Here is a 268384-nt window from a genome sequence, read left to right as displayed (position 1 = left end):
ATTTTCGCAAAGGAAAAAGTTGTTTCAAATCACCTCCCGAACCACCCCTTTCAAGGAACTCCAACATTTTTGGGACACCCTGTATATATTACCCCAAACAAAATAATTGAAACACGAAGGTAAAAATGTTTAGCAAACCAACAAGCGTGGTCTCGTTGAAGCAAAGGGATTGCAGATGCCCTCAGAGACCCAGATGAATCGATAAAATCGATACGCGTGGGCACACTGGCTCATTATCAATAATCCTAACTCTTGGTATTCCGGATCGACCGGTGCCCCGTGTTATTGTCTCGAAACGCATACGCGCGAGAACGTCTGCAGTTAGACATCGCACAAAAGCGTCAAGGGGTCGGTACGACCCCTATTGTACGCACAGATCCAAACGAAATGGGGGACAGCTGGGTGCAGACCGTTATTTAAAAGTGTGCGACCAAGCACGCGTCTGGTCAGATTGCTCGGTGAAATTTAAATTTCCGAAGAGACTTTACGACGGAAGTTTTCGTCACGTGTCACAGCGTACCGTTTAGCGTTTCCAATTAGAAGCAACCGATTATTAATTTTAAAGTAAAGCTGTTGAGCGATCTAACATTTTGATAGACTATTTGAATAACATTTATTGTTCGTACTGTAATTCCCCAAATGTTAGCCTGTTATTTTTTCTTTTCTGCAATTACAAAAGGAGAATTTTTTATAACAAGTTGTATGAAATTGTGGGCCCCGTAAAATGTCATCACGAGTGGAAAGTGTGTATAATCGAGCTAGACAGCTGGCAACACGCTGTACACCCAGTCGCGATAACGATATTGACAAACTTTTATAATGCAACGCGCTCTCGAGTGAATTTAACGCCCAAGTAACTTGATATCCGTGTACAGATAGACAAGAGGAAGTATTATGTAATTTTAACGCGTAGTACTCTCAATCATAAATATTGTATCTAGTACAATTTAAAAAAAATTGCTTTCAACTTTGAATACATATAACATATGCGCCACTTTATGGAAACTACGATCTGAATATTTTTTAAATATTTCTAATGAATATCAATTTTCGAATAAAAATTACTGTTTGGATTGTAGACTAAAGAAAAAATGAATTGTTAAATCAAATTAACATATATGTTTTGCAAAAAATCAGACAAAACTGATGAATGTATTATCAAACAAATTTCTAATATACCATTCTAATTCTATACAATGTTTTTAAAAATATGTCTTCTAATTTTGCTAAAAAGAAACATTCATATTTCAATTCATCTCGTTATATCTTTCACGAACCTTAAAAGGTATTAAATTCGGAATCGTGCGTCGAAGTCATGCGCCATCTACAGTTACTCATCGTAAAAGAATATTCTCGGTGGTTTCCATTGTACCTCGATTATGAGTGGGCACTTTCTTTTCCCCAGGATCTCCCTGATTCGTCTCGTATAGTTGGCATCGTTCTCAACAGCCAATCAGAAATGTTTACAACGGAAAACACATAGAACAGAATACGCTTGAAGTTTCAAGTAGAAGCGCCATCTTGAGAACGATAATTCCTTGTAATTGTGCTTTCCTGTGGAGTTGAAGTAAAGTTATTCCATTATAAATTGATCGATCGTTTCAACAGTGATTCAAAATGGTAATTAATCGATTTTAATATTCTCGTGTTTATAGTAAAATGATATTACCGCGGTACCATCAGAAATTAGTATAGCATGCGAAATTGGTATATATTTCACTGCCCGGTTTCGTATACGAAGGCGTGACAAATGGCGCACGTGTGTCAATTAAATGGTTTTTATATTAGTAACTTAATATCAATGTCCTCGTTCAAAATCATATCATCAAATCATGTTTCTGCAACCTAAATAAATTTGCTAGCGTATAAATTTCTTGTATATTAATCACTGCATCGAACGAGCATTTCCAGCATTACGTTGCGCTATTAAACAATACAAAGAAGGAAATGCAATCAATGAAATATTTTAATGCGATTAGTATATACGACAAATTCTTACCATGATTGCTGGGAGCCCAAATTACAGGAATTTAAATATGAATTTGTAGGTTTCCTTGAATCCTGTTAGGATCTTCAAGAATGAAGCGGAAGAAGAAAAGGCAGAAATTGCCAGGCTAAGTTTATTTGTAGGAGCAATAGCCATTGGTGATTTAGTCAAGTCCACTCTTGGACCAAAAGGTATGGATAAGTTATTGGTGGCTCATGGTCGGTCCGCGGGACAGGTTCAAGTGACCAATGATGGAGCAACTATTCTGAAAAGCGTTGGTGTGGACAATCCTGCTGCTAAAATTTTGGTAGATATGTCTCGCGTGCAAGATGATGAAGTTGGAGATGGCACTACTTCTGTAACTGTCCTTGGTTTGTATATTTTAATTCAACAAATATCTATGATACTTTTAATATAAATTTCACATTTTTATCAACTACAATATAGCCAATTATTGACATCTAATATCAAATGAAGCATTTAAAAATATTATTTTCTGTTCTAGCTGCTGAATTATTAAGAGAAGCAGAGAAATTAATTGAGCAAAAGATTCATCCACAAACTATAATTGCTGGTTGGAGGAAAGCAACTGAAGTGGCACGAGAGGCCTTAAGAAATGCTGCAATCGATAACTCTGCAGATCAGCAGCAGTTCCAGGAGGATCTATTAAATATCGCATGTACAACTTTGAGCTCAAAAATTTTGTCCCAATATAAAGAACACTTTAGTAAGCTTGCTGTGGATGCTGTATTACGTCTTAAAGGATCTGGCAATTTGTCAGCTATTCAAGTGATAAAAAAACGTGGAGGAACTTTGAACTCTTCTTTCCTTGATGATGGATTTTTGCTGGACAAGAAACCTGGTGTAAATCAGCCGGAAGTAATGCGCGATGCTCGCATACTCATAGCTAACACTCCTATGGATACAGATAAAATTAAAGTAATGAAATTACACCGGACGAATTTACGATAACAATACTTATATTCAACAATAATCACATATACAATGATTTGCAGGTATTTGGATCTAGAGTTCGAGTTGATTCAATGGCGAAAATTGCAGAATTAGAAGCAGCTGAAAAAGAGAAGATGAAGGTAATTATGTAAATTGTTATTATGAATGATAAACTCTATGCTTGATTTCCTACATATATTTAATAATTATATTCTATTCAGGATAAAGTTGAAAAGATCATAAAACACGGCTGCAACGTTTTTATCAACAGACAGTTAATTTATAATTATCCAGAACAATTGTTTGCTGATGCTAATATTATGGCCATCGAGCATGCCGATTTCGATGGTATCGAAAGACTTGCTCTTGTCACTGGTGGAGACATAGTTAGCACTTTCGACGACCCTAGCTCTGTAAAACTTGGCAAATGTGATCTCATCAAATCGGTATGTTTTTAAATTTAACTAAAATTATGTATTGTTTTCACAAAACAATGTTTCTACAGGTAATGATAGGCGAAGACAAGCTGTTGAAATTCTGTGGAGTTCCTTTAGGAGAAGCTTGCACAATAGTAATCAGAGGAGCCACGCAACAAATCCTTGACGAAGCAGAAAGATCTTTGCATGATGCTCTTTGCGTATTGGCAGCTACAGTACGCGAATCTAAAATTGTTTATGGTGGTGGCTGCAGTGAGATGATAATGGCTTGTGCTGTCATGCGTGCAGCGGCAGCTACTCCTGGGAAAGAAGCAGTAGCGATGGAATCTTTTGCTCGAGCTCTGCAGCAATTACCTATCGTTATTGCTGATAATGCTGGTTACGATTCAGCTCAGCTCATCAGTGAACTACGAGCTGCACACAATTCGGGCGCGAATACAATGGGTCTTGGTACGTTCGTAAATTATAAATATAATTAGTACTTTAATATTAAATCGTAAATAATATTTCGATTGTTATTTTAATAGATATGGAGGAAGGAAAAGTGGGATGCATGAAAGAATTGCGTATAACAGAGTCCTGGGTTGTAAAGAGGCAAGTTTTAGTTAGCGCGGCAGAAGCAGCAGAAATGATTTTACGCGTGGATAATATCCTGCGAGCGGCTCCCAGGAAGCGCGTGAAGGATCGTGGACGTTGTTAATTACGACCATTACGGCTCTTTCATTGCTTTACTTTTGTTTGCACTGCTTTCTTCGTAATACAAATTAATTAGATTATCAACAACTTTGCTTCGAGAATCAACGGTTTTGTTAATAAATATAAATATTAATTGGTATCAATACATACTGTCATTTTGTACTACAAATCTTACATCAACTGAAAGGGAAGTATGGAAGGAATTTGTAAAACAATCGGAACAACTTGTGATCATTTTTTTATAACAATACAATAGGTTTAACATCAATAAATGCTTTTAACCTGTATACTGTTTCTCACTAAAGCTCTGCACTGGCGATGTATTTTATAAAAAATTAAAAAATTTAATTAAAAACAATTAACAACCGCATTTATAAGAAATACAGAATTATAAAATATTACTGTTTCTACTCTGTAATGAATAATTATTTTCATATGAACAACTAAATATTACCTTTTTTTTTTTATATTAACTTGAATGTTAATTACAAGTTAAACATTTTGTTAACAAATTTTAGTAACCGAAATGAATACTAATGTTTTCATAAGTGCTACACTTATTATGTAACTGGTACTGCACATATAGAAGTTTCAAACTGCCGCTGCATGTCTAGTACATAATTTATACAAATAAAATTATAAAATGCTGTCTTTACGAAGAGGTTCACGTGTTGTTATTTAACGAGAGATTATACTATCAAAATGAATCCATCCTACAATTTCAGCGCAACAAGAAATTGTTATTTTAATATGCAAATCGTAATTTTTGATCGTATCCAAGTTTATCGAGGTTAGGATTACAAGCGAAATTAATCATCGGCGGTGGACCGCACATAAGAACGATTGTATCAGGTGATGGAGGAAACATATGCTTCTCTATCATTTCTGCATTTATGTGACCTGTACTGTAAGGCCAATTTTCACCACTGGTGTCTACTGTATACCAAACTTTCAATTTGTTAGGATGAGTCTTGGCAATATTATCTATTTCGTCGCGAAGTAGTATGTCTTTTTCCGTTTGGTTAGCGAAAAGTAAAGAACATTGAGTTTCATCCTTGGCATCCTTTACCATAGCGCGAATTAATTGTAGCATTGGCGTAATTCCTGTACCACCAGCTATCATTACAACCTATGTTAACATAAAAAATATACCTATATTTTGCATTTTAATGAAATAATTGAAGGTTATTAACTGTTTGTAAAATACAATTACAAACATAGATTGACGCTATAAATACCTTTTTAACATTATATTCTGCAGGTGGGTCTTTCCTTAAAATTTTTATAGAAAACTTTCCTTGACCTTTATAAATTAGTCGACCAGATGGCCCTCTAAAATCAACGGTATCTCCAATATTCAAATTTTCTAAATATTGAGATAATTTTCCTCCCTCAGGGAACTTTGGATGTACATTTTTGAAATATACCTTAAACACAAATTTTTAATTTTAATTTCCATGCAATGATATAGATTTATTACTTTATGCTACTTTGTCTACTTACTTTAATAACCAAATCTACATGACCGTGATCATCGTCGCTTGAAACAGGTGTGTAAGATCGTATAACAACTTCTCCATCAATCTTAGCTGTTAAATGTACATGTTGACCAACTGGTAATCCCAGGACATGCTCTGGTGTTGGTAAACCAAATGTGAACCTTCTTGTATCATGGCTTATTACTTCCTTTTCAATTAAGGGCAAACTATATTTAACAACTGGGTCAGCTAGTAAAACTGGAGATTTCTTTTTCTTATCGCAACACCAAGATTTATAAATTTTTATTGTTAATCCTATTACAACAACAGTTCCCACAGCAGCCAGCACTGGTAAAACCTGAGAAAAAAAATTAATAATTTGATTAATTTACATTCAAAATTAATCCGGTATAAAATGATGTGTAATATTTATGTCTTATAACTATCTTTTTGATCTGTTGACCTATGATATCGAATGTGACTATTAATAAAAGTTGAATAAACGATAACAAAGGGACCAAAACTTGACAGTTTTCTGAAAAATTTAGCATTCAGAAAAGGTTCATAAATCGTAAAATTAAATGAGGCATACATGTCGGCTTATGAAATAATACTACGATCTCTGTTACAACTACTCCTGCAAGATTTAGTAAAATTTCTATACGATGTAAAATAATAATTCATAGCGTATGAGAATTCTCGAGGAGGTTATTCATCAACCCCTAGCAGACGACAATCCCTCGAGATCGAAAGGGTTAATTTAAGAAATCTAGCGTCGTTGGAAAATTTTCTTTACCATTTAAACGGACTTACCAGTGAACGTAAGGTTGGCATCGTAACTTAAATCGCACGTGGTTAGGACCTTCGCGAAAGAATGGATAGAACGAGGCTAAGGTCGTAACCGTACGGCGAAACAGTGGGGGTAAATGAAAAAGAAATATTTTGCAGGAAGAACGGGTACCAATCCCAAGACTGCGCACTTATTGAAATCCCTTCGACTTGTTATTGATGTAGAGAAAATTTTTATGTTCACGCCTCGAGATATCACCGGCTTCTACATGGGGTCAGATACGGGGCGCTACCCTTTAAAATAGATCTTGCTTCCCTCGGTCTAAGAACAGTCTACTATTCGGACGTATTTATAGCTATATTACCGGAGGTATTACATACACGGGATAAATGAGTTCTACGCACAAATAATACAATGAAATCACACAAAGAACTTTGCACATTTATCCGGGATCATTGTATACCTATAAAACATATTACCACTCGCTTAATCATTTGTACACTGCATAGTCGTATTACTTATATGTAGATAAGCATACATCTAATCCTCTATTTACATGATAATTTTTTACAAGATTTACAAAATAATGAATTTCTAAAAATTAAACTGCCAAAAACGAACATTTATGCTGCAAATGTATTTCTCCAAACATTTTTTAGCATCGTTCGTTTGTTAACACTGATATTGAATCTAAAGAAGTGAATTCCCCCTCTTCTTTGTACATTTTTATTTAATATTTATGTATACACTATTTATATATAATAATTTTAATCAATAGTGATTAATAATTATCATTGCACGAAATTAACACTTCCATTGTAGCAATAAAAATGCCACTTCCGTTGACCACAACGATTAGTGTATACTCGTTGAATCACATACCTCTTTTAAATAGTCATGAGATCATTCACCAAAAGAAAGGATTAAATTTGCTTCCCATTATCGTATATTAATGTTCCTTTAATTTTGATCTGAATAAACTACAGACTTTATGCTTTCATTAAGAAAGATTTTTGAATTGATGTAAATGTTTGCAAAATTACTATTTTTATATAAACGTTCATAAAACAGTTTAATTAAAACGTATTCTAAGTTTCAAAATAATACGAATTTCCAGGGCACCCGGTATGCATTTGTCATTGACTAAACGATAGAAAAAGCAGATATCTCATGAATAGTTTTATGTTGTTTAGAACTGAAATACGGCTTCAGATATTCTATGTATACGTACATGGAGCTCGATATGTAACAGTTATTAAATTTTATAAGTAGTTTTATAAGTATACGCACGTGCGATTCTTCCGACGACATCGAATTGTTCGTCGATTTAGACGTAATATTTATTATAATGTTTACACTATTATTTTTACGAATATCAAGAACGTTGCACTACGTTATAGTTTTTTATTCAAGGATTTGAATATTTTTCATCATTTCTTAATCATTAACTAAATAAATTTTTTATGTAAATTCTATCACAGAAAAATCGTAACAAACAGCCGTCTCTGGAACTGTTGCTTGACTGGACGATCGTAAGAGTTGGTACTTATCAACACGTATGAGTTTGACTTTGCGATTTTTCTATTGGGTGATGAAATAATTACACCACAAGAAGGTCGATTACAGATTACAGCTAGCGTACTTTGTTGTACTTCTACTAGTGGTCTTACGTAAGATTGATAATTATCTTATATAAGATCTTATGTAGAGATTATGATAAATACAAAGCATTCGAATATTATAGCTTTATGCAAATATTGTAAATAAAACAATAACTATGTAAATGCATTTTCAATCAGAATGATAGGAGTGATGCTAATCTCTGTACAAGAGAAGCAAACGTATTATTTGCTGAATGTAAACAGGACCCTCATGACAATTAGTCTGACTTTCAGTATAAAACAAAGAAAAAATTCAGCCAATACATTCAGAAAAACGAGCATGCATTGTCCTTTTATTAATAATAACATAACGTAAATAAAGAAGTGTTATTTATCTAATTATATAGCACATTTAATTCCCATTAAATTCAGCAATCTAATATTCTCGTTTCTCCTATATATTTGATCATCCAGTTATGTTGTGTTTAAATGCATCATGCATGACGCTTGCGTAATATTTTTTTTTTATTTAACATCTATACTCACAGAGTACAGAAGAAAAATAAATAAAATTTTTATGGCATTTATCGACAACTGTTTTACAACCTAACCCTAAACTTCTATTTCATCAGCAAGTAGCGACATCTTCAATGTGTTATATCTTATAGGTTAGTCCAGGTTAGTCGGTAGTAGAGGTTAGGTATATCAGGTGTTGATGTAAACAGATCGGCAAATGTGCAACATGATCGTATAGTTTTGCGATCACGTTTTGTCTCGTGATTTTTTACGCACTTAATTTCATGTTTCAATGGCTGTTGTGCATCGTGCATTATTTACATGGTTCAATTTGTTAATTTTACTGATTCTACTCGACTTGAGACTCGATCAGAGGATACAATGGAATTGGTTCATTGTTCTCATTCCAATGTGGTTGTACGACCATATTCTTCTCATTTACATAGTTTTCAATATGATTTCTCACTATAAAAGCGGACGCATTAATCTTTTACATCGGGAAGTAAGTTGTATGCGAATGATAAAATAAAAAAAAAATGCTGAATTTATTTCTTGATACAAATACCTTCGTTTCATTATGAATTAATTTGTTGTTTAATCTTTTTACTCTTAACTGTATAAAATGTTGATTTTCCTGTTAATTAATTTACGAATAAAATTGACAATGAATAAACTTTTTAATAAATTGTATGCCTTAATTTGTTGCATGTTATTTTCTTGACATAATCAACTGAAAGTATAATATTATACTTTCTTTTGTATTCATTGAAAGAAAAGGACTTAAAAAAGATCATTTAATTTCTTTTAAATAATTCAAAATAAATTATAATTGATAAATTTCCACTGTAACATGCACAGTTAAAACTTCTGACTATTTAATATAGTAAACTGATGAAACTAGGTATTGATTTTATTTTATGAAAGTTAAAGTTAATTTTTTTTTAGGTGTGGTACATGATAGCTGTGTTTTTGAAATTAAGTGCTCAAATTTTGATATGCTTAAAATTGGAAGCACCTCATTGGTTTTTACCAGCAAAAGTTGTACTTGCACCATTTTGGATTCTTCTTCCAGCATTGGCAGTTGTTGTTTTTATGTATTTGATACAACAGCATCAGTCTTACATTTGATTAAAAAATTCTATGATGTCTGCAGTGTTTACCATATTTTATATAAATCTACTTTTACATGAAAATTAGTTCTGTAAGTTGTTATGTATAATATATAATTTATCATGATTTGTTTTTTCTATAGCAATTTATATTGTCTACATAGCTAAAAAACATTCTAATTTAAATACTTTATTTATAAAAATATTTAAGGCTGGCTGATTTACAATTTAAAAATACATTTGAAAATGTAACTGTAATATTCTTGTATGCCTTGTCACTTACACATGTACATATATTGTATAGCAATTAAAGGAGTGAATGTATGTGAATACTACCTTGGCATTGGGTTTTACCTTACATATCAATGTTTCTTCGATAGTTAAAATGAAGAAATATGTAGTGTACTTTCAGATGGTATAGTAGTCACAAGATGCCAGTCTAGCTTACTATAAATACTCTGTTGCACAAGGATGAATAGGACAAAGATATAAATAAGTAACTCTCAGCAGCTTCATTATCGAAGCTTTCTCATCAGTTCATAAGACTGTCATCATCCACAAACAGTGATTTTCATGTTTATGATTAGATTATACTAGTGCATTTAAATATTGAAGTATAATATAAAAACAGTAAGAGACTGTACACAGTTACCTTCATAGTTATGCAACATGATTCATTGACAAGTGACTTCTGTTTTCATTGTGCATAGAATAATTGTTCTTTCAACCATCTGTCATATTAAAACCGGTTCTATGGTACTGAAATTGGTACTGTAAAGGTAAACTTAGAATATAATTGATGCCCTAACAACACAAGACACTTTGCTAGCATAGTTGGTAGCAGAAAGAGTTCTGTGAGACAATTGTACAGTGCGTTTGTATTTTTGTTATAATTTTAATTTTGTTCAATCAAATATGTAATTTGTGTGAGTGAAAACGTGATGAATGTACAAAGTGTGTAGTGAAGTAAAGCTATATTTAAACATTAAAACATCGATTTTATTTTACAGATGAGTTTGACATTTTTTTCGTTCTTCTATTTATCACTGCTACTATTGATAAATAGATTTGTTGGTAGCACAATTACAGTAACAGAGGTTCCAGTTGGTCATTTGGCTGAACTTCCATGTTTAAGCAGTGATGATGATCATCGTTTTATGTTTTGGCAACTTACGGACGATAGACGCATTATTGGGCCTGGTAATGAGATGGATGAAAACAAATATAACTATGAAGTGTTAACTGGAAAACTTTTTATTAGGGTAATTAAAATTTATTAGGTCATGAATAAAGGCAGTTCTATGTGTAACATGGTCTTCATTTTAATCTATTATTGCTTTTTTGACAGGGTGTATCAACAGCTGAATCTGGTTTCTATAAGTGCATCTCAAAAGGCATATCAAATCACTCTTCTATAAACATTCATAAGGTTGAATTAATTGTTAAGAAAGATTGGGAAGATGTTTGGGAAAATGATTTTGAGGTATACTCAAATTTTTTTTTGTCTAAGGAATCTATTACTTTAAATACATCGTTTTTTTTTTATAGACAAATTTGTTACGAGGTATGGCAGCTACTATGGTAGTAGTTGTTGCAGTAGCAATTGTTCTTTTTGTTATCACAACAAAAAGGAAAAGGAGTCGCAGATTTTTCGGTATGTATACGTAACTATTTTAATGTAATTAAAAAAATTCAAAATTATATTAATATATTTAATTGATTTGAAATCATTATTACAGATTTCGAAGAATCAAGGGAAAATTCGCCAGCAAAATACACATCGCGTGTTAGTGCTGCTCCTACGCTACCTATACCAATAGTTGAAGAAGGTGGCATTGACAATGCAGCTCTTGATATTGATTTCCCTAGAGTATTAAGACAAATGCAGAAATAACGAACCACATTGTGATATACTGTATAAAGCAATTTTTTTTATAGTAGATTATAAAAAATTTTATTAACAAGATGTATAAAATCATAAATCGTTTATGTACACATGCATATATTGGGCTTTCAATTTAGCCATTAAAGGTATATAAACATTTCGTAACTAATACTTGCATATAATGTATAAATAATGATTCAATACTTTAGTTAAATGTTAATTATTTTAACAAGTATAAAATAATAACATTATTTTACACTATATTTCGAACGTCTTTTATGTACATAAGTTCATTGAGAAATATTTGCCGCTGGTCCATGCGTAGTATCTAATACACTATCATGAGTTCCATCTTCTTCATCTTCTTCATCTTCCTCTTCTTCAGGTTCGACTTCAGTTTCTAATAACCTTATTTTTCTATTACTTTCGCTTAAAACAGCGGCTACTTTTCTTGCACCACTAACTGCTAGTCGCCTAGCAGAAATACCTTGAAAAGGTCGTGGCCAGCTATTGCCTAAAAGGTCAGCTAAAGTAATTGCATTCTTATCTTGATTGTCAAAAATTCGAGAATGGTTCACCGGTAACTGTACAAGATATGATGTATGGTTATGTTTGTTGAGCAACAGTAAGCTAATGTACTCCTGAGAATAAAACTGTAGATCAACTACAGTACCATCCATGTAAACTTTTGAATAAGATTCTGTTAAATAAAATTTTATGTTGTCTTTAATTTCATAAATTAAATTATTATGTATATATTTATAATGAACCAACCTGATCTGTAATCTACATTAATTGTACCCAATCTAAAGTTAAGCGACACAGGTTCGACAGATAAACATTCAACTTTAAAAAGTCGTAATATTTTATGATCGACATCACATGTAGCTACTAGTAGACCATCGTCGCTTGTTACAATTTGGGATGATGTAAATGCCATAGATGGTGCCAAGGCAATACTTGATACAGTGAACTGATCAACCAAGCCTTGATAAGCCTCTCCAAAAACATTATGTATAGCCGATATTAACTTTGCATGAGACTGCAATAATGAAAAATTAAGATCTTGCTTCACGATAAGCGGATGATCGCGGAGACAATGATTTTCATCGAGCATAGCTGCCCATTCGCTTCCTTCGGGAGTTAAGCAAGTTTGCAAATTTTCGCGTCGTAAATACTGGCCCAATTTTTCTAAATTTACTCCTTTTCTACCTCCAGCACTTGGTTCAGTTTTGTCAAAACCACGCAAAAATTCGGCAATAAATGTTAATTCTTGTTGACTGACCCGACTTACTTCAGATGGTATTCTTTCATCGGTTAATCTTAGAATTACGACATATAACCACCTTAAATACAAAAAGGTTCAAATAGTAACGACATCCATATCATATTTAATTATTGGAACATACCGGAAGAATGCTTTATAATCGCGCATACTGTGATCTATTACTTGTTGAATTTCGGAAGATTTTGCTAGAAAAGCTTCTGATGCATGAAGAGCATTAGTTATTACATTTTCATTTGTAAGTCCCAATAACTCATATGGACCACCCAGCCTCACCATTCCCCTCATTTCAGCTAATTGATAAACTAACGCCATTCCAACGCTAGTTAAATTTTTTAAGACTAATTTCTGTAAGACAACATTTGATTGGTATGACATATTACAATTTTCAAAAATTAAAGGTCCATTCTGTACCTGTATATTACTGTAACACATTTCAATACTATGCCCCAATTTTTTTAATCCTTTCTCAGTTAAATCTCGCAATAGAAAATTTTCCAAGTTTTGAGTTGGTATGCCAATCATTAACAGCTCTAAGAAATCTGCAGCAACTCCACCAGGTGGATTTGTTTCCGCGTATCGTGCAAGCTTTTCATCCATTTCCAAGAGAATTGTTTCCCATGCTTCGGAAATTGCCATTAACGTACGCGAAAGATAATCCATCAAATATTCTATATTAGCTTGAGCTTGTGCTACCTTAAATTCAAATAAAGAATTTGTAGATTATTCTATCACATTTAAAAGTAACATAATAAATTTGATTATGCAAGGACCTTTAGGAATGCTGTGTTTTGTTCTAGCAACTGACACCATAATCTGTTTACTTTAATACCACTACTATCTTTCCAAGTGATCCACATTGGTTTACCAAATCCACCACTAATTTCTAATATTCGACCATGACCAACTGTAATTGTGCCACAGTAGAACATTCCAAACACATACATTGCAACATTTCCATTGTCTAAACCAAGCTAGAAAGACAATTATTTATAATAACTATATAGATAATATTTTGTAAAATTGATGTACTTATTTTAAAGAATACCTACAAAAAGTATATCTAAATTTTGAGGTAAGAATTCTTTGCGTTCAGGTTCTTGACCAAAACTTCTATTTAAACTTGGCAAAGGTGGAAGATATTCTCCCACAGGTGACATATTTGTTTTACTACTACCTAACTGACTATCATTTTCTAGATTCGTCAATGGCAACCATGTTATGCACGTGATTCCATTGTGCAAACTAATTTTTGTTTTGTGAATAATATTTTTGTTTTCTATATCTACAAGACATACTACTTTGGAAGCTTCATAACAAACAGCAAGAAGTTTCCCATCTGGTCTCCATGCTAAGTTCACTACAGTATCGGATTCCTCTTGTGGACTTAACAACCAAACTCTTTGCCATGTTAATCTATGAAGTGTAACTTCTCCTATAACAATTGAACAAGACAATTCATATTGTCATACATCTTGGTATTTCAGGAATTGAAAATAGTTGTTTATCTCCAGTGTACATGTTTCTGTATATGTATCAAATAAGAGTGACAAACCAAGCATAAGATACAAATTTAATCTGTTGAGTTTATCAATGACATGTTTTCAGAATTTTGTTTAAAGTATAAGTAGTTAAAAAGAAGTGTGTAAAACATACGTGGATTTGACAAGAATCTATCAGACACAAAACGTGTTGTTTACTGTTTTAGAGATCTAACCTTTTACATTAGCAATTGCTAGGAGATCCATTTTTGGTGACCACTGCATTTTCGTTACTTCAGCTGGAAGTTGTCGTTCCTCTAATTGTCTCATGCTACCTGCCATTTTTGTAATTTTGAACACTAGCTCACAAAATTATCGAACTAATAGAAATTACAATTTTAAGGTTATGTTTTCCAGTAGCATTTTGATTCTGTTAGAATATACACGTATTCCATACTACTTTCTGTTTATGATGTTTATTATGTTTCGTCCCACGTTTCGTTTCTAGTATTAATCGCTACCTTTTTGTAGCAAGCGTTTAACTGTAACTCAAATTCATTCATAATAAAGTCAGCCGTGACTGATATAAATAGTCATTTTATATTACATAGACAAATTCCTTGATCAATCCTCTGTTAACCCTTTGCGGTCCAATGTTGAACGCGGCTCGACAAAAATGTACTTAAATCAGAAAAATTGGACCACAAAGAGTTAAAAACTAACGATGCTTTCGTGTTACATGCATGCGAATACAAAACTGCAATACCTACATGTTTCGTTGGCGATGTTGAAATTACGCAGAAAGTGTTTGTACCGATAGTCGATAAATCGAAATCAACTTTTTTGCTAATCGTAAGACAACCAAAACACTTTCATCATTATGTGGATTACGAATTATTATATAAATATTATATAAATGTTGTACAAATACAAAAAATATTATTGAATTGAATTATATGTCTAATCGCTACCAGTTGATAGCAGTTCAAGAATTTTTATGTTGACAATATTTAATTCTTTGTGTGTTCACAGCATTGTCAATCGAATAAAAAACTTTAAATAAAATATTAAAGCTATGCAAGAGGTGTGCCACCCAATGATGGTGTGATCCACCCAACCCCAAAGATTTAAGAAATAATTTACTTTCCAAAAACTTTCTTTGTGACGTTACAACTTGCAAGATTGAAAACATATAAAAATGAGGAAGTTGTTATACTGTTGCCATTTGTAAGTATGCCAATTATTATAAACGAGAAAAAGATAATTATCTCTATGAAACGTTACTTCGTTTTAAATCGATCCAATCGTAGCAAGTTTTGGTATTTCTTGTGTTCGAAAAGTTCACGAATGAATGCAGAAGGAATGCGACGTTTAAACAAATTGTCTACACGTTGCCAAAAGCAAGTCAGCGAATGTCGAAGGTGGAGACTTAAAATTAAAAATAAACGCAGTCACTGGATTTTAGCGTGCACGTAGAATATCGAACATGGTTGGAAATTACGTGGATCGAAGTACTCTGTAATATTTAATTAGTCACTTCGATCGAATAATCGTAAATATATTTTAGTTCACATTTTTAGTAGAAGCGACCAAGAATCCTTTGAGGTAATGGCTGCGAACTTGTAACAAGATCTTTAGAAATAAGAATAAATGTTACATTGTAAGATTATAACCCTTTCAGACCTGGTACATATTGCAATGTATATTAATCTCAGCTAAAAGTTTAAATTAACATACATGAAAAACACAGAATGCTTTATGCTATATATTGATGCTATATTAGTGGTATATTACACGCAATTAATATAAATACAAACAAAACAAAACAAAACAAAACAAATTTCCGACACCCCAAACAAATCATCAAGATGTGACCCGCTCGAAGCTCGACCACTTTAAGTTTCCCTGATTTTGGACTCCCCCTAAAAACAGAGCGTTCTGGACCACTATGCTCGAGCGTTAAAACTGGTTCACCCTAAAACCTCAATAGTCGCGACGCTGGGCGTCCACGTGGTTCTCAACCACGCGTCGAGGGATCCTCGAGTTGTGCGGAGGTCCTCGAAAGTCAGCTCGAAGCGAGCACGTCGTCGATCCATGGTCGATATCGAGGCCATCCATGGAGAGACGGTGGAAAAGCGTCAGAAGAAACCGAAGCAGATCGAAGGTTGGTTGCACGCGGGGCATCAGGGGGTGGGGGGACTTAGGAGACGCGAACGTGGAACGCCACTGGCCACGTGACCCGGCCAGCAGAATCCGCGACGCCGAAAATCTAAATCCGTCCGAGCCGAGAAGAAGAGGCACCCGACGTCGGCCACCGGGGACTCGGCCGTCCGAGACCGCAGACGCGATAGTCAATAATTGCCTTTGGGGTGCATCGGATCGGTTCGGCCGAGAGACCGCGATCGTGGGCCGCGTGCAACGACCGGAGAACGCAACTCACGTCCCTCGTGGCACCAGAGGGTGGCAACCAGGGGAGGATGATACGCGTGGACGAGACTGACCCCGTGGGCGGTAAGTGAGAGGGACTTCTGGCAACGGAGTCGTTGCTGTGGACCTTCTTACCGATTATTTAGATTTCGAATTTCTGTGGAGAATTCAGTTTCTGTAGGGCCAGGTGAAGTAGCTGTGATAGCGCAGATTTGTTGGTTTGTAAGCTTTTTGGATTTAGGGACTTGTGGAAGGGAGAAGGATTGTTGGAGCACTTGGTATCAAGGAGTGCATTTTCTTACCGATTACTTAGAGTTTTAGGTGCACCTCCATGACGAATAATTTTTTTAGAAATAGACGAAGTAGTTGTGATAGTGTAGATTTGTTGGTTTTTGGTTTAGGGGTTTGTGAAGAAGAGCATTGGTTACCAAGCTGTGAATTTTTTTATAGATTATTCGTATTTCTCGACGGAGTAACACTACGGCGAATTAATTTCGTTTTGGGACCGTCGAAGAAGTTGCGATGGTTTTCAACCTTTTTGAGTTTAGAGTCGCCACGAAGCTTGCAGAAGAGAAAAGGGTGATCCAAGGGAGACCTCATTTCATCTTCATCGTCACCAGATCGCGAATTTTAAAAGGGACTAAAGGGGATAAGGGCTAATATGTGAGACACTCGATTCACCTGTTCCGATCGAGTTGGAGGTTTCCAGCTGTCCACGGTTTCTGTTGATTTCGTTTTTTCGACGCGGGGGTGTGGTGCAGTGTTTAGATCGTGATTCTTCTTTAAATAAATGCAGTGATACAGTGGAATTTGGGGCGATGAAAGAACACCGCCGCCCGGCGTTTAAATATCTCGCGATCGGTTTCGATGAACTCCGGAGGAGGTTTCTCTTTCGTCTGCGCGACTGGAGGTCGCCGTTCTTCGCACCAGCTGTCTCATACAAAAGGGTGAAATGAGGTCGCGGTCGACGTCGAACGACACTCTCGTCGTGTCCACGAAGGGACGAGATCATTTCAAACATTGTTTCGACGATTTTCAGATTCTGACGATCTCTGCTGCTAATTTCACCATTATTGTCCGATTATTACTATTATTTTTTAATTTAATCGGGGGTAGTTCGTTAAATATATCAGGATACAAGTTCACTGTTTAGGTAAACACAGTGGGGTGTAGCTATTATGAAGAAATGGTCTTTATTTGTTAATTTTTTTAAATGGTCCACTGGATTTTTATAGGGAACAAATTTTTGCGTTCTTGAAATCTGTGGTTGTTTGAATAAAATTAAGGGGGCGAAAAGATAAAAGAAGATACATTCCAAAATGTGAATAGTAGAAAAATGAAATATTGAAGCTAGGAGATAGAGGAGGATGTTTGGATACAAGTCAAACTTGCGTACTTAATTACAATAGGATGAAAGCACGTGGGCAATGTTTTCAACGTTCAAAGTGAAGGTTGTTGTGCCATGAGGGATGACATAAGGAATGATTACATTACCAACTGTGTACCTGTGTGGTAGATGGACAGAATCGTTCGTGTCAGATGTACCTTACAGAAACATTCTTCTCAGTTAATAAACATTAAACATAATGACAAACGATTTATCGATTTTCTTCTCCATATTTTCCCTTTATTTTACAAACAACCGCCTAGCTTCCTCGAGTAAAGAATAACAATTGTTTCTGCGTTTCAGACGCTACGCGCGGAATCGTAGCAGTTTAATATTAAAGCCGGTTAGCGATCAAACGACAAAAATCGCTAAATTTACACGCGAGACAATTCGGTACATCCGTGCAGCTTCCTGAATGTCAGAATTCACCAAGTTGGCCACGTTCCCTCGTAACCTAGGATCATCAAAAAATAGACGATTAACAGGGCATTCGATGTTGCGTTTAAACGACGCGCAATAAACCGCCCGCCGCGATTATTTTAGCGGGCAAATATGAGCTGGGACGATCGTCGACGGAAATTAAAGCTTGTAAAGGAAAACGAGTCGAGTTTCAGCACGATCAGCTTCCAGCTCTATCGACGAAGTTTGCGTGCCATCGTAATAATGAATTCTTGACGAATCTTTTTGCATTTTGCTATTGCTACTAATGCTATTGCGTTATGCTGTTTGTACCAATAGTGGTTCAAGTTTTGTTTACTGATATATAAAGTGAATCAATGAAACGAGGGAATGAAGTTTGGATTGTATGGAAATGTAATTATTCCTTATGTCGCTCTTTATGATTCGATAACCTTCACATTGAACGTTGGAAACATTGCCCACCGTGCTTTCATCTTATTGCAATTATTTTGACACAGTATGCAAGTTCGACTTGCATCCGAACTTCCTCCTCTATTTGTCAGTTTCAATATTTCACATTTTTACTATTCAACTCCAAATTGACACATGTAATAAAATTAAGTACACTGCCTGAAGTCAAGAATCATGTATTCTAAATAATTTTGTAACGGATCACGAGGATTTCTTGTAATGCGAGATTTTTGCGTGTTTTTCAGAGATCGAGCCGAGCTTTCCTTATCGGGACGTGACCATACGTCGTGGCGTGGAGTTCAAGGATCATTACGACATCCAGTCGGAAATTGGACGGTGAGTGACAAGTCCGAATTAAAGATTTTCAGAACTCAAGGAACGGGGGAATGATTGGGAACTTTTGATAGACAAGGAAAATGAGGAAGAAGGGATTTATACTGCGGATTCTCAATCATGAGGATTGAAGAGGTTTTACTTGCTTGTGTAGGCTAGTTAACGCATTAGAATGAATAGCAAAATGCGTGTCAGGAGTACACGATGCGAAGGGAAGGATTTTTATTTTTAATTGAGACCGAATGCCGAGACACAATAGACGTCGCGTATCAGTAGTGGGATCAAAGGTATTGACGAATGGACTGATGCCAAAGGTAAGAGCTGAATGTCAATGACAAACTATTAGTGAAGCATCGCTATTCAATGGTCACCCTTGATCAAAACAATCACGTCGTTGTACATGGTTTTATAACGCATAGCTCAGTAAAATTTGGAAGGAAAATATTTCGAATAACAGATGTTGTAACGTTCAAGTAAACTACTATTCAAGACAGGAAGTGAAATATTTTGATTATACATTTCAAATATTTTTGAGCAACAAAAATAAGTTAAACATGAAAATAGTATATTTGACAAAATAAATTTGTTTTTAGTTTAATTATTAAGGCCAAACAGTATACTGCAAAAGATTATGAAAGTATTTTTACTCGTAAAGGTATCGAATTTGATATGAACGTTATTAATAGATTGAAAAAGGATCGATACAATTAAACTACATCAAAACAAGCTCCCACTATTTTCAGTGTCCTTCGAATAATGTTCTATTTTTAAATACTATTTGAAAACTTCATTGCAGCAAATTAAGTATTTTATTATCGTAGTCACTCGATTTAAACTAAAACACTCTGTTTATTATTTATTATTTCAAATAACATTCAACGCAGTTCTGTCTGGGTATCACAACGCACTATATTCGAAATATTTGTGACATGTTTATGCTTTTCGAAATAACACCTACGTCGAATTTTCAATTTCACGGTGGGCCAGAATTCATTCTAAGCGCGACGAAAATAAATTACTGATTTTAACGAGACGTGCGCGTAGGAAAATATTTAATAAGTGTCATAATTTTATCAAATTATTTGCGTTTGTCATAAATAAATATATCTCTAGCTATTAGCATTATCTGAAAATTCTGTTGACTCACTGCATGCAGGTGTTTTCACCTAATCGCGAGATTAACAGTGGTTTGACAATTTGAAATAAAGGTACACCATTTGTATGGTCTCAGCGACTCCACTTTTCATTTGCATTTTCTCTCCGATATGCAGAAAGGTGGCTCCACGTGATCACTAATTCATAGCAGTGGGCATATAAGCGATTTATAGTTTGATAAAAACGAAGCATCTTGTACTCTGTCCGCATACCGATTGTATGTTAAATTATCATTACCATAAGACTGTCGGGAGTAGGAATAAAAAATACACTATAGTACCACCTACACTTTTAAATTTGTACTTTAGAAAAACGTGTCTTGACGCGTCAAAAATTATTTTGAATAATTTCGCAATTATTTCAAATAATTACAAAATAATATGTGTTACTCGACATAATATTTCGAATAATGTTATTTCAAAAGTGACCAGAAGTATGAAAATAATTATCGATCAAACGAAACGAAGATTGCTCTATTTAAGGCTAAGCATTCCTAATACAACCGTTTCATTCACATCCGAAAATTCTCAGGAAACGCCTGCGATTATGATTCATTCATGCTTCTGCCTCCAACGCGTTCTTCCCTCATGCGTCGACTGAACGCTTATATCGAGAACACCTGCAAAATCTATCGAATCATTGACTAATACTCTGACGAGTTAGTCACCCGATTCTCGTAAATCTTGCTTTCTAATTAAATCGCCACCATTCTTCGCCAATCGTGTTATCGAATTGGCTGCACTCCATCGAGCGCGAGCCACGTGCAGATAAATCGCGGGCATGCCTTATCGCAGGGTGGACTAACAAATTCAGTCATCAAATTTGAAAAAAAAAGGTTGACCGTTTAATTAAATAACAACGTTTCTTAAATTCTCGTATTTCTCAAAAAGAAACTCATTAAATTTTTATTATTTTAAATATTACAAAAATAGTACCATGTCTACTATTTCTCGTTAAGCTCGTTTAAAAAGGATAAATTTCCCAATAATTTGTAGAAAATGACGAGGAACGATGTAGAGGCGGAACATGATTCAGCCTGGTGCGTGTCGATGCCCGATCAAATCAGTGTGCGTCAAGAGCGTCGGGACGCTCGGCGTCCGGAGTCTCTACGCACGGACGTCAGTCACTGCGAAAAATGCATTATTTATAGACACGCGAAGACCTTGATTACACGGGCGAACGCGTGCAACACCGGCTGCATTCCGACGTTATCAAGCTACAGACCACTTCGACGGTCATCGAAACCGATCTGCTCTTCTTCTTCGAGTACTCTCAGGGTCTGAGATCGTTTACAATTCAAAGGCATCCAAGTATGCATATTATAACAGATGAATTTTATTTTTAATTTTAATTGTAGGCTCTCTACTCGTTAACGTGGAGTTCGGTTAATATAGAAAGCGTTTCATAGATTGAAACGATACCTATATCTCTAAATATTAATAAAAATGCCCACCACCATTAGAACTCCACACTCATAAAAAAAATGTTTTGTCATCGAAAGTGACTTTATCGAAACGATGCGATATGCGTGTTGAGAAGTGGATAATAATTTTACCAAGATTAATAACGGATGCACCTTCATCATGGCGCTACGCTGTTTTTTGGCAAATGTTCCCTTTCGATAATTCGTTTCGCCGACCCTGTTGTCTAGGGTATGCTCTACTAACTCACTGACTCACTGACTTGGCGTCGTAACAGGCATCTTACGGGTTACACCACTGCGTTCTAGCAAGCCAAGAAGCAAGCTTGGCACTTCCTCTGGCTTTTGTCGTTGTACGCGACATTTTTTCTTGTCCATGAAAATTCCTCTCATCAAGGTTAAAGATTGTCGTTGCTACGAGGAATATTTTATCGCTGAAACGTGCACTCCAAAAAGGAAAGAACCGAATAGGAATTTCCTGTTTTATGTTTAATCTCGAAGTTGTTTTGACGCTTGTGAGAGCGATAAAAAAGGTTGCGCGTTTTTGGACGGTATTATTTAAATTCGTTGCTTGGCGCAACAAAGGGAAATGAATCTACAGTTTGGATAGATGCAGGCGCAGCATTTGTTGCGTCTACGTTGCTTATTGCTATTCAGAGAAAATTTTTAACACGTTTTCTTACAATTTGTAGCGTTGATATTGTGTTTCTTGTGTTTTTTCGTTTGCATCTTTTGGAAAATCGTATTGCAGATGTTTGGAGCTTCAGATTAGAAGCTTCGCTGAGTAGATCGAGTCGAGAAATTACAAGTGGACTCATTTCGATGATAATATAAATTTGAAAACTTTGCTGCACCAGAAAATGGAATGAGAACGTTATATTTAGCCTAGAACGTTTGCTAGCTGGACCTCAAAATAAATTACCAAGCAAAAGTTGCTTACATATTAAGAATTTTGGAATTTCGACGAGATAGAATGTTTATACGTTCGTGAACAATTTCCTTGAGTAAAGGAAAAGCGAATCTTTTGAATGAAATAGATGTTCAGTCCTCGATATTCCCATCGACTCGGTAATAAAAGTCAAAAATAAAGTATTATTCCTTTGACTTACATTAACTTAACATTAACATCGGCTAATGTATTCGTAAATTGTTGAAGAATTTGATACGAACGCGTAGATGTTTCCTACGAAAGCAAACAGTGTAGAAATTTACAGCGAGACAGGATTAGACCGAAGATAACATTCGAATTTAAGTAAACATAGCTATATTCTCTAAACTTGATCGTTTGCTCGACCATTGTGTGGTTAATTGTTCAACGAAACGGTTTAAATTCTTCTCTTTTAGATACCTTAGTTTAATGAAAATAAATTTAAGTTAGATATAGCGTAAAACAAATCTCGAGTTACATTAATTATATAAATCTGTTTATTATTTACCATTTTACAACTCGATAGTACCGAAAAATGGCCCCTGTCGTTCTTCTCGTGCACTTCTGCTACATGGAAGCAATACCCACGTCTCCATCACACAAACACGAGTCTTGCAAGCGCAGGGTGAAACGAGATCGTTATTATATTTTCAGAGGGAAATTTGGCACCGTGTATCGATGCAAGGAAAAGGCAAGTGGTTTAACGCTGGCCGTGAAGGTGGTGAACACCGTGAAAAAGGAGGATAGACGATCCGTGGAACGGGAAGTCGAAATCATGAGACGGCTACAGCATCCACGACTTATTCAGCTCTACGACGCCATCGATACAGGGAGACAGATCTACGTTATTTTGGAACTGTAAGAGTTCTTGACAAATGTGTTTTGTAATCCTGTATAGCAAGGGGACTACAACTGTTTTCGCGTTTCAAGGATCGAAGGCGGCGAGCTATTCGAGAGGGTGATAGACGACGACTTCGTCTTGACCGAGCGCAGTTGTGCCGTCTTTATGCGACAAATCTGCGAGGGCATGGAATTCATTCATCGTCAGAAGATTCTGCATCTCGATATGAAGGTGAGATGTTAGAATTATGATGTGTGCATTAGCCTTAGTTAACCAAGTATTTTATTGTATTCGCCGTATTGTTTTAGTTAGCGATCAATATCGATCTCTGCCAGGTAAAGAACAACAACGTAACTTACGCTAATACTCGATTACCTTGTTATGAAACAGTAAACTTTATCTCAAACATATTGTTCTTGGCAATCCAGCCAAAGCTCACCAACAGGTTGAAGATGAAGTATAGATAGTATCAGGTACACGGCGACTATCATCGATCGTGTACATGAAAGAACAATACGGGTCATTTATGACCCAGCTCCATCAAACGAATATTGAAATTCAAATTAAAATGAAAAGCGTATACTACAGTGTGCCTTAAAAGCCACCGGCTGTTGTGAAAAATATTAGGAATTTTAGAAAATTAGTAAACGACGTATCGTTGAATGTTTAAAATGCATTGTTAACAAAGCTGACCAACGAATCTTCTCTGCTTGCAGCCCGAGAATATATTGTGCCTAACTAAAGAAGGGAACAGGATTAAAATCATAGACTTCGGCCTGGCGAGGGAATACGATCCGAAGAAGAAACTGCAGGTTCTATTTGGCACGCCGGAGTTCGTTGCACCGGAAGTCGTAAATTTCGATCAGATTGGTTTCGGTACCGACATGTGGAGTATAGGCGTCATCTGTTACGTACTGTAAGTTTACCTTCGACTTCGATTTATTTCAAAATACACGGTCGCTGCACTTAATCCATTTCGTACGACAAAGTGCAACGAACATTGTATCTCGTGTCTATCATCTTCTTCGACTCTCATATAGGATTAATGAGAATTTATTAAACTACTTTGTCACTACTTGCTTTGATAAAAATAATAGTACTAAAAAAAAAATGAATTCTGAAAATTAACGAAATTTAAATGTAATTCATGAATATTAATATTAATCCGCCGGCCAACGTGTCGAATACTAAATTTAATAACTGCCGAATAATTCCAAGGATAAATACAATTAAAGTCTTCGGATCACCCAAAAAGTCATCTAAATTGAATCGTTCGTGCATTGATTTTCAGGTTGTCGGGCTTGTCTCCGTTCATGGGCGACACAGACATCGAGACAATGGCGAACGTGACCATCGCGAAGTACGACTTCGACCACGACGCGTTCGCGGACATATCCGAGGACGCGAAAGACTTTATCCGCTGTCTTCTAGTGAAAGACAAAGAGTACGTATCGCTTGTTATTTCTGACAGAGATTACGCGATGGTAATGCGACGCGGAGGGCTTGTGCAAAAATATCCGCCATCAGGTGTCGCCGTATTTACGGGACGCGTCCCAAATCGATTGACAGAAGTCGAACGATGGACATCGATGGCTTTGCGCAAGATTAACGATACAACGCTCAGATAACGAGACACAGAAACGTCATTGACGCGTAAAACGTGTACGCGTTGCCAAGAAAATTCGACGGAGTAGACGAATCGCTCTGACAACTTTCGTTTGAGACGAGCTTTCGAATCGAATGGCGTATTTCGTCTTCCAGACTAAATAATCGTGGCGCTCTAAATTATTGGAATTGCGTGAAACGGCGCGGGCGATGGCAAACGTTTGCGTACCGATCCTTGTCGTGTCGAATAATATCGATCTAATTTGTGGAGATGCATTTCTGGATCGTGATCGTGGTTTTTGGTGGTGGTATCAATTTAAAGGTACTGATAGATTACGAGTATAAGCCAATGCAATGCACTTTCTGTTGGTTTTTAGTAGACTCAATGAAATATGCAATTTCTTTGTACGTTATCTGGGTGGTTATGTCAACATTGTTCGTGCAACTCTTCCGCGGTTATTCTTTGACTTTCTCTCTCTCCCTCTCTCCCTGATTAATCCCAAAGCATGCTTTCTCATTGTCGATATTCTGTTTTCCACTCGAAACGATACAATGAGACACTTGCCATGTTCACCTCGAATAGCTTGTAAATTGTACATTCTATAAATAATTGCTCGATACTCAGCTACCTCGCAATTCCTTCAAGAATAATACAAGGATGTAATCACTCTAATTATTCCTTCTTCGCATAACACATAATTTTCCAGCTATTCGAAGTAGGCATGCCATGGTGCTCTATTTTTTACGAAACAAAATAAAAATAAAAATAAAATAAACTCATTAATTCCATCAAACGATTCGAATTTTTCGATTGATCGACAATAGTCGCCGAACGTTTCTAAAATTTCTGAAAAGTGCCAGGTGACGTTGCGTTATGTCTATGAAATTCCACGTGTCGAGTGCAACGAATCGGGATCCTTTTTTGCCGATCCGTCGAGTCCACGTGTCCCAAGGGAAGAAACCACCCATCGCAAATGCGTTCACGAACAGTCTCGCAACGGTTTGGGATGAACTGGCTGCCTCGAGAAAGTGTCCTGGCCACGATCAACGAACGAAGCTCATTCATCGTTTAATGTTCGTCACGTGGCACGGTGTCCAGCTCCGATAAGTCCGGTTCAAGCCCCGTGGAACACACTTTGCACTATACACGCGCCCCATAACGTTTCCATCTTACCACCCGCCCACCATTTGCTCCCATAGTTGAAAACGCACGTGTGTGTACCCTAGTGATGGGATTCAAACTGCCTGAACATTTAAAATAATGTTTTTTTGTTCTAATTCGAGCATTTGTTCAGTCTCCTTCGGAAGGAAGGAATATAAAATAACTCAAAGGACTTGAAAAGTGATTGATTCGAAGATCTCGAAAGTCTTGAGTCTCGAGTCTCAAGCCAATCTAATAAATAAAGGCACAGAACCAATCACTATCGTACACCTCTGTATCAGGCGGGGAAAGAGAGAAAGAACTAAGAACAAATCCGGGGCATCATCGATTCAGCCTCACGAAGGAGCTGTCGAATCTTTCAGAAAACGAATGTCAGCCACGCAATGCGGGGAGCACCGTTGGCTAGCCAGAAGGCCGAGCAAGCACCAGGTCGAGCCAAAGGCGTCGCCAAGCCAGAGACCAAAAATTCCCGAGCAAATCCCTCAAAACTCACGGGTGCAGAGCAACGCGGACGAGCTGGACGTGACCAAGGACAACTTGAGGCTGTTCGTCGAACGTTGGCGGGAGCATCCCGACAGCCCCTACATGATCGACTTCCCACCTGGCACTTTGTCTCAGCAGAGCGCGTTTCGCGACCGCGACGAGGTGGTGTCTCTGATGGGACAAAGTCCATCGCCATGTGCCAGCATTTGCAGCACGTCCTCAGAGACAACAGACAGCGCACCCCAGAACACTCGTGGCTACCTGGCGGTGCCTAGTTTCAGCTACGAGAGGAGAGCCTCCGAGGGCGTCTCCGTGGAGAAGTCCCGAGTCGATCCAGCCAGCCAGATCGTCCTAGCCGAGGAGATAATCAAGTTATCCGAGCACCTGCGCTCTATAGCGATGAACACGTGTCTGATGTCCAATGACGAAGGCCCAGAGTCGAGCAAAAAGACTGACAAGGTCGAGGAGAAGGCCAAGAGTAACAGAAATGGAGTTAACTCGAGGAGTAATGGAATGGTGTCCCAGGAGAGCACAGAGTGCAACGAGATCGCGGAGAAACTCTCGAGCATAGCTCGTCACAGGAAACTAAACGGAACGACCTTTCATAGTAGTCGTAGCTTTGAAAGGCACGCCGAGACGAGTGCTGGAAACATGTTCGCGACGTTGAAGAAAAAGCAGAGCGTCGAGGGAGAGTGTTCCACCTCGAAGAAGAACGATAGAGTGTTTCAGGAGGAGTCTGGTACAGGAACAGATAGTTCTGTCGTGTATCCTTCTTTATATATCCCACCCTTCGAAGGTTCGACAAGTTCCACCTCGAGCAACGAGAAGGATAGAGTGCTAGGTAACAATATCGACAGTGACATGGACCTGACGCCACCCTGGCGACGCCCACGCGTCAAGCACATGTTTGGAGAGACCAGTAGGGATGTACCTCGAATTTCAGGATTACGGAATGTTCACAAAAGTCTGAATCTTGATGAGCCTACCAGTACCAAGGATTTGTTGCTACACTTGTTGGAGGAGTGGGACGAAGTCGCCACGAGGCCTTCAGGAGTGGGAAGGAAGTCAGTGAGCGTCGATTGGGGCGGAGAGGAGTCCGTTGGGAGGAAAACTATGAACTCTCTCGCGGAGTACTTTCAGTCCAAGCAGCAGAAGTCGACGTCCAGTGCCGTCAACTCGTCTGCACCTAGCTCTATACATCGTTGAGGGCTGAGAAGACCACGTTGGACTTGACTGGCACTATTCGCGACAGTGAAACTCTCAGGACTATATACAGTGGTGGACTTTGGGGTGTATTTTTGGATGTTTTGAACGTTGTTCGATGTTGGATGGTCTCGAGAGTGACGAAAATGACAACACCAGACTTTTTGTATGCGTCGTTTTTGTCCGTTCAAAGATTGTAAATAGAGAGAACATCTCCAGCTTACGTGGTAACAAAGAATTTGCAGTAGATTCGAAACGTTTATCATGAGAACTTATTTGCGCCGAGTTCAAGAGAATTTATTTCATACATTTTATGTAAACTCCCCTCGGATAACATTCGATGTACTTCGTGGAAAAATAAATTCATTCCTCTTGAATAAAATAAAATTTTCCATTTTTACTGCACGTTTACTCAATGTTAATCTGTATTTCCTTGATCGATTGTTTAAGTAATACAGAGCACAGAAGGTTAAACATTTGCTTACGATATTCTTGAAATATGTAATAGAATAATATATTTGTTATTATATTTTCGTAGACAGTGAAAGGGAGAGCGTATCGAATAATCGCCGTTGGAAATTTCGCGATAGAACTGCGATGTGTATTGCTTATATTTATTACTTATAATACGAGTGCATGAGTGCACGCATAATACTTGCTTCGTACGATGCAATAATCTTAAGCGCGTGCAACAATCTTACCATCAGATTGTGGAGTGATCGTCGTGTTCGCGTGTCTGTGCATATACCCTTGTTTTATTGTTTTATTTATACTGTATATTTAATACAAAACATCATGAAACCAAAACTGTGGATAATTTATTTTGTGCAACTACCTACCTACGATTATCATCTAGCGTCTTTTTGGTAATAATAAATTACTTACAATTTGTGTACCATTTATCTAATAGTCGTTACAGTTTCGTTTGGTACGAGGATCGTTCGTAACGAATAATACCGATTACCAGGTCTCACCACGCGCCTAATTCGCGTCATCAGTATGTAAAGCGTAGCTGGGAAGCAAAGGATGTTAAAATAGTTTTGAATGACCCTACATTTATAGATCACTGTGGTCGTCTGGAAGGCTGCTCTCCTATCACGAACGAAACTCACATTTGAGAAAAAGAAAAGAAGCTTACGAATTGAATTCCTCTAATGAGACCCTTTCTTATTTAATATGCATTTAACCAGAATTAATATGGACTTAACTCAAGCTTGAATTAGGATCTATCAGAGCCCAGACTTGGACGCTTTTCAAATGATGGCACTTGAAATATTGTAATTAATTAACGTTAATTGGCTTTATGATCGTTTCAACGGAAATATTTTAAGTAACACGTGACTTCATTGTATAGTCATTTCATTTTTGATGTACGGATCACTCTAAACACACGAAAAATTAAAAAGGTATCTTTCGATCGATTCACTGACCTAAAAAGAACAAATTAAAAATTGCTAATTTTAGTTTTCCATTTATTGCTTAAACTAGTAGATTACTAGAAAAATCTTGCATTGTTTTGCTTCAGGAAAAGACCAACTGCGGGCCAACTTTTGGAGCATCGCTGGCTGGACGTGGCTTTGGAGAACCCGATTTGTAAAGTTAGATTAAAGCGGTACGTCATCAAGAAGAGATGGGTTAAAGCGGTTAACACAATCCTGGCGTTAAGACGAATGGGCGCCCATTTTGATTTAGATTTAGTCTGACGATCTATCCTCTATTCGCTAAATTAATCCTCACGGTAGACGTTTGACGAGCGCGTTAATAATGTTAAGATTAGTCGACCATTTCTGAGCGAAATATCAAATGCAAACGCTTCCAACGAGCTTAGATTAATATAATTTGAGCTTAGATTAGTATAAATTAAGCTTAGCTTGTAGTAAACATTCGAAGTATTAGTATCTTTCATTATTTGTATTTTAACAAGCAAAACATTCGTACGTGTAACGAAATCTATTGGGGAAAGTGGAAGAAACGTTTTCCACGAGATCAAATTTAGAGTTTAGAGCGTTCCAATTTGTACGTTTTGATTAGATCGAGAACGTTTATGCATTTATCGCAAATAGAGATATGGGGATATTTATGAGAACGTGAACAAATGCAAAAGTATATCAAATATTAACAAATATTAATAGTATATTGTACTTTTTATAAAGATAAGACGTACTTTCATTTTAGCTTCAATTATTTTTCTGTGTCTGTGAAAATATGCATAAACATCCGCGGTCTAATTATGATGTACAATCACAGTGCCCCGGTTTATATATACGATTGCGTGAAACAGTATTATATAATTGGCATGTGATCCGACGAAACGGTTAAAATAATTCCAAAGGCGTGCCACATTAACAGACCATTATACAATAATACTCATTGTTTTGTAATTAAGTAGTTGTAATCGAAACAGTAACACGAAATGTTAATTTTTTTGGTGGTATACCGTATACATGTAATTTAAGAGAAAAATGCATTGAGTTATTTGTATTAATATTCCCTTTATATCGTGAATTTTAAAGACCCGTAGTTTTCATTTTCATTCTGAACGATATTCTTTGACGCCATTTTCTACGTACATACGTATGCAAGTATGCATGCTATATGACAAATTTGTTGTACAAATAAAAGATGCAGTATTTGAAATGAATCTTTATAATATAAAAAATGAAAATATTGTAGTATGGTAAAGCACTTATCAGTGGGGAATTAACAAAGTATGTACATGTATTTATAAAAGGGCATATATGAAATGATAATTTTGTAAATAAATATCGTTCTAATCAGTTCACCGTAGATCTCAATTTATTTGTCGATTTATCGTGTGCATCTATTGAAACTTTTGTACGATTCCAATGTTGTAATATATGTGTATCTACATATGTATTGTGAGGAAAAAGAAAAATCAGATATGGAAAGAATTTTTTGAGTTAGATATTTTAGTCAGCTCTCGTCGTTATCTACATTTCATTTATTAATAGTGCAAGCACATTTTTTAAAAATTTGGAAATGATCTCTCTTTTTTCTCAGAACAAATTATTAATTTTTCCTCTGTCACTGTGTATATATAATTTTCTCAAGAGTTTTGTGATTTTCATTTATATTTTCAACAGTGTCCACAGACTTAATAAACATTCAGTTCCATTCAACGTTATTGTGGCAAGTTCCCAAGGAAATTCCCTTTCATAGTTAATAATATGAACAAATAGAATAATATTGCTTTTTTCTTGTTTTAATTGCATAGGTAATCACAGCTGCATCGTGGTAATTTATTCAGCGTTGAATATAAGTATTAATACAGGATAAAAGTAGTTTTAGATGTGAAAAGATTGGAAATAATCAATTTTTAGTGTAAAATAATTTTCTTGTTTCATCATTGAGTATAATAAAGTGCTTTTTCTTTGATTTGCGAACTTCTACTATTTTCTTTATGTTCCATAATGTTATGGTGCTTCTATCCCCATTTTATTGTTTTCATTAAAAAAGAATAAACAAATCATAGAAAATTGTAAAAGTTATGAAAATATCAAGGAATTATGGTTTTTGGTAAAAATGGATTAATTGTTTTGCACATAAACAGCTACCTTTCCAAGAACCGTCTTGTGCCAACGGTTACGTTCTCCGCTGTATGTACAATAAATACCGAAAGGTCGTCTTTGACGCTACCGCGGCAAAATACATATACACTCTGGGACTCGAAATTCCTGAGGCTCACGCGCGATTGGAATTCGCATTATGTAAATACTCATATGTAACGCAGCGGTTCGCTACTTTAAATAAAGTCTTCTACAGTGTCGCACAGGACAAGAAACCGCGCGATGTTATACTTATATTAATAGCTATAGTTCCACCTGTTGTACGACGTTTCTTGTTCCTAATCGCGACTGTTTTCCTCTTGTTCGTTATTTAGAAAAAATGTAGGACGATTTAACCCTTTTGACCTTAGTGGAATATCGAGGGTGAGTCACGTAAGACTTGTACCTAAAATATCTCCGTTGTTTTTAATGATACAAAGATTTCCAAAGGAAAATGTTTGGTTCAGAGAGGGTCATACTATGACGGAAAGAAAAATTAGTTCAAGATCAAATTTTACGAAATTTCAAGGTCATCAATATTTTTTTTAATGGAACGGGGTATTTTCAACATTGTAATCTTGTAGCTCGTAAAAAGAAAAATTCAAACAGGTATAATATGTTGATTTTCGGATGACCATTGATATCGGGTTGAGCGAGAAACCTTCCAATCCGTAGTGGAATTATCGTATACACTAGATTATCGTAACAATTTGCTCAAATCTCGCGACATCTGTTAATTATCAATGGACTATGTATAAAAATAAGAAAACAATAATAAAACTTCTTTGAAAATGTATCGTATTGTGCTTTATTACATAAACAATATTATAAGACGATTAACGGGGTGACAACGGGGTGACCCCGAACTAAATTTTATATACACTATATCTATATATATCATTTTAGCATTTTCAACAACCAGGTTTTGAACGGGAGATGTGGCGCCATCTATCCACAACAGCCTCAAGTTTGTCGAGAAATAGTTCCTGTTTTTTACTTCTAGATGACGCTATAAACCCATTCAAAATTAGATTGATAAAAATTATAAAAAAAAAAAAAACGTTTTCAATGCAATGCATAACTCCTATCAAAAGCATATATAAGGTAATATAATAAATAAAAATGATTTAATTAAAAAACTATATTAGTGGCACCATCTAGCGGCATAAACGAAGTACTATTTCTCGACAAACTTGGGGCTTGTTTGTAGAGATGGCGACACTACTTTCGTTTAAAACCTGGTTGATGAAAATGATAAAAAAACATTTTTTTAGGCAAATTTCAGCATTATGATGTCTACAATAGAATAAATAAGTCATATTAAAAGTATCTAGTAACTAATATAATAAATAACATCTTTAAAAAAAAAAAACCATCGTAGTGGCGCCATCTAGACGTGAAAAATAGGAACTATTTATCGACAAACTTGAGGCTGTTATGGATAGATGGCGCCACATCTTTCGTTCAAAACTTGGTTGTTGAAAATGCTAAAATGATATATATAGATATAGCGTATATAAAATTTAGTTCGGGGTCCTCCGCGGTCTTATAATATTGTATATGTAATAAAGCACAATACGATACATTTTCAAAGAAGTTTTATTATTGTTTTCTTATTTTTATACATAGTCCATTGATAATTAACAGATGTCGCGAGATTTATGCAAATTATTACAAAAATAGTCTTCAACTTCGTTTGTTGTCATTGCTGTCAGCATTCATTCATTTAGTTTTACAAAAATGGAGTGTAAACAGCGTTCTGCAACAAAATCAAAAGTAATGTTGTGTTAACTTTATATTTTGCAACGTATAGTAGTCGTTTTCTCTTAAATTATCCAGCAAAAAAGCAATTCTCTAAGTTTTAAGGTTATGTTTTTGAAATCTTTCTGCGAAATTTGACTAAACATATGCAATATAATGAAGACCAACATGTGTTTGGGTTTCAGGGAGATACATTACAGAATTGGAGCCCATATGCCAAAGAGTATGATCCTTTAAAGTCTGGCAGTATCGATGGAACAGATACAGAGCCACACGATAAAGCTATTAGTCGTGCAATACAAGCTCATTATGAACCACCTCATGGGTTAAAATCTAAACCTGAGAGAACCTTGTTCGTGGCTAGATTTGGCCCAAAAATTACAAAATACGATTTGAAAGAGGTATTGCCTTTTGATGGGAATACGATTACATGCATTTTAAATGTTAATATGTTTAGTTTTTTTGCAGGTACGGAGATGTTCTTTCTGCAAAAGTCATAGTCGACGTTGTAACTGGCCTGTCCCAAGGTTATGGATTCGTAGAAATGAGAAACGAAGACGAGGCTAGGAGAGCAATTAGGCGTTGCGCGGATACAACACTGAAGGGTTACAAAATCTTTGTCGATCACGAGTGTGGTCGCACCATGAAAGGCTGGAAACCAAGGAGACTTGGTAAATTTAATTAGTAATGTGCCGATCGCTTATGTCCTATTAACGTATCATGTTTGCAAATTATACTAATTTTTAGGCGGTGGTTTCGGTGGGAAGAAAGAATCAGGCCAGCTGAGGTTTGGTGGAACTGATAGACCATTCAAGAAACCAATTGTACCCAATATTATAAGGCATAATTGATATAATTTTGTATTTACAAATATTTATTTTTAAGTTGAATGTTTTCGGTTTTGTACAATAAACAATGATTAGATAAAACACTATTAAAATGCTTAAAAATGTTACTTTGTTTCTCCCGTGTCTAATGAGGAGATTTGCCAGTAAACAGTTTTAAGTTTGACTTTGTTCCAATACAAACATGCGAGACTCATATTTCTCCTGTGTCCTCTAGACATATTATCAGCAATTATAGTAATGCACCCGATGAAACGGAACATTAATAGTAAATCTGTTTCTTGAGTTAATTCCACGGAATGCAAACAAATATTCGTAAATTAATTATAACTATTGCAGTTATTTTCAAAAATTAATTTTGACTTCATTAAATTTTACGAGTTCAACAGAACTCGGATATTATAGATACTTCGAAGAATTCTTTCCCTTTCATCAAATTTATTTTATATATAAATTCTTTTGGTACATAACTCTTAGCGACATTGTCGTCGATGTTATTCCGAGAAGTTTTTTTTAGCATTGGATAAGTTCTGATAGTCGCCAAATCTTCTCGGTGAGTTATTTTCTTGTCACCGTATTCTAAAATTACGAAATATATATAATAATAAAAAAAAAAAAGAAAAGAGTCATTTTTTGCAGTAGGTATATGACAAGTGGGTTTAAACTAGCATACATGTAACAGTCGAAGTAGAATGTAATCTTTCGTGCTTTAATAAATGTAATTATTTTAACAGATTTAGTTTAATTTTATACATAAATATTAGCCAGTTTATTTGTAACAGAAGGACTGGTTAACTCAATCATCGGGTCATTTCGAAATATTCAAGATGGCAGCTATTTATGCGTGGCCAGAAGCCCAGTGAACTATTTAACTTTACCCGAAATGAGTTAACTTGTTAGTAACTTTTAGACAAGGTAATAGCGGTTCATGCAGGAATATCGTAACTGGCATAAATTTATTAAACGAACTCGGCTCGACTTTAATGAAAATCGCTGGTACCGTACTTTCTGGTCTGTCTATCAACTTCCGGTATCATCCAACTTGGGGGATTATCGAAATTGGCTGATAAAATTTAACTATTGGGGGGTCGGGGGTTAAATTACACGGACGCAAAAATGTAGCGTTCATAGAACGACCCAAGGGGAACGATTAATCTGTGAGCACGCGAGAGCAAGTAAAGCCAAGGAGGCGAGCTTTCTGGCGCGACGTGTTCAGCGTCGTGGAACTTTATACCCCAGCGTCGAGGCGCCCTCTCCCCGACATGGCCCCCTCCATATAAGGAGCCCGCCTCGTGGTTCGAACGTCGACCACGCGCGGTTGTAGTTTGAGCCTCCAGGCTGCCTCTGATAAGGTAGCCTCCTTCTTCGACGTCTCTCTGCTTCCACGTCTTAGCCAAGGTCTCCCAGAGGGCCAACCCGCATTCGTTTATCGCGGCTCCTATTTCGTCGGCTCGTATGCTGCTCCCGTTTTCGAAACAACGCCGCTCGTCGTGCTTTTTTTATTCACGGACACAGCTGCCCTGTGGCAAACCTCGTACGGGCCATTCCACGCCAAATCGATCACATTCGCGCCTCTATGTCACGGATTTTCCTTTTGAACGTAGGCATTGTCATTTTGTGCGATGGCGGAGGTGTTCTCAGGTGGTGATAAGAAGAACTTGTTAGTACGAGCGTGCAGAGTTTTTAATATATGCTTGGTTCTAGTTTGAGTAACTGGGAGATTGTTTTGAAATTTCGCATGTGTGGAACATTGAAAAGTATATGACACGTATTTTTTCATTTTGGTCAGACTCATATTTTGGGGGTGAAGGTAACCGTCGAAGATCATAAGAAAATTGATGAGATTATTTTGGTCTTGGAGAGAATGCATACGATGGAATATACTTGAACAAATTTAGTCGAAAGTTTTCGAGTTTGTTCTAGGACGAAATGCGTGCACCTCTAAACTGACATGCAGGTAAAGTGATCGATTTGACGTGGATGGCCCGTACTCGGGGACCACTCGACGAAATTGCAGAGGAATTCCCCTGTTCGGGGAAATTTGCAACTTCGTTGCTCTGTGGGGAACAATTTTCATCCAATCTCATCTTCTTAAGCGGGTATTCCTCTTTCCAGATTAATTTTTTCCAATTTTTTTAAGGAAAAAGTAACCTTATAGGTTCAGGTTTGTAGTAATGACCTTCTTGAGGACAATTCTATAAAGTTTTAATTCAATCAAAGTCAAGGAATAAAATTAAAAGAAAAACAAACGTAATAATTTTTGATCTAACATTATATTCATAAAAGAAGTATATTGTTTTACTCTGTTTGCATTGTTGCTGTAAAAATAGTGTCGTGCATAATGTATCGTCTTCGGTAAGTATGATGTAAGGAATCACTATCGAAGGGATTCGTGTTGTCATCGCTGGAAGATAGATATATTTAGTGCTCTGTCGCGTAGTCGGGTAGGCAGTAAAGCTTTGTGGCGAACATAAATACGAAATGGTTACGAGACAGATATCATGTAGCTATATCAGCATCAGAAATAACTTACTTCATGGAAAAATTTACCATCGAGCTTTCGTTTCTGCATAGCAGTTTCTAAGCGCGAAACGAAAAAACACAGAAAAAAAGGCTACATTAATTAATTAAACTATGACAATGTATTTACTATCAAGTTAACCGTATTTCTTTCTCCAAAATTGTATTACAAGTTGCAAACGACCTGCTCAAGTTACAATAATATATTTATTTAATATATTTAACCACAATAAAATGTTAAATGTATACGTTTAATAATATATCAGTTACCCGTACTTCTTCAAGTAACGTTTTATTGGAAACGTATACGATGTGTCGTGGATTCTCATCTTCACGATCTAATTCGAGAGATCCGAGCTTTTATCGCAGATAAGGGGAGGATTTTTCGCGAAGCTTTCCCGAGCGCATACCGCAGAATCCTCCAAAGAGGGGCGAGAGGATATTTCCGAAAATGGAAGGCAAGAAATCGTGATTTTAGCGCCTTCGATTTTTCACGATAAATAGCCACCCGTCGAACGACATTCGTCGGAAGCTTTTCTAATTCGCCGCAATTTCCGGACTCTCGTTTTTCTCAGCGTGACCGCGGTTACGAGTCTCAGGATTTTCCAACCGACCATTAAAAATACACTTCCATTTTCTCCTTTCCTTGGCGGTGGCGAACGTACGCCGGAAGGGAAGCGTAAAGGAAATGTGGAAAGGTTTGCGAGTGGCTGGCACACTTTCGAATAAATTGCTATTTTTAAATGACTGAAAATTACGCTCGTACTCTAGATTATAGGAATTAAAGCTCTTTTCATCTAGTGGAGGTATTTATCCCCCGCCAAGTTGAAATTTCTCCTTTGTTGGTTCGGAACAATGGGATCATTTATTCCTGCACGAATGCAGGGAGCAGGAACAATCTTTTGAAGGGTAAAACCTTTATTGAGCCACTTGAAACACTCATTTCGAGCGCCATTTTGACTCTTTCGCTCTACTTATGCACCTACGGTGATATACGTGGCATGCATAACTAAGTTCACGTCTTAATCGTGGCAACGCAAACTGAATTAGTGAAATAAATGAACCTTTACATTAAAGAAATGTTGTCTGTTTATATTCGTGGTCCTCCTGAGTGTCTTCATATCAATCGACTATAATGACATAAAGAAATTGTGTTCGACACAGAAAGTGACAACAATGTGCAGACAAATTAAAAAAATTAAATATAATTCTTAAGAGGCTACCGATTATTTATTTTCTGAAACAATTATAAGAACTATTTTCACTGTTATTATAACAACCACTTTATTCAATGTATTTTAATGTAAATAAAATCTGCAATTCTATGTTGGTTACTCTCGCGTATCCAACTTTGTAGATTTAAATTTAACTGTAATACCACAAGATCGAGAGACAAGTCTAAGTCACAGTTTGAAACGTAATAATTAATGCTCACCTGAAGGCAGCTAAATATTGATCTTCGTTAAAATAATTAAACGTCTCTATTGTGCGTGTGGGTACAGTGTACATATTATATTATCATACAAAGGTAATTTACATAATGACGAGGTACAGCCAGCGACTGCTTTCGAACCTAACGTCAAAGTTGTTGTGCAAACAGTTAGGGTAAAATAACTTGAATAATCTAAGAGAAACAAGGTAAGAAGATCAAGTAAGATGGTAGTTAAGACGGACGAAATTAAGCGAAGAGTGTTAAACATGTAAGATAAGCTTGGAATATAACGTAGTTAATGCACAACAACTACAATAATTCATTTTGTTCGTGCTCTCATACGTTGTTGACTTTTATAAGAAGCTTACCGCACAGATACATTGCACAAAAACTTGAGAAATTTGAAAAATGTCAAAGTCTTTAAAATACAGGTCAGATGTCAGGCTGCTAAAACAATCTTTATTCGAAACAGTGAAACTCGATTGTAACAAGCACCGATAGCTGAAGCCTGACTGATGTGACATGATAATTTTAATTTATGTGTTCTCATACATTGTCTACCTATATACGAAACCATGAACAAACAATAGCCTTCTCAAGATCGCAAAAAATGATCGAAGAAGACTGCGTTACCGTCGCGGTGGACTCCTAATGAAGGTATTCGAAATTCGCCTGTCCATCCCTTCCCAGATCCATCTGGTCTCATCGATGATTCGCGGCGGACGGCGGTGTTGCGGGGGCGTAACAAGAGCGAAAAGGTGGTACGAGGCGGGAAAAACGAGCGGATCTACACGGGATCTAAGAAGGGACGAAAATAGTAGCGTGCCAGGATCGTATCACGCTCGCGCCCCACGGACGTGGATCTGCTATCTATTAATAGCGTTGGACGAAAGGGAGCGATCGAGTCAGGCCGTAGCCGTGTAGGCATCGTTCCGAGTCTTGGTGCTGTCCAGACTCTGCCCGCAGGACTTCAGAGCCGCTCGAGCTGTCGCGGACTCCACATTCCACCAGCAAAAGCTCTTCGTGACGTGCCTGTTGGAAGCATCTGTTGCTCGGCTGGTGCCCCGAGGCGAACCCTCATACCACCACATACACACTCTCCCACCCACCCACACGTCCAACACACATTGCCACACATTCACACCGTTCGAGTGTAAGTTTCACCATTTTTCATTGTGCTCATTAGTTAACAAATAAATCGGTCGATCGAGTGACGTCCCCCAAGGAAACGCGTTCTCCAAGTTTTCAACTCTGCTCGGTGGTGTACTCCGTTCACGATCTACGATCCAGTGAGCGAGTATCTATCTTTTTTTTTTTCTTCATCCAACGGTTTGTGCGTTCACGGAGATCACCTCGTCACGTCTTCGTTGCCGTTTCGTGCGAGTAAAACCGATGGCGGAAGACCTCCGAAGGAAGAGCGAAGTGGAAGCAAGTGTGAAAGTGAAACAGAACCAAGTAAAGAACCTCCAACACCGAACGACAAGTTCGAAAAGGCGCGGATCGAATTTTCGCGAGGAATACCGAAGCTACCACTGGCTAAAGAGATTAAAAAGTCGCCTAAATCGACGTCGATCGTCAGGAGAGCCTTCGTCTGTGAGGATCTACGGACCGTTGCGATCCAAAGTCCCGCGCAGACTGTGTCTGACCACGCGCGACTTTGTCTACTGAATTGTTTGGAGAAGGGACGCAACGTTGCTCAGCCTCCAGGGGAAACTTTCGGAGAAATTTTCAGGCCAGGCTTAAACAATCTACAAGGAGGAGAATTCTCTGAGACTCTGGAGTTCTGTTTTGTCCTCGAGCTCCCTTTTGGCCGCGCCGAGACACGTGATGCGTTAACCGTTCCGGAAATTTACGGTCGGAAAGTTGACGACGAATCTCCGTTGCATCGTGAATGGGCTTTTGGTTGAACGGTATTCGAGGGAGGATCGGTGAGAGCAAGAATTTAACGAGTGTTTTCATAAGTTTTCATCGGCTGACGGCGAGTTCCGATATCGAGAACGATAATGTTCTCTTTGTTCGTTCGTTGGAAATTGTTAGAGGGTAAAATTGATTAGGTCTGGGTTAGGTCTCTGGAAGGTTAGGTTCTGCTGGAATAGCAGAAGATTAGAGGAGGTAGAATTATTTTTATACCTTCCGCAACGATTCGAGTTTGAGATTGAAGCCCTTTGCAACCAGATTGTATATATAGGAGATCTTTGCATAAAATTAATATAAATTTTGATCTCTAATCGATCCGAGTTTATTGTAAAATTTTATATTCATTTTGTGCATACTTCCGGTTAATTATTTTGGTTGAGAAAGGTTCTGTAAACTGAAAGGTTGCAAGAAAGAATAAAAATAATTTGTGCTACCGAAACAGCGTACACTTTACTTTGATGTGCTAAATATTTTCTTAACAGCTTCATAAGGCTCGTGTTTATTTATAGTTCTTGGAATTATTTATATCGTAGATACACCGTTCGCTGCTATAGCACAATTTTGAAAATTATTTCTTACATACAGTTGAACTCGGTGATAAAAAGTGCACCGGAGCAGAAATAATGTTAAATTAAATAAAAATTTTAAATTAAAATTGGAATTTACATTATGGGAATGAAATATTTGTGAAGGCAGAAATTAAAATATAATTATTTATTTATATATACATATGATTTTGTTTTATGAACCTGATATCTGGCTTGTATTTAAACGACTTTGATATTTATCATATTTCTCAAAATTTTGCAATGTACCCGTGCAGTAAGCTTCTTATAAAACTGAACAATGTACGAGAACACTCATAAATTAAAAGTACTATGCCACATCAATCACGATTTCGTTATTTGTACTTGTTACAATCGAGTTCGACTGTACATTCCTTTTATAACATCCAATATCAAGTTTTCTAAAAAGAACACAACAAATTTTCCGTTCAAATATTATCTTTCTTGTCTGTAACGACATTTTACATCAAGTTTCGCAAAGAATATCGCTAATATCGCGCTCAAATATTGTCTTTCCCGCGATATTCGCTCAGAAGCTAAACGATCGAGCTGCACAGAGCGAAATTGCTTCCATTTTCTAAATATGGCGGGTCTGGGAGTACCGATATAGAAACGAATAGCGTTGGCGCCGTGAGAACTATAAACGCTCGTCGGATATCCCGTTTCAAGACATTCTAGTCTGACGTACGTAATTATGTAATATTGTTCCTACTTCCACGCCGTTTGTCATATTGAATGGATTGTTAGAAGGCGAGTCGCGAAATTAGCGTCACGAATCGCTTAAATTCCTCGCGATTTAACGCCTCGACGAATCGATCTTCGTAAACATTTGATAGCAAATGCTCGCCGATGAATAGAAGTGACTCATGTTGGATAACCTTAGAGCTGTACAATTCTCCATGATTTATTTCTTTTTAAGTGCAAGCTTAGAGTCGAATCAATAGTTATTAGCGATGAGCGATTTTACGCGTAACGTATATTAATTAACATTGAGAAGCGAAGTATTCGTAAACAAATAAAAATGACCGGAGTCGCGGAGCTTTTGAATATTTATATCGTTTGGTAATGTTGATGTAAAATATTAGGTAACGTGTGGTAATGAACGCTAAAAGGCTGTATAATGTGAGCCGTTTTTGTAGTATACAATTTTCAAAGTCGTTTTTATGGTATTTGTCTTGGAGTAATTATATTTGTCCAAACAAATAAGTGGTAAATTCAGATTGATGAAACTGGAACAGGAAAATTTCATTCATAGAATAATAATAGTTAAGATAGACATTTCTTTATAATATAGTAGAAAATTGTCCACTAAATAGTTTCTAATTTTATCCAAACTTGAATGTGTTACTTATTCGTCTTAAGAATGATTACATTTTGACAAATGCTGTATCTAAAAATAGGAGCCACGTTCAGGTCTAACCCATGATATTAAAATCTTTCATGGATTCGAGATTCGAGGTTTGAAATTTGGGTTGGAACGATTATTTAACAGAGTAACAGAACATTATTTATCATTGTTATTTAAGCCACGGTCTGCGTTGGCAACAGGAAATATCGATTCCGAATATTTATTTATTCAACGGGTGGTATAACGATAAATAATTACACCATAGTATGCAAGAAATTTTGAACAAGTGACACTGGTTGCAGATAGCAAGTGAAAAATATGTGTGAAGTGATTCATGATCTAGAGACTTAATAAAGGAGGATAAAAATTCTTCAAAAAACGTTGAATAAATTATACAGTAAATTTCAGTATGCAATACAGGGAAATAATTATAGGAATTTGTTAATCATTCAAAATAAAAGCATTCAGAGTCGTGCTTCTTCTAAGAGTTACATTTATTATAACATTTTCGACCTGAATAGTTGTTGACCATACGGCAACAAACAAAAAGCAATTTCATTTAATGAAATTTCGTCTATTTACGCTTCGATCGTATCAACTTACCTCGAACTCTACGTTTCTACAAAATAACGACACGCATATTTTCACTATTCCTTACTCGATAGATCAATTTAATGTATTATTACCGTATAAGGTCAGTGTTAACAACATTCGAGAACTGAATAATCTAGGATCCGAAATGTTATGATAAACTTAATGATTGGAGGGCCTATAGCCAACATTGAGGGTACTTTCACAACTTGTGGACAAGTTAAATAGCTGTTTAAAGCATTCAAACAGAACAATACACCGATAAGAAGAAACATCGAGAGAAAGTAGACAACAGCCTGCGAAAACGAGTAATTTCGCACGCTCTGAAACAAACGATCACTCATCCGAAGAACGGAGGAAGTCGAGGTCTCGTTTCTTCTGCGAGGACAGGAAATGCTCGGGAAGCTCGATGACGACAACGGCAACGAAGACGGGAATCGTGGAGGTGGAGGAACTGCCGTAGAGAGCGAGGGAGGCGAAAGGGAAAAAAAAGGGAGAGAGAGAAGAGTAGAGAGTCGGATTCTCTAAAATTAGAGCGACGAGGAAGAGAAGGGGATGGCTCCTTATAGAGCTTGCGACGTCGAGCTTGCGGCCAGGGTTAGCAAACTGGCACTCTCTTTCTCGTCTCAGAATATCGGATTACCTTTGCACCAGTGCATCGTCTCGTTCCCTTCGACTTCCTTTCTTTTCTAGCTTCTTCTTTCTCGCGTCAGCCAGGTTCGATTTATGATTCCGCAACCATACTTTCTCTCTCCCACTTTCTCTTCGCCGACTTGTCTATTTAACATTTTCCACGAGAAGTGCACCACGAGCGTGGACGAGCAGGACGATCGGATTTGTCGATTTTTTTTCTTGACATTTTTCATCGCGAGTGCATCGATACATCTCTTTCGCGAAAAAGACTGATATCTTTTTTTTTTTTCTGGTGGGCAGTTATTAACTCGCGTAAATGGAAGACAGGGTTGTGCAGATGACTCCGATCGTCCTCATGCGATCGAGATCGTTGAGATCGATGGGGGATGTGACACGATTCAGAAGACGCTCGATCGAGGAGATGTTGTGTTAATCAGTGGTCTTGTTTGCGTGTTGCAGCACCTTAACCACCCGCAAACATGTCTGACGACGAGGAGCAATACTCGTAAGTATTGAAACCGGCGCCCATGAGAAATAACGAGTAATCGACCTCTCGGCGTTCCCTGACGCTTGGATTATCGCTTTGAATTTTAATTCTTTATTCAAGTATCGGTTTCATCCCCTTACGATTGGTACTTCGTTTATATCGAACAAGGTTTTGTTTATTTCAATCGATGGCGGGTCTAGATTGAAAATAGTAATGAGATTTTGGTTGTACCAAATTTGTGTACATCAATGAAAATAAATTTATGTTTGGTACAAAGACGAGATACAGCTATGTGGTATGTAATAGTAATGGCGATATGACTTTTTTCATACATGAGATAGATTTTTATTATACGATCGTTAGGCTGATTTTCTATGAGTTCCCTTTGGATGTATATTCAGGAGAATTAATAATTCGAGCAATCTTATGAAGACAAAGAAGCATTGATATTGTAACAACAATACCTGAAGCAAGTAGGTAATGTAAGGTACGCACGCGAGAAGATTGCATCTGGAGTAATGGCGGGTCCTATTCGTTCAGGGGCAATCTCCTCTGACGCGAAGCGGATGTCTCTGAACGAGTAGGACTCGCCGTTACTTCAGATGCCATCTTCTCGCGTGCGTACTGTACAAATCAATGTTGGTCTTTAATGTGTATTAAATCATTAAAGTGCGTACAGTCGCAAAAAGTTACAAAGTATACAAGCAACCCCACAATACGAAACAATGTGTTGCACTCGATGTAAGAGAATATCGATTGAAACATTAAAAAATTATGATAAAAAAATAATAATATGAAGAATTTTACTCTCACGCATTGAAAATGCCTCGACTCAAGGAATTCGAAGCATCGACAAAATAAAACCTTGCTGCAAACACTGCAAATATACGTAATCTCTAAATTTTGCTCGTGGATATTAACAAGTAAAGAACAGTTACCTTTGATCGGTGCATATTTAGAAACGAAACCCGAAGTCGACGAAGCGAGTAGACAAGTTACGTAAGACGTTCTCGCACGTGCATCGGACACTGGCTGAGAAATGATCGGACCCGTCGTTGAAATATCCACGAAATCGAGTTTCACAAAGTGTCCAAGCGCCAGGGAATGTCGAGGTTATTTCAGCGGAAGCGTAACTTTAAGTGAGAGGTAGTAGAGTAGCCAGTCGAGGAGCGTCGTAAAAATATGTCGTCGATAGATCACGTCCAGTCTTTCTTATTGTTAGGGACGATTTGCAGGAGTCGAAAATCACAGATATCTAGTTACATTCTTCATGCGACAGTATCGGATTGCTGCGTAAATCGAGGATAACCAACGATCCCCGTGTCGATCGTTCACACACTATGAACAATACATAATCGATTGCGTCCACGTAAGATGAAAAATATCACCGTAATTTGTCGATCGCATTTCATCTTCCCACGAAACACTCCCCGTTGTTTGATACGTCGTTGGCGACACTACATTCAACCCTTTACCCGCCCCCCCCCCCCCCCCAATTTTGCTGTGAAAGTATGCTCGCCCCAACCTGTCGTGACCACGTGCTGTTGTCTTGAAGAAATGTTAATTATTGCACGATACCCCCCAACCCTTGATTAAGTTGCTCGCTAAAAACATTTTCTCGCAGATATTGTGGATAAATTAAAGAAATCCATATCGAATAAAAATAGCACGGTTATCTCTGTTCGTCGAATTTTCTTTGAGAGAATATTTTTAACCTTCATTCCTTCGTTCGAAGTGAGGGATGAAGATAAAGTATCTTTATTCGATTTTATCATTTTTTTGTTTAAATGAATTTCTGGTTTGAGAGCAATGATTGTAACGTTCCACGCTATTTACTTCTTGGAGTTGATTAGATTTGCCGCTGAGAGGCTCGTATTGTTTTCCCAACGTAAATAATTCGTTCGTGTAAACGTTCCCCAGCATCGGTACCATTCGATCGTTTACTCGTTGAAAAGAGTTTTCATAGATACGAGTAAAACGCTGTCTATTTTGGCAACCAGAAAATTCAAACAGTCGGGGGCAGACATTGTATGTAGCATCAGTCGATGAATCATTCGGTTGGATCGGCTTGGATCTATATTCAAACGTGGACAGACGCGACCAAAAATGTCGCGATAAATCAACCGGTCCCCAGCTTATGCTATCCACGTTCCACTCTTTCTCTGTTCGAAAACTGATGGATATTAACGTGGCTTAACGGAATGATTAATTAAACGAGCAATTTGTCTCTTAATTGAGGATTATTTCGGTGAAAAAGTTTCATTTGAAGTTGGATGATGTTTGAGATGGATGATAATGAATATTTTGTATATTCATGTATTTTATTATATAATAGCATTTCTCATAAATGTACAAATATCCGTTGTCTATAAATATTTATACATCAATCAGGATGTTATTCCTTTTTACTTTGTAAATTCCCTTATAAGAATTTAATCAAACACAAACTCAGCTACGATTCTAATAAAATGTGACTGGCTGAGAAAATGCTGCGAGAAAAACGTTTCTGGCGTGCAATTAAGAAGCCCCCCCCCTAGCCCTCCCCTCACCCCAGTGATATTTTTGTTCGATTAATGGCCCCACACGCCCGCCTGCAACCGTTCACTAACAGATTTCGTTTCCCGTTTTCTGTTTTGCAGCAGCGAGGAGGAGGTGGTCGAGGAAACGTAAGTGTTCTGCTGCTAATTCCCGATTCCTCGGTTGAACGTATTCCCGAAATATATCTAACGTCCATGTTCTCTCGTTTTTCTCATTCCAGGAAGTAAGTTCCAGAGGCTAGTCTGCGTTTAGATGTCTGCTACTACTGCGCAGAGTCACCGCGGAATCCAGATCTCGTGTTTCTGATATCGGGCATAGGCAATTTAGGATCCCTTACGGGCAGACGCGAACAAGCTCTTTTTAGCGATCGAATTGGCGTTTCTCGTGTCGTTTCTTTCGCATCGGTGCATCCCCTCTTGAAAATCAGGCTTTCAACCGCAGCCGTGTCTCGCAAACTTCCAGAGAGATCGCTCATTCGTCTGGACGAAACCGAATCCCAGCTTAGGGGACTCCGACAAGTTTAATTCTAACAAATCCTGGTGTGCGCTGGGTAATTCGGTGCCCCGACCATGATAACAGTACAAACGTATTGTAATTGCTCCATCGATGCAACGATAAGAGAGGGATTTATTTCTCGGTCAGGGGCATTTGTAATCTGAATTGTTTTCGGCCATTTTGAACTTAAACAGTATAATGAGTGTTTTCGTGAAAGTGGGTCGATTTATACGGTTGAAACGATCGTAGATAGCGAAGGAAATGATAAGACTGAATTGAATCGTTTTAGATGCTCCATATTTCGGTATTACTATTATGCACGTGCACGCGTGCGGTCGCAAAGTGCAATTGCACTTTTTTTCCTAATGGAAGCCCATACTTTCATTACACGAATCGATACAGTTCATCCTCGACGAGAACGGATTGCTTCGCTCGTACAGAAGCTTTTATTTTAAAAGAGATTTTAATTTCGAGTGTGCAAAGTAGTACTTTTTTCCGATTAGAGTGCGTATAATTACGTTGAGAGTTCCGAGCTCTGCTTTGCGCATTTAAATTAGAGAATTATACGTCTCGCAGTCGAACGAAGCATTTTAATTTGTTTGCCTAACGTTTTCGGTGACGTTTTTTAGTCTTTCTTTGAATTTGATATAATCCAGAAAAATTGATTTCTTTCATTAAAGTATCCCGACAGTTTCTTATTATACAGAGTGAGTAGTTTTATTAATGTAATCCGCAATAGGAAATTAGTGCAACCGTACATTGCAACGTTATGCAGGTATATAAATGCATACCATTAATGTAGGAATGTGGAGCATCGAAACCTAGTTAATTCAGTCTTATCACAGTTTCCTCTATCTCCAACCGTTTCAGCCTGGTCTAGTTATTCGAGACAATTTCTATATAATGATGCAGATGTGTTAAACTCGGTCAAATTAGGCTAACAAATTCAGTGTACCATTAATTGCTGCCAATTATAATAATTATTATTACAAACATTTTGATCTTGGGAAATATTTAGAAAATAAATCAAAATATAAACTTTTTCTTCTTAGACGTTGGAAGCTTCGATATGAATTGTAATTGCAATGGTATAACAAATAGCATAAAAGAGAAAATAAAGTAAAAAATTAAATTAAATTCTGCCAGAGTAAAACTAAATAAATGTTAAAAATTTGCTAGTTATATTCACCTAAAATTTATTTCTTATCCATTTGGAACATAAATACTTCTAATGATTATAATATTCATCGTCTGCTCTCAATGATACATGCATAAGTTAGCGGTGCACCGAATCTGTTGCAATTTGTCCGTATCCAACATGTGTCAATCGTTATAATACGTTCGGCGTCATTGACTCGAATAATTGTCACTCGCGTTACAAACTTGTGCAACTTTGTGATCATAGGCACACAGCCACCGAGACCACTGAACACTGCACTCGTTCACCAAGTACGAACTCGTTTAGAATTAGAACGGACATGCTCCTTTTTACAGAAATAGGACTTGCGCTTGGCGCTGTCTTCGCGTCGCCTTGGATACCAGTTTACACGATTTCAAAAGGAAAAACAGTATCTTTCTGTCCCTCTATTCACACATTTTGGCTCACTATTCGAATCAACGAAGGGATTTTGAGGAATTTTTATGAAGTCCTATAGTACGTCCACTTGCACGCGACGAATGATTTTCATAATAAAATTAACTTCGCGATGTTCTAAATACATTCGACGCGATATTAAATCTAGCTTTGAAGATGAAACATACCGTAGTCTTTGTGACATCAATGAAATATATATTACACTTGGTAAAACATTTTCAATCAAATCCCCAGTCCATTGTGGCACAGTAAATTTTAAACGAATTTCACACTTCATTAAATTTATTCTGCATTCATTGTAACGTTCTCGATTAAAATTTCAGCCCTTTTCGGTGCGACGCATTTAAAATTAATTTGACGAAGAGGAGTGAACATTTGTTCAAAAATATTTCACGGAATGTAATACGTTTTTCATCAGAATTTTGTGTAATTTTTCAGGGATAATTCAAAATTAAGAGATGCCGAAAGTAAACGATTACCTCTCCGTGGCAATTAAGTGCAGCGAATCAAAACAATTTCTTTCTGTCGAAGTGGTTGGTGCATTTTAAGAATAACAAAATTTATCTCATTCGATAATATACTTCGCACATGAAACTAAATTACCACCAACAAGCTTTAACTAAAAATCTCGAAACAAGGGAATTGTCTAGATCGAATTAGCTTTTGAATTCCCACGAAGAAGTAATTACTTCCTCTCGACCTTACTTAAATTTAATTCCCTTCAGTCCCAGAGACTACGGCGAGCTGCTTCAAAGAAATTTCCCTAAAAGATGCGCAACGAGTTTTTGGTTGAATCTACCGGGGAAACGAGTTCTGAAAAAATTACGTTAGCGGTCCAGAGCGATCTCTCTCGAACTATCGTTAAAATTAGAACAGTCGTGTTTCTCTCGCGAAAATAGAGCAGACGAATGGCGCTGTCTCCGAGCGACTGGTCACGCACGTACCGATTCAGCTGGATCGTTCAACGATCTGGAGCCTTGTCCCTCGATCGGCGATAAACTCGAGAGACCCTAACTGCCGGGTAAAATTTCTCCCGCCCTCTCGCACGCGTCATTCGTTTGCGCGAACACGGAACGCGATTCAACATTTTCCTCCCTGCGGTCGGTTTCTGACAGTTCATTCCCGTGGAACAATTTAGCGTACGTCGTGGAAAAATATCGAGTCGTTTCGAGCGTAAACGAACCACCGAGAAATATTGTTATCGAGTTAAAAGCGATCCGACGGATTCGCGGATGGCGTGGCTCGCACGATGTCTCTCGATGGTTCCCTGCTCGTCGAAAGAGAGCACGATCGAGGGTGGAAAATAACTAATAATTATCAATCAATCTCGGTAGCCATTATCTCTGACATTGGTTTATGATCTCCGTTTCTCTGTTTTTTTTTTCTATCAATCTCTCCAACTCCCCTCTTCGCCCGAATCTCCACATACAATACACAAAAAAAAAAAAAAAATACCAACCAATCAACCAATCAATCAAAATCACCATCGACCAAACGACCAACGCGCGGCGCGAATCGAAAAATCGAAAAATCAAAGGCAACCGGAGAGGAAGATCGAGTAAGTTTTTTTTCCCCACAGTCATAGCTGTGAAAAAAAAGAATTTATATATATATATACATATATATCGCCCCGTCTTGTATCGGGCAGCTATGTTCATTTCTCTGTTTCTCTATTTTTTTTTTCTTTCACTCTTATTTCGCAGTTTGTCAAACGCCTAACCGTTGTTATTGTCTTGTATCCGGTACAGTATCTGTTCGTTTTATTTTTTTCTCTTTCGCTACCTTGCCATTTACGTTTTTATTTTCTGTCTCTGTCTCTCTCATTTGGTCGCTGTTACGCGCAATGTTGTTATTTTCTTTCTTTTAATTTTACTCTTTTGTTTTTCGTTCTTCATTTTTGTTCTCTTCTTTTTCTCTTCTTGTATGAGACTCTTTTTATTGCGAGACGTTCGTTCTGTTTCTCTCTTTCTCTCTGCTCCCGCCTGTACCTCTTACGTTTCTTTTCGCCTTATCGATACGTTCACTACTCTAACGAGACATCTATTCTTGTAAATCGCGCAGTCGGTCGAGTCTCTCCGCCATGTCGACGCCATTACCGGCGAACATTCACGGTACCGCGGCTATTCTTTGGAACAACGTTTCCGTTCTTCTATTCCTTTATTTTCTATAAAGCATCGTGCTTGTTTTCTTTATTTTATTCCTTGGAAGGAATTTTGAACAAATAGTTTGCGTGAAATTATGTGTCTTGTGGTCGAGCGCTTTATTTAGTCTGTGGCAGGTCTTCACTTATAAGTCAGCCTCGGTATATTTCGTGAATTTAACAAACATTCCTTGGATGAACAGACTTTTAAATCTGTGAAATTGTATGGAGGAAGTTTTGTCGAATTTATGAAATATAACGGAGATGATTAAAGACGAAAATAATGCTTTGTGGACAAAGTAAAATGCTTGATTCGACTTCGAGATACGTGATTTCTTTCAGAGCAAGAATTGTCACCAGGGATGGGGAACGTGCCACCATTTCGCATATTTATTTAATTCCTTCTTCGATCGTAAATTATACATTATTGAACAGTCTTTATTTCAATTAATAGAGTAAAAACGTAAATGTTTGATTATCAAATTAAAATAGTTGAAAAAACCTTCGAAATTTTTGACGATGCCCTAAAAAGACCTGAAAATAAAAGCTGTAAAATAATATCTATTATATTTCTAAATCTGATTTTGTTCGCAAGCTGCATCAAAGGTTTTAAAAAATTCAAGAATTTAAAAATTGTAAGGTAAAAGGACATTTTTCACAATTGTATAAAATTACAAGTACCTCTCCATAAAATTTTTGAAAAATTCAAAAATACCTCACGATTTGCTGAAACTTCTAAATTCAGATTTTTTGGGGCACCTCGAAACTAAAGCTTCATAACTTCAAATGTTTACCACACACTAAAGACAGATTTTGACAATTATTTCATTCTAAAAATCTGAAATGATTGAAATTTCACACAGATTCGTCCCGCTATAGAGCTATGCGAGGAATCCGTATAACAGTACGCGATCTTCCAATGGTAAAAGGTTCTCCACCTCTGGGGTCAAAGCTTGTTTCACCGTTCGACCGCTTTTTTTTCTGCGATTCTGCGTTTTTCCCACGCGTTCTGCCCAGGTTTTTAATTTGATTAAAAAGGAACTCGAACGAATAAAGTTTTCTCGCGTGTATAAATGGAATTTTTAAGTTAAACGTCGAAACAACCACGTGACGATGAAAAATCACCTCTTCCACTTCGGCGTAGAAGCTATCTTTTTTGTTTCTGTCGCGCTTGAAATCATCGTACGTGAATCGTGGTTACCGCGAGCTCGTACTTTTTCTTGCCATCGTCCAACAATTTGCCAGCGAATATTTTTCAAACGTATCGAATTCCCGTGAAAGCCTCGCGCATGTTCGCAGAAATTTTGACCCTCTTTTTACGGGTCGTTTCTATCCATCGGTTCTTTGTTATTTTTCTTTCTGTTCGCTGCCGTCGGTACTGTTATTATTGCGTTTTCTTTCATTTTATTTTTTACCGAGTTGCGGAGAGGTTTCATCAGCCGAAAGAACAGGGGAAGCAGCAAAGGCTGATTTTGTACGAATTTGACGTCAGTTTTCTGTTTGGTCCGTCCGCTGTCTTCATCGTTCTTGTTTTTTGATGCTGTGTCGCTGTTGTTGTGTCGATGGTTAAACAAATATGTCTATCGCTGCCACCTTGTCCCGTCTGACACACGTACACAATATTTTTGGTCGTTACGAGTGGAACAGACACCCATCTACAACCATTCACGGGCTACTGGACAAGATACGCGCGATTGAAAAGTGACTGGGATTCTTAAATGTATATTTTCGGATTTTGTAGAAATACTTTTTTTGAGCAAGATATCTCAACACTTTCGTAGAAAATATTTTAAAAACAATTTTATCTCTCTGCGAATCTGTTAAGATTATTTTTGAACCACTGTTGACAATGAACAACCGAATATTTATACAGGGTGTTTCGTAACGAGTGCCATTTTGAGGAATCAATACCGTATGAACGCATATTTCAAATATTCGCGTGACTATAACAGATCGTCAGAATACAATCACGAGACTAACGCGCAGTAATCTTCGAAATATTAAGTCAGTAACCGATATCCAAGTAACATGATACTAAATATTATAACGACTATCCGATGTCTCGCGTGCACTCAAGCTCGAGTGCGCAACATGAAATAGTTAATAGCTTTCAGTTTCTAAACTGTAATAAATAATAAATAATTGTTGCAAGAGTCGATTATAAGCTTGAAGTTTTATCATAATAGTAATCTGTTATAGTCACGCGAGTACTTGAAATAGTGCTTATCTTCTTATGATATTTTTCCCTCAACCTGACCTCACCCAACAAATTGTCGATCTTATGTAACAGTAGATGTTGCATAGCAATGAAAATATATTTTTCACTTCGAGGCGTGACTCACCTGGGGTCTATAATTATTTTTATCGGGAAGCCTATTAATAACGACTTAATCTCCAGGGAAAAATTACTTTTAAAGATTTACACGTTCGACTACACACTTTTTTCAGAAAACAGTTTTTTTTTTTAATTTTCTTTGCTTTTTAAAATTTTTGTACATGTTACTCAACGATGTTCTCTGATCAGTTTCACTTTTCAATCGATCCGAGGCCAAAGTCACCAATTACACCCCACCACACCTAACTCTCTTTGTCTCTTTGCGCATTATTTCTGTCGCATAATGATCGTTCTGTTCTCGCATTTTAAACTGTCCAATTGGAAAGGTTTTGTTAAAAGCCGTGTGCAGGGTGAATCCTAACACGTGGGACTCATTTTAACGGCGAGTCGGAGACGAAATAACGAGAGAAGTTCGTACGAGCGTAGATACCTCCAATTGATCTTCTTCGTGAATAATTCATGCTTACCATTTGACACCAAAATGTAGTTTTCTCTAGACATTCGTTTAATTCTCATTAAACGTTTCGATCTTAGAATATAATTTTAATTATTTCGAGATAGCAAGTTTTATTTAAAGACAGTTAGTCAACCCTCAATTTTGTTGCTTTAATCTTTCACTTTTCTATCCTAAACTTTCCAGAATACAATTTTTCTTGAACTATCTCTGCTCTTTAATTTCAAAAGTTGTAGATAAATGTTATCGAAACGTTTAAACGGAATGAAAAAGATGTTTACAACATACTTCATTTTGTTTACGAATCGAATATACATACTGCAATTATTTATTAATGGAATTTTCAATTCACACAATTGATAAAGAGCCCGACATTTATTTTATACAACTAATAACAATCTTAAAATTGCTCAACTACGACATTCATCGCTTTCTTTTTATATTATTTCAATCGCTCACCAAAGCAGGATCCACGCGCTGGGACACACCCTGTGTATACTTGTAGGTGTGACAATGGTCCTCGGAATGAAAGAGACGGTAGGCTGCCTGTTCTCCACTTTTACGTCGTCTATAAAAAAGAAAGCCAATCAAAATCTCGTGAAACGTACGCGCGCACGGGAACGTCGTTCTCCGTTCCGAATGAGAAACTTCTCTACGACTCAGCAGTAAAGAAACGGCTGGGGGAACGGAAGTGAATAAAAGCGGATGGAACGCGGCAGGCTGTCGTCGATTCTAACGATGCTTTCTTTGTCCGATCGTGGCAGGATTTTAATTCGAACCGGAACGAATAATTAAACGAGCAGGCGAACGCACGCACTTTGTCGCGGCTTTGTGCAGTCCCCACGTAAAAGACGAAACAATTGTCACTGTTATTAATCTACCTTTCCTTTCTTTTTTTGTAGGGGTAGGGCGTCCCAAAAGTAAGTTGAATATCGAGGTGTTTACACGTCAATAATACTTTCTTTGTTCTTCGGCCGCTCTCACATCCCCCCCCCCCACCCCAACCACCGCCCACAAGTCCGCGCTTTTATTCGAAGTTTTTGGCGGGAACGAGACTCGAAAACAGAATTTTCAATACGTCCTACCGAAAACGATCGCTCAGAAATGGTAACACTCTCGACGGTTCGTCCTTTCTCTTCGTTCTTGGTTCGTTTGTCTTGTGACAGGTTCGCAGGTTCGAAACAGTCTCGTCGTTGTAGTATTGAAATTTGATTCGAAAGTCGATAATAAGATTGAACCTGTAAAAAAAATGAAGTTGCTCTCGAATGTGCTTGGTAGACCATCTTCGACTTCGTTCGACCATCCACGCTTCTCGTTCGAGGTTCATGACCGTCTAACGTTACAGGTGAATCAAAGTATCCGCGAGCTTGTTCGCGAGCTTGTTCGGTCGAAAAGTTTTCAGGCTTTTGACCGTATTATACGACGGCCAGTTGCATAAGGCGGCGCGCAGTTAATATAACTTTGCGTCGGGCTGGACGATTGCCAAACGTTTCATAAATATGTGTACGATAACGTAATGCGGTTTATTCTTACACCGAAGCCGCGGCGTTTGAAGCGCGCCGCGCTCAAATGTGGCGCAATCTAATTAACGAGTAAACCGTTCGGCGGAAAAACGTAGCCATTGTCAGGCCCACTGTCACGAGCTAATGCCAAGTCTCGATGCCAAGATGATGGAGGAGATTAATATACGCGTCGTCTAGCCAGCTGAACTATGGAACTCGACGAGAACCTTATTCCTCGATTATAGATGGAGAAACGTACTTTGCAGGTGCTGCGAATTCGCTGTACCATTTTTATTTTTCTGTAACTCTTGAACCTCGAAGCTCCTTTTTATGTTCGTGTGTCTCGAAAATTTCCTCGTGTCACGTGTAAATTGTTGTTTCCGTTTCCATTCGTGTATTCTTCACGTTTCCTCGAGTTATGTGTAAATTGACGTATATTACAATGTTTATATATTCAACGTAATTACAGTCTTAACGAGCTCCTCGATATATAGTCAATTTTATAAGTATTCAGCGATCATACGAGCGATCTGTCATTCCAATCGTTGCTAGATTTGTTCAACATTCCATAAATATTGTTACCCGTGGATAACATACAACAGAAGTCTCGATCCTGTCAAAAAGCGTAATCTAATAATTCGCGATCAGTGCTCGAAGCAACATCCCCCCACCCCACCCCCCTCAAACCCCTGGCTCATGTTTCTTTCTCTCTTCTCACACCCCTCTCGTGTTTTTGTATCTTTTTTTTGTCTCTCCAAATCTTGATTAATCACGAATTAACTAAAGGCTCTGTACATAAATCCCCGTGTTCATGTACGCGCACACGATGCGTACATACACACACACGCAATCGACAAGTCCACCAGTTTTCCGTTGATCTCGTTTAAGCAAACAATTTGATGTCGTGTTTCGTTTTATTTTTTTTGTATTCCTCCGTTTTCAGGAGTTGTTTTCAATTTTTGTTACTGCCGATTTTCGTGTCTACCCCCCCCCCCCCCCACCGTCACCCCTTCTTTTGTCGTCTGTTAATTATTATGTTGATCTTTTGCGCCATAATCAATCGACACGCAGCCAATAATCACCACGCCAAACCTCCTGTCGTTCTCGGTCTCTTTGTCGCAGAATGATCGGCCAAAGCGTTTCCAGGGGTCACTGAATTTTCGTGAAATCGCGAGATTCGGTTGTTTCCGAGTCTCGTTTAGCGAATTTCGACCGTTTCATAACACCGTTACGCAATCGCGGATCGCGTTGCCAAAGGTGTTAAAACCTTGTTTATGATTTCACAGCGTGCTACGGATCAAACTGACCGAGACGTGAATTTGGAGACGATCCCATTCGGTACAGTTTAACGTTTTAGGATCGCATTATCCGTAGCTGAGCGATTGCGTTTGAAACTATTCTGATTTTTCGAAAAATGTAGGAGAGGAATGGCGCAGGCAATATTTATTATTCGTAGACGTTACGAAAAATATTTGTAGGTAAATGTTTTCGATCTAAATTATTATCGGTAATTATAGAGGACAGGTACATCCTCTCCGATTTCGATGATTTTTCAATATGTTGTAGAAATCAACATTGTGAATAACTTTTTCCTATACATATAACCGTCGCTCGGCCTTGGTTTCCGAGATATTTGCAAAATATCGTTGCTACTACTACAATGAATATTGCGTATAGCTACGCGTCTGTGGCAGCGTGTGTGTAAGCGTTCAGTCGTCGATTGTTTTGAAACCCGAGCCGATCAGCGAATGATAGCTAACGCATACAGACTCACAACAATCGACGACTGAACGCTCACACACACACGCTGTCACAGACGCGTAGTTATACGCAATATTCATTGTTGTAGCAGCAATGGTATTTTGCAAATATCTCGGAAACTAAGGCCGAGCGACGGTTATATGTATAGGAAAAAGTTGTTCAAAATGTTGATTTCTACAACATATTTAAAAATCATCGAAATCGGTGAGGATGTACCTGTTCTCTATAATTACCTTATTATCGTATGACGTAACACATTTTATGAATATTAAAAATGTTGTACTTACGCACTCAAATTATCTGGTATCCAAGACAATTTTATTTATTTAAAACAACGTGCTAATTGTTTCCACGACGAATAATAAAAATTGCCAACAAAACCATTTTCTGTGTTTTTAGAAGATATGGACGAGCTAAAACATTGTTAATTAATAATCGTACGAGGATTCGGTGGCCCTCTGTTATGACACGATCGTCGAAACCTGATTTTTTATGTAAATTGGCCAGCCTCCTCGGCTTTCGACTGTGGCTTTTCACGGCGTTTTGGACAATAATTGACAATAAGAATGACGACAGCGACGACGCTGATAACGGAGGCGACCGTGTGTTGCTTGCATTTGAGTTGGGAAGAAGAAAATGTCTGACGAGAAGAAGAGCGAGTGCTAGAGATCTCTGTGCTCCATTTCTATCCCGTTCGTCCTTTATCGTCGAAAGATCGTTTCATCCGTAGAAATCGAGTCCTTTGATGATACAATTTTCAAATTCCCCGTTGTTTCTCGTTAAGATTATCCATTTCAAACAGTTCGTCATCCACGGTCCATTTTAACGGTCCACGGTCCACGATTATTCTTGTTCTCGTTGTGCGCTGTTTAGATTTTGTCAAAGTTTTCTCTTTGAACCTGCTGAATTGCTTCTGTAAAAAAAATATGCTTAATCGCTTGTTCTCGAGCGGCTTCGTATTACTCTTTTTCTCAGCTAAACACTAAACGAACGTCCGTCGTCCCGTATATTCACTCCCTACGATCCAAAAGTCAATCTATTTTTCGTCACCACGATATCATCTTTAAAATTAGAGATCCTTCCCTTGGTTTCGAGTCATCCTGGATTCGATCCACGTTATGTAATTGGATCCATGGTACCACACCTACGTGGTCAAGAATGTTTGCATTTTTGAAATGTTTCCAAAATGTTAAAACACCATTTTTTTTGTGTTCTAGATGTCCACTTCGAAGTGGTACATCAAATATTTCTTCACGAATTATTCATCAATTTTTAATTAGATCAATTCGTGTTGATAATTTACTTTTATAATTACTGATGTAGAGTATCTTCTACAATTACAGATAGTATCTCGTAAACTTTTACACAAAATTGAACACATCTGTAGATCATCGAATATATAAAAAAATATACGAACTTCCTATAGTATTACTTGGTACATCTACATAATAGGAAAAAAAGATAAAATTCATTTTCCTCGTACATTGAATACTTGGACAGTTCGTGACAAGTCGTAATAAATTTCAGCAAGACCTTCTAAATCAGTTGCAAGGAACATATTGAATCCTTAATTCGCGCGGGTAAGTTCAATATTCCATCGCTGCAGACTCCGGAGTCGAAACAAAATTTAAATTCAAGTGACCGCGTAATTCTCGGTAAAACCCTCCATCAATTTTCCAATATCCTGTCTACGAGAGCCTAATAGATTCCTCCCAGCCGCAAACTCGTCGGTTTCCCAAGCTCCTCTAAACTCATTAATGTCTCACCCCTCTCCCCAACCACTCCCAAGCTCTAGCTCCACTTTCCCAAGTAAAATTTCTTCTTTTTTTTTTTTTTCATCTTTCTCACAGTGCGCACCTAATTTTCTTCTCTCCAAGCGCTTTACACACTTTCTGTCTGTCCGTGCGTCCGTCCGTTTGCGTGGCTGTCTGTCTGTTTGTCTGGCTGCGTTCTGCAAACATAAACGAAAAGTACCAACACGCAAACACACAAAAAAAAAAAAAAAAAAAAAAAGAAACTAAAATGCAGAAAGAAAGAATCTTACGCCACACAAAAGAGAGAGAATGGATGAAGTTGTAATAAATAAATGGAGAAAGTGGAACACGTGAGAGTGGCGTAAGGAGTTCTGGAAGATCTTGCGAGATCTCTCAGAGGACGAGCGGCAGGAACTAAAGAGAGTTACTTTTGTTTTCGCTCCGGCCTACATCAGGGACTCTGGGGAGAATCCCGAGTTTATGAAGGTGAGGAGAGATCCCCGAGATCTCGTAGACACGGTATCGGTGTGATTTAGCATCAACGCGTATTTACATTCCCGTCGTTTTTTCCGGGACAACGCAGAGGCAGGAACAGAAGAGAAGCGACCTAGACGAACAGCTCAAGGAATACATTGCAGAATGGCGAAAGCAGAGGGCCAAGGAGGAGGAGGAGCTGAAGAGATTGAAGGTACGGTTACAGCTTGCGTTTTGCGTACTTTCTGTCGCGCTTCTTATGCATATCCTCTCCCGTACTTTTTCCGCCATGTATTTTTCATCATCGTTTTGTTCGCAGGAGAAGCAAGCCAAGCGCAAGATCACCCGCGCGGACGAGGAGAAGAGATTGGCTCAGAAAAAGAAGGAGGAGGAAGAACGTCGTCAACGTGAAATTGGTACGTTTATCCTGTTTCCTTTTCGTTTCTACGCTACGCGCGAACCGTATTCGATTTATTCCAATCCAAACGGAGATTCCAATGCAAATTCGCTGACGCCTATTCAAATTTCCAGAGGAGAAGAAACAACGTGATATCGAGGAAAAGAGAAAGTACGTTTGGCTATGTTCGACAAAGTATTTCCAGGGTGTCTGAGCTCTAGTATTAATTTCATTCGTTAATTATTCAGGCGTCTCGAAGAATCGGAAAAGAAGCGTCAAGCTATGATGCAAGCGATGAAAGATCAGAGTAAGAAGGGACCCAACTTCACCATCACTAGAAAAGATCTTGCAGTTCGTATCGTCGATGTCAAAGATACAGCCAATTCCATAAATATTCGTACCCTCTATGTCCATTGAAAAAGTTTCACTAAATTAAATAATAGTTTTATTACCAAATTATTACCCATAGTACACGCCGGCGTGAACGTGTTAAACAAATTTCTTCTATAGACATAGAGGGTACGAATATTGATGGGACTAACTGTAGATCCACGCGAAGGATTTCTATTCTATGAAGTTATTCATGCGCAACCTTTGTTTGATATAGGGTAACCTAACGTCGGCGCAACTGGAACGCAACAAGACGAAAGAACAGCTCGAAGAGGAGAAGAAAATCTCGCTGAGCATCCGCATCAAACCTTTGGAAATGGACAATCTGTCCATCGAGAAGCTCCGGTCTAAGGCCAACGATCTTTGGGATACCATCGTTAAGCTGGAAACCGAGAAATACGATCTTGAGGAGCGACAGAAACGCCAGGATTATGATGTTAGTATCAAAATGAACGATAACGTAGATTATTTGGGTTTTTGAAGAGTTCGAGAGAGACTCGAAACATTTATTGGGTTGATTCGCGAATAACTTACTGGTCCAGCAATGTGCTAGTTGAAATCTATCTAGCAAAGCCAGACTTAGACTTGACAATGTTAATGGTTTGAACAGTCTCCAATTAATCGATAATTTATTAGCATATGGCTAGATTTGAGAAGATCGTTCAGTCCATTAATAGCGTCGTATCTAAGGCAGAATCTGCTAGGTAGGCGTTATTGATGAGTCCAATTAACACATTCAGGGCGAAACACGATGATATCATTGCTATCGAATTATGATTCCTCTGATTACAAGAGACAAATTTCTTCTCCTCCATACGTTCACTTATAATTACTCGAGGAAGATAGTTTTTCCTTCCTTGCTGGCACGTGAGAGAAGAAGATTGCTTCAGGGAATATTGTAGCGATGTATCAAATATTTTATTCAAACAACGATGTCCTTCTTTTATTAAAATGATGACCTCTTGGAACCCTCTTCGGGTATACGGACGTTAATATCAACTAAAACAGGGAAGTATATGAACGCGAGTGAAAGGGTCTTAACGAAGACGAGTATTAAAATTTAAACACTAAGAAATATGTATAAACACGAGACGAATGAAGTATTACAATTTCCCGAAGAAAATAAATGCATAGAAAAATTACACAAAATGTTAAAGGGTTACAAAAGTAAAGATTTTGTGAACTTTTTGAGCATGTCATATTTTGTTGTATTGCTTCCAGTCAGGGAACAAGACTAGTCCTTTTCACAGTCGACTTTAATAATTAAAATGATTCAAATACAAATCCCAAATTTTTTACCAAAAAGTCTGGCTTATAAAATAACCACATCTGTCGAACAATTAATTAAGAATTCCTTTTCAAAATTTTGATATTTAGCTTCGCTGGTACCTTTCCATTCGTGTTTATACATGGAGCCCCTTTTAGTTGATATTGGTATGTACATATCTAACGACAGCTTCAAGAAAAAGGACCAGAACGTCCCCGTTTGAATAAAATATTTGATAGATCGCAGCAACGTTTTCGTCGAGTAATTCTTTACCTTTACGTTCCCTCGGCAATCATAAATATGAAACTGAATCTCCATATTTCGTGCACGCAAACAATGTTAACTGACGCACATACGTCTTATCAGATGTTGGCAATATTTTACGAAACGTTCAAACGTATCTTTTTCCAGCTTAAAGAATTAAAGGAACGTCAGAAGCAGCAGTTGAGGCACAAAGCCTTGAAGAAAGGTCTCGATCCCGAAGCCCTCACCGGCAAGTACCCTGTAAGCACAACGAGAAAATCGATTGGAATAAACCGTAGCCCTTCGGCGCGATAAAATCCTTTTTTCTCTTCGCAGCCCAAGATCCAAGTCGCCTCCAAATACGAACGTCGCGTGGATACCAGGTCCTACGACGATAAAAAGAAGCTCTTCGAGGGTGTAAGTATACCTCCGTACCAACTAAATCAGTCGCTGATTCTTCGAATACTCAGCTGACTCGGAAACAAAACAATTTAGCCAATTCGAACCCCCAAAATCTGACCCTAACTACTGAAAAATACCGTCAAAAAATGGATTCAAAATTCATACGCTCCTCTAGCAACGAAGAATCGTCGTGCACGATTTTATACACGAACGAACGATTTATCATAATTTAAAATAAAAATATTACGATGATAGACAGTTCGAAGATTGAAACGTGCTCTCGGAGAGGTTTACGTAAGCAAAAGAAATAGAAAGAGAGACGATTGCAAAAGACAAAGAATAAGCGACGCAGCTCGTTAGGAAGTAGTAATTATAGAAAAAGAGTGATTAGTGAAGAATGTGAATTGAATCGCAGGGCTATGACACGCTTTTAGCGGAGTACAACGAGAAACTGTGGAAACAGAAAACAGAACAGTTCATGAAGCGCAACAAAAGTGAGTCCTATCGAGCTCTCTGTTGGTGTATCACCCTTGTGCTTGCATTGCTCGTTGAAAAACCCCTTGTCCCCTCACCTCGACGGCACACAAGATCATCCCTGGCGATCATGTTTCTAATTCGTGTTGGGTATCCATTTAGTAAGTAGTCGATCTGGAGCACAGAGACCGTCGTGGGTGTTGCTACGCTCGCGTTATTTCGTTCACAAAGTACAGTGCTCACGCTTGCCCAGATATTTATCGTAATTTATCGCTGACACGAATGCGAATATAGTGTTCGCGGATAGCATCGCCAAAATTTATCGCAGGGATGTTTATCAACCCTCCGAACAACAGATACAAACATTCGCGACGACTCTGAAACCGATGAACACTTATCTGCACCTGGGAGAACGTGAATAAATTATCAATTCTTCGAAGGACTAAACCTAAATCACTATGGAATGCTCTTCCACCATGTAAATGCTCTTGGATCACTAAAATTCGCCACAGAGATCCGCGAAACAGATACAGACATATTCACGAGGATTCTCAGACTGATAAACAGTTATTCACACAGTTGGGAAAATATATTGCGACCAACTCGTGGAAGGTGCAAATTTAAATCACTCTACGATACAAGTGCTCGTGGCTATCCACACAAAATTTACTGCAGACCCTTGAACACACACGCGATCATTTACGACTCCACTTGCGATAGTAATGCTCTACACTTGGCGAGATTCTCAGAGACTGATAAACTCGTTCATGATTTGTTAGGGAATTGTATACATAGTGTATACAAAGCACTTTTTTTTTATTTAATTGTGCTATCAACTCGTCGATGGTACAAATTTAAATTACTACAAGATACAAGTGCTCATGGCTACTCGAAACAAAATTCATCACAGACTGATTGATACTCATTTGTTAGGGGGTTGGAGAACTATATGGACAGGTACACTAGCTACACTTTGCACATGTGAATATGAATTAGTCTACAGATCAAGCACTTATCAATTTTTATTATTACAAGAACCACGATATTTCTCATTCCACAAATATTGACTTTCACACCGAGACCCGTCAGTTCGTCGAGTAACTAACATTACGTCTATGTAACAAGGATGGAAGAGAATTTGTGCATCGAGAATTCGTCATTAATAATTGCAAAGCTAACGGGTGTTTGGTTGATTACGGTGACCCCTCATCCAAGTGGCATGTTAATCGAAATGGCCGAGTCATGATGCGGGCGCAAGTGAGATATGTATAATTGGATCCACTTATTTGTACTGTCAATCCCGTGACCTTGTCGTGGAGAGATTCTCACGGCGACATCTCGAAAACGGTGGAAAGGGTCAAGATGAGTGCGCCCTGTGTGACGATGTATCCTAGCATGCCATTTTGTCCATTGGTGTTTCAGGGTCTAACCGAACAGCTGAAGGAAACCATGGAGAAGCAATGGGCTCAACAGAAGCAACAATTCCTTGGTCGTCAGAAGAGTACGTATTATGGAATCACTTTCGAGCAAACGCATAGGGATACGTTTTTGAATGAGTTGATTCCCTTTCTACACAGTCGAAAAATTCATTTAACCCTTTGCACTCGAGGCCTTTTTTTCTGGTTTCGAAGGCATCGTGGAACAATTCGCACTGCATTGTTCAGAAATTGGTGCATTGGTTAAAGTGTCATTCTGAAAGAAGCACAGTCGTTTGTCGCGATGGCACGAGGATACTAAAGTATACCGACGTAAAAAGCGTTCCCCTGTATCACGCGGGTTTATTATTTCGCGTATCAGCGTGTGCGTTTGCTCGAGTCGCGGGTCTTGAAACCTGACCAGAGTATATTCTGGAAACTAGGTCAAACTACAACGGACGAAGAGAAGTATATTTCGTTCAAGGGGCCCGTTCGATGAATAGCGAGGGTGGAAAACTTTTCGCGAAAATTGGAAGCGTCTGTCGATACCTTTGATCTTTGGCTCGTTTTCTGTCCCAAAAGAGCACCTATGGGTTCCCAAGTTCTCGCGTGTCACTATCACGTGCAAACATTTGCGTACGGTTATTTCGTACAAATTTTGACCAAGTATGTAGCAATAATGTATACGTGTGTTTCTTGATTATTTTAATCCTTATAAACGGGACACTATCAGTATAACACTAAAATGATCAAGTCAACCGTCTCGATTGTTGTATTTTTAATTTCTTTTTAAAATGGCCTTTGTCGTAATTTTTGGCGACAATCATGGAAACAGAGCCTTCCTTTAGCCCTGATTATTACCTCTTTGATTATAAATATATTCTGGAATTTTAAGTAGTCTCAGTGTTCCAACGGTATCGAAGACAAAAATTAAAACGAATTCTCGCTGGCATTGTTCGCTCCACAAAAAAAAAAAAAAAAAAAAATGATTGAACACAGATGAGCACAATTTAATTCGAATAAGGAATAATGATTTATCGAGATCCTCAATGTATATTAAATTACAATTTTTATCAAGCAAATATTGGAGCAACGATCCTTCAACTTTTATTCCTCGTTCGATCAATTTGCCCATCTTTGGAGTCGAGTATCATTAATAACATGCACTCGTTTTTTTTTTCAAAATAACAGCGAAGTTGCCGAAATGGTTCGGCGAGAGGCCAGGCAAGAAGCCAGGAGACCCCGAATCACCGGAAGGCGAAGAAGACGTGAAGGCTGCGGCTGAGGACGAAGAGCTGGAGGAGCCACAATTCGAGGAAGAAGAAGAAGAGGAAGAGGAGGAGGAGGAAGAGGAAGAGGGCGGCGAAGGAAAGGAGGGTGAGGGCGAGGGTGAAGAAGAAGAGGAGGAGGAGGAGGAAGAAGAGGAGGAGGAAGAGGAAGAGGAAGAGGAGGAGGAGGAAGAGGAGGAATAAAAGCCTCTTTTGAAAAATCAGCACCTAATCGCAGATTCAATCGATCAATCATCATCAGACAATCTCGAAACATCCTTCGAACCATCGAATATAGTCGTGGCGGCAGTAGAGACGACAATGGCGCGCCGTTGTCCCAGAATCTCGTCGTTATAGGTGGCTTTTCGTTTTCGAGTCTTGCGCGAAATCGGAACAGTTCCGAGAGGACGATACGAAATGTCGACTGCACACTGTATCGCTCTACGAAGAACCTAACTTATAACGGCGACGATTCCGGCAATATAAAACAGTCTGTTACCACTTCTCAGCTGTTCTACTACTACTACTACTACTTCTACTACTATTATTCTACTACTTCTATTGCTACTATAATTATTATTATTATTATTATTATTATTATTATATTGTACAAAATACACGCACACACATTATTAAAATAAAACGGTTTATCGTATAAAATTTGTTGAGCTACGTTTCCCAAGCCCAGGAGAACGTGGATGTAGTCGCGTTTATAATCTAACGCGTTAACTGTCACGTTAGCTTTTGCGAAATTTTCGTGGTTAAGTTTAGGTTCTCGATCGCACACCGACCGTTCTCGCCGCGCTACGCGTCATCCACGCCGAACAAAGTAAACAAACAACATTTACGCTGCTCATCGTCAGTAGCCGCTTGACGACGCAAGAATGCATAGATAGTATCTTTTTTTTTATAATCCGACACACGTTTTTGTTTACATTTCGCGAATGTTTATTAGAAAAACGTACTAAATCGCATGGAGATAGAATCGAAGGAACGTTATATAAAGGTATTTATTTCTTTGACTTACTAGATTGTCCGGGGTCAAGTAACTTTCGACGTCATTCCATTCAACGAACTTGACATCAGCTACGTCGCGTTACGATACCCATGAAACGTGATCGCGTATACATGAAAATCACTGTGGCGGTACTTTTTCTTTCCTCGCGGGTTTATTTTTAGCGCACTCACTTAACCTTTAATATCGCGACGTTCTTCTATTACGAGTGCTACGGGTTGCTCGAAAATAATCGAGATCGTATATCCACCCGGCGATGATTCACGTCACTTTTGTTGACGATACTCCTAACCTTACCTTTCACTGAACGGAGGAACGCCGGACCGCGAATCGACTAAATACGGACTCGTGATGTATCGATAGATTTATGATGCTCCTACAAATGGCGTGCAGAGCGTAACGACATCTCGGAGTGGCGCCAAAATTTATAAACAGGTACAAGACGTCGAAGCGTTGCCAACAAACGTTCCTATTTGAAATAAGCAACACGGCTTCGGCTGGTTAATGATAGCTGGCGTGGGAATTTTAGTACCTTAGGAGATTTCGTACTCGACAGAAATATTCTGCAACTGGAGAATGCAAATAAGGAAACGGTAACTGGTAATCTTCGAGAAATAAACTATCGTGTTTTGTGCCTGCGGTGGACTAGTTTGGATATTTATTACAAGGTAAATTAGTTTCTTTTACGCTCTTCGATAGTAAACATTTTCCATCGCTTCAGGGATGGTTAATAGGAATCGATATAATATTTTCATTCCAAACGAATTCATTCTGTTGTTGACGAATAGGGATTATAAACGAGTTGTTAAGCAACGCTTTTCTGTATAATGACTATCGATCGTCGGTGTCTTTTGTTTCTATTATACGAATTTATTTCATCGACGAGCCATTGTTTCGACTCGTCGTGTATAACGGAATTGTAAAATCGGCGACCGGCATCTGTCGAAAGGAAATCGTGCAAATTTACATGTAGTACCGCGGACCGTTAAAATTCAAGGCAGGCTTCGGTGACGGAACAATGACGCGAAGCATGGAGATAGAACGAACGCGACGCGGTATTGCATTTATGTCTCTCTCGTACTCACACGCATACTTCCGCCGACGTTTCTCATCTTCCTTTCTCTCTCGCACTCGCCTCTCTCTAACTGATCCACTCGCTAGCGATGGGAACGACTCGACACTCGTTTTTTAAACAATTTGAAACCACGTCTCTATCCTGACACTCTGACTGAGTTAAATGAGAAAACAATGTGCATATATCGATTTGTGGTATACAAAATTTAGGTGAACGTCATGGAAATCACTTTTCATAGAAAACAACGACAAATATTATAAAAAACACACTACAATAAAAACATGCCAAGTTTTACGCAAAACTCATACGCGCGTACAAAATAAATGACAAAAATGATAGATTACACTTGAAAAGCATTGTTTCCTTAAACTAACAAATATTCACTCATTTACTAGCTATTCAAGTAAGAAATGAAAAACATTCACTCCGATATAATGAAACTTTTATACCTGTTTCCAATCACACGCGTCGATAAACCCTTTATTCAAAAATCGATAATGCACCGAAGGGATCGAATTCGAGATATCACCGGAACCATCTGGAGGTCGCGCGCGTATCACTCCCATCGCTATCAGCCGCAACTATTTATAATGGGTAGTCGCTGGCTTCAGACTCGTGTTTCTTCTCTGTTCCACGTTTACCCTTACTCGGTTTTTGATCATCCGTCTCTGTTTCTGGTCTGCAGAGCGGTCGTTCTCAAGCTTCGTTAATAGTGTCGCCAAGCATTCGTCCGAGCCAGACTGCGCTGTCCCTTCTCTCTTACCTGTGGGGATCGAAATAGAAACGCGCGAGAGACAGACGCTACACCCACGTCTGTGACAGCGAGTGACCGCGCGTGTGTCTGTGTGCCGTGACCGAACAATAAACAATAACACTAGGCCGCGTGTCACGAGATAACGACTGCCGCGACCTGTTGCCGGTCGTCGAAACGATCCCTTAATCTTCGCGCGTGTTTTTTCGTGGGCTCGAGGAATGCGCGTTTCGTACCGGCTCGCTGCCGCGGGAACGAGAAATCGTGTGTCATGGCGGTGATCGTCGCTCGGAACGGACACGTTCGTGCACGCATGGCTACGATGCTGGCTACAAAGGAGAGGAAAAGAGGAAGAATGAGGAGTTGACTACGAGTCGGTTCGAGCACGAGGAAACCACGTTCGATGAGGTAAGCGTAGAATAGATTCCAACGGTTTTTTCGACGAGCAAAGTGACAGATGTCCGACGATGAACGCTGTTGTCAACCGACGCCGGTGTTGCCTGCGCGACGCTCGACGAATATTTGAGGATCCGTCTGGTAAGAGCCTGAGGCTGACGTCTCGCGCGACAATCGGAGTACGACGGAAATTGACGATTCTTGTCGAGGAACCACCGAACCCGGCTTCGCGGTGGTTCGTGTTAATTCGCGATTTCCCGATAACGGTGGGGAGCACGCGATAAGAGTGATTACGAAATCAACCGTAGCGAAACGTGAGAATAATTGGCACTGCCGCGGACAGGAGTGCAAGGACGGATTATTCCTTTCGTGGCTTTTGTTGTACGATTTTCTCGTTTTCGAATCTCCGACAACCGTGTGACACGTGACGTACGTGGCTTTTTATCATTCTCATAGATCTCGAATTACGTAGACGTAATCGATATAGGAAAGGGCGGAAAAAGTAGGTGGCGCAGTTCATTTGAACCACAGTGTTTATTCTTTGGAGCACTTTGACGCTTGTAACTACGTAATTGATGAGTTGTAGAGCTAATTTTTATTACAAGAGCTAATTTTAAATACACAAATTCCTGTATATTTCGGTATTATTATACAATCGATATCATACGAAGTTTCATTAAAATTGTCGTTCATACTTGTAAGTCTTTTGGCTTTAAATGGCAATATTTATAATCGGCGTACTTTCAAGTAGACATATGAAGTTGAATCTCATTTGCCAGTGGTGACCTTGCCATCACTTGTACGTTCACCTTTCAGGTTTCCATCACGCTCATCCATATTGAGACACTCATTCTTGGTACTTTTATTTTACAGTTTCTGCGTCTTGTTTACTATACATTTATGTTCAACACGTGTCAGGAAATTAGTATTATAGTTTATTTCTTACATAAGTCTCATTGACGTGTTCAGATATAACAAACAGGGAAATGGAGCGCATTTTAGTGCCATATAGTTGACTGAAAATTTTATAATTGTTTTTCATAGGTATTACGTGTTTCAGCAAAACCAATCGGTGTTACGCAATAGACGAAAAAGTTTTTCATCAAAAGTATTTCAAAATGTTTTCACAGGAAGGTACATATATTCTGGTGTCTTATAATATTGCATCCTAAATTTAGTTCAGAGTTGTAGCAAATAAATGCTAATAGTCTTGATGAGATACTCGATTAATTAATCATTTCCTTTCGTCATTAGGTAATTAATCCAATTTAATTTCTAGGAAAAATTAATTCAATTCTGCACATGTGCAATTAAAGACATCTGCGTTTCACCTCGTTAACCGAACGTGTATTTTGCGTTTCAACCTCAAATTGAAGTTATTATGGTATGGCTTAGCTAACCATGAAACAGCAACTAGTTCTCGACGCCCTGCCTACCACAGATAATACTTTAATCGTATGTAATTGTCTTCGGAAGGTCCGTCCGTAATTGTATTTAGTAGATGATTCAGAGAATTTACACCGCAATAACGAGAAGGCCACGTTTCCATTGCAAGCTATTATTGCGACTGCAAAGTCACTCGTACTGGCTGATTTATCGTGAACTTTTCTTATCCTTTACGTCTAGCCAGAAGTAGATAGGTCTACTGTTAGGTAATTGTCGCAGTTTACTTTGATAAAGTTATCTGCGTGTGCGTAAGAAGTTAGTCACCCGAACTTATAGTTTCGTTTAAACAATTAAAAAGTAGCGACGAGTAGAAGTTAACATTTTTTCGCATTTTTCAAGAACTTTGAGGTGCTACTCTTTTTTTGACCGCTTGCAAAGCCTTTTATAATTATTTGAAATAATTGTGAGGTTTATTTTTAAAATAATATAAAATCGGTGAAAAATGGGTGAAGATGAAATAGCAAACAATTCCACACTTGTTATCCAAATTCAAGTTCGTTAGCATTTATCATGCAAAAATGTCTTTCGAAATTTACAATTAGCTCGAGTATTTAATTTTAGAGCACTCATGAATGAAGGGGCTCGTGCATTCTTCGCGAACTTTCAATTGCGACTTTCGTATCCAATTCAAGGATATTTTTGAACGTATGCACTTTGTTATATACTTCACGAATTGTGTTCTGTTTCCTTCTGTGCATTCTTTCCATTCATATCGCTCCCGTATCGTGCTCCTTTCTTACTTGAGATGAAAGTATATTCTTTGGCTGTGTACTTCGCTGTGTATATGAATTTATATCGACGCTTGTGAACCCCTGCTTTTCAGTTTGAGTCGAGATGGAAGCTTTTATCACAGATTATTCTCTAGGATGCTCTTACGTTCGCAGTTTTCGTACACTCGTCTCTTATAGACATGCTATAGAACTATTCTCTACTTCATTCGTTTTGAATATACTTTCATATCGACTTAAGCCGTTCGAACGGGCAGATCGTTTATTTTAAACTCCACGCTACGATGCTTGAGATAAAAAATAAAAAAGCAATCAAATATCGATACTCTTCGTATCAAAATAGAGAACACGTATCGAGATAGAAATTGTTCCACCGAATAAATCATTATTGGAATAAGAAACACGCTTCCTCTATTAACACCGATTGAAAGGACCTTTTCACATCATCGATCGTCGAAAGTGAGACTGGCAATGATATCGACGCTGCTTTTCACCCAGGAAATTAAACAAGAATGGATCAGTTGTCTATGGAACATCAGAAGTCGCTTAGGCGATGCTTCGTTACATTTTCACAATAGACGCCATTCAGGCTGCGCCAGGGGAATACACAAAGCCGAAGTCAGCGAAGTGCATTCCCGTAGGTAAGAGTGTCACGCACGCTGCGAACAAGGAAATGCATACTCTATACATATCGAGATCTCTTGTCTTTGGCATCGTATAATATTCTGTACAAACGCCTGAGAACACTCGCTCTTATAAGAGCAATTAAAAATATTTTGTTTGAACCATCTCCATCTCAAATGGGAGTGCATATTGTTTGTCATTGTTTTACAGAATGGCTCGTTTGTAGTACTTCCTAGTCCATCTTCTTGCGAGCACTTGTGCCGAACACTTTTATCGATATCTAGCATATTACCTTCGGAAAGTTAATTAATTCAATCCCAAAACGAATGAAAAATTTTCTAAAGAATAATGGAGATAACTAAAAATAACTTAAACTAAAAATAGTTTAATCGACGTAAAATTTTTATCAGGATTTATACCTGTTCAATTTGAAAATGTGTAATCCGTACCAATGTAATATTAAATTAGTTCTGCATAATTCATAGGCATTGTTTCGCTCTTCTAAACGTATTCGAAACAGATTCGATTTGACAGTACAATGTACAATTCACGCAGCTCTACGGACATCCAACATAATGTACATAAACTTCGACAAAGCTGTATTGATTCACTCAGTCATTGAAAATCAATCCCATAACACATCTTGCATAATTCACACTGCTGCCCTATGAATTAGATCGATCCGATCGTACATCCATTAACCTATATAGGATCATGGGCGATTCAAATGGAAACATTTGAAATCTTCGCTATTAAACGACAGTATTCAGATTCATGTGGCTTAAATTAACGTTGCATAATCGATGTTGGATTTAGAAACATCCTATCAGACACAGCAGGTTACTTTGGATTGTTTATTATCTTTGAAAATGTTAGGAGCCACTGCGTTTCCAAAACCTTTTTATGTCACAAATTAACTATAATTTCAATAAATTACGTCAGCTTATTTTTCTCTACATAGTTCTTAAAGTTTACACAAAAAAATCAAGAATCATATTTTAATAGCAGGCTGGCTATTTTAACAAATGTTTGGGCAATAAATACGCGAAACAAATGCAATGACTCCAATCAAACTATTCGACGAAGGAATTAATTATTTAGTTATAAATATAGAATTATTCAGAGTGTTCATCTGTACAGATTGTTTTGATCTCGATGAGATAGAGCGATAGATCCACCACAGCCGGATCATAATTGATCTGGACCATGTTGTCAATAGTAGCAGTCTAGATTGGTTTTACCTAATCTAGAGTTCTCTGGAACCGTCATAAGCTGTGACGGTGAAGTCTGCGCAGATTCAGTGCCAGTTCCAAGAATTCATTTAGTGCTACCTTTGACGTGAGATTCTGCATAAGTTTACGTCACGTCTAGATAAGACATAGATGGATTACTGGAGCTTCTGCTGACTCAGTGTAGTGGTATGTAATTCTGTTCTAGTGGGTGAGATTAATCGAGTCTACTTTAAGAAACTTTACAAAAATGAATAAGGAATGTGAAATATCCTTTTTTTTTTTAATAAGGAGCTTCTTCTGCCGAGAAGATCGAATTTGAAAGCAGCCAGTTCTATTAGCTTCAACTTCACGGATTTCTCTGCACGTTCTTGTTTTATAGAAGCCAGCTGACTCTCAGCCAGGACTCAATACACTCGATACCTGCAATCTAAGAGTGGCGCGACATGATCTCGTTTATTCAGGACTTAATAAACCCTCTATATTGACAACCTACGCTTGAAGTCAACCCACACGACTTCGCCCACGAGTCAATACCTCGGTTACTAACAATCTAGGAGTCGTCCTACGCGATCTTACTGGCCTACGATTCAAGAGAATTGATAAGGGATCGATTGGGTCTTGTTAGGTCCGAGGCTCTCTATAATGCTTCGATTTTCTTGGTATAAAGTGGTCGGAAATGCAAGTTACATGGATACGCCACTTTGATGTTGAAGTTTCGTATCATCGACAGAGAAAATTAGTTTCGATTTTAGTTATGCTATTGTCATCTTAATCACAGTAAATATGTGTTCTGCTCTGGAAACTCCAACTCCATTCTATTACCGTTATTTAGTTAACTTGTATTTCGAGTAATTAGTCACTTTTTGTTCTGTGCATTGTACGATAAGGACTTTCAGTATTCCTGCAGCACGATGCGTTCGCGAGAGGAATATGAACTGCTCGCACGTTTCTGTTCATAGCCAGACGTGTACGTGCTAAGTTTGAAGCTCGATATAATCATGTAGGAATACACAATCTTTACAGTTAAGGCTGGACGGAAATGAAAGTGAGATTACGTGGTTACTGTCATCTTACACGTGTGACGATCCAAAATTACATCATCCCCTAAATATCTCATATGTATCAAATTCTGTCCAATTTTGAGTGTGCTTCAACGAAATTTCAATGGACATCTAGTTATCCTTCGATACGCTTTCGATTCTCGCACTTTTAGTATATAATTGCAGTCGTTGCGTCTAGAAAGTTGCGTAACCACTTACCGAGTACCTTTCACAGTCTAATGAATGCAGGATTCAATCTTCTGCTATACGTATAATAATTTTGTAACGTGTGACGTATATTGAAATGTCGTAGGGATCCCTTTAACGCTCCTATATGAGCAGGATTAAAATGTCAGTTCATTTCAAAGGAAGCCCGTCTTTCGACGGAATCCTCTTTGTTTTATCATCTTCATTTCTCGTCCGTGAATCGACGTTAATAGCACTCGTACGGGACTCATTACCAGAAAGTGAATTCAATTTTTGTATCGATCCTGGTTTATGGTTTCCTTCAAGGAATTACAAATTTTAAATATATTGTGTACATTTATGTGCAACGTTTCTTTTATGATCCACTGTGTTGCATCATGTTAAGTTATTTGTAGTGCAAAGGATCAATTGTTGGTATGAAACATTAATTTTCTTAAGAAATTCATTATTTTGAACTAGAAAACAATGTTAAAGTTGATGTATATTATAATGTAGAGCAGACCAGGAGGTTTAGATTGCATCAGCCGCAGCTCGTATATGTATTCAGTGTATTTAGCGCAGTATAATCGCATTATCAGTATATTTACATTTAGCGTGTTCACATCATATGCTTGTTTCGGAATATATTCTCTACGTTCAGTTCTAGTAGTAAAATTTCTTCCCTGACTGCAATATCAACCGCAATATTTTTATATTTGGCGTCCCGTTTCTTAGAATTTTGGTTTTATCTCTGTTCGAGTTCAATATTTCTACATTTTTTCCAGAAAATATTTTTGGATGTCGCCTAACGTACATTGTTCTGAATAATAACTCCTATACTGACAACTCGAGTACGTAACTTAGCGTCGTACTTACCAAAAATGAAAAAGAAGAATTTTTTAAAATTCCATTCGGTCTCTCACCTCGGTCTTTACTTTTCTCTGTCGAACGATCGTTTCCCACGAGCGTTCTCCGTTTGTAACATACCGCATGCGGAAAGTACCGTGATATAGGATAGCCCCTAATGGCATTATGGCATTATACAAAATAGAATTGGGTGCTTGCGGGATTTCAGAAGCCGTAACAGTTAACGATGCCTTGGGCTACTTCGAGCGAGCCAGTTGAGCAAAATTTGATAGTGAGACCAGTCTGTGAAGTACTCTCGATCGCGCATTCTTCGTCGTTTGTTCTATCGTGGCTCATAGTCGGTTAAAACCATCGCAAACGGGGGGATAGACGTTTCGTTGGGATGGTAATGCTACCCTCGGGCGAGTAGCCCTTTCTTCGCAATCGGTAGACAAGAAAATATCGGCGAAAGCATGGCGGACGAGGAAAATAAAGAAGAAACGGAGCGGGAAGAGGATAACGAAGGGTGAGGACGAACATTTTTTTCATGGATAATCGTGTGTAGCTCTTTTCTCCTGTATACTTAATTTTTTTCTTGCTATAGCTGCCAGAGAACACCTTTCTTCACGGCGAGTTAGCCATTCACCTGATGGTACTTAAAGGGCGTACACGCAGTTATTAAGAATTTTTTTCGAACATTTAAATACATATTTTAATCGAAACAAAGCGCCGTATATATAGCTTCGTATGACGAGTGAATTGATTTCTCGTTAAATAAATATCAGTACTCGCAGATTAAAATATTTCATTATTCGTCCTCGCGAAATAGTTCCTTCCTTCATCGAGAGATGCTTCCAACGATCGAAGCCCGATTATAATAATTCGGTACGAAATCGACCGTGCACGCGTACGTACCGCGCGAACCACGCATGCGAATGTAAAGGTGAATCAACTTCACGAATGATGGACGTAAATGAACTTTTCGTGCGGCGAGTACAAATGTCAAGTACTTTGGTACAGTGCGGAAGAGTTCGCGGGTCTACGTGAAATGAACTTCGATTTCGAGTTATATCGTTCCGTTATGCGGATTCTTCCTGTGCATTGGTTGTTTTTTTTTTTTATTTATGCTGTGCGATATTACAAAAAGGGATTGTACGCTTGAATAACTAGAAATTTTGAAAAATCCTTTGAAATACGTTTCAATATAACTGCACTACGCTGAAATTTGTAGAAAATCTGAGATGCTGCCCCATTTAGTGGGGAATGGTCCTATTGTTTCGAGTGATGGAAGTTCCACTTTACTGGTTACTCTGGACTGTAACTGTTTACGTAACGTTCCTTACCGTTGCTTTTTCTCTGGTTTCTCGATAAAGAACGCTGTTTATTTTCACGGAGTTCGTTTCGTTGCTCGGCTGAGCGTTACGGTACCAACGTTGCCGTAGTAACCGATGTTTATTGTTAGACGCGAAACATTGAGACCCTATGGCTCGGAGTTGTCAATTAAATTTCACCTGGCGCGCCGGGAACCGAGTAGCGAAGTTCCCAGTGACACTTTAGCCGATTCCACGCGTTACAGCGTTTTATTTTATCCGAGTCGTTCCCGTTCGGATCTGGTTCGCTCCGTTTTCGATTCCAACCACGAAGGAGGTGTTCTTGAGGACTATTCCTTCTTTTGCCGCTTCTTCCATTTATACCCGTGTTTCTTTCAGTCCTTTCATCCAAACCACGTTATACTTTCTTCGTTATTTTATACTTTCTTCCTCGTCCCTTGTATTTTTTCTAACGGAGTTCGTGTTTCAACCGAATTAAAACACGACCCTTTCAAGGAGCATTTAAACGAATTCGAACACAAAGCTCCGTAGGCGTTGCCGCGGTGGGTATTACGTATTTATAATACCGTTCCACGTCCGAGAAGTTAACTTTTTCATTCATTCTGGACGCCAGGAAGCCGGTTAAATTAAATACAAAAAGACGAAGTTTCAGGGAGAAAGAAAGTCTCGTTCGAAGAAAAACGACGTTCGTCGATCTGCTCCGAGGCGCAGAATAGAATCGCAACGCACAGCTGAAAATAATTAGAGGATCAGCCACTCGAATGACTTTATAATGCCAGAAGAGCATAGATACGCCGGACGAGGTAGAATTTTCGGCGGAAATATTGAAAATATCCTCCATCCTTCGGACTTTATCCGCGTTTGGAATTTTCCAGCGATCCTCGAATTCTTTTGAGAAGCGAACCGCAACGGAATTATATCTACGGACTGCTGAGCATGATCTTACGCCAAAATATATGTAGGATATCTTGCTAACACAGCTCGACCGTTTCTTGGCGATTTTTGCTGAAGTGAAAATATGAGCGAGTTCTGGTGGTGTTATATAGACGAACTGCGATAATCTTAAAAGAATGTATGTTACCGATCGCGGACGGACCATATCGAATTTGTTCGATTAAAATGCAGAAACCGCGATAAAAAAGCTGCGTCGAGGTGAAACGACAGAGTTTGCAGCTAACTGTTCTAATTATATTTTTGTAGGAAGAAGGGGTGTATAATACGTACGTTCCTCGTTGAAAAAGTTAGCTTTTCCATTTATACCGCACGCAAGGAAACCGTTTAAATTAAAGACAGGAAGCTAAAGTTTCAGGGCGAAGGAAACTTTCTTCAAAGGAAATGGCGCTTATCGATACTTGCAATGCGCGGAGTAAAAGCTTCTTAAATGACTTTATAATTGCGATAAATACACTTGCAATATTTCTTCTTTTTATTCGATCCTTTTTGTATGTATGGACGTAGTAATACAACGTAGATATACACATATATTCCTATAATGTTATTATTAATTAATCACTAAATATTATAATGCATTATATCAAAGTTAATACGATGAGTGAGACGAACTCTAAGACGAACAGAACTTGCAGACTTTAAAGAATTGCCCATTGTGGCTTTAAACGTGGTTCTCCGTAGCAATCGATGTGTTTAAAGTGCAGTGCGCGAATTTGTGGAAAGGATACTTTGGCTCCATTCGCGATGGTCTTCAGAATTGCTATGGCTGGGTTAGAAAACGACAGCAAGAGTCCTTTCAGGCATTCGCATTACACATTTACCAGAAAGTTCCGCTTTCCGATCGCCGATACGTGGCTCTCGACCATTTGCTCGCATTTGCCTCGCGGTATCGGCGAATCCTTGGAGCTGACTCTGTAAAATGCAGAGCGTCGCGATCGAGCACGGTAAAAAGCTGGGGCATTCGCTATAATTTATCGCCCTTCCGTGAAAAACCCGCTCTCCATTACCATCGATTAGCGATCGCGTTCAGAATTCATGCTTGGGCGTTGTAATCCCTTGCGAGGCACGATTACGTTTCTCTTGTAGAAATTAAAGTGGGACATTCAAGCATTTATATATTTCTATTTATCCAGCGAGTCTCCGAAAGCACGTTGATTCAACTCCACGCCGCAATCCCTTGGTTTAATTTTCGTAATCCGCTGTGTACCCCTTGCGAAAGGATTCGAGGAATGTTGCTGAGGGTCTAGTTAGTAAGAAACATAATATTTCTCGTATATTAATTTCTGTATAATTCCTCGCAATATAACGTGTAATATTTCCAGATATCAAAGGTGACCGAAGTCTAAAAATTGAAAGGTTTAAGATAAAATAATTCGCGAAACGTTGCAGAGCTTTGGTAGTGTTCACGCATTGTCCTTTTATTACGTGCTGAGATTGCAAAAGAATCTAGTAAGCACCAAACGAAAGCGAATGGCGCGTTAACGTGCATACATATTCATGCGTTCGAAATTAAATGGGGTTTGGCAAACATGCCTGTTTAAAATGGTGATTTTATAGTGACGTCGCTGAATATCGTTAATTAAGGAAATTAGAAAAAGAATGGGACGAGCTGATTTGCAACTGAAAGTTAGATAATCAGCAAGTTAATTAACGATCGCTATCGAGGGTATATTTGGTCTAACAAATCGCATAACCATGGAACTTTTTGCAACCAGTCACCTTGGCTGTGTAATAGCATAAATTAATATGTTTTGGAGTGGTAGTATTCCATAGTTGATAAGGAAATGACAAGTTTCTATAATCGTGGAAATTTCTTGCAACGAGGGATCTTGGAATGAATCCCTTATCAACGACAAGGTGGAGAACAAATGCAGTTACGACTGTTTGATGTGATATCATCATACATAAATTCCGAATATTTGGAAAAATAGTCAATATTTGAAAGCATTTGTTGTATACACATTAAATTCATTTTCGTATAATATTCAAATCTGTACTAATATTTGAAAAACTCTTTGTTTTGCTGTTTCATCTAGTCAGTCTAAATATGTATGTTAATTATTCGGATCTCTTCTGACGCAATCAACGACAGGAATCACAGATTGAATACGATTTTCCATAATTGTGTTTACCGTGTGATTTTCCAAGAAAAATTTCCGTTCCATCAGAATCGCACCCAGTCGTTAGTAAACGGAGAAATCTTTTCATCTGCATTCGTAGAACGTTCGCCCGGATAAGAAAGTTGGACGAAATATCGACATTTCCGCAATTTCTTGTCGGGCACCGTTAATCCTCTTTTCCTTCGTGTGACTTCTCGAGATCTCGTAATTTACTTGAAACAACCTTGGACGGCTAAGGCAATTAGGAAGATTATCGGTGTATATTCTCTGCTGGGTCAGTTTCAGGAAACGTTCTCTTGATGGTGTTGTTATTCGGCGCCAGGGTTCACCTAGTTTACGCGCGAGATACGGTCCTGGCGAATCGATTATCCTTGATGAAGGTATAAATTCCTGAAAGCGTTGCTCCATTTTAAGGTAATCTCATCCATCGTTGGACGTTGATGCGAACAACTGCACCCTTTCGGAGAACGTTCATCTTGTAGCGTTGTAATCTACCTCGCGTTTAAGAATATTGTCTACTCCACTGGTATTGTACCTGCTCCTGTGCTTATTTTGCTCTGATAAGCACAAGATAGCCAATCCCGAAATGGATAACAATAAATACAATCTACCGAAATCACTCTCGCGTATAGGAATTGTTAGTGACTCAAAATGTGAATGTCAACTTTGACATGTAAACTTTGTAAAAGGTTTCAAAGGTTAAATTAATAAACAAACAAAAAAATATCGGTTCTCGTGGTAGTCAGGTAGTTTTGGGTTTATTTTGAATTTCTACTGTAATAAATACAGTAATAAATAAAAATATTTACACCATCTTCTATATTATTTTCTGATGAAATCATGCGTTCACATTTTAAAAAAAGCTTGCATAAGAAAAGAAATACCTGAACGATTAGCAAACTCCTTCGCCAGTTTTAATTGCCATAATTTCTTTGTTTTTCCAGTATTTTTTCTTGACTCCCTATGATTACACTTAAGAAAATGTCTTGGATCTTGCATCGATACTTTGAAGGCCATAGCTGGTGATCACGCGATCACGACTATCTATGGCAAATGATCTCGATCATTCGTAATCATGCTATTAGAAGAGTTGACGCACTTGAGAACCGTCGGGGTATAAATTTTGTGTCGAAATAAACTTGTTTATGGGACGAGTCTTTATTAGGTGAAAAAGAGAGTTCGTGGAGATTTTTACGGATAAGTTTGCTAATTTTTCATAAATTACGCACGTTCAGCGACTTGTTTATTTTGGCGATTAGGGGAACGATAATTTCACGCTGAGTTAAATTTATCTGAAAGCAGAGATATTGAAACACACGAAGATTTAATCATCACTGCTGCATACTATATATTCGTAGAAAACAAATCGAAGGTCGAAGGCTGAAGAGAACTTATTGAAAGGGTTCGAGAAATCTTATTTTGAAAGTTTCTCTACAGTTCGCTACGGCAATTTCTTCTATATACAATCGCTATATTATCTTAATTAAATAATAGAATTTGATAAAAGTAGATACCTTTGATCCGTCTATTTTAACTTATGAGTCAACTAGTGACTATAATGATATCAATAATTCTATTACGTCCTATTGAATACAAGTACAGGTGACGCGACTAAGTTTCAATGTTATTTTCCATGAAAATGAATGTACAAGTGGAAGACATCTGTTCTAACATTTATGCTTATTTAGACATCTGGAGTTTCTACTTGTTCTCTAGTCCTTCAGTCGCTTCTAACTGCTTCTTAATATTACCCTTAGTATTCGTCGGTAGTATTCTATTTTCATTTTTATTTTGTAGTTAATATAATGAGAATATTATAATATTTAGGTGGTTGGCTGACGAAACGATGAATCTACAGGACGTTTTCTTCGATTTGATCGTTTAAAAATTTGTCTATTTCTTTTTTTATTTGAGGATACCTAAATGCGAAAGTAGAAGATTTTTTGTTTTAAAGGAACATTCTAATAATTATATAAACACTTTTTTCAAAGTCTGTTATCTGTTGTCGTCAAGGATTGAAAGAATCGAAGACCTTTCAAACGCAGTAGAATTTTGCTCGAATGATTTCCATTTTGTAAAAGTCTGTTTTGAAATACTGGACACCGTAAGCAAAACTAGAAAAATGTCGCCGGCACTTCGAAGCGTTACACGGCTCAGCGAAGGAGAGGGAGAACCGGTGAGAGACAACAAACGAGAAAGAAAGACGAAAAGCGCTATAGTGTTCCTTCTGAAGGCTTCAAACGCAGTACGGCTCGCGGTACCGATTCGTGGACCGTGTATCTCCAGCGATCGATCGCGAGCGATCGAGAACCCTCGAGTGCGCTTTCTGAAACGGTGGTGATTTATTAATTGTTCGCGAGTAGGAAGAATATTGGAGAGTAGGCGTCAAATTCAATTCACTTTGTACTCCAGCGTTTCCCAAACTGTGTTCCGTGTGACATGACCAGGAGTAATACGATTAATAATTCAACACTGGCAGGATTGATAGGTTTCTGTTCACTTAAAATTGCTGCCCTCGTCGTTTTCACTCGAGCGTAATTTTGTCGTTGTTTGTTACCTTTCGAAGATTTCTTTTGCTGAAGATATTCCAAGTTCTTAAAAGGTGGAGAATAGAGATGATTACAGAATACATTCTTTGGATGAAAATTACTCCGCTAGCCTTACATCGAGAAATTGCATTTTACATAATTGGAACGTATCGATGCGCAAAATCGGTTCGAAGAGAACGACCCTACAGGTTTACAGTCTAATTGAATTTGTATTGTAATTGAATTTGTGTCCACTTGGCAACGGATATCTATATCGTTAATACTCGACAAAGTGAATAAACTCACCTTTGTGCAGCGAGATTGTCTCATATACATGAAATATAGAACAATGGTGGCCAAATTAATATCTACAAATACCATTAAATTCATTTGTTCCTAAAACCTTTCCAAGCTCCTTTAAATCTGTTTATTCGGACGTACCGGTTACAAAATACGCTTAAACGTTGCACTTTGGACAGTTTAATTTCTACTCTCTGGTCAAATTTCTGTTTACCCTGCGTTTAATAGACTGCATTGTGTTTACTTTGCGTACAGTAAAAGGATACATTTGCGAGGGATATACATGTCAAATTTGCGTTACAAGAAGCACATTGAAAGTGATGATAAATTGATTCGTTTCTTATTCTTGTTCGCGTGGAATGACTTCTAGAAAATAATTATACTTTATGTATTAGGAGATATTTAAAGTATAAAATATAAAAACAGTTACAAATGGTTTTCTATGGTTTTAAGTGAATTGAAATAAATATTTGAGACTGTAATTTTTTACTCGTATGGTACGAAACGTGTATCTAGATTGGGTTCATCACTCAAGTGGACGCGCGTCAAATGGTCGAAAGTTTTTGTCGTTTTGCTGGGCTGTTAGAAATCGATTCTTCCAATCTCGCAATTTGTCGCAATTCCAGAGTCAGTATGTGCTCCGAACCATCGTTGATATTTAGTTTCGTGTTCTGCAATCACGTTAAAGCAATTCAATTTCGAATTGATTGTTAGATGGGAATACATCACTTCATTCTTTGAAGAAACAAACGCTAACTGCTTTAAAACTTGCTACGAACAAGAGAAACACATTTTTATTTGTTACTCGTTCGATGGAAATTCCAATCTGAGCTATAAAATGGAGTTACAAGGGATTTTCTAAAAGGAGCATTAGAATTTTTTTTTTTTCTAAAAATTATATCTGTTTCTCACCTTTAATAGTACTCGTGTACATTTTTATTTAACATAAACGAATCAGATGTATCCCATAGCACTCCGATTTTATTAAAATATTATTTTAATAATTTTTTATTAAAATATTAATTAAACATGGTGCATAAAAGCTAATCGTCGTTAGTCGTAGAAAATTAATTATTTGGACGAAATCTTGGTTATCGATGTAGAAATTGAGTCGACGTCACATTGCTGTTATCTGTTGCAATGCATAATTGCGGCCTGCCGGCCGCATAATTCTGTGTTATGTGTCACGCAACGTATTAATTCAACCGTAACAAATCTGCGTTCATGGACGCTTCATTCAGTTTGCTTTTACTGCGATATCCATTGCTTTTTCCGTACTTCGTTCTATTCCGATCGATTAATCACCTTGATCTATAATTTCAATCTCGAATTCGTAAATAACGCGAAAAGCATTCGGTTTTGTTTCGTTCATATTTTGTTTTATTCATTATTTCACATTTCTATGTAACAGCTATTACACAAACAGTATTTAATCAAGCATCGATCGTCCAAGTTTATTAACATAAAAAGCACTTAAGCGACGCTAAATGATGAAATACGTGTAACTGTTCATCGCACGTTGTACGCACTAAATATTTATATTATCCTTCATTTTGCACACAGAACACGATATTAATTTAGTTATCGCTTCCAGGGGTTAAATTGTAATCAGATTGGCATTACATAATTTGATTCAATTGTTGGTTAATCAGAGGGTTAATTGCTTCAGTGAAACCATTGAAATCCATTATAAAAAGTTCATTATATTACAGTATTGTATTTGGCAGTATAAAGCAACTCAGCTTATTACATCGTGAGTTTTTGCTCGCGTATTTGAAATTTCATACCTCTTCTGTCATCGTTACTCAATTTTTTGTACATTGAAATAATTGTAGGTCTCGTAGTAATATTATTCATAAAATACACAGTACAATAATAAATATATAATACGTAAAATATAATAGAACTACTCCAACACAATTTCATTTATCATTGACACAAACAAGAGCAAACAAAGTAAAATATATTCCAATCTCGTTGCATATTGGAGCTATTAAGTATTTAAGTGGAAGCCAAACGAACGTCCAAGTTGAGCGACGTACAAGAAGTAGGTCAGAGTCTTCCTTCCAAAACAAATGGTTTGTTTACGTACCCGAATCCAGTCAGCGTACTTGGGACCGCAGACTTCAAAACATTTTGAAAGACGAAATAGGCGTGTCAGGCATTTGTCCTTGGTCGAATGTCGCGCTCATACCGCAATAATTTACATTACTTTTCCACTTCTATCGTTCTCGTTATCGCGACCTGTTAATTTACGTACTTGGTCGTTCTTGCTTTGCATTCATTAGCTAAAATTCGAGTATTCTGTTCGTTAATCGGTATGTCACGATCTTCAAACATTAATCCCCTAAATAATATACCTGGAAACAATGAGTGAACATCGCCGATGGCGCTGCTTTCGCTACAACGTGTGAAACAAATTTGCAAAATGTTATTCCTCGTTCAGTTCGTGACGAACGGATGACCGTTTCAGTGAAAAAGAATTCGTGGAAGAATTCTTAAAAGAGAACTGTGCCGTGCAACTGTAGTAATTTCAAATAGTAGGTTATTGTGCCGATGATATAATAGTTGGATAAAATCGTGAATAACAGTGGCATAACTATCAGTGAAATTGTACCTGGGAAGGTGATCGAGAAAGGAAAGTGCACAGCGCATCTGCGATCATTGCGGTCACGTTTCGTATCATCTGATAACGGTTGCAACTTCTGCGAAAATGTTTATCGAATGCATACCCTGGCTCAGTTGTCTCCGATGCAAGACGTCCTCCCCGGAATCCTTAAAAGTCCATGGATTGAGTTTCAAGTGAGTCTTTTTAAAGTGTTTTAACAACGATCGTTTTTGAATGTGTCATTTGTTTCAATTATTTTATCGAGATATACCCTTGTCGAGCAAAATTCCTTGTTCCTTGTTCGTGGCATTTGTAGCGCATAATTTTGTAATTTTGTAATTGGTAATTCTAAGCTACAAAATTTCTTAGCGTATTACATCGATTTTTAGTACTTTTATGTGCTTCTCGTTATTATCTATGAAATTATTAACTGTTACAGTGTTGGTTTGAATTAACAACCGAGGAAGAGAAAGAACAGTGATGGCACTTTTAATTTATGCACGTTTCAGTCTCACTATTTTGAGAAAAAAACTCTACAAATCTCTACTGTCCTGTAGTTTAAATGAGAAATGTTTTTCATGTCATCACATTAAAATAAAATCAAGTTAATTTATACAAAGCTAACATATGTTTATTTATTTTCTACTCTTCTCTACACAAGACAGAACTACACAAGCAGATACGTCGTATCGTTACAATTTTATAGTTCAGTAATTATTTCCTCATTAATGTTCCATAGAAGTCCAAAGTATCAGGTAGTCGAGACATAAACAGCCTAACGAGACAAGTTTATATTTACAGTTGCTTCAACGTCCAAATGAATTATGCATATCGTCGATGTTTGCTAACGATACTTGAAATAAATGTATTTTAGTAAGAAAGAGAAGCTACGTTTCTAGTTAGTTCTTCACGTACATGGAACAGTCAGCGTGGCTATATTTTACACGGCTGGTACAGTTTCTCGAAGCTGCGAAACTTACACCGCCATGAGCGCCATGCAAGTGTACATGCCACGAGCAAACCCGAATAAATTTGCATAAATTGTCATGTGTCAATTTACAAAGCGTATCCCGGTGACAATTTCATTTGAATATCAGCGAATGTTTCGAGTCTCGCAGCGAAAACTTGCTACCAGTTTCGTTCGATCGGCGCAGTGCACCATTAATTTTCACGGTGAAATTAACTTGGGCATTATTTATCTTCTATTACGCTTGAAAGTTTCAAAGACATTCGACAATTGCTTTTAGATTATTTAGCAATTTTTTAATTTGGATGTATCAACACGAGGTTTACGGAGGTTCGAGTAATTGTATTTTTAATTATTAAGCAAACCCAAAGGGAAAATATTAAACTTTGTGAATTCTTATTTAATATTTATGGTTAAGGTTCTCCGGTGTGTATATTAAAATAGTACCGACTACTTGTATTTTTAAATTAATGAACATCGTTATTATTTTCATGAGTATTATTTAAGAAAATACAAAAAGTTTCCACGATAGTTCTTCATTAAAACTGATGGCTTTTCCGTGTTGGCTCTGTTTGCATCGCGTATGATGAAATTCATATTTTTTCTGTATCTGTAAATAAAATGCTGCTTCTCGATAGGAGAATTTTAAGCAGTCGGATACCACGAATTCGTGTCATGTAAATGTCTCCTATCGCGTGGACCGAGTTTCTGCAAGGTATTAGTAAATTCTCGGAACTTCGGGTGTCTTGAAATTTACTCGGAACTTGTTCCTCCAAACTCTATTCGAATTCTCTGAAAAAGCGATCGTGGGTCAAGGACGGTCAAACATGGAATATATCATTCAAGTGTCTACCGCGACTACGTTGACGTATTTTGTTATTAAAAAACCAAAATCCTAAAGCCTCCATCGTCAAGCCTTTATTTCTCTCCACTTCTGGCAACAATGGAGTTCAACGTATTCGCATTTACATTTAAAATTGGGGCAGACACCATCTCGATGCGGTGAAAATTTGACGAGTTGTATACGACTGGCATTCTTGCCTGCGATGGATTTCGTTCCGTGACCGGCAGGTATGGGTCGCGAGTTTATTTCAGCGTTGGTTTTCGCGTGCACCGTGTATCGCTGTCGTCGTGAATTAAGGCTGATTCACACCGTGCGTCGAGTTACCGTGCGTCCACAGTTCATAAAACATTCATCAAAGGGACCGGCAGTCGCGTTGGAACGGTGACAGACAATGGGAGTAGTACTCTGGTGAAAAATTTAACAAAAAATTGCTTCAACGAACGAAAGACGAGCGATTGGCTGACGGATAGTGTGAATCCAACGACGAGTGTCCGATAATGATCGATTTCCTATAGCCTCCATTGTATTCGTCTTGTTTCACGGAAGAACTGCTGATTGTTAGGTATTGATATCACGCTTTTGAACTTGGAAGGATGGTTAGAATTAAGGGTATCGATCAGCTCGAATTAGCCTCACTCACTTACCCTCGAGGAAGTTTGAATAAAACGATATGGAGTGATTGACCAAGGTTGCAGTTAATTATTTTGCTACGATATATATGGTCGTCGAAGCAAGTGAATAGATGAATGACAATAAAAATTGAAATGTAATAAAATTGTTTTTGAAGACTACCTAATATGGATCCTGTATGGATCCTGCATCGTTGCAGCTACCAGCTACGAAGTACCATTTAGGCGTGGATCGAGGGTGGTTAGGCAGGGCAAGGTTTTCGGAAATTGTGCTTCGACGCGTGATTCGCATTCATTGACGCAGAGTTACGTTGACGCAGGGCTCGGATGACGTACAGACTGTGTAACGCGTCAAAGGGTGAAAATATCTGGGACGGATTACATATTACAATAGGGAGCCTTTGATTCTGAAGTCTTGGAAACACAAATATAAAGTTAGAACGCCTCTACGCTTCGAGTTGGATCTCTGATTGTGCTCATTAATAATTCTAGGAATTCCTTGTTTTCTTTTTTGCAGTAAATAAATTCAGAGGTATTTATGGTCCTCGCGAGGAGTATATTTAGAACGTCTCCGACCTTTCTATTTCGGGCCCCACCGGTAAATTTAAGATAGAGTTATTCCAAAAATGAATATGTATCGTGAATATGTATGAACCTGCGGTTACGAGAGACCTACAAATAAATATTTAAATTTTTCAAACCCAACTTCGTCACACTTACAAATCGATAAATCCTAGGCGGCAAGTTTGACCACAAAAATACGCGATTCGTCGGATACTGGTTAATCGAATCATTTTTGCCTAATTCTAAATTTCCCTGGCGAGTAGTCTGCTGTGTTCGTTCGTTACTCGAACAATTTCGAAAATTTCGACGCGCACTTCCGAACGGGAGTGGAGTTTCAGCGTGGAATAAAAACGTAGAGAGATACTCGAACGCATCAGTTTGTAAAAAATGTTGCAGTTGAATATCTCGCGAATTGTTGAGTATTTACCCGCGTGGACGGACAGGGGTGCGGTATTTTTTCGGTTCACTGTTTGCGTTGAATAAGGCGTATAACTTTCTGTATGGTTCTTTTAAAGAAGCTTTTTTTTTAATGGAAGAAGAATATTCCACGCAAAAAGTTGTTTCGTTTAGTGCAATTGTTTTTAATGTACACATTACGAGGGGACTCGTAGGTAAATTAAAATTTACGAACACCTACGTACGTGGGTAAATTTTTATTTATATATGTAGACATACATAGGTAAATTAAAATTTATATGCGCGCAAGTCTCGATCAGGTATTTTTTTTTTTAACTCTGCATTCAAATATCTTTGCTTGTCTCGTTGCTGCCATTCCATTCATCTCGAAAACGAATTATCGCCCACGCCCCGAAAAAGGGAGTGCTTCTTACCATCTCAACGAGGCCAAGAATTTTCGGTACGATTCATTAAGCGCCTCTGTTGGTTTCCACGCGATAAGATTTTTCCAACGAGCGAAGAAGAAGGTGTCAGACAAAGTTCAGCAGATGCACAGAAATAACGAGACTCCGGGCATAAAAGCGTCGGCAACGAATCCCTTAAATGGGTCGCAGCCTTTCGATCGAGCTTTCAGTAGACGGTAGCAGGCCTGGTTTACTCATCTTTCAGCCTTCTTTCGCGCGTCTTCATTGTGATCCCTTCGGGGTGAAAATGATTCCTTAGCCGGACCTTTACAATGCGAGCCAGATGGAAGGCGCTTTTCTTTTTTCTCGGTTCTTTCATTCGAGTCCACCCCCCTAGTTTCGAATTACTCCCATTCAATTCCGCCTTTCACGGGCAACTCTTCGTTTCCCCTACTTAAATCCGCTTCTGTTCTCGATCATTTCCAGCCTTGATTCCAGCGAGCTCCTAATTTAAACTTAATTATAGTCTTAAATCCTGCTTGTCGCCTGAATTTACCCTTAGGCGAGAGCCAGTCCGGTGGCTCGGAGACGATAGTCGAGAAAAATTGAACAGCTTCCTTGGAAATTATGTTAAATTAAGCGTGAAGCTGAAAAAGTCAGGATTTAGTCATCGTTAGGCTGGATATCTTTTCGTGTGAAGAATATTATTAATTTTAGGAAATGTATCTAGCGAGTGTTCATATTTTATTAGTAATGCGAACATTCATTTATTGGACACTCAAGTGCACACATAGGTAGAATATCAATTTTATTTGAAGTTGTAGTTTGCGGATAATGCTTCTCGATTCAGAAAATGATTAAAACATGAATTGAAATAGAAATATTAAAATGCAGCTATATGTAAATTCTTTGTATCAAAGACGTAAATTCTTCACTATTCACACACTCTGAAAATGACTCAATGTAAGGAACTGAAACGTAAATAACTAAATGTACTTAAATCTTGTTACAAGGACTACATCTGTACGTCCTTTCGTTTCAAGACCTTCAGAGCGATACCTATCTCGTCCATATCAAGACATGCGGTCATGTTGTTGCTTTCGAGTAATTGGTCTTATTTTCTGACTTGTTTTATTTACGCACTCTGAGAACGAGTCGATTCAAGGAGTCGAAACTCGAGAAAATAAAAATTTGAGACGAGGTCAACAAGTGTACGTCCTTCTATAACGATACTTTCAGAGTAATACCGCATTTGTTTATTTTAGAGCATGTATCCAGGACAGTGTTGGTGTTACACAATTGGTTCTTTTTTTCTCTGGATCTCTTAGTGAGACATTCTGAAAATGTATCAAACCAAGTAGTCGAAAGTTGAGAAAATAAAACCTGCGGGTACACGTCCTTTCCTTCCAAGGTCTTCAGAACTTATTCATTTTAGGGCACGCGGCCAGGGCGTAATTGCTGCCAAAAATTTGGCTTTACTCCCTCGACTATACGGATACATAGATAGATGGGGAACCGTGCGAAGAGCGATTTCGTGGGGATTAATTCGAGTTGAAAGGAAGGAGATGGATCGTGGCGCAGCCGTTCCGTCACGAACAGTACACTAATTAGAGGATTCTTTTCTCTCAAAGTGGAAACTCCGCTCCAGGAAACGAAGAAGAGTGTTTCCCTGTAACTCGCGGACGGATGTCTGTCCTCGTGTTTGACTTTCGTCGGTGGCTTCGTTTGACTTTCTCGCAGGATTAAATTCCATTAGAACCGTCACCGTTTGCACACACGTATCTCTCTTTTTTTTTTTTCAGTTTCCTGACCGCCAAAACGAGTCTTCCTTGACCTCCATTCATAATGGAATTAAAGCGACTCTTTTTGGCGGTTACACTTGCCCGCTCGAAAGGTCACAGGTTAGAGCAGCGACGTTTTCACGAATCGTTCCGTTCGCACGGTAATATCTTAATTGCGATGGTTCACGGATTAATTAGCCATTAGCTGAAACAAAATACACCGACGCGACGAGTTTTAACGAGCTTCAAGCTCGCGTTTGATCGTTCGCGTGTTTTCTGATGTTTTCTGTGTTTAATCGAATTTATTTTACATGGAGAAATTGAATCGTTTCCTTCAAAATACATATTTCCAGAATCAGACAGCAGACTATTTCCTCTCACTCCGTGCGTAGGTCTTAAGGGGTAAAATATCACGATAAGAGATAAACTGATACGAGTGGGTGGCTCTGCAATTATTTAGAACCTTGTATTAACTAACTACCCCGTCTGGATCTAAAGTTCGCTGTTGCGGATCGAGTTATATCTTCTCTCACGCGTAATGTAGCGCTAATTGCTTAACTCTTCAAATTTCGTGTTCCAAGTTGACTCGTTTCCATCAAGAAGCAGAATGTTTTAACTTAGCCATATCACCGAGCGTAAACTAATTGGCAACGTCGGCCTTTCTGAAACTCTGCGTCGATAATTCGAATGACTAGCGCGCTGAAATTACACTAATGCTCGATTCTAAATTAAATAGATGGGATTTTGTTGGTGTTACGGCAAGACAGGGTCAACATATGTATTTTAGATCTTTTAAATTTGGATGTGGCGATGTTCTTTGTGGGAGAGCAAGGTGTTACGTTATCAATCGTTACACCTTCACACTTTTACCTGCAGAATCGTAAGAAATACGTTTAGAACAAGATACATAGTTCGTTAAAGAACAATTTAAAAGAAAAGGTGCAATAGTTCCCCTCTCGGTGATACAGTTAATTCTACGGTTGCGGATTATTTTACATCCGCACATGGCTCGCAACATCGCGCATGGAATATTCCGTATTTTCTGATGCAAATGGGTTAATCGAGGCGCAGAAAATTCCGCCGCGTTCGTTATGCTGTTTTGTTTCTCACATGTTTATCGAATAACAGAGAATACGGTTGTCCCCACTGTGCCCGCCCAATTCAAATGAATATTCAGAGGTTGGAAAGCAACGCGATGAAAAACAGGGTGTTCTGGGATCGCTGGGATCCCGCGTCGCCCGTTATCGGTTAATGAAACTCCTTTTCCGACGGCTTTTCCGAACGCGGAGATTGGTAGCGGATTTTATTGCATACGCATGAATCCAAGTCAATTTCCGGGATGAAACACGCGCGCACCAGCGACCTGATTCTCAGATGCAAATACACCTAACCCCCGATTTGCACAGTTTTCGAAATAACGAATATCTAAAAATAAAATCGGTCGGAAAGAACAATTCATGCCCCGCGCGTTTGTTCAGTTGTTTGCCGTGTGTTTGCTAACATTGACATTAAACCAGAAAAAACGATTCACCCTTATTCCTGTACACAAAAACTGCGCGTATCGCTGTGCGATACGCAATTTTTTGCGACTTTGTGTTCGATGGTTGGCGATAAATAACTGCAGTTTCTGTAGGATTTTTGTAATTCGATTAAATCTTTGGGTAAAACGAGAGAAAAACAAATGAAGGGAAATTTAATGAAATCCAAAATTGCAATAATGAAATACAGCTTCATATATTTAATTGTTATTTCACGAATGGATTGATATTTCTCTGTTCTTCGTTTAAATTTTATTCTATTTCACGTTAAAATAAATGAATTCAATTTGATAACTGCACGAACGATACGTGTCTTGTAATACAAAAAGCCATAGTTTTGAATGAAACGATATTCTGGTGAATAATTATAATTTTGAAAAAAGTAAATGAAGAGAAATATAGTATCTATGATATTTTTCTTCTATCGAGGACAAAGTGGCACTAAAACTGCAAATGAGATGTTTACAGAAAACGTGTTCCATCGCAAATGTCTGTCTGGGAACGGTTCTCTAAATTTAGAAATGTAAATTTCAATCCCAAGGGTCAAGTCTGGACCATTCTACGTCGACGATGACAAAATCAAAACACTGTTATAAATAACTCGCAGCAAGCTATTCGAGTATTGGGAGAAATACTTTCAATATTTCTGTTTACGACTATTTCGTCAAGGTTGATTGTGCAAGTCTCTACGACGTATAAGTCCTGCATAATTTAACGGAAATGGATACTAATGAATAACGTCTCCATCGGTGATTCAGACAAATGCAACGGAAGCTCAAGTTATAACTTTAGCAATTTAGAATTTTTAGAATATTTCCAGATAGAATTTGATGAAAATATTTTAAAGACCGTAAACAACAGAAATGTTAACAAAAAAATGAATTATTTACTAACCCCGAGAAAAAAGAAAAAATCCCTCAAAGTGTGGAGTCTCCTTATTTTTTCGAAAACCGGTTCGACTTTCCTGAGAAAAATAATAGTTTCCTCGACGATGCCGTTCTCATCTCTCTTTCTCCGCCTGATGATGCCTGCGGCGTTTATGCGCGAGATTACTGGAACGTTTGCATATTGATCGTCGATGGCGCGATGACTCGATTCAATCGCGAAACGGGATACGACTGATCCCGAAGATTTCACAAGCGACGGCAGTCGCTGCGAATGAAAATCGGACATTTTATTCCGTCTCGAGCGTAAATTACGTTTTGTCCCGGATTTGCCAAAGTGGATTCTTAGGTAAGGCTATTCTAGCTGATGCTCTCAGATGGAAACTGGCTCCATGACGACCATCAACCTTTCAACGATGTTGTCATGGCGTATCATTGAGAAACTGAATAGTGACGCGATAGTATTAAGATAACATGGAAAATAAATACGTTCGTATGAGCTGGTATCCTTGAAGAGGTCGTATAAATCACTTGCTTTCTTTAATAAACGCTTCCATGTCTTGAATTTTAGTTGAATAGAGTTATACGAATATTTTATATTCCAGATAATGTAATTTATCGAGGGTATATCAGTATGATAGTGTTTGAATCCTTGTATCTGTGTATCCTTGTATATGTGTGCTGTCCTATCCTACATGTTTCCACGCTTTCTGCTATAACGTGAAAAGTTTGAAAGAAGAGTTTGACGCATGGATGGCGTGCGCGTACGTCCTAACAAAACCGTAGCGCTCTGTGCAGTATTCACCGTGACAGCACGTATCGTGGAAATGCGTCCAAGTTTCAACGGTTATCGCTTTTCAAGACGTTTTGGTGTGAGCCTAACTCTTTTGAGAAGTGATTCCACGATGACGGATGTGCCAAGGGATTCATTTGTCAAACGAGGTGCAGGCTTACATTCGGAAGCCTCGAACGGTATTATAGGGTTGATAAGTTTCAGCTTAGGAGCGATTACTGTAAACCGTCTCTTGACGTGAAATTGAACACTGTGGCGCGCGAGAACGATCATCTTCAGAATTGAAGGCTTCTCGAGATATAAAAAGAATGTCTTCTCTTTTGGTCAGTGTAGGATACTTCGTCACATAGAAAGGGTAAGAAAATGGGGGTAGTTGGTTGCTGAATCGAAGCCTTTCTTGGCATATCTTTTAATAATTCTTACGTATAGATAGTTTGAATAATGCATGTGTAAATATAATAATATTGTACATATACAGTCGTATTTAATACACGAAGTTTAAATAAACCAACTTTGACCAAGTTTGTCAACTCTTTCCAGAAAGCAAGCTATAATTCCATGTAAGCTAAAATTCTATTAGTTTGACATTGTTTCACTCTGAAATCAAACAAAATAATGGAATGCATGCATCGACTCGATAATAATAAAAAGTTGGGATTGCAGAGGCAAGAAGGAGCTCATTTGCGTTAAAGCTTTTCATCTCCGCACTTGGTATTGTTCGAGACTTCTGAGTTAGGTGGAAGAGCTGTGTCGCACTAGAAAGTGATTGCTGCATTCCGCGAGCATTGCAGCCGAGCTTCATCCACTTTTTCCAAAGTAATGAAGTTTCCGAATAGTGCACCCTCGGAAAGGTCACGGTTCGGATTCGAAAGTCGAGAACAGTGTTAATTACCAGAACGGGGGCCGTGGAGGTATCAGGAACTTCATTCGTGTTCAAACTTTTCCACTCGATATTATTCGAGGCTATCTGATGTAAACCGTCTCCTTTTCGAAAACGATTTCTGTAGTTTGTCGGTATTGCAGCTGCTGTCTCTTTCGGAATAATTAATTTCTCAAAAGGTCGCAATTTAGTTCGCTAAGGTTCTGACTTGGGGTTAAGCTTTTTGAGAGTCATGAATTTTTTAAACCGCCGCAATTTATGTTTAGAAGCATTTAACTGTAATAGTTGAGCTTTGAAGGTATTAGTCATTATTCAATTCCGTTTGATGTACTCAGGAGTAAATCATAATATTTAAAAAAAAAAAAATGGTTTTAAAGTTATAGTAGCTAGTTTTTAATTTTAAGATTTAGTACTGTAGCATTGCACCTAGGTTTGATTAAAAAAATAATTCATTATACCTATGAACTTCAGATAGTATTAGAATTCGTAGTTTCTAGCTTTCCTGCTAGAAATGTTCACATAGTGTAAATTGTCGATTATGGTGAAACTTTGCGGATTTGTAAAATAGCCAACATGAGACCCATTTTTAAAAATTGTGAACATCATCTTATTTCCATCAAATGTTATAAAGAACTCGTTTCAAACATTCCCCAGTATTTTCAATACTTTTCGACACAGAGGGGGTGAAACTTCGGAACAGTGGTTTCGAAGTTGTTCGAACTTCAAACTTTTCTTTTTCTCGATAAGGAAAGGTCACACGATAAAATGTCGTTCTACATTCTCGATTTCGTTTTGCATGAAGAGACACCCCCTTTGATTCCCGACACTCTGTGCGCTCCATTCGAAAAGAATGCAGCGGGGCATAGTTCGAAGCTCCGTCGTACGATAAAAATCGTAACGAAATTTCATGGCTGACTGTGACAGTTTTGACGAAAACGATACGAGACAACCCTGTGGAAGGCAACGCTTTTTCTATTTTCGAATTAGCCTTTGGCCATCGACAACAACCGCCGAAACGGTTCGAATCGCTGCTGCGCGTTTCGGAGACCTGGCTAGCACCCCTCTGGTCCCATTAACCCGTTGACTGCGAAACGATTTTTGCTGGAAGTTTTACGAACAGGATGAAATTTTTTAAAAATGACACCTTATAAAGGGTGACAAGAAGAAACTTTCTTTGTATTTACAACTTATTCGTCGGATGTTTGGTCTCAAAAATAAAAAATAGGAACTTAGAAGTCCTTCAACAAAGAATGTCATCGAAATTCAATAAATAAATTTTAATAAAATTCGACTCTAATAAATTTAGGACGTTGTTTCGCGTATAATACAAAAGGTCACAACAGTATTTATCACCATACACATCATTGCACATCATTGCCAAGAGCAAGGAACAATTGAATAGGAAAATGAACTACGTATAAAGAATTCTACATTGGGTCAAAAATCATTAGTCCAGTCACTTTAGACTTAATTACGAAAGTATTTTGAGAATCTACATTGATGGAAAAATGTGCTACATCATTTCAATACTACCGAATAGTTGTCAAACTTCAAAGCATCCTCATTTTGTTAAAATTCATCCAACACTGTTGCGATAAAAGCTAAGTTAAAGCTTGAACCTTCTATTTGTTGATCCCACCTGGCCACTTTCATTTAAGTCGATCGAGGTGAAATCCCTCCTTGAAGAAGGGGTTGCTAAATTGTACTTTCTTAATGCTTAAGAATTAACGCTTACAATTAAGAGAAAAAATGTTTATTTTACTTGAAAGAGGCGATGAGATATCACGATTACCGTCTCGGCATAATTTTCACAACCTGACTCTTCTAGGCGGTTTGCTCAGAGTATTAACAGTAAAATGCCACCTACAAATTTGTTTTCTTAATTACAAATTTAGAGTCGCGTCAACTACTAATGGTTATTAATGACTTAACTTCAGTTAACGTTGAATCTTGTTAAATAAATTGGTGTGTTGTATCACCTTCTACGTTCCATTTATTATTGTTCGACTTTCAATTCTCAAACGAGCCCCTATTTTTAGACGTTTAGAATCTGTCCTTAAAAAAAATCAGGCAGGTAAACGAGTCGCTCGGTTCAAGCTTCAATTTAGCCTCGTTGCAAGTTTTGCACGAATTTCGACAAGGTCGCGGAACGTTGAAGTTTGACGGCCAGCCAGTAGCGTTCAAGTGTCGCAATAAATTAGTAGTGTAGTTGGACATGCCTGGCCTAGAGTGACTGGACTACATCTCGGTGTTTCTCGTGTGCATTGTAGGTTGCTCGGATTGACGCCGGAACTAGGACAACGGGTGCATTTCGCAGAGGGCACGAACTTACGGTGCCGCGAAGATAAGAAACCGTCCGATGATTCGGAGGAAAGGTTGGCAATGGGCGAACGGATCGTGTGAGAAACGAGAGCGAGATATGAATGACTGGCTGCTGCGTGCCTGCCTTTGTTCGGGGAGATAGCCGGAGCAGAGGAGATCGAGGCGCACTTAGACATTCAATTAGTCCTGATAAATTATCGTGAAAGATGGAGTCGGCTAACGCGAGACAGACACGTCGTTTCCTACCGCATTGAGTTTCTGTCACCGTCTAGGGTTGGGTTCTCGCACGCGTTTCTAGCGGTTTCATGCATAAGCTCGTGCTGTCTTTAAGCAGAATTTTCTATCTTGAAAAGAATAGTTTCTAGATTAAAGAATAGATTTCTTTAATAAACACAGAAGGTAGAAATATTTATGGGACTGACTGTATAGTTGTAGATAATTTGTTGATGTTTGGTAGAAAGCTGCCTGGAATTTCTTATATAAATAAAGAAATAAAAGAAATAAAGAAGCTGCTCTGGTTTTTCTGTCAGAAAATACCGACTTTAACAAATATTGTACAGGTTCGGTCTAAAATTCCAAAAAGTTTGCGTTCTCGACAGTTCGAAATTTATTTTACGTTTCTCTCTTTGGAAGTTAAAATTGCTCTCCAGTTTGCTCTCGTCAAAATTTACGTTGACGCACCGAAAGCCAAATAGAAACAGGGAATTCCCGTTCAACCAGAATCAATTCACACCGACAGATTCAATCAAACATCGGACAAAAGGGACGAAAATTACCACACTTTTCGTCTACCGATCGGTTCAATGTAATTCCGTCGCAGTTGGTAGAAGTATCACGTTGACCGCCACGTCACTCTTACGTGGATGACAAAGCTTTTTACTAAATAACTAAAAAGATTCATTTCGAAGGCAAACTGTCTAGAAAAATGAATCTGAATAAAATCCATGAATATGGAGAGGTTAGAAAAATAAATATCACTATGCTAGATTATACAGTTCCCAATTGTCTCGAGAGAAAATTTTAATCTCGAACAAAAGTCGAGCACTCGTCATTTGAATCCAATTTGAACTGTTTCTATTTAATACAAGAAAACGATTCGATGCAATTTTAATATTCAAACGTTCATCGTATCGAACGGCAGTTAGAGAGAGCGGAGGACCGGGGATGCATAAAATTGCAAAGCAGATTATTTCCTGGCTCTCTTCGCCATCATTCGTCGATTAAAGTCTACGAATTATCATAAATTATTCGCTCTCATTGATTTCTAGTAAAAGTACTTCGTTAGAGCGATTGTTATTCAAATTCCATTTAAACGACAGTTTATTTAAAGATACAGACCCGATTAAATTGTACCCGTACCGTTCTCATTTTCTTTTTAAAAATCAAATTCGACGGGAACGAAAATAGCTAGAAAAAAGAGCCGAGGAGAAATTTGGTATTTCGGCGTTTTTCGAGTCGTTTCAATTAACAAAAATAATGAAACATACGTTCTGTTGATTTTTGCATTCGACTGTCAGCTCCTCACGAAATTGTTTCTAGGGATTTCGGCTGTTACGGAGGAAACCGCCAGCTGACATTTGAAATTTAATCGTTCGGATGCGCTTTTATTATGCTATTTCGCAACACAACGGCAGATCGAGATTAACTAATAGGATAAATATAATACAGGTCGTCAGGTCCAAATGGACGGGGCTCTGGGAATATTGAATGGGCACGCTCGTGCGTGAATTTTAATCGGATATAAGCGTTCTTTCGATCATTTCACATCATCGCGTGACAGTTCTGTGTTGACGTATAAGCACATCGCTTTTATTCGCAATTTTCGACGGAAGAAAATGAAATTCTTTTTTTCCTTCTATAACACACGCTTCACTTGATTTAATTATGGGTAGATATTTATTAATTTCAATCTAAAGCAGAGTTGGTACATTATTTTTTTTTTGTATATCCAAAACATTAACAAGAATGAAATCATTGTTTTAAATTTTATAACGACAAAATTTTATCGAATAATTACAGATTCAATATTATACTTCAATTGCCAATGTAAATATTATGATCGATTACTTTTTGAAATCGGTGAAATAAAATTCACCTCAGCTCGCTCTCTGAACTCGAGATTTTAAAATTGGCCGTATCTATTCGTGATCCCACTTGGAGATTAATTTTTGATCGAGAGGAATAGGTAATCAACGATCGTTTTCGTTTCAATGTTGAAGTGTTGGATGTATTCGCGTCAAATCTCGTTGCGAATTCGGTGTAAAGTGAATTTTACGATCAGTATGCTGTGACCGCATTATGCACGTTACGCTGGTAATGTTTGTTAGCCGTGTTTTATGATGGAGCATCGTTAAACTTCCTGATTCAAACGGGTTTCGAAGCTCACAAAGTTGCTTCATAAATTTCAATTTATTCGCGCAGAAACACGGCTCGAAGCGTTGTGTACTTCATTATGTTTCACGTACGACGTGTGCGCGCGCGATGATAATAATTAATAATGGCCATTTTATAAAAACAACGTACATTTAGGCGAAACACTTCTGTCTCCGTATTTGAAAATGTACGAAAAGTTATTAAAAGCTTGGAAGTGAGCAGCTTACATTGCGCTTCAATGACAATGTTTACATTGCCGGTCGTTAAGGTGAAATTAGAAGTGCTTCGGCTGAACCTCGCCCCTTTGCACAATAAAAACCGTAAATAAATATTTCAGGACACTCTCTACAGCGAACACGTTACATTAGCCACCACGAATGAATTACGAGCAGAAAACAATGCGTGACGAGCAGAAGTTTCTTGTATCGATTCGTTACGTAAAATGTACTCCATAAAAATGTCCCCTATTCATCTTAACTTGTCTGTCCCGTACAAGACAATCACTGTGTCTATTCCTTTTGGTTTCGTCTGTGCGAAAACTCAAACGTAAGGTTTCACGTCTGTGTGTGCGTGCGCGCGCGCGCGCGCGTGTGTGTGTGTCGCGTAATGTATTCACGTGCGTGAGGATTAAACGGGGGCGAGATGTAAAACAGGTAAACCGGTAGGTAGCGACCGGGAATAAAGAATCGTGCAGATATAACTTCGGTATTACGTATGCGCATAAGTTACCGCAAGCCAGCCTCGACATTTTTGCAAATATAAATCCGTGACTTCTTGGGAAAGCTCGCGTGCCACGTGATTTGTGGATCGTTCGATGCATGACGCGGTCGTTGTCGACTCACTCGCTGGGGAAATGAAAGCGGAGAATCCGAAATTCTGTTTAGAAATTTAGTGTTGCGGCTGGGGCACCGTCACGTTTTTGACGAATATCGCGCCGCGACGTAATTGGAAGAACACTTTGTGTTCTGAAAAATGCAGGATTTTTCTTGGCGATTTAAGCAATGTGTTATTATTTCTTTGGAAAGGAAAATTATTGATTTTTATGGACAGAAATAAATAACAGTCAGGGTAATATAATAGATAGATATAATACTGTATAAAATAATTATAATATGTATTTTACAAAATGTACCGTAATTATATGTTGTACTTGTATATGAAGTATTTATACATGTTGGCACGTAAACTCTATTAAGTTAGTTACTAAATTAAAAGCATACTTCATATACAATCTATAATTACAGAGATCGATTAAAAAGTCGCAATTTCCATCTACGTTCAAAATTATCAGAATGATAAAAAGTCACAAAATGTCAAGACTATCGTAACAAAATTCCAAGTCTTTTAAACGATAAGAACGACACGTCACATAATTTAAAAAGTATTGCTATAAAATTACAAACAAAAGAAATACTTGATGGCCATACGAATTTAGAAAATCCTGTCCTGACTAATCACGAAAGTATACACATAACGACACAGCGTTCAAATATTAATGTATCAAGAATTGGGAATTAGATATCGGACATAATGGTTCACAATCACGCACAATTATGTAAAAAGCAAAGGGGAAAGTAATGGGATTAATTTTTTGTTCGACTCGGTTATTACGCTATTACTGACGATATATTTAGATTCCATAGATTTTGCATGATAGAAAGTGCTGTAACAATTTTGAACCTTGGATATAATCTAACATTTTTAAAAAACATTTCACAAAAAAAAAATCAAACAACACATTTGGAACGTAAATGTTTTTATCGAAGCAAATTTGATTAGCAGTCGTGCTGATTGGTTGGCCTAAAGTTCTATTTTCAAAAGAGACATGTTAACTAAAAGTTTGGATTTTCCAAATTCGACGTTTTCTTGCTTTTTTGACTTTCCACCACGAGGGAAATGATTTTCTTTTGTTCGTCGAGTGTTTTTAAACTTGAATGAAAATGTTCCTCGATGGTAATCGGCCGTATTGATTATTCTGCATAGAAATGGGGTTGCAACATTCCGCTTTGAATAATGCAAGTGAACAAAGGGCGAAACTAATCTCGTGCATAAATACTCCCGTAGCTATTAATCAATATTAATTATTATTTAACAGCTTCATGTTGACAGGTTGCAAGCACCCCTTTTTTTTTTAATCGCGTTTGGAGTGCAAACTACTGGGAGATATTAAACGGATTTAAAACGAAAAAATCAAATTATATATGCAATGCAAAAATTCGATTTATCAAGGTAAATGTTTTTAAAAAGAATTATTAAAATATATTCGGACCATTTCGATATTGTTGTAGCTTCCACTGCCACCAGAGTTTCACAACGCGAATTTGTTGCCCATTATTGACGCCAAGCACCGCGTAACGCGAAACTATACACACGATAAATGTTTCACACTCTTCCTCGCTGTTTCACTACTCACTTCTATTATTTAACTACCGAATGTCTACTATTCCTGTCCGTAGTATCCATGTTTCAATTTTCATTTATGAAGAGTTACCATATAAACGTCGCACTGTTGATTTCTTGAACACGTATTGACAATAATTTCAAAGAAAATGTAGTGCTCGAAAAGTTTACCGTTCACACGGAAGAAGAGTTACTGGAACATAAAATATTCGCCCTGATTATAAAAGATTCGCATCCGGTTAACAATTTCCATGACAAGTAGCGCCACGCTTTCGAATTTGCAGAAATCAAGGGATGCGGAAAACGTTTCGTCAGCGTTACAAAATTGAGAGGGAAAAAATTTCGCAATTTTGGATGGCATCGATCGGAAATGCACTCGAGCATTAACCATTTTCGATATCATCAAACGCAAATCAATTCTAGGAGAGGGGACCACGCTTTCGTCGAGGAAAGGTTTGAGAAATAAACGTCGGAAGTTTCTCGTTCGTGAAACTGACTCACGTTGCGCAAATGTAAACGGTAGAAACCAATCTGAAAATAAAATCAATCAAACATCTACAACCCTAACGATTTCGAAACTCGAGGCAGAGTATTCCAAACTCCATCAAACATCATCTTCGTTATCAAGAGAATGACGTCATGTTGAGCAGAAAGGAGGCTGAACTGGATTAACGTCACGATTGTAAGAGACTGATATGTTAACAAATATTAACATTATTAAACACACATGCACTCTGGACAACGGAGACTATAGAAACTGTAGAGAAACACACATTATAAGTTTCTGGACCCTGGAATTGGCTTGGGTTTCTGATAAATTCACAGTTTCCGCGGTGAATGAAAAACAGTCTCTTGCGCAAACCAATTCCACCATTATCAAACATACACAAATCAAGCCAAGACAACATAAACCGCGTATTCGTCGTAGGATGTTCTAGCAATGGAGCATTTGAAGGTTTCTGAACCACGAAATTGACGGGTATTATTCAAATACATTCGGAGCAAGCTAATAAAGTTGAAATTAATCAAACACCGTCAAACTTCGCGTCTTTCAATCTGGTTCGGAAATTTCTACATTTTCGTATACGTTAACCACTTTTAGTACTGTCGGAACATACATCAACTCCAGACAGTGAAGATCACACATACCTACGGTTACAGTCCCTCTCCTTAACCACCGCCAACATTACCAGACACAAATCAACCCGAGACAACGGAAACCAGTCGTTCATCGTGGATTGTTCTAACGATCGAGCATCGGGAAGTCTCTCGGGCGCGAAATTGACTCGCGTTACACAAATACGCGCAGGTAACAACCGGACGAAATTAAAATCAATCAATCACTGGCAAACCCGACTCGACCCTAACGATCTCCCCGTCGGAAAGGTTCCTCAAACATCGTCGAAAGATCAGGTCGCGGCCACCCGGAAGCGGGTGGCAACGTCTCAGAAATTCACGGTCCGCGTCGACAGACAAAGGCGGAGGTTCGCAGATATCGGGAGGGAAAAAAAGAAGAAGGAAAGCCATCCAGCCCCGTCGTAGTCGACGGAATATCTCTCCCGTAGGAGCGGGTGAGAGGCCCTCCACACACGTGTCTGCCCTTCCTGCGTCACACGTTTTCCCCGATACTCGGCCGCGTAGCGCAATCTCCAATTCGTCGTTCGCGGCATCGGTGTTTCTCGTTCCCGTGTGGGTGTGCACGTTACAGACGGGATCCGTCGGGAGGGCGCATGTCTGACCGACGACGGCTAGGAGGGCGCGAGCAAGAGGGTAAACGCGAGGGTTAGAGGAAGACGAGAGCCCAGTGTTAACCCCCACTTTGCCTCTCGCGGTATCCGGCACTGCCGAGCCCTGGTCACTAGTCCGACCAGTCTACCCTGTCACGGCACTCTACGCGTACTCGTTCGTCGGGACTCCTCTTGGTCGCTCTTCTCGTGATCGATTGCAAAAACAAATAAAACGAACGGAAACAAATAATAACAAGAGAAGAAACGATAGAGAATCGGTCGAGATCACGTTCGGGCGCGTCGCGTGGTCGGCGTCGCGATCGAGACGATAAACGCCGCGATACGGTCCGCGTGCACGCTCCGCGAGGACGGAGGCCGTTGATCGGCGATCGTTTCGTCGGATCGACGGTATTCCCGTCGGCGCGACGATGCTCGTCTAGGAGGAGCTACTAGTCGCTCGCGTGGGAAGTCGACTCGCGACTCCCGTTAACGCTGAACGTCGAAATCTCATCCCAACACCGTCGAAGCTGCTGTTAGACAGCGAAGCTAATCCTAGATTCGGAGGGTAGCAGTCGGAGTCACTTTCTGTCAAATCCTATCAAATCTTATCAAATCTTTCGAAGGAAAAAATCGTCCTGCGTTGAAACGTTTGGAATGCGTTTCAGCTTCCCTTTAAAGTTCGGTAGCACGCGGCTGGATCGAATCGAAGGTAGCCAGCCGGCGTCCGAGGAACCTTGACGGCAGTGATATGGAGATCACATGAGACCACCACGTTCGACGTAGCCTGTCCATCGTCGGAATTTTATGGGATTTCGATCGACGTGATTACCGCGCGTCGCTGAGAAATTAAGTTACCGGTGCTGGAAGCTCGATCGATGCTGGTAGTTGCTCGAGAGTAGAGTGTCACGACGCGCGAGAGGGAGAAGTGGTCGCGAAGAAAGTGAGACAAAAGTTCGTCGAGGTGTTCGACGACCTCACGTGCGTCGAGGTTCGTCGAGGTCGTCGACGGTTCCTGGTGGACGCGTGACCTTCGACTATGGTTCACGCGTCGATGACCAACGCGCTCGATCCTGGTCTGTCGACCCTGGAACACTCGAGGATCGTATCGATCGAGATCCTCCGTCGCGATTTCAGAAGAGATTAACGGGAGCGTCGAGGGCTCCGTTAGATATCGGGAACAAACTCGTGAGTGGTTGGTTCTAAACGTTGACGAAAGCGGGAGAGGGTTAGGGCTTCGAGAACGACCCGGTTAGCTTCCCAAAGGCTAATTGGCGTCACTTATCTTTCAGACCAGAGAGCCGTACAACGGGGTGGTTCGAGCTTTTGAAGTTTGCCCTTGTATCAGAGGCTGATCAGCTCTCGCGTGCGTTCCATTTGATCCACGTATCAGTCTCTGACCATCGGATGCTGTGTACACGGACAGAGTGGATACATTTCGACCATTAACGCGCCAGATTCGTTTAGCATCGCGCGCCGGAGATTCGGGGAGTAATCCCTTTGACTTCAAAGACACCTGGACCGGAGCGGAGTAATCAGCGCGTCCTTGTGCCAATTTGTACATGCTTGATTCGAGTGTCGAGGGAATGGACGTTTGACTTGTCTCCTTTGAAGGGTTTGAAGTCGAGGAGAGTAATCGTCGCGGTATCGAGCTTCTAATTGTTTATTACCTGTGAGATTTAACCAAAACACCCGAAGCAAACGCTAATGGATATACGGATCGATTTGGTTTCGTAATATCGAAAAACCCGGCATGGTGACATTATCCAAGACTTAAGTGTGGATGAAAACTGTTGACCACTGAAACATTCAGAAGTAGTTGTTTATTATAAGATCGGTTGTCTTTGAAGAAGTCGGAGTCAAGGAAAACAATCGTCACAGCGTGGAACATTCGTTTGAACTGTTTATTCCCTGTGTCTATAGACGACCACTAAAAAATATCCAGAAATGTCTGTTCGTTATAAAACTGGTCGCCTTTGAAGTACTCTAAGAGAATAATCGTCACGACCGTTTATTACCCGTGAGACGTAACCAAGACACCCCGAAGCACACGTTAACGAATAACCGAATTGATCTGGTTTCGTAATATCGAACCATTCAGCTGACGTTGTCCAAGCCTGTATATAAAAACTGTTACAGAAGATCACTGAAACACCCAGAAGTATCCGTTTACAACGAGTTGCCCTTGAAAGAAGATCTCGCGGTGTTCCCACGTGTGTAAACGTCTCCAACCGTGGCGAGATTACATCGAGGCGAAGCCGACGATTAAGGGGAATAGCTGGGAATAAAGCTCATCTTCTAGCGCGGGCGGAGGCAGCGCGTTTAATTCGAGAAAGTGCGTTCATCGGAAGCGGCGACGAGGAAATTCCGTCGAGTTGGAAAAGGAGCGGTTCGAGGACGTCGTTTCCACGTGGCTATGTCCCGGATCGGAATGTAATTTCAAACGATAGATCCCCGACACCGTCGAAGGTGGACTACGCGAGACCTTGCGACTCGGTGTCTGCGTCACGGTCCCAGGATTACAGACATTGATCGAGCTACGTAAACAGAGTCGAAGTGACTCCGGTAACTCCGGATATTCGAGACGAAGCGAGCCATCGCGACGGTACTTTTTCATAAACTGCGACGGAGATTCCTTACGGTAGTAAAGAGGCGAAAATTGAACTCTTCTTGGGCGGTGAAACTCCAACAGACACCTCGTACTATTTTAATATTATTCCGAAACAGGGTAGCCCGGTCGTGTTTCTTAAAAGATCGTTTTAGGAGCGGATCAAGCAGTAGACAATCACGGATGTCCGATTCGCGACATCTCTGTAACCCAACGAGAGACCAATCGTGAAGTATACCGAATCCTCTCCGAATTCCACCGCAAGCAATCCCAGCGGAAAATTGAAACGGGATCGAGCTTGGCGCAAGGGAAGAATTGGTTCCAGCATATCTCGCGACGCCCCCGATCTCCAGCCGAAGGATCTCGCTAAATCGAAGGCGTGGCAAGCCCGATAACGAGCGTTGAGGTCACTTATGATGGGCTGCAGACCGGCAGCTAAGTCGAAGGTGGAGGAAGGGTGCGGTCGCGGGGAGTCCGAGGCGGTTTCCTCGTCGCCTAGGTGTACCGAGGTCATCGAGCTTCCCAGCGAGACGACGATCATTCAGAAGAGAGAGGATCGGGGTTCGAGTAGCGCAGGTGACACGGAGGAGGAGGAAGAGGAGGGAGAGCTGACAAAGGAACGATCGCAGTGGACGTGGTACGAGTTATCCGTCGACGGAGACGCGTCAAACTTCAGATAGCTGCCAAGTGAGGATGCAGAGGCTGCGCTCGACCTTCAAGAGGTCGCGCACCCCGACGGGAGCCGAGATGAAGTCGCAGTCGAGCCTCGAGGTGCCCAAGCAGGTCAGATCGGCTTCGTTCGACGAGATCCAATTGGAAGCGAAACGCCAAGACGATGTACGGGACGCCAGGTCCACCAGGACGACCTCTTCGTCGTCTTCCTCCTGTTCGCCGGCTAGATCGCAGGACTCTTCGCGCGGGAAACGATCCGCGACGCTTAGGGTGCCACAGTTGCAGAGCGGTCAACGATCAAAGAGCTTCGACGTCTGCGAGAGAAGTTATGGCTCGTCCTCCAGCCAACAATCCCTCAGCAGCGTCCGACGCCCGGAGACGCCGACTATTCAGGTCTCCGGTTGTTATCACTGTGCCTGCGTCGAGGAGTACAAGAGCCTCTACTCCAGCAGGGACGACGACGACCCCTCGTCCAGGGAGGACGAGGTGGCCGAGGACGCGGATGACACCTCGGACGACGAGGACTCCGAGTTGGATCCCAAGAGCGAGGGTAGCCCTGAGATCAGAGTCACCCTGATGACGTTTCCTGAAAAAGAGCCGGAGGTTCGGAACGCGGAGCCTCCTGCTGTAACGGAAGTCGTTCACCAAGTCGTCCCTCAAGTCGTACAGGAGGAGAACGTCGATAGCAGAGAGTTCACGGGTGGGTTATTTCCGGAGAGACAACGCAGAAGGTCGATCGCCTCCCCTAAGTTGTCGCGACAGGAGGCCCTGACCTCGTATCCCGTCGAGCTGCCCACGCTGGTCAGCTCGACGGAGGAAGAGGAGAAACCAGACGACGACGACGACGACGACGACGAAGATGATAATCTTGGGGCCAGCAAGTGCAAGTTCGTCGTCAGGGACATCTTCCTGACGGTCCCCGAGCTTAAGAGAGACCGAGCAGCCTCCGTGGACTCCTGCTTCAACAACAAGAATGGGAACGTGGAGGACGCGGACACCTTGGCTGTACCTCAGCAGAGTATACGCTCGAAGAGCGTCGATATCGTTCTGCCCACCGAGGCGCAGACGAGGTACACTGCTCTGCTGCCTGGCACCGAGGCTCGACCTACAAGAGGGTGGGTACGTCTGGTGAATGGAGCAAGACCCTTGTTCCGAATACTTTGAATTTTTTTCAATGTCCCTCGCGCGACCGCCTTGTTCACTTTTGCTCGATTCTAAGTGAAACGCTTCTGACTCCTTTTTCTTTCACTCTTTGTCTCGTTGACGTTGTTTTTTCGTTTGTGCCTCTTCCTTTGTGCTTCCGTTGCTGTTTTCGATGTTTTGTTGTTTATCTAACGGATACACTTTGAGTAATTTAACGTATTTAACCGGGGGATGTGCTGGATTGTGTTGATATACGATACGTGATTTCCAATGACGAGCGAGAGCGTGCCAAGTATCGAGGGAGGCCACTTTGGACGCGTGAGAATCAAAAGTTTTTATTTATATTCAACAATGTTTTTGTTCGAAAACAATTGAATTAATAAAAGATCCGTTTCCTGGAGTTTATTATTTATATATTGAATAATAGAGAAATAATTGACGTGCGTCGACTGTCGGCAGTTCTAGTGTTAACACTTTGATTAGTCGATAAGTGTCGCAGCACAGTCTCCACTCCACGGCACGTATACATACGCGTACAAGTGCCTTAACATATTGATTTTGTAGCTATAAAAATTTTAAAGCTTCGCTCCAGCATCGCTATTTTATTCAAAAGTTTGAAATAAATATGATTTTTGTATTATTCAATAAATCTATAATAAAGCAAAACGATCTTTTATTAAATTCTATTAGGTCTACTGGTCACTCGACAATTAATTTTACATGTCAAGTTTTTATTATACTTTTATGTATGTAACAGGATTTTGATGTACGATTACGGTGTAGGAGTTTGCATTTCTATTAATTTCATATAATAATATAACACATAGAGTTGATTCGAGAACCAATTAATTTTATATCTAAACAAAAGAGCGTCATGCGAGACGATCGTATATCGTCAGACTTGTGATACGTCGGATAATCGATACCTCGGATAACAGATGCTCGGATACTCGTGAAATTGTAACATCGAATCTCCGTTTAATCGAGATCCTTCTGATTTTCTTTTTAAAAGGTACAGTTTCCACTAATACGAAACAAAACTGTTCGAGTAATGGAACTTTCAAATAACAAAGCATTCACTTTTCTGATAACGATCGCTCCATTTTCCAGATAAAAAAAAAATACAGACTGATAATTTGTTCGATTGATATAACATTTCAGCCATTAAAGTGTGTTGTTTTTTTCAGTAATGCCGTACTGTATTTTTTAGAATAATTTAAACATCGTTAATTAAAGAATAATATTTCACAGGTTCATCTAATTGCTTGGAATTAAATTTCTAGTTTATCTTGAACTATTAATAATCCATTTTTCTAATGCCACGAGTGCTTCATAGAATCTCGATGAAAACGTCTTTTAATATCGGCATCCTTCGCTCGATCTCGTGCATTCTTGTCTAGTTTATGAGAGTTTCCAGTTCATGAATTCTTTCTTAACTTAGAATTAGTAGCTATCCTCGTTAAAAGATTCCGTTGATGATTGTTTGCGCGATGGAAATCTAATTTAATTTATAGAAGACTTAGTTCGTAATTCCTCTTTCGCTCAACAAATATCAGGTATTTCATTCGCTAGTTTTATTTAGGTAGCATATAGATAGTAAATTTACTATTGTAAAATTATTCGTTCAATATTTTAAGTACAAGTTAAATTGTCAGATGTCCCTTTAGAATTATTTAATTTCATTCTGGAGTACAAATTCAAATACTAATTTTCACTTGACGAGCAGCGAGTGAACAGTTGTTTATCTTTTATTCGTTATTCGAAACTTCCGGACAGGAATTTTGTTCATCTCTGGGAAGAGGAAGGAGACAAGTTTCTCTTGTGAAACGTTTGCGTTCCGTTAGGGCAGGAATGGGGAATTTGCGAGCTTTTGGGACGTTAGTTGCGGTCTTTTTGCATATTTGTGTCCAATGTGTAGCTTCTCCGTTATTAATTTATGAAACTATGCTTTCTTTTAGTAAATAATTATCAAATCAATGAATTTCTGCACGCTACGAGCTCGAAACTACTTCTTAATATTACTTCCACCAAGAGACAATTGCTCAGAAATGCATTTCTTGTACGTTAGGAGTTCACAGAGACTCTAAAATCGCAAGCTTTCAATGAACAAGTCCAGAGTCTTCAAAAAAGACCCAAAGCAGAGGGTCGAGAACCCATCGTTACTTCTACAGACTAAGTATACACACCAAATGTTCAGCAAACACGAGTATACCTACATTATTCTCTCTTGATCCGATTGAGTAGCAACGCTTGCCCTTTGATCTTTATACTGTCTATAAAATTGATTGTTCGTCTACTATTCAGGCTCGCGAGGTGACCCGCGGCCTTCCTATGCCAACGAGTTCTCCATCGTCGCGCCATGCGGCTCACCCTTCGGAAAAGTTCACGCGTGGTGTGTTTAATCGAAGTCAATTTAATTTTGCTGTCTGGTACGTTTACGGGAGGCCTCGATATCGGCGTCTTTTGTGCTCGGACGAGTAACTCGCTCTCTCGGGCTCTTCTATTTCGGGAAGATCAAGACGTCAATGATCCAAGAGGGAAATTGATTAGAACTCCGACGCGTCTAATTGAAGCGCACCGACGCGCGGTGTTCATTGTGGCACGGACAGAAGTTGGTTAAACGTTGAGCTTCTAAAACGAAAGTTCCGTCCTTCAGCGAGCCAAGCGAAGTCGGATAACGAGATTTTTATTACCGTTGTTACGTCGAACTACGATACAGGGATTAAATTCAATTTGTCCGCTCCCCCCAACCCCTAGATACGCGTCCTCCATCATTTTTTCCACGTCACGTTTCCTTTTTCTTCGTCTATCGTTTTTAATACCGACGATTCGTTTCGCCTCGTCGTTGCAACCTGAGTTACGTGACCAGGTAATTGACCAGTGGATTTCTCCGGTGGAGTGCGAAATTGATTTACGATTTTGGAATGCAGAAAGAACTGATACGTGGTTATTTAAAACGATAATTTTTATGACACTCTCGAAGACAGTTGAGAAGAATTCAACTTCAAAATAAATGTAGGAGGGTTAAGTTTGTTTCATGATTGGTTCACTTCGATATCATCCAATTTTATGTCTACCTCGAATGATATCAAAGCCATGTTTGCACATACCCAACAGCCTTTTGCCAAAAAAAAAAAAATGTTATAAAACTCCAAATATAATTATAAATTTCATCAGAAACTATCTTGAGATAATCCCCAATTAATATGCAAAGCCAATATTTCCCCTAAAGCGTTTACGTATGCACGAAAGAAGAGCCATTAATTTTAAACTTTTCATCGGTAGTTTGCTCTTCGAGAGGTTAACGATATCCCTCCTCTGGGAGGTTAACAATCTTCCAAAGCTCCTACGGTATAATTCGATGAAAAACGGATGAAAATTCCAAGTTCCTTTCGGTATTATACACCCGGTGCTTTTCGATAATCGCCAAGTTTAATGACACGTTTCGACGACGATAACAATGCTAGCAGGTCATCCGTTTATGACTCCTGATAGAAGGGTGACGGTACTCGAGTAAAAGCACGGGGCGGGTTGGTAAGTACATCATCGCGGGGGGGATGTAAAAGTTGCGAGCACAAGTTTCGATAAGGCCAAGATGACAATAATAAACTCGTCACGTACTACGTTCTCTGGTAGGAAAAAGAATCGTTAAATGAAATTCTCCGCGACCTGAACGAAGTTACGGGACGCGGGGCACCGTTGCGACGGCATTTCGAAACGAATGGGAGAGTTCGTTTAGATAACCACCAGCTTGTAAAATTGCTAGATTACAGCTTGGTGACATTTGCCAGCGCGACACGACGGTATCGAAATAGAAGTCTCGTAAGGGACACCACTCGACCGTAATCACGTCGATTCGTATGGAACTGTGCACATTGGATAGAGCAATGAGAAATATTAGACGCGTTCAGGGATGAAAATGTTCAGAATGGAGGGTGAACAGAATTGTGTGTGTTTTGTTTTGCAGCTCTCCACTTCTACTGTCACAATTGTAGACGAAGTACAAATGCATGCTCAAATATATCAAAAAAACTAACAGAGGTAGGAGAAAATATTGATGCTGTGGAATCGATAGAATATTGTAAAGTTAACGCGGAAAATGTATTCAAAGCGAGATTATTAAAAATTAAAGGTCACTTAGCACGAAAGTCTTTGGGTATTTTTTTAAAAAACAGTCGAGGTTTTAATAGGGCACTTTGAAGCTGCTGTTAGCATAAATTGTTTACGAAGAACACAAAGAACGGTTTTTATCTTGCCAGGCAAAATTCAGTAAATTATGTTAAAATCCTTGAACTGATAACTCTGTTACGAAATTTTGCCTTTTAATACAAGCATCGATAATTAAAGATACGTTATTTTAGCCAAAAGTATATATATCTGTTGTTATGAGTATCAAATTTCCGCTTATTCTCAAATTTTCACTATAATTTTACAGTGTCAATATGTATGATCTTCATATCAATCGTGAAGCATGAATGGAGTTAACGTTAGCGGAGGAGTATCTTTGCAGGTATAATTAAATCACGGGTAATCGTTTCGAAGTTAACTTTCGGCGGGGATTTGCGCAGAGATTAAACTTCGCCGTGCTTCTTTCTCGGAGACTTCGCTGTTTCGTCAATTTTAATTCCATCGAGCCAGCTCGCCACGAACTATTGGAAGTTTGCGAACTCGTCCCTCTCGGAAGTCGACGAGGGAAAAATTATTTCAATATTCTAGAAGCCTCGATATTCTCTTGCGGCCGTCGTTCCTTGTCGAAACACGATCCTTTCGACAAATTTATTCGGTGGATGATTGCACGCTATCAAGTACATCAACATTTTTACTTTTTCGACAGATATCACCTGTTCTCCTTTTTTGTATACACTAAATTTGAATAAAAACAAAAAATGAGTGTTTTTATAGTTTTTACCTATTTATTTTTAAACGATTTACAATCAAGAGCTTGCAATGTTCTTTCTAGTTGTGTTTTTTTTTTAAACAACGTTAGTTCAAGAAAATAGTCGCATATTTTTATTCAGCTATTTTCTTAAACTTTTTTAAAATCATAAAGTATTCTATTTAATTAATCTGTTTCTACCACGATTACATTTTATTTATAAGGAGTTGAAACGATTCCAGAAGTTAAATTTGGCGAAAATCCTAAGGTTAAATGCTTGTTTTGTGCTCTCGTCGCCGCGAAACGGACCATTCGATTCACGTAAATAAATTCAACGACGATACGCGGTGGCTATACGCCAGAGGTACACAAAATCTGCATCGTTTATTGTTTTTTCAGTCTATAAGTGAAAGTTAGAAATGAGTTGAAAAGTGTGAATAATGGGAATAACAATAAATGCTGATATATGATTAGAAGTTCCATATAAAAAAGTTGTCTTTAAAAGAGAAAAGTTCAGAAGAAATCGTAAAAATTGTCTCGAAACTTACAATAATAAAAGAGTACCTAAAAAGTGACAAGATAAATCGTAGACATACTTCGAGAGAAACCGTTTCGGAAGAAAATTCTTCATTTTATTTGACTAGTCGGCGAAAAAGACTAGGTGTCACTTGTTCGCGCCTTTCGCTACGATCTCCACCTGGTACCCGATGAAAATCGTCCGTTCATCCCCCGAAACGATTGATCGTTGCGGTGCACAATACGCTGGCAATTGAAACACGTCGAACGAGACTTTTCATCGCCAGCGAGAAAATGCAGTTGCAGTTTTACGCTTCGAACGGGCTATTTCCGGTTAGCTCCTCGGATAACGAAGACTCGCAATCGAATTACCAGCGCTGGGAATAAGCGTGGAACGCGATACTCGTTCCGTTCGGGTACGCTATGGGTGAAAGTGACATTTTCGCGGAATTGCGTCAAAGCGTACGGGGGAGTACGTCGTTTAATTGACGCTTTCCTATTTCCTTTTCACGCGTGTAAACTGTTGCGCTTGGCTGTTTTATTGGCGCCTCGATTCTTCGCTATTCCAAAATTGAAATTAAAGTCGACACTTGCCAGATGAAGGATTGAAATAAATATGAGAGCAGAGAGTAGTATTGATAAGAGAAGCTTGCGCTTGGAATTTTCGGGATTTCATAGTTAAATAATACATCAAAAATGGGTGTTTGAATGTATGAATTAAATGTTTTCTATGTCTACAAATAATTAAAATATAAATATGACGATAACGAGAACGCAACCAGCATCCTTTATTTAACATTTTCGATATACCATATAAAATCAAGAAAGTTATGTAAAGGATGCTAGTCGAGAGCACGTGGAATTATGTTATACAATCCAAATACAAGCGCGCGACGTATCGCTAGAATTTATTACCGCCGATATCGACGTTTCGACGATGTTCGTGCACTCTCGGTAGACCTCAACTTGAAGCGTTGTTTAACATTAATGCGAACACGTGAGCGCGGAACTTTTGTCGAAGACATCCGGGGAAACTTTCCAGCAATTTTCCCGGGTTCCAGTTTCGCATCCCACTTGATACAGCGCGTTACAAACTGTCGATACTCTTATCCATTTTTTGTTGCATATACAAAGCCCAGGGAGAGTGCTCGCGAACCTTGTACACCGAACACGTTTCAGCGATAAAAGTAACACTTTCAGGCGCCGTTCCCGCGAGAAATCACGAGTTCAATTTCCCCTTTCAAGGATTTTTGTTGTTGTGATCGATGCCCGGGCTGCTTGGTACTCGTTGAAAATGCCGGAATAGGCATAATACGTTCGCAATTCACCGTGCTGTGAATAATAAATGAGAGGTTTACGGAGACCTAGGTTGGGCTAGTTTTATTTTTAAAAATAGTACAAAAGAAGTATTTCTAGCGGGATAGAATGATTTTTGGAATGCTGGACTCTTCGATAAGATTGATTCAAGTGTCTGCTGCCTAATGGCAAATAGGTAGACTGTATCACTTTAAAATCTATAGAAATAAAAATAATTACATCTATTTCTATATACTAGATTCAAACTACAATTCTCGCGATTATTATTCTCTTAAAAACAATTTTCCAAACAATACCTTTCTTCCTAATCGCCATTAAGAATACTCCCTTAATGAAATGACGTATAATTGAGGCCCTTTTCATAGAGATTCACTGTATTTGAACCAGACTTCTCGACTCAGAAGTCGATCGTAGACGCAATCAGTGTGTTATGCAAGCTTCCCCAGATTTATTTTCCATTTGTGTAGTTTAATTAAGTGGGGATTCTGTGCGGATTAATTAACTAGGGAATAATAATTTATTACACCGGTCCACCCGCTGTACACGGCACATGAATATGCAAACGTTCATTTCAAACACTGATTACAACATCGCGATGAAACTAATTACTTTCATCGTTTTACTTGTACCCACTCTTCACGATAGATGAAGTACGTTACCCTTGCGTGCTCCCTTATGCTAGCATATGCGTGGGTGGCATTCTATTAATAATACTAGCGATAATCGTACATCTTCGGTATATACAAGTTTTGTGTTTCATCAGGCTTTGTCTGAGTGCACACGATATTTAACGATGAACATTTGGAGCAGGGACAGAATTGAGATTAATATTAAAATACCACAAATTCAATCGCCACAATCATTGTATCAAGAGATTAATAAGCCATCAGTACCTCGTACTACCAGTTTGCATGAATAATTTTCCATAATTAATGTATTTAATTATTCTGATAGTTGCGTCGCTTTGATAACATTGTTTTCGAATCATTTGCATTAATTGATCGTTACTCGCAGAGACCTCAAAATGAGAATCGTGTCGTTTAACATTTACTTCTCGTAGAATGAATCAATCGCAAGGCCTCTTAATTCTTCGAAAGTTCTTCCCTGTGTAAGGATGTGCAAACTGTCGTCCTAGTTCTTCTAATTAAACGACCACAATTTATAACTTCCATTTGATTACCGTAAATACCATCGAGCAACAGGAAATCCGTCGTGGTTCGTTGATCTTCCATGTTGTTAAGAATTTGACCTCTCGATTCATTCGACGACAGATTTGATGAACTAGGTGGATGCCAATAGCGCATGGGGATCGACTTTTGAATATTGAGAGGTCTTGAAAGGCCCAAAGACCGGCGGACCGAGCTCGGTCTATTGGCAAATGAAATTTTCAGAAGCGGTATTACGACCGCGTATTCTCGAGGGGATGCTCCTGAATCCTTAATGCCTGCAAAGCGTTCATTATTAAGGAACTAATTCTACATAGCGTACCGTTCCGCAGCTAACTTCTGTTATATTTAGAATTTACCCTGAGCACGGTAAGTACACGTGCTCTCATGTTTGCCTACTGTCTGGATTCCGAATTGTTACTGCCCTGTTCATGTGAGAAGATACTATTCCAGGGAACATTCTTTTTACGACAATCACCCCTGATCACGCTTTTTTTTATTAATCAGAACTCGGCCAGGTTGTGAAAAGAACCTTTAACAGCTAAATGTAAATACTCATTTTTATAGTTCGTTGTTAAAAACACATGGTTGGTGTAATATTAAATTCTTATTTAAAACAAAAAACCACATTAACTTACACTGTAGATGTTTCATTTTATATATTTCTAAAGATATCGTTTAGTTTAAAGACGAGCTCCTTAAAAAAAAAAAAATAATATTTAAACGATGTGTCGAACATTTCAGTGATGTATTATTCGTCTCTCTGTTAATTTCTTTTTTGGACGAACCGGTCGAATCAATGAGAACCAAACGTTTTTCTCTTCCGTTTCAATCCTCGGCGGTATACGAAACGGATTATCGTTGAATATTGAAATCCTTCTACGGAAATTTGTTCAATATTCGCTGCGAAGTATTGCGGTAGAATTTCCTTTTTCAAAATTCCGTTGGATTGTGCTGGCGGTGTTTTCATAGTACAGTCAGTGGGCGGTAGCTCGTCCCGTGATTCTATGCATATCTGCATAATGGTATTCAGTATTGACTTTGAGGATGACACAATATTGAAATAGCAGTCAGCAATCACCATGTGATTGAAACTTTTGCTTAATTTTTCTAGATATTTCTTTCTAAATTAAAGAAAAATATTCGTTTTCGCTTAATCTCTTTCAACGATAATTTTCTTGTAGAACTTTTAATTATTTATCAACATTTCTTGTTGTTATCATATACAATTTTTTAAAAATTGCAAGTAAATTTAGAATATGAAATTCAGGGGAAGCTTAATTTCAGGACACTTATTTTTCAAGAAAATTATTGACGAGATAACCTGACTTAATTTTTACGAAACCACTTTTCATAACTCTTGGGGGGGAATTGAAATATTCAGGTCGAGAGTTTTATTTTAAATTCAAAGCTTGGGGGGACTACGAATAATTATGGATGCTTTTATTTTGAATAATCAAGCAATTTTCACGATTAATATTCAAACTTCAGAGTTCAAAGCCTCGTAATTTGTTGATAAATGCTTTTAGGTTGCGCATAGGGACATCAGATCATGTAAACAAAGCCAGCAAAGCGTTAATAATAAGAACGCAACTATACCATTCCTTTTTGAGTTTGAGTTTGGGAACAGCCTAGTATAGTGCGCTGCAGATTATCCCTCGGGGTTTTGGACTAAAATCGTTAGAGAATTTGAATGTTTGACTTTGGCTAGCTTCGTACTTGGCTCCAGCGTGTGTGTGTATAGGTTTTCATGTGAGTTTCAGTATGACTTTGCAAGTTGGTCTTTCGTAGCTTTAATGCGAAGCGTTCGCAACGTGGCCAATGAAACTGGATCGCGGTTTCGAATTTTCTTTGTCCTTTTCATTAGCGTTGATTGGCGAGCGCCGGAATGCTGTTGGGGCAATATTTCTTCTGTGATTAAACTTGGACATTTTTATGCGGCACAGGTAATGTTTCGTGCATAATTAATATAATGTTCAGCGCGGGAACGAAGACGATATTGAGGTAATATTTACCCGCATCGCTGGAGGGTTGTTAGTTATAATTAATTCTTCGCCCGGTTACCGGATAGGAAACTTTTCTTGTTTGATGGGATCTACATTCTTAATCTCGTGTGAGAGCTGTAACAAGTAAGCCTCCCGACAGCTGTTGCAAGAGTATTTTTTTTACATTGTCTCTGCCAGGTGCATTAGGTTTTTTGACGTAACATTTTCTTTCTTTGTCAAGGAAGACATTCAGCCATCCCAATTTTTATTTAAGTTCGAATTTGAGTGTCTACGCTTACAAGTTATACATATTTACTCCTAAGATGGCATACAAAAAATAAATGGCTTACTTAATCCTTTAATTATCTCCCTCATTTATTTATTTTTATACATACAAACTTCTTTGTTAATACGATTGCATAAGTCTCTGAAAAGTGAGTTTTATTGGCGAATACCATAGTGTATATCCAATACCGATTACGACCGATCGTTATCTTGCCGATGGTGAACGCATACACTTTTAATACTGCGTTTCGAGTCTGGTAGAAGCTTTAAAAGGATCATCTCGAATTTTATTCGCTCCAGTTCCGAGCCATTTGATCACTTCGTTTGTGGTTAATTGCAGCTATCCTACATAAAGCGATCACTTTCGAGTTTTACTGTTACGTTCTCCGTGAAATTCGGGTCAAAGTAATTGAAATATCGAAAGGCCGATTGGATGTAATATTTCGTTTCATGTCCATGAAAAATAATATTCCAAAAGAGTATTGCACAGTCTCGTAATGGAAATATTGAAACACAAAATAAATGATTTCTCTCGGTTTTCTTTAATATTCTTCTGTCACAATTACCATAGGTTGTTCGTGAAATATTTGGATGCTATTTTACAACATATGTTTTATTAGAATCTGTGGAATTGGGAGATGATGCTTGAAAAAAATTATATATATTAAATTATTTTTTTTTTTTTTTATTGGAATTCTGAGGATTCCGATATATTAACTCTGCATGAGTTAATCTATGAGACCAATTTTAATTACCAAACCCACGAGCTTATGCGATATCGTGGGATTCGATTCGAGATAGACACGTGTATCGAGCCCAGCATGTAAAAAACTACGGTCGCATCGTGTTCCGTTCGCCTGTCTCGTGTCCGACCCAGATATCCGGTAATTTCCGCAGGCTAATTATGCAGAAAGCACGGGCACGGAGCAGTGCGCGAACGCAACCTAAAATTTTTATATAATCGTCTAAAGGGACGCGAAGTTCAGGGATGACTTTTGTCATTAAACTTGTACGCCGCGGCGCGCATTATGTGCTGGTCGCGACTCGGAAATTTAAAGTGTTCTTGAATTTTTCACGACCCTCTGCTCTCAGGAGGCTCTATAGAGTAGCATTAAGTCCCTCTTTGGTCGCCATATCGTCGGAAATACTGAGCAACGGCGAGTTCAAGTTATTCTCGAAACTTTGGCGTGCTATAGCGCTTCACCTATCAGTAAAATCTGGGAAATTCGCTCGTCTAAAGCGGTAACCCTGTGCCGGAATTGAATGATCGCTGAATAATTTCGATACCAGCGGCAGCTCGCCCGAGATATTCATTAATAATTTTGTTTGCGATGGTACAGTGCCAGAAAGCAATGTTTTTCCGACATCTACAGGGTGTTCATCGTAATGGCCTGCACGATTTTTCAAGTATTTTCAATCATTCCACGAGCAACTGGCAAACGTTAATTAGTATTTAGTTCACTATGAACTTTTGTCCAGAGATTTTTTCGTCAATTTCTTGAAAATGCCTGAAAAATCGTAGGTATCGTGGCGACGCACACCCTGTATATAGTTTGTCTGTAGATCTTAACTTTTCAAGTGGGCTGCGAATTTTATGCATTTGTGGCAGAATGATTGGATTTATATGGAATTTAATTTGAATATTGTTATTAAATTATGAAATATTCTAAGTATATTCTATGCTTTCAATGCATAAAATCCATAGTCTATGAACAATCCACGCCAGGGTTGTAATGGCATAATTATATAATAATACAAACTAATATTTGACAGTCTTTTAAAGTGAACAACTTTTACTACGTTTTGAATCTTGCCTTTGAGTTATCTTCAGAACCTCTAAATACCTCTAAAGAATCAAATTTACATTCAAATTCGTCAAGTTGATTTCACAATAGAATATAATGACACTTTGTTCGGTCAGAAATTGTAATAATAAAATATTACAAATTTTTGTTACAATGGAGAATTTCAGTAAAAATTTCTATGTAAGAGTGTCCGATAGAATTCGTGTATAAATTGACATTGACGGCAATTAATTTGTTACTGAAGTGGAATTGTGAACGATATTGTGTGTATAAAATGAACGAATATTGAATTTTATTTTCAGCTTCGATAACTGTCAAATAAAACGCAACTGGAGGTTTGTAAAATATAAAATATAACGTCAATTCTAGTTTTAATTACGCGGTTTATACAAAATGACTAAAATAATGAAATAATTAATAAAGCTATTTTCAAATTCTGCAGCAATAACATATTTTACATTAAATTCATAAGCGAAAAGAACATTTTATATTAAATGTAATATGAAACACCCTTATTTATTTTTTATTTTACATTTTAAAATTTCCATCGTTGCATTGAATTTGATTCTTATTGAAATAAAATGCCTCTATAATCGAATAAAAATCAATATTTAGTTATCCAAGCATGTCTTTATAGTTATGACATATTTTCCAATTCTATTTCAATAATAAACAGATCATAATCAATTTCATTTTACATACGAACTTCGAAATCTTCAATTTTGAATTTTTATTTACATTCTCTGTTTATGTAAATATTTCGCTTGTGAAAGTGTGACTATACTCCTTTACGCAACAAACTTTGTGAATTTGTATTTAAATTTAGTTTCGATGTTTGCGCGATTTGCAGATGACTCGAAGCCAAGAGTCGAAACGTAATAAAAAATAGCGTTTATTTTGGGACTGCCAAATATTGACCCCTATCATTTTACGTTAACAAGCACCTCTACTGAAATTTATTTAAATCACAGTTTAGGAATGCAACCGTCCCAAGTAATTCAGTCTGTGACTATGATTATGTTCATAGGATGAGGACGAGTACAACATTGAGAGTATTTAATCGAACGAAGGTAGCAATTCAAGTTTATCAGCAATAATAAATTTGCAGATGTGAGCATTGTTTTTATTTAACGCTAGACATTGTTCACGTTAACAGAATTATATATAAATGTGTGTGGTCAGCATGAGTGCCCCAATGTCGCAATGCTAAATGCTGCTTTTGTTTTACAGTCTTTGATCAAATTGTTACATACATTAAAAATAAATTTCTCGACACTTTCTCACTACCGAAGTCACAAGAAAACCATTATCTTTTATATTTCAAGATACATATTGTCAAATACAAAATCGTTTATTATTGTACGATTCATAGTTCTTCTCTTCGTAATTTCCAAATGGGCCTCTCCTTTTACACACATACAGTAAACGAATGTATTCTTAAATTGACCAAATCTATTACCAAAAATTCATTAGAAAATCTTTCTTCCTCGTCTCTAAAAATAATTTGATCAACGACTCGAACCAGTCCGTCCGATGGCTTTGATTTGCGAATCGATGTGTAACAAATCGTCCGTGCTTTTTTCTTTTGTTTAGTGCTCGAATCGATCGTCGTCGCGATACGTTCTCTAATTTTGCGTACAGCTGACTCGAATATCCGTTTCCACGGATAGTCGTTACTGTTCTTGTCGGCACGTATTGCCCGGCGCGGCGGCGGCGGCGTCGCAATTGGGATTTCTGTAGAGGAATTAATGTCAGCTGCAAGAATCCACCCCCGATATCGAAGTGTCACCGCGTAATCGAGTGTCTTACGGTTTCAGAGGGAGAGAAGAGGGAGGGACGAGTGGCGGCCACCGTGAACCTCGATCCACGCCCGATTGGGGTCCTGGTGCAATTAATGGGGAACATCTTTGGGTACCGACGTCAGCTTCTGGTGACTTCTGTTACGTCAACGATTGCTCGGTAAGTTTCATGCAGAGTCATTATGCTCCCCAACTAAGGGCGATTTTAGGGATTTGGGCTAAAATGGAGGCAAATCGTGGAGGATAATTTAGTGTGGTTTAATAACTTTTACTTGTGATGACAAAATCATTGTATCGCAAGCCCCTTGACTTTTATTATTTTTACGATATCGCTACGTCGTTACGTATATTATTTTTTTTTCGATATTGCCACGTCATATATTCGGATCATAGGAAAAAATAGAGAAAGAGGAAGGTAGATAGAGAGGGAAGGAATGGAGATGGAAAGTGACAGCGAAGGGAACAAAGATTTTCCGGAAACAAAAAGACATTGTTAGCGACAACTGGGAGTTCTGAATGCGTTCCAAAGTGTTTCAATTAACACAGCACGGAGGAGTCAGTGTATGTATACACGTGGGACAAGGTAGCCAGGCATCGTTAACAGAGCGAAAATGTCCACTTGGTTTGCAAAAAAATTCCTGAAAACTGGAAGGGTCGTTGATTTAATAGAAATTCACGACGCATTTTTTTTTTTAAATTATTCGTTTAGCTTCGTTCTTTTGTTCGTTTGTGCTCCTTGGTTGTTAATTTACCTTTTCTTGCCCACAGACATTAGGGGTAGTCTCTTATCTAAATTGGAACGTTGGAGGTTTTCCATTCTACAAGTGAGGAATGTATATTTACGAACTCGATCATACACATTGTACATGTTACCTAAATAAGGTTTATACATAGTCTGACTCTATGCGTCTTCATTTTATTAAAAATGCCAAGGATGTCCGAATGTACTGATCCTTGTCTTGGAAAAGTTGTTTTCCTTTGTTGGAGAATCTTCTTTGAACAGATGCTATGTTTATACAGTCATGTGTTCTATACATTTTGCAAGTAACTTTAGAGTAAAGTTCTATCCAATTAGGGAATTCCAGTGTTCTATACTTGTGAATGCTAATTAAAATTTGTTAGATGAATGAATTCCTCTGCATTTAATGTAGCACACTTATGTCATACTGTACTGTTGTACAGCATCTAATTTAAGTAGCATTTAGCATCATTGAAAGTACCAAGGGTGCGCTGTCATCAAATTCAATCATTTTCACGAATAATTCTGATTCTCTCATCACTCTCCCCGGTACAATAAAAAGGATCTCATAAATGTCCCGTCGCGCCTGTTCCCCCATTTCACTAAATGTGCTACGAAGGATATTCAGTGCGTCAAGGAAACGGATAAGGATAAGACCGAAAAGATTCATAAAACTTTTTACGATCACACTGTTCCACACTTTTGAGTCGTACTAGATGTTCCTTTGCATTCCCCTAAACGCGCCATTAAAAGTGTTCCGTGCGTCGAGGAAGCGCAGGATAATAAAAATGAAAAAAATTCATGAAACTTTTTATCGGCATGCTTGCAAGTTGTAAGATCGTAGATGGGATTCCGAGCTTTCATTGATCGTAAATGTCCGACAGTTGGTGCGAGTAGGGTGAGTTACGTAAACGAAAAATTATTATAACAGAAGAGTCAGCGAATGCAAATTCTGGCGTGATTATCTTTTATGTGGACCTTCTTTAGTGGTTTTTTTTTTTTGTTGGTTCGATTCATCTTTGGAGCTACGTTCACATTTTACGGTGTACCGTGCATACATGGCGATCATATTCTGTTACATGAGTTTCGTGTCAAGATTTTGGGTTTCCTTGTGATCGTTTTTCTATTTTTTTTGCAAATGACCAAGTTTCTGCTGCTACTCACCCCAGTAAGGTATTAACTGCAGGATGGGTTGAGGTATTAATGGAAATATCTGAACGTAAAAAGTTTCTAAATTTAATTTCTCGCAATTTTTGTGGAATACGTTTTTGCTGCAAAGGCAACCATAAGCGAGATAGCACACGCTGCTTTATGTTTGGGGCTACCGCAATCCATTTCGTCAGCGAAAATTATGCAACGTTACTCAGGAGAGAGTTTTAATTAGGCTATTCAATGGATACCCATGTAAAATGGGGTTACTTTGCAATTTATGGATTCGAATGAATTCTACTATGGATTTGTTACAATTTTATTTGAAAATTGTGTAATCATTATTATTTAAGCTCTTTGGGAATTGCAATCTTGCAATAACACACTCATAATGAATTCCTCGAAAATAAACTTCCTCGAAAAATAAAGAATTCGTGAACATTTCTAAAATGAAATTAATACATTGAGGACAATAGTACTCGAGGAAATTTTATGAAACAGTTTTTACAGAAGAAATTCTATTTATACGACCGAAGTATCAATCGGAGCGTCACGTTTCGTGCTGCGCAACTTAATTCTGAATGTTTCGACGCAGCATCGAGTTTCATAACACGCAACGGGCAACAAGTGCGAGAACGCAGAGTAACGCTCCATTTAATTTCCAATGATTTACGTTCTTTTCGCCGTGAATAGCATCAGCGAGACAGGAGAATCTCCCGCGAACGCGGCATTGTCCGAAGCCATTTGGATTTATCCAAACCAAACGGTGTCACCGAAACAGGAAATTGATCAGTGGTTGAATACATTTTCGCCCCAGAACACGCTCATTGTCTTCCTGGCATTGTCGTTTCCCGACAAGTTTTTATTTGATCGCGTCGCGCCGACAGATATAAAAGCGACGACGAAATAATATGGAAATTCGCGCGCCTCGATGAAACACCTGTCTCGCGTTACTGGGTTCGAGTTCTCGACGGAAACGCGTTGATATTAAAAATTTCAAACAACACTTGCTGCACGAGAATATTGCGTGGGTATTGAAGGCATCGTTAATGAGAATTTTTATTTTATACATTTTTCTTCGACGCTTTTGTTCGCCATACCGAGGCGAAGAACAATGTGTATGGGGCAGAAATTACCTCGAACGAAGGAGAAATTGATTACAAAATTTACAATATTTTTATGAGATGCTAAGTAGACTTAGAATAATGTCAGCTGACTTATTTGTAATTTCAGAGTAAAATAATTGTAAAAAGTAGCGCTCTTTTTGTTTGAAAGTAGCTAGTATTCTTACAATATTTTGTTATTATTTTTCATGGCCTACTTTTTGCAGGAAATTTTTGCGAACACTCCGATTTTTACATATCTCGAGTGACATATAACGCTGTACGTGTCGGCTAATCCTATCTTTTTAAATTCCAGCTGCATCCAAAAGCACGCTTTGATGAAAGTATGAATAAAACATGATTTCCATTCTGTTGTTCTTTCGTCGCCATTAAAATTAGCATCAAGTGCGTTTTTACTTATTCTGAGTTGCAAAAACTTTGGGGGAAAAAGACGTTACATCTTGGCAAAGTGCAAGTGGAAATTAGATCTGACGAAATTGTTAACATCGGTGAACGTATACATAGTATCGAACGATCGATCATGGTGAACCATTTATGTGAGTATTCTGTGCCACTGAACGGTGGAATAATTGCATACGGTTATACAGCAAGGTCGATATCGCGAGCCTCGCTAATAAATCATAGAGTGAACCGATCGAATGTTACGGCAGTCGTTTTCTCGTTATTGCATTAAACGATAGTCGTTTCAACGAGTTAATAATTACCGTCCACCTAGGGAATGGTAGTGTGGAATAATATTGATGGGAGAAAGAAAAAACATGCTTCGAGGTAATTTAAAGTCGTATCGATTCAGATGTTTTCCAGTAAGGTTTTATATAACTTACGTTACGTTAAACACTTTCATTTCTGACTGAATTGTTTGTTTTAGAAACGATGTTAATAAAACATATTAATATATTACAATTAAAAGTCTATAAGGAGATGGTAATAATGAAGAAATTGTTTTTTATTTTAAAGTCTATTTTTCGAGTCTATTCTAGTTTCTAATTTTTAACTTGTTTTTTCAAAATGTCCATTTCTGGTAATTGAGATGTGATTCTCTATTAATAGATAGATTCGATTTTTTCGCCCAGGGCTTCGTTTTCGAGAAAATTAATTTTGAAGTTCTGCCAACACGTGCCTGACTATGTTTCGGTATTTCTACTGATATTGGTGTTTGTGGACATTAACGCTGGTGTAGCATTGTCTGTTTTCTATTTATCTTTTTATATACCCTCTAACTAGTTAGAATTAGTTATAATTGATAATAGTAAAGCATTATCAATATTTATATGTATCAAAACTAGTAGAAATAAATTGTTTCTTTCTAACGAAATGTTTCTTGCTTTGTTACGTTCAAAATCAGAATAATATATGGACTTGGGTCGTTGTCATTGTGTGATAAATCATTGCAAACATGTAACCAAAAATTACAGTTTGGAATAATCAGTCCTGGACAAATTATTCTCATCCGTAAAAACAGACTGTACTGGTCAGACAAGTCAACCAAGTTCTACTCAATATCACACATGCTATATGATTTTTTTAAACTTAATGTTCTCAATAGTGGAGTCTGTTGCAACAAAATTGTTTCTACATTTTTGAAATAACTTTACTAAAATATAGTGAAAAACACAATCGAATAATTTCATAAAAATGAATGTACTCACAAAGTGTCTGAGTACTTGATTCCCTAAAAAGTTTAACAAATCTAACAAGGTCCAAACCCTCCAAAAACAACCTCATACTCTTTTTTCATTACTTCTCGCGCAAGTCCATACATTGTATATCCCTCGATTCGAGTTGTCAGCGCAAAACTCGGCCACGGGAGAAGCGAATGTGTTAAAACGATTTTTAATTGCTTTCCGGCGACCCGTTTCATTTCTTTTTTTTTCAGCAAAACGCGACAGAGTACGCGAGGGCACTTTATCAGACTTCGTGTGCGCCCGGTTGCTTCGAGTTTACGAATCCTTTCGTATTTGTTGAACTTTTAATTACTGTTTAATTCAGAAACACGAGGCGTCCCAGTTGCTAATTATGCTTCCTGTTTTTTTCGCTGTTTTTCATTTTCTCGAGCGTGCTCCTTCGGCCCCACTGGACCAATCTCGCAGGGCGTTACGATCCGGCGTTACTTTTCATTAAGGCGTCGCACAAAGATTAAAATGAGCTCGCAATTTGCCGCGTGGAGCATCGTGCGACGAACGTGGCGAATTTATCCGCGCAGTGCTCGTTAGTCGAATCGTTCTGCTCCTGTTCGTTTCTTGAGATGCGCATTGCTCCGATTACGGGTGGTGGCAGACGTGAGTAATCGATTATATCGAAGTTGGAGTAGTTATTTTTGTGCTGAAAGGGAAAGAGAAGGATTGTTCTGTTGGCAGCAGAGTGACCGAGGTATAATTAAATTTGTGCTCGTATAGTATTCATACTTATATAATAACCATACTGACTTTGTAAGGCGATCTGTTGCAAATGTTAGCGAATCGAATATTCTTATACACTTTTGAGTGTTCATATAATTATTTACTCTTTTACTGAATATACAGAATTGATGATAATTGTTGTAAATGTCTCTTATTTTTATTTGGAACAAGTCTTAATTTGGAAAAACGAGTCTCAAGTACGTACAGTTATCCTAGTCTACCCAGAAAAAATCTATATAATGTAGAAAATTATGCACACCTCTCTACCTATACAAACTAATTAAAAATTAAACTCCTACATCTATAACACGATCATATCTATAAATGGTCCTCTTAAATATCACACGTACATGTGAAAAAAATTAATTGAAATCGTCGACCTCTCCGTCCTCTTATTATTCACTTTTATTCATTTTTTACGGAGAGCCGTAAAGGAGATAATTTGTAAACAGACTACCGTGGCACGGAGGCGTGTATAATCATAAAAAACCCAGAGGATAAAAAGCAGGAAGAAAATGCTTGGAAAATACGGTGTCGGGGAAGCATGTTTTTCAGAAATACGACTGCCTCAAGCTCGGAGGAAAATGCATCGTGGTTTCGAGATGAGAAATAGCTTCCGTGTGACTGCGACGAATACTTGAAAGAGGAAGGACAACAGTCTCTTAGCTAAAGCTTCTTACACGGAATATCGCCTAACACTGCGCATGTTTTATTAACAGGATCAATCATGCGTTTCCAAGCGTTTCTCGCTGTCCAGTCTATCACTTTCGTAAATGTGTTCTTTCTGGTATTTTTGAAGACTTTATCCCTTCATGGTCGACAATTTCAAACGAGATTTATCACTAGAGACGCTAAAGGAGAAAAATGGACCAACAAATCTGATGGTTGCCTGCTGCGATACAGTTACTATATGGTGTCTTTCAAGGATTTTATTAAAGACATGCTTTGATTTGGAAAAGTATCGTTGGTAGAGGGTTTTTCAAAAAGGGATTTAGTACCCTTTTCTATTTGATATATCAGCAATCTTGTCAAGTGATAGCATAACTTGGAATTATTTTCTTTTAGATGAATTACACATGCCCCACCTACAGTATCTTAATATTCTCTCATTATACTATAGTATAAATCGTAAATTTTTGCATTTCACCAACAAAGATCAAAACTTTTCATTGAAAACATACATTTCACTACTGACTCTCAATTAATCGATTTCACATAACGACATACTCATACAATTTTATTCCACTGCACTATTTATTTCCACTTTACGTGTATAATAAATTGAAGTCGCCTTTTATTATTCGTTTATCAGAAAATGTAATATCCGGGCGTTTCTGTAACACCAAAGTGTACCGTAGTTTATTTGCCACGTCAAACAGTCAGGTGGGATATTCGAGGGAGGTAAAAAATTAATGTGGCGTTTTCGTTGGACACAGAGAGGATTATAGTTGCGGAAGAATTGTCTCAGAGACCCACCGTTACTTTCTGAAAATGTTTCTCCCGCATTTACGAGCAAAGTTGTACCGTGGATGTTTGTTCCGCGAATCCTACGCTTTTCCACATTATATTTCGTACCGATTCGTAACCGGCCCTTGTAAGTGAAATTTTGTCCTGCATAGAATACGCTTGTAAATGACGTTTTCGTCGCATAGAATGTCTCGCTTAGGGTCCAACGTGGACTGCAAATGAAATTTTTCTGCGCGGAATATTATCTTGGCGACGTCTCGCGAAAATTAAGCCAGAAATATTGAAAAAGTTACGTCTTCGTCCTTCACATTCAAAGAAATAGCGAAAATATTTTATAAGGAAACACAGACAAAAAACATCGCAATTGAAAAGTTTTTAATTACGATTCACTTTAAGCACAAATTGTGCAGCTAATTACGAAACTTTCGACTACGTTCCCCTGTACAATTTACTTGCAGAATTAATTGAGTTGAATATTAATTACTTCGTTTCGGTTGAAGTCTCTACAGTTCTCAAGTATTCGCCATTTGTTAGATTCGCAACGTAACGTCGCGAGCCGATTTAATTAGAAAAATTCCCGTGGATCGTTTCCCCAGAATTGCTCGTGCCATAGTTCGAAGTATTTTTTACGTGCATGCAAAATGTTCACTCGATTCGAAATGTGGTTATTGAGAAATCAACGAAAGTTAATTCAACGAACTCGAGACAAAATTGCAGTGTAACTACACCAAAAGGAAAAATGAAATGCCGTCAGTTTTTTTTATAATTATAATTACTGTCAATAATAAAACGAACAAAAGTTTGATAATAACAAAAAAAAAGTCGTCCCTGAAGAGGTTAAATTGAGGAAAGGAATTTGTGCTACCAAACATTGACTCTTTTGTAACAAGAAAAATGTTGTATTGTTATTGGTTGTGTCAATATATTTCCGAGTTCTTTGACTTCTCACTGTCAAACACACTGTCTCATTAAGGTAATGCGATTCATTGATTTTACGCCTTTCCGTCGGGCCAATTATATCGTATTAATTGATCTCTAAGTATGTATACGCAGTATCTATTTTTAGGATGACATGATGAACAAAAATAAACATTGTACCCTTGCGTAGTAGCGTGTAGGGTTACGATGACATTATTTTAGCAATTCGTTCCATGTCGAATATTTTGAGGAACAAGACTGTAGTACTAAATTCCCTTAATAAAATTAAGTTTAGTTTCGATTTAAAGGATTACGATGACAGTTCGTTGCAAGCATAATTAGTGGTATATTAAAATAGCTAATAATAAAAGATGCTCGTACCGTAAATGCAACCTAAAGAATTTTCATTTCTGTAAATATTATAGTTTTTTTTTTTGAGCAATGTACTTACCACTTTGCTAATATGCTTTAGAATAACAATTACGCGTGGGAATTATTACGTTAAGTTTAATTTTATGAAGTGTACGCGTAAAGCATTTCGCTGCTGCGTTTATTTGAAAAGCACACCTGCAGTCTGGCATAAAGGGAACATTTGTTTTACACAGATTTTGCTCTCACACGTGTGTAAGCTGACTCGCGACGTGCATGCAATATCTCTCTCGACCGGTGGAAGGTCTCGTGGGACACGATACCAATAACTTCGGGTTTGTGGGGTCCGATAATGAAAATCTTCGACTCGTTATGTAGGATACAGACTTCGTGGAATACGATACAAACGAACATCGACTCGTCAGACACGCAACAGGGGAACCTGCGTGACCTAGCTCTGAGATTCCATGGATTTAGGGGTGGCAGTACTCACTATACTCTCCACCAGATGACTATCTAACCGACCCCACTCTCCCAAGCTCTCAATCCAAGTTCTAATACGAAAATAGCATTTCCTTGAGAACTTCTTCAATGGACATAGAGGGTACGAATATTTGTGGCATTCCTTGTATATTGCATGAAAGTGCAATTGTTTCGAAGTACAGAAATATTTTTGTCTTTTTTTCTTAAGTCGTTTTTTATTCAGAATGTCGGACTTGTCTTGGAGTGACGTTTCTCTATCCTGTACCTATCCTATCAAGTTCACTATGTACTGCCTGTATAGCATCCCATGAGTCCCAGATCTCTTGCATCGAGTCAGCAATGTCCCCATTGGTCCATATCGTATATTGTTGATCCCTTCCCGCACTACCTGTATCTAGCTACCTGTCTCCAGAGTCTCCTATTGGCTCCATTCATATTTTACGAATCCTGGATAATCAAATATCGAGTCTAGTGGTGTCTCGAGTCCAGCAAGTCTCGGTTGACCTGTATCGGAGAGTCGGGAGTCGCCTGTATAGTCTCGCAGCTCCCCATCGTGTTCCACGTGGCTAATGTTGTCTTTTCCGTACCTTGCGTACCTTGAGCACACACGTATCAAGAGCTATGTAAATATCGGAGGTCACCTGCGTCGGTTCCATGATTCCAGAGCGGTCGGTTATACGCCCCTGAAGGTGTTCTCCATCGGTCCACTGAAAATATAGAGAGTTCATGGTCGTGCTCTCGCGCACGGTCGTTTTTCGTTTGAACTGTTTCGAATGGTTTTCGTGCTGTTGCGACAGGGCGAACGTGAAAATCGCGCACACATGCGACTCGGCACCGTGTAACAGCGGTAAAAGGATTTTTCTTTAGCTCTGCTTCAACGTAATATTGTTTACCAGTTCGGGGATAATATTTTCTTCGGCGAAGTCGCGAAACAGGGAGCTTTCTTTCCCTTTTTACTTCACAGGATATTGCTGGATTGGAAAGAGAGGAATTTACACGTCTTTCTTAGGTTTTTATATTTTTTCAGATGAAACTAGAAATACAAGTTAACAAACAGTGGTTGTAAAATCGAGGTGTTTATGGATCTCGGAACTCCTGGATAGAAGTTCTAATTATTAAAATCAACGCAATAAAAAATTCCATTCATACATCTCTCCTACCTCATCGTTGTTCCCATTTCCATAAAAGATTCGTCAAATTTAATATTCACTCCTGCAGATAGCCATCGCATCAAAAGCATAACGTTTCACGGCGACCACGTTCGTTTATCGAACGTCGGGTAAGTGTAACCGACAACATGATTATCGGTCGTGTAAAGTTGAGCGCAACAGATTCAAGGGTGCGGTAATAACGGAAATTGGCAATCTACGAAAACGCTTTGTCCGCGTATAAAGGAAAAAATTATCCGACGAGCCTCGATTACAAGCCAACGAGGAGACAGGGGACGCTATAAATTGCTCGCGCAGCGTCGACTATGGTAAATATTTTCACAGCCAGTTTGCGTGATTTGAAATCAGAAGTTGCCCCGAAGTGTGCTCCCGACCGCAAATTTTGCACGTGACTGGAGCTCATCCCGGACGATGTTTAGGTTAACCGACGGGAAGAAACGGGGCAAACTCATTTCGCGATAATCCACTTTTTATGGCGGATGTACGACTACGAGGAAGAAGATATGTAAAATTCGTTGAACTTAATTACGATAAAGAAAGCCAAGGAGGATGGTTAGCTTGGAGTTACTGGGTTTGTATACCTTGCACAACGTAATCGAGAGTTTAGAAGTTTAATCTATACATCAGTAATAAAAGAGATAAATTGCAATATTTCACGTAATATAATATTTGCTTATATTATATTTTAAGTTGGATGTTTCCTGTAGTAATTTAATATGTTGTTAACTTATATTATAGTTTTGGACAGTACTCTGTACGAGGTTGATTATTTTTATTTCTTTTAGAAAGGCTAGAGTAGGGTACTAAATTTCATTTTGTATCATAAAAGCATTCGACGTTCTTTTAATGATTTTCAGCAGAACTATTACATGGCAATGGACTGATACTCCTCTGTAAAGACCTCTGAAATGAAATAAAAAGTGAACGATCAAGCAAGCGTTAAAGAAATATTTCCAAAGATACGCTTGGAAAGTTCACAGCACATCGTTAATATTGAAAGTTCATTTATTTTTATATTTATTGGCTTATTTCTGGGGTGAAAGTTCATTCAAATGTAATTTAATACATTTCATGCTACGAATGAAGGCTTTGTGAAATAATTAAATACTGAAATTGAACAAAGGAAGTTCGCTAGCGAACAAAATAAATTTGGTAAAATATATTAGCGTGTGACCTGAAAATTTCACGTGCCGCGGAGGGTTGAAGCTACGTGATCCAGGGCTAGAAAAAGAAAGATGGCGTGCACTCTTGACCCGAGTGCCGTTTATATATTCGAGTATGCATAAAATATAAGCGCACCCGTCAAGAGTAATTCCAATACGGTCTCGCGAAAATAAACGCGTATCGATTCTCGGAGGGTAGCGGATTCTTGTCTGCGACGCAGCCAGTTCGGTCCGATACAAAATTACCCGCTGTCGCTAAAAATTGAATCCTCGCGTCAGCCAGCGACGGGTCAGTCCAAAACCACTGCGCTACTTTTTAAATCACGAGAGTTTACATTTAGAAGTTGAAAATACCAGTCGAATATAGCCCACGAATCTAGCGACAATTTACACTGGAGCTCGAAATTTGCAAAGTGCCAAAGTGAGCTCTTTTTAAAAAAAGAAGTCAAACAAGAGAAGTTTTCGAACCTGAAAATTCTAATTTAAATGAAATATTAGTACTATTAAGTCGGAAATTAATTTTTAGTTATCATAACCGGTACATATAAAAATATAGAAACTCACGATTAACATCTTTAATGAATACTTATTCCGAATACTAAACGAATACTAAATACTACTGTATACATCATAAATGTTTAATTAATTCTCACATATAAAGTTTAATTGCAAAAGTTTCATTTAGTCTACTCCGAGGAGCATTTCGCCTAATTGTAACCCATTTTGCTCAATTAAGATGAAGCTAGATTCCATTAGCAGACACCAGTGTTTCTTTTATACCCTTCTTTTAATATCTCCTGTTCCAGATAGGATGGTAAATTCTTTGTTTACGTTTATTTTTACATCGTACGAGCGACGAGTATGGCTTCCAGCTTTTAAATTTAATCAATTTGTATCATTGACGGTATACGGTATTAAATTGACAACGCCGTGTAACAGGATTTAATTGTCACGATATTGAAACTTTTGTGGACACACGTATATATATATATGTACATGTCTCTGCAAAGTGGACGTAATTTTATTCTCAACAACAGCGGTACCTGTAACGAATTTTTGCATTTATAACCGTGGTGTAAAATTAATATTCTGCCGTGTTTAATGCAGACTGTATCCATTTCTATACACTTTATTATTTGCCTCGTTACGCGTGTATAGGTAATTTAATTCGATTATTATCAACGAATATGTCAGATCAATCGGAAATGAAACATCGCGAAATAAATTTTATTGCCTTATTAATAAAATCAGTAGTTCAATTTTACTTTATCAAGCTGTCATTTCTAAGCGTATTGTAAAGTGTATTGTAATTTGTAAATATTATTGTGTACATAGTTTTAAAATAGTAATTAAAAATTTCGCAAATCCCAATCACATTCAACGTGGAAATTCATTGTATACAAGAAAAGAAATTGCTCTCCTTTTTTATTTAACAAGTGACTACAAATGATTCTCTCATGGGACGCGAGAATACCAGAGTAATCGAACGTCGGGTTCCGCGTTTGAATATCGGGTTAAAAAGAAATGAATGGGACCGAATTCTATCGTCGGCCATCGACGAAACGGCGGGAAAAAGCGTCGAACGAGAATAGAACGAGTACCAGTACGGTGAGTTATGCCTACGATTTATAGAACTTCCGATTGCACGGGCCACGTGGAATGGCCCCCGTTTAACTGCAATTTTCGCAGCACGTGGCGGTCGGGATCGGTAGCGAAGAGCAATTTCGACACGATAAATAAATCTCATGGGCCGTCAGCGGAAAACTGTTTTATCCGCGTCGAGAGGCATCGCAACAGCGTGTACCGTAACGAAGATTGATTCCACCGATGCCTCGGGACTTTGATGAATCGGTAGCCGTTCATCCGCTGAATTTTCCATTTAAGTTTTCTGTTCATCGCGACTCTTTCTACTCTTTGACTCACCTTCGCTGATATAGTCATTTTACTCACCTGTAGTATAATAGATAGAGCTTACAACTTGCAAGAGGGTTTTCTACGTCAGCATATATTAATGTAAGCTAACGTGTATTCAAGTGTACTAAAGGAACGGTGTTAAATAACTGTGTTAAAATACTACACTCGCGACCACTTACTCTAGAACTCTCCGCGCACGGACCTAATAAAATCACCTCCATTTCGTTCTCTCGAGTCCAATGCCCAAACGAAAAATATTTCCTCAAAGACCAATGTCTACCTCTCATTCATCATAAAATATTCGTTTCAATCGAGCGGTCAGTTTCGCTAGAAAAAATTCGTGGAAACACCCTGCCGTGTTTCGTTGGCGTCGGTGGCGTAACTCCTCGAGATGATTGATCGGGGCGACGCAAAGTCACGCACTTTCGTCTCGGGCGAAATGAGTAAATTTGCAAAGTAATTCTCATTTAGCCAGGACCCGTGTCTCGAGCACGCCCAGAGTTACAAAGCCCGGAAGGCGTGGATCGACGCTAGACGACGCGACGCGCGATTAAATTTGAAATGTTCGCGCGATGCGTCGCGACTCGGCGCGTACACGCAATTAAAAGTATTGATTTAGCGATTAGCGGGTTGAATTGACTCGTGTGTAGTCCCGCGATGCAACTTCCGTCTCCTCTGTTCGTTTGCGCGAATGCGGAACGGAGCGTTTGGCGAAACGTGGGGCTTTTTAATCCCCTGGAACGTCCAATCCTGATCGCGTTATTTCTGGAACAAAGGGTTCCCCCTCCTTTTGGAGGCTTTTTCTGTCGCCGGACGGACAAATTCGCGATTAAAATTAGCCAAAAAGTGCTTGCTGGACGTGGTTTGTTGTAATAGGCAAATTATATCGTTAAAGAAGTGAGATTGGCGACACTTTGAAAAAGAAATACACATATATCAATGTAGACAATTCTTTTCTGCGTTGTAAATTCTTCCTAAATAGGGCAGTTATAATTTTAATATTTGAAAACGATTACGAAGGACACACTTAAGTAAGAATATCTGCTCTAAATATGTACCTTGTTTCTCCTTCTATTTTTCTGTTCATCGCTACAGTCGCTAAGCATGGTTTCACCTGTTCCTCTGATCGACAATGAGTTGACTCGGGCGCGGCAGTTAAGTGGTTAACCCTATAGCGCGTAATTTCTTTTTACTGCGATTCTGTTTATTTAATGGAAAGCGATGCCCAGAGGTGTAGGACAAATAGTACAGAATTTTACGTGTTGAATTTGACGATCGTTTTTGTTTTTGACGAATACTCAAATCTCTTCTGGAAAGCAGTAATAGTACACCTTAAAATAAGTCATTTAGAGCTATTATAGCACTCTAGAGCAAACTTCAACATTGTAGAATCATCCTTGTAGAAACGAGCCAGTAAAGGATGTAGACTTTCAGTCTCCTTTTCGTAGGAATTCGACCTTTCAGGAATCTCGAAGTAGGCGTGGGCGTTATAAGACAGGACAAGGTTTATTGCATTGCCTCGCAGCATCAATCAGGATTTGGTGACGCAGATGGTGGACTAACGCAGAATTCGGATGACGTGGAATTTGGGTGACGCAAAGAAATATCTCGATAAAAATGTGGAAACATTCTCGGAATATATCACTAAAGAATTGAATATTCAACGGTTATAATACATACCTTTGTGTTATTAGGAACGATATAAAAGTTTTACAGTTTTTAGATTATACGGGTTTAAGAATCCCATTTCGCACAGTGTGTAAGTACATTACAAATAGGATAATTTTAATTACAAATAGGATAATTTAAAATATACTGATGTTATACATAATTTGTAAAAATGAATTTTTCTGAAAACTAATTATATACTGGATACTTTGTTCTTCTACGGACCACTAGTGCCAGCCACGGCTCCTTGATGTTGTCTCTGCTAATCTAAACCTAGTCTCACTTTACACTTTGCACTTTTGTACTTTACGCATCACTATAAAGAAAGGTCGTGCCCGTATGGAAGCCGAATAAACCCCAGATTCAACGGATTTCAGATTTAACAAATGGAATCCTACGGTTCCAGTGTCGCTGCACCTGTAAATTCTATTCGGTTCTTTCCAATATTGCTTTAAAATTGAATAATTTTCCGGGAAGCGTGTCACCTCCGTCTATAATGGAACCCTGGACCTCTGGGGCGGAATTCAGATTTACCGATCAGAATTTCTAATGGAGGTTATTTTGGTATTGGTCGGGATTTCGTATCGCATAGCATTGCTATCGCGAAATCGCACTTTATGGCGGAGGAGACGGATTTTTCTCACGTCGTGAACATCGTTCTCGGGGGATTTTATATATAATAGCTTCTTGCAGTGGCACCTCTTCGACAAGCGCTGCAATGTTTTGCCGATACGTGTTTGAAGAGACGGCGAAATATGGCAGACTAAACCATTGCTTTTCTGAAGAAAATAAATATGTGGCCTTTTGTTATTATTAATGTTCGAATAAGTTAATTGTTTTGTGCTTGAAAATGTTATAATTCTTTAGGTATGCTTATATTTTTTCAACATTTATTCCTCATCCTCAGGAAAGTCGGGATGAAGAATAAATTGAAGCTTTTCAAAATTGAATGAACTGCACGCGGAGTCGATCGAATTAAAATATCATACCTTTTCTCTCAAATGTAGCGAGGTTTAACTGTTTTGCATATTCTTATAAGAAGACGTAAAACTTTCTTTGCTCCATTTGTCAAATTCTCAAAGTATACACTCGAGTGTATACTCGTTCTAAATATTTTTATTTCCGACTAAACTGTTAGGCAAAAACGGCGGATGGTTTACACAGGCATTCCGTTACTTTTTAGAAATTCCATTAAAGTCTATGCCAGTGTCGGGTGGACGTCCACCTGGGAAACAGGGAATGAAAAATCCTCAAATATACTCGTAATCCTATTAACGTGACGGCTGTTCAATATAAAACCCGTAGCTTGCGCGAAATCGGATTTAACCGTGTAAAAAAAGAAAAGGATATAAAAAAAAAGAACGCTGAGACCTCGTTCCCCGCTTTAATTATATGATCGATCAAAATTACGCCAGAGATATGTCTCTCGGTCTGAAACGCGATTAAGCAATCTTTTAGGTAATTAATTTAATGGAGTGGTGACGTCGTAAAATAGTACCTGACATTCCCTAAAAATATATACATATATTAAGTATGTATAAAAATATCCCAATTTAGGAATCATATATATTTATTGATAAATAGCTCGATTCCCTGCTCAATTTAGTCCAGATATAACACAAGCTTACCATTAATTTTTCATTTACTCACCAACCACTTCACCCTCGTGTTATTTACATCCAAACACCCCTGAATCATGTACTCCATACCAAAAGTATGCCAGAAAAATACAGTACACAAATCTCCCCACGCAGGAAGTCAATTCATTTCAACTATTCACGGGTTTATTGCCACAACCGAAAGCCATTTTATATAAAAGGTTTATCTTGCGGAAAACCTGTCAGAATTTGTGCACACTGTTCAAACACACGTACGAACACACTGCGAAAGATTGAAACCAGTAAAGATAGAAAAATACGCGACACGGAGTTTCATCGAATTCTCGAAACCGACGATACACGTGTAAACCGTGGCAGCTGGTTCAGCGAATGGTTTCAAACGATTTAAAGGCTTCATCGGTTCCCATTGTCTGTGATCAAAGCGATAAACGGTCAGAGAGGTCAAACAAACTATTCCTCGCAGCAATAGCTGCATAAGTGGAGAGGGTGCGCTCTAAAATTGTGACGATTTCAGTGAGAAACGCGGTCGAGTAGAGGAGCGAGGCGGTTTCTAGAGGGTCAAGGCTGGTCGACAGACCCTCGTCGAACCTCTTCTTCGTCGTTTCTGTTCCTCTCAAAGAAAGCTTTTCCCTTCCGATATTATTCAGCCGTCGCAGTTTATATATGCCTACCTGAGTCGACTGAAACGTGCATCGATCGTTCAGGCGTCGCTCAGGCGAACGATTTCACGAAATAGAGGAAGCTGATTTGTTTCTCAACACCTGGTACGGTTGATAGAATTTCGAGGATGTGTCTTTGAGGATTTCTCTTCACCTAGTTCTTAAATTTACGCCCAGACGCTTGGGGTACCTTTCGATGAAATTTTTAAAGAGTAACGAGATGTTTGGGATAGCTACCGTTTCCTCCTGAAGTAGTTTAATTTAGACTTGCCATCGACAATTTGATCAACGATCATTTTATCACGAGAATCATCGAGAAGCTTTCCATACCGATATTCTCTAAAAAATATTTTCAACCCCCAAATTTTCACTGCAATTTAATCTAAACTCAGTTACGAATAAAATACATCAAATAAAATGCTTGTCCCGATCAACAAATGAATCAATACAATTAACTAATTACTCAAAATATCCATCCGTATGACTCTGTTATTCTATTTGTTTCTACCAGAGGATCATCAAGGAGCTTTCCAACAAAGGGATATTTCGGTTCTTTATTTGCATACACTCGAGTTGCTCGCACAGGTGCTCGGTAAATAAATAATCGCGCTTTTACGAGTACAAACGCGTGGAGCGATACAAGTGCTCCCGCCCATCGAATATATTTAGACAATGTTTGTACCGCGTACACCCTGGGCACCGTTTCTGGCGCTAAATTTATCTTAGTATGCAATACATAATTCAACGAGCCGGTGTTTCTGCGTTGCTAGCCAGACGACAAAATTGGACACCGCGGTTGTCCGCAAAGTGTTCAGGATGCTGGAACGTCGTGTAGTAATTGAATAATCGTATAATTGTGTAGAACTGCATACTTGCACTTTATGACATGAAATTTAGAGAGTGCATTAAGTGCACTGTAACCAATAATGTACGAGAAAAATTGTTAACGGAGTTAAACGACGCGTTGTTGCATGCCGATAACAGCATCGCAGTACATGCGCTATCGTTATTTAAATTAAGACCTGTTGTCGTGCGCTTGGATAGGACAAAAATTGTTTCGGATCATTTTTATTTCACGGAATAAATAACTGAGGAACACAATTTTTTGGGATTAGTTTTAATAATTTTATTCATTGATATTGCCATGTGAGATTTTTCCTGTGTTTCCATGATTGATTAAATGGTATGGTTTTGATTTCTATTCCTTCCTTCGAATCGCAACAAACTGATTCCTATTTCTTACTCCAAAACACAACAAATTAATTTGTATTTCTTGTTTCAAACCAGAACAAACCGATTTCTATCCTTCGCTCCAAACACCAAAGTCTTCTTCATCACTTACAAACTATCTTAACCCCGAAAAATCTGTGTTATATTTGCAGAAACATGGGCCACGGATGAAATGCGCCGCCTGTCGGGTGGTGGCACACGCGGTGTGCGCGACCAGTCTCAATTTCGCCTGTAAATCGAGCTTCCGCGACGTGGGTGTCCGACAGTATCGCGAGCAGACGAACACGCACCACCACTGGGTCCATCGGCGTTCGCAAAAGGGGAAATGTGGTAATTGCGGGAAATCGTTCCAATCGAAGCTGAGCTTCACCTCCAAAGAGATCGTCGCCGTGAGCTGCAGCTGGTGCAAGGCAGCCTTTCACAACAAAGAAGCATGTTTCAATGTTCAGAAGATCGGCGAGAACTGCGAGCTGGGTTGTCACTCGTCCATAATCGTGCCACCATCTTGGATCGTCAAGCTGCCACGGAAGGGTAGCTTCAAGAGCAGCCTAAGGAAATCCCCGCGCAAGAAGAAGTCTGGCGAGAGGAAGAAGTCGAAGGACAAGGACAAGGACAAGGAGCAGGATAAAGACCACGGAAAGCTGTGGGTGGTGAAACCGATACCGACCCCTTCCGTGAAGCCGGTGTTGGTGTTCATCAACCCAAAATCGGGCGGTAATCAAGGGGCGAAGCTGCTGCAGAAATTCCAGTGGCTCTTGAACCCGAGACAGGTCTTCGATCTGACGCAGGGTGGACCCAAAATGGGGTGAGTTTGGGGATTAGCTGGAACAGTGGTCCCTAGTTGTCGTAATGCATTATTGTAGCAAATGTTTGGCAGTTGGTCTATGGAATTATTGAATTTTTCATTGTTACAATGACAGACTCCTCATGCTTTTTTTATTGGAAAATTTTAATTCTTGGTTAGTTTATAGAAACAGCAACAGATGAGATGTTTTATTGAATCTAAAATTCACCAATTTAAAAAGAATTTCGAGCCCAAGTTTTAGCAAAGAATCAGGTTTATTGAATGGAAATTGCGATGAAAATGAATTGGCTGAATGGATTAGGCGAACGGGGGTCGGGATATTGGAAAATATGATAAACGAACGAGAGGTTTAATTAAAGTTCCACGAGCTGGCTCGTAGCCAGGAAGTAGCTGAATAAAGGTGAACAGTTGTCGCTATGGTATTAATGAAACTTTCTCAAGGAGTTTATTTCGAAGTTCGAGCATTTCGTTCATTTGCATTCATGAAGACGTAAACAGGAGTCGACGAATGGTGTTGCAATCGAGTACAGGCAACGGTGCTCGGATATTTTGCCTCATTAATCAATTTATCTCTTGTATCGTAACAAATCATCTGATTATACATTGAACGTTCTTTTTAACCGACTTCGAAAAGGAGGAGGTTACTCAATTCGCCATGTTTTTTTTTTTAAATGTCGGTTCACCGATTACGCCGTACTCTTCACAGCACCTTTTTGGAAGTCGGTTAAATTTTTTTTCCAAAAAATTATTTTATTTCGTAATAAATCGATATTTATTGAGCGTCCTTTATATTTATTTCAGTCGTTAGTATCGAAATCATAATTTATTAAGGTTATCAAACGTTCATTGTATGTTTTGACAGCAAAATCTATTCATGACGATTGATGATCTACGATCCTCTGCCAAACAAATATTCATAATTCAGCTGACGTGTACGCAAATAAAAATAAAATTCCTCTTCTTGCAGCCTGGAATTATTCAAGTCAGTTCCTAATCTTCGAGTTCTCGCGTGTGGTGGTGACGGTACCGTCGGTTGGGTGCTGTCAATCCTGGATCAGATCGGCGCCTCTCCGCCTCCGGCAGTCGGTGTCCTTCCCCTTGGCACTGGAAACGATTTGGCAAGAGCTTTGGGATGGGGAGGTGGTTACACAGACGAGCCAATCGGAAAGATTCTGTCGAATATAGGAGAAAGCGACACCACGCTACTGGACAGATGGCAGCTGGTCGTCGAGAGGAATCCCGATGCCCAGGGCGACGAGGACAACGGCAAGGGCAAAGAGAGTCTACCTCTGAATGTCGTTAATAATTACTTCTCCCTGGGCGTGGATGCTTACATCGCCCTCGAATTTCACGAGGCCCGAGGTTAGTGTCAGCCGCAGACATCTCTCTAAATCGTTCTCGACGTGCGACTCGGTGTGCTACGGTTAATAGTTAATTGTTGCTGCACCAGTGCTCAAAGGGTGGCTTTGCCGAAGAGTATGTGATATTTTTCGTGAAATCGGGTTGTCAGAACTGAATTGTTAGAATTGTCAGAATACTTCTTAACGCGTTGATTGTCACACGAATACTCGTGAGAATTTCTACAGGGTTAAAATTTTGTTCGAAAAGGGCATACAAATTCTTAACAATTTGTCTAGGGATCTTTGAAAATTCCTTACTGCTGGCATAGATGTCATTCTTTAATGTAAGCTCTATGGGGTACACTTCAGCAAGGATTTCGAAACAAAATTCGAATCCTTTCTTACATATAACCCAATAAAAAGTAATAAACATTCACAATAATGAAAAACATGCCATGAAAAAAAAAAACAAATCAAAGCAAACTGTGCGTTTCGTTTCATTTCTCATTCTCTTACCATCACACTTCCCTAATTTCCCATACACAAATAAATCTGTATCATTCGGCTTCTCGTAGTCTCAGCTTCAAAATAAAAAAAAATAAAAAAAAAAAATACTTCGCGCTAATGCATTCAAAAAATACATTCACCAAATTGATTGTATTAGAGAGCAAAATGAAATTCCCTCGAAAGAAAATGGAATGAAAGAGGAGGATCTCGTTGGATTGCAGAGGCGCATCCAGAAAGGTTCAACTCGCGACTGCGAAACAAGATGTATTACGGTCAGATGGGCGGCAAGGATCTCGTTAGACGAAAATGGAAGGACCTCTCGGAATTCGTAACGTTGGATTGCGATGGCCAGGACATGACGCCGAAATTGAAGGAGCATCGTGTTCACGCCATAGTCTTCTTGAACATCGCCTCGTACGGTGGTGGTACGCATCCTTGGGGTGCTGCGAGTGGAACCAAGGAACCATCGACGGAGGATGGACTGATCGAGGTGGTTGGTTTAACTACCTACCAGCTGCCACTCCTTCAAGCAGGTGGACATGGCACCTGCATAGCTCAATGCAGCACGGCCAAGCTAGTTACCACGAGGACCATTCCAATGCAGGTTTGTTCATTTCGTAGAATATTTTCTATTTGGCGTGTTCACCCGTGGAAAGTAGTATTTTTACATATTTTTCTGTATTTTTATTACGAAAGATAAGGGATCTATGTTTTGCCATTCATCGACCAATAAAACGGTTCTTTAACTTGTAGTTTAGGACGATGTAGTGTAAATAATTGTTGTAATCGATTGAAAGACTTTAATAAAAATAAGTAAGCTAAATGACGTAGACGATACTCGATACAAATTTTTCAAAGTTTAAAATAATAGATTAATAAAATTATCTTCGCTTTCAAAAACTTGAAAGACAACGGTAAGACGTCTTAATTAATTTTGATTGTTTAAGTTAATTTAAGTTGAGCAGAGGAAAGTTTTCAAAATTTACCAACCTTAATGTCTCGTGGAAATTGTAATCAGTTAAGATTTCTGTTAAAGCACAGGCAGTTAAGGTACCAGCATACAGCGGTCGTTATGAAATTAAGTTCAGAAACTAGGACGACGAGCGAAACGAATCATGTTCCTTCATAATCCCTTCTTTAAGGCTGCCTCAGGATCCACGTATTTAATGATACTTTAATGATTATGGCACTAGACCAAGCTTCAGGAATTTACCATTTCAAGTATAAAGTAATATGGCATACATTATAATACGTATAATATATTACATCTATAATAATTAAATCAAAATGACTCTGACTGTATCTGACACTCTTTCTTAAAAAAAATGTTCAATTTTCTTTATGAATTATCAACTAGTAAAATTGTCGATTAAATTAATTACAAGATCCTTCGTACATTTCCTACTCTTTCTATGGTTGTATATATCGGAAGCAAAAACACCAATATTCTTTACAGATACTCTAATGTTTATTATAAAATGATTCTAAACTCATTTAATGCTACAGACAATTTAATATTACAAATACATTACAATAAATTCATTTAATTTAAGTCTGTAATTAAGTTCAAGATGGGCCCCAAACAACCTCAGAAATAATTCCAGAGTTACACTAATACATACAACTGTCCACGAAGGCTGTATTTAACCCCAACGGTCATAATTCTCACTCCAGGTCGACGGTGAAGCCTGTCGCCTGTTGCCATCCATCATCGAGATGAAACTGTTGAACAAGGCTACCATGTTGGCGAAACGAAGGAACGCCGGCAAGTCGCACCGCGACGTTGTTCAGTTGGAGAGATTGAAATTGCCAGTGATGAAGATAAAGATGCCCGACTACGAAAGGTATCATCACGACAAAGACATGCTGAAGAAGTCCGCGACGACGTGGATAGCGGATCCGCTCGATCTCGACGCCACCACGGATCTGGAGTCGCTAAGGAAGATCCTGGCGAAGGACTACAACATGGACACTTGTTGCTTCCTCGACTGTTAGTGTCCCTGTATAGTCTCCCAGCGAGCTGCCAGCGATTACAATTCGATCACGCTACCATTCGGGATCCTCTGTTCCAGCGTGCACCGCGGAGCGATTCTTCAGGATCGACAGGGCTCAGGAGCAGCTCCATTACGTCACGGATGTCGCCGTGGACGCGGTGTACGTTCTTGACGAGACAGCGGCCAATCAATCATCTGGCGAACCCGAGGGAAAGCTTTCTCCAAACCAAGAAACGAAACCAGTTCAATCGTCGCCCAGGTACTTTAACGTCACACTTGAGATTCGTTCTTCATTCATTTATATTTAGTTTCATCGTGGTTGTATTCTCCTCTGTGTAAATTCTATTCCTTTCGAAGGGGTTGCCTTGTGTCTGCTGAAAGAATTTTCTGCGTTTCCTTGAAGCGTAGAGTCTGGAAAGTACAGTGGCAAAATGATTAGTGAAAACTTGTACAATTTAGTCACCATTTTGCCAAATTTGGAGTTCCTAATTTTTTTTTTAATTCAGACAAAAGCAACATTCCTACAAAGCAATGTCAAGAAATTAAACAAAGAATAGAAAATTCTCAAATATTATTCATCCCTCCAAGGCACGAGGAAACCTCCTTAAGTAACAAAGTAATACGTTTCGTAAACGTCGACAGTAAACTGACATGTTATAGTTAATACCAATTTTAGTCTTTGTTTCTATGCGATAGTAACGTCTGTCCGTACTTCTGCATGTACTAACAAAACGTTGATCGTAGCTATGAAATTATTACGCATAGTTACACACGCACTGCGATAATAACACCTTGGCTCCAGCGTTTAATCCCTTCACACATTCGTCTGTGTGTCCATGATAATGTAATGGTAATGGAATCGTATCATTAGATTAATAGAAAGAACGTGTAATATAGCGAAGAACGACCAAAGACAAACGCAGCCATGACAGAAGACCCGGTCAGAGAAGAACCAGCTAAAAAAGAACCAGTTAAAGATGAGCCGAAGGCGCAACCAATTACGGTACCGGAGAACGCAGCGCCGAAGACTCAGGACTCCGCCAAATCTCAGGGATCGATGAGCAGAAGCACACCTCATAGCGAAACGAATAATGCAAGGAACGGGGAAAGAGTCTCGGTTAACGAGAACATAGTAACTGGAGCCCCTGTAAAGCAAAGTAGTTCCTCGAAATCGATCTCTGCGACGGCTGTTGCTCAGTCGCAACATCGGGCACCATTCACCTTCATTAGGTAGGTATTTTCCAACCCTGTACGATAATGTCCACAAGTTTGGCGCATTCCACCATCTTTATAGAAGTGGGACATTCTAATAGACTCGCAGAAATATTTAATTATTATTTATCGAATAATAATTAAATTAATAAATAAAAACACAATCCAAATAATATTCCAAGCAATACGTTTATGATTGGACGAAGGTTCGTTAGTCTTAAAGATCAAACGGTGCGCCAAGCTTGAATGGCAGCGTACCTGATTTCCATTTGAAGCGAGAGACTTCATTGGGCGAGATTAACGCCATTCGAAACTAGAACGTGCAAAACGGATGGATGTTAACTTGTTGCAGTCCACGAGATAGGCTTTTCGGTCTGAGTTCTGAAGTCCACACCTTTAGCACGGGATTACTTGAAAAAACCAGCGACAGCATCTTGAAAGCGGCGAAGATTGGCGATTTTCAGGCTATAAAGGATCTCCACGGGAAAGGATATTCACTTTTGTCTATCGACGCCACTGGTCAAACTGCTCTTCATTTGGCAGCGAGGCACGGTCACAGGGACATCGTCAGGTATCTCATTGCTTGCGCGCCATCGACCATCCTCAATATGATTGACAACGACAAGTAAGTTTCTATTTTATTAAAATATGTTATTAATAATAAAGAAAAATTAATCTATAGAAAATTCAAACTAAATTATTTACTAAAAATGAAGAATCATATTTTTACCAAACTGTTAATATTCATATTAACGAAGTTAATTGGAAATATCAATGATATCAATTGAATTTAGATGTACTCAATTTATTTGTACCATGATGGCTGTCATATTTTTTTTTTAATTAAACCAGCTGTTATTTTCTTACATTTTTTGTTAGTTTTTTTTTTCATTTCCAATCACGATCGGTACAACGATTAATAAACGAAATATTTACACTCACATATTCACACTCACACAACCATCGATTTAAAATTCGAATCAAACTACCTTTTCTCACAAATATCACATGTATTTCATTTTTCATATTTGCATACTTAAATAAATACCCAAACATCCCCCAAGCGCAGTGATTAAACAATTCAAATTAAATTAAAACGAAAACACTCGTAAATTCAATACACTTCTCAAGTTCCTCGAATTTAATGCCAAGTGAATCCTTTATTTTGCATTTTCATTATATCCACGACAAAGCATCCTGTTTCAAAAACGCCTACATTGTTAAAAACAAAAACAAAAACAAAAACGAAAAGCAATCAGTGCTCGTAGGCGTGGGTCAAAGTTTGTTTACGACGTGGCATAAATGTCGGTCAAAGGACACGTGTATTCTTGGCGTGTAAACAGGCAATGAAATAAAAAGAGAATTTTCTTTTTTCTAATTGCAGAGGTCAGACCGCTTTGCACAAAGCGGCTCAATATAAGCGTCGTTCCATTTGCTGCATGTTGGTAGCAGGCGGTGCTACTTTAACCATTGCGGACCGCAACGGCCACACGCCTCGTGATCTTGCTCTGCAAGCGGAGGACCGTGACCTCGCAGCATATTTATATAGTGAGTGTTTTGGTCTTTTTTTCAAATCGGCTGACATTATGAAAGAAATTCCACATGGATGAATATAGCGAACTTTGCATATACGGTCGCAAAAAAAATCCAGCGCGAGCTCTTCCTCTTCAAGGAACCGTCATCGTGCTAAAATAATTTTTATTTAGATTTTTTAAATGTAACAAGAGGTGGCATCCACCCTTAATCGAAACTGCTTCGATTCCTATTGGTCTCAATTTTAATCAGAGGTCAGAGAGAGATATTATTCAATTTTATTTCCATACAATGTTCAATTTGAAAGCCTCATATACTATGCGATAAAATAAAACACAGTAGAACAATTTATGATACACCTCTGAAACATACAAATATTGGTTTCTTTAATTGTATTTATAGTAAACACAATATTCCCTTTGCATAATACATAAGGCTTTCTGGGGTCGGGACCAAAGAAATTTCAAATCCACTCGGAAAGTTTCCAATAGAAGATACTTAAATCCGCGGAGGGGGAAAGTCCATTTGCCCGTAAGAATTCGGATGGAAAACTTTTCCGCGCGACCCTTTCAATTCAATTCAAGGACCCGATCGAGGGTTTCATTGAATCGCGGGATCAAGCGAGATTCCGTTAAATTAAAGTCGCTTTCGGCGTTGTTGCCCTTTCGGCGGATCGTTAAATCGGCGTTGTTCGGTGATCTAGGTCAAGAGCAGTTTCAGCTGACAACGGAAGAAATGGAGAATGCCCTTTGACCTCCGATCGTAATTGGGTGGGCCTGAGCCGACCCTAGGTGAATCTGTCGTCGATGGAATCCAGATGAAACCTAAGCCGTTCGACGATCCAAGTTCGCCGCTTAAATCGCGCGTATTTTATCAGAGATCTCGCGTAAGTCGCAACACGTGATAAATCGATATTCTTCTTCGACAATTTAGGGTAATGCGTTATTCTACCAGGTGCTCTCCAGAAAAGACAAATCCTTTTTTTTCTCATCGAAAATCTCGTGATCGCTTTCAACGAGTGTTAACAATACGTTAACGTGTTACACTTGGTCCTCAAGGACCAGGAGGAGTTTTTTGTTTAGGCTACGCCCGTCATGCCAGTTTCTCTGCACCCGTAGCCGAAAAGAAAAGAGTATTGCTTATCATACTTAAACAATCTATTTGTGAACAATCATAATTTTGATAATCAAGGTTTAAAGCTGCCAACAAAACTTTACTTGGCTGCAATGAAATATTTGCCAAAGAAATCTTCACCTTTCTCTATTTGATAGATTGTCTTAGCAATTACCGTTGAATTATTGCATTCAACATTTATTTGAATTCCACAAGAGCTGATGTCTCTAGAAGCAAAGATTCAGCCACGCCAGAAGTTGGTGCGATGGCGCCAACCATATATATATAAAGGTGAAGATTTCTTTGGCAAATATATATATATAAAGGTGAAGATTTCTTTGGCAAAAAAAAAATATATATATATATATATTTTTTTTTTCTGGGAGAAAGGAAAAACGAAGTTCAGTAGTATTCAGGGAGTTGGACAGAATGTTAGCTTTTATTCCAGTTACTATTGTTCGAATTCGACGATTGTTAGAGTTAGGATTTATTCTTCGAACGTAGTGCGTTATTCGTTGGGTAGACGGTATCGTTAACCCTTTGCAGATGATGCAGACGCTTAATGGGGTTGTTATAGTACTATTGCTAGGAAAACAGATTGTTTTAAAGAATTTTTATTTCGCGCAACAAATAATTGGGGAATATCAATGTTTTTACACATAATGATAGACATAATGTATGTAGAATATATTCTACTATTTCATTTAATAATATTAATATTTCGTTTGGCATGAGATCATGTAGAATAACATCTTTATATATAAAAACATTGATATTCCACAATTAATTGTTATGTGAGATAAAATTTCTTTAAAACAATCCTTTTTTTCTTTGCTCCTAATTAATGTGGAGTCTTCGCCCCAAAAATGGTTGTCTGCAAGGGGTCGAAGCGTAAAGTTTCATTCGAATGACGACTCGAGTGGCTCGAAGAGCTGAGAATCGATCGTGCACGTGTTTCTTCGTTGAACGAATCGAGTTGCAATAAGTTCTATCCGACTCTGCTGGCATCCAATGTATTTCTACCCACCCGTTGAATTCTCCCCGCTTGTTCTAGGATATCTCGTTGCATCGGATACATATCTTTTTCTATAAGTGTCGCGTTACATATACATATATTATACATATACATATATTTTCTACGTACGGTTAATACTGGTTATATATTTATTCTCTGTAAGGTGCAAGAAGTTTCTTCACGATACTATTTTTCTTGTCCGTGAACGCTCGTCGAACTTCTTTACACTGCTTGGACACATAAACACACACAGGCACAGGTACATACACGGAGACACGAAACGGAAGCAAAACAAAATGCAAAAAGTAAGACAAAAAGAATATTCATCGTTCGAAATTTTATTACTAATGTCTCCATCGTGACAATCGATCTTCCGCATTTTTTCCAATTATACTAACCCTCTGTTGGAGGAATTGGAGGAAATTTTGTAGCATTTGAGCGCGAGATCGTCTTATTTAACTTATTTAGAGTTAATTATTTATTAAGGTGAGAAACACTGAATTAATTAACGAATATACAACCGACCAAAAGATAATTTTTTCTCCAAAAATAAAATTAAATCCCACGCAATAGAGGGTTAGATTAGAATTCAAATTTGATCAACACACTTTCCAACGCTATGAATATCACCGTGGTAGCGTCGCAAAAATATCGATTGCCAAAGCAGCGATCCCACCGCCCCCAAGATACCAAGCAGTCATGTTCATCTCGTAGGTACGTTAACTCATTTCTGCGTTAATCCTTTGACTTCGGGTCAATTTTTGCTGGAAATTCTATGGAATTTTAAGTGTTTCATTGTTATTTTTGAAACTAAACATTCGATGAATAAAGCGTAAACATAAAGAAAGTTTCGTCTTATCATTCTCTATAAGGCGATGTTTCTTAAAAATTGTTAAATTTAAAAATTTCATCCAATTTTTGTGGACAAATGTATATGCCCTGGTCTGAGCCTAATTTTCGAGGACGGATATATACCCCTTTCACAGTCAAAGGGTTAACCAATTGAGATCGATGAGGACGAGGAGAAAGAAACCACGGAAGCAGCGCGTTCGAATGAAAGAGCGAAAGTGTGAAAAATTGAGAGCGAAACGTGATAAAAAAAAAAAAATGGAGAAAGAGAAAATTATCTTACTCGGTACCAAAATGAAAAAGGGGATCAACGTACGAACACCAATTAGCTCTTAAAGGACGGTCTATCGTCACTATTATGATACTGTTAATTACACTTAGACTACTCTAATTTTACTGTCGAATTATTATATTGTATAATGTACGTATAGTACCCTTCTAAGTATTCGTCCTGCGGGCAAGAGAATTATTCTGAAAAAGTACGGAGTCACGATAATATACCTGTAGACGTCTACGAGGTAAGTTGTCCTCATTGGACACGCGCGAACGTCTACTTTAATAATCGATTCGATTTTTAGCGATGTAAATAATTTAAATAACGATGTTCAAGCGTGTCGGGGGACGAGTTTCTTATTTTTAAGCGCTCGCTGTCGTTGGAATCTCTTTTCTGTGATTTTTCGAGACTGTCCTCTTAAACTAATCATTAGTGGCGATATAGTGATTAGTAAACGTGTAAATTTTAATATTAGAATTTAATCAAGCCTTCTGCGAATGTTGCCTGCAAAATGATCGATTTCTTAAAGAAAGAAATCCACTGTGATGGTTATGATGTGAATTTATTTGATTAAATATTCACTTTACTTTGTTTAAATACTTCTTCTATCGAATACAGAAGTTAGGATAGTATTAATTATAATTAGGCTAAAAAATACGCGAATTCTTTTTAGAATTAGTAAAGTGAACATATGGAAATGGAGACGTACAATTACACGTTTACTAGTTACTTTATCTTTATCATTTAAGAATCATAAGTATCTCAAGTAATCTCTGAAAGTGTCAACAATTGTACAGCTATATAATTCTTCTCGAACGTGTGACTTTCTAATCTTCGAATTCACCCTAAAGTATCGTCAACGAGGAGACAGTTTCAAATATTTACGAAACTATTAAGATGAAAATGTGGGAGAAATCGAATCGAGCGGATTGAGAAGTTCCCGCCCGTCTCTCTTCCTCGTGTGTCTCTAATCCTCTTGTAATTACTGATATTTTTAAGGATCGTTAGCCTGATAGAGAGGTTTAGCGACGAAGTAATCGTACGTGTATGTATAAATAGATACATCCGTAGAGTACAGGTATTCGATGACGATGGCGGAAGTAAAATGAAAAAAAAAAAAAAGAAAAACAAACGAAAACGATTTAGAGATGCCTTCGAGTGTAAGATACCGTTGTTCTGATTATTTTTTATATGTAGAGAGTATTAATGGTAACGCCTTTGTAATTCACCTGGGTGTCGCGATGTTCATTCGACGAATAAACACCTCCGTTGTATTTAATGTCCCTATTTAACGAAACGCCCGGTCGCGAGCGATGTTATTCGTCCAATGAACGTCGCAACCGATTTTTAGAGACCAGAACGAGAAGCCGGAGCAATTAAAGACTTGAACATTAGTTGAACACGTTTCGTTTTGATTTAATTTGCTTTTCCGTCTTTTTCCTTGGTTCGACACGAGACTCCCTGGCCAACGTTTGTTTCCCCGTGTTAGTTTGAACTGTTCCAGAAACATTCGATCCCCGAGAGACCCCTAAATCCTCGAGTCCGCGATTATTCGGTATCGTTCGTCGTGGTTGCAGCACCCTGTGAGGCGAAGACTTGGAACGAGACTTGGGTAACGATTTTTCAGCAATAATTTGCACAGCTGTCGTTGATAGGTGTTTTGGGAGGTTTAACGTCGATTGTGGGGGATTATCGAACGAGTTGTACGTGGATATGGGCGAAACGGAGTAAGACCTCGATATAAGGTCGGATTTTTCCTCCGATTTAAGGATACTCTCTTAATGATGACAGCGTCAAGTAACTCACACTTTTTATACGTTGAGATTTGATCGAAACATTAGTTCATCAATTGATATGTAAACAGATAAACAATTTCTATACATTACCAGTTGAATGAATATAAAAATTTGATTTTCAGAATAAAATTGTACCTCGTTTCGAACAAACGCGTACCTGAATAATGGTGCGATCGAATAAACGTCACGAACAAATGGCTCTTTGCTGTTTCTGCCTGTTATTTATTATTCGAATAAAACGTTGCCCATCTCTGCTCGTACAACACGCTCGTGTTGGATGTCAGTTGTTGCCATAAAATCTGGCGTGGTGCAGGTTCCACGGAGGACGTGTTGAATGTAACGCAGGTTGGTTTCGTAACTATTTTATCTCATTGCATTGAAAAATTGCACTGTAATGACGATAAAATTGTTGGAAAACTTAACACTTCGTGGTTCAGATCTTTTAATTTCAGTGTATTTTAGTCGTTGACATAGGAATGGAAAAAGTTAAAAGATATTTTTTTTAAATATTATTCCTCTTGTTTGTTTTCAATTAATAAAATTGAAAGCTCAACACAAAAGATGGTTGTGCAAATTGTTACACGAATAATCGTTACTCGAGTGATTCCTATGAGGAATTTTCCGCGAGTTGTATGCGATTTCGAGGGATCTCCCTGTACCTGTATTCGAATTACGAATAATTGTGTAATCCTCTTATTGGTGCGCAATCTGATACAAACGGAAATAATTACGATCGATCAACTTTGGAAACGTTTCTCGCCAATTTCCACGAAATTTATTCTCCATAGCGTCGTTGGTCGGTTTGTTCATATGTAAGTGTATAAGTGTATTTTTACTAAAGCTATATATTTATCGTCGTAAGCAACTAAACTGAACGTAGTCGAGACAATGAATTCGAATATAACGACATATACTTATATCTCGTAAATTTCATCGTGTACGGGACGTTGACGATGTTTTCTAATTTCCTCCCCCTATCTTCTTGGACCACTCGTTTTGCGAAATGGAACAGGACGCGACCAAACTCGGGATTCCCTTTGAACTTTCTAGAGCTAATCTTAGCTTTTAACCTTTGTCGGGATTCAATCATGGACGCGACCCCTGTTCTCCCTTTTCTTCTACTTTTTTCCGTTTCTTCTTTTCAGGTCGATCGATCAGTAAACGATTGCCTTGTCGTATCGCAACGTTGTGGCGTTACAGTGTTTCGCTGACTGGCCACGGGGTGTTTGAAAGGGAAACATCGATAGTACTTGGCACTGATATTATCACTGGCTTGCAAACGTTCTGTGGATCTCCGCTGATATTTTCATCGAACGTTTGTATCTACTGATAAACGACAGTAGCGATTGGGAGAACGATTTAGGAATTAGTGGCATTATTTTTATACGAATAATAAGTAGGAGAATCAAATTCTACTTGTCAAAACCAATCACGTGAAAAATTCAAAATATCACTTCTTGTAATGGAAAAATGAAATTTGCAGTTAACGTACATGAAAATTACGTCCAAACAATAAAATGGGATTACAATTTACAAGTTTTCTAATCTATAAATATACGTTTAATGTAACTTGTTTAACTGCCAACAGGAACCATTAATTTCGAATTTTGAATTTGAAGCTTCCTGCATGGCCAAAGGCGACACAGAGAGGAACTATTTTGTGAGTATCGTATCATTTTATCTCTGAGAATTTACTTGTCACTCTAATTTCTCCAAAAATGTGAAATGAATGTACTTATCGAGGAGAATCGTTTGGAAGCACTGTATCGCGACAACAAAGCATCGATGTCATCGAGTATAGCGTAAATTCTTCTGTACATTGACCCAGCCTAATGTACGAACACTACTGTATATATCTATACGTCAGATACGTATATTATAATATTTATCGAATTTTTCGAATACTTAATAAAAAAATGAAAGAAGAAAATCAATGCCTTTTGCGGTTCGCAAATGTATCACGAATTAAGGGAGAACTGGATTGCGAGGAAGGCGAACAAGCTGTCCCCGAGCCGAAAAGTTTCCTTCGGGCTGGATAGGCTATCATTAGGGTTGCCAACTACGTCAGGTATAAATCCTCCACTTTCGTTATTTCTACAAAATAAAAATCTCCAAAGCTTTATCACAATTTTGTTATAACTCTCAAATGCATCATCAAGAATGGCCAAGAAATAGAAATCGAGAAAACCTGAAAATAGAGTCGTAGGTGGTACAAAATAATTTCTCTCAAAGTCATTATTTTACAAGATTTCAAGATAAAACAAGTCATTGCCTCGCCCTGTATACTATCCAACCCCGAAGAAAGGCCAAGGCTAAAAAAATAAGACCTGAAAATGGAGCGTCCTTACCTAAACGAAGCCTGGCAACCTTAATTAGCCTGCGTATACTTTCCCTTTCGTTCCGAGGAATGTCCTCTTCGTGGTCGATTAGAAAACCGCGTGCCTATCGCTCGGTTTAGCGTTAATCCTTAAGGGATAATTAGCGCCGAGTTTAGGATCGGGCGTCGGGTCGCGAGTAACGAGTACTTCCGACGAGTGGAAGGCTGACGTAGCTGCGAATGCTTCGGAAGTCTCGGCTGAGAACTTTCCGGTACGGCGATAACGAGTATTGTTGTACGCGATGCTAATTAGAGAGCTAAGTTCGCGTGCCCCGCGATTCGTGGGTCTCGTACGGTCTGATGTTCGCGTTTAACCGGCAAGGATCGATTCGTAGAACGATGATTGATATCTTCTGATGGGATACGTTCGTCATTTTAACAAGTTGGCTGACAACTGCGTTGCGAAATTCTGGCACGATCGGGTGATCCGTCAGGAGTTGCGCGAGACGGTTCAGTAACAGGATTAAATGGGATGTTAGGTCTGGACTGGAGGATTCGACTATTGATGGCAAGTTTGATGTGTGTCAGACACGTTGCTTATGTGTTTGAATGTTTTTTAAAACAGTTGAGGGGGAGTTGGAATTAGGATATCCTGTGAGTGTTTGAACCAACACGTTGCAAAATAAACATTTTGGAGTATTTGTGAAAAAACCCAATTGCTGATGGATCATGGGTCAACGATGACCCCCAGAACGTGCTCGATATAGGCCTAACACACTGTCGATGCATGTTTGTAGGAACAGTGATTGTGAACTTACCATTAAGATCGTGGGATTATCAGGACCCTCGACGATATCTCGTGGGTGTTGGAGCCAACGTGTTGAAAAGTGAACAAGCAGTTTGACGTGGAGAGATTAGCCTTGCCAGTTAAAGTTTAATGAATCGGATCGTTAAGCTCGTGGAAGCTTTGCCTGTTTCAGTTTTAGAACCTTCTATCGCCAGGGATAGTATGAAACTAAAGGGAACCGTGATCTTATTTAAAATTTATCCTTGTTCTTACTTTCATAGCTTCTTGCGAATTTCTTAACAATTTTTTGACTATATAAACATAAAAATTTAATAGATACACAATGGGTCATTGATTTTATCAGGAATTATAAGGACGTTATAAAAGATGATACCTGGACAATTTCAAGCTTCCGACTTGGAAATGAATTTTGTCTTAAATTAAAAGCACGATTGTTTCTTGGAAATTCTGTGTAAAATAAAATGAAACAGAAGAAACAGCAGGCAAAGTTTCCCACGGAATTTCCCATCGAGGCAAAGGCGACGTTAGTTCTAGTAGATAAGTCGTGAATGAGGATGAGATGACGAAAGGTGAGTGCGAGATAGCAAACGCGACGAGAGCGTGAGCATAAGAATTGCGCAGAGTTACCCGAAGGGAGGAAAAGAAACACAGTATTGCCTTTCTCAGGGACGCGGTCTCGGTCCGTGGGTTTCATCTTAAGTTTTAGAGCAATAAATTGGCGACAATCACGACGTTTTTTCGGCCCGAGGCCGCGTCGCCCATCGTTTCCTCGTCTGTCCGCGCGATTATTTTTCATTCCTCTTCGCTTCGACGACGAAATCCACGTTAAACGTCATGATTATACATCAAGGAGCAAAGCTGGGCAAAATTGAAATAAAACACAAATATTGATCAGTTATTTGTTCGATCAAGAGTGAATGATAATCTGAGTAATAAAAGTGGAACTAGAAATTATATCTCAGGTTGAACAAATTGAAACTTACGCGAATAACTGATCGATCGGAGTTGGGTATAAATTGATGTTTACTCGGGTAAAATTTTGCCCATCTGTGAAGAGTTGAAGAGGGTGACTCTGGGTGGTATTTATATTTAGGGATCAGAATTTTTTGAAAAGGATTATATCCTTCATATCGACGAGGACTTTATGTGATATGAAGCGAGTAGATTGTGGATTGTATGCATTTACCATGTAGGGGTGCGAGTGATTAAAATTAAATTAAAATTAAAATTCACAAAATATTATCACATTAACCCTTTCACCCATGAATTATTTTTTTTCTCGTACTGATGTAATTCAATTTTGAGGGCTAACTTGGACTAAAATTAATATGGACAAAATAGAAATAAACCCTAATAGTGTAATCTTCGAGGAAAACTGGTCTTTCTTCGTGTGTCCTCAATTGTGGACGCCAGGTTTGAAAGGGTTAATTTACGAAATGTAAGGAAACGATGCTAATCATACTCAATATAGTATAGCATATTTTTCCCGCGTTATATTATACCGTAAATGCTTAAAATCCTCAGTCTACCAACGGCTAATTGCATTGCTATTATGGAAACGCAGTTTTGCAGTCGAAGAGGCGGATTTCTTCTTCACCCAGGAGCATTCTTTGCAGCTCCTTGCGGTACTTTGCTCCACCCATATTGTTCCGGTCTCGCGTTCAGCGACGCCTCGTCGACGACAGTGGCACTCGTTCCGTGGAATTTCGCATTTATTTGGCGGAAGCGTCGAGACGTCGTAATCTCTTGGCAGTTCGACCGCCGAGCTTGGAAATGGAGCTTCGTGGAAGCGTTTCACTCATACCCAGTGAACCGTCCGAGTGGAAACGGTTCAGGGTTGTTCACTTGAGCGTACGAATTAATTTTTTCCTATTCCAGGAGTTAATTGTTTATGGAAGTACTGTGTTCTCCTAATTATAGAAGCAGCAGAGTCTTTAATATGGAAGGCGTACGAAAATGAAAAAATTTTATATAGTTTCCGTCATGCTACAGTTTCTACAGCTGCAATTCTGAACAACGCGTAGATCTAGGTTTGAAGGTGTCGACTACCGAATTTATTTAATTTATTAAGCGATCGAAATATTTAATTGATCTCACCGTTTTCATTCGGTCTAATAGCCGCGCGCCGCTAATTTAGACTGCAGGCGGTCTGTTTCGACTGCGGTAGAGCTTGAGACAAAAGGGCCACTGTTGTCGCTGGCTGCGTATTGTGAACGGCGACCTGAATAGTTTGACTTCACCCTCGGTAAGACGAGCTTATTTCGTTCGTATTTCGTTTAACGCGATAGTTGGGTCTGCTCTATTCTGCGTTCGCCAAATACAGGCACTTGGCGAGGACGCGACAATTGTTCGGCGCGTATTGATTTCGCTGAACGTTAGAGTTCCTCGAGATTTGATCGATGCAACCTGGTGCAGGCTCTTCGATTCCTAAAATGACCACAGCTCCGCTTTCCGCTGGTCGTTAGAATCCATGCACGCTCACGAGCTGCTGTTTGACTTCCTGATTAACCTCTTCAGGGATACTGGCACGTACACTGCTGCTGGGTGATTAGAGAGATCGTAGGTTTGTGTGATAGCGAGGGTATTTGTGTATGTATACTTGTTTCACTGAAAGATACACTATTTTATGGGGAAAGGATATTGTTCTTCAAAAATATTGTATTATAAATTGTTTAGGTACAATACCTTTAACTTTACTGTTTTATATTAAAAAGACATTTACCTTGTTATACATATCTAATATGAATATTATTTAATATAATTGATATTATATTATATATAATATTTTTAGCGAAACAGTTATATATTTTTTGTGTAAGAAGAGGCAATACAATTTTGAGAGGCAATGCATGTGTACCAGTACCATACATATTTTAAATAAACCAGCATGAAAGTATCCACCAAAATTGTAACTAAATACTCATAATTCAATATTTCAATGGTATCACATAGTAACATCGAATCAGTTTAAATTTTTGTTCATTTTAAATATGACAATTGATTCCTGAAGAGATTAACTCATTGCGTTTTATTTGAGCATAACTTTGCCAAATGCAAGTATTTGGTACCAGACAGGGATTCGAACCAACGTCATTACAGGAACGAGCGTATAATTGCAATGACTTCTCCAATTACTTCTCGCTATTTTCTGAGTCTATGTAACTTGTACGAGTAAACTTCTGATTAGAAGGATGTATCAAGCGATTACTTTATAAGTAATAAAAAGATTTCTGATTCTCGAATCTGCAATTTTTTCTATCCTGTTCGATAAACTTATCAGTTATCAAAGCCAGCTCGACATTCCCATAAGTTCTTTATTAAACTTTCATTTTGTTGAATACATCAGTTTTCCTAGTGGCCAGCAGGGATATTCTGTCGGCAAAACATAGTGCATTGTTGTTAAAACAGAACTTATTGTCGATAACAGAGAAATCCTTTCGGTAAAGTAGAGCATGATGTTGGTAACACAAGAAGCTCTGATGGTAAACCAAAATACACTGTTTCACCGACAGTATGCACTGTTTCACCAACGAAATATCCCCTCGAATGCACGCATCCTTCTTCATCAACTATTATATTTCTAAATAAGTTGTTCCCAATTTTACACCCCAGTCTTGGCTAAAGTATATAACCTTCCTAAAACAAAGATTTCTGATCCATCCAATAACAATAATATGTCTTTCCCAGCATATCAGCCCTATTGTTACTACCTGCTCCATAAACGATACCTTGTTTTCAGTATAATCCTGTAAATCTTAACAATGGAACGCAACGTGCCCTACAAACTTGCCTGAAATACAAAAGTATAATTCGGTAGCAAATTGTAAAAGCCTTTTGTCCATGAAATTTATCATAAAAAATGTCTTGCGTAACAGTGTTTTGTTATATAAAGTAGATTCAGCTTTAAACTCCCAGTGACTGCGTTCAATGGAACAAAGTAATCCAGAGAAAGGGATTGTGAGTTACAGACTCGTTTCTAGCGACGAGGATCATTATCCTTCGCGTTTCGTTTCTTTGCGAAACGGGGTAACGAGCGTGAGACGAGCGAGCTGACGAAACAATGCGAACCTCCAGCCATGGAAGTGCATCGGATGGATAATGAAGATCGATTCGCTCGCGTTTTCTCGCTCGAGATTTCGAGAGGGGACATCGAGTGGGGCGCTTAATTAACAATTCGACGATGTTCGACGTTCCTCCACGGACTCTCCTGGCCAGAAATATTTCGGTCATCAATTCTATGATTGTTTTCTACCGAGTTCGAACACGTTGGTACATTATCAGGCAAAAGTATTAAACATTATTTTCTGTTTCTGGGGATTGCGTTAGACCGTATTTTTCAATTTCAAAGGAAAACTTTTTCTGGATTTTTTGTAAAGCGTTTCGTTTATATTTGTGTTAGTGATCTGTTGGTTATTTGATAGGATTGGTTGAAGCTATCCTTCGTGGTTTTCAATTTTAAATGGAAGCATTTTCTGTTTTTTTTTTCGAATGTTTTGTATATATTTGTGTTTCTGGTCTATTGATTATTTAAAAAAATTGAAAAGTGAGAAGAAATTCTATACTTTGAAACTCTGTCATTCTAAAATTTATTTAGTTTCGAAATATACAAATTTTAATAAATACTAACCACACGATCTAAAAGATGGTGTTTCCAGAACGTAATGAAAGCACACCTTACAAATATCGTTAAATTCTCAAGGGTGAGAAGAAAGAATGGTCCCTTTGTTGCTTTTTATCTACTCTGTACAATTGCTTTGGAGATGTCATTTTATTATCGTTTGGAACTAGTTGGAGACCTTCGATTGGTCCAAATGGCTAGGACTTCTGTGGACAAAGCAGTAACGACGTCCTGCACTCAATCTTCTCCCCGATGAAAACTTCCAAACTACTTTTCCACGTAGGAGAAATTAAGCTTGCCAAACTTTGGTTCGACTATCGAAGCTTCAATGAAGATTTATAGATCAACTTCTCGGACCGAGAGCAAGCCATTTATATAATTACTTTTAAACCTCGTCTCATCCTTTTCTGCTGTTTAATTGGTTGTGTAGCATTATAATTATTTACAGTCCATTATCCTACTATTAACTGAAACAATTTTATGGTAATTACCGATAACATTATTTGCTTTAATTCGAGTGATGTAATTATATTATTTGCATCTTATTATCGTATTACAAATTGAAATTATGTCATGATAATTCAATTGCATCCACGTTTACAGTCCATTATCCTGTTATTAAATGAAATAATATCATGGTCACGTTCAGTGGCAATGTTTACTTTAATTAGTGTAATTAATATTATCTTCAAATAACGGTTTTCAGAATGTGGTCGAGCATAAGTCAAATATTGAGTTTTTCATACTATCGGACTGCTCATAATGTAAGGAAAAAATAATAAACGATTAGAATTATCACGTTTATCGTGTTATCACAATTTTTCTTGAATTAATATTTGCAGTTATGATAGCGCAGACTTACAATTAAACCTCAAAAATTCATAAAAATGAAACGAATAAAAATCAATAAAAAGGAATGTATAAATGAGTAATTATTAGAAACGAAAATAACCTATTTACCTTTAAACGTTGAAATACACATCTGTGGCGTGAACTAAAGCAGTGAAGTAATCTGAAAAGCTTTTCCCTGTGATAACGAGACTCCTTATCTGCGTTTACATCCTGATGCAAATTAAGTGCAACAAGTTGCACGAGCTCTAACACGTGCATTATTTAATTAACCCGTGTTTATTCCGAGACACTACGAATGCTCTTTAGCATAAATTTGTCTTTATGTAGACTTAGCGTATATAATGAAGGAAGAAACTACGTAATGACAGTATAAATTATTCGACAAGCTCATTTTCAAATCGTAGATTAGTCACTCATAAATAAATACAATTCTTTAGGTGGAAATATTGTAGTGAGATTTATTTTGTCCATATTAATACAGAAACGTGTGTAACAAATTATGTAATTAATACTGTAAGTACTATCATACATTCACTGCATATATAAGTAATGCTGTGATACTTTTTTAAATAGCAGAATAATATTATAGTACGTCGTCTTTTAATATATTTAAATTATCAATATAAAAATATATAGTGAAGAGTTAATTGTTCATAAATAAATAATATTATACTATTTCAGTGGTTATGTAAAAGATCTAGTACTAATCAGTGTTCAGGTTACAATTAGTGTCCAAAGGGAAAATTATGTCAATTTCAGATGAAAAGCAACCCCTCGACGTAACCAATCATCTTGCTCCTCTCTGGGGCACCTGACAGGTAGCGATGAAATTAATACGTCCCTTTGCGAATTTGCATAAACAGGTATGTTCAACATGTCTGTATCATCGCTACGCAGGGAATCACCCATTGCCTTGTTGGCTAAACTCTCTTCTGTGCAGTTTTCGGGTAAGAATGCAATCTGACAGGTAGGTGCAGCTGCAACTGATGGCGCGTCTGCGTCCAGGTCTACCAACGTGCCATTCTCTATCAATCCACCTGTATTTGCAATATTCAAACATGTCTAATACACCCCAGTGGAATCAAAATAGATATTTCAAAGAAAAATAAGAACTTTCTACAGTTACGAGATTTCTTCCAATGCAACAGTGACAAATATTTAATAATAATATTGTATAATACCTGATATTAGAAGTCCTTCGATGATCACTGACACCTTCCACCCCTCGTTCCTGCGATTTTCCAACCAATTCACGCGAAGTCGAAGATTCTCCAGGGGTTGTCGCGTTTCTCTCGCAGTGTGTTGCTTCAGCACAGTCAGGAATGCACGTGGCCTGGCCAGGCGTGATATATCGATTATGGAGAAAGACGTCGACAACATGATCTCGAGACTTTGGTACCTGGACATGAGTCCTTTAACGAAAAGCGAAACGTCTTTGGGCCCGCTCTGCCACTCTTTCATCCAACGTTTCGGAGTCTGTAAAATCATAAAAAGAAAATTCTAAACCCCATTTTCATCTGTGCATTACTGAGATAATTAATAAATAAATAAAATCACTCGTCTTAACCTTGGTATCCTCAAAGTCCAGAGTGTCAACGTCTCCTCGAACAAGATTCAGAGTCTTCTTAGTTAAACTCATCTCGTCGATAATGAAACGTTCCAAAGGATTTCTACTCGTATTACTTTCCACGGTAAGTGGCGCTCCAAATATGGAACCATTGCGATCGATCAAGTCCTTCAAGTCCCTCTGTATCTTGGATTCTGTTTTCTTCCTCCTTTCATCGCTCCCAGACACTTTGATCAGAACACCTACAAAGAATTGCATGATTTTTTTACACAATTCTGATAGGGTGCAATTGCCTCCACGGTGTGCATTCCCTCTTAATACGATCTATAAGTTTCAATCTATAAATTGTCAACAGAATGAATTCCTAGCTTCGAATAGACGCTATCTACCAGTCTAAGAATTTGGACCAAGAAGGATCTACTGGCTGTATCTATTAGTAAAATTCATTCAGCAGAGATCTTGCCTTGAATTCAACGCAATTAATCGTTAAAAATATCTGTCCAAGCCCCGTCATATACCAGTAGTCTATAAATCAATTAGCAGCTGTTCAACTGACAAATAGTCCCACGTCCAAGCCAACCCTCCACCCTCTTTCTCTCCGACCAACTCCGACTCCAATCTCTCGGTCTCGCACATCACCCAAGAAAAATTAATCCCGTACGTCCAGGAATCCCGTCAACCTCGGAAACGTTCCGACGATAACGAACCTTTCAGATGAGACAAGGCAGCCTCAGCTGCACCCCTCTCCCAGGCCCTGTGGGCGTTCGCAGGCAGCCCAAAGCACTCTTTAGGCGAGTCATTATCGGGGAGACGTTCCAAAGCTTTAACTGCATCCTCGAACGATCTTTCGGACACCCTCAGCACGCCAGCCAGCTTTCTGCGGCCCTCGAACACCGCCGAGGACCAGACATCGCGAACGATCGAGCACAACGCTCGCATGTCGTAGTCGTCTTGAAGCCTGCCACCGTAAACAGCGACGTCCAACAACCCTCTGCCAGTCTGCCATACCCCGTCCTTGTCCTTCTCCTTCTTCGAGGACATGTCCTTGACGACCAACTCGTAGGCGGCATCGAGATCGGCCTCGTTCCACTCGTAAGGCCTGATCCAGCCCTGAGGGACGAACTTCCGTCGCTCTTGAAGCGTGGCGTGGAGCCAGGACAGCAAAACGCTTCCGGGAACGTTCGCGTTGTTTTCCTGTCTTTGCTGGAGCTGCTGGAGAGACCTCTTCACGTTCCTCTTCACGCCCTCCGGTGGTTCGTACGCGAGCTTCAAGCAGAGGCCCGCGAGGCTCGGGTAGAATCCTACACACTCCTCTGTGGTTAACCATATCCTCGTAGTGGGGCTCTTATTGGTCGTGCACATGGGCGATCGCAGAAAGCTTTCCAATCGGGGCAACCAGTTTAGAGCCAGGTGCAGGTTGCTCAGGAGAATCCAGCTACCGTTTCTGTTTCAAGTGGGTTAATGAGGTTACTGATCACTATATAGGATTTAAGGATTCCTCTGAGAGTGAGATATGTTGTGGTATGGGTTGGTTTAGGGGGTGGAAGATTTTAGTCATTGCTTTGCTGTCGCGAAAGAAATTGTTAGGACAATCTAATATTTTTTACGTACGTTAGCTTGAAAATTAGTGGATCTAAATATTTGAACTCGATGAATGTAACAAGAATAGGTATGGAGAGTACACAGTCACGTTTATACATATACAAAGTATGTAAACAGAGATATAGAGGGTGAAACTCTCGGAGCGTAGATAGTTTGAAATTAGTTTCCGTAGATGTCTAGGATGATACATTACTTGCAAGCACTTTCCAGCGCGAGTTCAGCCTGGCCAACTTGACCCTGACCCAAAGAGACTTCCATAAATCCAGTGGCGGATGCAACATGATTGGTGGCCAGCGATCTCAACTCTGAACCAGGATCGGCTCCTGGAGATAGTAGCAATAACACCGGGTACAAGGCTTCCTGTTCTGCTACTTTCTTCAGGGACCACTGTGGAGGTGCCAGGTCTTTGACACCTACACATCATACCATAACACAAGATTTTATTAATGAAAAGGAGAGTGGGCATTGTTTCACGTATATAGTTTGCTCGATTAAAGACACTAAAGAAAAAAAAAAATTAAAGAGTAATCCACCTAATACTTCTGCAGCCAGTTTTGACAGAGCCGTGTGGAGATAGTCCGGTCGCAGGGTCTTCACGATTAGAATTTTCTGAAACGTGGTCAACCCGCTTTCAGAATATATATTGCCAACGTCGTTCAGCCAGGCTGGCTTCATCTTCGTGGCTATCTAAACGAACAGAAGTGTTTCACGCGTAACAGGAAGTGGTATACGAATAATACGCGTAGGGGTAGTAAATTATACTTGAGGGAGGGATGACACCAGAGCTTTAACGGAGAGGCGTCGTTCTTCGGGCACCCACTCGGGCACTCTGTAATCGGGATCTTCGTCATCGTTCAATGCTACTTCACCCAACAGGAAGTCCCTCTCGACGTCCGGCACTGAATGCAAGGAGAGTGCCAGCTGCAGCGCCAGGGGTAGTCGATGCTTTCTGTATACGGCTTTCGCGCAGTAATGCAGGGTTAAACCCATTAATCTGCGACAGGGATTGGTCTTGATCATACATAGGAAGAGTTATCGATGTGTGATAGGGATGAAAATGTAGCACGCGGTTCATTTATTATTTATTGGTTAAATAGATTTGTATTTCTAGTTATTTATTCCTTTTTTTTAATGCATTACTAAAGATGCGGCTGATTTTATTTTTCTTTGCAGAGGTTTTGTGTCTAATAGATATCTAAAGAATATTAAAAAGGGGTCGAAGACAGTTCATTAAGAAAAGGAATTATAATTGAATTATTTAGTACTACTTGCCGCTTTTCGATCAGTTTATTCTGTTCATTCTGGTCCTGTGAGAATATCGAGCTTCTGTAATCTTCAGCCTCCAAATAAATGTCTGTGAAAGCTTCCGCTGAGAAGACATACAATGGACTCAAAGCTGTCGAGGCTTTCACTGTTTTGTACAAACCAGCGGCGAATTTGGCTAATTTCTCGTGATCCGTGGCTCTCCTGGCACGAAAACAATTCCATAAAAATTGACAGTGTCAAGAATCAGCTTACCTGTAGTTTTTACCCGTAGACGAAATGTCTACATTCAGAGATTGGAGAATTTCATTAACGACTACATTTATGTTGGACAGCTTTCCATCTTACCTAGCGACGTCTTCCAAGCTTCGTCGGCTTTCCTCGAGGGCCGACGCGATTTCTTTGGCTTTCGACTGAGTGGCTTCCAGCGACGACAAGAGTCCGCCCTGAGATCCTTCAGATTCCTGGAGGAGGTCTTGACCTCTCGCGGTAGCCAGCTGCGCCAACAGATCCAATCGCGCTGTGTCCCTTTCGCCTGATAATTTTTCTTCGCGCTCCAGTGCTTCTTTTCTTTGCGTCGCCAGCTCTGGCGTCTCCTTTAACAAAACCTGTCGGGAAAGTAATTAATCCTCGTGTCCAGTTCACCATTTGTTTAACCCCCAACCACCGTTGGCTCTTTCAATTTCCTTCTTCAATCTTTTAAACGTTTGCTAGCTTACTTAAAATTGTATAATACTATCTTCAATATTTCGAGATTAATTAATGTTTTTTTTTTTGGCAAATATCAAAATTTATTAAATAAAAATAAAATGATGACATATGCTTCAACAATAAAAGACTGTAACATGACGGTTTTGCATCAAAGCCAGGTTGTACTTATTAGTAGACATTCACCTGTCTACTGAAACAGTTAATTAATACTTGCACACTCGAGGCAACGATTTTGCAATAATAAACGAATCCTAAGGTAACGGGTTAGACTATAAAAAGAACACTGGCAGTTAGCAGCAGTAAAAAGTTGCGAGGCAAATTGAAGTTAAGATATGTTAATGCAACTAATGTATCGATTTAATTCTCCTCACCCTTTCGACGAATCTCTCAGCCAGGCTCTTCGTCCCAGCCCCAAGGGCGATCTTGAACAGGACAGCGTCAACTTCTCTTGGAAAGCCGTCCAATCGATCTCGTCTAGTGGCCAAGAAAAGTTTGAAGCCCTGCGGGGCCGGCAAAGTTCGCTCGCCGAGCCTCAGAGGACGTCTGCGTAGCAGTGGCAACAAAATCGAGGGAAATTCCACCAGCTCCTCGACCAGCAAAGGTTTGCCAAATCGTACCGCGAGCTCCAAGGTGGTCAGGAATTTCTCATCCTCTGGTTTCGTGATTTCCATTCTGGAGCCAACGTTGTTCTTCAGCCAAGAAACCGCCACCCCCGATGGATCCACGAATATTGGAACCAGAGGACCTCGGAGAGCACAGGAGGCGCCCACGACACTTCCTGTGTCGGCTGGCAAACCTTGCGCTCGCCAGAGCAATCTTTCTCTCTCGGTGATCAGCAGGTCGATCGCCAACTTCTTCCATTTGTCGTCCCTTCCAGGATTCTGCGTTTCATTATTCAAGACTTAAGAAAAAGCACTAATAAGTTTTTTATCTTTTTTTATTATTCGTAAGAATTATCTTATTTTTATTCTTCGTAAGATTCGTATACCATGAGGAGCATACAGCAGACCCTGAAAGTTTATCCACTAATCTCGGACTGTTACCAACCTCGTACACCAACAACGACGCCACATTGGCAGCCTCGACGTCCAGTTTCTCTTTTCTGGTGGTCAACTCCTCCATCTGTGCTTGCCAGTCGCGATGTTCCGTGTCCAACTTCTTCAGCAACGCCCTGGCAGTTGCAAGTCTAGCCTCGGTAGCCTCGGCACGCAATTGTAGCGCTGCTGCACCCCTTGAGTGCTCAGCAAGTTGCTCCTGAAGCTGGGCCACGCGACTTTCGACACTGTTGAGTCCAGCTGCCAGCTTACCGATCTGAGCTTCAGCCGCAGACAAACGCCTAGAGTATTAAATATTGCACGTCATAGTAATAAACTAGACCATAGAAATAAAGAAGATTTGAAATTCATGGCTACGAAGTTCCGACACGGTTTTTTTCGTTTGGAGGGTTCTCTTGAAGGGCATGTTCAACGTACTCAGCCAGCAGTCGTTGTTCCCTCTCGAGAGGAGCGACCTGCTGAAGGATCTGACCGTACTGAAGATTCGCCAGGACCCAAGCAGCCAATGGGGCAGCCGCCACCGAGGCTCTTTTCGCAGTTTTCTGCTCGAAACTTTCGGGACGCTCCTTGACCAACCTCTCGACCGCGTCCAGACTGGACGACGTGCTTCTTCTCGCGTCCCAAGTCCTGGATCAAACGACAGCGAAGGAGTGAATCATAGAATCCGACGCTTCATCAATTTGTAATATATTTTAAACATAGATAATTAAGATAAAAGACAAATATTCCTATCGAAATATCACTTCTGCTGATCGATACTTGCCTAATCTCATCTTTGATCCCCCGTTTCGCCAGGAACGTCTTCATGCTGTTCCAAGAGGTGTCTTTTATCCCCATTAATCGAAGGACACCTTCGAGGACGTCTCGAACAGGTGCTGGAGGAGCCCTCAAGGAACGAACCTCTGCCAACGCGTCGGCGCTGATCCCTGCCACTGCTTGCGCAGCTTGTTCCACTAAAGGCTCGACCTTGCCCAATTCTCCCTCGATGTCAGCCTGTTCGATAACGTACAACACTTTGTAACGAATTTTTAGAATTAGAATTAATACTTTTACCTTTCTGCGCGCCAGTTCAGCGCTCTCCTTTTCAGTTTCAGCCTTCAGGGTGGTCATCTCTCCTCTTTGGCCAGTTGCACCCCTCATGGTGGATGTGATTTGTTCTAAGGCCGCGTTGGCTCGGCCTTGTTCTGCCTGCGCAGCGAGAATTCAGCATAATCACTCGAAACAGCAGGAAAAGTAGGATATAATAGCATATTAATTTATAGGAAATCGAAGGAACTTTGATTCCTTCTAAGCGTTCGTATAATATTCTGAAACTTCGACATAAAATGCGCGTCGACGCGTCCGTAGAATCCGTCCGTGAGAAATGTTTGTATATTTTAACATCTATTGAATGAAACGTGTATGTGTATCACCCCAAGTCAACCTGTTAAGAACCTCTCCACTCACATAAACCAACAAAACTTTGGTGTGCTAGACGAATGGAGTTTGAAGTTACCTCTAGCTCCTGGCGTTGCTTGGAAACTTCATCCTCCAATTTGGCAACTTGCTCGCCAGCTTCCTCCAGTCTGCCTATACCCGCTTGCAGGCTGCTCAGCTTTTGCTCTAGATCTTCGCTCCAAATAACACGCAAGTGTTTCCAGGTGTGCAGCATCGCCAGGAACCGAGCCGGAGCTCGTTGCTGTCGCGGAGCTTGCAGATGGGCCTTGACCATCGCCATCACACCAGGAGGTGTCTCATCTGTGTCTTCCACTTCCGTTCCAGTTTGAAGGATAGCCAGTTCGGTTAGCGGAATCTCCCAGGACCACCATTCGCCTCCGAGGCCAGGACCGATTAGTGCGCAGTGTTTGAGGAGCCCTGAACGCGTCAACCAGAGTGATCGCAGTTCTCCCGTGTCCAGGATTATGGCGACTCGAAGGTAATTCCGTAGACCTAAAAGCAATGCATGTTTGGGAACAAGTGATGACTATGAAATGCAGTTTTTGATCGTCTCGTTTGTCACTTGCTCGAATACTTTATTTTTCAGAGCCTTTGATTGTTGTATTCGCGAAAGAAAAGACAAAATTTTTATTTCACTTAAGAAACAATTCTTGATACGACATTGTATTATTCGAAAGCATGAAATCAAACAGATTATTAAAATATGATTTCGTAGCTATCATTGTAATAGATATCACAATATCTTGACGGTTTCGAAACGAGGCAATGGTAGAAGGAATATTAACCAAATGCTCTGACCTGTGGAATGCGGGATCTCGGGATTGAAATATTAATATTCTACTGTACTAACGAGAGCAGAGCAATCTCCGCGTATAAATTAGTTCGTCGAGTATAGACCGGTAGATAGAGAATTATTAACTTCACCGTGGCTTCGAATTAATAATCAGTTCGGTATATATGAAGGAGGAAATAGAAATTCCGATGAATGAGACATTCAAGTTTTCATTTTCAGGGAAGAAGAATATGGAGAAAATTGATGTGCAACACAAACGATATCAAATTATGTCATTTTTGTTTCGGGGAACCATGAATGGAAGCTTACGGTGGTAGAGGTATTGTTCCAGTGTGCCTGAGAAATCCTCCCTCCTCGCCACGTCAGCCAGCGGCGCTATTAACCCGTCGAGTTCCTCCACTGTAAATAGTCCTGGAAGCTCTCCTCTTGACACTATTGCACTCGCCAAAACAGCCAATCCACTCTCTCTCATGTGGTGCTCCTCCAGCAAAACCAGAGTCGGCTCACCGTCGATTCCAGCAGCCTGAACCGCAGTTTTCATCGATACTCGGCCACGCCCTGAACAACTCATTTTTTAAAATCACTTTTCCTATTTATCGTCACGTTATACTGTACCAGGTCCAGAGTCCACTAGCCGAAGGGAGGAAAAGGTGGCAGCGAGTCTCACGGCCGATTTTCTTCCTGCTCCGGGTCGTCCGATTAAAATTACGCCTCTCAGATCAGTTCCAAATGCCCAACTCAGGCCTTGAAAACAGTTGGAAAATTAGTTTTTTAGCAATATCCCATCATACGTCCCTCTGTACACTCCACGCAAGTAAATTGAATAACAAAATTTCAAGCGGATGAGTGAATTCTAACCAGTCTACGTTATTCTACATAACAGAACGATTAGGGCAACAATGTGCAAACCCTGCAGTTGGCAATCACGGGGCTAACTAACTGGTAATTACACGGATCGTCAGCGGAGGGATCGATACAGCGAACAAGGACACCCACGGGTAAGCTTAATCTTGTTAAATATACGAAGTGGCTCGATACGACGTCAACGACCGCGGGATTACGCTTGTTTGCAAAATAACATAAAATTAACCTAATTTAATACGCTTACCGGCCACGGTGCGCAACAGGTGAGGCGAAATCGAAGCTTGCACTGGCTCGCCTTCCCTGGCGCATCTCGCTACAACGTTAATTATCTCCTTCGTCCATTGTTCCTCGTCCAACGGCAATAATCCGGTATTTCCGAGTCTCCATATGTACACGTCGCTTACACGAATTTGTGCTTTGGAAGCCTTCGACAGGACTATCGATTCCCAGCGCGACTGATCCCGTGACGACAGTCTGACAATTAAAATGTTCGCGTTAATCCTTTCGCTGCGAAGGACGTACACGGTTATTCGTGCGACGTTTAGTTTCGAAAATAACAATTCACACTAGATTGAACATATTTAGACAAGATTGAAGGATAACTATGATTATTATCAGAACTAGAATACATCGAGAAGAAGCATCTCCTTTGACAGGAGAATAAAAATCAATTTTTCGATTAAATTAACATTAGATTTATGGAGATTTATTATCAGATTTTTATTATCGAAGCAATGTTTTAGTAAGTGAAATCAGTTCTGTAAAACAGTTTCTGTAAAACCTCGTGAAATTTGGAATGAGTAAAAATGATTTATTACTTGATATATCGATTAAATAAAAATACCATTCCTGAGTTTAAGTGTTACCTAGGATTGAATAACCGTCGTCCAGCATCCAGCAAATGACGCGTAACGTTCGATTCGTCTTCAGGGGTGGGATAATACTTTAAACTATCGGCCCATGAAATCAGATCTTTGGGAGTCCACTCGATGGACGAGCCATGCGAGGATTTCATTAACTCGAAAGCTTCCAGCATGGCGGGAGCCATCAGCGCGATCCAAGATTCGATCAGGATACAGTCCCCTTGCAAAGAGCTCCTCAGATGCAGTTCCAAAACTGATACAATGTCCTTTCGATTTGGATACCTACGACACAAGAAGTACTTTCCAAACTAAAAACAGAATGAAAGAAATTTCATTCACATAGAATGAAAGAAAGTGAATGTTTAATTGAACAAAATAGTAACCTCCTCGTGCAAAGTAAACTTATTTCAAAAGATGATCGTACAAGTACGCAATTTAATAAACGAAATGTGGTAGGAATCGAGGTTTGGCCCAATTGTAATTAAATTTACCAGCGAAGTGATCCGATAATGCTGTTAGGCGATATACTAACGGTAAATAGTGAGTAGACAAAAGTGCTTCCAGCCTCGGGTGTAGCCTAGTCGTTGCATCAGCTGTGCAAACAATGGTCAAAGGAACAATGGCAAATTCAAGATCCTCCTCGTGGAACCCTCCTTCTTGAAGAAGCTCTCGTACCAACTCCTAAATAAAATAAATGACGCATTTCACCTACTTTTTGCGATACATTTAGCTCGCGAATAAGAAAATTATAAAAAATTTACAAACAGATTTCGAATATTCTATCGATGCGAGAATGTTGTCTAATGTGAGAATACCTGCAAATCCTTGGAAGCAAGGTGCAAATCTTCCAAAATCAAGACAACTCTCGAACCATTTCTAGGTTTATACGTTCTCCCGTGTGAGGATGAGTTCAGTTGCACGCAGCCTCTTTTCAATTTCGTCACCAAATCCTGGGGCCCGTAAAGGGACGATCCTTTTATCAAAGTCGAAGGCTCGTTGTTTCTGATGGTGGACAGTATAACGGATATTAGGGTGCTTTTCCCGCAACCGTCTGGGCCTCTTATCATAATAGGCTGGCTCTCCCCGACCCACGGTAAGATGGACGATAAGGCTCCCTTCATTGCTCCTGAAAGAGTGATATTTATGTATGTCTAACGAGGAGACATCGCGAAGTGTGTCCCGAATTTTAAGATTGGACATCTTTTTATTTTCAGACAGCCGAAATTCATGCGAGGCGATGAAATGGGTGGGTAGTAACAGAATAAATATGTCTCGTTACACAGCGTGAAAAGAACAGCGAATAAAGAAGAGGACGCACAGTGTGATATTTCAGCGATCTAGCGGGACAAAACTTATGCGGTCTTAGGCATATCTATATTACGATACCTGACAGAGAAACAGGTCCATCGTCCGTGTCCGTCGATTGGTTAGCATCTCCGACAGCTTCCAATCTATCCGTATCCTCATTGTACAGCACAGCGTTCGGTTTCTCTGGATTTGGACACCTGTGATTTTGAGCGACAACAAACTAATCGATCGCAGACAGGCGAAATTGCATTGTAACAGCAGGTGGCGAATAAAGACAATACGCGTTGTTGATATGCTTGTGGATAAGAGACAAATAGAATAATTATCTGTGTTCTGATTTGGTCCATCTCAGCATGATTTCGTTTTAATGATTCAGTAAATTAGCTAGCCGTAGTATGTCGGTAATTTTGCTGTTTCAAAATAGCTACTATGTAGTAATGTTGAGTAATGATTCAGTAAATTAGCTAGCCGTAGTATGTCGGTAATTTTGCTGTTTCAAAATAGCTACTATGTAGTAATGTTGTGGATGTTTGAAATTGGCAAAGATTCATCCTTTAATAAATAAATTAGATTTTTTTCCCTTTGACTTTTAAGATTCTCACCAGCAATCGGTCGATTGGTAAACAAAACGTGCCAAATCGTCCCTAGGAGTTTCATCCCCTATTTGACTGCACAAAGACGCAATCAGAGCGTAGGAAGCTGAGGTGTAGGTGCGAGCTTTCTTTAAATGGCAGATCGCGGAGTCCATTAAACCAGAGGCAGAGGAAATATCCGCGTTGATCTTCAAGCATTCCTCGATACAGGGACAAAGATGAGAATTCGAGAACTCTTTCGCCGCCTCTGGCAACGCTTTCAATCGAGACGGTACCAGCAAAGAGTTAGGGCTCGTTGAGCCCAAGTGAACCACTCCTAATCGCGAAACTGTGGCTGGACTCGCGCCAGCCAGCTTGTGGGTCTCGAAGATGAACCTGTTTAGAAATGAATAAAAGTGAATGTAGGTATTATTGGAATAATAGCTTCTGAAATAAAGAATTCCAATACTGGGCTATGTCTTACGATTTTTCAAGTTTTATATTCCAAAATAAAATGAAAACTTTCTATAATAAATGTGCTTCCTTTTTACGAAGCTATTAAATGCACCACTGACTAAAATTTTCCAGAATTTGTAGTCTAATATGTTCATTCAGAACGTTTCGAATGAACTGAATTTATCCATTGCCATTACGGGAACGCTGAGAAAAGCTTTCTCGTAAAACAAATAGAAGAGTCCGGGTAAACGAGCAAAAAGTAACGTATAGAGTCATAAATGGCGAGAAGTGTACTTTGTTCCAGTGCCAAGTTTCACGCCCACGCCATTGGGTAAGGTCAGCAATCGATTGTCGTCTAGAGCGGAGTTGAGAGCTTCGGCCCAATCGGGTTCCACGTCGCCATTCAGGATGATCCAAGTCGTAGATTCGCCGGCTGATGCCACCACGCTCGATAACAGACCTTCCTTCCATTCCCTAAAACCCCAAGGCAACAACCTTTTTCTCGGAACCGTTTTTAAAAAGAGTGATTCGATATTTGCAATCCTGATTTCATTACCTCGAGTTTGCTTATTAATTCCTGTTCATATATTACAAGTATTATTGAATTGGAATTTACAGCATTTATTATTTGGAGATTTTATCCATAAATTTTGTTATTTGTAAATTAATATCAGTAATGGAAATTTATTTTTGGTTATAAGAGAAAAAGGAGCACTTGAACGAGTTCTTATATCCAACCTCGTACTAATCAAATTATTTTTATAATTCTGACACCAAGATTAGGTTGAATTAGGGTCGAAATCAATTCGAATTTAGAATGTTAACATCGTCGGTACCTAGTTTGAGGATCGATGCGTCCTAAAAGTCTAGACTTCGGCATGGCGCCAGGATAAACGTGGAATTCGACAACCGTTTCTCCAATTTTCGTTAGTGCGTCGCATAACAGCTTCCTTATGGTCGTTTTACCGCTTCCTGGTGGACCAACGATTGCCACGCCGGTTCTGCTCTTCAGTTGATCGTTCAACTGAATGCATCTGTTCGCTATTTCCTTCCCTAGCTCCTGGTTGGAACAAAGTTCCAGCAAAGCTGTCTGCAAATCTCTCCTGTCGATGAAAGAGGAGGACGAAGGAGCAGCTTTTGGAAAAACGTCTTCCAGTAACGACAGAAATTTTTGTGTGTCCTCCTCTGTCAACTTGGGCAGCGTTGATGCTCTGATTGCAGCCACTAATCTGGAAAATTGATCGCTTAGGGCACTTCTTTATGACTTCTTCAGCAACGTGTGATTACAAAATCTTGACCAATGAAAATTGTTATTTTTAATTTTATTAAAAAATATATTTGATAACCGGTAACATAAAAATGAACATTCGAACAAAGGCAACCTGCTGGTTTCGTCCAAGTCAGATGCCGTAGGAATCGCGTCGAGGACAGATCTGAGAGCTCTGAGACCCCAATCATAGTGAGGCTGATTGGAAAGCAGTATCTCAGCTGTATCCAGAGTTTCCACGAGCTGGACAGCCAACGTCGAGGCCTCCAGGAATCCAGCACACTCCAGCAACGCCTTCACTATGTCCGACCTGTCGGGATGAGCCATTCCAATCGGCCTGAAGAGTCTCGCTAAGGAATCTGGAAGCTTGCGTCTTCCACCGTACTCGACCCCAGCGGGATTCATCGTGATGAACACGCAGCAGTGTGGATCGAGATTCACCTTCTGGTCGTCCAATAGAACCTGAGAGGAGCCGTCGCGAACAGCTTCCTGAAGAGGTCTAACCAGCATCGCCACAGCGCTCAGGGTTTCTTCCTCGAGGCGATTAAATTCGTCGAAGCAACCCCATGCCCCAGCTTGAGCGAGACCACCTAGGATTCGTCGCATGCTACCAGCGTCCATTCCTAATTAATAAGTGTAACATCTGTTGTAGCCAATTGCAAGCTACCTTAAAAAATAAGTAGTTTAGAATTTCTTATACGAAGAGAAGAACTCTTGAAATTTAAAAATAAAAATTCTTACAGATGCATGCTACCAAAGAACGATGATTGAAATAGCAAAGAATATAAATACAGCTGTGGCTGTTCGTTTGGGAATACAGAAATCGATTTGTAGATCGTAAACGTCGCATTCTTACCTTCGTCGCAATTGAAAACTAAAACCAGCCTGCCGAGAATAGCCCCCAGCGCTTTGACGCTTTCGGTTTTTCCAGTTCCAGCTGGCCCGGTTGGGCTTCCACCCAAGCCGAGTTTCATAGCCTGAGCGAGTGCCAGGAAACACCTCTCTGTCAACGGAGTTTGCACCAAACCCACTGCCGCCCCTTGATACTCGAAACGGTATGGAAATTCCGCTCCAGCGCATCGCACCACTGGTCCTTTATTCTAAAAAAAACAAATCGCTCTCTGAACTTGTTGAAACTCGACCTATTAACTCTAAAAAAAACTAGATTGAATTACTCCAAAATGTATGTCCTTGGGAATTAACTCCAAGAAAAGGAATGATTGCTCTGACTCAGAAATCCTGTTAACTTTGGAATGACCTGAGCTTTCGATAGTCGATGAATGAAAGAGTGTACGAAACGGGAAGTTAAATAAAATAGTGATCCCTGCTTTCAGGAACAGAATAGTTGAATAATCTTACAGTCCTGTAACTCCTCAGCTGCCTCTGCCAGGTCCAAACGGTGCTCTCGTCCTGCAGGGTGACGTTCAGAAGATTCCTGGCTACCTCGAGGTGGTGAACAGTGTCAAGGAGCAGGCCGCGAGCTTTCAAAGCGGTCAATTTGTCACCAGCATCCTCCAGCCCTCTGTATCTCGCCCTTTGTGTCTCCAGATATTCGACGAGTTTCTTCAAAGACGAACGACCCTCCTTCAACGCTGCCTCGCATCGTTCCGTGAATCGAATTCTTTCTGCCAGTAACAGCACCTTGACAGGATATTACGTTCGTTACAGTTACTGAATAAGTCAGAAGCAGATCCAATATCCCAGGAAATTATATGAAGAAGCGATAGAGTCGACGTGAGGGGGGGTATGGGAATTCAGGGAGTGGACTAAGGGAGGCTAGGAAATTACTTTATATTTTCGTAACGTTTTCAAAATCAAAATTATTGGCAAAATGGATACTTGTAGTTCTTCTTTCTTCAATTTATTTCTTTGTCATTAATTAATTAAAGTCTTACTTGAGTTGGATAAGCCGATGGATCAGGCATGGTGTCTACCAGGCATTTTTCCAAGCTCTGACGAAGCGTGCTTTTCATCCCCTCTTCAAGATTGCTCAACCACCGTGGAAGAGAATCTCGAAGGTCCACAGGATTAGGTAACTCTAATTTTTCACCTTCTGGCGATACAACGGCTATCAGACCATTGTCGTCCTTTATTATCGTACCTACACCTTGGTAGAGCTTTGGTAGATGAGCTTCCAGGCCCCTGCCGTTGGCTGACACTAATTCGAGGAGATCTTCGTCGCTTAGGAAGTACAGGCGTGGGTAGGAAGAGCGTTTCTCCTGCAAGCGTGAAGAGAGGTTGAAGAGTTTTACAGTAAAAGATTTCCAACTTGAAATATTAAATTTGGTGGTAGTCTTTATTCTTGGTAAAAATAGGCCATTAAGTAACTTATTTACACTGGGTCGTTTATTTCTACTAGATCACTATGTATATAAAAATAAATAAAACTGATTTACAGATACTAGAGTATAACAATCGTCCACTGTTATTGTTTCTTATTCTAATAACTGACAGTGTCGTAGAACCGTAAAGATAGATTTCCGTTTCAAACAGACTCTGTAATACCTCCAAGTACTCGTCGAGACTTCTCTGGCATCTGTCGAGGAGATCTTTCAAATTTGTGAAGGCTGAAATGGGAAGCCTCCTTAGGGATGATAGCCTTGGATCACGAGACACTTCTCCCATGAGATACCTAAACATTTGTCCCGATCGCTATGAGGAACTCTGAATCTACAATTTCCAAGCATTACATTGCAAATTCTTCAGAAGTACCATTGACATCTCAAGTGCACAAGGAGATTTCTTTATACCTTCAATGTGTTCTATCAATTCCTTTGATTTACTTTGATACTGTGTAATTCGGAATGAGGACTAGTTTTAATACACCATTATTGCTTATTGCTATTATAGGAATTTAGTTTCTTAATGCGGAACTCAAATATCAATTAATTTGTGAATATATACATTCAATATACAAATTCATAAACATATTATAAATATACGAATTCATGAATATGTAGACAAAAAATCATTTCTATTTCGAAAATTGTAATAAAATTCATCCAACAGAAGGTTAAAAACGCAACTGCATTTTCATGTTCACCAATCAGAGCTTTCACAAAAGTCGAAACCCTCGATAAAAAGAACGTCTCCACTAATCGATCACCTGAACTCTTTGTTGGCCCTTGACCACCTTCCGGTGTCGTTAGGAGCTGCGCCTCCCTCGTAAACTGGTTCCAAGTAAACCCATTTCCTCTGAATAGTGCTCAGTATCTTTATTCGCTCCTCCATCTCGGAAAGTCCGCTTTCGCAACGAGCCACGCGGGCAGCGAACCTCTCGTACCCAGCTGCCCCTTTCGCGCCCTCCAGCAACAGTCTCAGTTCACCTTTTCGTTAACGAACGTAATTAGCTTACCACGTAGTTCTTTCGGTGAATTACGAGAGCTTGTTGTCTGTTCCTCGAACGAAAAAAATTAGATTTACCTGCCCTTGCTAATAAAGTTCCATACTCCTCCACGAGAAGTATGCTGACGTTCTTACTGTCCTTTGAGTCTTGAAGTTGAAAATGAGCAGACGCCTCCCAGGATTCGAGTTCCATCAACCCCTGGCGTATGCCGCTCTCCGCTGCTGCTCTCTTTCCTATTTCCTGATTGAAAATTGCAATTGTCAATGTACGCGTTAACCTTTTTAGATTTTTATTATTTTACCAATTGAATTTTTGGAAGTGAGTCATGGTCCAAATTTAATCTAAAAGGGTTAATACCACATGTTATGAAGCACCCTGTACATTAATTTCCATCAACTTTCCAGCAGTTTTCGTCTCAGCATTTTCCAATTTCAAGTGAGGACACAGAGGAAATTAAACTTTAGATCGTCACCTTGATCCTCTCAGAGTGCTCCTGGATCTTCTCCACGGAACGAAGCAAGTGGCCCAAGGTAATATCCCTTGTGTGCCTGACGTCGTTCAAATTCAGGAGTGGTTTCAATTCGCCCCAGTGTTCATCCGCGATTTCATCGCCTCGAAGAAGCTGAAGCCACTCGATGGCGTCCCTGACCTCGCGCACCTTTCTGCCAACGGAGGTGTCCATCTCCATACTGTCCCTCTGATCCAAGGATTCATCTTTCAATTGATCCTTCAGCTGGACACGTATCCTGCTCTCCCAGGAATCCAGCCAGTCGTGAAGCCTGGGGAGCCTTCTCCTCGCCACTGTCCATTCTTCGTCCTCTTGGTTTTTCAACTCCTCCAAGAACTCAGCCTGAAACCGGCAGTTGGATTCCTCTCCTTCCAGCTGCAGCTCCAGTTTCTTCATGTTCTCCTCGTTGCTTTCCAAAACGTCGTCGACGTTCAGCTCTATCCTTCGACAATCGGTATTCAGAGCGTCCAGCTGCTCCCTCAGGTTCGTCCACCTTTCCCTCATGGAGATGATCCAGTCCAGGCTGAGAATCTCTGGCTTGGAGGACCATTTCGTCTGCCATCTTTCCAGCTCGTCTCGCAAGGCCACTGCTCTGTGACGGAGATTCACTTTGGCGTCTTCAAGTTCGCGGGCTACTATTGTCTTGTGACGCTCCAAGCGGTCGGCCAGGTCCTGCCAGGATGAGTATGCTGCGCTGACACCTGTTTCGATGAATTCCAGGTGGGGTTAGCAATTTTCAAAATGGGTAGAAATGGTCATTTGACCGGCCGTGGTTGGTTTAGTGTTAATAATAAACGTTAGGTTCGTACAAAAGGCTAAGTTATCCTCCATCAGGCTATTCAAGAACGAGTTCGTAAACTTCCTAACAAGTAATTTCTGTGGTTTCGAGGTTTCCATCGAGCAATTAATTCGGGTAAATTACCCTCGAGTTTCTCGCTGGTCCACGCAGCGAGCACTTTGGAGAGTCCGGCGATGGCTTCCATCTCTTCAGCCATGCCGGACGACTGCTCTTCGATTCGCGCGTGTGCCTCGTAAGCCAATCCAACTTCCTCCACGCTTCGAGGTCTGCGTTCCAGCTCCTTCGAAGCGGAAGAAAGGAACTCCACGATGGCCACCAGCCTCGACGAGGCTTCCACCCTCAAATCGGAGCACAAACGTTCCCAGTAGCGACGGGAGGCCGATTCCAAATCGTTCCTGGTCGTCGAAGTGTCCACGCTGATGCACCAAACCTTCACTTCGCTTCCTCGTAATTTGCCAACCTGATTTTTTGGGAATTATTACATAGGTTTGTGTAGAGAAATAGGTGGCGAATTTGGACGAAGTGCGGTTGAGAAGACTGACCTCTTGGGCCCATTGTTTGGAGTCTTTGAAGGCCCTTGACCACTCCTGTGGCGATCGTCCTTTCAAGCTGGGTGTTGGAGAGAGAATTACATTGAAATTTGAACGAAATTGTTAAGTGAGAATGGGAGGTATGCTAGATGAGGAGGCTGGTGATTTGTTTGTGATTATTTATAACGAAGAATTGATGATTCTTTGCAAAATTACGACTATTTATATCACGACTTTCAATCACGCATATTCCATCTGGCATGACGTGTAATATTTTATGTAACTTCAAAATAAATTGACCAGGAAACATGAAAATTTTATAAAACCTTCTATATACATGCACAAATAAACGTACCAAATTTCAAACATTTATGCCAACTACTTCACCCGCAAAAAAATCATGAGTGCCTCGAACTGATAAAAATAAACGTGTGCCCCGTCAAGAAGTAACTTTCGAAATTGCCACTGGAAATAATCATACTAAATGAACCCGGAGGCAACGTTCGAAGGCATTCGTTACTGTTAACATCACGTTCAATCAGGTTGTACCGTTCAGCAGCCTCGATTTTCGCTGGCGCCGCCAGATGAAGCCATTTCATTCTGAGCGTTTCCAGAGCGGAAAGAGCAATTTCGGCCTGCTTGTAGACGCCACCGAATAGATAGCCGCTTCTTTGAATCAGATCGCCGAAGTGTGCGTCCGCCGCGTCTCCGACCCCCCTGAAGTTCATCGGGATCGAAAGCGATCGACGTATCGCCGAGTACAATTTCGCGCGGATCTCCTCCAGAGACGGCCTCCATTGCAAAGAACCGTCTCGAAACGTCAGCTCCACTTTAATATCCGGCAATTTCTTCAACAGCGACGGTAGGGCTCCTCTGTAAAAAAAAAAAGAGGGGGTGGTAGGGGAGGTAGAAAGAAGGAAGTTCTCATTCGTCCGTTTTATGCAAATCTCCAATGAATATGAAAATTGCGCATTATCGCGGTGAAATGATTCCAAGAACATTCGAAATTCATTAGAAACTCATTCTGCGTGGTTTATTGTAAGAGGTAGGGACACCTTGGAAAATGTCACCATTCTTTCATCAATTTTTACTGAATTATGGTAGAAATTTCGTTATTTTTTGTTCGTTTGTTGGAGAGGTAGGTGTGCTCGAGTCAGAGAAACTTCATGTAAGGTTTATGAGGTTCACTTGATTTTCTGAGGTTGATCGTATTATGAAATTATATTAAATTTGTTCAATCTGGCAAACAATTTAGTAGTGTCATTTACTCGTGTACTCTTAGAATCTTCTAGTTTCTGTACTACTAGTTTGCATAGTGCTTTATGATATGTACCTGTAAGCTACACCCAATGCTTTGAGCAGCTGCCTGTCCCAATGCAGCTTCCAAGCTTTCGTGTTTCCATATTCAGCTTCCACGGTGTCCACGATGGTCCTCATGTTCATCAGGGTGTCTTTCCAAGCGTTCTGATTTCCAATCAGATTGACTGTCTCTCCTTTTAATAAATTCGACACCAAGTCCCGCAACGAACCGTGCTTCGCGGCCAGCTCAGAATTTTGTTTCGCAAACTTTCTCACCTGCATTATCAAAAATGATAACCGATAGCGTTTTCTTTTGAAAATATTATTATGATTACAGTCTGAACTCGGGAAGGGCCAGAATGGAGCACTGACAAATTTTTAAATTGAGAACTTTGAAAATACTTCCACTATTTATTATTTAATATTTTTTCGAGATATATATATAGTACAAAAAATAATAATTTTGATCTGGAAGAAATATTCTCGAACCTGGATTATCTGTATTTTAAACGTAAAACTTAGTAAATGAACAATTTCATTCTAACGTATTTATACAGTTCCTATATCTTATTTTGAGCCTGACCAACATTCATCCTTATATTTTTTACGCTTACAGCCCTCCCCATTAAAATAATAATTATGTTACCAGTTCTTTCAGTCTGGCAGTGTAAGCATCGACAGCCAGAGGATCAGACCAAATGACACCAGATTGTTCTTGAACAGCTCGAGCCAATTCGAGTGCGGTTGTGAGCATCAGTGGCCTCTGGGACGGGACCATGCGATCGCCAATGGTGTTGTGGAAGGTCGCGACTTGCTGAAGAGCCCTGGCACGTCCCGCCAGAGCGCCTGCTCTTTCCACCAGGTCCTTCACCTCGCGAGGAAGTTCGACACCTTGACTCGAAAGCGCTCTGGCTTCCCTGATCAGGGTCATCAGCCTCGGGTCGTAGGTCACTCGCATCATGCTGGTTCCAGTTAACTCTACCACTGCTGAATCGGTGCCAAGAGATAATTCTCTTCTCGCGACAGCGTTCTTCGTTTCCTGTGTCTATTAAATATGTTTGTTAATTATATCTGAGACTGTGAGGATCCTGGAAGACATTGTTGAGGATATTTATCACGCAGATATATTATAAAGTTATCTTTTGGGGAGGTTATGAAGAAAGAATACCGTGGACTCATTAAAATAACAAAATAATGGTCACAGATAGTTAACAAAGGAAGATTTTAAAAGAAGTCTTTATTCTGGAAGAAGGAGCATTCAAACGTTCACCTAATTGGATTAAATATCATAAAGCAACAAGAACTATGTAATATTGTCCTCGAATACTTCTTCCATTAAATGTATTGTGAATAATGAGGAAGGAAAATCTTTTCGATTTTAGCCATCCATTGTTGAAGTTGTATAAAACGTAATTAAAAATTTTCAAATTCATTTCAAGTGAATTTTGTATTAATAATGCTCGAAGAAAATTTGATCGTTCCACCACAAAAATCATCTTCTTAGTTACAGAATTTTTCTAGACTTGCTTTTCTATGTTAGTCAATGTTTGTATTGCCAGAAAATTACTTTTTTTTTTAAATAGACAAAGTGTTACCCAAGTTTCAAGGAACCCTTGACGTTTCCTTTCGATGTCCCTCAGAGCTATGGCTACTTTTGATGAGATTTCCTCGTACCCGGGAAGATCAGCCAGCAACTCTTTTCCTAATATGCTCAAACTTTCGAGCCTCATTTCCGATGACCTGGCAGCTTGAACTTCCTGAAGTATTCTAGGGCTGTCCAGAAGATCCTCCGTGTCCGGTCCGGCCAAGCAGCTTTCTTATGTTGAAATTAAATATGAACAAATCTTCTTAGCTCATCGGTATCATGGGATCGTTCGTCGATACAATTTTCTTTTAGCCATGGGAGAAAGATGGGACTCGAATTAAATGTTTTACTTTATATATGATCTATCAGACTTCAATATTTCGATCATTTATTATTTAGTATTTTTTCAAGAGACTGTGCAACACGATAAATGGTACAAAAAAAGTAATATCGGATAGTTACATTGCAATAATTGGTCGAAATAATTTCGTTAATTAGGAATGCAGATTTCAATGATAAAATAAAATATGGAAGAATTTAGAAAGGATTCTTGAGCAGCATCAGTTTTCTTTGTTATCGTGTCTTTATCTGAAGTTACCTATGAGGTCTCCATAAGCTGAGAGCAACGTTTCCCGTTCCCCTCGTAAAACCCTTTTCAGGCCATCCCTTTTCATCAGTTCAAGGTAACGTCGAAATTCAGCAAGCAGCGAGTTAGGCGTGGAGGCATCGGCGATTTGGGACTTCAATTTTTGTGCGACCCTTTCTTCAGCAGGTACCAAACCTTCCTCGACCTTTCTTCTTAGTCGATTCCAGTCGACGCTCCTCTCGTCTTCGTCGAAAACCACTAAACAATTAGAAGAATTGCATCAAATTTTTGAACATCAATCAACGCTAAATATTATTTTTTTCTTTTTATAAATTACTTTCAAAATTGCTTTTGATTTTTCATTTATCATTCGTCAATGGTTCATCTCTGTCATTTTACGACAGCAGTGTAGATGGTGAAAGAGGAAGAAAAAATGTTGACAGAGTCATTATACCTCTAACATCGTCGAAGCATTGCATCAGGGTATCCGTGCCAAGTCCTGATCTTTCATTAGCTGTCAGCAACCTGGTTAATTGTCGATACTGCGCACGTAACTCGGCAATCTGCCTAAAGATGACGAATATTGCTTTGTATTTCCCTAGAAACCAGGAAGAGGAAGAGCCAGTTCTCATACCTGAGTCGTGTGCCAATTCGCGAACATCTCTCTGGTGTATGGCTAGCACCCTTCCAAGGATGAACAGAGTGATGGGGCCAGAAGAGCGTCGTAAACTGTTCCGCGATGCTCGTCCATTTTTCGCAAATACTCGCGCCAAGTGACATCGCCTCGACTTTCACTCGATCATCAGAAGTTCGCATCTGTTGCAATATCGATGACACAATTTGTTTTTATTATCTTCAAATGTGGATGCTTGAATGCGTTACCTCATCCATCACGTTTTTCACTAGGGACACCACTTCGTCCCCAATAATGTCCAGAAAGGACTTCATACGTTCTTCGGAGTACACCGTGTCCCCTAACTTCCATAAGTCGTCGACGTAACCCGAAACTGCCTCGACAGCATCTTCCACTCCAATTAACCCATCTCTGGACAGTGGACGTTATTACAGAAATGAATGCGGTGCTTTCGAATATAACGATAGCGATAACTCAAAGCAATGAAATTCAAATAAAATATTCTGTACGAATTACTTAAAGTCCAACAGCGATCTTATATTCAACATATGGAGTAAAAGAAAAAATATATCGACTTTCCTGAAAAATAAAATTTTAAGTAAAATTTTAACGCATCATACAGCGAAGAATCGAAGAGGAAACGCCATTAAAAGCAGAGGAAATAGAGAACAGTGTTTCAGAGAAAGCTGAAACGTCTTGGCGAGCTTTTACATAAATCAGCTGGCGCGTTTACTGGGATCTATTTTATTATACTTGAATCTTTACGGCACCTAGCCACCGCTGCGCTCTCGAGCTCGGCCCTGATGCTCTTCAAGCTCTTCACAGCCTCGCCGTAGATCGTCCTGTCGTGCGAACGCTTCGCCTCCTCCCATTTCTTCCTCCAATAATCCTCCTCCTCGAGAACAGAAGCCGTAGCCGGCGAGCCGAGAAGATTCTCCTCTAGTTTCTTCAAACACGACGAACTGAGGCCGGAGGATCGCAGAGTCGGAGCCCATACTTGCCGAAGTGCCTCGATCAGGGTCGATCCTTTGCCGGTACCGGTGGATGTCACCTGAACCAGCTCGTGGAAATTCTTCTCGGTCACTGGAGCTTCTGTCAACTGTCAAACATCCGATTGTACTTCTCTCCTCTACCTTTATACCTGATCAAGAAGAGTTTCGTTTACGTTATCCGCTTAAAATGTATTTATTCAAAAAATCACCACGTTAAGTATGAAATTCCCTTTAGATTTCCAACCTACTTCTTGATCTACCTCTATTCCATACCCCTCCTCCCCCAAAATAAAAATACAAAACAGTTATCCCATATTCCTCCAATCCTCTCTACCAATTAATCCACAGACATACAAACAACGAAGAAATCCTTCTTAAACAAATAAAACAATTCTCACGTAATAGAAAAATACGAAACTATCTTCTGCACCCTTTCCTTGTGATTCAGAGATGGTACCTGAAGATAACCAATCTATCTTGAATTCACTTTATCTTAAAGATACCACCTCCATCTTGAATTTTCGTATTACCTTGAAGAAAACCAAAGTGTTTCTCCCAACAGGCAACTCGTTGCTCAACTTCAGCTGTATTTCGTCGTCCTCGTCAGCTGGTTGCGCGCAGAGGGTCCTGCACGTGGCTCTGTCCAGGAAATTGTCCAACACCGACTGTCCGTCAGCGATGGTCTCCTCGTCCGTCAGTGGGACCCCGAAGAAATGTCTCGCCGTGGACACTATCAAAGATCTACGTTTGTCCACCACCACCATTTTTCTTCTCCAGGGAGTAATTTACCGTTTCGTGTCGCAAATTCACCAGCAAACTATCGGGGATACATTACTGTTGCGAAGTTTCCACGAAACGCCAACCGTGTGTTCGCCCTGGTCGCGTGGTGATCGTTCCGGTCGTCATAGTAACTCGCGGACAACATAAACCAGCTGTCAGGTAGGCCACGTGCTGGCGAGATATGTAATAGAAATTCATAATAATCCTCGCAGGTCGAATACACGTTATCGTACGCTCTTGGAAATTTTCAAGTGGATACGCGAGGGATCAAAAAGAAATTCTGATCATTTTTTAGATAGAGGTGAAGCCTTTGATCGGTAGACGGAAAATGTGAAGAGTTTTGCTTTGACCAGGGTTTTATTTTAATTGGTGATTCTGTTTAGATTAGAGGTGGTAGAATTTTGTTAGCAACGTAGAATATGAAGCGTTGTTTATATAAGGTTTTATTGGTTTAACATTTATAGATCGTGTAGAGAATTTTCTTAAACATTTTCAAATTTTCCTTCCATTATAGTTTCCCTTCAAAATTGTGTCTTTCGTCTACCATGTTTATAAAATTATTTTAACAGTCACAGAATTGAATCGACAATCAAAGAAGAGTATCGTTATTTATAAGTTAATGATCTCGAAGTGCATGAAATTCTTCGAACGAGAAACTCACTCTTTAAATGAGTAATTAAAGTAACTGTGTCCTCTGTATCATCGTATGGATTAGGTACGTTTCGTTAACCTCCTATGTCTTCGTTTTAAAATGATAGAAAAATTTGTATGAAAAGAATCCCAGCGAATTGGGCTATTGCGCATCGCTGCGACTCGCGATGACGATTCACGATTAAAGCAGCAGTTGCGTTCAATTAAAGAATAGTGTAACTGGTAGATAAAACCGCGTCACTAGAAAAATATGCAAGGAAAAAAAGGGGGACGATTGCTCGTGAATCGACTACTGACTCAGAAACAGATTCTTATTTGCCTTCGTACACATTTTTGTCCAGTAACGTCATTTTTTAATTACAAGATGAGTCTTAACGAATAAGAAATAAACGTCTTAGAAATAAATTCATTAGTCGGAAAATAATAAGTTTTTGCTTATTTGTTTTATTAATTTACCACCTTGGCCTTTATTTATATTTTATCTTTCACATTGGAAAGAATGACGACGATAACGAATTTTTTAAATGAAGACACACAGATCTGTACGATAAAGTTAATTACAGAAAGTGGACGTCATTCTTCATGTCATCAAAACGTTTTATAAACGCTACAAAGAGTTCAGAGATTCCCTAAATAAAATTTCACAAATTCTTCCACGTGAATCAGTTATTCCATAAACAAAATAAGTCGTCTAAAGCGATGATAATTTATGGGCACATGATTCGGTCCCTTTCGATGAATAACACGTGAGCGATTAATGAAAAATGGTACGCCTGAAAATGGTTTAATACTCTCGAGTGGCGGGCTTTAATTGAGGCACAAGGATTCACGCACGCGTGAAGTTGCAGGCATTGTTAACGTTATTACCACCGAATATTTGCATAATCAGAGTATAGCCGGCATCCACGCCTCGAATAAGCAATCGGAGTACATTCCGACGAACGTCGAGGCCGATTTATGCGCTAGCGTGCATACGTATGAACTGTCCATGCATACTTCCGTCGCAGCAAATGGCGTGTGCGATGGATCGTTAGTTAGAATCACAACTAACGTGCCGATCAATGAAGAAACATTGTACACTGTTCGACAAGTTTATGACTAATGATATTGTTTCGTGGAGAACAATTCGTTTCCAATTAGTCGATAACGTAACGCTCGTTACGGTTGCCAGGCTCCGTTATTGGTAGATCGCTGGGACAGATCCAACCATCTGTAACCATAAACGAGGTTGTGGTTTAGTAACTGTTCCTGGTGCATACCGTACCGTATTTGAGGAAGTATGAACAATTTGAATTGGTTAGTTTTAGGGCGCAATCTGTATAGGTTTTTAAATACTTAATAAAAGATTGATCAGTCCTTATTTTGTGACCATCTTCAGATACCATGTTTATTAGTGTAGAGTTAAAGAAAATAGGTATATGATATTTAGAAGAATATCTAAGACTGTCTATCTCTTGGCTAAGACGTTACGATGCAACTTTCTTGAATTATCTGATATCAATGGGAACTGCAAATAATGTTGAAACAATAGTTACAAGGTGCTGCTGTTATCTTGTGAGTGAGATAAATGATGTTGTTACATTGTAAGACAGAATACCGACCCCTACATCGTATGTCTTGCATAAATGATAGATGATGGTGGTGTTCGAAAATGCAAAAGGTTGTGACCCAAAAACAAGTGTGGTGTATATAAACTACTAAACACCTGTGTTTTTTGGTTAATCTTCTAACTTTCTCTGATTGTTCTCGTCATTAATATCCGCTCGGTAATTACAGGTTACTTCTTAAAATAAATTTCACGTTTTCTGGAGGAATGAATTTCCCGCTGATAATTTATACATTCTACACATTTGAATCCTTGTTAAAATTCAATTATGTCCAGTGAAATTGATAAAATATCGCTCAGTGCAACGTTATAAATTGAACGAGGAAGTCGTGCTTCCGTTGGAGTCGTTGCACACAGAGACCCTCGTTTCATCTCGCTCGTTCTTCACCAAATTCGTCGGGCCATCGAAAAAAGACCTTCGTTACGTGGGCGGAGTGGAGAAAAACATGAACTCCGGTCTGACGGCCACGTGGTCTTGTAATCAGCAGCCACTAACACTGAAGTGCCGTCATAAACCTTACCGCAGCAGTAATGCATACCCTAAATCGGCTGCCTCGGCGCGAATGAGCCCGCTGTTTATAGGGTGTCCCAAAGGTATTCAAGCCAATGACTACCACAGTGATTTCCAAACTTTAAATATTTAGAATTAATTCGTGTGTTTTTAATGTACTTTATTACTTGAAGTGAAGCCCATAATTATAAAAGTGTATCTTGTTTAAAAACGTGAGAATGTTACTAGTTATATCTTCATCAGGTACTCGACTTGTAATATAATCTTGTGATCTAAAAACGAAAGATAGAAAAGATTCGAATATTCAATGGAGTTTATTCAACCTGTTCGAACATTTATTTCTTATACAAAAGAAGCGTAAAGCAGGATTTGTATTTTTTAAACTGTATCATAATTGAGAACCACTGGGCTGAAAATGTTTTCATTCTTGCAATCGGGAATTGTTATCAGCCACTGTCTTCCTCCGATCACATCGGAATATTTATAAATCTGGCGTTACAATTGCATAATAGCAATTAGCATAACCGGTGTGCAATGAAAATTCATGAGCGAAGATGCACGTATCGTACAGGGTGTGCAGCCAAGACGATAACGAATCTCAGCATGCGTTTCTTATCAACAATAAAACCTACAATAAACACTTAATTTTTATTTTTATTTGTTAATCATTTTATTTCAATTATTTTAGTTTCTAATATTTCTCTAGTTCCCTAAAATCGTGATACTTGATTAAGACATCCGACCCAACCACGACACGCGATTCTTTACAGAACCCATCTTTCATTCTCCATACAGTTGCACCCTGACACAATGCTTCTTCCGCTAACATAATGCCTGCTCGAGATCGTAAATACTCCAGCTATTATTAGATTATATTGTAAGCAACTCGAGCAACCCCGTTCGCAAAAATAAATAATAAATATTTCGAGCTATTCCCAGACTCGACCTAAGTACTCGAAATCGTTTGATTACGCGATTCGTTTCGAACGCGATCCGTGCCGTGGTAAACTTCGAGGCGGTTTTTCTAAGTGCTCGTGGAGATCTAGTTCGCGCCAGGAGGTAAATCAGAGACCTCCATTGTTCGCCATGTTGTGATCCAATATCGCGTGCCACTGGTTTCTAACAAAGCTCCGACGCCAGTTCCTTTCAAGTTTTCTTGTAGCATTCTTTCTTCCATCCTTTCACGTGTTTGCCGTTGAATTGTGTAATTCACTTCGACCGAGACGAAATGTTGGAATGAAATATTGCTACTGTTTCTACGACCGAGTGCACGGGACCGTGTGAGTGCCAATTTAGGGAGGAAATTCAGAAGGAGAAATAATGCGAAAGTATCGGCGGGATCTTGCACGTTTCGTTGCAAATTATTTTATTACAGGTATTAAATTTTTTGCATAGATTTATCATATCGTTACGACACGTTCTTTTTTGAGAGAAAAATTGTCTTTGGTGTGTGTGCGTGAAGAGAATTACATACGTTATGATGGCTGAAACGACGTTTATAAATAATAAACGACTATTAACTCTGACGCCTCGTTGCTCGATATTGCCAGATAATTTACAACATAATTTCAGTTATTTATGATGAAATATACTCCGATGTCTACTGCGCAGTATTATTAAATACAATATGAATCGGTTCATAAGCTGCTAATTGTATTCTGTTTATTATAATAATTATTCAATCACCTGTGTAACATTATTGCTTCTGGCAGTACACTGCATGTAATTTTAGGAGATTTACGATAAGCCGTTGTCTCGTATCATAACGGTATTGCGTTTCGATGTGAAAGAGACTTCAAAATAAAATAAAAGCGAGTCTTGCCTTAAATCAACACCGAATGCTCGGACTCCTAATATTTCCTCCCTTAAGGAGTTAGGGGCACTTAGAAATTTCAAATGGCAAAGATTTCTGTGTGGAATGGATTCGAAAAATTACCAAATGTACTTTAAAATATACCTGAAATATTATCGAAGTTAAACAAAAATTACACAAATTCTTCTCTGTAAAAACAAATATCCCGAGAGACTTAATGCTTGGGCTCCTAATATGGTGTCCACCCTTAATGCTTGATCTCCCAATGACATTTCCCCCTCAAATAAACGCAATTTACCACAGAATTTACTGAAATGCAAATTCCAACATCCTAACTCATCCCGATTTTTCTTCAATTTCCACCTCGTGAATCACTCGAGCGCCGGAGCGACTCTAGCTCGTAGCACGCGATCAGCGTTCATTTTATACCAACGGGAGAAGATCGAGGCGATTAGGCGTGCCAAGGCCGCGTTTATTCGACGATTTTCCTCAGTGTTCGTAAGGAGTATCGGCAACGCAGCGATAGATCGTCGCGAGTACGCTTCAGCGCGTGGTTCAGTCGAGCCGCGGACGTCGTTCGCGTCGTGCTCTTTTTCACGGCCGTGTTAAATAAAAAACCGCAGCTCCGTTTTCGGAAACTCGGCCCGTCCCCGTGTCCTCGACCGCTCCAAGGTTCGATCGAGCGATTGCACAGCGTTCAAGGTGAGTCCAGAGACGGTTCTTCCCGCCCGACGTTCGCCAGGTGTCTCATTAAACTCCATCCTCGCTGATGACGCCTCTTCCGAACTTTATTGTTTGGAAACACAGATGCTCGCGAAAAATACACCTAGGCAGTATTTATTTTGCGAATTTAAGCAATTTAAAGGTGGATCTACGTATCAATTTTGACTCGCTATAGTAAATTTATCTAAAATGTGAGTTAATTAACGCACAGGTGTGACTGATGTCGAAACTTGGGATTGATTACTGTTTTTTTTTTTTTTTTTTTTAGCAGTTGGAAGAATTTTTTGGGAGAAAATAACGAATGTTGTTCGTTTTAGAATGTGTTCTGTTTCTTATTGAATATATTTTTTGGAGTATGTATATTTATATATGGAGTATACATAAATATATAAAATATAATAACGATAGTTTTCGTTCGCTTTCGAAGATATCAGAGAACCACAGAGCAACATTATGTAAATAATATTGGAGAAGTTTAAAGACCAGGTTTCTTATCGTATCTGGGTCACACTTAGTTTCTAATTTGAACCGATAATTTTCTTTTCCATACGCACTGTGTTACGCTTCTCCTGTGAGATAAGATTATTTAGCCGCAAACCCTTTTTACTTGCGTCATGTTTACTATTTGTATATGTAAAACAATCCTCCCTCTCTACAAACAGTAACAAAGAGAACAAACAAAAATCCAACATTAGGCCCAGCCAAATTACCGTTACAGAAACCTGATCTATGGTGCAAATGGGAGACTTTTCAATTTCACTCTACAAAAAAGTGTGTTAAAAATAGTAAGAAAATAACGGAGATCTACTCGTAGCACGTAAGAAAGGTTTAATGAAGTGTAGCGAGCACGCAACGAAACATAATACAGGGCATGCATGACTTACACTGCAGTGAACGTATTAAAAACACGGTCGACACTCCGGTGAACCGCAGCGCCAAAGAGAGCACAATTTTAAATCCAATGCCGAGTTTTACGAGCAATTTTCGACGTTCGATAACAACTTTCCCGGACGCGTTCTCTTGAGAGTCGTGTGGCATGCTCGAATTTCTTTGGCAAACTTTTCAGTAGAATTTTTCACTTAGACATCCGAGACGATCTGTTGGTTATTTGTTATTGGAATTGAAAGGCGATTGCTTGCAGGATGTGGAGGCAATTTATAACAATGGTACATGCTGGTACAGGAGTACCAGTACAAGTGTGTTTAATTATATTCAGGATGTGTCAAGACTTTGCATTCAGATACATAATGTTGGAGTAAACATTAGTCTAGGTGAAAAGAAAAAAAGGGGATAAAATTGTTTTATGGAAGGAAATAAATTGAAAAGTAGAATAATTTTGTAGGTTGATTTTATGTTTGTTTTAAGATTGTATCGATGGCAGAAATTTGCTACAATGAATACATTTCTTAACATGATTTCGATTGGTAGCCTCAGGCTTCCATTTTAAGCAAAAGCTTTTCTAATTGGTCAAAGACGTTTACATTTTAGATAAAAGGCTTCGAACTCATTTGCTTGGAAGACCTACTTTCCTTGTGGATTAATTTCGAATACATTTATTGCACGCTTGTCAACGCTGATAAGCATATTAATTTTCAAAACCAAAACAATCACGAGACCATACTAGTATCCTAGGTTAATGCATCGATTTAACTAGTTTATATTTATAAAATTATTTAGGACAAGTATATACAGAGGTCTACTTAAGAACGCGATAGAAAGTAAAAGATATTCATAAACTCTCTCAAGTGCCTCATTTCCTTTCTATAATGATATTTATTTTGTTTATGTGTTTAAAATTGTTTGTATTCGTTACAAATTATTCTACATAAATACATACCAAAAAAGAAATGAAAAACATAGCTAGACCTTCTTAGGTATTGCTACGAAAGAAAAACTTTGTTCTTCAAAATATTCAATCGAAACACAAATACAGATTGATAACTTGGTTAATTTCATTCCAGCATCCTCTTCTTGCGATGGAATGTAAAAAATGCTTGCTTTGTAAGACTATTTTTATACCAGGCGGTTATGCAACGTAGATTTACAAATAAGTTTCGTGTAAACAGGAGATTTCGCGCGCTATAGAGAGTATTGTTTCACTCTGGAACCGTGAAAGCGGAGCGCGTCTGAAAGTATGCCACTTTGGGTTACGAATCGGATCGTTGCGGTGGGCGTGATTACGCTGCAATAAATGTAATCACGCCGCGATCGTAATTGCCCGGGTAACGAATCGAGTATTCGCCATTATTGCTCTTGACCAACTTGCTAACCGCCTCGCAATTTTCTCCAATTTAATTGTGGATAATTTCATCTGTAATTTTATCAACCAATTCGACATTTCACAATTTTCATTCTTGTCCGTTTACTATTATCCTCCGCCTGTATTGTTTCTGCGCGATTGGAGGAATTATCTTTGGATTGTGTATAAAGGATGAAAACGTAATTTACACTTTTTATTCTCAGATTTTATTTCATAATTTTATTTTGTCTAAAAGTTTCTCTTAAATATTGCCACAGGTCTTATCACAATAATCAAATCCACTTTTAAATAAGTACCAAATCGTTCAAAGAACCTTGTTCAATCATCTCCAACTTCAAATGTTTAGAAATATTCGATCAAGAATCTTCCAATTTTGAATATTTCCACTTCGCTCTCTACTAGAACAATGCTCATTAAAATTATTATTATCCCTGTATCTCATTATTATCACTCTTACTACATTCGATCTCTCTTCGATAGAATAATTCAATTCAATTCTCTAACTCTATGCACAAAGGTTATCAAAGTAATGTTTCTCGATCGACCTCAATTACAAACGTCCATTAAACAACAGTTTTATCATTGTCTTTGTTCCCGTGACTAGCAATATTTACACATAACTGGGACGTGGGAAAACGAGGAATTTTGCTTTCCGTTTGTCTCAACCGCAAGTGCCAGTGATCCGAAACCTCTCCGTCGTCGGTCGAGCGTGTTGGTTCATTCAATTTAAGGAAACAGTCGTTAAAATTTACAGCTGTTAACACTTGAACCTGTCGCTGTTTGCAATAATTACTGTACTCTACTCGCTGGTATTAGAACAGATATAAGCGGATAGAGAAACTTTGCGAAAGAAACGTGACGATTCCGTGAACTGGATCACGCAAGTCACTGATAAGGGAATTAATCGGACATAAAAATTATTACTATCTTAACACGTACTAGAGATCAAGCAATCGTCGAACAAGTAGTCGCCTTTGTCGATTGCACTTCAAAAGTAAGCTGTAATTAATCGAGACTCTTGTGATATAAATCAACTTGAAATCAATTTTCTCGAAATTTCTGGATTGCTTTTGCGAAAGCACGATTATTCCTAACATGCCGCGAAAATTATTTATAAATCATCTCAATCCATGGATTCCATCCGAATGTATAGCAATCTCTTTCCTGACCTGACGTTTATCAATTGCACTGAGATACAAAAATGTCGCGATAACAATTTATCGCATATCTAAATCCCAACAAACTCGGCCAGTCTACAGTGTCATAAACATTCCTGGACTCTTTTCTCTTCAAGTAGCACAAATTAAACGTGAGCGAATTCGTAGTAATAACCGACAGTTCGATCTCACCATCTACTTAATCGCTAGCCCCATTTATTAAGTTCGAGTCTTGTGCAATTGCAAAAGGCTGCGGTTCCGCAAGTTCGCCCAAGTGGATGCTGAAAGAAACGAGGAATCGTGCCGCGTAATTAGCAATGAATCACACGTCGCGCATTTAAACGATCGTAGGAGCCGTTGCGCAGAAAGAATTCGCTGTGACTCTCTTGTAAATCGAAGAATGGGAGTCTTCTCATCCTCTTGCCTCACGCTTTTCCAGAATTGGCTCCTACACTTTGACACGAATCTTTCAATTGAAATTACCTGGCTGCAACCTAAATATTGTGTGCACATTTTGTACCTATTTATATATTTATACAATTATTGTGTCGTTATAATTGATGTTTCTTTAATAAATTCACTTTGCTCTTCTTTATTCTATTTTCATTTGTTTATGTCTGTATATTTCCCTTTTTTTGTGCCCTTTGGAGCACATTGGCTCTTTCGAAATGCCATTTCTTATGCTATTGTTTTGTGGAAATGTACGATATTGTGGTATTATTGGATTATAAATTAAGAAGATTAATGAAAACACAACTATGACACTAATTAAAACAGTACTGAAATAGCCTCTGATAAACTTGAACTACTATGTATCAAAGTAAGCTCTTATCTTCTATTATAGATCTCAAGTCTCAGTCTTGAAATTTCTTTTATAAGATAGTGTCGTACGTTAAAGGTTTATTAGAATTCTGTAAGCAAAAATTTGTATAGATTCAAGGATCATTAAATTTGTTTGATAACTGTTGTTTGATTTGTGTTACTTCCAGAGTATGTTGTAAAAGTTAGAAGTTAATTGAACGTTAAAATTCCAATTCTATGTGCTTTCAGTCACAAAGTTACGATGTCTGACCCACCAACAGGCAAGGGCCCACCGAGCGTTGTGACCATGGTGTTTTCAACCCTCACTCACGTTCTTCTACTAGCGCCAGTGATATACATACTAACAGTGGCGTTTCAAAATTACTCATTCTTCTCCTGGCATCCTATCTGCATGAGCCTCGGAGTAAGTAGTTAACTAGATAACACCAATTTGCTGAATGAAACACGTAATGAAAGTACACCGACCAAGAATCTAGGTCTATTTTAAGCCTACGTATTTCGTGGTGACAACAGTATCTTCCAGACGTGGACGATCTGACACCACATACATTTAAGGTCGTAGCAATTGATTAGTATCTTTGCTTAAACGTTTGATTGCAAAATTATGAAAAAGTCACAGGAAGAAAATCGCTTGAAAACAACTTTGGGAAACTCGTTGAAATAATTTAGAATTTTTTAAATATAAATTCTGACTATTTTAATATGCTCAACAAACCAAACTAATCCACCCATTAAACCAAACATTCTTTGCCTCAGGTGGCTCTTCTGATGGCAGAGGCAGTCTTCAGCATCTCTGGCGAGGCGTACATCGGTCACAAGATCTCGAGAGTGAACAGGGTGACGATGCACTGGATCCTGCACACAGCAGGCCTGACCCTCGTGCTGATCGGTTTGATCATTATCGTGGCGAACAAGGTCAACCACAACAGACCCCATTTCTCCAGCCCGCACTCGATCCTGGGCCTGATCAGCATCATCCTGGCGTTCCTGGTCGCTGGCTTCGGGATCGTCACGAACAACCCCAAATGGCTTTACCCGAGATTCAGGCCAGTCCTTCTGAAGATCATGCACGCGTTCGGTGGCATCGCCATTACCGTACTACTGTTTGCCTCTGTGATCACTGGCACCTACAAATGGTCGCCTATCGCCGAAACTGGGAGGAGCCTGGTCTTTGCGTCGCTGTTCATCGCTGGTTTCTTCATCTTGGTGAAGCCAGTACTTGGCGCTGTTTCCAGGAGCAAGGTCGTTTTTGGCCCACCACCAACCACCACGTAATTTTTAAAGACGTGCGCGTGCTCTGGTAAAACTCTGGCGACTAAGAGTTCACTCTGTCGTTTTTCCTTCGTGTGGAAGTCTGCGAAGTTTGATGTGGTCTTTGCTAAAGGTTGTCCAAAAGGAGCTTTCAGGATTCGGGATGTCGCTAAAACACAAGTGGTATTGTATTTTAAATGAGGGATACGTAGTAGACGGTGTCGGTTAAGTGATGGATCTGTTTTTTTATCAAAAAGTAAAAAAGAGAAAATTACGAATTTTATGAGGCCTCTGGCGATTTTTGCGCGATGGAACGTCGATAGGCTGAGTGGAACGAAGAAAACTCTTGAACGAACGGAATAGAAACATCGATAGAAGAGAAATGATACGTAGGGTTATCAAATCGATGAATGATTACCGAATGGTACAGAAACATATGAAACACCTGTGAAGATTATTTTTATACGTGATAAATACTGAATCACCGCCTAAAGAGGCGAGAGTCACAACTAAACGTAACATCGAATTCAGTAGTCAATTTCAAATTTCAAAATCCTAGTTTATTACATTACTATAAATTTGATTAGATAACTATTATTACTGTGGTATTTAAAAGAACTGACAGCCTCTACGAAGAATTCACACTTATCGAGTCACGTACCATCAGATAAAGACTTATCGAAGATATCATGACGATATTTTTTTGCCAAATGATTGTCTTTAATTGAACGACAGTTTGTTTACTAATACAGTTTCGAGGACAAGTGTGTAAAGGTTGCTTGTCAAGTTCACTCTTCTTTTTATGCGAATAGAACGATTCACCGATGCAATACGAATGTAAACATTCCGTCCTTCAACACTTACACGGATGACAGCTACGAGTAGTCGATGAACAATTTCTAAGAGGAACAAAGACTTCGTTCTCAAAGTTTTAAAACATCTGTGCACTGCTTGGTTAGTTAAAAATTCGACAATATTTTTTAAGATATACCTTTTACGAAACCTGAGCCAATCTAAAGAAATAACGAATGTTAAGTAGACTATAGATCGTATGCTTTTACGGCGTATGCAAATGCGAAGAAGAGAATGTATACGGTAATGCAAAATGATATATTATTAATGTTGTTGTATTGTTTTGTGAAATATTCGTACCAGCATACATCACAGAGGCGTGAAATAGAATGAATTAATAAGAAACTTCATCAAATAATTGACGATGATAGATGCGCATGATTGTACTCCAAATCGTGCCTGTTTATTTTACCATTGTTGTGTTCATCGAACAATTAACAGGTTGCCAACCAGACGGAGAGATATTCCTCTTTGAGCTGGTAAACGTACGCAAACGTGTTTACACTAACTGCGTGCGAGATAAAGTAAACATCAGAGATAATATTGACGAGTAGTAGATAAGAGTTCATTTTTAATAGACGTACATATTGGAGATCACTTGAGGTCCTATGAACTCTTTACACTCTTTCAAGCTTGAATCAACTACAATCAAAAGTTATAGAAGTTTAAATCAAGTCATACAATCGTCAAAAGTTTACGAAAAGTATCCAGATGGCAAAGTGTTAATGTAACCCAGAAGTCTCAATCCAAATGCTGCAACGAAATGCACCAAAAAAAAAAAAAAAAAAACGCTTCTAAAGTCTCTAACGAGAGAGAACCGTTCGTAGATTTAATCGACTGGTATTTATAAGAAATATTTACCAAAAAGGAAGGATAGACTAGAGTTTACTATTAATTTAATTCGATCTAACGTTAAGGCAAACAATCATAGAACCAGGAGGAAACGAAACAGACGGAGACGTATCGTCAACCATATATATCAACACTTTATTAATTACACACGCATCATATACATTTACATAGAATTTACATAATGTATATATCTTCCTCAATGCAATGTACATGTATATTAATACAATTTCTTAATTTCCGATATTATATATATATATATATACTCATCGTCCTTCGAATATCGTCTTATTTGTTTTGTTAAACCTCTTCTTACTTGTTCGCAAATTGTCAACGCACGATAAACATCTCGAATTGAACTCGTCACGCGTAAAACTTTCCCCCCCATTTTTCTATGCGTGGGGAGCGTCGCTAACATTATGCAACAACGTGTATACATATGTATATACTTCTCTTTTTTATATACATACATATATACATATCTATGCCTCCATATATATATACGTGTTTGATCAATATAGATACAATATATAATTTCAGTATTCTCGTTCGTCTCCTTAACTCCCTGTTGACTACTCTTGACCTTACGCACGAGGGCGAATCAAACAGCGAACATAATCTGTTTGTAATTAATCATTGGGAAGCTTGCAATCTGATTTGCAACTCGAAAAATTTGAAGTAACTTTCTTCTCACAGTTTACAAATCATTTGTAATTAATGTGGAGTGAACTATGCTTGAGCTATAATTAACTTTATTCTTTTTTGTATACATTCACGATGATTATTTTTAATTTCATGTTCATTAAAATTAATTTCGAATGTTGGAACATGCTTCTAGAATTTTTCTTCTTCTAGAAAATATGTCACAGACATATTGTTATATGTCCATGGATTTACCCTCGTGTGTCGAATAATAACATTTTCTTGTATTTTGATTGTATATCATTCGTCACGTTCTAATAGTGCCTCTCGTTTTAATTGAAGATAAATTGAATCAGTATTAATTTGATGTTAGTTAGCCCTTAATTACCATTCATATATAAATAAAATCGACGGTTGGTTAAAGAAACATATTCGAGTATACAGTTTCGTATACCTTTCAACCATATTTTCGTTGGCAAATACTCCTATAAATAATATAATAATTAATAAAAATCAGAGAGGAAATCGAGAGACACGATAGAACGCGCGAAAGTTCGATCGCAAACACAAGCGAACGGTTCCCTTTTTTCTTTCGTTTGAACATTTGATCAGGAATTTTACTTTGCGGTTTGTTATCGTTCTTTCGACCGTCCGACGACGTACAAAAATCTGCCTTAACGAGAAGGAATAACTAATATAATCGCTTTCACGAAACACAAGAGGTCTTCTCGGTTTAGATGTTCCAAAAATTTGTGAAATTGCTAAAATAAAAACAACTCAATTTAATTAAAGAAAACTCCATTTTGAGTGCACCAATCCTAATTAAAATTAAAAAACTATTACATCTTTTCACGGTTCAGAAAAATCAAAGAATGCTGATAAAAATAAGACTTTTTTTTCAAGTGTCGTCATTTTGTCAATGTTCGTTTTTTTTTTAGTCCAAAAATTCGAAAATCTTGATAAGTGATTAACGAACCCACGTGCCAAATTTGAGGACAATCCAACTCGTACATTCTCTATAAGAAATGAGCAAATATGAGTTAATTTTTTGGGCACTAAAACGAGAAGACTCCTTAAACACATCTGTGTATCTCGCTCTTGAACGCTTTCCTCTTTCTCGATTGGCTCTAGGACACGTTACTTTGTACTGTTCGCTCTACTGGTTGCTCTTAGTGACGTAAAGTCCGTAACATAACCCGGTAACCATAAATCCGTTCGGTAAATCGAGATCCCCGAACGAATGTTTTACGACTATCGCCTGTGTGCTTCTGTAGCGGTAACACGAGACAACCTAAGTGATACTTTCGGTTTAGCTACGATAAATTGTAATTTTTCAATGCTAGACAATTTGTCAAGGGTCTCTGTTACTTCTAATTAATACAAGAATATTTATTAAAGCGTCTATTAAAACGTAAAGTTTATTTTATGACCAACTTTGAATTCCTCGATATTATTAATGTTATCAATTTTACTACAATTGACGTTTACGCTGCTATTCTACTTTTATGCTACTATCTTTCTTTCCTTTTATTTACATTTCTCATATATTTTATTCTAGGTCATTCTTGTCAACGTTAAATTCAAATGAATGAAAAGATTTGCCACGACCCACAAAATTAAATTCTGATTTATTTTGATTAATTAGAGGTCATCGAAAACATGAAATAAAATTGAGCAAAAATGATGTATGTTCACTAGACCCTCGACAAATTGTTTCGGCTATATAAAAATTAAAACGCGTTACCTAGTGCCGCGAAAACCATTAAACCCCTACGATCCGATGTTAGATGTAAGTAATTAGAGCAAGCTCTAGATTATTTCTATTTTTATTTCTTTGCTAAAATAGTGAAATGGATTTATTGAAAATTTCCCAAGGAAAAATTTGGACAATTTCATTCGTCTACAATATCGAAGTTAAACTATGGGTTTATAGGCAAGAATTTGACGTTCAAGGTCGTTTGAACGCCAGGCACAATCCTCACTCTCGCATAAATGGACACAGCTAAACTGCTCAACCAAAGTTACGTTAAAATAGTAATCGACACCTGGTGGTGTTTGTTTCTCTTTTTGTTATTGTTACTGGCAATGTTACCGTGTTGTTACTGATAATTCTACGTCACTGGAATCTTAACCCTACCTAGGACAGTCGACCACGCGGCCTAGCCGGCTTAAACCCCGGCTGCTAACGCTATTATTATTATTATTATTATTATTATTATTATTATTATTATTATTATTTACTTGTAACATAACTTTTATAATTAATATGTATTATTATTATTGTTGTTTGTTGTTAATGACGAGCTAGTTTGATTTTTTTTCTTTAAATTCCTTTTAAACCAGCATCAGATTCGCCTACCTAGCCTAAGGACAATTAAGTTTTCTGGAATGCTTATCTATCAGTCACACTTTCATCGCGAATCCCAAGTTTGTTCATCAGCAATCGCCGAAGAGAATTCGTCTGTATCAATGTATCAATGAAGGAATTTGATCGTGTCTTGGATATGGCTAATTAGAAACGCGTCTAGTAATTTCGTGTATATTTGTTTAGTGTCTAACTTTAAGTTATTTAGAAAATAAAAGAAATTGATGGAATAAATTCAAGGATAAATCACGATACTAATAACTATGTACAAAAATATTTAGAATGCAAATTTTTCTTACGATCTTCGTAGTCATATTATATCATGATCCATTTATCCAGTCCGGTGGACTGTTCCTTCTACAATTACAAAATAAAAACCTAACAGCAAACGATCCGATAATACACAAATCCAAACGACCTAATGATATCGCGTAACAAAATAAAGACGACCTTCTTACGTTTAATATTTTCCCGAAATGTTAGACTCTTACATTAATCGTGTCAGTGGAAGATCGATTGGAGAATGTTTGGTGTCTCGAAGTGAATCGACTGGGTAAACTTTCATTGTCCTCGAGATGCGTGGCTCGATTCGAAACGAATTCCTATCTTGGGATTCGAGTTATCGTTCTGTCGAATGATTTGCCTATTCTTTGAAGCTCTGAGTATCAACAACGACTAGATTCTAAAACGTTAATTAGGTCAACGAGGATCCGTCTTGGGCGCGAATGGCGAGGATCCTCCTCCACTAGTTCGTCCTTTTGAGCAAAGGATTGATGGCGAGGGGGGGATTACTTACATCTAAACGTAAGGGCCGATTACTTACTCCTAACGTCCACTTCGATTGTTTGCAAATTGGACGAAACCCGTAACGCAACGTTTACTCAAACTAAACCGTGACGGTTTCCATGCACAGAGTGTCCTAAAATATATAGCACAGTTTACAAAGAGGTGATCCTCTGAGAAGTGTAGATTAAAATTGTTTGCACGAACCTTCGTTCTTGAGGTAATTAAATGAAACAATTTCGAGTTCGCGTTGTTGCTTAACCCAGGTAAGGCTGCAATTTTTTTACTTTTTTCTTTGAAACATTTTACCACGAGTAGATTAGGCGTAACAGGATACCTAAAACGAGCCTTCCTTCTAGAAAGACGTTAGCCTAACATATCTAATATCAAAACAGAACAACGACATATTTAAAATTTTTATTCAACACACATTTTTAACATTTTTAACACACTTCTATATGTATCAGCCATAACTGGGTTAATTTCAGTGTACAGAAGTAGCGAGTTCTAATTAAAAAAATTGTTTTCCTAGCAAAAATACTGATGACACTTGGTAACCGTAGGGAAGAACTATTCGAACACTTATCGTTACTAAACTAATTCATTACTAACTAAATTCATCTGGGTTTCATAAGTTCCTTACTAAAGTACGCGCTACCTCTCGCAATATTTTTAAAATCGATTATCTTGAGAACATAGTTTCGTGTAAAATGAATTGCATTTTTTATCGTAGTAATTCTTTTTCAAAATGAATTACCTGCTTTTGCATTGGTGTTATATATTTTAAAACATTCTGCGTAACATTTGATGCACAAAGATATTTTTAAATAATAAAATAACTTGCGCGAACAATTGCGAAAGTAACTTACTTACTTACTTAGCTGACTTACTTTAATTTTGACCAAGGAAGTAAAGTGTACAAATTAAAAATTACAATAACCAGGATCGAAGAGAAGGAAACAAGTCTTTTTTTAAAATTCTAAGCAACCATCCAACGGCGCGCGGATCGTTGAGAGGACGAAAAGTGGAGTTAGGCCCGTTTTACGCTAAAAAATATACGTATACGCTCGCACCGTACACACTTTCATCATTTGCTCACAAAAAACGCATCGTATCACGCAACATATTACTTTCGCACGCTCACGGATATGAGTTAACATATTTAGTTTCCTGTTTTTCTTTTTTACTTCATTTGAACGCAACAGGTTCGGTAAATGTTAATTGTTTATATTCTCTTGTTGTATTCTCATTGGTTTGTCTCGCCCTCAGCTTCTTATATCCAACGATGATCGTGTAGTTTTATGCTTCTTTTGTACACGTAATAAACTATAGGACGCGTACACCAGTGTACAAGCGTCTATAAATATATTATTTATAATATATATTATATTGTATATGTCATATGTATATATACTATATGTATATCTGTAACGTGTGTACATGTATATGTATATATACGAAGTACGATAAATGTTATACATACGATACAGCTAGCAACACTTTACAAATGGGGTCACATAAAAAATAAAGAATCACGATCTTTCACGTTATTGACTGTACGTACGCGTAATTGTCTGGCATTTCGACATCGCCGACTTAATTATATTTCTTGTTTATTTATATTTCCTATGTTGGGTCGGGAACGATCCGAAACGTTTTCCCGCTGACCCGTGAAACGACACCCCTTCTTCTTTTTCCAACACCCCCCTACCTTCCCCTGTGCGTGATCGACGCAAAAATATCCCCTTTTACGGTGGCATGCAGTCTTCGTGCGTGAACGCATCGGCTACTTAGTCTATTTCCCTGAAATTCCTGACAGCCGGCAAATAATAGTAATCGGAGGCGCGCGTACATGTAAACACTCGACGGTCACCCTAATTCGTGAGAAAATATTTTAGACTTTAAGGGGAAACGCCAATTTTAGAGTATCGAAAGAATTTTATACGGCAACCCTTTGATACAGAGATATAAATTATTTCTAATTCGTAAGACAATATTTTAGGCTTTAAGGGAAACGCCAATTTTAGAGCAACAAAAGAATTTTATATAGCAGTCCTTTGATACAGAGATATAAATTATTTCTAATTCGTAAGACAATATTTTAGGCTTTAAGGGAAACGCCAATTTTAGAGCAACAAAAGAATTTTATACAGCAGTCCTTTGATACAGAGATATAAATTATTTCCACTGTTGTTTGCCTTTGATTATGGCAGACGTGGAGATAAATATGTGTATGCTTCTGAATATGTAATAGTTTGCGAGAGTATTACCAATGGATTGGGTGACCGTCGGTTAAAGAGTCAAAACATCAGCCAAAAATAAAGCAACAATCGCGACGACCAGCTTGACAAAAATAATCTATTCGCGTCGACTGACGATTGTTGCCATTTCTCTGTTGGAGGACACCGATGAGGCAATGTAGGAATGACGATAACACTAATTACTCCGTTTTAGGAACATGCTATGTACTGTCTACGCCTGGCGTCTTCTCTTTCCTCCCTCGACCATACTTTCGTCCACTTCGTTTAATTTCCCATGTAAATTCCTTCGCATAAGTGGAACTGTGTCGAGAAATAAAGGATACTGCGTATCGATGAGTGAATTTATAGAACTATGAGTGATAATTGTTGGGTACAACGTGAAAGGTTCGATCTGAACTTGCCTCGAGCCCCTAATCGAACCACCTAAAGTCACATTCTCGCTTGAGCGTTCACGTGGATTCCCTGAATGAAATTTTCCCACTTTTCGCAATTTTCTATGAAAAATTAAGATAGAGTTGATCTAACCCTTGGTTATTTATTTAAAAATCTTCTGAGTATACGAACGAGCAAAATTTGAGTAAAGAACGAAAGATAAAGAAATAAACATTAGCTTTTCTTTCTAACGTAAATAATTGTAATACACACGTTGCAAACATGGGAACGTAGCTTTAGGTGGCTCAGCTCGAAGTTCGGCTCAAATCTGAGCAAACTTTTGCAGAACACATTACTTACTGGTGAAAATCAGTATATAGTTGTTATCATAGAAATTGTACCACCTTAAAAATACCAATCTTCTTGGTTTAGCTCTCGTACGAGCAGTAACCATCTATGTTACCGATAAAGACTTAATTTACATTCAAGAAAACATAATTTATTCTAACGAAACACTCTAGTGTAGCTACAACGATTTTTACAGCCACTACCACAAATAATTCAAATGCACGCGTCGCACAAGCGGGAATGTGTCTTTAGGCAATTCCATCCAACGTTCAGCTGGAGTCAAGAGAAACTTTTACAGATTGCTTCGTTCGCTAACGAAATATAAATGATTCGAATGTGCGTATTGGGCACGTGGAAACGTGGATTTAGGCGAAACCACCCAAAGTTAAGCTCAACTCTGAGCTAATTTGAAGATATGAAGAAGTTCAGGTTCGAGGATCGATTGTATCTGAAAAATTACTAGGATACACTTGGGGTTTTTAATACTAACAGATACGTGTCATGAGTATGTGGAGCGTGTAAAGTAGAAGCACCAGTAATTGACTATTAAAATCTTCTTGAAACGATGTTATCTTAGTGTTAATTAAAATTAATAATTAAAATTCCCGAACGAGTGTTATTTTACTTAATCATACTTATATTTCGCGTTCAGTACAGCAATAAACAAAACAAAATGTTTAAAAATGTGTAACGTTGATGATAAACATTTATCAGATAGCAGAAATTGCGCCCTTCAATTTGAATATTCTTTGAAAGAGATCCGACGATTCTACTCCGAGCTATCGCTGTTTACATTTTCGGAAGCGATAGACTTGCTAGATAGAGTGAGGGGTGCGCCGCGCGGCCTCCTGAAATTCCAAGAAACGCGTTCGTGAAGCTCTAAGGAGCGGTACTTTTTCCTGGAACTCCTGGGTGCGACCAAAACATTCATTGGCGTCTGTACCAGCATTTCTGGGATTTTCATTGGCGTATGCATCAACTTTTTTTATTCGCTCCATAACTCGAGATAAGTTGTTATTTATGTTTGGTAGGGGATACAAATTCGGTTTTTTTTCACACTTCGCTGAATTATTAAGCGTTTCAGAGGATTAAACAGCAATACTTCGATCCATAAAAGCATCTTTTTCTTGATTTATTTTACATATTTCGACATTAATATTTAAATGGTATACGTTTTGTATACATAATGTGTCAACTACTGGTGCCTCTACCTTGTATAATTGTTAAAAAATCCCACGTGTCATCAGTCATATGTCACCCAGCTTAAATCTCTCAAAGTTGCTAACGATACAGCGTCTAGTGACACTGATACCAACGTTGTATCGTTGCAATAATCAGAATAGATATCCTGGTGTCCCGAAGTAATGAAGTAACGAATGTAAAAATTTAAACTAATTAAACAATCTTTGCACCGCAAACCATCTGCCAATTCTTCTGGAACCACTCGTTTCAGCACTGTTGGAATTCTCTCCAAAACGATAACAATTCTCGTGCGAAGCATTTCGCGAGTCAACATGGAAAAATGCTCAGCGATCACGAAGCTACAAATTTACAAAACTTACGGCTCCTTTAACGTCCGAATGACCTTGCAACAATGAACCTTTTGCGATAAAGTGCCCTGACACTGGGTAAGGAAATTCAACTTGATGTTTTCGAACTGCCTACGTCGAATGTCTAAACCCGTCGCTATGCAAGCAACATTACCATGATTGATAATGGGGCTTCTAAGTGTAAGTCGTGTCATTTGGTTAAGACTGTTTGATGTTTCTTCAGTGTTACTAGCTTCTTAAGACGTCAAATGAAATAATGATATTTCAGTGATATTTCGGACAAAACTCAAACTTAATCTACACCTAATCCAACTCTGTGCATTTTTTCACCCTTGAAGAAGCCAGCTGCAATGCTCACGAAACTAAGGGTATCCGAAGTCTTACATCCACGAGCTTCTGTTAATGTCAACTCTGAAGAATCAAGTCAAAAACTCAAATTTTTCATCAGTGTGTCATTCGACCCTTGAAGAAGCCATCTGCATTGCTGAATAAACGTCGATGATCTTATCCAAAAGACACGATTTGTACCAACAAGCTTCTGTTAATATCAACCCTGAAGTAAGCCATGAAAGCCTGGAATAACATTACCATGGTTAAATCTCCCACGTGGAGCAATTAATCGTCCAGTGATATTGCACCCCACTTTAGAGGTGCGTCAATTTAATCCGGATAAACGGCATTATTCGTTCTAACTTTGCGTGTCGCTCGCGTGAAACGATAGATACCATAATTTTCTTCTCTAGAGCACGTACACAATGGTTAATTTCTTACGTTTTCTTATGTACAATCGAAAGCAGTGGAGTAGCGTAATTGTTTACAATAAATAATGTTCACATCGTAGCGTGTACGGAGCGTTTCACAGGTTCTTCGTCTCCTCGTCAATTTGCAGGTCGATCGTGCGACGGACCTAAACGCTTGCAACAGTCGAATCACGATGTCGAAGATTCAATTGCGATTCGCGCTTAGGAATACCGGCAATTAAATAAACTCTTTTAATTAGCCGTAACCGTTTCGGTGCTAAATCAACGTTCGTCGGTTCACCTTCACTGAATAATAAGGCGTGTCGAACTATGAATTCTAAAATAAACTATAAAATCTCTAAAAGTTCGTCAAAGAAGGCTTGGACACTTTCGATTCGGTTCAGTGAAGTTGGTATCTCTGGAAACGGGGGTAAAACACTTTCAACTTGTTTCAAAAGAAATGAAAAATAAAATGTATAATAGAAGATACTAGGATTGCGTTAGGTATGTATATAAAAGAAAATAGTCTCCTTATAAATTCTTCTTCTATCTTTTCGTCCTTCCTTGAATTCGCCATCGATCCGTGGATCGTTTGCGAGCCTATCCGCGATACGCAACTACCTTTTACTGGCGTGTTGTGTTCGTGGCGACAGATTCTTCGGCAGACTTCTCATCGGAGGTAAAATGAACATCATGTCAGACTTGTTGAGACGTGATCAAGTCGGTTTTACTAGAGTTCTTGAGGATCGATGGTCCAGGCAGCTTCTGAGAGGTGCCAGTCGAGCTCGAAGGCTGCAACATCATCGGCTGACCGTTCACCAGGACTATGGTGTCTCGCACCGAGTCGTATCCTGCTGGTTGCCCTGCGTCACACATTTATTAAACTACGTTAAAGTGGAAAAGTGGAATTTTGTTGAATATTGTGTTGTCACGAAAGATTCTTTTTCGACTCGGATATTTTGGAGCTCTCAGCTTGGAAGTTGATGTAACAGTAACAGAGCAAAATAATTTATACATGGTGTCCCAGAATTAGTGCAAGAGTCGGAAATGGAAGGTAGCCGAGACGATTCCGAATCACAATTTCCTTTGCAAAAATGTCGGATGGTGCTTAGTTTTTGAATTATTAACGAAAAATCGCCGACCAATCACAGCGCCCGAGTAGCGCGCAATTAAAATTCTAATGATCATTTAACAAGCAACGAATTGAAAGTTATTTATATTTAATTTAATTATCTAATTATCTTATTGGAAATTGCTATCCGGATAAGCATGCTATGATGCTACCCATCTTTGCGTAAGTAGTCGACCCGGACACAACCCGTTATCGATTATGCTGGCACACGCGTAGGCGGAGACCCCAACACGGACCTGACGATCCCGTTAATAAAAGAAAAACACGTTCTCGTCGCACCTGCTCGAGATTTCGCGTGCTCCTGACGTCACTCTGCAATATAACGAGTGCCCACCTCGATATATTATAGTCCATCGCACAAATCCTCTACTTAATGGAACAAATACGGCGTCCCTCGTAAACGTAACGAGAAGCTAAGACGGTAAGTCATAAATGGTATTAGTAGTGTACTTGGGAAGCCCTTTCGCTCCTGTGGACATTTTATATAGACTTACTTAAAAGAGTCTTGTTAGACGAAGAAAGAAAAACATCTCGGAATATTCTCCGCGATAGTAAACGCGACGAATTGTCTCCGAGTGGCGCGGTAATTCGCTAAGAGACGCGTACCTAACCCTACCGCTTCTTGGAGCTCAGGTTTGTGGCACGAAAATTGTCGATAAAATAGATTGACTCGTTTCGAGCTACTTGATGCGTTTAAATGAAAAAAAAAACAGTAAACATAGAGCTCATTCGAACTCAGGCATCCAAATATTCACTTATCGTCGACCACTTTACGTTAAAAAACGATATGAAATTTTCAGTTGCATGAGATAGTCGTGGCACTGTTGTTCGACAGAAGTGTTTTATCTTGAAATTATGTTTTCAGAAAAATACATTTCAAGTTCACAAAAATTGTACAAACTTCGTCACAAAATTATTTTCATACTCTTTCTGAATAATATCATTAGTAAAAAAAAAAAAAGAAATATCGAAGCCGTTCTTGGTTTTATAGTCTTCGCCCTTCCGTGCCCTACGTATTTTATCCACGTGACGTAGAAGCTTTTGTGCGACAGACTGCACCCACCCAGATTAATTATCTTTAATTATCTATTTATGTCGACGGGCGGCATAAATCCGATTACAACGGAGGCTGATGGGCTGGTGATTGCGCGGGCGCGTAAGCTTCAACCACGACATGTTTATTATTGAAATACACATTCTATCGGATGATGGCGTTTAGATGCACACCAGGGGAGTTTAATTAAGTTTCTGATTACCTGGCGACGGGGTGTGAGTGAGGGTCCTCGACGGGGTCGATGGATTTCTGGTGGCGGGGCCCCAATCGGGTGTTGGCTGCAGAAGCATCTTGGCGCGACACCATACGCTCCTGCCCTTGCTCTTCTTCGTTCTACCTTTACCGTGTCTCTGATAGGACGGCCTGTTGTCCAGGTCGTCGTCGTCATCGTCGTCGTCGTCGTCGTAGGCGGATCGTCGACGATGGTCTCTCAGCTGAGTCTGTCAAACATTAAATAATAGTTTTGATATTACTAAATAAATTCTTCATCATAAATTTATACTTTTTATTCAATTTGAAATATGTATCTCGTCTTGTCCCACGCGTTCCATCATGAATTTGTATATGTGTATCAATATTTTGTAACCAGTGTTCTATCAAAGTGACGAACGAATTCACCAATAACACCTATGATCATGCAAACGTTTATGCAAATTCATATTTTCACAGATGCAGATAAAAATGTGCCTTATTTTCTAAACAATGTAACATGTATTTTACATATTTTTGCATAAATGCATAAACGTCCGCAGTTTGTTTATGACGAATTAGCTTTGCTCGTCGCGACTATGGAATTCTGTTTATCGAATAATTTGATTGGGTATGAATGATAAAATCGCCCAGCGCGCCTCGTTATTCCGTGAAATTGTTGATGAAACGTTAATTACGTACGAGAGTCATGCCAACGATGACCAGAACGGGTATCATGCCGATAATCCATCCAACGGCGTTCGCCCATGTGGGGTAAACGTAGCCACCGTAGGTGAGAGGCTGGTACTCGATCCAATTGAAGAAAAGAATGAAGAACAGGGTCGCTGGGGTGACGATCCTCCACATCCAGGTCCAGAAAAACCTCCAGAGGCGACTCTGTGGGCCTATCATCAGCTGAACATCGTCGAGAAATCGATGCGCGCCATAGATCCAACCGACCAGAATACACTCGCCTATGGCGATCAGTAACACTGACCAATTGGCTGCGTACTTGTCCATTAGTTGTAGCCAATACACTCCGGCCTGGAAATATAGCGGAGAAATTTGACGAATCATTATTACATCAACATAAATTTGATCGAGATTGAGTTAAAGTATCAAAATGTAAAGAATTTTAACTCATTTGCTTCGTAATATTGGATGATATAATTTTTTTATAATTTGTTAAGACTATGAAAAAACTTGGAGAATACTTACGTTAGTAGTGAAGACTATGCCACCGCCGTAACCGAAAACAGATACAGCCAGGACGACCCACGTTTTATAGTGTCTTAATGACGGAAATGCGTCGAGTATGGCCGTGGTAACTGTCTCCATCAAGGCGAATTGCGAGTCGAGACCCAAGGTGAGAAGCATCACGAAGAAGAGCAGCGACCAGACAGGTGCAACCGATAGACGTGCGACTACCTATATTTTTTTTTAAACAAATTCCTTCTTAAAGGAGCTATCTTTTATGCAAATACAAATATTTTACCAAAGAAACTTAATGATAACAAGTTCGAGATGGAAACTCACCTCAGGGTAGACGATGAACGCTAACCCAACACCTTGGTCGACGACAGAGGCGACAGGGACGTCGAGCTCGTGGGCCAGGAAACCAATCACCGAGAATATCACGAAACCAGCGAAAAAGGACGTGCCGATGTTGCTGATGGCGACGATCACCGAGTCCTTGTAGCAATCGTTGTTGAACTTGTTGTAGGAGCTGAGAGTTATCAGACCGCCCCAGGCTGGGCTCAGGGCGAAGAAGATCTGCACCGCGGCGTCGCTCCACACTTTCGCGGACATTAGTCTTCTCCAATCGGGCGTTAGATAATAGATAATGCCCTCGCTGGCACCGGGAAGCTGAATGCCGCGAATGAAAAGAGCGATCTGAGAACAAAAGGAGCAGTTTCCACTATTTCTCGAGGGCTGTAAACGGGTAGAACAAAATAATCGAAGGGGCTCTTTTACCGAGTCCTAATTCTTTTCTAATACGATTCAAAGAAGTTTGTAAAAATTGTTGGTAGGGTCATATTAATATCGCGTGTGTTTAGAATATATAGAAGTTTATAATTTCAATTAGCTCATATAAATTCTCGAATTTTTACTATACCTACAAAATTCTTAAAATCAAAAATTTAAAAAAAAAAAAAAATACTACATACCAGAACAACATAAGGGAAGAGAGCAGTGAAGTACACAACTTTCCCAGAGCTTTGAACACCTTTGCTCAGACAGAGGAAGACGATGATCCAAGCTAACAGAAGGTTTATCGCCATCCAGGGTCGAACAGATCCCGTTTCCTCGATCCCGCTACTCATTCCCAAGACGTGATTACTGAAACAAACATAATTTCAATTAAGCCACACTGTATCCTTTAAATTCTCCTGACAAAAGTTTCTACGAACGCTTAAATAACGATTGGCAATTAAAAATTTTCTGAGAGAATAACCTTTGTTCCCCTAACGACGAAACTTTCGTTTCCAATTAAATTGAAATCGATGAGAAGCTAGGAAATAAAATAAGCAGAGAAGACAACCGTGGAGGGGAAGTTTGTCCCACTTGTTGAGAATTCGAACTTCATGGAAGATCCAAAGCAAAATTGTATGCAACTTGGTTTATTTATAGGAACGCGTCTCGAGTTAATTCGATTTATTAAAGGTTTAACTTTGAGGAATTTTTCTAATTTTTAATCACAATCTTCAATATGTATTTATACTTGTACGTTAAAAATTGATATTTTAATCGCAGTGATAGTTGGTCTAAAAATGGCTCGCGTCGAAGAGTCGCTAATTTATATTAAGTAACTCTTATGTTAGGTCTAATAGATGTCGGTTTATACATATTATTCTTACTTGAAATATTCCTCAGCCGGTGGTTTCCTAATGGCACTAGTGATATTTTCCATAGTCAGACCTATGGAGGCCATTTGGGTAGAATTCAAGCATTTCCTTTTGAAGTAAGTCATGTTTTGAGTGACGCACGCTTCGGCAGCTTCTGGCATGAAACAATCGTCGGTGCTCCATGGTGGCTCGCACTTGCTCCATGGCAGTTTACCAGCTCCTACGTCGATAAAGACATTTTCTTTGTTACAAAAGAAATATCAGTAGGTCGTTCCAAGACCTTCTTTGACATATCAAAACAGCTCGTAAAGTGGGAGGCATTCTTGGAAACATTTATCAAAGAGAAAAAAGATTACACTGGATTCTCTAATCACTATTGCATACATTCTTCAACGTTATGTGAAATGTTTTGTCATTGTTAGGAATGAATATTTAATTTAATATTGAAAAAGAAGCTGCATGTAAATATTTTAATTTTATTTGTCTGTTGTGTTATTAATATAATTTTATATTTTATCTTCCAGAACTCTGAAGATAATAGCGTTGTTTAATCTTTATTTACTACTTTAATCTTTGATTTGATTCGGATAAAACGATACTAGTTTCAACGCAGAAGATTGCGAGTCCTTCTTGGACACATTCATTTCGAAATCCCTTCCGTTTGATAAAGTTCGAATCAAATAAAGTAATATATATATATACCGTAGATTTTCTTGGAGCAATTTCAAGTAAGTAGGGTGCGGTGCGACTTCCTGATTGAAGTTTGTGATCACTGTCTCCGTTAAGGAATAAGAAGTAGGAAACACTTAATTTTCCCTTGGTTATTAACGTTCACTTCTGGAAACTACTTTCCTCCAAACAGTATTCAGTTTTATAAATTATTCTTCATCAAAGACAATATTCATCTTTATAAATTACTTTTCATTAGACACAACATTCACTTTTATAAATTATTTTTCACCGAGGCAATATTCACTTGTATAAGCTTCTTTCCATTCGAAACAATGCTTGTTTCTATTAATTACCTCCTACCAGAGACAATATTAATTTGTATAAATTACTTTCCATCAGAGACAATATTCGCTTCTATACGTAATATTGCACCACAGAAAATATCCATTTTTAATCAAATATTCTCCATCAGAAACCATCGATACGTATTAAAAATAATGAAGCTGTACTAAAGAGTCTGTACTACGTAAACGAATAAATAAATAAAAAGAATGACTCTTAATGCGAATTCTACGAAGTTGGTACATCGATTCTTTAATGATATAATATTGTTAAATTTATGATGTGGTCTACTTTTGTTTCTGTGCATCAATCACTTCCATGGAACTGACAATAATATTGCTTCAAGGAAACAGCCGATACTAGCGCAGCCATTAACCCCCTTAAATTCAATTGCATGATCTGCCCTATATCTACAATGTTGCGAAAACTCTTAGGCGCACAATCTATGGTCAGGTACTCTATTTGTATTAATTTGCATAATTTTCTGTATCGCAGAAACCCACGACAATATTCACTTCAAACTTTGATCGTATATTGCGATTTAATTATTTCGTTTACTTTAGGTTGGAGAACGCAGGAGCATTACAATTAAACGTGAAGCATTTATTGTGCTGGTTTCTGTTTTAAATAAACTTTAATAGCAATTTAATTAATTCTAATTAGAGTTTTATGGCAAATTAAAAAATGAGGTTGTTCTATGATTTATATGAAATATTTATATATGTATATATATAGATTACAGAAGTTAAATTAAATTTATTTTTATGTTTTTATTCCACATAAATAAACTAAAATGAAATATGCAATACCCATGGAACAAAAATTCATGAATAAAACAAAGAAATGAATAAATGAAGAGCACGCGACTCCAATCTGTAATGTAAGCCTTTTAATAAATAATTACTTTAATTCACGTGACCCGTTCGTAGCGTATTAATATATTCCGTTGTAACAATAATACAGAGAATGTTTGCGAAGCATGGATGACAGTTTAGGTTTAGGAAAACAGTCAATCGTGAGTGAGCATGACAGACGACTCTCGCGGAGGAAATTGAGTTATCAATTGCTGTCGGTTGTATTGCGGAAAAAGAGCAACATTGAGTGATGTTTGCGTTTTGCGTATCGGTTTCTGTTGTATTACGATTTTATACGACTCTATAGTACGAATGTAGTATATATACATCCAATATAAATGGAGCATTATCGCTTGTCGTTATCAAAATTAGCGGATAAATAATGAGGAAAGTGACGAAATTTAAAGACATCCGAAACAATGGAATTTCAATTTTATACAGCTTCTAAAATAATTACCATAGACATTAATACTTAATACTTCGGAGCCGTGTCTTATTTTCTCCCCAAGCAGTTCATGGAAAAAAGAAAATTAAGAATCATCTGAAACCTGTCCACGAGTTTAAAAAGGTTAAGAACTACTGCGTTCGGCGAGGCGACGAAGTGTCTCTGAAAAGTACCTACTACACATTTCCAGAGGTATATCGCCTGGTGCGAAGCCCAGAAAGCTTCCAGCTCAAACTGGACCGACTTCAGCTCCGCGGAGATCAATACCTCCCGTTTGATGTCATATTTTCATCGCTGGGTAGGAAAACTAGCGGGGAAAAACAAGCGTGACGCGCGAGATAGCGAAACTCACCGGAGAGAGAGACGAAGATGTAGTAGAGCGTCCAGGCGATGATCAGGTTGTAATAGAGCATCACGACGGAACTGATCAGGACCATTCCGTATCCCAGGCCTCTTAGCAGGGGGCAGAAGCGTTTGTAAGCCGCCACTGGGCCAAGGCTCGCGTACTGCCCTGAAGTGAAGAACATATTCGAAGAAGTGAAGAAGAAAAAACAAACGATCAATAAGCCATCGCGTCGGTTAGTAGTGATGCACCTGCGATTTACGTGACATCGGGACATCGAATTGCTAGGATAGGGGGTAGAGTATTGGGAGTCGATATCGCAAATGGGGTTTCGCGAATGAGGCGCCTAAAAATAACGTTACGTAACCCGGTAGCGAGGTACGATCGTTCATTGATCGTTCTATTTCGGTGAATCAACGCCGCGGAGAAACTTGACCTTGGAATCTTGATAAGAACTGTTTGCGATTCTTACTCTTGCGACGTCCGATGTCTATTTCCGTCCATTTCGATTGCGAGTCTGTTTATATTCTGTCTTTTTCTTTTTAGTGGAAGGAACACAATCCGAACACGATCATATGTAAGCATCGAACGTTTTTAATTATAGATAACTGGAAATTTACTTTCAACATGGAATTGAAAGTACATCGAAGTAGGTCGTGTTTGAATTCTTCATCATTACTGGACTTCTACTTAAAGAGAAATTGAAAGAATTTTTAATATCCATGTAAATAGCTTCACATATACCAAGTGTACATAAGGGTATAAGTGGGAACACGATATTTGGATCAAACGATGATACTACGAGGAGAAGAAGAAGGGAACTGACGTAAAGATTGATCAAATCTTTCGATTCTCTGCCGAACGAATTGTCTGTTCGCTTGGAAAGTTTTAACGTGTTCGACTTCTACCAGGTTAATCGATATCTACTCTGTGGAATAGCTTCGTGCTATAACCCTTTCAAGGCGAACTGGTTTTAGCAGAATCTCGATTCGATCAATTTTGAAGGGCAATTCTCTTGGGATGATATTCTAATCTAGCATTTTCGTTCTAATCTACAATTCTTGAAAATTTGACATAATATTAGCAAATAAATTTGTTGAATATAATAATGTACTAAAGTATGAAGTATATTAATTCACAGTCAGAATGTTGATATTCCAGAAAAGATATAACAGGCACCACATGTGATGGCTCCCTGTGAGGTAGGTCTAGTGTTAAATTTTAATTTCACGAATGAGTTAAAGGATCTTACCTAAGGAAAGCTCCATGAACATGAGGGGCAATCCGGCGATAATGAGCATCACCGAGAACGGTATCAGAAAAGCACCCCCTCCGTTCGAGTAGCAGAGGTACGGAAAGCGCCAGACATTGCCAAGCCCGACGCTGTACCCCAGAAGGGACAACAGGAAGTCGAATTTCCCCGTCCATGTGCCTCGCTCAGGGTGTTCGTCCTCGCCAGCTTGCAACGGCGCTTGGCTGTTCGCCACCGAGTACTTGTCTTCGTTCTGCTGAAAACAATATAACGTCGAGTCATTTTATTTCAATCCGTTCTTGTCAATACGGTAGAGAAACGACGAATTACGAGTCACGTTTGGGAGCGTGTATATTCACACACTTTATTATTTAATGAAGAACATCGACGTTTTCGAAATTTTTATCAAATAATTTTCTTCTATTCTGTTCATAATTATTAAATCAGGTCATCCAATTCTTCTCCGAAAATGCAGCCTAAACTGTGCAACAGCCTCCTATTTTACCCCTTTGAGTATTTAATAAGGACGGAGTAGAAGCTTTCTGAACAATGAAAAAATTGTTCGTATATAGAGAACCACTGTTCCAGGTCAAAGAAAAACTTGAAACTTTCGCGATTTCCCTTAGCATTCCTCTTCCCAATGGCCGTGATTCGATCTCCGCAGCAATGGGATATAATGCAACGCCACGACGAAGCAAACTGTACAGCGTCTGCGAAGTTTCCTGAGAAATTACTAATGCTAATGACCATTGGGAAATCAGAGCTAAACAAATTGGTTCAATGCTCCAATCTATCGTGCACCGAATAATTTCCCAGTCGTCTTTGCCTCCGTCGATCGACTTCGTCGACAATTTCCCAGATATTTTGTGATATACACGTGTCGAGTGCAACGTGAAATCGACGATACACGTTCAGTGTGCCGTGCCGCGTTTGAAATAATTGCAACGAACGTTCAGCGTCACGATAAATCACAAACTGGGGATGCAAATATTAAACTACACGCAATATCGGAAACAACGCGACATATGTGTCGATTTCGTTTCACAGGAAATTCTAATTACCTCGATTATATTTCCATTCCCCCCGCTCATCCACTAATTAATTTTGCAGAATGGATCATTAACCCTTTGATCGCGAAGAGCGTATACATCAGTCCTCGAAAATTAGGCTCGGAGAAATTTTTAAATTCTAATTTAACTATTATTATTATTAAATTACATTTTAAAATATAAAGTTCCTCTCGTTTGACACTTTTCTAAAAAATAGCTCGCTCTATACGCACACGTCCTAAAAACAAGCAACGCGCAAATAAACTTACGAAAGAGCCTATAAAATAAAATCCAGCTACGAGTATTATTCCCGAGCAGCTGAATTCATTGTGTCCCTTTTGTTTTATTGTCCGAATCAGAATTTAATTTCTTTCTTTTTAGTCTGTAGCCTTCCCCTCGCTTATATTGTTCTCCACAAGAGAATAATACGCCACTGAACGTGACGATTTCGAAATCTCGTCGAATGAACCTTGTTAGAGGCGAAAGATCAATAACAGAGCGTTTCCTTTCGCGATTATAAAAAGTGGTACTGTAACTCGAGCACGGCGGTGAATTAATTCACGAAGAAGGACATTCAGAAAGATTTCAACGGTGCATTCAGCGACCGTTTGTTTTGTCCCACCGTCGTAATAGACGTTCACATTAAGGTCGTGTAGCCGCGTACATTTCTGGCGATTTGTTAAGCGTTTGCCTTGGGCGCTCGCGAACATTTCGTTTCCTCGAATCGATTAAAGCACGAGGAACCCATTCAGGCAAATTTCATTTTCGAGATGGATTCTGGCTTCGGGGTAGCGCACGTCATCGATTTCCCTTGAAACTCCCCAGCTTTCAGGAATACCACGTCGATTGTATTGTCGACTGATCATCACGAGTATTCGAAACTAAGCCAGTGCAAATGTCAAAACTCGAGACCTACGTAATGCAATCGAATACTTGGTATACTGGGGTAGCTTCTAAATTTGTGGCAAGGCGGTCCCTTTGAAATAAAGAAAAATTTTGCTTAAGCTAGTTTTAAAGCATTAGCTTTCTGGTTACCTGATAAAGTACGGAGAGATGTGGAACAACGCAGTACAATTGTCTAGGAAACAGAAACAAATTAGAGTAGATTGATCTCTAGACCATTAGAAATCGGTGGATTGTGTTTCGAGTTAGGGACGTCAATTTATATAAATCCGAGCTGTAGAGGTCAAGTGAAGAATGCTTGGAAAACAAGAACGGAACGTCGACAATTTGTACTATCGAAACAATAACTATTTCAAATAATAAATTATTTCTTAACTCCAGGAAGACTTTTACTGACAATCAGTTTGACTTTTGGATTCACTTGAGATCTCTACTTAAATTGCATTGACAATGAGTTTGAATTGAGTGGCTTTGTGACACATGAGACGTTTCCGTATATTCGATATGAAGAATTGGATTGTCTACTTGGAAACAAGAATAAACGATTGGTAATATAGACATTGTCGGTGCAGTACCAAAAATGCATTACACATGTGCGTTTATGTCTACTTTATATTCTGATCTACTTGTTAAATGAAAACTAAAATAATGAATAAATTTAAAAATGATTGCGTTCTTCGAAACTATAAAAGGGTATCCATAAATTCGTAGAATAAATGTTAAACACTCATGGCGTTCGTTAAAATAAATAAGTAACGGTTAGTAAACATGTAAACATTGTAGTATACATGCTGAGAACTAAAAGCTTTATTGATCACAACTTCAAAAAAAAAAAAATAAATATATCGCTAGCTGTTATGGAGTTTGCGTATGAAATTGTTTATTTAAACTGATAAAAGCATACACGTACCGTGACGAAAAAAAATTCTTTTTAGTTCAGAAATTATCGATTTACGAATCTATATTTACCAAGTTACATTGTTGTATACATTTTGAAATAATGTTGTATACGTTATTAGATACTAAGATTATCAGAAATTCTGTCTATTTACGACGCACCCTTTATACATTATAATTAACCCTTCCGTCGTTAATTCTATTTCAAAATTGGCCTCAAAGTACGATCATCCGAACCAGAAACCACGTCGGTGGCAGTAATGATTGAATTAACCGTCGATCGCGTTTCGCAAAACCGGCAACGAACTTCCTATACTTCCCGGCCGAATCGATGATCTTATTTTACCGGAAACCATAAACGTCGGGCCAGAGTCTCTAAACTCTCCGGAGAGGACGTTAAAATGAAAATAAAACGTAGGTGCTTGGAACGAAGCGAGCATAAGAGGAATTCAACGGTAAACTTGCCAGGTGCCTCCAAGGAAAGGCAATTTCAATCTTTCACTTGTAGGGCCGTACATACGTATACGTTGACCTGATAACTTCAAGCTTATTTATGAGGGACATATATACGCGTCTTGATAACTTAACACTCAGATACAAAGGTCGTATACATGTTCGATAGAACAGTACATATTTGGCTGTGTGTACACGTACATGGACGTGTATATACGTTCTTATAATTTGACGCTTATTTACGAAATCCTGTTATTCATTTATTCTTTGTGTCATTTACTTTCGAAATATCATTCGAAACCCTCCTTTAACCCTTAGAAGACTGATTCTCCAAATTAAATTTGAAAAAATATCAATGTATTTATTATTTGAACAGTTTTGTCAGCTGACGTTTATTTGTTTAACTTTTGTTCGAAATACCATCGTGCAATTTGAAACTTAGGGCACATAACACATAATAAATTCCCTGAACCTTCCAAGTACCAAAAGACCTACGAACATTTCAGCAAGGTCGGATGCCATAACGAGAGGGTCGAAGGGAAGGGGGTTGAAGAACGAGCGTAACGAAATTCACACGCTTGTGTAAGTATTGCGTAGAACGGGGGATCGGATCAGAGTGGTTGGCTGAGCGATCGCTCGAGCGCAAAGCTTCGTGCCTGTCGGGTGCGCGCGCGGCCGAGCAATTACCATAATTCGAGTTAAATCGAAAGCGTCCTGACAGTTACTTTCCCCGCTACCGTCGGGACTACGTTTTTTACACCCCTTTTCCCAGTAAATCTCAAGCCGGTGCTCTAAATTCACCCGGTATCTCGTACCATTCTCGAAAGGTCACCTTAAAGCGTCAAAAACGTGTAATTGTTTGCTCGAGCGGGTAACTATGTAAACGTTATGCGTGGTTAGCTGGTAATCAGAGCGTGCACGCGGCGACGGTATCCATTTATTATAATGAATATATTGGATTTCCCGTGTACAGCGTTTTGACCTATATTACGAACCTCATCGGCGAATCGTGTCCTGATAAATTAACACTTAGTCACCAAGGACGCGCATATGCCGCCCAATAAGTTGACGCTGGTACATCAAGGACGTATTATGTGGGTCTCAGAATTTGACTATGGGTCGCGGAGGAAGTTTATATGCAGCTCGATAAGTTGAATCTCGTACGTGAAGGACGTGTATATACGTACTTGGAATATGTACTTAGGACATTTATATATGTCTCGATAGGCTAGGACATATTCAAAGGATTTATACAGGGTGAGGCAGCTCGAGGGAGCCTATCTTACTGAGTTTTGATAATAGTTAAATTAATTATTAACAAAACTTGTTGAACCAATTGTGGGGAGTGTAATTTTTCTGTAATATCCAACGAATCCTCGAATCGACCGCAACGCGGTTATCGTTCGCCCTTCCTCTCTATTTGTCAACAAGCGACGCGCGAATCTCGCGACGCACGAATCTCGCGACTCGAGCAGGTATACGAGGGACGTGTCCGTCATAATTATTTCTGTGTCTAATTACTAACAATTTCTTGATTATCGTAGCTAGGTATCGCATCGGACGAAGACATCGCTTCCTTCGCGGGAACTTTAGAATTAAGAACCTTAGAACCTTAAAATTCTATAAAATTTGAATATTTTATTTAGTCAAATTACATGACTCTATTAATTTACTTATGTCGTATATATCTGCGACCAAAAAACTAAATACGTAAAATAAACGAGATCTCATTATCGACAAATTGCGACGATATTAATTAATTCACTGTCACACATTACAGTAAATTGATACTCTGATTACCAACCAACTACATGAAACGTTTACGTCACCTTAAAGTGCCCGAAGGAGGAATGACGCAACCAACGAATAGATCTAACGATCTACTAATAGCTATAATAATCTAATCTAAACTTTCCCCCGAGTCTGTGCTAACAGAAATCATTCGCCAGTGGCACGATCAATTAGTAAATTATTAAACGCTCGAGGATCAATTCGCAACATATGAGAATTCACTTACGTCCCAGCAATCCAGATAGGGACGAATCCTTGGCGAGGACTCCTCCATCCTCCAAACTGGCACCGAACGTTTCTACGGAGTCAATCGAGTCTTCTCCTCTTCATGCTCTGTGTACGTCTGATAGCTCGTGCTGGCACATTTATTCTTGATCCACTAGCGACCATCGTTAATTCAAAGCTCCCGTCGAACATCGAGACGAGTTGGCTTCCATTTCTTCGATTTTACTGCGCAAATCCGTTTCTTTGACGTTCATTCTTCAAAGCCCCATCCGTCTGTCTGTCTCCTGGAAAAAAGAACCGTGGAACCGAGCTCTGAATATCTTCTGTATTTTTGCCAACGAAGAAAAGTAAGACAAATGCCTCGATAATAGACACAGAGTACTACTGTAGTTTTGCACGCGTTATAATATGAGAAGATGGGACATTTTATGAAGCTCAAGGTCAATATTCGCTATTTTTTTTTTAATAATGGATTATTCTGAATTGTTCGCATCGTTCATTTGCAGATAATTCAAACGGAAAAGGTATTTGTGTAGTGTTTGTTACAGCATTTGTATTTGCTAAGTAGTTAATGTAGATATTAATGAAATGAAATAAAAGTGTCGATGGCTGAGGTAATACCCAAATCAGATACTCCTATAATCAAACCTTACTACTTAAAATTTCATGAGATATACGAAGAAAATACTTTGATGGGCAGTATTTTAGTAAAATATTATGGTAAAATTAGCGATACTTACATTATATTTAATACATTATTTTAATAAAATATTCTACAGGAATATATGAAACTAATAATATCAAAGATTGTAGAATACGTAACGATGAAGACCACTGATTCTCCCGTTTTCGGTGTAAGTAAAACTATTATGTTCTGATATGTTTTTATAGTCGTCGATCTGATGGTTCTCGTTGTGTCCTCATTCAATGACACACCGAGCCAAACTATTCGTCGCAAAGAAACATTCCACCTGGCTCGACGTCTACCAGACGGTCACAGCGCTAAACAATAACTATTCGCGTCCTAATTGCTGTTATCAAGTTCGCACCAGATACATGGCCACGCAATAACGTAGTTACTCCTTCCAATGCTCGCCGCTTTGTAACTGACAGTCCGGGTCACGCCGTATTTCTCTACCCTGTCCGCCATTTTCACCATTCCCTTTTCTCCGTGTTAATTTTCGAGCTCGACAGTTAGCCTCAAATTTCCTAGAAACATCCCTTACTTTGTTATAGTTATCCCTGAGGGGTGACTTCTGACGTATTTGGCTTCTGAATTCAATTAAGAATCGTTTCTAAATCGATTACTCCTACGTGTTATTTGATTATCGCCAAGGATGACTACGAGCAAAATTTCATTCGAACCCAATATAAAGTTCTTCACCATCCCTCCTTAACTTTGATCTTTCTAAACTGACGATGAAGACAATGCAACCAAATTGTCAGCTTTGGAAATCAGCGACGAAGCCAAGATCATCGAACGAAATCGAAAGCCGAGTGGTCCTAATAGTCTGAAGCAAAATGCCAAATACTGTAATCACCCTCCAGTCCTCGACGGCCAGGAAACGCGAGCGAGTTTTTGTCGACCTCCACTCGACATGGGACCGCGAACGATAGGACGAACGGTTAACGTTAACCGTCAGCTGTTGACCTTGTTCGTTGCAGGCTTTCGTCTTTAACCTTCCCCTCGGTGAGAACCGTGCGAGCGAAGTGTGCACCCTCGGTTCGCGAAATTTTATATCTCATTATTTTTAATCGCCTCCGCGCGATACGATTGTTCAGCAGCCAGTCCCAACGAAACTTTTCGACATCGAGCCTAGCATTTCGCAAAAAATGAAAAGCAATCTTTAGGTTGTGTGAAAATCCTAGTTTTAAAAATTGTAATTCTTTGGTTATTCGTACATCCATTAATTAATTGATAAAGGATAAAGTGGCGGGAGCTCAGTGTCCCTGAGGGAGTGTTGGTGAGCTTTTATAAATAGTTAGGAGATGTCTGTACGAGGAGTTGTCACAATAAAATTTAAGGAATTATATACTGTAAAGAGATTTGATGTTAAATGGAGAACAGAAATTAATTTTAAATTAGTAGATACTTGATTGCCCGAGAATACGATTAATTTTATCTGTCGAGAGTAAAAGGTGTGCTTTGTGATATGATCAACTCTTATTTTATTAGGATGTAGCGTAAACAATATTACAATTATTGCCAGCATTGGAAAGTTCCATAAGACAGTACCAAACAATTATTGATTTCTCGTATTAACATTAAGAAATGTCACGCCAAAAAGTAAATGCACCAAAACATTCTACTGCTGTATTAAGTAACAGTCAAACAACGTTTCCCTTTTGCAATTTCCTCTCCAGGTTAAGGACAAAACAATTCACGGTCCAGAAAGGATCGAACAAAGGCAAGACGTTAACGTCGAAAACAAAGGAAGAAACAGAAGAAAGGCAAAAAAAAGGACCCGAGGATGAAGAAATAAATGAATAAGAAAACAATCGAGAAAAGAAAGAAATTAATTATCTCGTACGACGATAATAGCCTTCGAGGCTTCGCAGGAATGAAAATTTAACGATTTTCGTCAAAGCGAAACTCGCTGCTGAAAGATTGTGAATTTTAATTATAAACGAGCGCACCCTCTCGTTCATGCTAGGAGGCACAACGAAACGTCAAGGTGTTTAATTCTCCGTGGCTGGGACGTCGCTATAGTCGACGCTTAAATGTCATCAGGTTGACCATGGTAGTAGTTCACTGCTCTACACGTACCTAACCCTTTACGCTCTTACGTAAACCCGAGCCCGATATTGTGCATTCTGTACCTACGAAATCTGTGTCAGTGTAACCTGCTCCCAACTCGACGCGTCGCCGCGGGCTGGCCTAACGCGTTTACGATCCCTTGATTATATGCCACCGGGGATAAATAACAGAACAGGAAAGCAATTTTGAAAAAATGTCGACGGGACAAAATACGAAAATGAGAAAAGACTGGCGCAGACTCGGTTGGAGCCAGCAGGCTGAGAATTTTCTGCATTTACTTGAACACTTGGCTATTGATTGTTACGTAAAATAAAATATTAATATTATCATACATCAACACTTATTTTCAAAGAAGAAAGACCTTGATCACGTTCACTCATGAGTAGAGGTTTTAGTATTATCGTAAATAGCTATATTTTCAATGATTAATTATTTTTGTTGTTTTACATACGTTATTATTTTTAGAGTGTAGTTTCTTTACAATTTGTTTATCCTGAATATACATTTGAAGAAAATTAGGAATATGTCAAAACACATTGCATAGTGATGTTCATAAATTTGTAAGATAATATTTCTGTGTGTTAATCTATTCTAATAAAAAATATAAATCATCACTTTTTCAATGGTTGTCAGCATTTCCCTAAACTGTGTTAGGGTACCAACGAAAAATCTGCGTCGCGGATGAAATAATCAACTTGCAACAGAATGTTTCGCTATTTTCTAAACTTCCTAGTTCCTAAACACAATTAAAACTGTTCCCTTGTTAGCGAGCTTCACTATAATTCTCATTATTGGACTCCTCAAAGGGCACATCGCGTAGAAGAGAGTTAAATGCTCCCAGATGAAGCAGCTGGCCCCGATCTGATCTACCTAATAAGACATTCTCAAGTAAATGAAAGCTCATCATTATGAAATTAACCCTCTATTGCACAATGTGTCTAACTGGACATCCGATCAAAACAATTCATGTAATGTTCGCCGAGAAAACGTGAAGGGATTGCGCATGATGTTTTCATATGAGGCCTAACAGCTTTGCAGATTCAATCACTCAAGTACCAATTAAATAATAAATATACAGGTAGATAACGAATAAATTATTACAATCGACTTTGGCGAGTTGGTCATAAAGAACACTGCTTATATAAAATTGTAGCGTTTCGTCGATATTTGTTTCTAAAATAATTTATCAATATTGAAGGACCAAGTAGTATAAAATGAATTGCTTCAGGTTTTCTTTTTATCGAGATCATTTTAACCATTTTCTTCTTTGAAAAACAAAGTAAAATTCGTAGAATAGGGGTTGAATACGGCGAACGAAATAGACGCAGCTGTTCCTGATGGTCGACGAAACAGGTTCATTGAAACAAACTACGTGTAAACCAAACAGAAGCAGCTGTCAATCCCTCGCGATAAGGGGATATTGCCAAGAAGATGGAGCCTTCCAGAGACCACGAAATTTCTGGCAGCGTTCGCCGGCATTGTTCAGCCATTACGTAATCGCGACAGTGTCGTTCACCGCCGCCGTGAACCAGAGTTGGACACAATTGAATAAAAACACACTGGAATCTATTCTATCAAATTTCATTTATTCAAATTCTCCCGATATTTTCATTTTGTTCATTGTAAAACACTTCATGGCATTACTCAAAGTCTTTTTGTTTGAATAATAAATTAGTAAGATTGTTTTGGATAGTCTTTTATTCGTTATTTGAAATTTTTATCTGGACAAGAATTTTACACCATTTTGCAAGTACCTGATTTAGATACATTTAACATTATGTGTTTTAACGATTCGGTATTAAAGTGCTACTTGCAATGTGCAGTGTGTCATGAAGAATGGTTGTTGGATTACTTTCGGAAAAGGGCCTAGGTATAGGATTGAAATACTAAAGTATATGATGACTAATGTGGTTTAAGCAAATATGTGTTTCACTGATACGAATAATACAATTCACACTTGTACCTCAGAGATTGTATTTAGTACCATAATTTTTAATTCTATAATAAGAATTTAATATTCTATAATAGATGAAAAATATGACACAAGTGTGATGAGTGTATATAAAGTAACTATCATATATTTACTCCACCAAATTAGATTTAAAAATCACTAAATTAATACAATTTCCGTTGCCACTTCAGACATAAAATTCGTAAAATATGAACATTTACTACCCCTGAGAGCTAAAAAATTATTTGAATCTCAAAATGACTCCCATCAAATAATATTTAAAAAAAACACAAGACAAATAAGTCCCTATCATACTGTCCATTGCAAATTCAAACAAAAAATTCTCAAGATACGAACATTCACCTCCTCTGAGAGCCACAGGATCATTTGTACATTCGAATGACTTCCTTCCAATACATATTTAAAAAACACAAGCCAGACATGTAAAGTCACTTTCATACTTTCCCTCGCCAATAAGACCATAGAACCTCCGAAATTTCGAAACGCCAATTTTCCTCCTAGGTCAAAGAAACAATTTCCCAATTAACCTGTTGGAGAACCGAGTGCCCCCGAAGAGAATGGTTCCCCGGTAAACACACCTGATTACGCCTCGTGACGAAATCCTTTGGTAGATAGTCGAGAGGAATTCGGCTTGGCCGGTGGTCGATCAGCTGTGGCGGGTACCGTTGCTCGCGCTGCCATTGGAGAACTTTTGGCGAACGGCGTGCCAAGGTCGGAGACACGCACTGTCACTAGTATTCAGGGTCACAGCCCGGCGAAGCGTGAAACAGAGCCGCGCGTACGGATCCGCCACGGGCGCACGGCGAGCGAGAACAAAACCGGAGCCACCTTTCGCTGGTCCGTGTTCCCCGACGTCGCCGTCGTCGCGACGCGATGCGTGAGCGGCGCGAAGAGGAGCCGTCGAGAGCGTGGAGACGGACGGACAGACAGTGGAAACGGTCCGTGCCCGGGCAGCCAGCCAGCCAGCCAGCCTGCCTGCCTGCTTATGGGAGAGCTTTTCTACTTGCAGCACCCCCAGTCGACCCTGTCGAGCCTCGAACTCGACGATCGATCGATATTACTGCTCCTGCGAGCTGCGTCCTACCCTAAACCCTGTGCCATCGTAGGGCTCGCTCTCTTTCCTCTGCTCGCGTATACAGGGTGTTTTCCGGTTTAACGCCAATTGACGCGACGGTAATAACGAAGGAAACGTTGTGGCAGGCTTTTGAGTTGCTCGATGGACAAATTTATAGGCTTTGATATACTTGTTAAAAAGGGTAAACGGTATTTAACCCTCTGTGAGAATTTATTTTTCTCGGACAACTTGCAAGGCTTTAATATTTCAGTGGTTCCCCAATAATCATAAATTAAACTGAAAAGCATATCTCAGAAACGATTATTACTTAGGACAATATTCAATAAAAATATTTTCATTTTCTTCCTTCCATTAACCACTAAAACTTCTACCTGTAATTTTAAAACACACTAGATAAATGTTTTTTTATTGTCTTAGGCCATCCTATTGTCTCTCAAAATCTGTCGGTAATACATAAAACACACTGTGCAGCTCCTTCTGTTTATATAAATCCTTTGTTACACGTCCAGTTTAACGTGAAATACTCCTGCTTTTACTTGTTATCGAGGATGTCTCTATCTCTGGGATTGTTATTTCCTTGTAGGAAAATGTACCGTAATTTAATGCATATTTTCTTTACTCGATTACTCCTCTTCTTCCTTATTATCTTTCAATTATTCTTCATGCGCCCCCGTTCTGCATTCTCCCCCTCATTAGTAGTCGATAAGTTTTACGTATCTCTTTGCCTCGTTCCTTCATCTCGTTTCAGGTTCATTTGATTTCGTTTCCCTTCTTTGCTGGTGTCTTTACAGACAATTTTTCGCTGCGAGGCGATTCTGGAATCTGGAACGGTCTGACGCTGCCTCTTAAACAAGGATAAGGACAATTGTTGAATATCTTAATGAGGACCTTATTTAATATGTTCGCAATAGTGTAAAAGAAAAATGAAAATATGATGGATAAAAGTATTATATGTTTTCGATCCAATACAAATTAATTGTGACACTGAAAAACACAAAACATGTATAATACCATAAAATAAATATTTAAGTAAATATTCCTTTAGTTGTGTGTAATATACAAAGTAAAACTGAGTACATTTATTTCATTCTTCGTAGAAACATGATAATAAAGTCGACATAAAAATGGTCGACAGTTTTTAAAAAGATAAAAGTGTCGCGTAACAAAGGGTTCATAATTTCATGCGCTGAAGTAGGAAGAGAATCGAATTGTCTAAAAGAAAGACATAATTCTGTTTCGAAATAAGAAGTACAAGGATATAATGTACCGTTGCACTTGAGAAAAAAGTTGTACCATAAAAAGACGGTCCTCATTAAGTCACCAACTTTTTCCTCGACTTTTCTTTGTTTCCTCCTAGAGGGGAACTGGTCTCAATTTCCAAACACACCCTGTGTACCCTTTATTCTTTCATTCCATTAATCATTCTGTGTCTGTAACTATTAAAAAATTATTCAACAACAAAATCGATCGTTTTTAGAATTTATTATATAAAATACAGAATAGGGTATAAAGATTAGGAATTTTTAAATTAAAAATTGTTTCAGCGTTAATTCATAGATTGAAAAGAATGTTTTGTCGAAACTGAATGATGACGAACGATCATTGTCTCATTTCCCCGTCGATTATGTAACCCTCTACCAGCAAGAACTTTTCATACCTTCCTTCTCCACCCACAGGCGCCGTTTCTTACAGGTTCACTTCATATTTTATGTCCACGTCCACCGACTTATCTATTCGTTCATCGATCACACCTCAGGTCCTTTGCGCTCTTTTTTCCTCGTTTATTAAAACGCTACACGTTGTGGGGTTATAGTGACACGAGAACGTAAATTTTTCATTCCACGCAACGGAAGCAGCGAGCGTTCCGCCTGAAGCATAGGCATCTGCGTCGATACGTGTTTATTTCACACAGAAATGTTTACCGTGATACCGAGAAGCGGTAGTAAAAATTCGTGATTGAGCTCTTCGTGGAACAGAACGAAATTTTGAGAACATTTATTGCTGTGAAACGCAGACAGTGACCTAGATGTTCCAACATTTTTCAGAGAAAAATATCTGACTCAATAGGAGGATTGGCATAGTCCTTATTTATTTGCTAATTGATTTCATCCCTTAAGATGTCATACCTTTCGAGTTGGACTTGTGGAATATTGACTGAGTGAGTTTATACTATTTTAACAGTTTAGCTTTTCTGTGCGGAAATGAAGATACTGAATATTTTTTAATTTCACATAGATCCAGAGCTCTGCCTTACATTAACCACATAACGATCTAATGATTAAATTCCTCCTCGGAATAATAAAATACTTGCACCATGTAGATTTCAACAGTCAGTACAGAGTTCCGTAAAAAACTCAGGCGACGAACATGCTACTGCACAAAGCACGAAAGTCTTCGAACCTGAAACTTCGCGTTTCGACTTGAATCGGATGATCGATTCGCTCTTTGCATGGGGAATTATTCGAGCACTGTCAAATTACCAAAAGTAATTTTCATGGCCTAGATAACACCCGTCGTTACAGCCCCTGACGGGAATGGAAACAGTCACGCGAGTGTCGTTGTAGGACGAGCAAGAATCCACGTTCTTGCGGTGGTATTGTGCAAGGAATCGCATTGTTTCATACTCGATGTCATTCGACGTTATACGTCAAGACCGTGTTCTTCTGTTCCGTGTTTCGCGTCGTGCAACGATGAGAGAGCGAGATACCATTTGCAATATTCGCTCGCGAGACGTGTTCGACCGTGTAACGAGGTTGTCCATTTTGTAGCCAATTACAGGAGAGTTGCAATTACAGCAATTACGGTTGAAAGTTGTTTCGACTTTAACGAGCAATTTAGTTGCGAGTGAAGTTTAAATATTAAACAGCGAAAATTATACGAGCCGGGAGACTCGTCGATATATTTATGAGCTTTATGAGGCCGATGGTGCGTCGATCACTTTTTCTCGATAACTGCGAAACGTCGAAACGTCTTTATTATCCCTTCGAATTATCCCTTCGTTTACATCAAATTATTTTTAGTTGGTTACGCCGTGGAAAAATTAACGTTGTACAAGATTTTGATATCGGAATAAATAATTTTAATATTCAATTCCTGGAACGGAAGCCGGTCTAATGGCCTGAATATAGATACCCGCGGTGCTACGTGCCAAATCATAAATTTTACGTCATCGCAGGTAAAACAGAAGCAAAGATGTTCGACGGGACTCTACTTTCATAGCGCCCGTTGCAATTTAACGGTCATGTTCTTTAGCGATTTCGTTACACACGGTCGCTCAGCTATGAAAACCGTTGTCGCTGCATGCCAACGCGTTCTGCTCGAAATAGAAGAATCAAAAAATAGCTAGAAAACCTGAACGAGCATTGGTAAGCACGTGACCGGGATGCATAACAAGTGAAAGTGTGCCTTTGGTGTACATAAAAATGTGATAAAAATTAAATTTTAAAGGAGGATTCCCCAAGCTCAAAGAAGTTCATGGATTCGTAGAAGCTGATGTAATGGACTCCAACCTTAGAAATACTCTTGAACCGACTTGTGAACCACTGCCGGTTTCCTCGTTTTGTCCAATGAATCATGATCTTGAATCATTGTACACCTGAACCTTGATATTCGGTTTGTGCCGTTAAGATTTTACGATTATCGAATTTGCATAGAAGGAAAGGATCGTGAATCAGTATTCTTTGTGCATTGTAACCGCCACGTGTATACAATGTACAGATAGCATTGTTTCTACTCTGTATTGTTTCGCGGTATAACGTTATACCGTAGGAGAATCTATTCTATCGACTTTCTACAATTTGTCTTTTATCCCCGAGTAATATTATAAAGTGTGTAAGAAATTTGTCATTTTCTGAAGAACACGCTGAAGACAGTATTCCGTCCTAAACTTTCATTTTTATTTACAAAGTGAGGAATTAATTTAATCTAGACGCAAATCGTCATGTATTTCAAGGACATTTTAATTTCTGATTCTAGGTTTAACTTTAGTACAAGTTCGTGTTAGATTCTGCATCATCTTTGCAGACAGCAGTCGTAGAGGAGAAGGTAAACGGTTTAGAGGATTAGAATCTTTTTAGAGGTCCCTCGTGTATTATAATATTCAACGAAGATCTGTATCCTTGAACGAACAAGTACGCAGAACAGAATCGTGCCAAAGGATCCTAATCAAAGGAAACCATCCCGTTAATCCTAGAATCCGTTACAGTCGCCCTTGTGCACGTTCATCCGTCGGTTCTGTAGACGAAATTACGATTCGCTAATCTCCGGCAAACAAGACACACCAAATTCTAGAGTATTCATAACAAACCTCGCACGTCTTCAATACAATAAATTAATAATGTATGTTCAAGGATGCGAAGCTTGGTATCATAAAAGGTAATGTAACTCCATTGTCTTTAATTCAATATCTGGAGCTATTATTACGCACACGAATTGCCTCCCCTATTTTTCAAACATTTCTATTTCTTCTAGACAGCTCCTTAGATTTTTCAGTATTGCGTCTAACAGTCGCGCGTGAAACGTACCTGGGGGTTCGGTTTCCCCGTCGAATCGGGTGTTAAATATTTAATCAATATGTCAAGGCTGTAAGTTCGTTTGGAAACTCCATTATTCCGTGATCGGAAACCAATAGTCGTCGTCAATTTTCAGATCACGATCGGAAAGCCAATATTTCCAGGTCTTTACATATGAAAGGCTTCGTTCCCGTTGCTTTTCCGTGGGCGAAATCAACTATAGCTCGTCGTGGGGGTAGGACGAAATTCGCGGGGCCATACATCAGGCAGGATTTTTCAGGGTACCACTGTTATCGTGCGTGCCACGGCAAGAATTTACTGCCCGCCTACCGAGAGTTCATGACGGAAGAGCCTGACGTCATAATCTTGGTAATATAGCAGTACGTCGCTCCCATTTGGTTTCAGACCCAGTTACGGCCAACTTCTATTTCAAAGTTAAATGTGAAATGTTCAAGCGTTTCCAAACATTTTCCAACAATATTCTGGGATTTCATGGGAATCTTTAGCTGAGATGGGTATGGCTTTAGAAGTCTGCAAACGGTATGTAGGGGATGGTAGAAGTAATTAAAATGCAGGTACTTCATTCCAGAATGGAGAAGAAATTAATTCAAGTTTTTATATTCAGGTTTGGGAGAATATATTTGCGTATGAAAGGATTCTTTAGATGGATTCTGGTACGTGATATTTCTACGTTATTATTAGAATTACAATCTTGCGACTGTAGTTAAATATTCTTATCATTGTTCACTGGCTCAGATATTATTTTGAATTTAATCCAGTTTAAAAATTGGTTCGATACTTGATTACTACAATAATTTAATAGTTTCACATTTCCTTCAAATTCTGTATTTATACTATCGAATATCCGTGCTTTGATTATGTATTCATCTTTTTTAAATATTAATCTATAATCCGACGTGGCTTGATTTACATTTAGATGAATCTTTACTGTAGAAATAGGTAAATAAACAACCTTATGTATTACATTGCCAATGGATATCGCTGTGATTATTAAACTAAAAGTACTAGGTAATTATCAATCATCGTATACAAATCCTTTTCCAACAAAAGAACCCAAATTTCAATAATTCGTAAAGAATTAGTTAGACCATGTAATTTCTAGTTATATATTTAGAAAAAATATTCCTCGTAGAAATTTTCATGATTATTAGTCTGCCAGCGAACGTGTTAAGTATGTTTTTGCGACGGTGTCAAGCCGTACGAATTTCATAAGGATAAAATCCACGGAATTGGACCTTCTCGAGCGTCACTCTTTGACCAGGGCATAATCCTAATTCGATGCGATCCTCGAGAGTGCATAACCCGAATCGAGATATGCACTTTGTCACACACCGCTGGGACCTACCCCCTCGAAACGAAATAAACTGAAGCCCCCAGACCTTCGATCCGACGAGATGCAGACTTTCTAGGCCGACGTCCCACATAACGCGGGGAAGAGCTTCGATAAAAATTCAATTTCCAGCCGAGACGAACCGCGCCTGAATATTAATTAACACAATTAAATTCACCGACGTAACTTCCAATTTAACAATTGAAAAGTCTCGCTCGAACCGAGTGAAAAGTTCCCGTGATGAATCTCTGTGAGAACGAAGGTGTCGCGAAACCGGCTGAAGGATTTCAATTAATGCTATCCGACAATTGAAGATCCTCGAGGTGAAACGAAGGTGTGCGTTGGAATTGTGCAAAATTGGTAAAGGTTTTGCAAAGTTGAATTAAGCGAAAGTTGCGGAAGAAAAAATCCAAACTTCACAAATTCGTAACACTGGCTCTTCTTGCAGATACCAATTCAATCTAAATTAAGTTAAATTAAAATTAATTAAATTATACATCATTCAGGTGCCTTAGCTACCACAAAATTGACCACTTTTGCATAAATTAAATACAAAGTTGAATAGTAAAACTACACCCTTATAAAAACACCATTATCCCCAGTTTACTAATACAAAACTTCCCCGACCGTTTCCACCGTCAGGAAAGACGAATGACTAATTCGTGTCCTTAGATGCGTGGAAAATCTTCAAAGAGCCGCGAAAAAAAAAAATGTTGAGCAATAAGTCTCCGCGCGAGAAGATACAAAATGTCGTCTGCGAAAGAGTTTCCATCGTGTCACGCTTTTTACCCTGCCGTTGCCCTTAATCCCAACGTCTCGACCTTCGCTCGTTCTTGCTTCGAGCTCCCCTTAAAGTTGTCCGCTCAGAGGAGCTCACCTGCGACGAAGATTCGATAACGAAGCTCGGTCCACCGAGTAAATCGATCGCGACTGTGACTCGCGGGCGTAGAAAGGGGAACAGATTGGAGAAGGTCGAATCTGGCTCTCTCGAGGCACCGAGAGGATCGCTCTTTCTCCCCTTACGATCTCTGTCAAAGCGGAAAAGAGGTTGTCGCGGCTCGTGTTCTGGTACTAGAGCTCCCATCGATTAGCCTGTTGATGAATTTCGTCGACGATAGTCATGTACAAATACTCCTATACCTGCAAACGTTAAGAGTTCCTGGTCTTGTAGGGAAACAGTCATAAAGCAGATAATAAGTTAACTTTGAGGATTTTTAGATATTCTCGGTCAGTTTTGGGTGTTAAATGACGATAAGACTGTACAAATTCGTAAATATCCTTTTCGTAATTTTCATGAATTTACTTTTCGTAATTAAGTTCTTAAAACTGGCCATCGTGTGACGACGTTCGTGTCCGAAGTATAACGTACTCACCTTTCACGGCTGGATAACCCGATTACCTCCCACTTTCCTGGAAAGTCAGTGTCACGAATCACGAAGCCACGTTTAATTACTGAATACAACGCGTTAATTATCTCGGTGACCAGTCGAGGACATCGGGAGCGTCGCGGTTAGAACGACCCTTTTTTGCGAAAGAGGAAAGCAAAACGTTGTAGACAGACCTCCTGACAAAGGAAATTAACCCCTTCGTACCCTCATCTAAATGCAATGTTGATTTTTTTTTTCTCTTTAATAATCACCAATCTAATTTGCCTCAAATATTATGAAAATTGCAAAGAAGTATTTACTTAAAAGCTCAATCTAAATTGTTTGATCACGACTGTTTTATTATCGTACCCTTTGTAATTTAAAAGCACTTGTATTATTTTTCTTAATTTCGAGAATTCTGTAATAAATAAATTTGTTGCTAATTAAATTATCGTAGAAATTCAATACAGTATCATGTTCATGAGTCATACATATTAATTACTCATTTCTGAGCGAAAATGGCTTCTTAAAATCGATGCTCGCGTTTTTCTCGGAAAATGTTTTCCCCCCGGAATAGATTTCCAAGGTGATCGTTTACATCTTCGTATTTCCTTTCACGCTTCTTTAGACTCTGCGGTGAACAAACAGAAGGAATTAATGCAATAGCTCGATCTGTTCGTGCTTCTTGGCGCGAGTTCTCGAAGAAGGTTTCCTCATCTCCCATCGAATTTACAGAAACAAGAAACAAGGAAAAACAGTTTCTCCGAACTTCCGAGGGACGCATATAACGCTCGCGAAAATGATCACAGAATAGGTTTGCAGAAGACTAAGGCCACGAAAACGTAAAATGGTATTCATCTTCTCTTTTTAAAGAAGGAATTGATCATGAGGACGGGTCAATTACAATCTTCATTGCAATTTTTTACTTAAATGGCACGATAAACTTGAAATCCAAAATCAATTGGTTCAGGTTGCATTGGTGACAGTATAGACAAAATAAAATAAAGTCTACTGATCAGTGTCCGGAATGAGATTCGAAACTTTCAAGGCTGTGAAGATTCAAATCGCTTCGAACATCTTGAAAATCTTGGTAGATCGCGAAAGTCTCGATTGCACTTGAAGTCTTGATGGGTTTGGAAACTTTCAACGAGTCCTAAACATTTAGGCATGACATGACATAAAAAAATAAATACACTTAGTGATTCAAAAAGCTTTCTGACACACTGACTCGTTCCAATAAGTATTTCAATTTTAATAAATCGACGAATTTATAAATTCTTTATTAACAAATAATTAACTTCATCAATTTTCAAAAAACAATTCAAGAAATAACGAATAGATGATAATTTATATATAAGAAACCGATCAATTTTGATATTATCGATGCAGTTAATTACTCATTCAAGCACAATTCATGAATGTAAATAGCTACTGGAGTGCATTTAACGCATAATGAAAAGCTCGTCGAATCTCCAAATGCATTTATTTATGTAAAATATTGAGGGCACGTCGAAAGTTTCGAGACTCAACCAGGACTTGGCGCTCGATAGAAACCATTGAAAACCGATCAAGACTTTCGAGATCAATCAAGACTTCAAAATTGAACCAAACTTCCAAGACCAATCAAGACTTCGCATCAGACCAAGAGCCTCGAGACTTTCTCTGCTGAAAAACATTCGATCCCATCTTAAGCCCGCCGCTAAAACCAGAGCAAGAGCGAAATATAAGCAGAAACTTTTCGAAAAGAAAAATACCGTACGTCCGCGAAACGGCGGAAAAAAGCGGGACTGAACAGATTAAGAGATCGAGCGGAAAACGACAGATCAATACCAGAGAAATCCAACGACGAGACTCTCGAACGCGTCGGAAGGGAGTGTTTAGTCGCCCTTGTAATTGTCTTTTCGAGCCAACAAATGCAGCTCTGCAGAATAAACGTTTTCCCCCTCGCTGGAAACAGCTGCGCGAGAACCTATATTTTCGCCCTTGAATTTCAACAACAATAACAGATCACAAAAAGCGGGAGCGTTCCTAGGGACCTTGCAACCCCGGGAGTTATTTCGATCAACAGAGTCAAACTTTGTCGAAAACTAGCCAGAGAATCACGCTGTACATTTTTTTCAAGATTTTTTTTCAGGGAAATAGATGGAATAACGAGGTAGTAACTTTTGAGGTAGTCTTTTAATAATTGTCTACTCGAGCTCTGTTTTATTGTTAAACCATTGTACGGGTCAGTTTACAGAAAAGACTTTCAAAAACAGCGTCTGTGATAATAAAAGATACCCTGAATAATAAAAATAAAATATAGATCGAATGAAAAGTCTATTCGAATGGGAATTTATTCGCGTAACGCGCTGTCGCCCGTTATATAACACGTGCCACACACTCGAATCGGATTGTATCAGAATACAAATTTATTCGAATGGAAATTTATCCGAATGAAAACTTATTCGAACAACGCTTCGTTGGCCACCATACAGCTCGCGCCGAGCAATAAACTCGCAGTTTAGCGAGTACCGAATTAATTTAAGAGTGGACCAAAGACGATGTGAATCATTGCGCTTCGTCATTGCGATTCCCAGTTCCAGAGGTTGAAGTTTAATATAAAGCAAAGTCGATACGAGCAGCGGCGCGTAACGTGGAACACCGATACGACTGGTCGAACATCGACTACGAGATCATTACCGTCGGAATTAGAGGCTCTGGGAAACAATAGCGCGCAATATGTGCTGCGAAAGAAAGGAAAATCAAGAATAGGGGAGAACGGCTATCGAGAAAGAGAGGAATGAGAGAAAATGTAATGAAACCACGCAAGAATGGAAGAGTACAGTTCATTTCGCCGACTATTCTCGAAATTCTACTATTATCGAGGAACATTTGTCAATAAATGCATGACTCGACTTCATGAAGACTGTGCAATCCTCGATTGCCTTCGTAAATGAAGATTTCTTGGAGAATAAGAGAATTTTCTTTTCTTTTTAATTAATGGGGTGCATTTTAACCTTGAAAGAGTGAAAAAAGATAAACACCAAACCACACTCGCTCATCCGAGGAAACTTAAGGGTGAGTTAAAATTAAAAGGGAAAGCAGTTTACAGAAGCGTTGCTCAGAGTAGTAGAAAGAGGGGAGACAGAATGGATAGCGATGGTCGAGAATGATGAGAATAGCGCGAAGCATCAAGTAAAAAAAGGTGGGCGAATAAAAGATGAGAATAAAAATAGGGTAGAAAAGAAGTGTGCGAGTCGGTGGGGGTGGCGAGGAGTCAAAGAAGTACGTGGGTGGGAGAAAGAGGACGACGGAAGAGTGCAGGGGTGGCAAACGAATAGCGAAGTTGGCCTTGATCGAAACTCGGCCGCATCCAAGCGGAAGCTTCATCCCCTATCAAGCGACCCCTGGTCCCTGTAAATCCGTGTACCTTTCTGCTTCCCGATCTCTATCGTCCTCGACTTCCACCGCAAGTTCCGACTTCTCTAACCCAGAAAAAAATAGAAGAGAAAAGCGGTCTGTTTATGCCGGTCTGTCCGAGTTGCCTCGGCCAGCGATAACGATAACAATTGTCTCGCGGAGCTATCAGGCCTTCAAAGGCCCCGGAACACTTTCGTGGCCTAAGACTCGTCGGATTAGATACAATCTGAGGGCTCGTTTCCACCCCTATCCCTATTGCATCTTCGAGGAATTGAAAGGAAGCTTCGCGGACGGGCTTTAACGATTTCCTTTCGCGATCTCGGTCGAGCGCGTTCGTTTCGTTGTGCATTATCGTATTCAACTTCTCGGATGGTCGCGAGCAAGTATTTTCTGAAGCTTAACGATTCGGATGCTGGCAAGAGAAATTCGAATATCAGACTCGCTTTTGTAGTCCTTGCTGCGTTGATTGTTTTTGAGATATTTTGTTCTTTAATCTTGTAATTGATATTTGATCTTGATATTTGAAGATTAAAGTGCCGAGTTTACGAATATTTATGGGATTCACTGTATATCGAGAGGTTCATCTTGGTGATCAATAAATGTTACTTGCGCATGTTACTTATGTCCTTTTATTTGAATTATTGAAGCAGAAAGGGATAAGAGAAGGAAGTTTTCTTGGAGCCTATCACAGGTGCGTTGCGAACCTCTGGCATATTTCGGATCGAACACGTGTATAGGTGTGTATCATCGAAAAATCTCGAGTAGTTGGCTTGGCACCAAATTACTGATGACACCTGCTTGCTGGAGCACCGATTTCTGTCTAATCAGCGACTCTCGATCATCCAACTAAATGGCCCGAGCTATCTCCACCCAAGAGCGATCTCGGAAACTTTAAATTACATTGTCAACTTAAGAACTTGGTAACTGGTCGACTGGCTTGTGCTTGTCCTTCGTTGTGTAGATAATTCTTTCGAGCGAGCTTGTGCATGTACATCGACCCGCGAAGATGGGATTATTCGAGGAAATGACGGCTTTTCAGTGGGAAATGAAAACAGGTGGAAGTAAGTAGGATAAGTTATTTATTTAATCACCCTGTGAAATATTCAAAGGGGTAGTGAAGTTTTAGGATTTGAATGCACTCCACTGGCGCTAATATGGCGACGTAGCACGAATCAATTAAAATATCAACGAAACGTTCTGTCTTGCATTTACTTTGATAGAAAAAAGTACCTATACAATTTCTAAAGTTTGGATCTTCTATAAATTTTAAGTAAACGTTAACAGTATAAAGAAAAAGTAATTGATAACATATTTTCACATAGGGGAGTGCAAAACATACTTCTATACCGAGAAAACATAATATTATCTAATCTTTACTTCGTTAAAAATTATTTTAGAAAATCTTTGTGAAATTTGTAGGGGACGGAAACCTCAAGAGTCGAAAACGACTATCGTTTACTCGTTAAAACCGACAAGCGTGCCCACTTTTTATATTCCGAAGTTAATATTTCCGTTAAAATATCTCGGAAATTAAATTTTAAGGGGTGTGTTATCGTAACTTCGCTGAAAATGAACTCCAAACCGTGCGATTCGGAGAAGTTTTCACTGGACTACGGATTTGGCGTTGCAATTAACGAGAAAGTGGCAGGAATGAATTTAAATAAAACGCAGCGTGCATATGTACGAAGGTGTGACCGAGGGTGCGGCTTTATTCGCTCGTCTAGTCGGCAAATGGCACAGCTTGGCACCGATAATTTCGCCCCATTTTTTTTTCCCGTGAACTAATGGTTTCCTGTTCACGTCAGTCCTTCGTTTCGCCCCGAAAGCTCAATTTCCCTTTTATATTCGCCCCCGTATCGATAGAAATTATCGAATGACTTGCTACCAACCACATCCCCCGCGCACCCTGCTTGGCCTCAGTTTTCTTATTGTCGCGAAATCAGCGAAGAAATTATACTCGACACCCTGCAATAGCCTATGCTGAATTTAGCACGGAATCGATATTACCTTTTAGAAACTTCCCCAGTGGTGTCGGTGTACGATCAGTTTTATTATGTTCGTACAATCAACGACTTTATCGCGTGTAAAACAAACTGGGAACGTAATCGTAAAAAGAATAATGTGAGTAGCGATATTAGACAGTTTTACTTTACACTTTTACTTTAACACTTTTGGATAAGTTTGAAAATGTAATTAAAAATTGTGAAGAGGAATATATGAAAGAAATGATTATTTTAGTTTTTTTATTAAACGTGGAAGGAGACTTTACAGGAAATTGTGTCTTGAAAAACATGAAATTAATAAAATCAATACTTTTTTAATAGGTTTCAAAGTGTAATTATAGATTACAATATAAGAAGAAAAGTATGAGACGAAACAATTGAAATGATTATAGTTTTCAATGCAATGACGAATTTAGGTAGATTAGATACTCTAATTTCTCTATTCTGCTATCTTAAAATGACTTCATTAATTGAGAAGCAAAAGAATTCTTTCAACATATTATAATTTCTTATTCAAAGAGATTTATGTTACCCGCTTCAGCATGGATCGCGATTAAACATCGAATACGATCGAATATGAAACGATTTACATAATTCAAATAAAAGCAGAAACGAATCAATCACTTTTTAAATCGCAGCGTGTCCGCGAAAATCGTGTTTTTCGCGCGCGATCCAGGTCACGTCGCAATGAGTTATCGAGAGATCGAGAGAACATCAGCCACGGTTCGATCGATCGAGAATCTCGATAATCGCAGCTGGCTTGTCCGTACAGAACAGTAGACAGCAGCCAAGAAGGGGCCGCAAAACGATTCGTTTTATCTCTTTCCTCGGTATTTTGACATTGACTTGAAAAATTCGCGTATCAACGGGGTCGTCGAGCTACGCGATCCACGGACATTATACTTTGTGCAACCGCGGAACAGTGTTCACCTAACCTCGACCAATACGTTCGGTTCGAGTTACGGACAAATATACCTCGAGCAAAAGCCGAACTACGGTTCTCAGTCTATCTCTTTCCCTCTCCCTTCGCCTTACTTTCCGTCTGTTCGCTCCGTCTTTCTTTTACTATTCTATTTCGAAGTGTATACATACTAGGATAGTGCGTAATACGTAGTGAAAACGTAGTTGAAGGCATCGTGGCGAAGCCGCCGACAAGAGGTCCGCTGACCAAATTTAGTGATAGTGCATAAGTGCACTTCGATATACCGATTTGTTAGAAGAAGCGGACGTGGCGAGATTTCCTGTTACGATCGAGGCGGAGGAGGCAAAATTTCGAGGATTCACGGTCTATGAACGCCAAGGGTCAAGGGGACCCTGGGGAAGATTACGCTTCCAGGTGACATCGACGTTTCACAGGAGTGCTCGTTGTCTAGAACTTTCTCGTTCTTGTAACACGTTTCTCTGCTCGCATCTCGCTCTTTTTCCTAGACGAAAGGTTTATTTTGCTTTTTGTGCGAAACGCAATATCGTTACGAATATCTACGAGCCCAGGTTATTTTTAACGTGCTTTGTTTTGGTACAACGACTCGACTCATCGACCTCGAGAAGCTGATCTCTTTCTGAACTGTCATCTTCGCTTGAGCTGGCAACGTCGCGAATCACTGCTACATCTCACCACCATGTGTTCCTAATTAAAGAATTGAGAATATTGGGATGCACAATTAGTGTTTCTGTTACTTTTGCGTCACTTGTTTTGGCTAACTCTCCAATCGATTGGTGTTCGTTTCAATGTGAGCAGAAACATTTCCATTATCCATTTCCAAGACATTGGAGACTCGCAATTCTGTGCATATTCAACATGTGACTAATATCTAACAATAGTTTGTTGTTTACTCGGAAGGACATGCATCGATAATTTCTACCTCTAAAATGCTATAAAAATATTAACCAAACATTGACCATAACTTTCTCATTCCTGTATCATGTTTCCCTGCTTGCTTGATCGCTCTTATTCCTAGACGATAGATTATTTACTTCTATTTTTGCAAAACGCAGTATTATTATGACTCCACAAGCGTAGGTTATTTTTAACATGGTTTGTTTTGATGCAACATCAGCTTTGGTGTTGTTTTATATTTTCTGCATATGGAAAATATAGTAACTGTCTTGTTCTGTCATTACTTTACTAGGGTAGGAGCAGAAAGCCCTTGCAGCGACATGAAGCGTGCAGTTGCTAAACAGTTGATCGAACGGTATTTTTATCAACTTACTGATGGATGTGGCAATCCTGACTGTGACAACCAAAACTGTGCATCGAGTGGCAAAGTACGTACAAATATTATTTAGACTGTTCAAGGGAAAAATATTTGGTGCCAATGCAATTTCTTTGTTGGATAGGTAACAAATCTAACTCCAAATCAAGCTGCGGCTCAAGCTATTCAATTGTTCTCGCAAGAAGCAAGACTTTGCGATGGAACTCAACCAAGTAAAGTAGCCCGAACAACTTTAGAGCCAGGACCGGCGTCAATGGCTAAGAGTTTACCAGTTAAAAGTGTAAATCCGACATGTTCGAACGAAGGTATTGCATCAAATCCCTGCGTAAATCCTGTCCCTGTAAACAACGACTCGGTAATGTTTCCTATAAAAATGGAGATTTCCGAAAATACCAAAGAATCGGATTCCATTCCTCAAGCTCTAACATACAACAATACGCAAATTTCTTTTAAGAATAGATTTACAAGTAACAGTGAAACTTGCGCTAAATTAATGTCGAATGAAAAGCCGACTATATCGCTTCCTGCCAGTAAATCAAGGATAGATAGTCATAGTACATTATGCCCATTTTCGAAAACGAATCGTAATTGCGCTTCAGTTTTAAGTAAATCGATAGTGTCGGATGAGGAGGTTTTTCTAAGTATGTTAGACAGATATAATATTCGAATTCCAAATTATAATAACAATCCCGTGAATAAACAAAATAAAAATAACAATAAAATCATAAAAAAAACATCGAGACGGAGCAAAATAAAACGGAAATTTCATCGTAAAAAAAAGGTATCCTCTAACACAGGAGTTCGCGTAAAAAACTGTTCTCGTTCTGTTGCAAAATTAATAATACTCAATCTGTACCTCAGATACATAGAAAGAGAAAGATATATGGATCATAAGTAGAAATAATTGAATAATTTCCCTTGTTTTTTTTTTTATGGAATCATTGTATACAAAATTGAACTAACGTTATTTATTGACTTTCGTGTAGCTGCTGTGTACATGTTAATAAATGTATTTCATTCAAAATTCTTGTTCTTTATTTATTTGTAATTTAATTTAGAAGCATTGTAATCTGGTATTAGGCAAGACACGAACGATTTTATTACGAGTATCTATAATGATAAATTACTTGGAGAAATACTTGCAACAGAATAAAATTGATTTATTATTAACAGGAAAACGGGTACTATATCTCACAGAAGCGAAACTTTTGGATATAATAGAAAAATGTAAATCGGAAGGATCGTACTCGCTGTTAATTCGTACATTGGGAGAAGTGTTCTCGTCTGGGAAGGCATTGTGTCTCAGTTTTCAAAAAACTGCTAAAAATGATTCTCTGTTGACCGCGCTTCTCAACAGAGCATCAGATAGTTTGTTGAGGCCTGGCGACATGGATAAAGAAGCAATTCGATCTATTCAAGGAGAAGACAAAGAAGAAGATAGCAGTGAAGAATCGCCCACAGTTCCTAATAATGATGATACTAGCGTTGATCTACCAGCTGTCCGAAGAGCCTTTGCCGCTCTTTGGTCATTACCAGGTAATATAATTTTCGATGAAATAAAATAATAAAATAATGATTACATTCTTTTCTATGCATGTTTAATCGATCGCACTTTTCTTTTTATGTTTAGGGGAGGCATTTGAATCTGCTTTAGTCAATGCACTAGTCACTTTGGCGGATAATATCGAATTAGATTTGAGAGTGTTTCGCCTTATGGCATGGGAAAATGTGGACAGCATGTTAAATGTATTCCTCATTGTGTTTGAAATTCCTGTGCTCGGAAAGAGCGAATTTCTGGAACTCGCTCTTCACATGCTTTGTAAAGCACTCAGCTGTTTTCCTGTCGTGGCACAAGCTAAACTGGCTCGCGTATGGGCTAAACATTGTAAATCTCGACTTCTAAGTATTTTACAGGCTCTTCAAGAATTGATAACCGTCAAGGTATACATTTTAAGGTTATAAACAAGTTTAAGAGCAGACTACAAATGTTTACTTTTACAGGTAATAGGTGGATCTTTTACGCGAGATTATTGCGTTCAAGATGCAGACACTATTACCGCTCCTACGAAAGTTATGAAAATTCTATATTACGCGAGTATGTTAGCTGGTGAATTAGATGAACCTGAGTTAAATATAGATGATGATGGTGAATCTGCTAGTAACGATAAATCTGGAAGGGCGACACAGATTCCTCAGGTAAAAACATGGTAAAAGAGATTACAAAATGGTTAATTGTTATTCTTAACGCGGACAATAATTATAATTATTTAAAGGATCCATTAGCGAAAGAACTTGGATTGTCCGCACTAGACGTACGGAAACCGTTTATACCTTTTACCGACTTTTATAACGAACCGTTAAGTGATGCCATAGAAATGGATAAGGATTTCGCGTATTATAAGAGTGAGGAACCTATGAAATTTAGTTTTATGAATTACGCCTTCATTCTCACGCCTGCTACGAAGACGTTGGGGTTGTATTACGATAATCGTATCAGAATGTACAGTGAACGCCGAGTGAGCTTTTTACAAACTATTGTTGGTCAACCAACTAATCCGTATTTAAAATTAAAGGTATGTACGAACTTATAATTTTCTTGTCAAATTTGTATTAATAGTACTTCTTTGTTTTTATCAAAATAGGTTAGGAGAGATCGTTTGATAGACGATGCGTTAGTTGAATTAGAAATGATCGCGATGGAAAATCCATCTGACCTTAAGAAGCAATTAGTTGTTGAATTTGAGGGTGAGCAGGGAGTAGACGAGGGCGGAGTCTCCAAAGAATTCTTTCATTTAATCGTAGAGGAAATCTTTAATCCCGATTACGGCATGTTCACAACTCAGGTAATTTGGGTTTCAATAATCGAAGCGAACGTTTACCGTACACTTATCTGTGTTTTTGTTTATAATAGGAAGACACCCAGATGACATGGTTCAATCCAACATCATTGGAGGTCAACGCACATTTCACGCTTATAGGCGTTGTTCTTGGCTTAGCCATATACAACAATGTAATACTTGACGTGCGTTTCTCGATGGTAGTTTATCGAAAATTACTCGGTAGGAAAGGAACTTTCGCTGATTTGGAAGATTGGAGTCCTACATTGTATCGAACGTTGAAAGAATTGCTGGAGTATACCGGAGATGACATGCCGGAGACATTTATGCAAACCTTCAAAGTGGCTTATAAGTAAGTCTATAACTGATGAAGGTTATTATAATTTGAATAGCAAATAAATTAATAACTTTTTGTATATCGCAGGGATGTCTTTGGCTGGATATCTTTCCATGATCTCAAAGAAAACGGTGACGAATTATTTGTGACCCAAGAGAACAAGAAGGAATTCGTAGATCTTTATGCGGACTTTTTACTTAATAAATCAGTAGAAAGGCAATTTAAGGCGTTCAGGCGTGGTTTTCAAATGGTTACAGACGAAAGTCCGCTGGCGTTACTTTTTAGACCTGAAGAAATCGAACAAGTATGTATTAACTATTACGTTAGATAGGTTAGGTTATAGACATAATTAATTATAGAAAATTATAATTAAACTACGAATTTTTATTGCAGCTTGTTTGCGGCAGCAAGATCTTCGATTTTGCAGAACTAGAAGCTGCTACAGAATACGAAGGAGGTTACACAGTGGACAGCGAGGCAATACGTAATTTCTGGCGAGTCGCGCATTCGTTGCCAACAGAAAGTCAACGAAGGCTTCTCCAATTCACCACTGGAAGCGACAGAGTACCGGTTGGCGGTTTGTCGAGGCTAAAGATGGTCATCGCCAGACACGGTCCAGACTCAGATAGGTACGAGCTATGACAGATCGCGGTTTCTTATCGTAATTGTAAGTCGATGCTAACATATTTTCTAATTTTTCAGACTACCGATAGCTCACACGTGTTTCAACGTCTTACTGTTGCCGGACTATAGTACAATAGAAAAATTGCAAGATCGTTTGTTGAAGGCGATCAACTACTCAAAGGGTTTCGGCATGTTGTAAATGTGCGCAAAAGTTTCGGTATCTCCCCCCAGTCTTTCAGAGTGTCATCGAGTCCCCGAAACACGGGATCGGTGAATCTCTCTCTTTGCCCCGCTGAATGGACGTATTTATTCGAAAATTTATGCAAACGTTACGAACCAAATCCCGCTTTCGTACAATGGTTCATAAATAATTAAATAAATTCGCCCAATTGATACCGAGAATACCTCGCAAAAAACGATCGTTGTCCTCCAATGCGTTTTCCCCGCACAAGCGGCAACAGGAATTGCTGTACAAAAGAAAGATAAAAGAAAAAAACACGAAATACAAATTTTCACGCGGTATACGCTTTGAATTTCCTCGCACTATTATTGTTTAAGCGCCAAAGCAGACTAACGCACCTCGACGAGTCTTGCCGTGATGTTTCTCTGATATTTCGTACTTTTACTGCTCACGATTACGGGACAGTGAAGAACGTCGGCTTCGAAGTTGCTGTGACTCGTCTCTCGATGTTATCCTTAATGAAAGAAAGCAAGCAAGACAAAAAAAAAACCAACATAACACAGTACACACAGCTTAAGAATAAATAGTGAGATGCGCGACTGTGATGAGTGTGAAAGTGTACTGAAAATGATGAGTCGGAATTTGTAGAAATATATATTATTTGTAGACTTAATGGATCCTAGTTGGTACGATGATGAAAATCAAGCCGAGAATACCCCTGTTTAACGTCGTGCGCGCTGTACACAAGATCAATTTTGTAATTACGTAGAGAGAACGCAGAATCATGATCGCTGATGTTTCTTTCCTCGCGTTTTTTTTTTCTATGTGACTTCTGTTATTTGGTTTTCTCTAACATCATATTTTACTTCGGTGAATACGATTAGTGTCTGATAATCTATATGTATACACGAGAATGGATTTGTATAAACATTTGTAATCGGCGGCTTTCTCAATGAAACTGCTCCACGTTGTCGGCTGTCTTATTGTTAGTCACGTGACAATAAAGTTCTATTGAATAACCCGTGCGCCATTTATTTTCGCAGCAAGCTATAATCGGATCAAGCTCAATTGACCGCTCGAAGCGACTTTTCTGACTGTAAAGTGCACCAGACGCAATACCTTTACGTTAGATTCACGTAACAATCAGAGATGAAATGGTGGGGGTAAGAAAAACGATATCATGTGGTGGGGATGACTCTCCAATGACCTTGAGCGGGTCAGTTGATTTTGTTCCCACTATAAGGACTCAAAAGAATTTATAGCAAATCGAAAAGTCGATTTAAATGAATCGCGCTATACATGTATACTTCGTTGTCAGGTGACGTTACGTATCGACGGATAATTTCATTCGTTTTGTGAATGTGAACGTTCTTCTCGAACGAATGGACATAAAAATTAACTGATATTTTCGTCGTCGTTTACGACGATAAAATTGTAATCGGTGTTTAAAATCGTGCGTAGTTGAAAATTAGCGATTATGCGTACCGAGGGAGGTCCAACTGCGATCCGTGTGTCCTGTTCTTTGAATATGAGTGATTTACAAAGTCAGAACAGTTTCGATTTTGTACCAAAGTCTGATTATAACGAGAAATGGCATCTGGAAAATAAATGTTTTTTTCATAATCAACAAGTAAAACGAGAAATCATGACTTTAAACACTTTGAATCCTGTTTCACACTTTTATACATTTTGTTTGGATCACACCATAATTATTTCCATTCTTCTTAACATTACTTTGCTTTACATAAATTCTTAATTTCCTGCTGTCAAATTTTTGATCTATAAACAGTTTTTATTAAAACTCTGTACATTTTGCATCCTTTAATAGTTTCTAGATGGTAGTAAATGTGATATGGAAAATAGCTATGTGAAAGATCAATCGCCGTGCAATGCTTATCCACATTCGGACGATAAATTCAAATTTAAAACGGATGGGAATGCTTTAAGCCAGATATCAGGCGATTGGAAATACGACGAGTTGATCGATCATACCTTGTCGGATAACATCATCCATGAGGCCGTTATCCCCGATTGGAAATGGAAAAATCCTTACAGCGTTTCGGATCTGGATCGATCGAATCAGAGGAAATACGGTGATTTCGCTTCAGGTAAATTTTGATAGGTAAATTTATCAAGCAAGACAGACGGATGCATTAGACGTGGCTTCTTGGCTTTCATTTTTTTTTTGCTGACTTGATTATTATCTTAGATTAATTAAAACAAATGCTTGTGTTTGATTCCTGTTAATTTTCTCAGAGTTGTATCTAGAAATCCACTTGTCATTTTGTCCAAAAGAATTTAAAAAAATTGTTTGTCGTTTATTCTTCAACTATCCTTCTTTAAAACATTTAAACTATCACCGTTACTCTTGTGGATTCCCATTTTTTTCGCTTTAACTTTAATTAAATAAAAAGAAATTCAAATTTCCCGCCGGAATTTGTGTCGCCATCTAGCGGTCAAAAGGCCGAACTATTTTTCGGAGAATGGTCAGCGCCTCTAGCTGTCGGTACGTTACCAACATGTCGGTAAATTACCACAAAAGCGCCATCTAACGGTGAAAAAAGGAACTATCGAGGAACTTTTTCGTGGTAATTTACCGACAGCTGTCGGTACGTTACCAACATGTCGGTAAATTACCACAAAAGCGCCATCTAACGGTGAAAAAAGGAACTATCGAGGACAAACTTGAGCGTTTTCCCGATAGAGGCGCTGACCATACTCCGAAAAATAGTTCGGTCTTTTGACCGCTAGATGGCGACACAAAGTCCGGCGAGAATTTGAATTTATTTTTATTTAATTAAAGTTAATTAGAAGTATTTGTAGATTCTATTGAGTAGACAAAGAGTCTTCTTCGTGTAAATTAGTACAGAAATCAATTTATGTTTCATTAGCGACTTGTACCTACCAGGGACTATTTTATACTATTAGAGATATGGGTGTATTAAATATAAAATAGTCTCCTTTTCGAAGGGAATGATATTTCAACGAGTTTGTTGCCGGATCCGTGCAATAAAATAGAAAGCTGTTACGAGGATTCTGTTACAATCGACACGAAATCGAACTACTTGCACAATTTCCGAGAGTACCTGGTTAATTATCAAGAATCGTGCGGCGTTCCACGAACAGAATATTCTTTTTCGGCTCTGATCAGGGTAATGGGTCGAGCGACTGGTCGATCTCTCCTCGCTCTATTATACGTGATGTTGAACATCATACCTGTTGCTGAGGTCATAAAAATTATTTTTTTTATGCATTTTCAAGTTTAAAATAAAAAATTTTATTTAATTTCTTTTAAGCATAAAGTAATTAAAGGAGAACCTAATTTAAAACTTCCTCTATGTTTCTATCCTACTGAAAATTCGTTCTATTTAAGGTGTTCCTGTACATATTGCGATTCATTCTGGACAAAATTATCAGCATAAGGAACAGCAAGGACTTACGTCAGACGACAATTCGATGCATCGTGTTTACAACTGAATTGTTCAGTATATACATCTGTTTAATGTTTATATTTGGATTTATCGTCTTACCCATTATGCAAATGGTAATTAGCATAACTGCAAAGATCATGCTATAGAATTAATGCCAATCATCTTATTTTTCAAAATCATTCAAAAACAAATATTGTATTAATTTTTACTTTCGTTAACATTGTGCGAAGGTCCGATGTTTTGTTTTATTCGAAGATTTATACACCAGCGAGTACATCTGCTTTACTTTGTTAATGTTATTTACCGTTTTGTCTATTTTATTCTATTTTACCAATGTTATGTACCGAAAGAATTAATGTTCATGTACATTAAAGGTGGAAGGTTGTAAATAATAACGGAAAACGTTTCTCGTATATTCGGTGCAATTTTATTAAAAAATGTCGTGTCGACGGCATGTATGTATTTGCAAGCGAATATTCTGTTTTTTGTTTTTTTTTTTAACAGATAGGTATAAAATCCTTTTACTGTCGAGTTACAGGACATCATTTGAGAACGTATGTTAAAGTCTGTCTGATCTTACGCTCGATATATTCACTGATCCTTTCGAATATTAAATCAGGATGCCTTTTACATCCTGGCGATTAAACGAAACGTTGAAACACGTTTCTTGTCGAATTAAAACCTCGCGAAACGAAGAAAGTGAGTATCTTTTTACAAGAGATTCGAAAAACAGAAGGAATTGCAATCCTCTTCTTCAAAAATTGACAAAATGGTGTCTAAAATTTGAAAAGTTTCGCCTTCCGAAAATCAATACCCATTTGTCGCTGTAAAAATACGTATTAGTATGGATATACTTTTATGTTCACGAGGTCTTAATTCAACGACAATATGGCGCGAAGGAAACGAGGAGTCGAGTACGACGCTACTGTGTTACTTTTATACAACGATCCCAAGAAGATTAACTAATTACTACGAAGTGAGTGAAACCTCAATTCCTGCTGATTCCGACGATTTACACTTTGTACGAGTATCTGAATATTCATTTGACAGTCTCATTGATTTGAAGCGTGCTGCTCAAGGCGAAGAAACGAAGGGATGTGCAGAAACTTCATTTTCTCAACGACGCGTCGGATTAGGATGCAAGTATAGAAACTATTTCGTGGAAAAAAGTTGGGAATGTCGTTGAAACAACGATCGTGGATGTGATCACGTTTGTGCGAATAGCGTAAACCCTAGGATAATTTCTGCAGTCTTTCCATATCCCTTTTGGGTCTTTTACGACCTTTATATACTTCTAATATAACTTCTTTTATACTTTCATAATTATAATATCATGTTAATGTACCTTTTATCGTGTTCATATGAATAGACTAGAATCAGTAAAGATCCCAGAAATGCTCCTAGGGTTAAGCAATGACCGCATCATGAGCATCGATAACTAAAATCATCGTCGAGAATGATAAATGGATATCACCGAGTCACTATACTCGAAGGTTATTAAAATTACCTGTGAATAAGTAAACTACCGCTACTTATAAATACTGATACTTATCGCTAAGTAAATCCGAATACGTTGGTATATACGTACACATCGCTGAAATGATTTAATATTACATTATGATTATTCAATGGCTTCTCGCGTACAGCGGCGTGCAAATATTTCCAAAGGGTGCCTTCTCGAGCTTCGCTTTAGAATAATACAGAAAAACCTTTTATTTATTCAGAAGAAATATTTCTTTCTTCGTAGTAGAACTAGAGACGCAATTATCTGATGAGTTTTGCACGTCGTTGTACAATATTCTTGTCACCATAAACAAACGCAATCACATCTGTGTTCTTTGGTTGTTGAAAACGAAAATTAACAATTTCAAATTGTACACACGTCTAATACAAAATTGTTCTTTGAAAAACATTATTATCTGTAATAATAGACGTTTAGAACTTTTAAATTCTATCAGAGCTCGAAACGTTTATGATTTCTAATGATGATGTTTGTACCGTCTACGATGTCTTTTCTGTTTAAAAATGAAATAAACAAATACTGCACTGGAACATTTGCATTTCGAGGCACCGGTGCGTCGTGAGGAAAAGAACGGTGACCGAGCCGAAAAGTGTGAAATTCGAGTACACGAAGATTTGTCTCAGTAAATCGCTGCCGCGAGGACGACGCCGCAAAGCAGAGCGAGACGATGAGAAGCTCCGACGTATCCAGCCCCACCCCACCCGCACTCTAGATCATCTTTCAGTGCTTCCAGCACGGAAATGTTGTTTTTGTTCATGCAAAACGTTTCACGGAGATCGTCGTCCCAGTTATTGTTCCAGCAGTCGAACTCGTCGTCCTCTTCGTCCCTTTCGAAATTCTTAAACTCGCTGTAAGTGCTGCACCGGTCCTCTTGGTACTGTCTGTGCTTCCTTTGCCATGTTTCCATCCATCTGGAACAGAGAGCTCTCATTTCTGAAAAGCTCGTTTCAACTCGTTCGTATTTAAATAAAGAAGAGGGCCTCACCCAATATCGCAGTCGCAAGTGAAGTAACTTCCTGTCACCGTGAGCTTCATCAGAAACCGTTTCCCAGGAACTCCCGGTTTGTACCCATTCGAGGGATTATGGAGCGTCCGTACGTCGCTGTGATGAAGATGAACGGTTACGTTTCTCACCCATTCCGCGTTCTCGAACATCATCTTCGGTACGCTACCCACGCTGGTATTGTACATCCCGAAATTCAAGTGTGGATTCCTTATTCCCTAGAAAAAATACAATTTCTCCAGAGCCTTCGTCAAGTCTAAGTACCAGAGGCATTGGAAACCTGAGCAATATGGTTTCTGAGTGAATTCAATGTAATCAATTAAAGATGAACTCTCTGAAAATATTTTACTGGTTTCAATTCTTTGAAATTGTATAAAAATTTATAAAGTACAAAACGAATTCTTCGTATTCGTCTGTCTTTCTCGTACATCATTTAACATTACGGGGCATTAAATATTGCAGTAATATTTTTTAACCGTTTCAGAGAAATATTACAAATGCGTACTCGTAGTATATCTATGTGTATGTTCTTCAGAGCTCGACCGGTCAACGTTATGTTGAACAATTTGTAAGGGAACTTTCCTTTCATCTCTTTCTCCAGATCCGTGTCATTTTGTACCTGAAATCAAAACATTCGATATCTAAGCTTCCCTCGATTTTTTATAAATTAGTGACTCGACACCGTGGATGTATCCTGATTGGAATACTCGAAGTGCAAAATTAATTTTAGACCTACGTCGATGACTAGATGCCTCAGGCCATGGTTGTATTCTAAGATGTTGGGGAAGTTGAAATTCTTCACGCCGTTGTAAGCGGTTATATATAGCTTGCGAAGTTTGGTGGCTTTGCAGAGTGCGCCTGACTGCAATCCAAGAAATATTTATATTTCAATCGAAGGGAACTCGATGTTTAAAATTAACAAAATATTAGCAGTATAAATATTAGGACCATTGAAACCTCAAACATTCCAACGAAAAGAAGACTTACTTCAAACGTCGACAGAGACAACCGTCTTATGTCCAGTTCCTCGAGGCTGTCGGCGATTCCTAAGAAACTAGTGTTGGTGACAGCTGTGATGGGATTGTCCGCGAGACTGAAGGTTTTCAGTTCGGGGAGGGTGTGCGTGATCAGTGGCACCACCGTCAGATCGTTGGCACTCAGGTCCAGGTAATGTAGGGACGTCAAGTTCGATGCCATCTCTGGCGGTATCGATGCCAGCTCGTTGTGCGCCAGGTACAACGTTTGTAGTCGTCGCAGCGGCAAGTCTGGCACCTAAACATAACATCTTCGCTATTACGCGAATCCTTGTCATCCCGATACTGGATGCTTGTTTTTATAATACTTGCACTCAAGAGCGAAATATTGCTCAAATCTAGATAAAGGAGCGAGTCCTCTAAACCGTGGAATGTTCTTCCGCGAGACTCCAGGAGCAGCTGTTTGTTGTGACTCAAGTCGAGATGAGTCAGGTAGTTCATGTCGGAGAACAGCCCATCGTCGAGCCTGATCAATCGATTGTAGGACAGGTCTAGCCACGTTAAACTCTGAAATAAATCATTGAGTAGGGTTCATTCACTTTTTATTAATTTTTGGGTGCGTTAAAAGTTTGGCATGGAAAGGAAGTGGAGATCTACAGTGGAGATAAAGAAAGAGATTAACCCTTGACAGCCCTTATATTTTCCTCAAGCTACACACTTTTGAATCTATCACCGACGACCCAACCCAACCTGTCCAAAGCATTAAATAAAGCTAATTTGCGTGGTGCGTTCGGCACTCCTAATATTGAATTTAAGCTCCCCAGACGTGTTTAGGAATCCCTAGAATGACCGTGCAAGTTTATATAAAGGCTGAGCGAAACGAACTCGTAATCTGAATACGCCGTCGGTGGTGTGAATCCCCGACAGCGAGTTCCAAGACATGTCCAGCATGGAGAGACTCGCAGCAGCGGAAATTGAAAAGGCCTTCATTGGCAGTCTCATGAACTGATTATGAGAAAGATCCAGGCTCTCGATGTTCGTGTCCAAGAACATGCTGTCAGGCAGTGTTCTCATTTTGTTGTGGGAGAGGTCGATGATCCTCAGCTTCTTCAGGGGCCTGAAAGCTTCAGCTGGTAACTCCATGAGCTCGTTCCACGAGAGGAACAGGACCTGGATGTTCTTCGTGTTCCTGAAGCAGTCGAAGTCGATCTCCAATAGGTCGTTGTGGCTCAGATCGAGCCACTGCAGGTGAGGCATGTTCCCGAAGACACCTTGGGTGACGTTGGTCAGTTGGTTGTGGGACATGTGCAGGTGTGTTAACGAGTACTCCACTGGTTTGAAGTAGTACTTCATTATGTCCGAGATGTTGTTGTAGCTAAGGTCGAGGACCTTGATGTTTGACTGTATCGAGCCACCAACTGCGAGGCAACGAAGAGACTATTATTACTATTATTATTATTATAAAATACATGGTATAAAGTAATTACTTATTTATTGGATCGATAAATAAACGTGTCAACGATCCCGCTAGGGAGGAGTGAAGGTTTAACATTCGGTTGGATTGCGTAAGGGAAGCAAACGAAGGCCGGAAGTAGCATCGATTCCAATTTGTAAACAACGGGGTTTCATCGACTTTCATTTAGGGGGCTTAGGGAAATCTTTTTACGGACGTTAAACGAGGTTCGTGGAAAGTATTTAACAAAGGGCTTACTGGTGGTAGCAGGCGTAAACGTGGTGCTATTAATCGAAAGTTTTGGGATCTCGTTGTGGCTTGCGTTGACTTTGAACGAGGACAGTGTTCCCACTTGATCGAACGAGGCAAAATCGAACTCGCTCAGATCGTTGTACGCGAGGTCGAGGAACTCTAAATCCGGCAGATTCTGTAACACATAAAATAATAGTAATAACTAGAATTATTTACTACTTTTCAGTTGTCATTATTTCCTTGTTACAATTTATTAACCATTCGATTTTCTATTATAAATACAGTCAGTCCCATTAATCTCAAATTTATTCACGTGCATATTAATAATGAAACATTTATTTGGAAATATTAAGCTTACCATTTAATTTAGACAAATTTGAATACACATAGAGAGTACGAGACTCACCTGGAATGCTTCGTCCGTGATGTTCTTTATTTTGTTGCCACGCAGGTTAATGTACTTGAGCAGCTTCATATTCATAAACCCTCGTCTTTCGATTATATCTATAGCGTTATCCTCTAAATTTATCGTCGATAATCTGGGCAGGTCGACGAACGTGTGGGTTTGAATTGTTTTGATCTTGTTGAACGCGAAATTCACTTCCTCGAGGGACGAATGTATGTCACCCTGTAGAACAGAAAAATCATTGATCTAACTATACTGGTAGAATAACTGTACGTAGAATTAATATTTTAATTAAGTCGCTTAACTTTGAGGAGTGTGGCAATACAAGGGAGAGAAATTGTGACCCGAAGAACTTTACCTGGAACGTGCCCTTTCTGATGCTATCGATTTCGTTATCCTGCAACTCGATTCGTTTGATCCTCTTCATGAAATGGAACGACGTGTCTGGCATGGATTTAATTTTGTTGTTGCTGAAGTCCAGATGTTGCAGATTCGTCAGGAACTTGAAGGGTGAGTTCGGTATCTCGGAGAAGGAAGATGACAGGCCGTGAGACATTCTTAACGTCAGAAGAGAATGACCCACCTAACAAAATATATTAATCAGACCATTTCAAATTTGTGTTATAGTATAAGAAGAAGTCTGTCTAATTTGCTGTTCGAGACAAAATAAATATTATTAACAGAACTTAATAGCAATGTAAAATATTTTTACTTAAACTGCATTTATAAATGATCGAATGCATAAGCATAGAATTAATTTCTGCATCTAATATATTTTTTTCTACTATACCAGGTATTTCAAACTCGTGGTTATTATCGATGCGAAAAGAAATTGTTTAGCGAATTAGGATAAGACTTATCACGGCAACGTCCTAGACCTCGACAAAACTCTAATCTACGTAAATCCGTCGGATTCAGTGTGGTTCGGTTAATACCTAATGCTTTTCGAACGACAACTTCAGTTTCCGATACACGTGAAACGTTATGATGTCTGATGCTTCTAAACAGGTCAAGTATTTGTTACACTTTATTGGAATTATCCGTGGCTATCAAGGCCTTTACGTATGCCATTCGAATCTAGTTCAATTAAATATTAAGGTAAATAACTGATTCTCATCGATCGAGTGCACTGCGAGTTTGTATGGTTGCGGCTATTAGAAATGCAACTGGCATAACTCGAAAGGCCAATGAGTCGTTTGTCTCTCTTCCGACGAATCGTAGAAGAGAATCGTAACAATGGCAATGAAAATCTGCAGATCGAATTTCGTATATTGTAAAATAAGATAATGGAGCGAGACGGGTGAAAATCGGGTCCTGGATTTCGAATAAATCGAAATTTGACTTTGATTTGCTCCAGAATTGATTGCAAAAGTAATTCTCAATCTTCATCACTGAGAAAACAGAAAATTTCTTTTTCATCTGTCAGAGGATTACTTTCGAGTCATAAACCCAGCTTTAATCGCTTTGGTGTCGAAATGAAAATTCTTTTCAGTCTTCAACGGTTGGATTTGATGAATTCGTCGCGTCGAGACGCAATGGAACAAAGTAACTTTCTTTTTCTGAAGTAAAATTGAAGAAAAGCGATGGAATTACCTCCGAGAAGGCCTCGTTCTCTATCGATGAGATGGCGTTCTCTGAGAAATCTAGGTACTTGATCCCTCGAACGTGCATGAAAGCGTGGCTCTTGATGGTGTTCAAATTGCTCTTAACGATGTGAAGCTCCTTGATATCCATTCCGTACTCCATGAAATCCTCCGGGGATAGTGTCGACTGTGGCATCTTCGAGATCGAAAGGAATCGCATGTTCCTCATCTGTCTTAGATCCTGAAGGGACACCACGCTGTTCTCCTTCCCGCTCAGGTCCAGATTGTACAGGGAGTATTGGAAACCGTTGAACACCTCCACTGATAACGCGTTGTCAACCAAACATATCAAGTAAATCAGCAAATAAATATAGTACTGTGTCGAATTTACAAGACATACAAATACGTAATTCGCAATTGAACATTTTAGACACTATGCGTAGTATCTTTCGTCATCAAGGTTTCATTTATCAATTTCGTTTATACACATCTTTCGTAAATAAACGTCAAATGATAAGAACGTATACACACGTTTACGCACGTATGTATATACACACTCAAATAAATACTTTTATATCGAACATGTGTTCGTCCTTTATAAAAAATCAAGAAATAATAATTATTATTAGTAGTAGGAACGTCGAATAAACAAACTTCATTCGAAAATAATTCAGCGAACATAATCGAGTGTGCCATAAGAAAGAAGTGTCTATTGAATGTACGAACCAATAGGAATGAAATGATGATTGAAATGGCAGTAGGATAGTAGGATACATTATGGGATTTTTCATCTTACCTGGAGAGAAGGTCTGGATCTTGTTTTCGCGGAAACTGAGAGTCCGCAGAAAATCGTATTCCTGGAAGATGGGGTTCGGAAGAGCGGTGATATTGTTTCCAGAGAGATCTAGCAGTTCCAAGGACGATTCCAGGCCTGCAAAGTCCGCGGAATCGACATCCATTAGGTCGCAATCGGTGAAGTAGAGTTCTCGTATCCTCGAGTCCCTGAATGCGCCCTCCTGAAGCGCATCGTTCAAATTTTCAGCTACTTTTCATCAGAGTCTTTGATTAACGATAAATACTACCATTTCGACGCATTCATCGATACTTAGAAATCATTAATTACATTTCTCTTTAGTACTTTTACTTATTATTATCATTTTAATATATGTATGTATATGTTTGCATCAACAGTGTGACTTTCACTCTCAACCCTACCTCGATCAAGCTCAGAGGATTCCCGTCGAGGTAAGTCCTGTTGACCTTGAAAAAGTGCTGAAAGTCACCAGGCATGAGAACTTCGATCTGATTGTAGTCCAGCCTCAGAGTATCCAAGGACAGTTGAAGCCCCCTGATCTCTGGCTCCTGCTGAGGGTTCAGCATCCTGGAGATCCTGTTGTAGCTCAGATCGAGGATCTTTATTCTCTTCAAGGACGACAGCTGCGAGTAGGGGATGTTGGGCAGTTGATTTCCATTTAGGTAGAAATGCACCAGATGAGCCATGCCGTCCCTGAACACCGAAGGATCGATCTCCTTCAGGTTGTTCTCCCTCAGATCGAGCATGTCCAAGTACGTGAGGCCAGCGAACGCGTCAGCTGGAAGTCTGTCGATAGCGTTTCGCCCCAGTCGCAGCTTCTGCAGAGAATTCTCCAGGCCTCGCCAGTTATCCGATGCTATCTTGGATATCTTGTTGCCTGTCGAGGTAACGAGTGCATTTCACGTGGAGCTCATAGGGGGTAGGTATTGTTGCAAGGAGTTGTTCAAATTACTAGGCTCTAATAATCAGGGAAATCAAAAGGGAAATATGTTTCTGGTTTGAGGAAGCAATGTTAGATGGTGTTTCTAACTGATACATCAAAGTTGGAAAATTTAACAACTTTAGACGATTTTGCATTGTATTTTTATGTTTTTATTGTGTAAAAATGTCACTTTCCATAAATGTTATATTCTATATATTCTGAAATGCAATAGAAGCATGTAAAACTATATGCAATTATATAGAATGAAATATTATGAAATATACGACTGGCTGTATAATTGCATATAATTCTACGTGTTTCTGTTGTATTTTCCACATCTTAAAAATCAGTTTAAGATAAATTGGCCCCTCCTCGAGTCGTGCTACGAAGGAGGACATCGAAGGTATCGAAAGAGGAAGTACCTGTCAGATCGAGAAGTTGCAACTTCTGCAAATGCCTGAACGACCTGCTGGGCACCCTCTCGAGGCGATTGTAGGGTAATTCGAGCTCCCATAACGATCTCTCAAGCCCTAGGAAAGCTTCGTCCGGGATGTCGGCCAGGGGATTATGCTTGATCCGTAGGTTGTAGAGACCTGAGAGATAGGGGAGCACCGTGTGCGTGAAAACTGAACTGCCACGTATCGTTTGTCTGTAACGTAATCGATGACGCCCGGCCGATGCCCTTTAACCCCTATTTCCTTATGCTCCTACACGGTAATCTCTTAAAATGATCAATGTACCGAGAGATTCTGGCACCCTGGTATAAACTGCGGGTCCTTTACCAACAAATGATCCAAATAAGAGGAAAATGATGGAAAAGAAATATACCTTTGATAAATAATTGATAAGGAATATTTTTTATTTGGATGCATTAGTGCAGTTTCAACGTATGCATTTGCACTTGTGTCTTTTAAATGGAACCTTGCATCCTTTTTACAGAAATCGATTCTTCTCTGAATAAATTAATGTTGTAATTGAGTAGTAACGTGGTAGTTAAATGTGGTAATCGAGTTTGTGGCATTCTTGGTACCTGTGTTCATGAGAAATTGCGGCTGCAGAAACATCAGTCCATTGTTCTCCAATTGCAGCATGAACACCTTCGAGGAGTTGATTGGCTGAGGTATCCGCGGCATGGGAACGTTGTAACAGGTGACTATACCGAGATCGGGGATGGCTTTCGAGCAAGTGCACAGGGGGTTGAAGAAGCACGGCGGATACTGCACGGGCAATTCATGCATCCTGACCACGGACGCCCACGTCATTAGAATCAGTGTGACGATCACCATAACGTACCCCAGTCTCACCATCGTTGCCAAATTCTGCGAATCAATCAATCTTCGTTTGCGAAATACAAACTTGGGTTAAGTCTTTTGGACAATTTAGCGTTGGGATTTTTCGCTAAGAGAAGTAACATTTTGTTGTGCTTCATAAATATAATAGTAGAAAATAGTTGTCTACGAAACTAAATAATTAACACCGTATTCTTGGGCGTGCAAAGGCCATCGAAGAGTTCACGAGTTCATCACCCCAAAGTGCAATTCTTTGAAGATGCTCAAGCAATCGAGTCGAACAAGTATTATTCCGTCGTTGCTAGTGATTTTCAATTGTTGTCCCCCGCATCACCTACACATTATTCCCTATACATTCTACAGCACACAAAGGTTCCAATTTCGATACTTTAATTGCGTTCAATATCCAAACACACTCTATATACCTAAACACCGATCTCTAAGCGCCAGACAACAGAAATCGAGCACAATTTTCGTTTTTACAACTCGAAATTGCTAACTTTTTTCACTGTCCTTTGCACATCCACCGTTCAACGGATCGACGAATCAAATTACCATGATATTCCTTGGATCGAAGGAGCGCGTATCTATCTATCGGTGACTCGCGATCGTCGCGGTTCGATCGCGATGATCACACTAAGGATTCTACCAGCCAAGTGGCCGCCGGCACCCTGTCTAATAAGGCTTCGGGAGTGCTGAACAGTTTCGGTGCTTCTCTTTACCCGATTATGAGGACGGTATTCCATTAGGCAGCGAGTGAAAATAATCGCGAAAAGCATCAGTGAATGCCCATGCTGCTGCTATAGTTATTCGAAACGTCGCGGTGACGACGCTGGCACGTGGAGGATGATGACATCGCGACGAAACGGATTTCGCGCGATGGCACGCTGCACCAGCGTGATTTTAACATAATAAACATTTGTTTACCGATGAGACTCCCCTATTTCGTCGAATTTTTCTATTCTTAAGTACTCAACCCTTTACGGTTTATTCATCCGACGTTTAGATTCAAAAATAAAAAATAAAAACTCAAAAGTCATTTTTCAGTTTATTATACAGAATTGGTGTTTAACTCTTTATGCAGGTACAAGGTGAGCGGTCAAACATTATAACGATTGGATGAGTATTTATTGGACCATACCAAATAGCTTAATAAGCTTATTAAGCTGTTCTGTATGGTCCAATAAATACTCATCTAATAACATATTATCAGCGATAACCAAAGGAGCAATAAATCGAATTTATCAGCGAATTTATATTTCGATATACAACTATTTTGCTAAAATTAACCTGCTATGCAAAGTTCGGTAAATTCTCTAATCCTTTATTAGGAATAACCAAAAGGGTAATAAATTACTTACCTACACATTGAAGCTTTATTTAATAAGTTTAACGTCCGAACAGTAATCGAATGAAGCAAGTTAAGTTATCAATAATTTAGAAGTGTTTAAGTTCTTTTAGCAATCTATAAAATCACGCAGTAAAATGATTATTCGCGTTTCAAAGCAGTATTATAAAAATATAGCATATATATCACGAGTCTACATTACTAGTTTAAATTCATACTTACGTAATGGGTCTTGAAGATTAGTCACATTTCCGAAAAATATCTAATCTTCTGTTATCGATTCATAAGCACTATTGCCGTCAATAAAATATTTAAGAATAATGGTCGATAAATAAATATTCAGATTTATTTAAAATTAATAACGATATTATTGCGGATACGAAAAGTATAAAACTGTAAAATCGGTCATCAACTCTCATAATTAAAACTGTGTAATATGTCCTAAGTAAATGTTACAGTCTATCAATAATACTTACGGCAACACCGCAATAAGAAAAGGGGAGGGAGGAAAAGGAACATAAAAATGCTAAAGATGATCATCGTGTATTCGCGCGAACAATAAAATCTGCAGCTTTGCCAGATCTCTTCTATTTGCTGGCGAACATTAAACGGCAAACGGTCTCCTTTCTTAACATATACACGAGACACTCATAAATATACGATATTATTCACTCACATTATATAAAACAACTATACTCTTTACACGCTCGACATAAAATCTGTATCGTTAACACTTCATAACAATAAATATCGTACGTATGTATGTGCGCGTGTTTATATAATATATACATAATATTTAGATGTATAGTAAAACATTCATAAAAAATATGTTTCTCTCGTGACCGTTCGGTCGCGTTGAAATAGATTTCACATGATTTTGCGCGCATTCCCGTTGACTAATTCCTGAGAACCGTTTGGTCCCTTATCGGCGACCTTTGTGTGCGGTGGAATCTTCGGAAGACGTGGTGCGACGATTATTATAGCTAGGCCCATTAAATGTGGGATCAGGTATAAAAACCTAAAAAGAAAAACAAAAATGGAAACACGTTATCATATCGCGTATAGTTTAGACGGAAAATATTTCTCCTTGGAGTTACTCACAGGTACACTCGAATACTTGGCATAAATTCCAAGAGTACAAAGCTGAAAGCTATATAGGACATCGTAATTCGTGTTGCAGCGAAAGTAAGCGCATCGTAAAGGAACTTTTTACTTTTGGACCCTAAAAAGTACGGGCGAATGTTGCGACGACTCTGTCGGAATAAGAAATGGAAGCTTATCAACCATGAATTGTATTTTCATAAGGAATAATGTTTTATATACAATATACTATTTTATGCGGGGTTATTCACTCGCGATCGACTTACAATTCTCGATACCATGGTGAAGAAGGCTCCGTTAGCGAACGTCATATAGTAACCGGGGTAGAACCCGTGCCACAAAGCGGAAAGGGCATACGTCCACAAAATTTTATTGGATTTGACTCTTTCATATACGATATACCTCAGCCACTTTGTGGTTCCTTTGTTCCAACTATCGATACTGTCCTTCAAACTCACGGACAACTGAAAATTAAAATAATTTCGTACAGTAGATCATTTCTAAATTCGTTTACATCTGCAGGCACGTCGCTTCTGTCTTTTTTTTATTTTTTTTTTGTTTTTTGTTTTTAGATATTGTATCACACAAGTTTTGTCCCGCTAGATCGCTGAAATATCACACTGTGCGTCACCCAGAAATGGGTGATAGGACTTTCCATTAAGGAACTAAACAAATTAATTTCAAAGGTAATAAAATTGATAACGATAAAATTTTAACTTTATAGGAATTTTCACCAGTTTTAGTTTGGCACCCAACGTGTTAAGTAGCAATAACGAAGGAATACCTCGAAACCAGCGACATCGACGTTGGAGTACAGATTCCAGTTGTTTGCACCGTCTTTAGCAGACCAGTTGTACCCAATTCCTGAATTATTGCAGATCGCGTCAGCAAAAATCCAAGCGTGGTAATACTTGAAACGGATCAACATCGTGACCATCATCAAGTACCAGAACTTCTGGATTACCGTCGTGTTCTCTAAAAATTCTTTCTCTGAAAGGAAAACATAGCTTCGTCATAGCAAGAAAGTAACGCGCGTATGAATACCAAACAGATGCTCGGATCGAACCTTTCAGTCTTTGAATCGAGTACGTTGGAATGAAAGTCACGAACATGGCGGCACATAGTACGCTTACTATGACTTTTTTTATCACGACGGGTGTAGGGGATGGCTCCAGGACTATCTCGTCGTAGTGACTGGAGCTTTTGTCGCAGCCCTGGAAGCATAATTTACCTATTCACTCGATCAGTCTTGGTTTGGTTGGTCGATCAGTGCGAGTTTGTATCGCGTGGTTATAGCGAAGACATGGAAGTATCAAATAAAAATTATTTCAGCACAGACAAAAATATTTTTAACCATTTTTTTTTTAAATTATATTAAACAAATGCATTGTTTCTATGGCGGAACCGCTTTTAAAAAATTTGTTCACTGTCTGGTGGTACTTTCAAAACGATGGAGAAATGTAAATTGAAAATCTCGAATGAAAATTCTTAGGTCCGCTTAATTTAGATCGCCCTGTACAGAGAAAAACGTTTGCAATCGTGTTTACCGTCAGAGCTTTCCGTCCACTTAGGTTGTGTCCTTGAATGAAATCCATGTAATCACGATACAGTATCACCGGACCGGCCATCAGAGCTTGAAAATGGAAGACGTAGCTAAAGTACTCCAAAGTGCTCGGCATCTTTCTAAAATAAATCATGCATAATGGATTTTATCGCAGCCTACGATGAAATGAAGCGGCTAGACCTGAGTCATCGCGCGACGACGAGGGGGCGGCTCTTGGATATGAATGAAAAGTCGCATAAGAAACGGCGTAGCCGTTCTTTGCCTTCTGGTATCGTGCACTAGCGGAATAAACGTCCGTTAGTGGAAGACGTCAACTCACTTCACGGCTTGATGAAGCTGCGATGGTGTGAGTTCCTCCTCGCGGCGTGTCAAGCCGTCGTGTATGCTGTACGCCAGGCTGGTCACCTTCTGTGTGATCACCATCAGCGGTCCTGCCATATAATCAGTTTCGTACATTTTTAACCGACTTTGAAATGGAGGAGGTTACTCGATTCGCCATGTATTCTGTTTCTTTTTCTTTGGGGGGAGGGTGGGGGGAGGGGAGGGGATCTATTCTACCTTTCCAAAAAATTTGTATCGTAGTCTGTGGATATTCGTAAAGCCAAGAAAGATTGGAGCATGAGAAGGGAAATTTTACAACGAGAATTTTGGAGGAAGGTTGTTCAAGCTATTAAGTGACTTATTTTTATTCATATAGGAACTCGTAATATATATTGAAATGAAATGTATTTAATCACAAATATCGAATGTCAAAACAGACACACGACGGAAACTGAACTCGTGACGATCGTCAGGAAACGACAAGCAACACTTACCGGTGATATCGAGTGTATACGAGCTATAATTGTACATCTGTCGATGGTAGTGCACGCATGATAAGTAAGCCAACGCGGTCGTCAGCACAACCCTGAAACGTGTTACCAAGACGAGTTAGTAAGTTCAAGGGACGATCGTCGACCGTGGATGACGACAACAGACGCGAAAAGGCTTCAGAGTTTCGTATCTCGCGATCAACGCGCGATTTTTCACGCGCGTGTCGCTGAATTAACAAAATTATTAAAGCTGTTCGAAGTAGTGGAACGTTCCAAAAAGCGCGCAACTTTGGAACGTTGTATCTCGGGAACTAGACGGTATAAGTGATTTCTAATTTCAGTGGAATAGGTATCGATACTTAACTTAAATTTTTGGAAAATTGCAGAAAAGTTTTAAATCATTTATGTTTGCCTAAAGTATCTTAGGGAGAGAAGATATTCGTGATATTCGTAGCTACGTTCAACATTTTTTTTTTTTTTTCGAAAACAATTTACTTAATGGAAACATCATCTATCTATCAATAGTAACCAGAATAATTGTGTGGTTGCATGTGACTTGCCTCTGCAGATTGCGAGGATTTTGTGTTCGCATTACTATGTAACATAATGCTGGGAGACCCGCGAGGTGTATCGTCTGTCTGGAAAAAAATATAAATTCATAAAGCATGGCGTGTTGATTCCTCTTAACTTTTTTAAATCTAATCGAAAGGATAATAAAAATAAAAATTTTCTTCGTGCAGGTGATTTTATACACTGCATAATTAATAACGACGAAGCTTGCAATTGTTTATACATAAAAGAGAATTCTAGATTTAATCGTAACTACTCTTTCTTATTAATGCATGAGAGCAAATCCTGGATAAGAAATAATGCATAATGCAGTAGTTTCGATTTAAGGCATTGATAAATTAAAAATGGCCGTGACATAATTCGACCTCGACTTAAAAATGCTAGTGACGGATCATTGCAGAAATATCTCGACTGATATCACCTGAATTAATATAGCAAGCTTCTTTTGTTCTTCTGATCCCCTTAAACTCTGTATTTGCGGATAGGGACGTAATATTAGCACTTATCGCAACTACAACGACGCAACCTTGATTGGCCATGAATCATGATTGAAGTTGCAGTCGGTGGAGCTACAGACTTTGCAATATACAAGTTTCATTCGTCAATATTTTTCGTTTTCTATATTTTCATTAATCGAGAGCTGTTTTATATTTCATATTTTCTAAATATCTGGTATCCGAATGGCTATATAACGAACACATTGTAAATTTACTTCGACTTCGACCATATTAGACGAGTATACGCAGACTTGTGCGACAGACTGTATATCCGCTTATCTTCATATCAAGCGCTTAACATGACCACTTGCACCTGAATGGAGACATGTAAACGTCTCATCTTCTGATACGTTCAAAACTCTCGAGTGATACTGAGATTTATCTGCAATCTTGATGAATACACATTGGTATTTCAACCTCCTCGATTTATCTCAAACTATTAATTTTTTTCAAACCCATGGCTCCAGCACAAGTGAATAATTGTGTATAATTGTAAACACTCTTGTATAATTTCAATGATTAATGACTTCACCCGACGACATTATTCTTACTCGTCGAACTTCTTCTCGGTTAATTAATTAAAGTCCAACGACACGGACTGACTTACTTGCCAAAGCAGAAATACCCAAGAGCGAGACCAATGATGAGACCAAAGACGTGTCTGGTGGCTGCTGTTACGGCGAATGGGTTAAGGAACGTCCTTAAAAATCCGGCCAATATCAGTGCTGTGAATTGTGTCAGCAGGAAATTCACCTGCGTAGGAAAAAGGAACGTACTTACTAAATTAATAATAAATTAAGGGTAAGGTACTCGGTATTTTCCTTATTAGTCCTCTTCAGGATACAGATTATAATACACCGAGTGTAAGATGATGGAACCGTGTAAAAATAAAGAAAAAATATAGAATGAAAGTTTCTGATACGAGGTTACTCGTCTGAGACAATATATGTGTACATGAATCACTATTTAAATTTGATATTGGTGTTTGTAAACATTGACTTATTCGAGCTAGTTAAAGCAAAAAATGATTGTCGGTGTTCAGATAATATGCCAACATCAATACACTCCAATGTAAATAGAAGTAGTTAGTAAGAGACGCATTACTCGAGTCGTACAGTATGCGCATCCAATGAATACTTAAGATTAATTTCCTTCGAAAACGAAACTACGAATCAGAAAATTTTATTTTACATTAATTAACACAAACGCAGAGAAGAAGAAATACAAGCAAAGATAAGATATTATTTTTAATAGATACTCCAGCACAAGTGAAACGTTTATTTACTCCACGTACGAAAAATTCGCTAAGGGTTATGAATCGGAGAAAATTGACCTATTGAGTCACGCCTGCCTGCAGTGTCAACGTTAGAATGGCAAAGAATGGAAAGTCAAGAGAATGAGTCAACTTAGCGGGGAAAAACTCGAGTAATGTCTTCAAGTGACAGATGTGTTCCACGGGGACGCACTAGCGTCGAGATGATTAATCGTCATCTCCGTCTCGACACACAATCGTCAAAACAGTCGGCCGAGTATCACGTTTCGCTCGCTCGAAGAGAATTATGCAAATAGAAATTGTGTTTCCCCGAGAGTTCTTGCTCTTCGAGTTTAGGGGATTCCTTAATTCCACGCCACATTTTTCCTCTTGGTGGAATTTTCAAATTACGTTTGAAAATTGTCAAGATGTTTTATTTTAATAGATTAAAATTAGTTGTAGTTAAGTTTCCAAGTTTGTATTTTTAATAAACATTCAAGATTCAACGTACCGTGTAATATTCATTAACTAACAATAAGAAAGCTTTTCCTTTAGGTTATATTGACAAGTTCTACCCTGTACAGGTCCCTATCGAATTCAAAGAAAAATTATGCAATTCATCTATAATTAAATAAAAATTGAGAAACATTCAAATTGTAGTAATTCCAGTGCCTATTCGCAAAGAATGACAGAACGTACGTTCTGCGAACTACGAAGGCCGACTATGACAGGGAACAACCACTTTACAGACTCCATTGTTTCCTCGTGTTCATAAAGCGTCGCATTCATCGAAAATAAAACGATATTTTTTCCAAACGGGCGTACAAAACGTTTCACGTTGAAAAATACTGCGAATGCTATTACCGTGTTACGATTCTAGAATCGTTTGAAACGAGTAATTTGCTACGCTTATCACCCACGAATGATGAAACACAGGTATACAGCAAACGTGGATATAGAAAATGTTTGAAGCTGATTTCTAGATACTATGGAAGAAGGAAATTATAATTTTAGAATTTTCAAAACATGAAAAAAGCTTAATTTAAGAAGGGTCTCGAGTGATCCCTGGGGTAAAATTCGTTAGAAACTATTTGAGACGAGCAATTAATTTATCGATTAGTAAAGATTTGGAAGACATGATAGATCTATGCAAAAATGATGTGATATCAATACAATATGTATAAAGAAAGCAACTCAAGTTTAGTTCTCACATACCTGATCCAAAGCTATTGTTCTAAACTCGATCAAACGGATCGCAAATTCAAACTACACAGCTACGTCAAATGCGTGCATGCTGACTCGGTCTAATGACCCTTCCTGACCCGACGCGAGGAATTCCCCAGAACCAAGACAAATCCAATGCACAAAGAGAGAGAGAGACAGAGGAGGATAAGAACTCGACGGTGAACCCCCTGGTAGTACCTCACGATGAGAATTCAGTATATAAGACCAAGCTTCTATCAAATGTGACATTCACACCAGTCAGCTTCACTCGAGAGCATTAGGAAGCTTGTGTTCTGCACTTCGAGGACTTTTGAAGGACTCCGCCATGAAGTTCATCGGCCTTACACTGGCTCTGCTCTGCGCAGTCGCATACACTGCTGCCCAACAAGTTCAACTCGAGGATGTAGAAGAATCCTACGTGAGTACACATCTCTTCTTTCATACGGGGTTCTTAGGAAAGCCCTTGATCATCCTTGTTGAAATGAACAACAAGGAAGAAAGAATAACTCTTCTTTACATTGTGGTCAATTTAACTGCAATATTTTGTTTACTTCGTGGCCACCATAACTACACTTATACTGAACCTGAAAGTTCAGAGAGCACGAGTTTTTTTTTTCATTTCAAAGAAGCACTTTAATACAGGTGACTCCACCAAAAGTGATTACTACCTTTTTTAAAAAAATAAAAGGAAACATGTACAAATACAATTGCACAATTTGTTGAAGCTACAATGAACAGTATTTGAGAAAAATCATTATCTAAACGAAAAAGGGCACTTAACCTTTACTCTCAACGCTTGAAGCCGAAATACAAAAGAATTTACACTATTTTCCTCGTTCACCCTAAGATTGACTGTTTTTCAGACTCCGGACCGCGTGAGGCGTGAAACAGGTGAGAACGATCGTGGATCTGTTGTGGTCCGTGCAGAGAAACCCTTGAGTGGCCCAGATAGACGACCATCACTGGACCTCGATTACCATCAGAACTTGGGGAATGGAGCTAGCACCTATGGTGGCCTCAACATTCGTCCAGGACAGCCTGCTCAGCCACATCTGGGTCTTCAGTACGAACGAAATTTTGACAACGGTAATGGTTTCATCAGAGGACATGGCCAAGTTCAAAGAGGTCCTGGAGGTAGAGCTGATCCGAGTTTTGGACTGACCGGTGGCTGGAGGTTCAAACGCGAAGCTGAACCGCAGGGATCTCTCGTGCTCGAGGCACAGAAACCCTTCAGTGGACCGGACAGGCGACCATCAGTGAACCTCGATTACCATCAGAACTTGGGGAATGGAGCTAGCAGCTACGGTGGCCTCAATATTCGTCCAGGACAGCCTGCTCAGCCACATCTGGGTCTTCAATACGA

General features: G+C 38.9%; 17 protein-coding genes and 1 long non-coding RNA gene across 36 annotated transcripts in view; 11 read left to right on the top strand and 7 right to left on the bottom strand.

The window, feature by feature from the left end:
- The window catches only part of LOC128874977 (troponin T, skeletal muscle), a 79709-nt gene extending 14447 nt beyond the window's left edge, over positions 1 to 65262 (top strand). Inside the window, exons 1-14 of one of the 8 annotated variants that reach the window (XM_054120217.1) lie at positions 39069 to 39310; positions 43672 to 43717; positions 46339 to 46365; positions 54158 to 54175; positions 58728 to 58758; positions 58856 to 58960; positions 59066 to 59162; positions 59278 to 59314; positions 59392 to 59494; positions 59751 to 59969; positions 61212 to 61304; positions 61380 to 61460; positions 61861 to 61939; positions 64526 to 65262. In XM_054120217.1, the coding sequence (XP_053976192.1) occupies positions 43692 to 43717; positions 46339 to 46365; positions 54158 to 54175; positions 58728 to 58758; positions 58856 to 58960; positions 59066 to 59162; positions 59278 to 59314; positions 59392 to 59494; positions 59751 to 59969; positions 61212 to 61304; positions 61380 to 61460; positions 61861 to 61939; positions 64526 to 64806 (1197 nt within the window). In that variant the 5' untranslated portion in view covers positions 39069 to 39310; positions 43672 to 43691 and the 3' untranslated portion in view covers positions 64807 to 65262. Of the gene's footprint in view, positions 1 to 39068; positions 39311 to 43156; positions 43297 to 43671; positions 43718 to 46338; positions 46366 to 49863; positions 49885 to 54157; positions 54176 to 58727; positions 58759 to 58855; positions 58961 to 59065; positions 59163 to 59277; positions 59315 to 59391; positions 59495 to 59750; positions 59970 to 61211; positions 61305 to 61379; positions 61461 to 61860; positions 61940 to 63341; positions 63421 to 64525 lie in introns of those variants that run through there. The other 7 variants (XM_054120216.1, XM_054120218.1, XM_054120219.1 and 4 more) reach the window with 7 other exon arrangements.
- Positions 1494 to 4361, top strand: LOC128874975 (T-complex protein 1 subunit beta). The gene is made up of 7 exons (XM_054120214.1): positions 1494 to 1620; positions 2049 to 2358; positions 2493 to 2926; positions 3004 to 3081; positions 3163 to 3387; positions 3447 to 3828; positions 3906 to 4361. Exons 1-7 carry the CDS (start codon positions 1618 to 1620, stop codon positions 4076 to 4078), a joined length of 1605 nt encoding a protein of 534 aa, XP_053976189.1. The 5' UTR covers positions 1494 to 1617; the 3' UTR covers positions 4079 to 4361.
- Positions 4297 to 7924, bottom strand: LOC128874981 (NADH-cytochrome b5 reductase 3). Of its 2 annotated transcripts, none has more exons than XM_054120230.1 (4): positions 7633 to 7924; positions 5578 to 5910; positions 5313 to 5501; positions 4297 to 5203 (listed from the first exon to the last, which is right to left on the bottom strand). In XM_054120230.1, exons 1-4 carry the CDS (start codon positions 7651 to 7653, stop codon positions 4820 to 4822), a joined length of 927 nt encoding a protein of 308 aa, XP_053976205.1. In that variant the 5' UTR covers positions 7654 to 7924; the 3' UTR covers positions 4297 to 4819. The 2 variants fall into 2 exon arrangements, with proteins under 2 accessions (XP_053976205.1, XP_053976206.1); XM_054120231.1 differs by lacking the exon at positions 7633 to 7924 and adding an exon at positions 6366 to 6981.
- LOC128874985 (uncharacterized) lies at positions 9513 to 11714 on the top strand. 3 transcript variants are annotated; one of them, XM_054120239.1, is made up of 5 exons: positions 9513 to 9660; positions 10579 to 10830; positions 10917 to 11051; positions 11117 to 11222; positions 11308 to 11714. In XM_054120239.1, exons 1-5 carry the CDS (start codon positions 9646 to 9648, stop codon positions 11460 to 11462), a joined length of 663 nt encoding a protein of 220 aa, XP_053976214.1. In that variant the 5' UTR covers positions 9513 to 9645; the 3' UTR covers positions 11463 to 11714. The 3 variants fall into 3 exon arrangements, with proteins under 3 accessions (XP_053976214.1, XP_053976216.1, XP_053976215.1); XM_054120241.1 differs by lacking the exon at positions 9513 to 9660 and adding an exon at positions 9956 to 10438; XM_054120240.1 differs by lacking the exon at positions 9513 to 9660 and adding an exon at positions 9964 to 10347.
- On the bottom strand, positions 11495 to 14981 carry LOC128874970 (anaphase-promoting complex subunit 4). The gene is made up of 7 exons (XM_054120206.1): positions 14456 to 14981; positions 13791 to 14173; positions 13512 to 13712; positions 13153 to 13434; positions 12863 to 13086; positions 12228 to 12799; positions 11495 to 12153 (listed from the first exon to the last, which is right to left on the bottom strand). The coding sequence occupies exons 1-7, from the start codon at positions 14559 to 14561 to the stop codon at positions 11744 to 11746; spliced, it is 2178 nt and encodes a 725-aa protein (XP_053976181.1). The 5' UTR covers positions 14562 to 14981; the 3' UTR covers positions 11495 to 11743.
- Positions 16517 to 28420, top strand: LOC128874971 (calcium/calmodulin-dependent protein kinase type IV-like). Its single transcript, XM_054120207.1, has 7 exons — positions 16517 to 16730; positions 19149 to 19239; positions 23394 to 23597; positions 23670 to 23811; positions 24297 to 24496; positions 24872 to 25024; positions 26710 to 28420. Exons 1-7 carry the CDS (start codon positions 16697 to 16699, stop codon positions 28034 to 28036), a joined length of 2151 nt encoding a protein of 716 aa, XP_053976182.1. The 5' UTR covers positions 16517 to 16696; the 3' UTR covers positions 28037 to 28420.
- On the top strand, positions 33102 to 34303 carry LOC128874986 (U11/U12 small nuclear ribonucleoprotein 35 kDa protein-like). 2 transcript variants are annotated; one of them, XM_054120243.1, is made up of 4 exons: positions 33103 to 33375; positions 33546 to 33761; positions 33818 to 34031; positions 34108 to 34303. In XM_054120243.1, the coding sequence occupies exons 1-4, from the start codon at positions 33340 to 33342 to the stop codon at positions 34209 to 34211; spliced, it is 570 nt and encodes a 189-aa protein (XP_053976218.1). In that variant the 5' UTR covers positions 33103 to 33339; the 3' UTR covers positions 34212 to 34303. The 2 variants fall into 2 exon arrangements, with proteins under 2 accessions (XP_053976217.1, XP_053976218.1); XM_054120242.1 differs by having other exon boundaries at positions 33102 to 33761.
- Positions 65263 to 102085: 36823 nt separating the features above from the next.
- LOC128874966 (eye-specific diacylglycerol kinase) lies at positions 102086 to 154964 on the top strand. Of its 4 annotated transcripts, none has more exons than XR_008456720.1 (12): positions 102088 to 106673; positions 120469 to 120610; positions 138673 to 139325; positions 140293 to 140687; positions 141394 to 141776; positions 142847 to 143162; positions 143245 to 143425; positions 144064 to 144396; positions 144731 to 145003; positions 145763 to 145926; positions 146615 to 146797; positions 152104 to 152237. XR_008456720.1 is itself a non-coding variant. In XM_054120199.1 (11 exons), the coding sequence occupies exons 1-11, from the start codon at positions 105580 to 105582 to the stop codon at positions 152286 to 152288; spliced, it is 4119 nt and encodes a 1372-aa protein (XP_053976174.1). In that variant the 5' UTR covers positions 102086 to 105579; the 3' UTR covers positions 152289 to 154964. The 4 variants fall into 4 exon arrangements, 2 of the variants coding, with proteins under 2 accessions (XP_053976174.1, XP_053976175.1); XR_008456719.1 differs by lacking the exon at positions 152104 to 152237 and adding an exon at positions 148203 to 150562; XM_054120199.1 differs by lacking the exon at positions 146615 to 146797 and having other exon boundaries at positions 102086 to 106673; positions 152104 to 154964.
- A 5149-nt stretch (positions 154965 to 160113) lies between these two features.
- Positions 160114 to 163528, bottom strand: LOC128875289 (cytoplasmic dynein 2 heavy chain 1-like). Its single transcript, XM_054120748.1, has 6 exons — positions 163256 to 163528; positions 162916 to 163135; positions 161828 to 162564; positions 161121 to 161362; positions 160735 to 161029; positions 160114 to 160590 (listed from the first exon to the last, which is right to left on the bottom strand). The coding sequence occupies exons 1-6, from the start codon at positions 163395 to 163397 to the stop codon at positions 160298 to 160300; spliced, it is 1929 nt and encodes a 642-aa protein (XP_053976723.1). The 5' UTR covers positions 163398 to 163528; the 3' UTR covers positions 160114 to 160297.
- LOC128875288 (cytoplasmic dynein 2 heavy chain 1) lies at positions 163479 to 185244 on the bottom strand. The gene is made up of 39 exons (XM_054120747.1): positions 184121 to 185244; positions 183369 to 183697; positions 182847 to 183009; positions 182599 to 182780; positions 182419 to 182531; positions 181977 to 182222; positions 181389 to 181609; positions 180440 to 180838; positions 179828 to 180069; positions 179044 to 179367; positions 178507 to 178573; positions 178088 to 178424; positions 177130 to 177866; positions 176735 to 176897; positions 176418 to 176637; positions 175817 to 175943; positions 175207 to 175530; positions 174671 to 174952; positions 174168 to 174411; positions 173427 to 173934; positions 172881 to 173273; positions 172339 to 172518; positions 171619 to 171984; positions 171095 to 171213; positions 170524 to 170834; positions 170241 to 170389; positions 169712 to 169990; positions 169090 to 169319; positions 168597 to 168725; positions 168291 to 168539; positions 167247 to 167680; positions 166805 to 166939; positions 166515 to 166744; positions 166169 to 166378; positions 165744 to 166032; positions 165068 to 165577; positions 164334 to 164593; positions 163995 to 164189; positions 163479 to 163716 (listed from the first exon to the last, which is right to left on the bottom strand). Exons 1-39 carry the CDS (start codon positions 184352 to 184354, stop codon positions 163479 to 163481), a joined length of 10368 nt encoding a protein of 3455 aa, XP_053976722.1. The 5' UTR covers positions 184355 to 185244.
- Positions 185245 to 189472: 4228 nt separating this feature from the next.
- Positions 189473 to 197109, top strand: LOC128874638 (transmembrane reductase CYB561D2-like). The gene is made up of 3 exons (XM_054119553.1): positions 189473 to 189653; positions 194142 to 194316; positions 194670 to 197109. Exons 2-3 carry the CDS (start codon positions 194155 to 194157, stop codon positions 195186 to 195188), a joined length of 681 nt encoding a protein of 226 aa, XP_053975528.1. The 5' UTR covers positions 189473 to 189653; positions 194142 to 194154; the 3' UTR covers positions 195189 to 197109.
- On the bottom strand, positions 196974 to 226073 carry LOC128874637 (sodium- and chloride-dependent glycine transporter 1-like). 3 transcript variants are annotated; one of them, XM_054119550.1, is made up of 11 exons: positions 225682 to 226073; positions 220375 to 220657; positions 215056 to 215311; positions 213813 to 213971; positions 211160 to 211367; positions 210470 to 210641; positions 209838 to 210194; positions 209520 to 209729; positions 209004 to 209345; positions 208315 to 208552; positions 196974 to 206789 (listed from the first exon to the last, which is right to left on the bottom strand). In XM_054119550.1, the coding sequence occupies exons 2-11, from the start codon at positions 220420 to 220422 to the stop codon at positions 206623 to 206625; spliced, it is 2157 nt and encodes a 718-aa protein (XP_053975525.1). In that variant the 5' UTR covers positions 220423 to 220657; positions 225682 to 226073; the 3' UTR covers positions 196974 to 206622. The 3 variants fall into 3 exon arrangements, with proteins under 3 accessions (XP_053975525.1, XP_053975527.1, XP_053975526.1); XM_054119552.1 differs by having other exon boundaries at positions 215056 to 215308; XM_054119551.1 differs by lacking the exon at positions 225682 to 226073 and adding an exon at positions 221114 to 221210.
- A 2920-nt stretch (positions 226074 to 228993) lies between these two features.
- On the top strand, positions 228994 to 230647 carry LOC128875132 (uncharacterized). The gene is made up of 5 exons (XR_008456759.1): positions 228994 to 229103; positions 229199 to 229353; positions 229431 to 229543; positions 229626 to 229790; positions 230154 to 230647. It is a non-coding gene; the product is annotated as an uncharacterized LOC128875132 (long non-coding RNA).
- An 8921-nt stretch (positions 230648 to 239568) lies between these two features.
- LOC128874902 (ubiquitin-protein ligase E3A) lies at positions 239569 to 246023 on the top strand. Of its 2 annotated transcripts, none has more exons than XM_054120055.1 (12): positions 239569 to 240148; positions 240947 to 241077; positions 241150 to 241330; positions 242199 to 242561; positions 242656 to 242966; positions 243027 to 243221; positions 243299 to 243598; positions 243668 to 243868; positions 243937 to 244214; positions 244287 to 244503; positions 244593 to 244828; positions 244902 to 246023. In XM_054120055.1, the coding sequence occupies exons 2-12, from the start codon at positions 240970 to 240972 to the stop codon at positions 245020 to 245022; spliced, it is 2511 nt and encodes an 836-aa protein (XP_053976030.1). In that variant the 5' UTR covers positions 239569 to 240148; positions 240947 to 240969; the 3' UTR covers positions 245023 to 246023. The 2 variants fall into 2 exon arrangements, with proteins under 2 accessions (XP_053976030.1, XP_053976029.1); XM_054120054.1 differs by having other exon boundaries at positions 240942 to 241077.
- Positions 246024 to 246179: 156 nt separating this feature from the next.
- Positions 246180 to 248792, top strand: LOC128874903 (uncharacterized). 2 transcript variants are annotated; one of them, XM_054120056.1, is made up of 4 exons: positions 246180 to 246634; positions 246833 to 247112; positions 247975 to 248231; positions 248378 to 248792. In XM_054120056.1, exons 1-4 carry the CDS (start codon positions 246482 to 246484, stop codon positions 248579 to 248581), a joined length of 894 nt encoding a protein of 297 aa, XP_053976031.1. In that variant the 5' UTR covers positions 246180 to 246481; the 3' UTR covers positions 248582 to 248792. The 2 variants fall into 2 exon arrangements, with proteins under 2 accessions (XP_053976031.1, XP_053976032.1); XM_054120057.1 differs by lacking the exon at positions 248378 to 248792 and having other exon boundaries at positions 247896 to 248031.
- A 47-nt stretch (positions 248793 to 248839) lies between these two features.
- LOC128874901 (chaoptin) lies at positions 248840 to 259357 on the bottom strand. Its single transcript, XM_054120053.1, has 16 exons — positions 259209 to 259357; positions 258395 to 258683; positions 257787 to 257957; positions 256844 to 257319; positions 256425 to 256644; positions 255639 to 255949; positions 254404 to 254628; positions 254046 to 254267; positions 253646 to 253814; positions 252820 to 253352; positions 252307 to 252501; positions 251948 to 252232; positions 251697 to 251822; positions 251466 to 251579; positions 250943 to 251178; positions 248840 to 250868 (listed from the first exon to the last, which is right to left on the bottom strand). Exons 1-16 carry the CDS (start codon positions 259209 to 259211, stop codon positions 250577 to 250579), a joined length of 3867 nt encoding a protein of 1288 aa, XP_053976028.1. The 5' UTR covers positions 259212 to 259357; the 3' UTR covers positions 248840 to 250576.
- Positions 259358 to 260525: 1168 nt separating this feature from the next.
- Positions 260526 to 268384, bottom strand: part of LOC128874895 (lysophospholipid acyltransferase 6) — a 19966-nt gene continuing 12107 nt past the window's right edge. The window contains exons 2-11 of the mRNA XM_054120032.1: positions 265153 to 265298; positions 264039 to 264116; positions 263482 to 263573; positions 262986 to 263097; positions 262650 to 262785; positions 262169 to 262316; positions 261887 to 262092; positions 261369 to 261566; positions 261103 to 261254; positions 260526 to 261019 (exon numbers count right to left, since the gene is read on the bottom strand). Of these exons, the coding sequence (XP_053976007.1) occupies positions 260869 to 261019; positions 261103 to 261254; positions 261369 to 261566; positions 261887 to 262092; positions 262169 to 262316; positions 262650 to 262785; positions 262986 to 263097; positions 263482 to 263573; positions 264039 to 264116; positions 265153 to 265298 (1419 nt within the window). The 3' untranslated portion in view covers positions 260526 to 260868. The remainder of the gene's footprint in view (positions 261020 to 261102; positions 261255 to 261368; positions 261567 to 261886; positions 262093 to 262168; positions 262317 to 262649; positions 262786 to 262985; positions 263098 to 263481; positions 263574 to 264038; positions 264117 to 265152; positions 265299 to 268384) is intronic.
- Positions 265354 to 268384, top strand: part of LOC128874896 (uncharacterized) — a 3925-nt gene continuing 894 nt past the window's right edge. Inside the window, exons 1-2 of the mRNA XM_054120034.1 lie at positions 265354 to 267439; positions 267885 to 268384. The exon at positions 267885 to 268384 is cut by the window's right edge and continues 894 nt beyond it. Of these exons, the coding sequence (XP_053976009.1) occupies positions 267347 to 267439; positions 267885 to 268384 (593 nt within the window). The 5' untranslated portion in view covers positions 265354 to 267346. The remainder of the gene's footprint in view (positions 267440 to 267884) is intronic.

This window comes from Hylaeus volcanicus, chromosome 4 (assembly GCF_026283585.1).
Source record: "Hylaeus volcanicus isolate JK05 chromosome 4, UHH_iyHylVolc1.0_haploid, whole genome shotgun sequence".
Taxonomy (NCBI): Eukaryota; Metazoa; Arthropoda; class Insecta; order Hymenoptera; family Colletidae; genus Hylaeus; species Hylaeus volcanicus.
The sequence above is the reverse complement of the archived record's forward strand: the minus strand, read 5'-3'. Positions and strand labels throughout refer to the sequence as shown.

What these genes read in the sequence shown, in the direction of transcription:
- LOC128874975 (XM_054120214.1), top strand. An exon ending in AATGTGATCTCATCAAATCG is followed by an intron (nt 3,388 to 3,446) that starts GTATGTTTTTAA and finishes ATGTTTCTACAG; the next exon opens with GTAATGATAGGCGAAGACAA. An exon ending in CGCGAATACAATGGGTCTTG is followed by an intron (nt 3,829 to 3,905) that starts GTACGTTCGTAA and finishes TTATTTTAATAG; the next exon opens with ATATGGAGGAAGGAAAAGTG.
- LOC128874981 (XM_054120230.1), bottom strand. Translation starts at nt 7,653, where the DNA reads ATGTCGTCGGAAGAATCGCAC. An exon ending in ATGTAGATTTGGTTATTAAA is followed by an intron (nt 5,502 to 5,577) that starts GTAAGTAGACAA and finishes TTTGTGTTTAAG; the next exon opens with GTATATTTCAAAAATGTACA. An exon ending in CAGAATATAATGTTAAAAAG is followed by an intron (nt 5,204 to 5,312) that starts GTATTTATAGCG and finishes ATGTTAACATAG; the next exon opens with GTTGTAATGATAGCTGGTGG.
- LOC128874985 (XM_054120239.1), top strand. An exon ending in CTGGAAAACTTTTTATTAGG is followed by an intron (nt 10,831 to 10,916) that starts GTAATTAAAATT and finishes CTTTTTTGACAG; the next exon opens with GGTGTATCAACAGCTGAATC. An exon ending in AAGGAGTCGCAGATTTTTCG is followed by an intron (nt 11,223 to 11,307) that starts GTATGTATACGT and finishes TCATTATTACAG; the next exon opens with ATTTCGAAGAATCAAGGGAA.
- LOC128874970 (XM_054120206.1), bottom strand. Translation starts at nt 14,561, where the DNA reads ATGGCAGGTAGCATGAGACAATTAGAGGAACGACAACTTCCAGCTGAA. An exon ending in AAAATTTAGATATACTTTTT is followed by an intron (nt 13,713 to 13,790) that starts GTAGGTATTCTT and finishes TTGTCTTTCTAG; the next exon opens with CTTGGTTTAGACAATGGAAA. An exon ending in GATTATAAAGCATTCTTCCG is followed by an intron (nt 12,800 to 12,862) that starts GTATGTTCCAAT and finishes TTTGTATTTAAG; the next exon opens with GTGGTTATATGTCGTAATTC.
- LOC128874971 (XM_054120207.1), top strand. Translation starts at nt 16,697, where the DNA reads ATGATACGCGTGGACGAGACTGACCCCGTGGGCG. An exon ending in CGAGACTGACCCCGTGGGCG is followed by an intron (nt 16,731 to 19,148) that starts GTAAGTGAGAGG and finishes CGTGTTTTTCAG; the next exon opens with AGATCGAGCCGAGCTTTCCT. An exon ending in GGCGTCATCTGTTACGTACT is followed by an intron (nt 24,497 to 24,871) that starts GTAAGTTTACCT and finishes ATTGATTTTCAG; the next exon opens with GTTGTCGGGCTTGTCTCCGT.
- LOC128874986 (XM_054120242.1), top strand. Translation starts at nt 33,507, where the DNA reads ATGCAATATAATGAAGACCAACATGTGTTTGGGTTTCAGGGAGATACA. An exon ending in CAAAATACGATTTGAAAGAG is followed by an intron (nt 33,762 to 33,817) that starts GTATTGCCTTTT and finishes TAATATGTTTAG; the next exon opens with TTTTTTTGCAGGTACGGAGA. An exon ending in CTGGAAACCAAGGAGACTTG is followed by an intron (nt 34,032 to 34,107) that starts GTAAATTTAATT and finishes ACTAATTTTTAG; the next exon opens with GCGGTGGTTTCGGTGGGAAG.
- LOC128874966 (XM_054120199.1), top strand. Translation starts at nt 105,580, where the DNA reads ATGCAGAGGCTGCGCTCGACCTTCAAGAGGTCGCGCACCCCGACGGGA. An exon ending in CAGGGTGGACCCAAAATGGG is followed by an intron (nt 139,326 to 140,292) that starts GTGAGTTTGGGG and finishes CTCTTCTTGCAG; the next exon opens with CCTGGAATTATTCAAGTCAG. An exon ending in AATATGATTGACAACGACAA is followed by an intron (nt 145,004 to 145,762) that starts GTAAGTTTCTAT and finishes TTCTAATTGCAG; the next exon opens with AGGTCAGACCGCTTTGCACA.
- LOC128875289 (XM_054120748.1), bottom strand. Translation starts at nt 163,397, where the DNA reads ATGAAGCCAGCCTGGCTGAACGACGTTGGCAATATATATTCTGAAAGC. An exon ending in GCGCTGGAAAGTGCTTGCAA is followed by an intron (nt 162,565 to 162,915) that starts GTAATGTATCAT and finishes CACTTGAAACAG; the next exon opens with AAACGGTAGCTGGATTCTCC. An exon ending in CGAAGGACTTCTAATATCAG is followed by an intron (nt 160,591 to 160,734) that starts GTATTATACAAT and finishes TTGCAAATACAG; the next exon opens with GTGGATTGATAGAGAATGGC.
- LOC128875288 (XM_054120747.1), bottom strand. Translation starts at nt 184,354, where the DNA reads ATGGTGGTGGTGGACAAACGTAGATCTTTGATAGTGTCCACGGCGAGA. An exon ending in AGCACTCTGAGAGGATCAAG is followed by an intron (nt 176,898 to 177,129) that starts GTGACGATCTAA and finishes ATTTTCAATCAG; the next exon opens with GAAATAGGAAAGAGAGCAGC. An exon ending in GTCTCGACGAGTACTTGGAG is followed by an intron (nt 175,531 to 175,816) that starts GTATTACAGAGT and finishes TCACGCTTGCAG; the next exon opens with GAGAAACGCTCTTCCTACCC.
- LOC128874638 (XM_054119553.1), top strand. Translation starts at nt 194,155, where the DNA reads ATGTCTGACCCACCAACAGGCAAGGGCCCACCGAGCGTTGTGACCATG. An exon ending in CTATCTGCATGAGCCTCGGA is followed by an intron (nt 194,317 to 194,669) that starts GTAAGTAGTTAA and finishes TCTTTGCCTCAG; the next exon opens with GTGGCTCTTCTGATGGCAGA.
- LOC128874637 (XM_054119550.1), bottom strand. Translation starts at nt 220,422, where the DNA reads ATGGAGGAGTCCTCGCCAAGGATTCGTCCCTATCTGGATTGCTGGGAC. An exon ending in TCTTCCCTTATGTTGTTCTG is followed by an intron (nt 210,195 to 210,469) that starts GTATGTAGTATT and finishes TTTTGTTCTCAG; the next exon opens with ATCGCTCTTTTCATTCGCGG. An exon ending in CACTCACACCCCGTCGCCAG is followed by an intron (nt 206,790 to 208,314) that starts GTAATCAGAAAC and finishes TGTGTGACGCAG; the next exon opens with GGCAACCAGCAGGATACGAC.
- LOC128874902 (XM_054120054.1), top strand. Translation starts at nt 240,102, where the DNA reads ATGAACGCCAAGGGTCAAGGGGACCCTGGGGAAGATTACGCTTCCAG. An exon ending in CGCTCTTTGGTCATTACCAG is followed by an intron (nt 242,562 to 242,655) that starts GTAATATAATTT and finishes TTTTATGTTTAG; the next exon opens with GGGAGGCATTTGAATCTGCT. An exon ending in ACGGCATGTTCACAACTCAG is followed by an intron (nt 243,869 to 243,936) that starts GTAATTTGGGTT and finishes TGTTTATAATAG; the next exon opens with GAAGACACCCAGATGACATG.
- LOC128874903 (XM_054120056.1), top strand. Translation starts at nt 246,482, where the DNA reads ATGCGTACCGAGGGAGGTCCAACTGCGATCCGTGTGTCCTGTTCTTTG. An exon ending in GTTTTTTTCATAATCAACAA is followed by an intron (nt 246,635 to 246,832) that starts GTAAAACGAGAA and finishes ATCCTTTAATAG; the next exon opens with TTTCTAGATGGTAGTAAATG. An exon ending in ATACGGTGATTTCGCTTCAG is followed by an intron (nt 247,113 to 247,974) that starts GTAAATTTTGAT and finishes TCCTTTTCGAAG; the next exon opens with GGAATGATATTTCAACGAGT.
- LOC128874901 (XM_054120053.1), bottom strand. An exon ending in AGAACGAGGCCTTCTCGGAG is followed by an intron (nt 254,629 to 255,638) that starts GTAATTCCATCG and finishes ATATTTTGTTAG; the next exon opens with GTGGGTCATTCTCTTCTGAC. An exon ending in ACTTGCGACTGCGATATTGG is followed by an intron (nt 250,869 to 250,942) that starts GTGAGGCCCTCT and finishes TCTCTGTTCCAG; the next exon opens with ATGGATGGAAACATGGCAAA.